This window comes from Myxocyprinus asiaticus, chromosome 23 (genome assembly GCF_019703515.2).
Source record: "Myxocyprinus asiaticus isolate MX2 ecotype Aquarium Trade chromosome 23, UBuf_Myxa_2, whole genome shotgun sequence".
NCBI lineage: Eukaryota > Metazoa > Chordata > Actinopteri > Cypriniformes > Catostomidae > Myxocyprinus > Myxocyprinus asiaticus.
The window spans coordinates 10,240,225-10,528,582 of NC_059366.1; the positions used below are offsets into that span (position 1 = coordinate 10,240,225).

Consider the following 288,358-nt stretch of genomic DNA (forward strand, 5'->3'; position numbering starts at 1 on the left):
AACAGATCTCAGACGCAAACTGGAGGTGGATTTCAGAAGTTCTCACATAATTACATAATTTCAATGCATATCTATGTTTCATAGCCATGTAATAAGTGGGATAATGTACAGTCAGCTGGTTGTTATCACAAAATAAACCCCTTCAGGCTGACACAAGACCTGTCTGGGTTTATTTTGTGATAACAACCAGCTGACTGTACATTTTCCCTTAGTTAATGCATTAGGTATCATGAACTAACAATAGACAATAACTTGTTTACAGCATTAATTCATCTTTGTTAATGTTAGTTTATAGAAATACAAATGTTCATTGTTAGTTCATAATGCGTTAAGTAATGTTAACAAATCCATTTAAAAATGTATATGTTAAAAATAACCAGGATTAATAAAAAGCCATAAAAGTATTGTTCATTGTTAGTTCATGTTAACTAATGTAGTTAACTAATGATAACCAATGGAACCTTATTGTAAAGTGTTGTATTCGTAAGCTCAGAAAACAAGCATGATCTGCTCTCATTTCAAATGAGTGAGAGCATTGAGCTGACTAGAAATCAATGAGATATGATGGGGAAGGAGACTGAAATTGGGCCACTTACCTATTGAGCCCAGAGTATTTGCCCATGTGGCACCTTGGCGGGTCACCATATTCAGGATTCTGAATTGGAAAGGATCCAGATTTAAAGATGAAAATAAAGTCACAATTGACGTAAATAACAAAGAATGACACAACTACAAAAGGTCTCGACATTTACAGAAATGAAAAAATGTTGTATGCCTAAAATGTACATTGCCATGCTCTATCAGATGAGCTACAGGAACAATATAGTGTCAAATGCAATTAAAACAGACAAGCAGGCATTGAAAAACAAGGGTGCATGGTTTCCTCAACATCATATTACACTTTTAACAAACAGGCTGTTTATACAGCTTTTCCCTGAATAATAATAATAAAAGTCATCAAAAAATGATACAGCAAAAATGGAAGTATAAGAAATATGTACTGACCAAAAAAAAAAAAAAAAAAAAGTTAAACAAATCAAAAGTATTTTTATAACACATGGATGATCACCTGTTCTTTCAAGGTTGGATAGTTTATGAACAATTTCCTTGACCTCTCACTGAATAAAACAGACATGCCACTATCTTTAAGAGAGTACATTATTACAGCAGGATCATAACAATCTTTCACCCAAATATCCTATAAATGTGCTGAGATCTGAAGTAGACCTGCACGTAAGACAGCAGTAGAGTGGCAGACTTTGGCCCACACTACACATGCAACAAGCTACAAACTTCACGTGAACACCCTCAACGCAGCCTTGACAACATCATGCTGTGGGTCACACAGGTGTGTACACAAAGATTTATTTGAGAGCAAGCCATCACACCAAATCTTTATTGACAGCCTAAAATATCTGCAAATTATATACATAACATAAGTAAAACAATATGTACAAAATAACAGAAAATGTCAATGTCTAGTCGTGCATCACTGCAAGCTTGAATTCAGTAATAAGAAAACAACATATTAATATATAGTCAATTTGAATCAATGCTGAAATTTGTTGTTCAAAGTATTATCCAGCCCTGATAACAGCTGCAAAAACACAAACATTGACAGAAGTGGAACATGCAGAGTGTTGTAAGATCAGGATCAAATTTGTGTCTCAATCTATAGTCTTGAAATCAGCTTACTGAATCAGTTTTTACTGTGCGATTTGCTTTTTAAAGCCACATGTCACATTTCAGAAGAGCTGTTTTCACAAATCAGAATTATAGAAATTTCTATAGTGAAAAATCAATTATTTTCTAGTTTTGCTGTGCTCTCAAACATTTGACTTCTGCTTTGTGAATCAATTGTTCTCTTTTGTGAGCGAGTCGGTTCTTTTCAAGGAATTGGTCAAACCGATTCACAAATCAGCCTGGAAGATTCATTAGCGATTCGGACTGAATCAAAATTAATTTAAGAAATCCTTATCCAGTAATAACCAATGACTGCAAAGGTCATAGAAAAGTCATGGAAATTCATTGGTCAAAAAGCCCACTGCAGCCTCAGTTTTCTGTTCTTGGCTAAAAGAAGTGGAAAACGACGTAGTGTTCTACTGTTGTAGCCCATTCGCCTCAAGTTCCTGACCGTATCTGCATGATTTCATGCACTGCACTGCTTCCACACGATTGACTGATCAGATAATCGCATGAATAAGTGTAGAGGTGTACCTAATAAAGTGGTCACTGAGTGTATAAAGTTTTAGTAAATAATTTCTTAATTTATATTTCCTTGTTTCTAACAGTTTCTAAATAACTAATTTACCTAAAGTGATCTTACAACAGTTTTAGGATTTATATTTTTCCACACTTATGATCAAAGATTTAATAAAAAAAAAAATGTTTTGGGGGGGGTGGGGAGGGTTTCCCCTTTTTCTTCCAATTTGGAATGCCCAATTCCCAATGTGCTTTTAAGTCCTCATGGTGGCGTAGTGATTTGCCTCAGTCTGGGTGGCGAAGGACGAATCCCAGTTGCCTCCGCATCTGAGATCGTCAACCCGTGCATCTTATCACGTGGCTTGTTGAGCGCATTTCCACGGAGACATAGCACGTGTGGAGGCTTCACGCCATCCACTGTGGTGCATGGTGAGTTGAGCATCAACCACGCACAACTCACCACGCGTCCCTCTGAGAACGAACCACATTACAGCGACCACAAAGAGGTTACCCCGGGCCAATTTGGTTGCTTAGGAGATCTGGCTGGAGTCACTCAGCACACCCTGGGATTCGAACTAGCGAACTCCAGGGGTGGTAACCAGCGTATTTTACCACTGAGCTACCCAGGCCCCAGATTGAATAATTTTTTAAGTATTTGCTATATTATACAGTTGTCCCTCATTCTATTTTTAAAGAACTTGAATTCAAAAGAAAAGTGAAAGTCACAATTGTCTGCTCAAAAATTGTCTGGTTACACTGGAAAGTGGTCTATCACCACAAATCAAAGGAAACAAGGCTCAGTATGGTTTTTCAGCGTATTCACAACAATGTGCTGTCTCTGACATCATGGAATACCTCTACTTTGAGTGACCTGACCTCATCTTTCCTAGGAAACCTACTTCTGCTGTTAAACACTATGGTGGACACTGCCCTCTGCTGGTTGATTATTTACGAAACTAGGAACTGTGATAATAGATACAAATAAAACAACAGTTAAAGTTGTGGATAACCTGTTTATCCTGTCCAGGTACATTTAATTAAAAAGATGGAACTGTTATACTGTATATTTTAAGTATATTTTTTGCCTATCTGCAAAGTCACAGTTTTGTACTTTGACAGTTTGTGATCAGAAAAGAATGCTGTTGCAGTACTCACTGTACGTTGCGAGGTTTGGACAAAGCCATGTTTCTGGTTTCAGACAAACCCATTCTAAGTCCATTCATCGCTCCAAACAGAGCACCTGTATGCCAAAATATGGATATACGTATGTATATATAAAACACAGTAAGCAATTCAGCCTACCTGTATTTACAGTGGGACCACATTGAAAATCTGGGATTTGTTTCATTTCAGGATTTCGAAAAATGTAAAACAAAGACACATTTCATATATGTAACACTGACCATGTTAACTAGACCTCCTTTTTTCCATTGAAACACAAGATACTCTCTGGAACATTCTCAAATCATGTTGGATAACATGATCATCAGGTTTTATACAAACTTGTGAAGTTCATGCCAGCTTGAGTGCATGCTCACATTAAAGCAAAAGGGGGGCATACCAATGCTAAGAAATTCTATAATTCATGTAAATCTTTCCATTACACTTTGTATAAACTGTGTATATGCCATATATATTTATATATGGAGGGGGAATTTGAAGTATAATTGATGTGATTCAGGGAAACACTTTTGTGAGGAAGAACAGGTAAGATACCTGTGATACAGCAACCACCAATAGTAAAGAAAGCCAGCTCAAAGCGTCCTCTCGTCTTATTTGCTCCAGTGGGCAAAATGAATTCATCTGTATCCTGCAAGCACATTGATAATGACAGAGAGATGAGTTCTAGTAAGGGACACTTTACAAATCTCAAATGTGAAGAATGAACAGGGGTGTAAAGTAATTGAGTACAAATACTAAAGTGTTATACTTTACTCAAGTGCAGCTTAAACTGAATATTTGTACTTTTACTTAATTACATTTCCAAAGAAAAAAAATAGTACTTTTTACTTCTTACAATTTAATTTAAAAAGTACTCACTACATTTTTGCAGATAATTTTCTTTTGTCTTACTGGACTGATGCCACCTTTATACTGCATCCGACAAACGACAGATGACAGACCAGAGGTCAGTCATTTCAAATGGAGTATCGCACGGCAGCTGTGTGGAGTTCTGACCATCTGCGGAGGTGGAATTTCGGATCTGATTAGCGCTTCGGATCCGTTGAAATATCTGCGTGACTAGACTGTATGTGACCGCCCAACTGAATGTGGTGTATTCATTCAAAACTATGAGCACAAAGTGAGAAACACTGACAGTTTTTGTCCTAAACTTTATCCTAAACGCCTCCTACTTCTACAGATTAGACAGTTATGAAGTCAAAAATGACCATTCACATTGCAAATATATATATATAGTACTGTGCAAAAGTCTTTGGCACATAAGATGTTTCACAAAAGCATTTGTCTTAAGATGGATATTTATATTTTCAGATTTAGTGTTTCAAAAGGAAATATAAATGTTAGACTCCCGAACATTAATTTTGCAAATAGAAAAGATCAGAATAGAAGAACAGGGAGCCCTGCAACAGATGTCATGGCCCCCACAAAGCCCCCCACTGAATATTGAGTCAGTCTGGGATTACAAAAAGAGACAGAAGCAATTGAGACAGCCTAAATAGATAGAAGAACTGTGGCAAATTCTCCAAGAAGCTTGAAACATCCTATCTGCCAACAACCAGGTGTACCTAGAAGAACTGGGGCTGTTTTAAAGGCAAAGGTGGTCACAGCGAATATTGATTTAGCTTTTTTTATGTTTTCTGGACTTTGTATTACATTAAGTGATAAATTACATCTTCACTATGCAACATTTTTCACAAGTGCCTAAAACTTTTGCACAGTACTGTACTAATATTATATATATATATATATATATATATATATATATATATATATATATATATACAGGTGCATCTCAATAAATTAGAATGTCGTGGAAAAGTTCATTTATTTCAGTAATTCAACTCAAATTGTGAAACTCGTGTATTAAATAAATTCAATGTACACAGACTGAAGTAGTTTAAGTCTTTGGTTCTTTTAATTGTGATGATTTTCGCTCACATTTAACAAAAACCCACCAATTCACTATCTCAAAAAATTAGAATACATCATAAGACCAATAAAAAAAACATTTTTAGTGAATTGTTGACCTTCTGGAAAGTATGTTCATTTACTGTATATGTACTCAATACTTGGTAGGGGCTCCTTTTGCTTTAATTACTGCCTCAATTCGGCGTGGCATGGAGGTGATCAGTTTGTGGCACTGCTGAGGTGGTATGGAAGCCCAGGTTTCTTTGACAGTGGCCTTCAGCTCATCTGCATTTTTTGGTCTCTTGTTTCTCATTTTCCTCTTGACAATACCCCATAGATTCTCTATGGGGTTCAGGTCTGGTGAGTTTGCTGGCCAGTCAAGCACACCAACACCATGGTCATTTAACCAACTTTTGGTGCTTTTGGCAGTGTGGGCAGGTGCCAAATCCTGCTGGAAAATGAAATCAGCATCTTTAAAAAGCTGGTCAGCAGAAGGAAGCCTGAAGTGCTCCAAAATTTCTTGGTAAACGGGTGCAGTGACTTTGGTTTTCAAAAAACACAATGGACCAACACCAGCAGATGACATTGCACCCCAAATCATCACAGACTGTGGAAACTTAACACTGGACTTCAAGCAACTTGGGCTATGAGCTTCTCCACCCTTCCTCCAGACTCTAGGACCTTGGTTTCCAAATGAAATACAAAACTTGCTCTCATCTGAAAAGAGGACTTTGGAACACTGGGCAACAGTCCAGTTCTTCTTCTCCTTAGCCCAGGTAAGATGCCTCTGACGTTGTCTGTGGTTCAGGAGTGGCTTAACAAGAGGAATACGACAACTGTAGCCAAATTTCTTGACACGTCTGTGTGTGGTGGCTCTTGATGCCTTGACCCCAGCCTCAGTCCATTCCTTGTGAAGTTCACCCAAATTCTTGAATCGATTTTGCTTGACAATCCTCATAAGGCTGCGGTTCTCTCGGTTGGTTGTGCATCTTTTTCTTCACACTTTTTCCTTCCACTCAACTTTCTGTTAACATGCTTGGATACAGCACTCTGTGAACAGCCAGCTTCTTTGGCAATGAATGTTTGTGGCTTACCCTCCTTGTGAAGGGTGTCAATGATTGTCTTCTGGACAACTGTCAGATCAGCAGTCTTCCCCATGATTGTGTAGCCTAGTGAACCAAACTGAGAGACCATTTTGAAGGCTCAGGAAACCTTTGCAGGTGTTTTGAGTTGATTAGCTGATTGGCATGTCACCATATTCTAATTTTTTGAGATAGTGAATTGGTGGGTTTTTGTTAAATGTGAGCCAAAATCATCACAATTAAAAGAACCAAAGACTTAAACTACTTCAGTCTGTGTGCATTGAATTTATTTAATACACGAGTTTCACAATTTGAGTTGAATTACTGAAATAAATGAACTTTTTCATGACATTCTAATTTATTGAGATGCACCTGTATATATATGTATATACACACTACCGGTCAAATGTTTTGAAACACTTGACTGAAATGTTTCTCATGATCTTAAAAATCTTTTGATCTGAAGGCGCATGCTTAAATGTTTGAAATTAACAATATAATTGTGCCACCATTAATTTAAAAAAAGTTTTTGAAATTGATGACTTGGACCAAATAATAAAGAAAAGCAGCCAATAAGTGCCCAACATAGATGGGAACTCCTTCAATACTGTTTAAAAAGCATCCCAGGGTGATACCTCAAGAAGTTAGTTGAGAAAATGTCAAGAGTACATTTCTGCAAATTCTAGGCAAAGGGTGACTACTTTGAAGATGCTAAAATATAACACAGTTTTGATTTATTTTGGATTTTGTTTAGTCACAACATAATTCCCATAGTTCCATTTATGTTATTCCATAGTTTTGATGACTTTACTATTATTCTAAAATATGAAAAAAATTTTTTTTATAAAGAATGAGTAAGTGTTTCAAAACTTTTGACCGGTAGTGTAGTGTATGTATATATGTATATATATATATATATATATATATATATATATATATATATATATATATATATATATACACACACACAGTATATACATGTTTTACAATATTGCCTTAGTCTTTTACTGTTACCAGATGGCCCAGACACAGAGACTAGAAGAGTGCAAATTGAATGAAATCCCTGATGCAGTTTATTGTGCTGCTCCGATCCCAATCAATAATTACCAGGAGAAAAAAAAAAAGTTGTACACAATACTGGACTTTTAATTGTAAAGAAGCCCGAAATACGCATGGGACTCTTATTTTGAAATGTCTGCACTCCCAGCTGTGAGTTCACTTACGACTGATTCGCTGAGAAAGGGAATCTGATTCAAATTGCTAACCTGAGCTCCTGAGTTCAAACCCTCACTTTTCGGATGATTCATAAAAAAAGATCCAATTCAAAAGAGTCGTTTGTTCACGACTCTCTCACGCTGGGTTTGTTGTCGCGTGCAGCGAGCTCATCAGAAACAGAACGGGTGAAAAGCGGCGCGAGACACACTGTTGCTCTATAGATGTATTCAATAACTCACAAGATGATACCACATATGAACGCACACAACCCGACTGTCGACTAGATTTTAAATTATAATCGCAATAAATTAGTCCTGATCTATGAATTTCTATTCCCTATTTGCTGAATTATTATTGTTTTTGTCGTTGCTGGGCAACTATTAATTATAATAACCATAAAACCAGCATGATAATGATGAAAATAATAATGAGAATAGAAATAATGGAATATGAGCAAATATTAATTATGAATTGTATTGAATTCATCCATCTGCTCAACAGCAAGGTTTGGCAGCAAACCTCAGAAAACAATTCACAAAACCAACAACATTACTAACTTTCTTTAAAGCTTATTTTAATTTTTTATCTTTCTCTATGTTTCAAGCAGCTGGGTGCTCTGACATCACAATTCGTGAGTGCCTTCTCCCATGCAAGGAACACTGCGTGACTGTGGGAACGTTGTAGCAAAATACAATTTTGTGGTTCATTACACATCTCCGAAGTGAAATGTCCACTGTGTGGCGCTAAAAGTGAGTGAAGTGTTTTCCCAAACAGATGAAGTTTTAAAGGTTAGTGTTCTATTGAGATTTAAATCAACAAAACTGATCTCCCTTCCCTAAACCTTAAAACAAAACCTAACTGGTAGTGTCATAAAAAGCAAATGTGACATGAAAAACACAATTTCTTAAGCAACCACGTCATTTTGTGGTGCTTCTATGACACTTTCAGCTCACGTGTCGTCTCGCGTGCTCTTCAGGACTCTTACCCCGATCCTTTGTATTGCATATGCAACACTCTATCGATTGAGCTTCCGTGCAATTTGATCACACTTAAACAAGCTTGTAAATGTAGTTGGTTATGTAAACGTTAAAATTAGTCATCCGCTACAGTAAAAGTGTTTATATGTAATAAGATAGCATTGTGTGAGTAACAGGGTAAAAAGTAAGTGTTTATGAACTGATAATCTGCAGTTTTACTCGTGATTTGAGTGAAAGGGGACAAAAGTTGTTGTTTTAGCGCCTCTAGTGTTCATTTCACCAAGAAATTATCGTGTTACGTACAACAGGCCACATAAAAATAATTTTGCAAAAACTTAGTTATTGTAACATGATTCTATGACCAGGTTGTGAATGCCACTGGGGGAGAAATACGACAGTCGACGGAGACAGTAAAAAGGTGATGTAAACCAATCGAATTTAACATCTCCTACCTTGATTTCATTCTAGCTAGGAAAAAAAGTTACTTTTTACTTTTTTAATACTCAAGTACAATTTAATGTGAATAATTTTTTTAACTTTCACTCAGTATCCATACTTTCACTTAAGTATAATTTCTGAGTACTTTTAATACTCCTGAGAATGAATAAAGACAGGAGGTACAGTTGAAGACAGAAGTTTACATACACTTAAGTTGAAGTCATTAAAACTCATTTTTTAACCACTCCACAGATTTAATACTAGCAAACTATAGATTTAGCAAGTTGTTTAGGACATCTACTTTGTGCATGACACAAGTAATTTTCCCAACAATTGTTTACACACAGATTGTTTCACTTTTAATTGAATATATCACAATTCCAGTGGGTAAGAAGTTTACATACACTAAGTTAACTGTGCCTTTAAGCAGCTTGGAAAATTCCAGAAAATGTTGTCAAGCCTTTAGACAATTAGCCAATTAGCTTCTGATAGGAGGTGTTCTGAATTGGAGGTGTACCTGTGGATGTATTTTAAGGCCTACCTTCAAACTCAGTGCCTCTTTGCTTGACATCATAGGAAAATCAAAAGAAATCAGCCAGAAACCTCAGAAAAAAATATTATGGACCTCCACAAGTCTGGTTCATCCTTGGGAGCAATTTCCAAACACCTGAAGGTACCACGTTCATCTGTACAAACAATAGTACGCAACTATAAACAACATGGGACCACGCAGCCATCACACCGCTCAGGAAGGAGATGCATTCTGTCTCCTAGAGATGAACGTAGTTTGGTGTGAAAAGTGCAAATCAATCCCAGAACAACAGCAAAGGACCTTGTGAAGATGTTGGAGGAAACATGTAGACAAGTATCTATATCCACAGTAAAACGATTCCTATATCAACATACTCTGAAAGGCTGCTCAGCCAGGAAGAAGCCATTGCTCCAAAACTGCCATAAAAAAGCCAGACTACAGTTTGCAAGTGCACATGGGGACAAAGATCTCACTTTTTGGAGAAATGTCTTCTGGTCTAATGAAACAAAAATTGAATTGTTTGGCCATAATGACCATTGATTGTTATGTTTGGAGGAAAAAGGGTGAGGCTTGCAAGCCAAAGAACACCATCCCAACCGTGAAGCATGGGGGTGGCAGCATCATGTTGTGGGGGTTCTTTGTTTCAGGAGGTACTGGTGCACCTCACAAAATAGATGGCATCATGAGGAAAATGATGTGGCTATATTGAGGCAACATCTCAAGACATCAACCAAGAAGTTAAAGTTTGGTCGCAAATGGGTCTTCCAAATGGACAGCGACCTCAAGCATTCCTCCAAAGTTGTGGCAAAATGGCTTAAAGACAACAAAGTCAAGGTATTGGAGTGGCCATCACAAAGTCCTGACCTCAATCTGATATAAAATTTGTGGGCAGAACTGAAAAAGCGTGTGCGAGCAAGGAGGCCTACAAACCTGACTCAGTTACACCAGTTCTGTCTGGAGGAATGGGCCAAAATTCCAGCAACTTATTGTGAGAAGCTTGTATGAAGTCTACCCAAAAGGTTTGACCCAAGTTAAACAATTTAAAGGCAATGCTACCAAATACTAACAAATTGTATGTAAATTTCTGACCCACTGGGAATGTGATGAAAGAAATACAATTTTGAAGAAATAAAAAGAAATAAAACTATTATTCTGACATTTCACATTCTTAAAATAGTGATCCTAACTGACCTAAGACAGGGAATGTTTTCTATGATTAAATGTCAGATTGTAAAAACCTGAGTTTAAATGTTTTTGGTTAAGATGTATGTAAACTTATGACTTTAACTGCATATCAGTATAAATCCATCTCAGATCGCACCTGTATGAGATACCTGGGGTCCACATTAAGGTATGGAGACAGACGACTCATGCCTGTCACTGTTAAGAAAAGTAAACTGTTGGTTAGATCATGCACTTTGTGCAATGAAACAAGTGGGACGTTACCACTGTAAGCAGTCAATGGAGTATGTGGAAAGACATGGAGTATGTCCATATGCCCAGACTTACATGGCACTCCAGCGAGCTCTGTCTTTGAATACTGTGGGCCAGCTGACCCAAACAGACCGAATCCTCCAGTGCTTCCTGAATCTGTACTAGATGCTCCTGATGGCTCCTTCTCCATATCAAGACTCGGGTTTATTTTATTTCTCCGCAGACCGTCTTTTGTTTGACAACTCAAAAATGTAAAGATATATAAATTACTTAACGAAAATAGCTCTAAGAGACTAGTGTTAACTAACGAACACTCATTAAATCTTTAAGTTCCGATGAGCTTCAACTTGGCAAGTAAGTAATTAGGTCAAATCAGGGTTCCTGTACTGCACTTATATTCATTACGGTTACATTGGACAATCAGTCAAAACCTTAATAACACTATTGTGTGCTTCTTCTTCGTCTCTATTAAATTAATTATTTGAATGAAGCCGTTTTTAAACGGTCTCGTGCCATTTCCACCACTGCATGCAGAATGTTTGTCGTTCCTCCTCTGTTTGCCGTAAAGTAAGCTGTATTCGGGACATTGAACTATCCGTCCAAAACATGTCTAATTCCTTTAAGCCATATTTTTATTGTCCATTTTTTGTTACGGTATATTTTAAGAATAAATAGTGTGGTTATTATGATAAACGGTTAATATTTAGTATACTTGCAAAGCTTTTTTTAAAAAACATTTACGACATATTTTGCGACAGCAAACGATTTCTGGCCAAATGTAAACGCATACGGATTGTACCAAAATACATGAGAACAGTCATCATATATATATATATATACACACACACACACACACACACACACACACACACACACACACTACAGTTTTTATTCACTTTTTAACATTGAAATGGAGATTATTATCCATTATTTTGTTTTTTTGTCCTTGTTTTTTTCTTCCTTTTGGCAAAATATTTGTTTAATTTTCATGTAAAAATAAAGGTTAACATAGTCCCCAAATCCTGTTTATTACTTAATATTTACTGAACAATTGTTCTGTTTCAAAAAAGGAATGTGTAAATTGATTTTTTTAAATTTAATTTTATGTATGTATTTTTGATATATATATATATATATATATATATATATATATATATATATATATATATATATAGGAAACATTCTATTCAACATACAATGTGGTTAATTTTATTTATTTATTTATTTATTTTTATTTATACTGTTTATTTATTGTATTTACGTGGATATGAAATGTTTGTAATGGTATGTGTTTTCAGTAAAATAAAATAAAACATTCAGTATGGAATGCGGATGTCGATCCACATGTTATACAAATTAACGATGACGCGCTAAGGCTGCAAGAAAAAAAAACCCATCGGCTATGATCTGAATTTGACAGAGGTGCGGCAGAACCCCGAAGCGATTTCCAACGATCAAGCTGCACGATATATGCTTGGTAAATACTTTTAAATGTATTTCTAACATATTTACTGCAGGTCAATATGACTGAACAACGGACGCGTTTGGTGAATCAGGAAATGAAGATGCGAGTGATAATATTACAGTGGGCGATTGACTCTCAGTTTCTGCTGTATTGTGGAATTTAAATGCATCTTAGATCATGCAGACACACCGACCATATGTCACTATCTGAGTCCTCCCTCTTGACCACATTAAGACATTTGGATCGGTAGATTATATTGAATCTGAAGTGTGTTGTATTATTATTGCTCCAATTAAAGCATCCGTTGGTTTACAATAATCGATCAAAGAAGATTTTAAATGCTGAATGGTTTCACGAATTGTCTTCCGCCATGTATACAGCGAATGGTCTATGATTATATTATATTCTTCGATAAGTGCGATTCACCATCACTTGACTTATTACAGAAAGTACAGTTTGTACACATTCTGTTCAGCTTTTGTGTGTGTGTCGTTGGGCCTCGGTTTGCGAGAGACGCTTAGATCGTCTTTCAGTCCGTGATGTTTAATATATGTACAAATGTTATGGCGGGCCGATTGAATTCATGCCATAATAATGATGAATAATATGTGTACAGTCGGTTATGGCGAATGCCTCTTCCGTGCAAGATGAGAGTGATTTACTGGAACAGTTTTGGCGTTAAACCTCTTTGCATGGCATGGATGTGAAAATATTTAGCACGAGAGGCATTAAATGCTCTTAATTTAAAGGAAAATGTCAGCCGGACACACACAGTGTCAGCCCCCCATTTAATCCCTTCCCATAATGCAACCTGTCAATGCCTCTGTACAGTTGTGTTTCCTGTTTCCTGTTGTTACGCTTTTGTTTGGTTGTTTTTCCTTAATCGTCGAGGCTTTGTGTACATTGGTTTTTTTTAACACTATTTTACAAATAAATGTGCGTAACGTCAACACGGAAAATGTGTCGAGATCGGTCGCCAGCCGTCGCAACATCCTGCCTATGAGGAAATACCCCCACACGCGTCCACTTTCAGTTTACAGTTCGACATGTAACGATTCCACTGTATTCTCAGAATGATTCTTCAGTTCTCTAAATGTAACGTCCTTTAAACTTCAGAATGATTGTCCAGAGTGTTCTTTAAATGTTAGAATGTTTTAAAGAACGTTTTTTAATTGTCAAAATTATTCTTCTGAATGTTCATTAAATGTAAGAATGATTATTCAGAATGTTCTCAACGTAAGAATGATTCTTCTGAACGTACATGAAATGTAAGAACGATTCTTCATAAGGTTCGTGTTGGAATGATTCTACAGAACATTCTCAAAATGGAAAAAATGATTCTACTGAACTTTCTTTAGCTGTCAGAATGATTCTTCAGAATGTTCTCAACATAAGAATGATTCTTCTGAACGTTCTTTAAATGTCAGAATGATTCTTCAGAATGTTCTCAATGTAAGAATGATTCTTCTGAACGTACATGAAATGTCAGAACGATTCTTCATAAGGTTCGTGTCAGAATGATTCATTAGAACGTTCTCAAAATGGGAAAATTATTCTACTAAATGTTCTTTAACTGTCAGAATGATTCAAAAGTTTGTGTCAGAATGATTCTTCAGAATGCTCTCAACGTCAGAATGATTCTTCTGATTGTTCTTTAAATGTAAGAATGATTCTTCTGAATGTACATGAAATGTCAGAATGATTCTTCATAAGGTTCATGTCGGAATGATTCTTCAGAACATTCTCAAAATGGAAAAAATGATTCTACTGAACTTTCTTTAGCTGTCAGAATGATTCTTCAGAATGTTCTCAACATAAGAATGATTCTTCTAAACGTTCTCTAAATGTAAGAATGGTTCTTCTGAACGTACATGAAATGTCAGAATGATTCTTCATAAGGTTCATGTCAGAATGATTCATTAGAACATTCTCAAAATGGAAAAATGATTCTACTGAACATTCTTTAACTGTCAGAATGATTCTAAAGGTTGTGTCAGAATGATTCTTCAGAACGTTCTCAAAATGGAAAAATTATTCTACTGAGCGGTCTTTAACTGTCAGAATGATTCTAAAGGTTGTGTCAGAATGATTCTTCAGAATGTTGTCAACATAAGAATGGTTCTTCTGAATGTACATGAAATGTCAGAACGATTCTTCATAAGGTTTGTGTCGGAATGATTCTTCAGAATGTTCTCAAAATGTAAAAATGATTCTACTGAACGTTCTTTAACAGTCAGAATGATTCTTCAGAACGTTCTCAAAATGGAAAAATGATTCTACTGAGCGTTCTTTAACTGTCAGAATGATTCTAAAGATTGTGTCAGAATGATTCTTCAGAATGTTCTCAACATAAGAATGAATCTTCTGAACGTTCTTTAAATGTAAGAATGATTCTTCTGAACGTACATGAAATGTCAGAACAATTCTTAGTAAGGTTCGTGTCAGAATGATTCATTCAGAACGTTCTCAAAATGGAAAAATGATTCTACTGAACATTCTTTAACTGTCAGAATGATTCAAAAGGTTGTGTCAGAATAATTCTTCAGAATGTTCTCAACATAAGAATGATTCTTCTGAATGTTCTCAATGTAAGAATGATTCTTCTGAACGTACATGAAATGTCAGAAGGATTCTTCATAAGGTTCGTGTCGGAATGATTCTTCGGAACATTCTCAAAATGGAAAAATGATTCTACTGAATGTTCTTTAACTGTCAGAATGATTCAAAAGGTTGTGTCAGAATAATTCTTCAGAATGTTCTCAACATAAGAATGATTCTTCTGAACGTTCTTTAAATGTCAGAATGATTCTTCAGAATGTTCTCAACATAAGAATGATTCTTCTGAATGTCCTTTAAATGTAAGAATGATTCTTCTGAACGTACATGAAATGTTAGAACGATTCTTCATAAGGTTCGTGTCAGAATGATTCATTAGAACGTTCTCAAAATGGAAAAATGATTCTACTGAACGTTCTTTAACTGTCAGAATGATTCTAAAGGTCCGTGTCAGAATGAATGATTCTTCTGAATGTTCTCAACATAAGAATGATTCTTCTGAACATTCTTTAATTGTCAGAATGATTCTTCAGAATGTTCTTTACATGTAAGGATTCTCTTTATAAGGTTTGTGTCAGAATGATTCTGAAGAATGTCTTCAAAATATAAGAATGATTCTTCTGAACCTTCTTTAATGTTAGAATGATTCTTCACAAGGTTTTGTTAGAATGATTCTTCAGAACATTCACAGTACGTATGAATGATTCTTCAGAATGTAATTTATATGTAAGAATGATTTTTTAGAATGTTTTATAAATGTAAGAACATTCTAAAGTATGTTCTTTTAATTGTCAGAGTGATTCTCTTTATAAAGTTTATGTCAGAATGATTCTTCAGAATGTTCTCAAAATGGAAAAATGATTCTACTGAACATTCTTTAAATGTTAGAATGATTTGTCAGAATGTCCTCAAAATATAAGAATGATTCTTTAGAATGTTCTTTAAATGTAAGAATGATTCTTCATTAGGTTCGTGTCAATGATTCTTCAGAATGTTCTCAAAATGTAAGAATGATTCTTCTGAATGTTTATTAAATGTCAGAATGATTCTTCAGAATGTTCTTTAAATCAAAAAATGATTCTTCTGAATGTTCTTTATATGTCAAAACATTCTAAAGAATGTTGTTTTAAATGTCACAATGAATCTTCATAATGTCTGTCAGAATTACTCTTCCTAACATTCTCAAAATATTAGAATTATTCTTAAAAACGTTCTTTAAAAAGATGCATTTGGGGTTATTTATACTGTATTCCTGAATATGGCTTAAGAAAACATAACTGCATATATTAATGTAAGAGGAAGTTAAATGTTTTGCATCGTAGTTGATATTGAGTCTTCATTTTTTTCTTCATCTATTTTTAGTGTAAAAGAGATTGATCACCACTTTTAATCAGTGGCATTAGGTCAACGCATTGTTTACCAAATTTGCACAAGGCATCAAAGTCCAATGCAAATTAATTAAATCACAATACAATAAACTTAAAGAATCACAATAGTATCATCCATAAAATATTGTATCGTTCTGTCCCTGTGATTCCCACACCTAATTAAAAACACTTATTTTACATAATATTTACTAAAAAATTCACACAACAAATATAAAAGATGAAAATGTTTATTGTCCATTGACAAGGCTATCATTTGATTCTTGAACAGACACAAGGAGGAGGTACAACACTAGTGTCAATCTGTCAATGTGCCAAGCGAAAATGGTTCCCCGATAAATAATCTCAGAATGGACAGATATTGGTCTATCACTACGTTCTGTCACTGTTACATGGAAGGAAGTTATTAGTTTTATCTCTGGAACCGTTTAATCAAACCCAGTCACTTTTGTTTGTGTTTCCTTGTAGGATTTGCTGAGGTCAAGAAATAAAGCCTGGCACTGCTCCCTTGTTCAGTAACGACAGAAGGGCCGTGAAGATCAGCCCTAATGGAAGAGATTGAGACAGAGCTGACCTACTCTGAGCAGGACGCTTTAGGGGCGGACTTCATCACAGTAGAACTTGACACCCAGCCCATCGAATATGTGGTCAAGTGGGCCGAGGTGGGTTCTAAATTCACTATATCCTGCGTGAAAAAGGATTTGGATGAAGGTGCTTGCTTCACTTCCGATCAGATGGTAAAAGTGGATCCGGATGAGACGTTCTTTGTCCCATATGAATCTGTGTTCCCAGAATGTGATGAGGCAGATCCAGATTTGATTGCTACGCATGAGGAGGAGGTGGGGAGTGAGTCAGACTTGAATGACACCACCAAGCCAGGGAGTAGCCAGCTGTGCAAAGATGTTTTTGATATTTCCTGGGATAAGGAGGTGTCTCGGTCCAGAACCTATCGCTGCCACATTTGTGGCAAGACCTACAGCCATTCCTCCAGTCTTGCCCGCCATCTGCATGTACACACAGACAGATCATCCCATTTTTCATCAAAAGAGTTCAGCAAGTTCGGCGACAACAAAAAGTCTCTCCAATGCACTCTGTGCGGAGTGAGGTGCAATGGCAAGCGGCTTTTGGCAATACACAAGAAATGCCACAAAACCAAGAGACTGCACACGTGCAACACGTGTGGCAAAACCTTCAATCACAGCTCTAGTTTGTCACGGCATAGATTGATCCATAAAAAAGGCCTGGATAAAACGGTTAGGCCATTGTACCCAGCTCCAACCCCGGCTCCCATCATGACCCAGCACAGTTTCCCATCAAAAAGAGTGACACTCTCAGGTGAGAGAGAGAAGCAGTACCAGTGCGTACAGTGCGACAGGGTCTTCGGCAACCCCACCGGCCTCTCCAAACACCAGGTGGCACACGTGCGACAGCTGCTCAACTCGTACACGCAGGGCAAAGATGTTCTTGACAAGTCTTCGGACCTAAAGATCCGCTTGAAGCTGTGCTCCCGTGACAAGCCCAACTTCTACACCCTCTGCAAGAAGAATAAGGGCAAGAAAGGGGGCAAGAAGAGGTTGTGCTTGCCCAACGAGGAGCGGCCGTACCCCTGCTGCATGTGCGAGAAGCGCTTCAGCCACACCAAGAGCCTAGCTCGGCACGAACACATGCATGCCAACGAGAAGCGCTATGCCTGCAATTTTTGCAAGAAGACCTTTATCCGGCTGTCCAACCTGAAGCAACACCAGCAAACGCATGCTTCGGGAAAACTCTACGAATGCCTTCAGTGCGGCAAAACTTTTGTTCATTCCTCCAGTTTCTCGCGCCATAAGAAGGTCCATGCTGGGGCAAAGCTGTCTCCGAAAGAGTGCGAAGAGGAACTGGTCATTGACGAGACGGCACCACTGGATTTTGAGTTTGAGTGAGAGACACCTGAGGTTCTGGATCTGTCCTGGCACAGTTGACACGGATGTTCTGGAACTGTCCAGGGCCAGCTGATGGGAAGAAATGGTTGTGTTTTTGAAGTTTTTTCTTTACCCCTTATTCTTATTTTGCTAAAGACTTTGAGTTATATATTTGGGTATGGCGTCCCTGGCTGTGTGTTCTTCAATCTAATATTCTTGGTATTGTCCCTTTTTCACTAGAGGGTGTAGTGGCAACCTTGTTAATATAAAAAAATAGGTATATTTTTGTTGTTGTTGTTGTCATTCCCTTTTGTTATGTTTTCATTCAGTTTACTGGCAGGGTAATCAAATGCCAGACAATTTGTGTTATTTATGACTCTTAACTTTTAGGTGTCCACAAGAAGCGAGAAATCAAATGCTGGTGTTATTTTTTTTATTTTATTTTTTTCATGCTTGCACAAACAAAAAATTAAGTACTTATTTGGGAGGAATAGTCAAAGACAAAGTAAGATTGAATTAGTAGGAAATCAGAGTTTTGTATGCAACCAAGGAAATGTTTTATGCAGTTTACTTGACCCATTTTCCATTAAGTGTGCAGTTTGAATCCATTATTTCCTTTGTAAAGAGAATATTTCATGACTTAATTACTTTTCTCACCTACAGTCTCTTCACACAAGAGTGGAGTTTTCTCTTTGAGTCTTAATGACATTTAAAAAAGTTTATACAGTTCAATTTCAGCTGAGTGTAAACAGAGAACCTATGCCCTGGGGTGATTCGGTTGTTCTTTGTTTGTGTCTCTGGATTTGATGGATCTTATTGTGATTCGGTTAGTTTGTGCAACACATTGTTCCTTTCCTTTGTGTGTTTTGATCTGGTTATTTGTCAAAATATGAAATCCAATGTGTCACTAGGGGTTATTTTTTAATAATAAATTTGATGCTTATTGGACATCAACATGCACAAATGCATTTAAAATGCTGTTCATATAAATTTGTGTGTGTGTGTGTGTGTTTGCACTTGATAAATATGTGGATATTCTTGCAAAATTGGGTGCTTTTTATGCTGTGTATATGTGTGAAAAAATTGCACTTGCGAAACAAAGTTCTATCTGAACTGCTTAAATGATTTATTTTTCTCATCATAAGTTATGGAATAGCCAAGGGATTTCATATTTTAACAAGCATTGCACTATTGTATTTGTTGACAAAAAAGCACTATGTTTAGGAAACTGGAACATGCTAATAGTATGATCCTCACAATTTTGAATCTCCAGGTTGAAACCTCAGATGAACGAGGCACGGAAATATCTTCCATGCATTTTTAAAAACTGATGAAGTGCCCTCAGCTACTTTACGTATGTCAGACCAAAGCTCTTCAATGCACACATGCACTACTTATTCTGCAGTTCAGTTCATCTGAAAGTGTTTAGTCAGTCTTCTGTTCAATGGTCATATACGCCGGGTTGTTTGCTTAACGCTTACTGTTTGAATTGAAATTGAATAGAAATTACTAACCTATTTATGGTGTTTGAAATATGAGGCTTTATGGAGTGTCGAGTTGCACGTAGGAAGCGCAGATTTTACTGTTATACCCAGATTGATGAAAAAAAAAGACTCACAGACTCTACATAATTTTTGAGCTGGTGGTTGTTTCCTTTTCCTTTGTTCTTGAAGTATGAAAGTAATATTCCCCAGTCGTTTGGATCTTTTATTGCCATTGTTCTCATTATCTTTCAATTCCTTTGTGTGGAAAAGTTTCATCCCCTCTCCTATCCTCACTCCTCATATTTTGATTCATATTTGTCATTTATTTTTGTTTTCAATTGCTGATGATTTTCATCTTTCAATGCAGCAGACCTACATCTTGAATCGAGATGTATGTTTTGTATTGTGTTTGCCATTAGATTAAAGTTGAAGAATTCTGTCCTGCATTTTTTTAATAAATCATTGGTTCAAGAATCATTGGTCTAGCAGCTGTTTGTGTTTGTTATCTATCTGTATGGCTGGCTTGCTGTCTGACTGTCCGTCTGGCAGGCTGGCTGGCCATCTAATTGTTTTATTGATTGGTATGGATGGTATAAACAAATAAGGCCTTTGCAGTGCCTTTTCTTTTTTCACCTGTGGTTCTACACTCAGTCAAAAGATGGCAGCACAAGTCTTTTAAATACAGTATATCTTTGACTCAGTTTGCTCTGCGCTTTGTGAAGAAGCCCTCTGAATCAAGACAGAGATCTGTGACTAATCTGATCTTGTTTCAGCTAAATGAGGTACTGTATCAGTATGAAAACCCTGCTATTCTGGGGCAGAACTGAACCAAATTCAACTCTGAATCCAGTGTACATCAAAGGATTTGAGAGCAACCTGTTCATGAAGTCTTTATTTGAAGTTCAGCTGCATAATGTTTGAACAACATCGTGATATGATTGTCAGTGTAAATTTGCTATTCTTTTTCTACACTGTATATAAAGTTATAATATACTACTGTAATGAGAAAAATAACAAAACACTAAATGAAATTTAAGGTAAATTGTTTTAATTTTTTTAAATTTTTTTTTATTTTTATTAATAAAAATCTAATAACCATTTGACAGTAATAGGAATTTGACTTTAATACTGTAATAAAACTATTAACTGCCTATAATTTTACAAATATGAATGTTCTTATATAAAAACTCTGGGCCACCATGGAATTACATCATAATTCCATTAAATATTGTAAATATTTTAAATAATTGTAAATAATTCCCAAAAAAATAAATAAAATAAATATATAAATAAAACAAATGAGAAACAAAACTATTCCTGAAAAAAAAAAAAAAGTAAAAGGTTATGTGTGAAAATAGCAAACCATTGTTTTGGACAACAAATATTGTTGTGTAAATATTGTGTACATTTCAAACATGTAGCAGTTTGCCCAAGTCTTACATTTATGTAATGATTATGATTACCTTTGCCCTGAGAACACAGTTCAAACTTTTAAATAAAGTCTTCAGTATATATGTAGATGAGGATAGAAATCACAATTTGAAACCGACATACAAGTAAGAGAAAACACACATTTGTGTAAATAGACTTTTTCCTAAAAACCTTATAATTACTGAGAAACAGCCCTTATGACAACCAGCCTGCACAGTGAAACTGGACAGAGTACGTTGACATTTATTTATAATTTTTTTTTTTTTTTTGCAAAAATTGGTATCAGTATGACTGTTGGGAAATGCTGCATATCAATGAGTTGGCATATTGTCGCTGATCCTAGGGTACTGGAACGTTTGGAAACAGCATGCTGACTTCATGTGTGATCATGTTGTGACAACTTCCCCATGTGACAAACAGTCCCGGTCTCACTTGTAATTTCAGTTAAAAATAATATCATTGTATTTCATAAGTATTGTATTTAGTACTTGTATTTAAGAAGACAGAAAGTTGTACAGATTTGGAACAACATGAGGGGGTGTAAATGATGACAGAATTTTCATTTTTGGGAGAACGATCCATTTCCGATCAGATCTTGCACTCCAAGACCTGTAGAGTGTGCTCTAACATCAGGCACAGAGCTGCTTCCCTCCTTAGAGTCTGTGCATATAAATGAGAAATATTCCTCCTTGCTTTCCCTCCATGAAATATACATAACAAACATACAGAATAGTGAAAACAAGCTCCCATTACAATTCTGCAGCTCCAGCGGGGAGTTCTTGGGCCACTGAAGTGAGGCAATGAAGTTTGCCATTGTTGCCAGCCTTGCGGGCCCAGGCTTCCTGGTAACCCTAAAGTGAATTAGTTGCAAGCCTAGAAACAGCTCCTCTGTTCCTCAACAAAAAGCCCATTGAGATGAAGGGAGCACAGGCTCTTGGAAAGCCAACCCCAGGCCGATGAATGGAAGCCCCATTAAGACACTGGCCACTGTGGGAAATGCTGGTGATGTCATTATCAATGCATCTCTTACTCTTTTTTTGCTTTTTCACAGATTCTGCCCATAGCCTCCACCGACTTTGCTAGTGTTCCCTTCCTTTTCCATTTAGACCCCCATTAGGGGATGCTTCCCCATGCAAAACACAAGAAAGGGGGCAGAAACAGAGCGAAGTTCGGTAACTATGGAGACATGGAAACAGAACAGTGAATGGGGGGCGGGGGGGTTGGTTGTCTGTGAAATCAGTAAGCAGGGGAGGGAGTGACCAGCAGGAATTATAACACCTCAAAAACAAATCTGCAATTCTTCATGGTTCACCCAGACAAATCGTCTGGACGTTCAATTGTGTTTTGTGATCGCAAAGTATCCTGTATCTCAAGAACCTCTTTGACTGAACTTTATAATGTGCTCAATTTATTAATTGAAACTTTTGTGGATCCCATTAAAAATCTGTAGGGCATTTAAATTCTCAGCACATTATCTTTAGGATTTACAACTATCTATTCAGACTAATAACAATATGGTCATTTTTATAACAATACATTCATACTTATAACTATATTTTAAAGATTTTTAACTAAATATTCAGGGTTTTAACTCTATATTCAGAATTTATAACTATATTCGGATGCAGAACTATATATTCAGACTTGTAACAATATATTCAGGGTTCATATCTATATACTGTATATTCAGATTTAAAACCATATTTTCTGATTTGCAAATATATTTTCAGATTAACAAATATATATTTAGCATTTATAACAATATATTCATATTTATAACAATATATTCAAGATATATAACTATATATATTCAGGATTTATAGCTTTTTAATATTCAGATTTACAGATACATATTATGATTAGCAAATTTATATTCAGATTTACAACTATACAGTATATTCAGACTTATAAAAATATCTGTAGTATTTATAATATTATATTTATATTTACAACTATATATTCAGTATTTTATATTGGAATTCATAACTATATATATATATATACATTTATCAATTAACATCATACAAAGTCCAGTAAACATAAAAAAGCTAAATAAATATTTGGTGTGACCACCTTTGCCTTCAAAACAGCACCAATTCTCCTAGGTACACCTGGACACAGTTTTTCTTGGTTGTTGGCAGATAGGATGTTCCAAGCTTCTTGGAGAATTTGCCACAGTTCTTCTATCTATCTTGGCTGTCTCAATTGCTTCTGTCTCTTTTTGTAATCCCAGACTGACTCGATGTTCAGTGGGGGGCTTTGTGGGGACCATACCATCTGTTGCAGGGCTCCCTGTTCTTCTATTCTATTTTATTTGCAAAAGAAATATTTGAGAGTCTAAAATGTATATTTCCTATTGACACACTAAAGCTGAAAATATAAATAACCATCTTAAGACAAATGTAAGACTTTTGCACTGTATATATTTAAGATATATATAACTATACATATTCAAGATTTATAACTATATACTCAGATATGTAATTATGTATTCAGACTTGTAACAATATTTTCAGGATTTAGAACTATACAGGATATTCAGATTTATAACTAGATTTTCATAATGTATAACTATACAGTATATTCCTATTTACGGTATAACAACAGTATATATTCAGGATTATAAGTATAAATTCAGATTAACAATTATTCAGAATTGCAAATATATATATCAAGGATTTGTCACTATATATTCAGGTTTATATATTCAGATTTGCAAATATATATTTAAAAAGTAAATATTTAGGTTTACAACTATATATTCAGACTTATAACAATAAGTTCAATATATTTATAACTATATATTCTGATGTACAATTACTGTATATTTTTGGATTTACACCTTATATATGGATACACAGTATTCAGAATTTGTTTAAATATATATTCGTAATTTACATTATTTCCTTATAAACTTCTTATGCCTTCTCTTTCTTTGGAACAAAACTTATCTCCAATGAGTGGAAACGTGCTTAAGTGTTTTAGGGGGTAAAAACAATTGTGAGCACAGAAAGTTCTCACGATGCTTTGTAAAGACTCTTTTCTTGCTTGTTTGGCTACCTGCCTGGGTCACTTCAGAAGAACTTTCCTTGTCACCATGGGTCTTTTTTGTTGAATGCTAAATGTTGGAAATAACTGTTTAGAACCCAACTGTGTTCTCACAGGCAGAATTAGCATATGAAATAAACATACTCTGACACATTCTTTCCTCTCAAGAAAGAGCAAGGGATAAATGTCTTCATTTTCAGGTCCCTGCCACAATACACCCACTGCGTGATTTACCAGTAAGGTATTTAACAATGTTTCGGTAGCCTACAGTGGAAGTGATTTGTAGTGGGATCTATTTGCATAAATCTGAACTGAATGAAGACGCATTCCGACTCGAAATTCCTTTCACACGATCCCTGATTTCATCGCAATTTACATGCGAATCAGCAAGCGTCTGTGTTATCATCTGAGAACCAAAAGAAAGTGTGACATCCACTGAAATGTCTCTCATTTTTGTCATTGACTTCAGGCAACCAGAGTATTATCACATCTAGAATGAAATATATGGTGTACCATTGAAGGCCAATATTCCATAGATTAATCTTCTCGAGGCTTTATGGAAAGCAAAAAGCTCTTTTTAAACTACGTTTGTATTCTAAAAGCAAAAAATTAAAGAAAAGTCACAACTTTCATTACATTTTTGTTCTGCACATTGAAAGTGAATGGTGACTCATGTCAGTCCCCAACATTCGGACTAACATCTCCTTCTGTGTTCCTTGGAAGAAGGTTAAAACATGAAGGTGAGTAAATGACGTTAGAATATTTATGTTTGGGTGAACTATCCCTTTATATTGGCCTATTTGTTGTTTTATTTTTATTTGATCTTTTCTTCTGTAATCCCTTCCCTTAACTTTCCCACATCACGGGGTGTTGTCGATCGGACAGGGTGCAGAAACATTACACTGATGCACATTTTAAAACTAATCAGAAATGGGCATTACACCATGTTGGCTCCAGATAAGGCTGCAGTTTAATGGGGCGAGATTCAGCTGGTGCCAAAGGGCAGAATAAGCAGATAAGCAGAAGCTAATTACTTCACTTTTACAATAGAGCTAACAGCTGTTCATTTAGTGATGTTTATAATGCAAAAACCTCGCCTCAGACCAACAAACTCTAAAGAGAAGCGCCAATGAAAACAACAGTGAATGTACAAAACTTTGCAGTATCACCAGGCTTTTTCATGATAACACAGCTCTTTACAGCTGAAAACAAAAAAATGTGGACTATTTACAAAAAAAAAAAAAAAAAAAAAAAAATCATTATGGGAACATCAGGTAAAAACAATGAGGACATTAGAAAAAAAAATAAACTGCTACTTTTCTTTTGTCAAATATAACTAGAAGTTCATGGCATACAGTGGACCTAAGTATTAAAGTAAAGTTAAAATGCCATTTCGCAACTTTTTAGTTTTACTTCCATAATATGACGTTTCCGAGTGAAACAGGATATTCAATGAGAAAAAAATTTAAGGCAGGATTTTATCCATTGGAAATTGATTGGATCACAGAAAGTGGGCATCACATACCATAATGGAGGCAGGTGGTTGGAGAGTAGGGGTAGAAAAGTAAGAAGGATTTGTGACGTCAGTTAAAATGGAGAGGCGGAGCAAGTTATTAAATATTTTCCCCAAGAAATTGGTGAAAAATGTCTGTTCCATTCTCATAATTTGTTTATTTTGTAATGTAATTTTGCATATGTAAATTGTTAATTTACCCTTTGTTTAGATGTCCATTTGTTCAATGCTGGATAATACATTTTACAGAATGTCTTCATGTCCCTTGGATATCATTTTCTCGAGGTAAATCTTCTTGAAAAAGATAACATTTTATCTTGACCCATTTACGTTAGGTTTATCACATCGCATATCGCTGTCACATTATCCAAGTTTATCGCATATCACATTTTTCCTCCAAACCATGCAGCCCTAGTGGTCAGTTTTTATTCGTTTATTCTTTAGAAAAAAAGAAAGAAAGAAAAAAAATGTTAGGCTAATATTTAGTATGTTGTGGTAGAGAAATGTGACTTGTTATATGAGGTAATAACGTTATTTTTCCTATATTACCAGACTGACTTTTATATTATCCTTTTTATATTATCCTTGCATTATGTCCCTACCAACTTTCGAACCCAACCTACGCCCTTGAGCAGAGTAACCAGGTGTAGTTCATCACATTAACTATGGACATTAGACAACCAAAAAGTATTCAAATACTTTTTGAATCAAAATACTTGTTTTAACATTTCAACTTTCAACCCTGTTTTGAGAAATGTTTTACTTGTACTTTCTAAATAAATGCCATTTGGTTTGATGTTTTAGTAACACTTAACATTAATGTTCCCATTGTTGAGGGGTTTTAAAGGGGTTAATTAATGCCTAATCAATTATATGCAGTTATAACAACATGAATAAAAAGGTGACTTTCATGCAACATTTGCCAAATAGTAAGCATTTTAACTCGCATGTTATAAATGCTTAATAAATACATTTATTCATGCTTAAATATCATGTAATAAAGCCTGATGATCATTAAACCATACTGAACTTTATGTACATAGGTTATTAATGTTGGCAACTCCTTCATAAATGTTTAATATGTGTCCACTTTATATAAAGGTACATTTTTGTAGGTTATTAATGTTTTTTATGTGTTATTAAGCATTTATAACCTGTGAGGTAAAATGGCTCATTATTTGGCAAGTATTGCATGAAAGTCATCCTTTATATGCATGATGTTATAACCGCATATGAATAATTTATAATGCATTTTTCAATAAATTCTTAGTTATTAAGGAACCCTTTTATAAACCCTCAACAAGGGGAAAATTTATGTAAAGTGTTACTGATATTTTAATATCTGATGCATGACATTCATACATTTTGAAGTGAATCTTATGTATCCAAACAATTTTTGGTGCTGTACTGCATCACAACTGCACATTTGTTACCCTTCTTGTGTGACAACTTTCAACTGACTGGAGTCAGCATCACCCGACCGCATGTCCTGTACTGCAGTGAAGCACGCTTGACGCCGCCCTGTCACCAGAAAACTGAGCCGGAACTCCCTGCTTGAACATGAAGGTCAGCAGAGCACTCTGATCCTTCTTGCCTCTGCTAAACACCCCTCAGGGCTCTTTCTCTAACCCAGACCAGCTCACCTTTCTCTCCTCTGGCCTATCATAGCACTCTTTCGGCTCTCACCAGTACAATTACCGTCTCATTACCCTCACCCCCCACCTCATCACCTTCTCCCAGGCTCATTGCATTGTATTACACTCCACATTTTGGAGGGGAGGTTTGCACGTCCTCGTTCTTAAGAGTATGAAATCAGTTTTGCCAATTCAGTATGGAATGTGATTCCACCCTCATATGCTAATGCAGTCAGCAAGGAGACTCTGTTTTTCTCAAATTTGCTTTGAACAATAATTTCGTCTGTTGTGGAGTTGACATTTTAAGCATGGGTTATAATAAAGTTGGTCCTTACATTGGAAGGATGTGCCTGAAGCTGAATACCTAATTCAGAAAGGCACAAATAGTTTTTGCTATCATAATAGAAAAATTATTCTGATGACTGTTCACAGATATTAAGTAATATTTTAAATAAAGATATAAAAAATTACATAGCAATGATGAGTCTGTAAAGCCAATATTACTACAGTGTAAACCTTATGAATGAAAATGCACATGGTGTGATTTCAAGTTCATCGGATTTCCGCAGTCTCCGTTAATTGTGCGCCTCTCAGAAATCTAATCTTGTCAAGAGTAACAATAACTAATAAACTATATCATACACATTTTCCACTTTTTAAAATGTCTGTTAACACATCAACACCAAATGTTTCACACAATTCACACGTAAGGATTAAAAAACCAACCTGAGCGTGATGTTGAATTCTTGACCAGAGAAGTGATGATTTTATAGCGGAGCACGTTTGTGCATCTCTTAAAGCTGACCACATTTATATCCATCACCAGTTAAGGTAATTGCATGGTTTAGCCTTTATTCCCAAACAGTTTAAATGCTCCATAGAGGTTTAAATACTTGTAAATCTATTCAGAATATTCCTGCACATGGAGGATTGCGGAGAAATCAAAACATGCTAATTTTTTCCGCTTTTCTCTGCTAGAAATGTATAGTGGCTCGCTCTTGTTATTTATTCCACTGCATTTCACTAATTCTGCACATGTAATTTAACTAAACAATTATGTCCTCCAAATTATATTAAAATATGTGCACACAAAATAAGATGAGTGTTGCCTTCCATAAAATATTCTGATATACATTTATGGTGTTTTCACCTGTTTGTAGGCTTAATTATTTTTTTCTCATTTCTTTTAATGTTTGCATTTGTATTTAATATTCGCTACAAAATGTGTGCTTGAAATTTCACAATTATTTCACACCTCGTGCCCTCAAAATAACATTGTTATACTTGCACACTGCACAGACATAAATGAAAATTCTGTTTCAGCAGATATTAATGTCAGAAATACCAGGAGAAACCAAAGTTAAAAACAGTTAATGTAGCCTACATATCCAGCTTCATCTGGTGAAAAAAAATAAAGGATATATCAATAATATAATTAAATAATAATAATTATAATAAGTACAATTAATATTAATAAAAATAATAATAGTAATAATAATAATAATAATAATAATAATTACCAATAACAACAACAAAATAATAATAATAATAATAATAATAATAATAATAATAATTAAATAGGCCTATCTGAGGCATATTTTATATACAGAAACTATAAATGTAAGAGAATATCATTTTAACATTTTTTAAAGTTTTGTAGTTGCTAGGAGTGATCGTAGTTTTCAAAGATGATTTTACCCTTTTTTAAACCAAAACCCGCTTTATATAAGCTAAACATTCAACAACAATTTCTTCTGAGACAGTAAATTTAAATATTTTTAACACTTTACATAAATGTTCCCTTTGCATGTAAGGGAAGTATTAATGACTAATACTTCATTTATAAATGCATTATAAATTATTGATGAGTATTTAAAGTAACAAGCATACAAAGAGTATATTTCATGCCAACCACACTTATTCAAAATTAGTAACCTATTAAAATATAATATTAATGTACAGTGAACACATTTATGAATGGACTTGCCAAAAGTAGAAACCTGTACATAAAGTTCAGTATGGTTTAATGGTAATCAGGCTTTATTATATAATATAAGCTGTGAATGAGCATGTAGACCTGAAAAGTGTTTTTGACTTTAGGGAACTAGAACTTGGTAAGTTGGGAAACCACTTGGAGTAGCACCATTCTTTTGACATCAACATGACAAGGAAAGTGACACAAGTGAATCAAGACATTATAATTGATATAAACACAAAGCAGACAGCAGTAAATGACATAATCTCTATTTTTTATCTTAATATAATAGTCTATTTTTGCTGCATTGTGATATAAATCATAAAATAGGACATATTATATTTTTGATTATTATAAGTATGAATAAGTGTATTTATTAAGCATTTATAACACGTAATATTGAATGCTTACTGTTTGGCATGTATTGCATGAAAGTCACCCTTTTTATTAATGTTGTTTTAATTGCATATTAATGATTTATAATGCATTTTAATGACTTATTTTTTTTTTTTGATGATAATGGAGAAAAATAAACAACTATCTTTTATATATATATATATATATATATATATATATATATATATATATATATATACACACATATATAACCGATCCTGCTATATACGTAATAAATAGTTAGAATTGAAACTTTGATATACCGTATATATAACCTGAAGTTAATTGCAAACAGTGGCCCCAATTATTAAAGTCAAAGTGTTACTTGCATAATGTGATATTCACTCACTGAGCAATTTATTAGAAACACTATGGTCCTAATAAAGTGCTTGACGTGGTCCTCTGCTGTTGTAACCGATCCGCTTCAAGGTTCGACATGTTGTGCATTCTGAGATGCTATTCTGCTCACTACAATTGTACAGAGGGGTTATCCGAGTTACCGTAGCCTTTCTGTCAGCTTGAACCAGTCTTTGTTTTTCGCACCATTTTCTATACACTCTAGAGACTGTTGTGCGTGAAAATCCCAGGAGATCAGCAGTTACCGAAATTCTCAAACCAGCCCGTCTGGCACCAACAATCATGCCACAGTCCAAATCACTTAGATCACATTTTTCCCGATTTGTGATGCCATTCAAAAAGGAAAATCAAACTTTCTTTTGAATGTTGAAGACCATGAATGTGCATTAATTTCTCCTTCATTTTAAATATCTAGGGCATTTTTGTCATTTTCAGTGGCTTTTCTGCCCTGATCCCTGGTTAATTTATGCCCCTGGTGGAAAGTAAATAGAGGACAAGGAATGATGGGGAGTATTGGAGAATGGGATTGGGAAATGATGTGAGCCAGATTTGAACTCACATTACCTGTATGAGCACCACAACACAATGCGTCAGAGCACATGCACTAACTTTAATGTTTCTGCAATGAAACAACATAACAGCTTGTTTTGTAAAGGAATAACGAGAGCAAACAGCACTTTAATTATGACTCGGTTGGTGTTATGTTGTACACAGCGGTGTGGCTAATAAAAGTCACGTACCCACTGCAGTTCTTAATAATTACATCCTTCGCCCCCCTCCAACCTGCTTCCGTTAATGCACCGTTGCTGTTTTAATACCAGCAGTTTCTTACTTCTCATCTTTACAACTCAGCACTGTGGGATGCAGTACCGCCTATGCCGAATATCCTCTCCTCCAACCATGGGATAATTGACTCCCCCTCTGCCCTCAAGCTGAGAGAGAGACGAGCGATGCAGCGAGTGGAGGTATGAGAGCAAAGAATTTATGGGGGAAAACTGGAGACGGGGCGAGAGCGTGTCCTGCAGCCCAATCGTGCGTTCCGGGAAGAGTCTCTTTCTCTTCCCGCACAAACAAACACTTTCATGGCTCCAAACCCAGTGGCAACTCAAGATGCGATTTCTACGACCAAACAGCCGCCGGGGCCTCCAGTGTGTCTTATCAGCTCAGAGCAGAGGGCTGTAGAGGCCTAAGCAATTTGAGCCCTGTGATAGACACAGCAATTCCACTGCACAGCCCTGGATTGGTCTGAGCAGATGAGGAAGAAGAGACAAGGGTGAAGAAAAGTTGTTTTGTTAGTGTAGGAGGTGATCTTGAATTGTTTTTGTTCTCCCTCAAACCTAGAAGTTCTTCTTAAAGGGATAGTTCACCTAAATTATTTTATTTTGTCATCATTAACTCACCTTCATTTGGTTTTAAACCTGAATGACTTCCTTTTTTCTGTGGAACACAAAAGGATATGTTAGGCAGAATGTTGGCCTACTTTCATCATTCACTTGGATTGCATCTTTTTTTCCCGTACAATAATGGTGAATGGGGAGACTAGGCTAACATTATGCCTAACATCACAGTTTGTGTACCCCTTTAAAATGACGTCTAAATATACACACTAGAGATTATAGTGATTTTATGGTTACGGGGTGTTGTAAGGCAACTGTGGTAAAATCTCTGTAATGCACATCCTCTCGTGCCTTATTACTTATAAACATTTGGGTAACACTTTACATTTAAGTTTGCCTTGTCAAGGGTTTATAAAGGGGTTCATTGGTGACTAATAATTCATGCATACATGCATTATAAATCATTGAAATGCGGTTATAGCAATATAAATAGAGAGGATGACTTTGATGCAATACTTGCCAAAAAGTGAGCCAATTTACCTTGCTTAATAACACTCACCATTAGTAACCTATGAACATGTACCTTAATGTAAAGTGAACACACATGAACTGAGTTGCGACGTCAGAAACCTATGTACATAAAGTTCAGTATGGTTTAATGGTCATCAGGCTTTATTATATGATATATGCTGTGAATGAGCATGAAGAGCTGAAAAGTGTTTTTGCAGAGGACTTTAGATAACTAGGACTAAATAAGTTGGGACAGCAGTCTATTGTTTTTATTTATTTATTTAATAGAATACTTGCAACTCAAATCAATATTTCATGCCCATTTATTTATTTATTTGCTAAGTACATTTATTTGTACTTGTAAATAAAAATTTGCTTTATTTGAATTAAAATGTGTATTATTTTTAATTTAGAATATTTTTTTTACAATATAATTATACAAATATTATAATGATAATAATTTTTGAAATGTGCATATAAATATTTATATAAAAATGTTTTAATTTTATGTAATTTATGTATGTATGTAACACATTATTTTGCCATAGTGAATGGCTTACTGTATTATTCCTCACCTTGCGGAAGGTGGTTTTAGCCTCTTAGTGCATTAATATAGAATTAGTATAGATGTGTGGTCACAAGTGTGCATTTATCAGCATTTAACAATGACTTTGAATGTGGTTCATCCAATCAGAATTTAGATTATGTGTTTTATGGTAGTTACTGAACAAGTCCATTGAATTTACTAAAAACTACTATCACGCTCCCTATAGTGTGATGTATAATATGATTATATCTTGCAGTGCCAGAGTCTATAAAATCAATGAAAGTGCTCATCTGGCAATACTGACCACTGCAAAACCCAATAATGTCGTAGTCTATTCTGTTGAGGTGGTATTGATGCTTTATTGATTTCCCTGGTCAAGGTCACAGCATGAACTATCTCTTCTTCTGAGTACACTTCATTGATTGATTGTCTATTAGGAAAAGCGTTAAATTATCCCTTGCATTAATGTAGCTTTGAGACTAAAGACATTGCCAACCTGTGCATGACTTATTAAGGCCAAGATGAAATAGAGCTCTACCAATTCTGAAAGTGCTTTCTTGACACAGATCATAGGTGATTCATAGCACCACAGTCTCGAGCCACAGAAACTCCACCAATGACCTTATTCACTCAGATCAGCAAATTATCACTAAGATAAATTGGTGTCAGATAATGATATGCAATATTACCGTTTTATGATAAAGCACAATTATTCATCTAAAATATATTAAACTGTTAGAAACAACACCTCTTTTGATATACTGAGTCAGGATACAGAGACAAGGCATTTAATGTTGTTTATTACATATAAAATAAGATAGAAAAATACATTATAAACTTGTAACAATGGCTGTTAAAACAGACATGTCTTTTCATAGGCAATACTTAGGCAGGGAACTCACGTGTTTGGGGCTGAAAGACACCATGTCTTGACACATATCCACATGTATAACAAACAACATTCACATGATCAAAATTCATTCTTAAAATTAAAGGTGAAGTGTGTCATTTTTATTCACTGAAGTTCAAATACTTTCTGCTATCCCAGTTTAATGTTTCATAAATAAGATTTTTTTTGTAGCACTCTTAAAACACGCCTCTGTTAATTTGAGCATGTCAACTTTTTGTATGTTTGTTCGACTAATGACAGATGGGGGCTCTAGGTGGATTTGTATATATAGTATATACCTTTATTCAAAAAGTTTCTTTTGGATCTATTCTCTTAATAGTCCATTTTCTGTTCTCTTAAATGCCAAAAACATTGTTTTCAATGAATAGAACGTTCTCATTTCAAAATCCAAAGGATTCAAACACTTTGAATCTTGATACTGTTATGACACTGTAGAATCATAACAGAAAAATAAGGCGGGAAATGCAAACACAACAGGTAGACATGTTCGATGAGACTCCCCTCAAGACTTCAGAGGCCATTCTGTTTCATAGTAAAGAAAGAGTTTCGAGGGACACACACATTACAATGGTATAATGCAGCCCAGCTCAGGCAGTACACACAGCTTATCCTCTGTTAATAGTGAAACTAATGTACCTGTATTACCATAGTTATGTGTTACCAAATATCCATAGTTGGAAATTTGGACAGTTCTATATTTTCTCACATCGCTATTACAATGCACTGAACTTCAACAAAGTGCAAAATTCATCGGAATATTAATTCTTCCAATACTGTGAGCAATTCTGAAGGATGAGTCAAGGTTGAAGGCAATAAATCAGCATTGACTTCCCGAGTCTGTCAATAATTGTGTGGTACAGAAGGTCGTCAATTGGATCATCATGTAAAACTGGGATGAAGCTCTGACTCCTTGCAGCCGAAACAGGAAGGATGTTACAGTATAAGATGGTGGTAGAGTTGGTTACACTACCAGTCAAACATTTGGACACATCTAATTATGCTTTACTATAAGAATAACATTAATATTTTAACTTTTAGAATAACAGTTAAGTCACCATAGCTATTGAGTAACACAAAAGTAAGTATGGGAATAAAGTAACCAAAAAGTGTTAAGTAAAACTATATTTTAGCTTCTTTAAAGCACTCTTTGTCTAGATTCCACACTCTGGCCATTCTTTCAAACAACTTCATGAGGTGCATCCTGAGAAGCTTTTTAAACAGTATTGAAGGAGCTCCCATGTATTAATCCATCCATTTCAAAAAGGTATATATGGTCGCTTATTCAACTTTGGGCAATTTTCATTTTTTATTATAAAAATAAATAAATAAATAATGGTAAAAATAATAAAGACGATCAATTACGCTACAGATTACTGTGGGCTTAAAAGTCCATTTTTAAATATTTGATCATTTTAATTTGTTGCACTAATGTCATTTCTTCATGTCCCCAGAGCTGCACGTCAAACATCTTTGACAAAACTAAGCGCCAAATCATCGGATTTCATCCAATTAAGTGGTTAGTGACATTTTGTCACTTGTGGTAAATGTGTCATTGTAACACTGAAAGCGGAGGTTTTTTGTGTGCCTCTTGATTTATTGTCCACCCTGTAATGTCATGATACTGTAACCTTTAATTGAAGATATATGTTATGAAATGACATCTCACACACACTGGAGATGACATCAGCCATTCAGCAAAATCATTTTGAGTTATTTTAAGTGTATAACTCTTTATCTTTTATTTTGTGATGTTATTCATATGTGGTCAAGCATAACATGTCCATCTCGTTATGGGAAGATATATAAAATTTCAAAATATTAATGTTTACAGAAATAAAATCATCAATAAAGTTTACATGTATGTTTGCAAGATATCATTCACAGACCATGTAGTGTCTAATTTATCCATTAAATGTCCAACCCGTTATCGTCCACCCTGTCATTTTCCACCCTGACCCTGCCCATTTAACTGGATACACATCAGAATTTTCAAAGTCATTTAGCTTGACTGGTACTGTATGTTATAAAATCTTTAACATATTTCTTTAATAATGAAACATAAAGATACTTATACAAATGTGTGTTAAATGTTTCAAAAGTTTCAAGGCAAAAATGTCACTGAACTGTAGGAATGACCCAAAGGGAAATATCAGTTGTTAGCAGAATATTTTTAATTGGGCATTATTTCCAATCATGTAATCTGTCATTTCATTCTGTAATATTGCCAAATTATCCAAAAAAGTGTGAAAATATTATTCAACTGTGTATATTTAGGATAGATCAAATGTTAGCTATGAAATTAGCCGTAGCAAGACGAAGGAGTTGGCTATTTTACAACCTAGTTTCACAGAATGAACATAACATTTTTGCAAACTGATTTTCACATTCCGCATTCTACGTTTGCTGCAGTTTCCTGGTTAAATTAAAACTATAGGAGTGACAACAACTGTGCGTTTTATTCACTTTCACACAAATCACAACTACAACAGTTAATTATGACACACTATTACTCACACACTGCTATGTTATTTTACTGAAACATTTTTACTCTAACTCATTTGAAAAATGACACATTTTAACGCTTGTATTATACACTCACCTACAATTACATACTTATTCAAACGTGATTAGCTTGCGAGGTAGCTCACCTGATAGTTGAGTGTTGTTCTTTGGACTCGGAAGACGGAAGCTGGAGCTGACGTGGTTGCTTCAGAAAATGGTTTTTCATGTCACATTTGCTTTTAGGACACTATTGGTTAGGTTAGGTTAGTTTTAGGTCAGGGAGGTAGATTTTACTCATTAAAACCTCCATCTAATTTTCACCTTAAAAACCTTGTCTGATTACGACACCATTTCATTCGCTTCTGGCGCCCCCTGCTGGACATTTCACTAGGAAACTGCAGCCAAACGTGTAACAAAGCACCTTATCTAGTTTTGCAAAAATTTTGGCACGGCCACACAATTTTCATGAGATCAGGCTGCCATTTTATATCAAAAACACCAAAAAGGTCATTTCCATTATCATCATTTCCACCACAGAATTATATTTAACTCAATGTAGAATTTGAGATGTGCTGGAATTGACACTGTGGTGGAAATGTTCATGACTTTCACAAAAAATGACAAAAATGACATAAATCTCCTGTGATGCATGTACATTGTTTGTAAACGAATAAAAAACTAGTTAGAGTGTGACATTTTTTTAACGATGTTGAATTCATGCACAGGTACAATATACAGTATATTTGTCTACAAAACCAATTTCAAGCATTTAAGTGTACGTCTTCAGTTAAGAGATCACAAGAAACAAATTCAGTCAAATGAGTCTAAAATTTAGACTGGTAGTGTTTTTCAAAGGAAAGCTGTGTGTCCTGTTCTGGTCTGCTCATTCACCAATAAAGATGACATTCAAAATAAACAGGAACCATGAGAAACCATGATAAGGCACTTTTATATTTCCCTATCAACCCCTTCCATACAACGAGAGGGATGTTTTGGTCATCCATGTCTACATCCAGTTAAAGAAAACTGGATTGTTTTCACTTCATAAAGGGATCAATATTACTTTTTTTTTGTTCACGTCACAATATTTGTCACTATAAAATCTCGAGATGTAAAAATATATGTTCTCTGGAGAATAATAAAAGTTTCTGTACATGTGTTTTCTTTTTTCCATTCTTTGAACATTTTATCTACAAATTACATACATTTGTACAGCAGATAGGCAAGCATGGCTTATACATCCTCAAAGACGCTCATTCACTAAAAAGTGTCAGATTGTTCTGGAAGGGAAATGCTTTCGTATGAATTCTGAAAATACACTTCTTCTTACACATTGGATTGAGACAGCAATGACTCATGTTGCCACACTGGAATCACTTCTATAATCGGTCAGGATATAGAACTGCAGACATATTTGCCGGTTCACAGGGTTGCCATGATGCGATACAGAGGTGCATGCACCATCCACACCATCATGCATTACATTCAGAGACAGATTCATTACCGTAACAGGAGGATCACTTCAGTGGGTTTGGAGTGCGATGGAGGGCTGTTGACGTCCGTGTTCCTCCACTTTAAGAAGGGCCTGTGTTGTCTATGATGTAGCTTTTATGCAGTGAACTAGAAGTTGTTGAAGGTCTAGCTTTGATTTCGAGGGTGCGGGGCGAATCATTATTGCTTATTGCTTAAAAAGAGTGCAGATCTACAGTGGCAGGACCGTCCGCCCCCTCTGAGAAGTTAGTGGCGGCCATCTGCCGCATGTGTCCCACACGTGAGGTTTAGGGAAGCTGTATATCCACTGCCTTTGACAAGAGAAGGCTCTGAGATACTCTTTTTTTTTCTGTCATTCATTCATGTTTAGGGCAGAGGTGTGATCTGCAGGCAGGTAATGAGCAGGGTGTCATTGGGTGAAGAGGTCAGAAGGTCAGGGGTTAGTTGCCAGTGGTGGCTGGGTGGGTTAGAGAGACAAACGAACAGAAAAGGGAAACAAGGACAGGAGGGAAACAAAAGAGGGAGGAAAGGAAAACAAGATAGAGAGGATATTAGTTTCAGCTAGAGAAAGCATGATGACAATATGACAAGTATTTATAAACTGTTCACAATTAGGCTCTAGATTCAGTCAAGTCTCCACAAGCACCCATCTCGCATAATACCGTTTCGGTGATGTTTTGCTAGACGCGAAAGTTGAAAATCGGCTGATCTTGGGAGTAAGGGCAAAATAAATTCTTTACACAAGTTAGGACAACACACTGCAAATGCGTGGTTGAGCATACTTTGGTGCGCTCTTGCGTTGCTGTGGGCGAGAGAGTTACCTTAAGATGTTTACACTACTAAATGGGATATGTTGTATTTAAGGTAGCAAGCTATAAACATATGGACTTTAAAGCTGAAGTGTATAATTTTTTTTGATGTTGAAATACACCTATTTTTTTTTTATCCCAACTTAAAATGCAGAGACAACTATAAATAAGTCATTTGTAGGTTGATTTCCCTAAAACGGGCATATACTGTGGCTCTGTGGTGCTATCAAACATTGTTCTGTTTGTATGAGTATCCCAACCAGTAAGACACGGCAACATTGGCTTATCCGATTGCATTTGGGGCAAACTATCTCTTTGTACTGCCAATGAAGTGGGGAAAACTGTTTGAAACAGGCATTATTTTTGCAGTTTCATTTAAAATTACACACTTCAGCTTTAGGTAACTTGCTCAGCAACTGCGACTAAAAACTGTTCAAGAAAAAATTTAATAAAATAATGAATGAATTTGTTTTGCAGAACATAACCAAAAACGAAAACAAATTCCATTTTATTTGTTCTGGAATGAAAACGTTATTTTCAAAAGCTAAGAAAAGCTACCATTTCTTCTTAGGATGAAGCAAAATGAAAAATATTTTGTTTTTAGTCCCTGCTCAGCAGGACTCTCTTCAAACATGTTCCACCATAACAGTAGTTCACCTGACAAAGGAAACTGGCAGTAGAAGAAAAGTTTACGCTAATGTCCACTACAGCGCCCCTTGTGGCAACGCTTTGAACGCATACTTGAATTGCATTATGAATTGCGGACTGACACATTTCGGAACGCAACAAAGTTAAGCTTGTGTTGCTAGAAGTGTTGGCGTCTGACATAGAGTATTTTCCAGGCCTAAAACTCGCTGTGGGTCGGCTGAATGCAATTCAGTAAAATCATGAGATCAAGGCATGATTTTTCACAAAGCATTAAGGAAAGCCTATCCTGACAGGTCACATGTTAAGAAGGAAGAAAGCAAAAGAGAAAACACTCTGAAAATACAAAGGAATCCAACTGTGGAAAATGTGTCCAGTGGTTAGTTGCAGCGAATGGACAGACTGAAGGTGCGGTCACACTACACTTTAAGTGTGCAATGTAACTTTTATTAACTTTAACGCCAATTAAAGTTCCAAGAGGTCCAGTCACTAAATTTTCCAAGGAAAGGTCTGAACAATCAAATGTGCCAAAATTATTTGTTTCAGGAGTCAGTATAATGTATGGCTGCGAAATAAGTAATGTGCAGTTCAGAAAATTAATTGTACATTTTCAAGTTGGCATCCATAATACTTTGTAAAGGTAAGAAATTATGAATCCTAAATAGTCTCTCCAAGACAGCTGATTTGTCCAGTACAGAATTGCAAATAATTCAATTCACTGATTTTGGGTTTAAATAAGCGAAACTGCTAATAGGTGAACTTTGCTCTATAGGGCTTAAGCTTTTAAAAAATGTTATTCTTATATTTTCACTTTAAAAAATTTCAAGTCAGAATTCATTACATTTGAACTTTGATACTTAGATAAAGATGCTTGTTCTGCCATGTATGCGTATGAATTGAAGTGAATGGAACACAAAGTGTAGCGTGACCACACCATGCTTCAAGCTGGTAGCAATGATGAAGATGGAAGATTACTGTTTTGTTAAAAATTGAGGCATTTAGTCCACATCGAGAGGTGAAATAATTTAGGGCCAAAAATACTGCTGGTCGTTTTTTAATCCGTACATTTTTTTATTGCCTTTTCAAATTCTTTTTTTCTATTTACAACAACATAAAAATCTTGGCCTTAATTATACAAAGTGACACTACAAGGTATTTTCTAGCATAGAACAGCCATAGAAATTCAAGCTGTGGGAATTGTAGCCATTGCCCTCAGCATTGCAGACTACTGACAAATAACAGGACACATAATATAAAATGCTTTGCATAAAAACATTGAAAAAGTCCTGTCATCCATATATAAAGGCCTAACATATATCCAAAAATATAGGAAATTCTCTAATGTGGTGCTATAAAGCTGCTATGATGCATATTTTTCTTTCCTACAAATAGCCCTCTAATACTATTGCTATCTCTTCCAAAATACAAGTAATATTTGACATTTCATATACATTCTTGCTTTATATATTTTTTGATATACATTTTTATATATATTTCAAAAGCCACAAGTAAATACTATTTTCTGTTCAACAACAAAATAATAAAAGAAGCTTAGAGTAAAACATAAAAATGTATCAAGTGGACTTTTTCTTAAATGCATTTATACTCAGCCACTCAGCAGTGGTGAAGCATAAGACTACAGGAACTTGATAGATTCATTCCAGTTTCATGGTCTGAGGTTTGATGGAGGTTTCACTTTTTCAACATGTCTACTCTCACGAGCAGAGCAGAGGAGATGATTTTTCTGATGGATTATTCAGTGCAAAATAAAAGACTTGTGTCACATATAATCTCTGTTTGAAATCAGGCAAATATCGACAGATGGAAATAATAATTACAATAATAATAAAATAAGTAAACAGATTAAATAAAAAAAGTGATCCATCTGGTCCAGTACAAATGCACAGATAGGAGTTCTGGAAGCTCTGTGCAAATGGATTTTCACAATTTTCTACAAAGCAGTAGTTGTATTACATAAAACATGTATATAGCACAAAAAGGATATATATATAAAAAAAAAACAAAAAAAACAACAACATTGAAAGAGGAAGCCAATAATCTAAGTATCTGATCTGCTTGATATCCGTAGTCTTTTGCCAGCTTAAGTGAACCAAATTTAAGATGGCACCAAACAGAACCCACACACACACACACACACACACACACACATATGTTGGTGCAGCTATCATAATGAGGACTCTCCATAGACATAATGCATTTTTACATTTTCAATAAATCATTGTTTAGTATTTTGAGAAATGTCCTCATACACCACATTTATAGCATAATACCCTTGTAATTACCAGTTTGTAACCTAAAAAAAAAGTCCTCGTAAACCACCCAAACCTGCCCACACACACACACACACACACACACTTACAAAACTTTAACCTGCGCCAACTGAATTTAAATGCAACTAGATGTATGTGAACAGAGAAATTTAAGTGTCTGTAAGTACTTGTTTCATAGTGATGAATATTGCAGGTTGAGTAACATGAACATTTTGTTTGTCAGATCATTACTCACACCATTATCTTACATTTACTATTTTAAACATTTATGCAAACCATGTAATCATAATGGTGTACGTTTAGTTGTTATTATGATGTAGATTTTTTATAATCTACAAATATAAAAATATTGGCATTTTCTCAACATACTTTTTTTAATTGTCAAATTTCTAACTCATTTATAAAGGTTATTGGGCAGCAAAAGAATAGTGTTTAAGACGTAAGTTAGCTTAGGTTTTAGGCTTTGATGTAAAAAACAATAATAGTAATAGAAATAAATCACAATTATGATCCATGCAAAGAGATGAATAAAAAAAGACTAAATCAGAATTAGGACTGTAAATATTACAATGACCTCATCGATGTCGGATAGATAGAATGGTGAACTTTCTATTAATTTAAGTCCAGTATAAAGTTTACAAAACCCCAAAATAGATAGCATGCCTAAAAGCTGAAATGACCTACAAATCAAACTTTTAATGGAGTCGGTATGTTAGAGGCTGGAGCTGAAATATTTGCTTTTAAGTTTAAAGGGAATATATATATATATAAAATCAATACAGTGCTGCCTTGCAAACACTAACTACAAATGGTGAGTTTTGTGAAAAGAGTATGATGGGAACTCGAATTAAGCCCATGTTTGCATAAATAGTTCCATTATTTGTCATTAACATCATGCGGAAGTCATAAAGTCATCAAAATAATGAAATGATGTCAACCAATCCACCCGCGCAGAAAAGATCATGTGTGTGTGTGTGTACGTGTGTGTGTGTGCACAGAAAACGAAGATTTTAAAATAAACACACTCTACACACCTTAAATGGCACAGAAGGCTGAGTCACATGCTCATACTGCACACATTGCACAACAGATCAGAACCAACAGTGAGTTGCTACTGGTAATGAATAGAAGCACATGGACTAAACTAACCTCTGTCTGCGGTCACTACCCTTTGGTAAGGATGGACGCGCATTTCGTGTCTTCGAACCTTAGTTGCCACTGCACCTGCTTGGATTGCAATAACATCACCAGAAAACACAGATCATCAGATCAATCAAACCTCACAGTTTCTATCAGATGAATCAGACAGGTTTCGCATAATTGATCGGTATGACCAAATATGTTTGACAAGCGCAATTCTTTCAAATTATACAAGTTAAGGCACAAATAATACTTTTTCCCCCATATGCAAATCTATCAAGTACAAAATTCACATGGTTTCATTTATCCTCAGTGGATCTGTGGGTTTTTACGTAGCTTGGATACAGTATGACATACATTAGTGATGAGCACACAGGAGTACACACCCTCACTAGGGAGCTTTACTAGTCACGTAATCTTGCTCAGGAGCGAGTGAAGAAAGTCTTTAAATATAATACTGTTAAACTCACTCTCTAAGCTTGGGCACAGAGAGGAAACATTTAGGCACATTTGCTGTAGTACTACATAAAATGGAGAATAGAAATGTACGGCATGAATTAAGTGATTAGTAAAGCAGGACAATGTTTGATTTATATTTTTCTTTCTATTCCACCCTAAAACCTAGCAGTCAGCAGCACATTCCAGGGGAAATGCATGAGTATGGTGGCATACAGTATGTATGGCATTACAAGTACAGCCTCTTTGGGCTCTGGGAATAGCCAGTGTAAACGAACAGGAGTGTGTGTGGCTGACTGCTAGGCCCAGATTCATGCTTCTCAACCAAGAATATTCTAAACCAACAAGGAAGCTGTGAAATGAAAGCTCGTGCGTGTTAACACTCAGATGGGATGAGGGGCGCAGTGAGGCTCCGCATTTAGCCTTTCGTGGGGAAAGCCACACCTAAAGGACAAAGGAAGGGAATGGGACATTAGTGCTGGGACTGGCAGTTCTCGCAGAAGCAACACATACCAAAATCAGACGTTTCGCCAAAACACGATCTAGGACAGTCCATGAGACAATATGGCACTCAAAGGGTGAATCTCACAGAAACATGTCCGGGTCATATTTTACCACAAAACTGAATGGAAAAAAAGGCAAAAATTATCGTTTTTGCAAAGAGAAAATTAAGGCTATTTTTGCAACCATTTAGATTTTTTTTTCTTATTACTGGACACTGTGAAACATGTCTACACACTAAAATTGACAACTTGCAACAAGTTTAATTGCTGCAATAAAATGTAAGTAAAATGAAAGTGGAGCCCAAGTTACAACATGCAGTGTTAAATTCATTACGCTTTTTCAACCACTTAGAATTTAATTTCTGATGATGAAAATCTATTTGAAATAGTTAAATGGAAAGGAACAAATATGTTGTTATGATTTCATTTAGTTTATTTTAAACACCATGCCAGCTTCTATGGCTATTTTCATGACAAAATCCGGTTTAAAATGTAAAGATAGGTAAAACAACTAAAACCCTATATTAGATTATAAGTTAATAATAAAAATAATTTTATTTTTTTTATTGTTTATTTTATGTATTTAATAAAGTCAGTTCGAATAAGTTTTAGAGTTTTTATTATTTTATAAAACAATACTTATTCTGGACTTACTTTGTTAAAAACAGTTTCAAGGGTGTCTGCAGAATAAAACAAATTTTGTTGTTATAATGAAAAAAAACAATTTAAACAGTGTAATGCGACCACGTTTTACTTTTGATTTTTTTCATCATTCTCAATTATGATTCTCTTAGATTCCCATTCCTGTTATGAAAAAAATAAAAAATACTGTTAAAATAAAGACATAATGTAACTTTTTTAAATTACTATTATTTAAAGATGTGTATTTAAATGATGTACATGGCAGATCAAATAATATATCACTATACTTTTTTTTAATTACAGTAAAGAGAATTTTGGGGGTAAATATGTTTATCTGTCATAAAATTATGTTACAATGCAAAAATGCAATTCATTTTATTTACCTTACAATTTTTCTTTCAATTTTGAGGGTAAAATATGAACATGATCAAAACATCTTCTTAACAGACTTTCTGAGGTTCACTCCTAAAAAGAAAGGTTTTTTTAAGCCGACAGTCTATTCACTGTGTGACTGTAAATGTGACTATATCCCTTTAGACTTTACAGCCATAATGCACCATCATGTCATTGTCCTAAAATTGCTCGGTGAAGAGCCTGGCTTTCAATATATAACCCCTTCTCCAATAGTCCCCTCTCAAAATGTAAGTAGCCACCATTTGACCCCCACTGTCCCCTCACCATCCTCATGTTGCCCCTCCTAATGCCCCTCACCCTGATGCGGCCTGCTCAGACTGAGGGATGGGGGTCATTCAGAAAGGCTTGTGCAGCAGTTTTGGGGCTCAGTGCTTTGTCTCCCTCATCAATATACACACAACAAACTAAAACAACACATTGATAAAAAACAAAAGTACAAAAACCAAAAAGGAAATAAAACATGATTTGAGGGGGGTATGGGGGGGGGGGTACAGAGTAAAAGAGGCTGGGGAGTCCAGCCAGTCCGATATGAGAGAGATGGGAACATGGGAAAGGGCGTGTCTGTGATGTGAGGGAGGGGCTTGTTGGAGGGGGTGGGGAAAGAGGAGGGGACACTTTAAAACGGAGGCCGACAGGTTGGCTCTCCACGCTGCACTGTGATGGGAATGTGACAGGTCTGAAAGCCCAGGTAGATGGGCAGCTCTTCGGCCTTTGAGGACGCTGTATAGGTCACACAAGAGAGAAGACAGGGTGAAAAACTCCCCTCAACTTTCCCATACCACAAAAAAACCCTTTCTTCTCCAATGGGGTTTTCACACGTACAGCGATTTTATCGTTGATGGATGAAGAGTGGCTGCATTGTTGGTCGTAATGGGCTTCCTACTACTGTATGTCTAAATGTTATTGGTGGGCTGCACAACCGACCATAGCTTTTGAAAAAGCAATGATTTTGTTCTAATCTGACAAGGAATCAATTTTACTGCTGACAGAAATGAACATTCTGGAGGGGAAATTGTTGGAATATCAATTTCAGCAATGCATATTGCTGCATATAATGAACGAAATGAATGATTATCAGCGCATGAATCAAACGCACTCAGAATAAGGACAACTGACCCTTCACTAAGCTCCGCCCCCCTTGGTTACCGTTACTCGCTCTGACAAGCTCCGCAGAACTCCCCATTGGAATGAATGGGAGATTGCCGTGAACAATGCGGTTTTTGGCAAAATATTCTCATAAACGAAATGGATAATATTTTTACGTGGACTGGTATAAAGAGTGACATTGTAAGGCATATTTATCTTAAGTTTTTTGTAAAAGAAATGGTTAAATTACACAGTAATTTGTTTAAAAACTGTGGCGACTGTGAATCAGAATCAAGGCAAACAATTAGTCACTTGAAAAGAGAAAAACTTCATTTAATAGCAATTACACTTCTAATAACATTAGCCGTAAGTGAACTAAGCTGTTTATAACATCTCATGACACACTCATTTTGATGCTGTGAACCGTTTATTCACTATCACTTTTATTATGCCTTAAATCAATACATGAATAAAATAACGTTCAGTTATTAATTTTAAATTACCTTAGAGCAAATGTAGGTGTCGTTGCAGATGTTATATGTTCATTTGGGAATCCATAACATGCTCTTCTTCAGATTTATTTAAAGATTATTTTAAAAAAGAAAGAAAAACACTGTGTGTATAACTCGTGTCACTATTACAAATTTCTGCGGCACTAGCAGCAAACTGCTTCCCCGAACACGCCCCCCATCTGCCATTGGTCAGTAAAAACAGATGTCTCGCCCCAAACTAATGCCATTGGTTGGCAACAACGTGTTTTAATTTTTTTTGGATTATTTTAATAAAATCGCACTTAAAAGTACTCAAACACACATTACTTCCATAGGCTCTCATTGGAAAATAGCAAACACGTGTCAGAGTAATGGCGGCAGGGCAACAGTTGCTAAGACAGGATTGGTAGGAAGCGCTTTTAAGGTGGGGCTTAGCGAATTGTGAATTCTTGACATGGTTTTCCATCCATAATTTATTTTTGTTATATCCCTATGTACAGTATGTAGACTGTCTGAGAAAATTCATATATAACAGTGAACACGCTTACACTAATTTCTGCGGCACTAGCAGCAAACTGCTTCCCCGAACACGCCCCCCATCTGCCATTGGTCAATAAAAACAGATGTCTCGCCCCAAACTAATGCCATTGGTTGAGCCAGCGGGGCTGTGTACAGCTGGCTTGGATGCTCAAACAAACAGAGCAATGATTTGATGGCGCCACAGAACCACAGTCAGTGGTTTATTAGAACTTTAAAAGTTTGATTTCAGTTGGTGTAAAACAATAATTTGTCTTTTGAAAATGTCATGTAAACACTTTAGTCTGAATGAAATCGTACCAATACGTTTTTTGCAATGTCTAAAACAGGCCGTGATAACGCGATTGTAGCTTGGTTTCGTCCGGCATGTATACACGTTAATCATCATACAGCTACCCCCGGTGTTGTGCACATGCTCTGAAAGACAGAGGTGATGCATGACAAGTATTACCTTCACTTTTTCCACTGACATCCTTCTTTCAAATATTTGATTACACATTGTGTTGTGTATCCTTGGACAGACAGATGAATACTGTAGTTCGACTATGCAAAAACCCACCATAGCTCAATTATAACTGTGCTAGTGTGTGCACTGTGTGTTTACACATTTTGGGGGAATCAACATGTGAATAGTTGTATGTGTATGTGCAAATCGCTGTATGTGTGAACGACCCTCTAGGGTGCTTCACTCCACCTCAGAAACATCCACCCACAGTAAGTGTCATGCTGATGCAGTCCTATAAGGACCCTGTTGTGAACCAGCTTGCTTGAGACTAGCTCAATGAACGTGCTTATTGGACAGCAGCTAAGCCCTTCTTTATGGGCTCTAATTGGACACGCTGCTCTTGGCATTGGGACGGCCACTCTGTCGCTGCTCAACTTAACACCGTGCCTTTGGGAGAAGCTAGTGTTAAACTGGCAGAATGCTGTTGGTAACATGATATTCATAATCGGCTTTTTCAAGTGCTTTAATGAAGCCATACAGCTTGTGTGGAGTGGAAAGGACAGGGCTTTTGAGAGAGAGAGAGAGCACTCTCATTACTCACATAAAGCCAGTAGAGCATTTAAAAGCCTTAAAATGCAAACATTTCTTAATTTTTTTGTCCCTTAATTTTATGACGCTAAATGGATTAAGTGGAAAGGGCTATTGGATTTTTATATTATTGCCTTTTATTTCCTTGTACGACAGTCAAGGCGGCTGGTGGCGGTGACCCAAACAAGGGAAAGGAGAAGCTTTCCACTGGTGTAGGAGAGAAGGATCAGGCCTGTATGTGTGGGTATAAAGGTCTATTTAAAGAAATAGTCTGATCCTAAAATGTTATGTATTTATCCTCCTGTCATTCCAAATCCATATGACCAACCTGGTCTCATAGAATCATGTTAAAATACCTACATTTTTGCAAAAAATATTTTTATGAGGCTCACTGTATGTATTATGGAAGTCTCTTGATGAAATGAACACTAAATGTGCTTAAACAGCACTTTATTCCCTTTCTCATCATACTATACATTTTAATGTTTACATTACATGACCAACTACATTTACAAGCTTGTTTTTGTGTAATCAAATTGCGCGGTAGCTCAACTTAGCGGTAGCACTTGCGATGCAAAGGTTCGGGATATGAGTCCAGATGAGCACAAGAGTCGACATGTGAGCCGAAAGTATCATAGAAGACATGGTTGCTTCAGCAATTGCATTTTTCATCTTACATTTACTTTTTATGACACTACCAGTTAGGTTTAAGCCCAAAGTTTACTTCAATTTTGATGCGAACGCTCAGTGTCTGCGTACAGTCGAACGCAAGCCTGACAAAGTATACTCAATTTGACAGTGCACACATACACAGATGGTTGCCGCATGCACGCTACGACTGCTAAGACAACAGACTTTTTCTCTTTAGGAGTTTAGACCCATAAAGATGTCTTTATATTCCTTCAGACTCGAGTTTTACAAATGCAGGTATCTCCTGACCTCCTAACACACATGCTCTTGATGTGCAAATCCACTGTTGTAGTTTTTACCTTGATCTCCTGTTGTTTAGTGGTGCTTATCTCTTTTCTAGCATTTCTTCGTGACAGCAATGGCTCAAATGTGAGTGTTGCCATCTTGTGGACCCACTAATTTGTGTAAATAATTCCAGATGCATGCGCACGCAGTTAGAAAAATCGGGCTGCGCGCGTTAAGTGCTCGAGTGCTCATGACGAGATTTGCATCACGCGTCCTGTGCGCGGACGCTCAGAATTTCAGCGGTACGTGTAAGGAGCCACATAATACAATTTCTGCAAAAATGTTGCCAAGTGATGTAATTTTTATGAGATCAGGCTGCATATGAATTTCAATCTTCTGTGGAACAAAAATGGAGAATCTTTGCAGTTTTCCATAAAATGAAAGAGCATGTGGACTGGGGCTGTGAAGATTTAAATTTTGGTTTGTTCCTCACACAAAGCTATCAAATGTCTTGAGAAGACTTGGAATATAGCGCTAATAGCACTTTTATGACACTTGGTGCACATTTTTGGAGTTTGACAGCTCCACACATTGTATGGCAAAGAGCTGCATGAACATTTGCTAAACCTCTCGTTATGTGTTTCAAGGAAGAAAGGGCTTGGAACAGCATGAGTGTGACTACATGATGACAAATTTTCATTCTGAGGTGACCTTTAAAAGGAATGGTGTAGGATCAGGGTAGGCATGGGGGTCCACTGCCCATGCTGAAGGATGTTCTGGTGGAGGTGGCGTGCTCAACCACCGAGACACTGGCAGGTGCAGCTATGCTTACCTAACACCCCGTTGGAGTCGATTGGATACTCCAGAATGGAGGTGGCAGGGGCCAGTGTGTAGGGGTACTCGTAGGGTGCCGCGTAAATCAGGCCTGACTCCGGACCAGGCGGCACCAGTGTGGCGGCTGTGGGGTGGGCCGAGCCGTTGGGCATGATGGTCTGGATCTGTCGGATGAGGGGCATGATGGTAGGCCCAGCAGGTGTGGGCGTACGCAAGGCTGTGGGCGGCAGAACGGGTGCTGGGCCAGTGAGGATCCGGGGCACCTGGGTGCTCGCTGCAAGAGAGAAGGCAAGGGCAGCTGCAGTGAGCAGAAAAATGCAAGGGTAGGGGGTGAATAAAGACAGGTGGGTCGGGACAAAATTACAAAACCGTTAGTATCATGCACAGGAATATACTGGACACAAAGCTTGTATGCGTTGCTAAAGCTGCTTAGCTATTCATTAGTAAACAAGGTGAGGCCCTGCTGAAAAGACTCAACAAATGGTGTAAGTTTGGAATGGGACTCTCTGTTTGTCCAACCAATGAAAGGGGAATTTTCTGGAATCAGTTTGAAAATAGTGATTATGTTTGCAATTACGTTTGCTGATGCTAGTGGCACAGAAATGACACACCCACCCCAACAATGTTAACTTTTACACAGTTACAAAAATCATTTTTGTCTTTTCATAAAAATGTCATTTAAATATATTCAATACTGCATCAAATTCATTAATTTAGTCCATTTTACTCTGACTAAAATAGCATATAATTTTATTTGAGGAAAGTTCAAGGAATGTTTTATATATAGACATTTAATTAACCATATATAAAACATATTAAAGATTAATCAAAATAAACAACATGTCAAAACTGGCCTGAAAAACTGAGCTTCTGAAATATAAGCATATAATAAAGCAAGCAATTGTTGTGAATTCTTCACACTAGAGGTCTGCATTCCCACAGAACTCCCACAGGACCGAGACTTGTATCTCTGCAGAACAAAAATGGGCTTTTCCCAATCAGTGGGCATTTTCAAACCACTGAGATTCTCTACTTTCATTGGTTAGTTTAGAAACGGCCATCCTAGTTTGGAAACGCCCTCTGTTTTCTACACTGAGATTCCCTATTTTCATTGGATAGTTTAGAAATGGCAATCCCGGTTTGAAAACACCCACAGATTTGAAAACACCAATTACTATTCTGCAGAGACCCGCAGGACCCAATTAGATTTCTTGGGGCTCAGGATTTAATTTCCAAATTGAAGGCGGGAGCGGGCGGTACTTCCAATGAGTTGTGTGCTGGAGCAGGTGGTCAAAGAATAACCTGAAAAATCTGATGTAGATATGTTTTTTTAATTTTATTAATTAATGAATAAAAATAAATAAATAAAAACAGCAAGTGCAAAAAATGCACACAGCAAGTGCATTCAATGATCCAATATTTAGGCCTAGAGCAGGATATGCAGGTAGTTAACGGGCTTTAGAAGAATGGTAAATTTCTACCACCCCTGGAGTTCGCTAGTTCGCTAGTTCGAATCCCAGGGCGTGCTGAGTGACTCCAGCCAGGTCTCCTGGGCAACCAGGTTGGCCCGGTTGCTGGGGAGGGTAGAGTCACATGGGGTAACCTCCTCGTGGTCACTATAATGTGGTTTGTTCTCGGTGGGGCGCATGGTGAATTGAGCGTGGTTGCCGCGGTGGATGGCGTGAAGCCTCCACACGCGCTATGTCTCCGTGGCAACGCGCTCAACAAGCCACGTGATAAGATGTGTGGGTTGACTGTCTCAGACGCGGAGGCAACTGGGATTCGTCCTCCGCCACCCGGACTGAGGCGAATCACTATGCGACCACGAGGACTTAGAGCGCATCGGGAATTGGGCATTCCAAATTGGGAGATAAAGGGGAAAAATAAAAAAAAAAAAAAAAAAAAAAAAAGAATGGTAAATTTAGTGTTAACCTTGTGTGACCCCGCGGCCTCACGCGAGGACTCGCTATTTTGGATTCGCTATATGCAACGCATAATTTAAATTCATGTAAACACATTGCATACTGTTCAAGACACTCTAAGGTGTCATTTAAGGGTTAAACTTCTGACGCACAGAGTCACGTGACCAAACGCCATGGCGTCGATTTCCACGAACTGCTGTTATGGGCGCAGCGCCAACAAAAGTGCCTCTGGTAAGAAAAGAGTTGAAAAGTTGTAAAGAGTAGTGTCTCTACTCATTTGATATGCTACTTTAAATATTTCATTCATTTTTCGCACTTTGGCGTGCTGATAAACAAGGAGTACTCGGATGAGTGCTGTGGAATGGCTTTCTGATGTTCCAAAAACATGTTTGTTATTTTGAATAGCTTTTCACAGTAACAAATCTGTGGGTCACTTCGCTTCATTTTAATATAAATTTGATTTTGTTATCACTGTTCAATACGGTTCTATTCATTAACATTAGTAAATGCATTCCTATATATACTGTGCATTTTCACATTGGGAATAAATGTATACATGCAAAAGATGAAAAATTTTGCTTTCAGAGGCTTTACATGGAGTTAGGATGAAAATAAGGAGCATTTTGAACTGTTCTGAGACCAGTGAAGACAGACAGCACACTGGAGATTAAGTCATTCACTAAATAGGGAGTAAGGGTGCATCCTTTAGATTTCCTGTAATGCCAAGTGCATTCACTCCTAAAATTTGACCAAAAGTTCAGTATCAGGCTGCAGATGATGTTTGGACCACTCAACATGTTTGGCAGACATGGGACAATGATAATCAGTACATTGATTCAGAATTTTATAATGCAAAATTTTATTTTAACATGGTTAACAGTGATTGGATGATGCTGGCCATTACTTTCATCAGGATTATTTATTCAGCTTTATAGAAAATTAGCTTTAATGTATATAACGTCTCAAAAACATGAAAAATCAACACTCCTGGACACAAAATAAACAATTTGATGAAAAAAATCTGACTTGGTATTACTTAAAATTTCACAACTTAGTCCTGCTGTCCACATATATGGACATAGATTTTTAGTAAACATATTTGCTCTAGTTTTTTTTTTCTTGCTTATTTATTAGGTGCTACTAGTTACAAATCAAAAAGGGAAATGAAAAATGCACACAGCAGTCATGCGGGGGTCTCAGGAGGTTATGAAATCAAACTAAGTCATCTAATAATAGCAACGTTTTTGTGTACACTTGTTGTCTATTTGTATGGCTTTTGCCCTATGTGGAAAACAAATGCCAAGTTGTGGGAATGGGAGCGGTCAAGAAGAAAATCACTGCGGTCAGAGAGCGGGTGAACATAGAGTAAAATTCCGCGGGAGAGTTCGGGTGCGGGATAGAAACTTGCGGGAGTGGGCAAGAGCAGGATGGAAAAACAGTTCGCGCAGACCTCTACTTTACACTATAGAGCAGGGGTACTCAACTTTGGATAGCCCAGGTGCCGCAAAGCAGGATCCCTTTAGCTTTCAGGGACACACTGTTATTTTTTATTTTTATTTAACATTTACATTTTTAAGCTTTAACAAAACTTTTAAGTTAACTTTCATAACCTTTTTCCAACATGCTATTTCAATATATTATGGAAACATAATAAGCAATAATAAAAAACATTACATACAGATAAATAACTTAATTCTCGCAAAGTTTGGTTCTTAATGATCTTCTGAATGATTTTTTTTTCCCTCAAAGTTTACAAGTAGGTTTTCAAACACTTTTACAAAAAACAATATACTAGCTCCAAAAATGCTTCAGTGAGAAATCATTCCTATCTATAAATTTCCCGTCAATGCTCTAGAAAACTGACAACTTAAAATTAATAAATGTGTTGACAAAATCACAAAGGCCACAAAAAAATGATTCACTGGCTGGATTTTGAGTACCATGGCTATTTGTAATAGAAAGTAGATATGATCTGCTGTCAGATATAATTCTGTTGTCACTGTCAACGATCATCATTAAACACTACCAGAGACACCATAAAAAAACAATATACTAGCTCAAAAATGCTTCAGTGAGAAATCATTCCTATCTATGATTACCCTCTTTTAGGGTTTTGTAGAGGTTAGTAATGCAAATCACTAATAATGAAGCATTTGGGAGAAGATGTGTCAGCTTATTTAAATTATTATTGTTCACGGCGGGCATACCTCTGTTGAGTTCTTCAAACAGCTTTGTCACCTATCACAGTTTGACTCTGGCAGTGATGAGCAGTTGTGGAAGAGAGACTCAGAGCACGCATGTTTGAGCATACACAAACTTTTTTAGTCAACGCGCACACACTCTGACGTCGCACTCATGTAACAAAGTTGCCTATAATCAGATTTATATTCGCGTCTTCTCAATACACTATATTGCCAAAAGTATTCGCTCACCCATCCAAATAATTGAATTCAGGTGTTCCAATCACTTCCATGGCCACAGGTGTATAAAATGAAGCACCTAGGCATGCAGACTGCTTCTACAAACATTTGTGAAAGAATGGGCCGCTCTCAGGAGCTCAGTGAATTCCAGCGTGGTACTGTGATAGGATGCCACCTGTGCAACAAGTCCAGTCATGAAATTTCCTCACTACTAAATATTCCACAGTCAACTGTCAGTGGTATTATAACAAAGTGGAAGCGATTGGGAATGACAGCAACTCAGCCACGAAGTGGTAGGCCACGTAAAATGACAGAGCGGGGTCAGTGGATGCTGAGGCGCATAGTGCGCAGAGGTCGCCAACTTTCTGCAGAGTCAATCGCTACAGAACTCCAAAGTTCATGTGGCCTTCAGATTAGCTCAAGAACAGTGCGTAGAGAGCTTCATGGAATGGGTTTCCATGGCCGAGCAGCTGCATCCAAGCCATACATCACCAAGTGCAATGCAAAGCGTTGGATGCAGTGGTGTAAAGCACGCCGCCACTGGACTCTAGAGCAGTGGAGACGCGTTCTCTGGAGTGATGAATCATGCTTCTCCATCTGGCAATCTGATGGACGAGTCTAGGTTTGGCGGTTGCCAGGAGAACGGTACTTGTCTGACTGCATTGTGCCAACTGTGAAGTTTGGTGGAGGGGGGATTATGGTGTGGGGTTGTTTTTCAGGAGCTGGGCTTGGCCCTTAGTTCCAGTGAAAGGAAATCTGAATGCTTCAGCATACCAAGAGATTTTGGACAATTCCATGCTCCCAACTTTGTGGGAACAGTTTGGGGATGGCCCCTTCCTGTTCCAACATGACTGCGCACCAGTGCACAAAGCAAGGTCCATAAAGACATGGATGAGCGAGTTTGGTGTGGAAGAACTTGACTGGCCTGCACAGAGTCCTGACCTCAACCCGATAGAGCACCTTTGGGATGAATTAGAGCGAAGACTGCGAGCCAGGCCTTCTCGTCCAACATCAGTGTCTGACCTCACAAATGCGCTTCTGGAAGAATGGTCAAAAATTCCCATAAACACACTCCTAAACCTTGTGGAAAGCCTTCCCAGAAGAGCTGAAGCTGTTATAGCTGCAAAGGGTGGGCCGACGTCATATTAAACCCTGTGGATTAAGAATGGGATGTCACTTAAGTTCATATGCATCTAAAGGCAGATGAGCGAATACTTTTGGCAATATAGTGTATATTAATTCTTGGCATTCGTTTGCCATTTTTTTCCCTCTATAACTTTACAACAATTCAGCGATACTGAAATTTCCCGTCAATGCTCTAGAAAACTGACAACTTAAAATTAATAAATGTGTTGACAAAATCACAAAGGCCACAAAAAAATGATTCACTGGCTGGATTTTGAGTACCATGGCTATACAGGCTATTATGTGTTTAAGTCAGTTTAGGATATTGCGTTACGTGTAGCGCGCTTTAACAGCGTATTCTCATCACAAGTTATGCATTCTGACAAATGCGTAAATTAGTTTAAGTTCACCTGTATATATATATATATATATATAGTTGAAGTCAGAAGTTTATATACACTTAGATTGAAGTCATTAAAACTTTTTTTTTTTAATATTTTATTTTCTCCCCAATTTGGAATGCCCAATTCCCAATGTGCTCTAAATCCTCGTGGTGGCGTAGTGACTCGCCTCAATCCAGGTGTCGGAGGACGAATCTCAGTTGCCTCCGCGTCTGAGACCGTCAATCCGCGCATCTTATCTTGTTGAGCGCATTACCGCGGAGACCTAGCGCGTGTGGAGGCCCACACAATTCTCTGCAGCATCCACGCACAACTCACCATGCACCCCACCGTAAGCGAGAACCACACATTTTAGTGACCACGAGGAGGTTACCCCATATGACTCTACCCTCCCTAGCAACTGGGCCAATTTTGTTGCTTAGGAGACCTTTCTGGAGTCACTCAGCACGCCCTGGATTCGAACTCACGACTCCAGTGGTGGTAGTCAGTGTCAATACTCGCTGAGCTACCCAGGCCCCCACCAAAGCAAATTTTTTAACCACTCCACAGATTTCATATTAGCAAATTATAGTTTTGGCAAGTTGTTTAGGACATCTACTTTGTGCATGACACAGGTAATTTTTCCAACAATTGTTTACAGAAAGACTGATTCACTTTTAATTGACTATATCACAATTCCAGTGGGTCAGAAGTTTACATACACTAAGTTAACTGTGCCTTTAAGCAGCTTGGAAAATTCCAGCTTCTGACAGGCTAATTTGCTAATTGGAGTTAATTGGAGGTGTACTTGTGGATGCATTTTAAGGCCTGCCTTCAAACTCAGTGCCTCTTTGCTTGACATCATGGGACAATCAAAAGAAATCAGCCAAGACCACAGAAAAAAAATTGTGGACCTCCACAAGTCCATCCCATCTCCATCCTTGGGAGCAATTTACAAATGCCTGAAGGTACCACGTTCATCTGTACAAACAATAGTACGCAAGTTTAAACACCATGAGACCACGCAGCCATCATACCACTCAGGAACAATACGCATTCTGTCTCCTAGAGATGTTTTGTGCGAAAAGTGCAAATCAATCCCAGAACAACAGCAAAGGACCTTGTGAAGATGCTGGAGGAAACAGGTAGACAAGTATCTATATCCACAGTAAAACAAGTCCTATATCAACATAACCTGAAAGGCTGCTCAGCAAGCCTCTGATCCAAAACTGCCATAAAAAAGCCAGACTACAGTTTGCAAGTGCATATGGGCACAAAGATCTCACTTTTTTGAGAAATGTCCTCTGGTCTGATGAAACAAAAATGTAACTGTTTGGCCATAATGACCATTGATTGTTATGTCTGGAGGAAAAGGGTGAGGCTTGCAAGCCAAAGCTGCAGGAGGGACTGGTGCACTTCACAAAACAGATGGCATCATGAGGAAGGAAAAATATGTGGATAATTTGAACCAACATCTCAAGACATCAGCCAGGAAGTTAAAGCTCGGTCGCAAATGGGTCTTCCAAATGGACAATGACCCCAAGCATACCTCCAAATTTGTGGCAAAATGGCTTAAGGACAACAAAGTCAAGGTACTGAAGTAGCTATCACAAAGCCCTGACCTCAATCCAATAGAACATTTGTGGGCAGAACTGAAAAAGCGTGTGCGAGCAAGGAGGCCTACAAACCTGACTCAGTTACACCAGTTCTATCTGGAGGAATGGGCCAAAATTCCAGCAACTTATTGTGAGAAGCTTGTGGAAGGTTACCCAAAACATTTGACCCAAGTTAAACAATTTAAAGGCAATGCTACCAAATACTAACTAAGTGTATGTAAACTTCTGACCCACTGGGAATGTGATGAAAGAAATAAAAGCTGAAATAAATCTCTCACTACTATTATTTTGACATTTCACATTCTTAAAATAGTGATCCTAACTGACCTAACTGATCATTTTCTATGATTAAATGTCAGGAATTGTGAAAAAATGAGTTTAAATGTATTTGGCTAAGGTGTATGTAAACTTCTGTCTTCAACTGTATATATACTGTATATTCACTGTGTTTCAGATTATTATCTATGTAGATCTATGTTGATTCCTGAAGCTCAACAGGTAGAGCATGGCAATAACAACATCAAGATCATGGGTTTGATTCCAAGGGAATGCACCAACTGTTAAAAGGCATACAGGTTTAGCACCCAATTCACTAATGATATTATTCAGATCAGGCAATGCTGCAAACACATCCACAACTGCTGCTGAACGCAATTTGTACACACAATTCTGACCTTGCTGATTCTGATATATATATATATATATATATATATATATATATATAGAGCGGAGGATGCCGCAGCACCGTATTTAGCACATCCTACCGGGACTGTACAGAAGGGATGTGATGTATCAAATTTTCATATCGCGATAACTGCTTATTTATCACAGTATACGGTATCATCACGGTATTGTATTGAATTACAAAACGGGTTGAAAGATAAATAAACTTTGTTGTTGTTCTTAATAACAAGATTTAGTTACTTGTTTTGTACTTTTTAAGTTAAACGATCACAAAGAATGTAACTCTGCAAAGATCAAACCATATAAGATTCAAAGAGACATGGTCCAATGCTTCAATTTTGCATTTATCTAATTTATTACTGTTTATTTTCACTGCAAATGAAAAAGTAACAACAATGGTTACATTTTGATGGAGAAGTTTGAAAAAGAAACATGAATTTTAGAGTTTCCTAGTAATTTGTTATGTCTTCCTATTACTGTAAGAGTTAGAGCATTAATTTATTGATGGAAATGCTAAAGTGCATTCAGAAAAATCTAAACAATTTGGTAAATAAGTTATCTAGAAATTGTTTCGGCATTATGAAGTGCTCACGATAACAATATTTTTGTGCATGTTATTATCACAGTATACCTTATTATTGAATACTGGCAAATGTCTACTGTACAGCATCACTTTGATCCAGATACCTGGATCATCTCTTAAAAAGAAAGAACATGCACTTGACGACACCGCACATCTGGATATATGCAAGTTTTTTAAAGCTCTTCTCCATCATTTGATGATTATTTGATGAATCACTGCTAATATGATAGGTTAAAAATGTTCACAAACATCTCTTTTAAATAAAATTCATTTTACCGCCTACTTTCATTTGGTGGCAATATTGCGCTTCATTCACAAAAATTGCCTGCCGCAATTTAGATCGCAATTTTTGTGAATGAATTGAAATCTACAATAAGCCTAATATACATAGAAAGGAGGCGTGTTTGCACAGAAAGGAATGACAGTGACTTCATTTAAATACTCGAGACACAGCACAATTTCAGCACTGATTGCGCCTGCTAAAATAGATTGCGGTTGGTTAGTGAATAAGATGCAGGTTATTGTGCTGAAATACCACGCACAAAAGTGGCGCAACTGCTGAGTGAATCTGCTCCTATGACTTGATTATATGAATACATTTTTTGTATACAAATTCTTTCTTTCTCTAAAAACACTTAGTGCATTGTCAATATCATGCAGTATTTCTTTTCTGCATTAAATTTCCATCAACAGTGTTTAAATTAAAATCGATTAATTATTTTCATGATGCATCTTTCATCTTGTCTTTGTTGAAAAAAAAGACCTTATTTGTCAACATTTTCACCAGCAATTTTATTGATGAATATAACACAGCGCAACATAACATATGCTGGTCTTTTCAGCAGAGAGGGAGAGGCTGATGAATTCAACCAAACTCCTTAATAACAATATCGAACACCAGCCGTTCCACAGCACTTGAACTATTTACCAAAGCAGCAAAGCAAAGAGGAGGCTGTCACAACATGCCTTAATTAAGAAAACATTGTTTTCACAGATATCAGTGCATGTTCTCAATTATTTTGGTTCATTAGCAGCTATTCAAACAAATAACTAAATGCTAAGAGGTTTCTCTTTCATAGCTCAACTGAGACTTCATGAAATTGTCAGTTAATGTATCAACTATCAACAGTCTCAGATGTTTCTCCTGAAATTCCCAAATGAGACAAGTGCTCAGTAAATTATCAGTTATAATCGAGCAACAGTGGGGTTTTGCGTTGTCCATCCAAGTGTAAATGGCACAACACGTAATCAAATATTTGAAGGAAGGGCATTAGATATGCTGGGTCAAATACACGTTGCGCGTCAATTGTGGTCTGGTTAACGTTAATAGCACGGCCCAGATAATTCGTCTTGGAAGAACATGAGGAATGTTCATATTGAAATCATTGACTTTTGATTGCAAACTTTTGTAATTTAGCAAATCTTAGCACAGTTGTTGAGATCTCTCCTGAAACTCTACTGAGGACACATGTGAGATTACTGGGGTCTTTTTCTCTGGAGGAAACTTGAGAAGCAGGAGAACTTTCTCCATTTGCTCTCCATTTAATCTCATTGCTGTCTAGGAGAAACAATTCAGATATTATAGAGATATCATTTGATCTAAGTTTTCTTCTCTACGGGTTTGACGTATGTGCTAACTCTGCATCAGATTGCTGAGACATTTGTCAGAGCACTTATCAGAGAATCAGGGTTACTTGAGAGAGCAAGGCAGAGGATTACTGAAAGCTGCGGTCACAAAGGCCTCCCACAATAATGCCTGTGTTTGTTAGAAGAGGAGGTGGCCGCTTACGTGATTTGATATTGGCGTCTCTGTAGGTGCCGTTAAGAATGGCCAGTTCCATCAGCTGCATCTTCTTCAGACTGTCCTCCCCTTCTGCCTGTCAGTGTAAACAAACATACACAAAGAAGTCAGAAATAAGGAAACACACAGACATCAGAACACAGACACACAGAAATACAAGGCATATACAGTAAACTGTGCTGTCTGCAGCTATTCACTGTAGCAATTAGCGTTAGCTCATTGTCCATTTCTCCTTCAAGCTAAAATATCTCACATGCAATCTCTCACATTATTTTTCCTCAAAGTATTGAAGTTAATTAATTTAATGATACACTAACTACATTAATCAGAAGAGTGACAATATATCAGCTGTTTTCTAAACAGTGCAGCATTTTCAGCTTCATCAAGCTATTTTTATTTTTTTCCAGCAAGCCACAATGTATTAGCACGACAAAATGCTGATTTTATGCCATATTTTACAACAATCAAACACATTCTTTTAAAATGTCTCTGTCTCAAGGGAAGTCTGATGCATTTTCATTTAAAATTCACAAATCATCACTAGGCCCAGATGGAATCTACAGACTATTTTCCCCACATTTTTGCTTTTTTTTTTTTTTTTTTGGGAGGAAATCTGTTGAATTGATTGAAATACCTTACGGAATCAAAATCAGAATTTTGTGAATTTTATTGTATATATATATATAAAATTATTGAATTAATTTAGAAACCTACATTTAGGACCATAAAGATTTTTTGCACCGTGACATTATTTTTAAGGACACTTATTTTATTTTATTTTTTTACATTTTCAGCACATTTTACCCCCAAATTCTCATTACCGCAACGCGTCTGGATGTTTTACTTTTACTAATCCCACCCCCGGTGCATATAGTGGCAGATACTATTTGCACTCTTAAATACTGCACTACCATACAGTATAGGGGCATCACTACAGCATGTTTATTGTGTTTATATAGAGTCCCACAAAAACCAACCCCTATCCCTAAACCTAACCTTAACCTTCCCTTACAAAAATTTACCATAATTTCACCATGGTATTTTGTAGTAAAATCATAGTAACCACAAAATTAAACATGGCAACTATATTAACACCATATTACTGTAGTAACACCATGGTTAATTGCATTAAAACTTTGGCTTACACCAGAAAAACATGGTTACTACAATATTACTACAGTAAAACCATGGTTAATTTTACCCGGATCAAATCTTTCTCAACTATCCAACCTTCAAAGTGACCAAATCACTGCGAGGAAATCAACCTTTATTTTCATTTTTTTTATTTTTTTTATTATTATAAGTAGTATTAGAGGAAATATTAAGAGTGGGGACAGAAAACAGGATGGGGAAAAGTGGGACAAAATGGGGAAATTGAACCCAGGTCGTCTGCATGAAAAAAAAGTACTTCTACACTGTCTTTACACACCACACCATTGAAGCAAGACTTGGGGGTGCAGTTTGTCTTCAGTTTCTGTTTCCACCAGACTATTTGAGTGCAAATCGCAGCGCTGTGTGGCAGGTGCAGTTTACACCTTGAGCACATAGTTACTTTGTTAAAATTCTTATTTGTTTCTTTTGATTTTGGAGTAAAAAATGAAATTTTCTTGACTGGTTTTGTGAGAATCACCTGTAGTGTACTCCAAAATGATCAGGTCAAAATTTACAGTCTTTCTCTTCTGGGAAAACTGACAAAAATCCAAAAGACATCATCTTGCACTCACGGCGTATCACAGTTTTTGTCTGTTTTACATCATCTTTTAGCTAACTAATCTTTCATAAGTTTCGCTTGATTGTACAGTAGTTTAACTATATCATGAATAGCTTTTAGCTTTTTAACCTATAGTTTCAAAATAGCTTCCTAAACACCGCAAATCTGCAATAAGGAACAACAACAGAAGAACTACAATGCATATTTGATGCCAGTCTTCACCGTCACAGCTATTGATAACATCCCACACATCAGCAATACCCTCAGAGAGATCAGTGCTACCAGGCCATCACTCGCTCAGCCTCTGTTTGTGCCGTGTGGAGATGAACAACATTAATAGAGATGTATTTACTGCCCCGCAGCACAGTTCTTCTAAGGGCCCCGGTCCCCTGTGCCCTCCCATCACCACTGAACCGCTGCCTGCTCCCTGTGTATCTAAATATCAATACTTTATTAAGTCAAGAGCCTGCTGATGAATAGAGCGGGACAGAGCTGTTATAAATCACTCTCTGTCTTTATTTAATCAGCCTAATCGACTCTGTCCTTGAGCGGGGGCCTCTGAGAGCGTCTGCCCCAAATGCTGCGCACTGCACATTCACTTATGAAAAAACTCTGTTTGCGATAGCTTGCATATCAAGTTTATACAGTATATGTTATTTGGTAGCACTAACAATCATCCATACAATTATCTAATCAGCCAATCGTGTGGCAGCAGTGCAGTGCATAAAGTCATGCAGATACGGGTCAGGAGCTTCAGTTAATGTTCACATCAACCATCAGAATGGGGAAAAAATGTGATCTCAGGGATTTGGACCGTGGCATGATTGTTGGTGCCAGATGGGCTGGTTTGAGTATTTCTGTAACTGCTGATCTCCTGGGATTTTCACACACAACAGTCTCTAGAATTTACTCCGAATCCTGCCAAAAACAAAAAACATCCAGTGAGTGGCAGTTCCGTGGATGGAAACACCTTGTTGATGAGACAACAGAGAATGGCCAGACTGGTTCGAACTGACAAAGTCTACGGTAACTCAGAATACCGCTCTGAAAAAATGCTATTCTGAGATGCGGGTTGGCGCTGTTTTAGCGGCTATGTAACACATAAGAGATCAAGTGAAGTAGCTTTTAGCCACTATGCCTTAAAAGATCTGGAACATTCTTCCAGTTGAAATCAGACAGGCTCCAAGCATCCACATTTTTTAGCATTTAAATAATTCTTTTTATTAGCATTTGATATGTAGGTATGCAATTATGTGAGAATGTTTACTTTTTATTTTTTATTTACTTCTGAGTAAATTAATATTTTGCTCATCATTATTATTTATTATTTAAACATTATTTTATTTATATTTTTTTATTTTAAAAAATAATACATTTTTATGCAGCTACTACCTTTCACTTTTCATTTTTTAAAGTAATTTAAGCTGCACTTGATGTATGTTGGAATGAAATCCTAGCATACTACTTACTGAATACTGTGCATTATACATTGTACAATGCTTACTATTCTTAAAAAGTACTGTAGTATGTGAAACAGTAGACATTATGTAACAGTAAACATTTCAAACAGTAGTAAACTACATTGTTGTCACAAAACCTCATTATGTTGCATGTTTATTTCAGCATGTAGTATGCATTTATAATCTTGAAAACAATAATAATTTTCATTTATTTCTTTTTTTGCATTATTAATCCAATTTTGTACAAAAAAAGGTCTCAACTCTTGTCAGTCAAATTAAATAATGGGTCAAGAAAAATATGCAAAAAATTCATGGCTAATATTTCTTCTTCTTACACTGGTCACAAAGGGATTCTGCACTATGCAAAGTGTGCTTAGATTTTACTGCACATTTTGGCAAATATAACCAGCTATCTGGATGTTGCATGCATGCTGTACAAATTTCTTACACAGCAGAAATGGTAAGAGAGGTATGGCAGTATGCTCTTTCAAACAGCTATATTTACAATCTTGCAATATTGGTTATGTGCCAGTGAGAGGTGCTGTGATGTCATCAAAGCATTTCAAATAGGTTCAGGCTGGGATTTGTTGGGATGCAAACAGTCATTTAAAAATCAGTTCATATCGTTACCCACACAGAACCCAGTTCTGTTCACCAGATTAACTACCAGAGACACAGTGAGAACAATTCTCACCCAGTGGTTAACAACTAAGGGGTCGTGACCAAAAAATGGGTCACATGTCTGTCCTAATATGGTTGAGGACAGCAAGGGAAAAAACAAAAACAAAGCTAAATGCAAACAATAAAAAGGATCTAATGTTATAAGTAGTGCACATTTAGATTAGCAAAATAAATAATTTATCAACTTTCAAAACAGAGAATCACCATAAATCAATATTTTGATATTGATGGAGTTGTCAACGAAGGCCGTGTGTCCAATCAAACTTTACTGTAATTGAGATGTCAACATGGACATGTTGCGTAACATGCACTCATCCCTCAAAACTGTGAACAAAACAATGGAAGGTAAAATAAATGATGACCCAGACTATAGAAAAATGAAGGGTTGCATGTAAATTACACTTCTGCTGTTGTGAATGCTTTTATAAAACTGTTAATTTTCCTAATCAGTCATGTCATGTTTTGTGTATTGTTGGGCCTACACAGTTCATAACCCTAACCCTAAATAACCCTAAATAACCCTAACCCTTCCCTAATGCTAACCATTTCTGCCATGCAAATGCAAACCACAGTAACTACACAAAAATGACCATTGAGTTATCGGTCCCGATATCGATTCTTAAAATCCCAAGATCGATCTTGTTCTTTTTCTTTAAAGTTTACTTCAGTTTTGGTTGCGCTGATTATGATATCTGTTAAATAAACAGCAAATGAGCTACACAGTGTGGGCCCTGTTGTTCATGTTTATAATTTTTATTTTCCTAATGTACCAAGTTAGAAAGTTCCCTATATAATATACAGAATTATCTGAAAGATAATTTCTTTCATGGACATTATAAATTAAATATACCAAAATGAATCAGAATCCAATCAATTCATATCAAAATTGGAACTGAATGGGATTGAGAGCTTGTGAATCAGAATGAAATCCAATCGGGAAATCTGTATCGATCTCCAACTGTAGTTACTGCACTTTGCCTTTGTAGGGCAGAATTGGGTCACTACTTGATGTGCAAAATAAATCTGGGCTGAGAATCACTGCTTTCTCCAGTCATCTGTTTTTACCCTACAAATCAAACAACTTTGCAAGGTTCAGTATTGATGACATCACTTCTCAATAACAAATTACAGCATATCTGATACATCTTTCTGCTCCAAGCCTCAATCATCTCTATGACATGCCACATTTTTCCTGCCCTGTTTTCTCCAGTATCATCTCTCTGCTTTCGACGCTCTCTCCTTTTAGGACAGTGTTGCCGTGGAACCTTCCTGCTCACCATGCTACTGAGCTGCACACTGACAGCACAAAGGGCCTCTCTCTGCACCAAAGCGTTCATGTACTGGTAATGTGCCAGCATACGTGCGCAGGATTGTGACGCTTGAAGTGAACAGCAATGGTCTTGATCTCAGTTTAATATAAAGAGAGGTCTTGGACAGCAAAGCTGCTAATTCAAATTCTCAATTTGGCTATTGAGTTGTGTCTGATTTAGTTGTGTCTGATTTAGAAAGCGCTACTTTGTTCAACATCTGAATACAACAAGGGGTTAGATGGGGAAAAAAGCACAACTGAAGATGTACAAAGTTTACATTCGAGTACAACAGTACCAGAATAGCTTCCAGCAACAAATACGATGTGGCCACATGCATTTCTGACTATATCCGAACGTGGTTTGAGTGAGTTGTTCACAAAACATTTTGGACTTCCTTTGTAATCAGGTCACCCAAGACAGATGTTAATATCAGGTGTGAAAGGTTCCTCAAAGCAGAAGCGATTTCATGTGATATGATATAGAGATGAAGAGAGGCCAGAGAGACTAGAGCAGCATGTGTGCTCAGGTCAGGCAGTTTAAAATGTTTATAAAGTTCGCTTGCATAAAGAGGAATCACTCTTGAGCTATTCACACTGGGATCACAATGACCTTTACAACACAATGCCTGCCAGCCTACAACTTTCCATCATGGCCCGTCAGGGCTGCCTCTCTCACTCTCTCTCTCTCTCAAGCTCTCTTTCCAAAACCTGGTGAGCTGCCTTGCTGTCTACTGTGTATAGACATAGGCAGCAGCCTTCTGAAAGTATCATAACTGTGTAATGTATCATCATGAGTGGCTGTTTTGGTACACTCTGCATAGGCCCTGTTCGAATTGACGAACTTAATGGTGGACTTGTGGTCTCGTGGCCTTAACTTGCACCTATCTGTTAAGTCCACAAGACAAATGAGTGACCCATTTGTCATTTTTTTTTTTTTTATCAAATACTGTAGATGTTCTTGAATGCCCTCTTTAAGGTTGTTATACGACCTTAATGTACCCTTCTGCCGAGCCTGCAATTGATTCCAATAGACTTTGATAATAACTAATACACAGCACACAAAAATATTGGGTAAAACAGTCATTTTTTAAATGAGATTTCCCCCTTTTTAGGGATACTTTTATGCATAAAAATATAAATATAAAAGTTATTTTTAATTATAATGATAATATATACATATATATATATATAATATTTTTTAAAAGTGATGAATAATTTCTACCTTAATTTGCAATGTAATTCTAACAAAATTTATTTAATTTATTTATTTTTTTTTTTTTTTATTATTTAGTTTAAATTTATAACTTCTTTGTGTTATATTACCCTGGCATTATTGAAAAAACACATCGTTCTCTCTTCTGACTGCCATAATTCATTGCTCTCTATCTATTGCTCTTCCTCTTTTGGAAAATCATGGAAATTAAATAGTTGATTTCTTCTTTTAATGTTGGAGCAAATGGGAACTCAAAAATAATATTTTACTGCTCTAAAAGTTTACCCCGCTAGAGTTTATCCTCCGTGTTCCAAACCCGGAAATGTGAAAAGGGTCCATATGGGATGATTTTATTCGTTTGTATACAAGAATATACGATATATAAGATTAACAATATAAACAATATATAGGAATAACAATAAAAATACATAGCACACACAAATATTGGGTAAAATAGTCTATTTTTAATTAGATTCACCTATTTGTTTTGTCAATGCTTTTATGTATTGAATTCAATTTCAGTAAATACATTTAGTTCATTTGAGTTATTTTTTAAGTTTAATTTTTTTTAAACTATAAATTTATAAACTTAAATTTACATTTATTATATTTCTTTAATTAAAAATAAGTTATACAAGTTATAATAAATTATTAAAAATTATAATACATTATTAAAAATATAAAAAATACATAAAAATAAAATAAAAAATATAAAAAGAAAAGTTTATAATAAAATGTTCTTTTCTCATCTGCCATATAGGATGATTTTATTCACTGAGCTCATCACAGTACATTCTGTGTTCCCTTCTCCATAAAAAAGAAAAGCAATGTTGTCTTAAAATTTGGCAGACATTAGGTATCTTAGAAGGCAGCATATTGTTTTGAAACAATCTTAGTCTTAAAATGTTGTCTAGCTAGGCAGCTCACAAAGTTTTGGAACAGAGCTTTTCTCTCTCCCTCTCCCTCACTTATCCTCCTCCTCTACATGCACTCTCCTCTGCAAGAGCTTTTTTTGGCTGTTCTTCTTTGTGAACTGAGATCGATGGAATTGTTATGTGCGTGGTGAGCTGAGAGACACTGAGCGCCCTTGTCTGACAGTCCTTTAGCCTGTTTCCTTCTTTTCTTTTGGACATCTTTGTTTTGTTTTTTTCTCTTCTCTTTTACCACTGTCCTCTGCGCTGTGGATGTATATGTACACCCCCCCCTTAAACCACTCAAGTAATTTATTGCTTTCTCTCTAAAACACAAAATATGATCCAATTTTATGCTTTGCTTTATTCTATGACACACTTTATCTTGTCAGTACCAATTTGTCAAGGGCAAGGACATAAGCCAAACATGTCAAACACAAAAACAAAAGCAACTCAGGTCAAACGAGAAGGCTGAAGGACAGATAGGTGCTATAATTGGCCGAATGTGGATAGGAGGACCTGGCGAGTAGAAACCGGAGGCTAGTGCTCCAAGAACGCATCCCACTCAAGGCGCACGCAGCTGCTCCCTCACAACACACAAACACGAACGCTTGGCTTCCTGCCACAGAGACAGTCCTTCCTGTCCCTCAGCGGCGCACCGGAACATGCTAGTTTATCTCACCCAACCCCTAAGCACAACATCTCCAGGATCTGTTCCTCAGAGATTCAGCGCATAAGAATCAGGGTTGATCATTCACACAGAGTTGCCCTCACTGAGTGTGTTTACAATAAAAGAATACCATGTAAAGCATTTACATGAGCTCAATTACAGAAATAATGACTAAATTTGGTCCTTTATTTATGTTTCTTGAACTGTCAACAATTAGTCAGCAAACAGATTGTCCCGCCCTAAACTCACACCATTGATTACTGTGTCAGGCTGGTCTGGATGCTCAAACAAACAAAGTGCAATGTACTGATAGAACCACAGAGTCACAGTGTTTAAAATTTTGGGGGAAGTCTACCTACGAATAGTTTACTTCTAGTTCTCTTTCCACATTTATCCACATAAAACTGTGCATTTAATAACAACCAGCATTTGGCTTGCTGTGCCGTACCACTGCCAGGCTTTCTGATGGTGAACAAAAGCTAAAAATCAGCTCTAAGGTTGGCTTTTCTGCAGCTGCAGACATAGAGCATGATGGACCATCCCCTTGGACACATTAAAACAACCAGAGAAAACATACACATTTCCTGTTTGCTTTCACACACTTTCACACATTCACACTTCTTACAATCATGGGGGAGATGACTTTTTTTGAGAGTAATTACTTCTTAATCCAATATTTAAGTTGAGCCTACTTGCTGTACCTCTTGTAACTGGTCAACTGGGTATGACAAACACTTGTTAAATGAGAACAAATATTAATTGAGAATTTTACATTCAGCCACAAACAAGTACTGTGGCGGTGTCATGGTAGTCAGATGGTAATACCATGGTACATTGACATATAACATGTTATTCAGTTAAAAACGGAACAGTATGTATGTACCATGGTATTTAATGTACATATTACTCCAGGGTACTTTACAAAATGGCATTACCATGGAATATTATGATACTACTGTAATACATGTCCAGAAAACATGGTCTTAAAATGGCATATGTCCCAAAAAGCATGGCAATACCATGGTACTTTGAAATACACCATGGTACTGAATGCATATTTATTGACTTAAATAGAAGTATTGACATGGTACTTCCAAGAATACCAGTGATTGAATTAACATGGCACATATATAGAAAATTATGATACTGCCCAAAAAAACATGTAATGATCACAGTATCACACCCAAAAATCAAGTTAATTCCATGGTCCTTTTGATAAACTTACCATGATACTGAATGATTAACATGTACCAATGATTATTCATGTACCATGGCATTCACATAGCAGAGGTAGACTGATATATTGGTTTTACCAATTAATTGTTGCCGATAGTTGATTTATGGAACTATCGGTTTTTGGCAAAAATAAGCCGATATTAATTATTATTATATATTTTTTTTTAATTCCTCCCTGTTCCTCTGTGGCTGGCACTGGATGAGTCTACAGTTAGAAAGGCTTGATTCTACAGTATAACAGCCGCCTCCAAGTGAAATAAAAACAATCGTGTGGGGATTTGCTGTATATAAATCTTTCCTCAATGACAATATTCACCCATATATTTATCCTCACTTCATTGCATATTTGGTTATTTTGATTAGATAATCAAGTGTTCTAAATTGAAGCAAGGGCATGCAAAGATAAATGTGACTTTACAGAAACATGCCCTGTCAGCATATGCATTAATGTAATTTAATGTAATTGTGTCTCCAACTTATATCTTGTGAATAATAATAAACCTTATTCCTCATTAAACTTTATCTGGTAAATTATATCCACAAAATCATTCATCTGGTGGATATATAGGCCATAAAATTCTTAATTTGGTAAATACTCAATTATAAAGCATTGTAATGGAGCCAAGTCTCTGTCATTTCAAAATAAGAGTCCCTTGTGTGTTTTGGGCTTGTTTATTATTAAACGTCCTATACTAGGGGGTCTGGGTAGCTCAGTGAGTAAAGACACTGACTACCACAACTGGAGTCATGAGTTCAAATCCAGGGCGTGCTGAGTGACTCCAGTCAGGTCTCCTAAGCAACCAAATTGGCACAGTTGCTTGGGAAGGTAGAGTCAAATGGGGTAAACTCCTAATGTGGTTCTCACTCTCAGTGGGGCATGTGGTGAGTTGTGCATGGATGCTGTGGAGAATAGCATGAAGCCTCCACACATGCTACGTCTCCGCAGTCACGCACTCAACAAGCCACGTGATAAGATGCATGCGGATTGACAGTCTCAGACATGGAGGCAACTGAGATTCGTCCTCTGCCACCTGGATTGATGCAAGTCACTATGCCACCATGAGGACTTAGAGTGCATTGGGAATTAAGCATTCCAAATTGGGGAGAAAAGGGGAGAAAAAAAAAGTCCTATACTATGCAACAAATCTTTTTTCTGGTTATTATTAGGATTTTGGTTGAACAATAAACTGCAGCTGGGATTTTATTCATTCTGGACTCTTGCTGCCTCTATGTTTGTGCCCATCAAAGTAAGGAAAGACAAAGAAAATCTTTTAAAATTCTATAAATTGATTTTAAAATCTATCAGCCCTTTAATCTGTCTTTTCCATTACTTTAGTTATCGGTTTCTGCAAAATCCACTATCAGTTGACATCTATTACATAGTACTACAAGGTATTTCAAAGAATAACACAGAATGAACATAGTATGAAAAAACATGATACTACTGTGGTATATTAACGAAGAAAAAAACATGGTATTTGATAGTGTATTCCATGGAACTGAATGTTTACCATATTTATGTACCATGGTATTTATATAATCTTATAAGGTACTTCAAGAATAAAAAGCATAGCAATACCATGGTACTTTGATATATAATATAGTACTGATTACCATATGAATTTACCATGACATATACATGGCATTCCAAGATAAGTTAATGAATATAATGAAATTACCAAAAAAGTACATCAAACTATGTTTAATTTAAAATTTATATACCATGGTATTTACATGGCACTCCATGGCATTTCAAATGATGGAAAATGCCATGGTACATATCTTAAAAATATTATTGTATAACCATTGTGCAAAAATATGATATTACCATGGTACCATATTTAAAAAAAACATTGTAATATTATGGTAACTTTTTTAACCTGTCATAACAGCCAGAACTCAAAATTGGACTGTGTGAACACATCAATTACGCTTATGAAATTATTCTTATGCAGCCTCCGCTAAAATTGCTGGGTAAATTTAGCCACGCAAATGAGCGCAAAGTGCCGGGCTCCATTCTTTGTCTAAACACTTGCAGGTTAAAATTAGACTGCAGGTTATTTCAGTAAGAGGCAGGGAAGTAGCCTTTCCTGGATGTGCGAGAAAAGACTCAGGGTCACAATGGCCCGAGAGAGAGAGCGAGATAGAGCTGTGTATGTGTGCTTGTACGTTTACATTGGAAATACAGTATGTAAACATGCATCAATTCAGCTGCAAAACTGTGGGAGCGTGCCAAGCTTACAGTGTTAGATATTTCCCCTCGCATGAGGTTTAATGTTAACTGGCTTTGAGAGAAGAAAGTAATGCAAGTGTCCCTGGTGCCAAAACTGTGCGTATGTGTGTGTCAAATGCAGACTATGTCAAATAAAATCTCATCTGTTCTGCGGCCCATAAACAACAGTAACACACAAAGCCGAAAGGATGTATTAGGAGTGTATTAGACGCCGGAGAGGAAAAAACAGACACAGCTCTCGGTTCACACACACACACACACACACACACACACACACACACACACACACACACACACACACACACACACACGCACACAGTCTGGTTCCATAGTAAATGAAGACAAACAAGTATGGAAATTCACTTTATCCTGTTTGCATGATTTGGAAGCATGTAACAGAAGTATGAAAGGAAGATATGTAACACACTCTTAAATCAAGTGTTCTAATAGCCATAACATTTGAATCTCTCATTTGTTATTTGCATTTTTAATAATGTTCTCTCACTTGTGGAAAAAAACAAAACATGAAAACAATGAATCAAGTTGAGAATTTCTGACATTTACTTGACTGTGAAGGACATTTCTTGCTCCTTTGAAAATAAATAAAAAGTGAACAACATATTTTGACATCACGATTCTATTTTTAAATAATACCGGAACAAAATTGACTTTCATAATGTTCAGTACCATTTAACAGTACTGTGAAATAATGAAAAGACAACAAATAAACAATAAAATAGCATTGTTCATAGTTGATGATTATTTAGTACTAAAAGAATAGACCAACTTTTTAATTTTTTTTACTCATTTTACATGCAAATCAATTAGCTAATCATAATAGAGGTCATGTAAATATATAAGTCTTAAAGGTACAGTAGTCTGATAAATGTTCAGCCTGTTAGTTTTAAGGGTCAGCGAGTATGCGGAAAATTGTCATACAAAACTAAATTACGACTGTTTTTGGTGTTCGAAACATTGGCTGACATTATAAGTGGGCTCCAGGGCAAGAAAATAAAATGCTATAAAAGTGAGGAATATGGCAGCTTTAAGATTTATCCGACAACTTATAAAGGGACCTAATGGCAAGCTAGATATTACCTGAGCCGTGGTGGCTGCCAGTTTAACACAGCAAGACATGGCTAGAGCAGATTATAGTGCAAGCAATGATAGGTGGCATGCACGCACACACACACACACACACACACACACACACACACACACACACAGAGCTGAAACAGACATGAAGTTTCCAGACAAGAACACAGAACTGGCGAGTAAAGCGGGCTGTGTCAGTGATGAGCTGTCAGTGCGTAGGCATCCTGCTCATTGGAATTAAAGACGTGCAATTAGGAGGAGGAGGAAGTCTCATACATCAAACTGGCTTTGAACTGAAGAGACGGCAAAGAAAGAAACAGAGAGGGAGAGAGAGAGAGAGAGAGAGAGAGAGAGAGCGAGCAAGAGAGAGAGAACTCACTAAGACCCACTTTATCATAGCGTTGGCTCCATAAAAATTTGGCTTTGGTACCATACCAGCATCTGGTACCTGATACTAAAGTCATACCTTGATACAAACAGATGGTCAGTACACTGTTGAATATGCGTGATACATTTGTAGATCATGTTATGGGAACATTTACTAAGCTGTTAACTGAAACTTACATGTAATCTGTCATGTACAGGCAGATCTTTAAATCAAGCAGGGTCACAGAATTAAAAACGAATAACTTTCTATTAATGCCGTATAAAAATTGTGAACAAATGATTATCACATGGCGTCTGTCTCTGAATAACTGCATTTCCAAAAATACTATCAAAATATTCCAGAATATAAATACTATACATCATGATTGAACAAAAAATAACAACAATTAACTTACTTTGTTCAAATAATCACAAACAATTATGAAATTTACACTGAAAGCTGAACTCGGCAGCATGAACTTTCTTAATGAAGTGCATTTTTTTTTGTTCTCAGTCTTGTATGCTCAATGTATGTTGCAAAACTGCGTACACAAACTGAGATGGCCTCTGTAACACATTGTGCATTATTAGGGATGTCCCAATACCATTTTTTTGAGAACGAGTATGAGTACCGATAGTACTCCATATCAACAGTTTATTTCAATTTTATCATCAAAATGATTTTTTTTTTTTTTTTTTTTTTTATCAAATGAAGTGCATATATACAGAACCTCACAGCACAATCCAAAATACAACATTGTCAAATAAAGTGCTGCATAACAGAGCATCACAGATGATAGATACTGCTTAAGTATAATACAATTACTACTGATTTATTATTATTATTATTATTTGTAGCCAGTCGCTACGAGACTCAAAGTGATTATTAAACCACTAAAGGCTGCTATTTAATTAAACAAGTATGTACTCTTTATGTGCGTCACGCTACAGTGTGAATTTGCACTCTGTTTACTGTCATCTGCTACAAACAGAGCGCCTGATGCTCATGATGATGTTTTCCCTGTATGAGCCTTGGAGGAGCTTTAACAGGTATGAGCAGCCCGCGTCAGCACAACACTGTCTCCACACATTCACAAGCGTTCACATTTGAATTAAATGCAAACTATATATTTATCTCATTAAATCACAGCTTTTGCAGATAAATAATCTCACTAGGACATAACGTGATTTTAATTTGTGCGCTGAATGTTTACGTAATGACATTCGTACGTCAGATGGAATCGTTTTTTAGTAACGGAGCATTTTTACGAGTTCGAGTACCAGTACATGAGAGCGTACCAGTCTTGGTTTCGGGACATCCCTAGGCATTTTTATAGTAATTATAATAGATTTTAAAATTCTGTAATTGATGCATTACATTTTCATTCTCAAATCATGCATCAATGCATTTTTACACCACTGAACTTTCATTTTGCTTTCACACTTCATGTCACATTGCCTGAACTGCAGAACTGTACAGAATCCATATTGTTGTCAGGTACCAAAATGTGCAAAATTATAGTATTGTACTGTTGTAAACTTCTGGTGCTGTGCTACAAAACCCACACACACATACTTTTCTTCTAAAAAACACACAAACAAATTCTTACACAGTAACCCTGCAACAAGCCACCTCTCAATAACAATACAGGCCTCTTATCTCTGTCCATATAAAAGGGAGCTTTGATCTCACACAATATCCAAAAAAATGAGGACTGCAACAAAAAGGCTGGTCACAAAGTCAAAAACATGACAAGGGAATTAAAAGAGAGAGAGGGAAGAGAGAGAGAGAGAGAGAGAGAGAGAGAGAGAGAGAGAGAGAGAGAGAGTGAAAGTGCTCCTGAACATCACAAAGAATTTACTCGTCCTCCAGCAGTGCGGCTCCCACAGAGTGCTCGCGTCTGTCCCAGACACTCTGAAAAACAGATTACAGTAATTTTGGCCTTTAAAAATGCATGTGTTCTTGTATTATTCATCTTCAGTCTGCAAGCAAATTGTAAACATCAGCATGAGAGGGACTATCTTCTCGCCTGAATGAAGAGTATTGTTAAGACCAATCAGAACCGCTGGCTAATGATCTGGTACACTACAAGAGTAATGAACCAACCTAAGCCGTTTGATGAGGGACAACCCTGAGGAAAGAAAAATCACAAATGAAATCTCTTTAAGATCTCATTTATTTCTCCTATACAGAAATGTGATTAAATTGAGATTTAAATCAAGATCATTTGCTTCTTTTTATCCATGACTACGCAGAGTTTTCTCATGAGAAAAACATCCCAATTTGACATGCGTCTCCTCTAGAGTTTAAAAAGACATCTCAACAATCTCTCAAACTGTGCTCACATTTGCCAAGATACTAAAGCCATCTATTTAAAAGTAAGATTTTTCACTATTAACTCTATGAAATATATATGAACATTATAAACATTTAGACCAACTAATCTGAACTATGCTATTCACATTATACTACTGTATTCCAGAGTACAGTATATAATATATACTATCTGTACTCTTGTTCTGTCAACAACTGTATGTCAACAATACTCTTTACTCCTACTGTATGAATAAGGACTTTTAGGAGAAACAGCGGAGTCAAAGCTGATACGTAAATGACTACGGTTACATGGACACCAAAAAAAAAAAAATGGCTTATTGCGAGAAAGCAGGTTATTGCAAGAAAACATCGTTCCAGTTTACATGCACTGTATAAGCGGCGTACTCTTTACTCCCATATACATGCGGCTCATTCAGTAAGCAGCTTTCTCCACAGCAACACAATTTTCCCTTGTGTGAAAAACACACATGGCATCCGAGGAAGACTGCACTATTTTACTCTCTTTTGATTTGCTTTATTTCCAGATATTTGTTGCTATGTTTGTTTCCTTAACTTACTATCACAACCTGAAGCGGAATTGCTATGCAGTATTGGGGTTTCCCTCTTACATAAAACTCTGGGATTCCCCAAAATTTCCAGTGCATATATGGGGAAGTTAGGGACAGTCGATATTTTACATTTGTGTATATAAATGGGTATAGTTTATAGTATATGCGATTTTCCCACTGTACTCCCAGAAATGTTGAATTATTTCTGCTGTGTTGACATGTTGTTGGGCTTCATCCTATGATGTTTGTTATCCCAGTCTGTTCCATGCACGCAAACTCTTCAAACACCCGTCAGAACCCAGCTTATGTGCTTACATGCGCACATTAAGCCACATTCTCCGAGAAAAACCTAGGTGTGTTAAACCGCTTTCTCTTAATCCCTAAAACGGTGTAAGGAAATCAGCATTCTTGTTTACATGACGTTTCAGAACGCCGCTTTCTGCTAAAACTCTGGAATAAACCATTTTCTTAAGTGGTTGTAAACGTGGTCAATGTAACAACTGAAAACTCTATTAAGTGGAGTTTAAACTGTTTTATATTTGTATAAAATTTTATACATTTATTTGCATATTATGCAATGTGATGTTCCAATAGTGCACCATGTCAAATGCAGTCTTCACAATTTATCTTAATTTGAATCACTTATCAGTGTGGTCTATGTTGGCATTGGCCTAAAGGAAGTCCAGAGAATCAAACCAGGGAATTATAAAGGCCATTTCTTCACATGCCCTTTTCACAATCAACAATCATATTATATCATATTCGTTCTTTACCCTCGCAGCACTGACGGGATGTCAGCCACTGAAAAGAAAACCCTCCGGAGATGCAAACACACAAGATACTTTGGCGTTTTCTCAGGAGAAAAGGCCACCCAACCTTGGCAAAGTCAAGCAGTGCGTTAAAGACTAAGTGCAGTGTTTGGAAAAGTAACGTTTGCTGACAGAAGGTACACGCTCTGAACAGGAGCCTTTATTTTGCTCGTGACATTTTGTTTCCGTGTTGCCTGGGGGAAGCAACTGTTCTACTGGAGCTGGGCAGAGCAGAGAAGCTGTATTCATTTCTGAACAGCCATGAAGTCTACATCTTTATACTATCCCTCTATTTACTGAGGGATTACTCTGTCATTCCTGGGAAAGGAGGGACAGAGGAAAAAAGAGAGGGAGCACAAACAGAGACAAAGGTGTTGAGAAAAAAAATGAACCCAAACGGAATCTGTGGCTCCAGAACAGTCTTTCGCAGGAACCAATGTCGTTTGTAAAATTTTACAAATTCCACGTCACTTGTATGTTCATTTATTACAGGTTACATGTGTAACTTTCCACACGTTAAAACATTTTCATGCCCTGAAAAGTTTCAACACTCAAGGCTCTGTAGTGTTTTCAATTCATTATTCTATATGAGCATTCCGACCAGCCTGACATGCAACAATGGCTCAACCAATGGTGTGAGTTTGGGGGCAGGACTATATGTTAGTTTGGCCAGTGGCAGATGTGGCAGATGTGTGGGAGTGTTCAGCAAATCTTTTTTTAAAACAGTCTTTATTTTTAGAATTCCATTTGGTGATGCTAGCGGCATAGAAAACACACACAATTCAATTTAAATATTTTGGCCAATTTGATAGTGCTTTGAGCTACAGTACCAATAAGAATTTAGTACTCTTAGTTCTGTTTAACAAATTTTACCATGTTTAAATCCACTCTGCAGATTTTCCCTCAAAATCAAAACAGAAAATGCAAACATTTGCAGATTAAGCCTATGAATGAGTGAGCTTATTCTTGAAAAAATAAAAAATAAATAAAAATAAAAAATGAAAATGTGAAAGTGGGACGGTGGGTTGACATTTTAAGCCCCTACATTCACATGACCCTGTACTCTCCTTTGAGGATAGGGCCTTTCAACAAGTTGCCAGGGCAATGCACTCGCTGCCTCGTGAACCCCAACTAGCCTTTATTCCCTCTCCTGCAACCAAACTGTACCAACACAAGCTCCAAAACAAAGTGTTACTCAATAACATCATGAGAGACCGAGGGAGGGACACACACTGAGATCAGAACGGAAAGAGAGAGCAAGTGAAAAGATGCTGAACTCTACCAGAGGAGTGGAAGGGGACTGAGCCCCACTGGGCGCACTATTCAGTCCTGCAGGGCCAAAGTGCCTCGCTCAGGATTTCCACACTCCAGTTGTAAACAAAGAGCCTTTTGATGCTCTCTCAGCCTCAAAGACATGGATGACTACTCAATCATGTGACCAGAAAGCAGTCTCCTAGCCACTCACACGTACACCATGGCCACACAAGGTGCTTTAACTATCGACATACACAGTCAACGCAACAGAGTCCTTTCGACAAAAGATAGTGGTGTGCACACCTACAGAACTGCACAAAGATACAGAAGAACGTGCAGCGATGTCTGGGAATCCAAATGTGCATGCATGCAAATGAGCACAACATGTCTTATTTAGAGAAAGAGAGTTCATAAACTACACACGCACACACACAAACACACACACACACACACACACACACACACACACACACACACACACACACACACACACACACACACACATTTCCGCCAAGAGAGAGTAATGGGCTCTATTCAGCCCCTCTCTCTCTCCTCTGCCTGTGCTGAGCACTCCGAGAAACAGCAAGAGGCAGAAAAACATGTCATGCAAGAGAGAGCCTATTGTGCCGTGAAGGGAACAGATGGGAACTCCCACAAACCACTGGGCTCTTCATTCTGCTGTCTTCCAAAAAAAAAAAAAAAAAAAAAAAGCACTGGCACAAACAGCAACACTGGCTCTGCTCACCCATAATGCACCTTTTACATGCACTCAGACATTCTCATAGAGGTTTTTATGGGCAATCTTGCAGGAAAGGCTCATTTACATGTGACTAACACTTGCTGAGCACATCACGGGAATCCCCAAATTGAACTTGTGCATACCCCACCCAGATTTTGCCTCTTCTCCCAGCAGTTGCTTGCAGTCTGCGGGGCTCACAATCCCGTCATGAGCGCGTGTGCCAGTGGGTGATGAAAGGAACAGGGGTTTGAGAATCTGAAAACATTGGCATGTGGATATTTGAGGAGGAGACAGAAAAGGCAATGAGTGAGATTGAACAGTTGTTCAATAATTAGATATTCTAAAGAAAATGTGAGTGGTGTTCCTGGTTGGGTGTAAGGACATTGCTAGGTGGTGGCTAGGAGGTTCTAGGGGGTTGTTTACTGGCCCAGGACAAAAGTCCACTTGAACGTTTAGTATGTTATGATTTCAAACAGCTCCTGGCCCAGATTTCACAGCATAATAAGCTAGCCATACTGAGGTCTAGGGGTGTGCAGCAAAGCCATTATCTGTATTTGTATCTGTATCTGTTCATATGACAAAATTATCTGTATCTGTCTCTGTATTCGGATAGAACCGGGTGTGAACGGGGCTTAAACCTGACATGCGTCAAAACTAAATGAAATGCCCATTTTTAAACGTTACTCTTACATTTATAGTTTTTATTAATAAAATATGCCTTGCGTATGCCTTTTCATAATAATAGACTAATAATAATAATAATTACTATTATTTAAAAAATATTATTTTATTCTTTTTTTTTCTTACCAGATGAAGCTGAATTTGTTGGCCACATTAAATGTGGAATATGTTGTTAACTTTGGTTTCTCCTTGTATTTCTGATATTAATATCTGCATGAAACAGAATCGTCATTTGTCTGTGCATGTATAACAACATTATTCTGGAGGCAGGAGGTGTCATGCAAAATGTGAAATGTCAAGCACACATTTTTCAGTGAATAATAAATACAAATTCAAACAATAAAATAAATAAAAATAAAATAAATATAGCCTACAAACAGGTGAAAGTTCCGTAATTCTATCAGAAACTTTTACGATAAGTCACCATTATTTAGTTAAATATTAATAATAATAAATAATAATTTTACATTTATATTGCGCCTTACCAGAGGTAGCACAGTTTAAAGAAGAAGAAAAAAAGACGGAGCGTGTTTCAGTTTCTTCGTTTTACATAAGGAGGAATATTCCTAATAGATGAATACTCTATTGAGCATTTAAACCTTTATGGAGCATTTTAACGTTTTTTCAGAATAAAGTCTTAACCAGATAATTTCCTTAATCGCTGATGTGGATATAAATGTGGTAAAATTTAAGAGACAGATAGATGGGCTCCGATGTGAAATCATCACTTCAGGTCAGGAATTTAACATCGCACTTAGGTTTAGGCTATAAATGAATACATGGGAATCACATGTGAATCGTGTGATACATTAACATAGACATTTCAAGAAGTGTATATGATGTCGTATCTTAATGTTACACTTGATAAGCTCCAAAAGCGGACAATTAACAGAGAGCGCAAATGGAGTCGAAATCACGATGTGCGCATTTCCATTCATAAGGTTTACACTTTAGAAATATTGGCTGCACAGATTCATAAATTCTTTGTCATTTTTTAATATATTTATTTAAAATGTCGCTTTATCCTTGTGCCTCTTGGATAATCAGTCATATTCATATTTTTTTATATTATTTTTATTCGTGCCTTTCCGAATAAGGTATTCGGAATATCCCTACTGAGGACAGAGAACAGTTTTGGTGGAATGGTTTCAGTAGTGTACTGGTACTGGCATGATTGGTTAACTTGCCCAATCAGTTCATTCTTATCCTGATATCACAGCACCCAAGTGGAGAAAAAAACGCAACAAGTGCCAAGTAGCCTCGATCTGTATGGAACGGCATGATTCCACAAAGTGTACCGTTCGTCCAGATAGTGGGAAAACACAATGATATTCCGGTCCCTAGATACAACTCAGATCCACTTTTAATGGGATTTTTTTTTGCAGGATTATCACCCACCATGTTAAAATCTTAAGTACGATTACTTAGAAGAGTAATAGAACAATAAGCTGCAGGATTTGATGTGTCATTCATGTCTGTATCACAAACAATACAGAATGAGTTACATGCTAAAGTGTAATACTTATACTGTGTCTTATCCATCTCCAGCAAGAGATGAGATTGGTTTCTATTTCTGTGGCATTGCACAGATTACTTAGGACAGGGTGTTAGGGGTTTGTTCAAATCTCTAAACCTTAGCAAGCACAACATCACACAAAAAGTACACACACATAAAACGGCAGACTCCTCAGGAGACCACAAATGCCAATGCTCAGGGATGAGAAGGAACTATCTCAAGCAGGGCGTCTTGACTGACAAGCTGCACTAATCTGAGTCGTACTGGGCGGAGGGGAGGTGGGGTCCCTGCTGGCTCTCACTGTTTACTTAACTTCCCCTCCTCTCCAACACCACTGCTGGCACAGCTGGCCAACCACATGGGGCAAAAAAGGGGAGGTGTGTGTGTGTGTTTGTGTGTGTTGTACGGTAGTGGTCCCTCCACACCCAATTTCAAATTTCACTTTATCTCAGGCCCTGACAATTAAAGCTGCCTCTATCTGTCATGGCTTCAGGCTGGGAGCCATGGCAGAGCAGCTGACAGACAGGATTTTAATTAAAGTAGTCCCTTAAGCAATGACCATTTAGGCCTAGCTACCACTAACATGGGGTGGGAAGACAGAGTGAAGACAGCAGGAGCTAACAAATAGCAGTGAAAGCTTTACCTCACCACAGGTTTTAGATGCTGCCTACCAGCTTATGTTCTAAATAAGGACTCTAAAATACTTTCTGAAATTATCTTTCTCTGGGATGTGCATGTAATTTGGTGCTGAAGTTGTGTGACTGCTCAGCTTAGTGTAGCTCAAAATACCAGAAAGAGGTGACACCTCTCTCCAAGAATATGAATCATCTGTGACATGTGGGAGGTTAAGAGCTTTCATTTGCATTGAAAAAGTTTTAAAGGAAAATGCCATTTGCATGCATTTGCATGAAAGAATGACCCCTTCTCATGCAGATACTAGGGTGTGACGAGGAGGAGGGTGGGGCCAGGCAGTGACTACGCACGCCCGGCCCCCAATCGGGTTAATCAGCCGAGGAGAGGGATAAAGACAGCCGGATGTGGCACACAGCTGCCGTGTGTGCGTTTGTGTTTTGTCTTTATCCCTCTCCTCGGCTGATTAGCCCGATTGGGCCCCGCACTACTCCTTGTCACATAGGGAATTCCTTCTTTGACCTGAAGTAACTATAACCTGACTATAACTATTACTGATGTAAAAAACAGCACCATCACTATTTGAAAAAAGTCATTTTTGATCAAATCTAGACAGGCCCCATTACCAGCAGCCATCACTCCAACACCTTATCCTTGAGTAATCATGCTAAATTACTAATTTGGTACTAGAAAATTACTTGCCATTATATCAAACACTGCTGAAACCTATTTGGTTCGTTAAATTAGGCTTAACATTGTCTTTGTGTTTGTTTTTGAGTTGCCACAGTATGTAATAGACTGGCTTGTCTTAAGGTCAATATTAGGTCAAAAATGGCAAAAAAAAAAAAAGAAACAGCTTGATCTAGAAACTCGTCAGTCAATCATTGTTTTGCGGAATGAAGGCTATACAATGCTTGAAATTGCCAAAAAAAACTGAAGATTTCATACAAAGGTATACACCACAGTCTTCAAAGACAAAGGACAACTGGCTCTAACAAGGACAGAAAGAAATGTGGAAGGCCAGATGTACAACTAAACAAGAGGATAAGTACAACAGAGTCTCTAGTTTGAAAAATAGACACCTCATATGTCCTTTGCTGACAGCTTTATTGAATTCTACCCACTCAACACAAGTTTCATGTACAACAGTAAAGAGAAGACTCAGGGGTGCAGGCCTTATGGGAAGAATTGCAAAGAAAAAGCCACTTTTGAAACAGAAAAAGAAAAGGTTAGAGTGGGCAAAGAAACACAGACATTGGACAACAGATAATTAGAAAAGAGTGTTATGGATCTTAACCCCATTGAGCTTTTGTGGGATCAGCTCGACTGTAAGGTGCGTGAGAAGTGCCCGACAAGACAGCCACATCTATGGCAAGTGCTACAGGAAGCGTGGGGTGAAATATCACCTAATTATCTGGACAAATTGACAGCTAGAATGCCAAGGATCTGCAAAGCTGTCATTGCTGCACGTGGAGCAATTTTGATGAGAACTCTTTGAAGTAGTTTAAGAAGTTCTGAACATTTCTTTTCAAATTGTAATTTTTCACATTATTAATGTCCTGACTTTACATTGTGATCAGTTGAATGCCACTTTGGTGAATAAAAATACCAATTTCTTTCCATAAGAGCAAAATCTGTACATTATTCCAAACTTTTGGCTGCCAGTGTATATAGAAATACACAATAATACAAATACAAATCTGTTATATACAGATGCAAGGGAATGTATTGCAGAAGAGGTATGGTATGCTGGATAAATATAAATAGACTAAGCTGTGTATTGCACATAATTATTACACAATGGAGCAGTTTTAACTGTTCATGAGATGGATAGCCAGAGTGAAAAAACTGTTCCTGTGCCTGACGGTTCTGGTGCTCAGTGCTCTGTAGCGCCGTCCAGAAGGCAACAGTTCAAAAAGGTAGTGAGCTGGGCGAGTGGGGTCCAGAGTAATTTTCCCAGCCTTTTTTCTTACTGGAAGTGTACAGTTCTTGAAGGGAGGGCAGGGGGCAACCAATAATTGTCTTAGCAGTCCAAACTGTCTGTTGTAGTCTTCTGATGTCTGATTTCATAGCTGCACCAAACCAGACAGTTACTGAAGAACAGAGGACAGACTCAATGACTGTCGAAGACTCAGCTGGCGAAGGAGTCAATGTGGGTCTCCCACTTTAGGTCCTGTGAGATTGTAGAGCCCAGGAACCTGAATGACACCACTTCTGCCACAGTGCTGTTTAGAGTGGAGAGCGGGGTCAGTGTTGGGGTGTTCCTCCTAAAGTCCACAATCATCCCCACTGTTTTGAGTGTGTTCAGCTCCAGGAAGTTTTGACTGCACCAGTGAGCCAGCCGTTCAAACTCCCTTCTGTATACAGACTCATCATCATCTTGGATAAGGCCGATGACAGTAGTGTCGTCTGCAAACTTCAGGAGCTTGACAGAGGGGTCCTTGGCGGTGCAGTCATTGGTACTGGGAGAAGAGTAGTGGGGAGAGCACACATCCCTGGGGGGCACCAGTGCTGATTGTACATGTGCTGGAAGTGAATTTCACCTGTCTCACTAGCTGCTGCCTGTCAATCAGAAAGCTGGTGATCCACTGACAGACAGATGTGGGAACAGAGAGTTGGTGTAATTTAGTCTGGAGAATAGCTGGGATGGTGGTGTTGAAAGCTGAACTGAAGTCCACAAAAAGGATCCTTGCATATGTCCCTGGTCTGTCCAGATATTGCAGGATATGATGCAATCTCATGTTGACTGCATCATCCACAGACCTGTTTGCTCAATAAGCAAATTGAAGGGGATCTGGAAAGGGTCCAGTGATGTCCTTCGGGTTGGTCAAGGCCAGTCTCTCAAATGATTTCATGACCACAGACATCAGAGCGACGGGTCTGTAGTCATTAAGTCCTGTGATTTTGGGTTTCTTTGGGACAGAAATGATGATGGAACGTTTGAAGCAGCATGGAACTTTACACTGCTCCAGTGATCTATTGAAGATCAGTGTGAAGATGGGGGCCAGCTGGTTAGCACAGGATTTTAGACAAGTGGATGAAACAGAGTCTGGGCCCTGTACTTTCCTTGTCTTTTGTTTCCGGAAGGCACAGCACTCCTCTTTACAGATCTTAAGTGCAGGTTGAGTAGCAGGAGGGGGGAGGAGGGGGGTTGCAGAAGGTGTTGACGTTTGTGTAAATTGAATATCAGAGCGGGTGTGGGGTGTGAGACTGGGCCTTTCAAATCTACAGTAAAGCACATTCAAGTCTTCAGCCAGTTGTTGGTTCCCTACAGTGTTGGGAGATGGTGTCTTGAAGTTAGTAAATTCATTCAGGCCACTCAACACTGATGCAGGGTTGTTAGCTGAAAACATGCTTTTCAGCTTATCAGAGTAGCTTCTTTTAGTCACTTTGATTTCCTTATTCAGTGTGTTTCTGGCCTGATTGTACAAGATTTTATCCCCACTTCTATAAGCATCCTCTTTTGCCTGACGAAGCTGCCTAAGTTTTGCTGTAAACCATGGTTTGTCATTGTTGTATGTTAAATAAGTCCTAGTTGGAATGCACATATCCTAACAGAAACTAATATATGATGACACAGTATCTGTGAGCTCATCCAGATTGGTGTATGCAGCCTCAAATACACTCCAATCAGTGCAGTCAAAGTAGGCTTGTAGTTCCAGCTCTGCTTCATTGGTCCATCTTTTGGACATTGGTTCTGCAATAACACACCGAAAACCGGATTTAAATACCTCAATGCCGACCTGCTGTTTACAAACATGACAGCGGAGCCCTTTGTCTGGGCAGCCCGGCCGCAGAAACGCAGCCGGAAAAGGGGAAGGAGAGCCGGCGTTCTCGTCAAACTAAGACGTTGCACAAATCGACCCCCACGACCCAGCATTCTACTGGCAAATTTTCAGTCTCTGGACAACAAGCTCTGCTAGCTGAGAGCGCGGATCTCTTTCCAACGAGAGACGAGGGACTGCTGCATTATCTGCCTTACAGAAACTTGGATGTCTGCAGAGATTCCAGACTCAGCCACTGAACCCGTAGGGTTCTCCGTGCACCGAGCGGACAGAGTGAAAGACCTCTCAGGTAAAAGCTGAGGTAGTGGTGTATGTTTTATGATCAACAAATCCTGGTGTGATCAGAGGAACGTACATTCTATCAAGTCTTTCTGCTCTCCTCATCTGGAATTTCTCAAGCTTCTGTGTCGACCATTCTGGCTACCAAGGGAATTCACAGCGGTCATTATCACAGCTGTGTATATCCCCCCACAAGCCACAGGCAGAAACTGCAACAGAACGATCCAGTGCTGGTCAGACCAATCAGATTTTACGCTACAAGACTGTTTTGATCACGCAGACTGGGAGATGTTCAGGTCCACCTCTGATGACGACATCGAGATCTACACTGACACCGTAACGTGTTTCATCAGGAAGTGCATAGATGATATAGTGCCGACCAAAACAATACGGATCTACCCTAACCAGAAACTGTGGATTAATAGTGATGTTTGTGTGGCACCTTAATGTGCGGACCTCCGCTTTTAATTCCGGGAACATGAAGGAGCATAAACAAGCCAGTTATACCCTCCGCAAAACTATCAGAGCAGCCAAATTCCAGTATAGGGACAAGATTGAAGCACAGTTAAACACCACTGACTCTAGAAGCATGTGGCATGGAATTCATATCATCACGGACTACAAAGGGAATAAAAACTCTGCCTCTCTCCCGGATGAGCTTAATACTTTTTATGCTCGTTTCAAGGGAAATAACACAGACCTCATGGACAGAGCTCCCACGATGTAGCAGATGTAACCCGATCCTTCCGATGGGTGAATATCTGTAAAGCCGTGGGTCCAGACGGCATTCCGGGCCGTGTCATCAGAGCGTGCATGAACCAACTGGCTGGTGTTTTTACAGACATTTTCAACCTTTCCCTCTCCTTGTCTGTGGTCCCTACATGCTTTAAAATGTCCACAATTGTGCCTGTACCAAAGTAATCCAAAATCAATTGCCTAAATGACTGGCGTCCTGTTGCTCTGACCCCCATCATCAGCAAATGCTTTGAGAGACTAATCAGAGATTACATCTGCTCTGTGCTGCCTGCCTCACTGGACTCACTGCAGTTTGCATACTGCAACAACCACTCCACTGATGATGCCATTGCATCTACACTACACACTGCTCTCTCCCACCTGGAAAAAAGGAACACATATGTGAGAATGCTGTTTGTAGATTACAGCTCAGCATTCAACACCACAGTGCCCTCCAAGCTTGATGTGAAACTCCGGGCTCTGGGCTTAAACAGCTCGCTGTGCAGCTGAAACCTGGACTTCCTGTCAAGCAGACACCAGGTGGTTAGAATGGGCAGCAACATCTCCTCATCACTGACCATCAACACTGGAGCCCCGCAGGGCTGTGTTCTCAGCCCACTCCTGTATTCCTTGTAGACACATTACTGTGTGGCAACACACAGCTCCAATGCCATCACTAAGTTTGCTGATGATACGATGGTGGTAGGTCTGATCACTGACAATGATGAAACAGCCTACAGAGAGGAGGTGCACACTCTGACATGCTGGTGTCAGGAGCACAACCTCTCCCTCAACGTCAGTAAGACCAAGGATCTTGTGGTGGACTTCAGGAGAAAAGACAGAGAACACAGCCCCATCACCATCAATGGAGCACCAGAAGAGAGAGTCAGCAGCTTCAAGTTCCTCAGTGTCCACATCAATGAGGGGCTACAGTGTATTTTTATTGTATACAGTCTTCTTATTTTGTGTATACTGTATATTGTATATAATTTTTTTGTATACAGTCTTCTTATTTTGTGTATACTGTATATTATATATTATTAGGTGTATATTGTGTTGTGTAACAAGATGTGTAAACTGTGTTATGTGTAAATCAGATGTTTATTGTAATTGTCATATTGCTTTGTTGCTTGGAACCGCACCCAAGACTTTCATCCACTGTTGCACTTGTGTATATGGTTGAGTGACAATAAAGGGATTTGATTTGATCTCTTTACAGTCTTTACTACAGGTTTAGCTGATTTTATTTTCTGCCTGTAGGTTGGAAGAAGATGAACCAGACAGTGATCAGAGAGTCCCAAAGCTGCTCTATGGATAGAGTGCATCCTTTATTGTTGTACAGCAATGATTCAGTATATTTCTGTCTCTGGTGGGGCATGTAATGTGATGTCTGTATTTTGGCAGTTCACAGGTGACGTTAGCTTTATTAAAATCTCCCAGAATAATAATAAGTGAGTCCGGGTGTTGTTGCTCTGTGTCAGTGATGTGATCATCCAGCATTTGCAGCGCTGCATTCACGCAAAGGTGTGGAGGAATATAAACACTCACCAGAATAAACGAGGGAAACTCACACGGTGAGTAAAAAGGCTTACAGTTGATAAAGAGCATTTCCAGATTTGGACAGCACATCTTCTTTAATGTTGTTACATCTGTACACCAACTTTCATTGATGTAAAAGCATGTTCCACCGCCTCTCGTTTTCCCCTTTAACTCCGCAATGCGATCCACTCTGAACAGCTGAAAGCCCGGCAGATGTAACGCACTGTCCAGAATGGTTTCACTCAGCCAGGTTTCTGTGAAGCACAAGGCAGCAGAGTTTGAAAAGTCCTTGTTTTTATGGGTGAGGAGATGTAGTTCGTCTGTTTTGTTAGGGAGAGAGCAGAGATTTGCTAGATGAATACTCGGCAGCACTGTTCGAAAGCCGTGCTGACGGAGTTTGACCAGCGTGCCGGCTCGCTTCTCTCGCTTGCGTCTCAAGGTACGCTTGAACAACACAGCTGCGCCTCTGACTAAAATGTCCAGCACAGCATCCGAATAGTCCAAAACCGGGAAAAGATTGTCTGGTATGTGCTGCCAAATGTTCAGCAGTTTGTCCCTGGTAAAACTGATTGGAAAAAAATGACTAAACACAGGACAAACAAACAAAAACAACAAAAGAACTGGAGAGTTCCACACCGAGGCTGCCATCCGTGGCACCATCTTGATATCTCACTCCGGAGTTGCTGCTGGTGATACGGAAACTCTCCTTCCTGTAAGGTGTATGTGAATCAGAGGAGATTAGGGGAGTCTGGTGAAACATCTCAGTCAGCACACTCAAATGCAATTGTGAATGCAAGGCTATTATATATTTGTCACAAAGCCTTTGATGATAATTGCTTTTGACAGCGTTAGCAGCATCCTGCTGGTCACTGGCTTCCAGTAAGCACAACACTGCTGCTGCCAGTGCTGCTGATTTTGATGATAAGAGCAACAGTTATGATGTTGATAATGATGATGATTTAAAATAGATGACTGAGGGCCATCTGAGAAGCCAAGCTGATGACTCCTAGTGTGTCAGATATAATATTCCGCAGTTGCATGCGGGAATGGCCTGTAATATTTGCTGTAAAAAAAAGAACAATTCTTCCGAGCCCCAATGGAGCACTACCTGCACTACCCACGTGTGCGTGCAGCTCAAATACCACAAGATGCAATCAATCAGTATGCAAATAATGGTAGGGATTATGGAGGTCTTTACAGGAGCCGGAGCAAAACACTAGCGGCACACACAGAGAGGGAGAAAATCCCTCCCTCCATCTATTTGACCAAGAAAGGTCCCTCTAGGTAAACACAGAGGTGTTAATGGATTTTACCTTGGGATGTGGGTAGGTACTTTTGGGCATCTTACATAGCAGCAGTGGGGCTGGGATTGATAAGGATGGGACGGCCTCTCTGAGTGCTATCTGGGGTTCGGCTGCTGGGTGAGGGAATTGGTTTTAGGTGGAGTCTCAGGTTATATGTTTCATCCATGCTGCAGCCATAGCTATGGCTTGTGTCCACTTGGAGACCCTGACTGAACGTCTGCTGATTAGAAAGGTGTGACCATTCTCATTGAGCTGATTGAAGGTGAGGCAGTTGCCATGGCAGCAAACTACAGCAATAACATATCAGCCTGATTTTGTGATGGCCAGGTTATATAATGCTCATTCTGTAACCTGACATGAAGTCTTCAAGTCACATTGAGCGGGTTTACCTTCACGATCTTACACCGATTATGACTAATAAGCTGACAATGTGTAAGGTCATAAACCGATCGGCACATGTAATGCCTGTATATGCCTTATAAGATCTGAATGTGGTTGATAAAAACTCCAATCTGGTACACCATTTTGGTCATAATGAGACCTACATTTACTTAACTATAGGCCTAGTTAGTACAGTTAGTTACAGACTCTGACCTCGGAGACCCCTCAAGGGGAAATGAGCCAGTCAAATTCTGGTTAGATTTCTGGTAAGATCTAAAGCAGACTTTGCACTGCAAAGGAAGCCACATCTGAGCAGTAAGCTACAAAAAGTGTATATATCCATGAGGCCCCATCTCATGGTTCACTTGGAGGCCCCACAGATTTGTGGTACTCCACTGTAAGCAACTGTGGTATTCTGGCAGAAACTATGGTTACATGCTCCATGCACAGAGTACACAGTGAGTGTTTGAGCATGGATTTGTGTTCTTCATTAATGCCCCATGGTTAATGAAATCAATGAGGTAGGACTCACTGGTCATGCTGTAGTTGTTAGCACACTCCCAGTCCCATGGAATGTGTCTACAACAGTTTGTATAATTCAATGACCATGACTTCGATACACTAAATTTAACACATGACATAATTTTTATGGTCACATGACCTCAAAAATAACAAAACACTAGTGTGGGAGAACACTAGAGGAATTTGGCTCTGACAGTTCAATATCTGAAACATTTTCATAAAAATAAAATCAAACAAAGGAACCTAGACTTCAACCATTTAAAGGTAGATCAATCTCCAAAGAGCAATACACATATTGTGTAATCTTTTCTTGAATACAAGCAGCTCACTAATTAAAATAATTCTTAATTCCTGACCATACAGTCTGACCTATCCCTGTTCTTCAAACTACTTCATATTAGCAGAGTTAACAATGATTTAATGGGGAAGACTTTCAATGGTTTTAGACTCTCAAATGTTACGGGTGAATGGCATCTAAAACAGACGGATTACACAACCACAGCAACCCAGCACATCACATCCTATTTTTCAGGAGAACATTAAGAGAACGTTTCACTTCCTTCTCATCAAGTAACTGAATCAACCAGCTCTTGCTTTTCAAATATGAATAATCTGAATGGAAATGGCATTATTTGCTCAGGGAAGCTATCTGGTCCATTTTTGTTTTGATATCCAGCTGTACCATTTCTGTTTTAAACCACCAAGCAAAGCAATCAGAGATAATTAGTTTTAAAGGGCAAGTGCTGGTGATTATATGATATTTGCACTTAGAGAACTAAATCTTCTAATAAGGTCTTTAAGTTATATGATACAGTGGAGAAAAATAGTAAATTATACAAGTATTTAAACAGCGCAGTGAGATACAACAGACACAAAAAGGTTGTGAACAGAACCGGTAACCTCTACCAATGTTTGCACAGGGCAAACTTATCTGCCCCAGTATAAGAATAACTAATTGTTTCACTACATAAAAATAGTATAGTGACTACAACAGCTACGCCAAAAAAACAAAAAAAAAACTAAAAGTGGTTCAAGAACCACAACAATACACTTTGCAATGTCATTTAAAAATTCTCACGTCCTTTCATTTTGACACATTTGTCATCAGAGACTGTAAATAGGTATGATGTGTGATATTCTGGTGAGTTGTACAAAACAACTTAAGTGACAGGAAATGTGTAAGCAGGACAACTGTGTAACTCACCGCAGGCACGAGTAGTTTATTAACCTCCTCCGCTGCACGCTTCAGCTTTATCTCTGCACGGTTCTGGGAATCCTCTACCGTGATGAGTACATGGAGGTCTTCATTCAGATGCTCCCAGTTGGGCTTGCCTCGATTCTGCTCCTCCTGGAGAAAGAGAGACAGAGAGGAGTTTGAAGATGTACTGACGCAGTATACAATGTTGACTTTTACAATGTATTGATACACTGTACATCATGAAAAATATGATATAGACTATATGTTTTTGGGTATATTCAGAAAAGAATACAAGTGTGCTGCTTACTGAATGCTGCACAGTATACACTGCATACACTATTTTTAGAAAAAGCAAGTGAAAAAGTGCACACATTGCAGCAATAATCATCTCAAACAGTAAACTGCAACATTCTGATGACCTCATTATGATGCATAACCTCACATGTGGGTGGTGTGCATTAACCATCTTGGAAATAAATACGTTTTATTATTTTATTTTTTAGCTTTTATTAATTAAAATTTTCTGTAAAAATGTCACAACTTTTGGCAGCAAGATAAAAAGATTGCTATGTTTGGAATAGCATACTACCATACTACTCTTGCTATTCCTTCAGTATGCATACTGTGCTTAGTACGCATGGAAAACTTGAATGTCCCACTGTGCTACATTTGCCAAAATATGCAGTTTACAGCAGAGCACAAAGCATGCAGAATGCAATGTGCTTGACTTGAAATTAACCTCAATTTCCATTTAAATTTTGATTAAAAATACAAATAACTTTCTTATTTCTAAGATGATGACTGCCACTGGCTGAAAACATGTATGTAATGAAGTCATCTGAATTATGTAATATTAAGAATGTTGACTAACACATTGTTGTTGATTTTGTTGTTGTTGCTATTGAAACACGCATGCAAATAACGTCACAAGAAAAATGGTTGATACTAGATGACGTCATTACGATGGTACATTATGAATGCAAATGCAAAAGGGGAAAAGTCTCCTCGGGTGTTCCGTTGCTCTTAAGAGTTCCATCTAGAAAATTACTAAGGGAAAAGTGCCAGGATTGTAGGTGGAAAAAGATTTTCACGCACCGTTTCTGTCAGTTATACTTGGATTTAGTCTAAGTAGCAGACATTCTAAAGAAGATCCGTGAGGTCTTGTCCATGTGAATGCGCATTAAAGCTGCAAGTAGCAAAGTTTAAAAATCTTGACAGGTAGAACTTTCAACCTAGAAGTCCTTGGTTTCACCAGACTTGTGCTTGGGGAGTTGAAAATATCAATCACATATCCACTATCATGTATATACAATTATAACAGATGCTATACCCCCCTAAATGTAGCCCTAGAACCGAAACAAATGCAAGCATGACGAATAAAATTAGACCATGACAGAAATGTTAAACCTCTGTCCGTCAGAGTGATAAAGATTGTTTTCTAGTGCAACCTCAACCTGTATGGCAAATTATTTGTTTAAAGAGCAGAGAACAGCATGGCCTTTTTGTAGAATTCTTTCCAGTGATGTGGTCTAGTGATGGGTCATTCATGAACGATTCGTTCATTTTGAACTAATCTTTTATGTGACTCAGAAGAACGAGTAGTCTCAGAGAGTGATTCGTTCATTTTGTGTTGGCTGCGCATGCGCATTGTGCAACCTCCATTCGTTTGTTACGTGAAAACCACATGCGTTGTACAGGAAACAGAAATGATTAGTTCACCTTTCAACTCTTTTGGTCCGAGTTGTTCGTTCTTTTGTCACGTGACAGCCATATACGCTATGCACACACACAGGAAACAGAAAAGATTAGTTCACCTCTTGAGTCATCTGGTCTGAGTTGTTCGTTCTTTTGTCACGTGAGTGCATAGCGTATACGGCTGTCACATGACAAAAGAATGAACGACTCGGACAAGAAGATTCCAGAGGTGAACTAATCTTTCTGTTTCTCATAATTTGTCCTTGGCTGCATTATCATTTTTTCCTTATTGGGACTATAATCAAAGTTTGCATAAGTAGACGTGTTGGGGGGGATTTGGCTATTGAAAATGTAACATTTTCATTTAATTCTGCTCAAATGAACGAAATGACTTGAATAAAGATTCGTTCATTTTGCTGAATGAGACTCAAAGATCCAAGTCAGTAAAATGATCCGATCTTCCCATCACTAATGTGGTTATGAATAATACTGGAAAAATGTGTGAGTTGTAATACCTTCTCCTGATTGGTCAACTTCAGGTAGATCGGCAAATCGGTTTGTTTAACCGCACACACCTCACAAATTCAAGCCGACAGCGGGCACATTTTTTAGACAATTAAAAAAATGATCATAAGGTCGTATGCTGCTCGTAAGCCGCTCGGCCCCACTCGCAATTTTTCTCACATGATGCGAGCCGCAATCACACACGCACAAACAATTTCCATGAAATCGGTTGGTAGCTCGCACGACAGCCGAAAATTTCACCATGTACGCCTGCCTTAGGTTGCATCACGTTATACACACAGCATTTTTAGGATGCTGTGTCATGTTAAACGTAGTTTGAAACTTAAAAAATCACATCTCAAGACCCTTGAACTCTGAGTTGCGCTCCATTCTGCTGTGTTTGAATGCAAGAATGCATCCTCATCTTGTGCTGTCTGCTGTCAGTAAGTGTGGTTTGTTCTCTATACAGCTGCATGTTGACTGTTCTGCTGGAGTTACGCTTACTGCCCCTACTGACTGAGAGTCGTAAAAACATGAAGGTGAACATTTCATTTAACGGCCTTTAGGGCATGATTGTGTTTATTTTTTTACACATAATTTTTTTATATAACTAATCACACTGACTTAACATGTTAAATCATCAGCCCTACTTAAAACTAAAAGTCTAAACTAAATTGTTTGTCACAGAACAAACGTGAACAACAAAACCATAAAAACTTTGTGATTAAACAGCTTTGATGATTGCTGAGGACAAACAGCTTAATTGATAGAAACCCAGAGCACATTAAGCTGAAGGGGTTCGTTTTGCTTTGTTTGTCTGCGTTTGGCTTGTTTTGCTGTTTTTTCTCATTTTTCTATTGGATTTCCAAATGAAAAATCAAGATCTGATTTATGCAATAATCAGATATGCAAACAGTGCTCATTTTTTTTCTCCCTGTGCTTGCAAATGGGAAATTGATGGCAATCAGCATTGCCGTCTGTGTTCTTGCGTTCTGCCTGCTGATTTTCATTAAGAATCCATTGTTGCCCCTTTTGCTGTGAAGCGAGGAAGGGAAGAAAACGGGGTTGCATTAGCGTTAACATCGGCAAACACACTCAGTATGATTTATCATTCAGGATGGAGGCGCACGGGCATTATGAGGTCACTTCCTTTTTCTCTTTGTTCACCCCTCTGGTTTTGCTTGGCTAATTTACTTGGCTTTCCTTGGTTGTGACAAGAACTAAAAATTGATCTTCTGAGGCTGATTGTCACAGCCCAGCAACCCACCCAGGGCCACATTGTCAATAACACTCAGAAACACTGTGCAGAGAATGCCAGGAGGGACTGGAGTGGAGGTTGTGTGTGGACCAGTCTGTCTGCAGGTGAGATACTGCTAATACACTTGTTTTTCCAGCAATAAAACAGGTCATCTCATATCAGGCTGCGGACGATTCCTCTCCGGCCTTGCCAGGTGGCCGGCGACAGGCTTGTGGTCAAGGAGATACTCCCTCAATGTTCGACACAGGAAATATGTCCAACTGCAGGGCCCTCCAGTATGCCTTTGTTTACACCTCTTTAAGCTGCCCATGCAGTAACTAAGCAGTAGCATATTAAATATCCATAAATCCATTGTCTTGTTCTTTTATAATCCTCGCCGAAGCAATAGTGCCGCCCTCAAGTAGCGCCGACCCCTCGGTGGAAGGCTCTGGGAACTAACATCACGGCTCGTATGGGAGAGAACAAATTGATGGAGGTACATGGAGGGAGGAATAAGAGAATGAAAGATAGTGTTGGGCAAAATCACTTTTTTCTTTTTTGATTTTATACCAAGTACTATTTTATTTTTTTTTAATCCCCTTTTCTCCCAATTTGGAATGCCCAATTCCCACTACATAGTAGGTCCTTGTGGTGGCACGGTTACTCACCTCAATCCGGGTGGCAGAGGACAAGTCTCAGTTGCCTCCACTTCTGAGACTGCCAATCCGCGCATCTTATCACGTGGCTCACTGTGCATGACACCGCGGAGACTCACAGCATGTGGAGGCTCATGCTACTCTCCTTGATCCATACACAACTTACCACGCGCCCCATTGAGAGCGAGAACCACTAATCGCAACCACGAGGAGGTTACCCCATGTGACTCTACCCTCCCAAGCAACCGGGACAATTTGGTTGCTTAGGAGACCTGGCTGGAGTCACTCAGCACACCTTGGATTCGAAATCGCAACTCCAGGGGTGGTAATCAGCATCAATACTCGCTGAGCTACCTATCAAGGCCAATATTGCTGAAATCGATATTTCTATTAAATGGATTTATTTATTTGTCAATTTCTGAGGATTTAATTAGTCATTTTAGCCATAAAATGTTCTATTTAAAAGCCATAATTATATTTATTTATATGCCTAAACTCTAAATTTTAAGAGTCCTGTTTAGCATTTATTGACATTTATAAGCATTGGTCTGCATTTCTGCATGCTAAGATCAGAGGAAGGAGAAATAGTCCTTATCCTACAAAACAACTGTATTTGCTAATTTAAAGGAATATTCCGGGTTCAGTACAAGTTAAGGTCAATCGACAGCATTTGTGGCATAGGGTTGAGCACCACAAAAAGTTATTTTGACTCATCCCTCCTTTTCTTTAAAAAAGCAAAACTCTGGGTTACAGTGAGGCACTTAAAATTAAAAACGTTAAAATACTTACTGTTTCAAATGTACAGCCACAAGACATAAAGGATATGTGTGTAAAAATGATTTTAGTGTGATAAAATCACTTACTAACCTTTTCTGTGTAAAGTTATAGCCAATTTTACAAAATTTTCTAGAATGTCTAAAACCCCAAAATGACTTTACAGCTCAAATAATACACAAGTTTTAAAAGAATAATTAATGTAGGTGCTTTTATAAAATTATAAGCTTCACATTTCTGCTTTTAAACCCTCCAAAAATCAGCCCCATTCACTTTCACTATAAGTGCCTCACTGTAACCTCGATTTCTGCTTTTTTTTTTAAAGAAAAGGATGGACGAGTCAATTAATTTTTGTGGTAATCAACATTATGCCAAAAATGCTGTCGATTGAGCTGAACTTGTATTGAACCCAGAATATTCCAATTATTTTTTAAGATGAAGAAACAAATGACTTTTCATGTTAAATAATAAAATCCAACGTGATAACATGGGAAGTCGGCATGTTGTTTCCGAGAGTTCCTGTACCCTAGGATCGGCCACATTATGCCAACTCACTGACAAGCACCATCTCCTATCAGACATTTTTGCATCGGTTCAAGCACATTTACCTCACCCTGCGTCACGACCAGAAGTGCATTGCATCAGCAATTTCCCATTTGCATGCACATCTGATTATTGCATAAATCAGATCTTGATTTTTCAATTTGAAATCCAATAGAAAAATGAGAAAAACAGCAAAACAAGCCAAACTCAGACAGACAAAAACTGGGGTGTCAGCAGAAGTCCCAGGATTGGATCCCAAATTGAAACTTGGAATTGGAAATAATTGCGTTCGCATAATCATTGACAAGCGTGATTCGGAAGTTGCATTTTCCCCACTAACATAACATTTTTACTCCACTGATGGTTAGGTTTGGGGGTTCAGTTTATAAAACATGCATTCCTTTTCACTGTATTACAGCCTCTACAACTGAAAACCACTCGCTTCACAACTCGCTTTTGGTGCCCCTCCGTGGACATTTCACCTGGAAAATGGAGATCACACGTGCTCATATGCCCAACAACACTTTCCGCATTGGCCAATGAGGGCAGCGTTTCGCATTTTTGTAAGCACAGACCCATTTTAGCTAAAGGAAACTCAACCTACTGTTTCCGATTTCACTGTGAGATCAGTCTGTAAAATTACCAGTTTGAAAAAAACTTTTGGATCAGTATCATGTAAGGATCGATCCTCTCGATACAACATTAATATTAGATTCAGAAGTATCGATATTTAGGATCAATCCACCCATTCCTAGTGAAAGAGGGAAAGTGGAGTGTGGCATGTTTTTCACCTTATGCTCCTATTATATTTTGCCACAGTGATGATAACAGGCACATTTGGCAGCTGAGAACAAGTTCTGGTGTTTTGATGATGCAATGACTAAAAAAAAAAAAAAGTCTTGTTGTTTGTTATTCCGGTTCCCACATCCTCCTTTCCTGAACTGTTGCAATCTACAATCTCTCTCTCTCTTTCTCTCTCTCTGGAGACATCTACAGGAGAATGAAAGAGGCTTTGCCCTCAAATCCAGGTGATTTGGTACTTGTGTAACAGCACAGGCACATCAGAGCTTCTTGATAGAGGATTTTAAAGAACAAAATAATAAAGGTTCACTTCCTTTGTTGTAGAGCTCTGAGCTGCAATATTGCAATGTAGGACTCTATCTGCAATTCAAGATATAGTTCACACCCCCAAAAATGAAATTTATTATTTACTTACTATCATGTTTTTCCAAACCCATATGCTTACTGATTCTGTGGAACACAAAGGAGATTTTTTTTTTTTTTTTCAGATTCACAGAGCTCTTTCCGTACAATGGCAGTTCATAATGACCATGTCTGTAAAGCTCCAAATAGGACAAAAAGCACCTTGAAACCATCATAAAAGCAGTTAATATGTCTTGTGTGCAAAAATAAATAAAAAAATAAAATAAATTAAAAACAAATCTTCTTAAGCAACACAATAGCTTTGTGTGAGGAGCAGACCAACTTTAAGTTGTTTTTCACTAATAATCTAAAAATCTCATCATATAAATCACTGGGAGGGAAAAGTCATGTAAATGTACTGTAGGTGCTCACATGCAACTGTTTTGGGCTTTCAGGGTCAAAAATCCAAGGATTTCAGAATGAAGGGTGTAATTTCTGCGCCACTAGCATCACCAAACGGAATTACTAAAATAATTGCTGCTTTTTAAACAGATTACAGAAAACATCTTCCGTCTTTTATTGATTGCAAAAACTAGTCCCGCCTCACACTATAGGTCGAGCCAATATTGCTGTGTCAGGCTGAACAGGTCAAATTTTTTGATAGTGCCACAGAGCCACAGCGTTACACTTTTAAATGACACACATCAGCTTTGATAAACAGTTTTTTTAGGGAAGCAGTTTTGAGTTCTGTAAGTTATAGTGTGTTTTCATAATACACCAAACACTTTTATCTGCGGGAAAAAAGATCAAGATACATTTCAATCCACGTGAATTGAGTAATTTGATTCCTTTGAATTAGGCATTATAAATCTACTAGTACCAAGTCAAAGCTTCGAAGATTTGTGACAATGTGTTTAAAGTACTATCATGGTGGGGCCTGGGTAGCTCAGCAAGTAAATACGCTGACTACCACTCCTGGAGTCGCAAGTTCGAATCCAGAGCGTGCTGAGTGACTCCAGTCAGGCTTCCTAAGCAACCAATTGGCCCAGTTGCTAGGGTGGGTAGAGTCACATTGGGTTAACCTCCTAGTGGTCGCTATAATGTGGTTCTCGCTCTCGGTGAGGTGCGTGGTGAGTTGTGTGTGGATGCTGCGGAGAACAGCGTGACCCTCCACATGTGCTAGGTCTCCGCGGTAACATGCTCAACTGAGATTCGTCCTCTGCCATCCGGATTGAGGCGAGTCACTATGCCACCACGAGGATCTAAAGTGCATTGGGTATTGGGCATTCCAAATTGGGGATAAAAGGGGAGAAATAGCTTACCATCATGGCTATGCTTTACATGAACAGCCACTTTAATATGCATGCAAGAAGGGGACCCAGAAATCAATTACTGTCACTTGCACATACATATATAGTTCTGTTTAGTGATGGTGAGAGTGTATGAAGCTGAAGTGACTATGACAGCACTATTAACAGTTATTGCCAGTGGGCAAACATTATAGTCTCTTTGACAGGCCCTGTTAGAACAAAGACAACGGCACCTACATCAGCAGCACAACACTCTCCACGTTCACTTTGTGCATCAGAATTAATGTCTGAAGACATGGGCAGGGCTGATCCACTTTAAATTTACTTTTAAAGGTGCACATTAAAGGGATAGTTCACCCAAAAATGAAAATTCTCACCCTCCTGGCATCCCAGATGTGTATGTCTTTCTTTCTTCTACAGAACACAAATGAAGATTTTTAAAAGAATATCTCAGCTCTTTTGGTCCATCTCAGCTCCAAAATCCACATAAAGGCATCATAAAAGTAATCTATATGACTCCAGGGGTTAAATTCATGTGTTCAGACATGATATGATCGGTGTGGGTGAGGAAGAGATCAATATTTAAGTCATTTTTCATCATAAATTGTCTTCCCTGCCCAGTATGAGGCGATATGCATGAAGAATGTGAATCACCAAAAAGAGAAGAAGGAGAATGTGAAAGTTAAAGTAAAAAAATGGAGATTGACTGAGCAGGGAGGAGAATTTATAGTAAAAAAGGACTTAAACATTGATCTGTTTCTCACCCATACCTATCATATCACTTCTGAAGACATGGATTTCACCACCAGAGTCATCTGGAGTGCTTTTCTATTGCCCTTGTGGATTTTGGAGCTTCAAAATTTTGGCACCCATTCCCTTGCATTGTGAGGACCAAAAGAGCTGAGATATTCTTCTAAAAACCTTTACTTGTGTTCAGCTGATGAAAGAAAGTCATACACATCTGGGATGGCATGAGGGTGAGTAAATGATGAGAGAAGTTTCATTTTTTGGTGAAATATCCCTTTAAGAATTTTTTTTTTCCTCATAAAAAAAAGTTTTATATTCAAAGAAATGAATAAGAATTGAATATGTTTAAAATCACATACTTTCAAATGAGATGAGACTTACTGGAGAATTACTTGTTTAATCACATTTTACAGTGGTTGTGACAGTAAGCTGAAGGTGAGACCTGGATGTATGATGTGGAGACAGAAGTAAATTAGTGCTGGATAGATGCTTTCACAGCGGTGAAACACTTGCCCTGAGTGGTAGTAGAAATTTCAGCACTCCTGTTGCCACTTGTCTCTTGCCTTTATATCAAAGCTGCGCTTAAGGCGAAGGTGAGACACAGAAAGACTAACTAAATTCCCCATAAAAGCCATCCGCAATCTGACATTGTGTCATAGCAGCTAAAACGCTTGTGGTATCTCATGAGATTAAGCCGTTGAAAGCTGCTGTAGCAACAGTGAGTGTGAGACAATGAACTCAAGTTGTAGGAGTGTCAGAGAGAACTTCACGTCCTCTTCAAACATAGTAAAGATAATAAACAACCTACTCTGCACTACAAAGGCAAAATGCAGGAACTACGCCAACACTTTGAAAAACAGAAAAAAATAGCTTTAAAGTTGTTTATAATTTAGTGTGGATTTTGCAGTTACTTCACTTTTCACACTCTATTTTCTCTGTATCTGAGTAAAGTTGAACCAAACCCATCTGCCATATTCCTCAATAAAAGTTGACAAAAAGTGTAGTTACTGCAATTTGCCATGGCAGGGAAGAATAGACCAGATACTTTCATTTTTATATGTTAAAAAGATGGAAAGTAGAGGAAACAAAAAAGCAGCAACAACTTTAGTGACATTTAGGGACGTCCTCACTCAAAAAAAAAATAATATATATATATATATATATATATATATATATATATATATATATATATATTATTATTATTATTATAAAAATACACTTTACAATACGGTTCTATTCCTTAAAATTACTTATTGCATTAGGTACTTTGAAATAATAATGAACAATTATTTTTTACAGCATGTGTTAATCTTGGTTAAAAGCATAGTTCACCTAAAAATGTAAATTCTCTCATCATTTATGCCATTCCAGATGTGTATCACTTTCTTTCTTCTCTAGAACACAAAGAAGATTTTTTAGAGGAATATATCAGCTCTGTAGGTCCATACAATGTAAGTGAATGGTGTCCATAAATTTGAAGCTTCAAAAATCACATAAAGGCAGCAAAAACATCATTATATGGTTTTAATCCATGTCGTCAGAAGCGATCCAAGCGGTTTTGTGTTAGAACAGACAATTACAGTTTTTTTTAAAAATATGAACAATCATGATTTCAAGCTCGATTAAACTTCCTAGCGCCATCTAGCGCTCTGCATATGCATCAAGCACTAGGAAGTGTAATCGAGCTTGAAATCATGATCGCAAAGGAGATTGTCATACATATCTGGGATAACATTAGGGACAGTAAATGATGAGAGAATTTTCCGTTTTGGGTGAAATATCCCTTTTAATGTTAATTTATTAAAATGGTATTATTTGTATATTCATATTAATTCATAATGCATTTACTAATGTTAATGTATACAACTTTTAATGTAGTAAAATATGTATTAGTATATGTAGAAAATTAACATTAACCAAGATTAATATGTGCTGTAAAATAAATGTTCATAACTAGTTCATGTTAACTACTGAGTTAAATAATGTTAAAGGAATATTCCAGGTTCAATACAAGTTCAGCTCAATAGACAGCATTTGTGGCATAATGTTGATTACCACAAAAATTTATTTTGACTCGTCCCTCCTTTTCAAAAAAAAAAAAAAAAAAAAAAAAAGGCAAAAATCGAGATTAAAGAGAGGCACTCACAATGGAAGTGAATGGGGCACATTTTTGGAGGGTTTAAAGGCAGAAATGTGAAACTTATAATTTTATAAGAACACACATTAATTCTTCTGTTAAAATGTGTATTATTTGAGCTGTAAAGTTGTTTAAATTGTAATTTTTACAGTCATTTTAAGGTTTTAGGATTTGTTCACATTACATCGTCATGGCAACGAAGTTGTAAAATTGGCTATAACTTTACACAGAAAAGGTTAGTAAGTGATTATATCACAATAAAATCATGTTAACACAGATACTGTTTACGTCTTGTGGCTATACTTTTGAAACAGTGAGTATTTAGCAGTGACTGAACACGATGTAGGAGGTAAAGAGAGCATGAGAAAGAAAACTCAGGCAGACAATGAGATTTTCCACTATCTACCAAAGTAACATGAGACTCAAAGAGCAAAGGCCGTCAGAACCTTTAAACACACATGAATGTTTGCACAGCAGCTCCAATTGACACCGTCAATGTCGGATGGGCCGTACTGTCAGAAAGGGGCCATTGGCAGCTCACTCATGCACGCAAACAAAGCTGAGATCCGATACACGGACGACCAGCTGTGCTCCGATAGGATGCAGAGCCGATCCAGATGTGCATGAAGCATTGGAGATGACAACAGTGCTCTTCACAGAGCACTTGTTTAGTTTTCCTCCAGATCCTCCTCACGATTGCATGGGATGGGCTCAGATAACTTTTCGATTGTCTAAGCACTTGTTCAGTACAGGTCCTGCCCACCTAATGGAAAGACAAATGCGCTTCCAGATCAGATACATATGTGTGCATCAGCGTGTGTTAAAGGAATCTTCAGGGTTTAATACAAGTTAGGCTCTATTGACAGCATTTGTGGCATTATATCATTGCAACAGAAAGTAATTTTTACCATTATAATGGGGGCGGGGGGGAGGGGACGTGTCATCGAAGTGAATACATGATAGATATTTATCCTATATTGTTGTTTTTTTTTTAAAAGGGAGAAAAAATTGTGGTTACTGTAAGCACTGACAATGGGAGTAAATGGACCACCATAAACATTCAAATCCACACTGTTTATAGCCAGTATATATAGTAAGTACAGTTTAGCCACAAGACTTCATAGTTCATCATAGTCATACTTCGTGTTAACATGAGAATAGTGTGACCTTGTCAAGGTAAATTTATGTCCAATCTTTGGACTTCGATGTCTTGATGATGTAACATTAGTAAAGCCTGTGACCCTGTAAAATGCACTTTAGCACAATGTCCGATGATGAAAATCAGCCAGAAACAGTCTAAAAAAGCTATCTGCTATGTCTTTACCTGAAACCAGGTGCGTGATGACTGCACAAGTTCATGATGCATAAGATCATAATGCATTAGTTCATCCACCTAAAGCACTAGTCCCACTTCAAAAAATCTTAATTTAGAAAACTTTACAACTTTAATGTCTCAACCATCCAGTCTGCACTGTGTCCTTATTGAATTCAACTCACTCTCCCTCTACTTTCTATCTATCCAGTTTCCTGTCCAATAAAAGCAAAAACCCTGCAAAAAATATTAACAAGAAAAAAAATAAAAAATAAAACATTAAAAAAGCTACAAAATACTATGTTTTTGATGGAATAATATTGCATTGCTAAAAATATGAGCAAAAATATTTCGGCCTTTAAATCCGCTGGCACTGTTTACTTCCATTATAAGTGCTTCAGGCCACGACCACACTAATAACCAAAAACAGAGACTTTAAAAAACACTCCTTAGTACTGCATAGACCAAAAACAGACTTTATGCAAGTTCGCGTAAGCAGATCCAAATGCTTGGCCAGCTCATTGCGAACAAGCTCTCTGGTTCAACATGCTTAACAAGCTTAACGTTACTGTGGGAGAAGGGTCTATCTGCATCCTGCAAGACTATTACAAGATACGCCCACTACAAGTTCCCTCAAGCCTCCCTTCAAATAACCAGCAAAGTGCTTAAGACTTGCAACATTCATACATTCACATTCATACACTGTTTGTTGTTTATTTTGAGTCCCACAGCATCCCTACACCTATCCCTACTTCTAACCCTAACCGCAAAGATGAAAAAATTAAAAGTTCGTCAAATTATTAACTTGAAAGTTTTATTCAATGCAATCATACCGCCGTATCACTAGGTGGTGACAGTTAGGAGAAATGTGATGAAAATGAAGAGGAGAAGAAGTTAGCAGTGTGCTAAGCTAAAAGGCTAACCGATTAGCTTGTGAGCTAACTGGAGGAAACAGAACACATAAATGTTTAATTTCACCATTTATATCTTTGGCTTAATGTTATGATATGTCACATATAATTTAAAGTAATTCTTTGTTATATTTATACAGTTAAAACAACATGAATCATACAGTGATTGCACAGGATTTTAATAGTTTGTTTAGCCAATAGACTCGCTTTATGTTCAAAGTGGGGGGCATTACATGGAGTGGGTGTGTAATGTAGTGGGTGTTCCTTGTTGTATTGTGGCAGATAGAAACCTTTGTGCTGTGATGGTAATGAGTACTGTACCAAACTTCAGTACTCAAGGGAACGATAGATTTCCCTTGAAATGTTGTGCCATTAAACTGGATGTGTTATTATTCAGATAAGTTGCAGTAAATAAATTGACTTCAACTCTTAAAACTATTGCTCCGCCATGACAGTAGATGGTGAAAGAAAAAACTCACAATTCAAGCAGGTCACTCTAATGACCCTTGCGACAACGTTGAGAACATAATGCGTAATTGTGTTGTGTTATCAATTGCAGTCTGACACATTTTGTAATGCAACACTGCACGAAATCGAGAAACTCTAGAAAACGATGTTGTTAAGAAACAAAAAAAAATATTTTTCTGAGTTTTCAAATAAAGAGGGGTTAGTGTGGATGTGGCCTTACTCTTTAGGAGTAAAAACAAAAAACCAAAAAAGGATGAGTAGAAATAATTTTTTGCTGGAAAAGGCATTGTGCAACAAATACTGTCGACTGAACTTAAAGGGATAGTTCACCCAAAAATGAAAATTCTCTCATCATTTACTCACCCTCATGCAATCCCAGATGTGTATGACTTCCTTTCTTCTGCAGAAAACAAACAAAGACTTTTAGAAAAATATCTCAGTTCTGTAGGTATATTTATTGAAAGTGAATGGTGAACAGAATTTTGAAGATTCAAAAAGCACATAAAGGCAGCATAAAAGTAATCCATAAGACTCCAGTGGTTTAATCCATGTCTTCAGAAGCGATATGACAGGTGTGGGTGAGAAACAGATCAATGTTTAAGTCCTTTTTTTACTGTAAATCTCCACTTTCACATTCTTCTTTTGTTTTTGACAATTTGCATTCTTCGTGCATATCACCACCTACTGGGCAGGGAAGAGAATTTATGGCAAAAAAGGACTTAAATATTGATCTGTTTCTCACCCACACCTATCATATTTCTTCTGAAGACATGGATTTAACCACTGAAGTTGTTTGGATTACTTTTATGCTGCTCGTTTGTGCTTTTTTGGAGCTTCAAAGTTCTGGTCACCATTCACTTGCATTGAATGTAACTACAGAGCTGAGATATTCTTCAAAAAATCTTAATTTGTGTTCAGCAGAAGAAAGAAAGTCATACACATCTGGGAAGGCAGGATGGGTGAGTAAATGATAAGATATTTTTCATTTTTGGGTGAACTATCCCTTTAACTTGTATTGAACCCAGAGCATTCCTTTAAGATGGACAAGTGTACACGTGTGATTGTGCACATCTGTGTAACAGTGCAATCATACTGCGATTTGGTGTCCAAAAATGCCAATAATTCCCTCTGCTCTCTAATCTCAATGATAATAAACTTTGTGTTTGTGTTCACATGAACATTTGTGTTTACTCAAGTGTTAATGATGGACAGTGAATGTGACCCTGTGCTTCCAGACCCTCCCTTGACCCCTACCGCTCCGGCGTCATTGGCCCAGCATGGAGTACCATGACTGTGGTTTGGCTGGGAGAGGAGCCCTGGCAGGGCCACAGGATCCATCCCCCACTCATCTGAGGCCAAGGACAATGTTTGAACACCTGCCCACAGCTCTCAGAAGCGAACCACAGCGAGGGGAGGGCTTGTTGTTCCTTGCAAAGTATCTCAGTCTGTGGGCAGTGCAGACTGGACCGGGCTAGTTTACACCCGCACAAACCACATGCATGTAAACTCATCCAGTCGCAAGCCTCGTCACGGTCTATCATCTGGACAGATGTTAAACCGTCCATGCCACATGCCTCGAACATTGGCTGACTGAGTATATACTAAGTGCATGTTAAAGAAATAGCAATATGTTGAAGCATATGGATGTTTTAAGAATGTGCATGAAATCAGACACTCAGCTTCCTCCATCTGTGTGCAATGGTGTTTAAAACATAAATGTGAGTTTACCATCCCTGATTGTTCATGTATCTTTGAAAAGAACCAAGTTATATGGACAACACTTGACAAACAGTAAGGCAGACCTAAGGACTTTAAATACATAAATGGCTAACGGGGTAACAAAACACAGGTGAGCACAAACCAGAAATAAAGGGCAGGGACCAGAAACAACAATGACCAGGAAGCAAGAAGTGAACACACATTACAAAACTTTAGAATAAAAGTGTGATAATTGAACTGAAAATACAAAAATGACACTTACCTTCTTCTTGTCCCTCATGGAGCCTTTTCCTCTCACCATGATCTTACATCCTGTCTCTGCCTCCAGCTGTTTGGCTGTGAGCCCCCGCGGGCCCAAGATCCGGCCCACAAAATTAAACTGCAACACACATAGCACTCAGTAAACATCTCAATCACTGCATCTGTGTCTGGACGGAGTGAGTAAAGACAGCTATACACTTTAATGTGCGTTTAATTTCATGTAACTTTTGAAAAACATACTGTACATTTTCCCCTATATTGTAGATCATTATGAAGCATTACGGAATGAGGTATAGTTATGGCAATGCTCAAAACTTCGATTAATACAGCATTACAGCAATGATAAAAACCACTAACGCCTTTTTCGAGCAGTTATTAACTGGGAAAGAAAGGAATAGCTCACCCAAAAAAATGTAATACTCTCTTCTGTGTTCATGTGAGATATTTAACGCTGCAGCAAAAACAACATAAGTTCGTGAATGAGCCCTTTATAAACATTCAACAGATGTCAAGATTTTCATAGAAAAATTATTTACATTTAGGGTCGTTTCTCACTAAAAACTTTTATTTGCCTTCAGAAGACTTGCAATTTGATGCACGAGTCGCATGAATTTGATGAGTTTTGCATCCTTTTTGAAGCTTGAAAGCAAAATCACTATCCACTGCCACTGTTTTGAAAAGGGGGATCGTGTTCTTTAAATTTTTTAGTTCCCTATCTGTCACTCACTCGACGTTGTGTCGATGTAGTGACACTAGGGGTCACTCTTGGGAGCCCCAAACACCTCTGCTTTTTGAAAAAAAAAGCCAATGGGAATTGGGGAGTGGAATTTGCATGCCACTCCCCCGGACATACGGGTATAAAAGGAGCTGGTATGCAACCACTCATTCTGATTTTCTCTTCAGAGCCGATCGGTTCTATTCAGTGAGCTGAATTCATCCGCTGAGTTCATTCACCTCATCTGCTGGATTTATGGCGCATTTCAACAGCTTCTCCCCCTCTGCACCTGTGAAGTGCAGAGAACGCCCCTGGGTGCTTCGGCAGAACAACAAAAAAAGAGTATATTCTATAAAAGTGTATATTTTCACTTCTAAAAAAGCAGCATACACGGAACATCTTTTTAAAGATGCCTTTCCGCTTGTGTGTTATTTCTGGTTGCAGTCGTCATCTCTCCACTTATGACGGCCACGATCGCTGTCTTATGTGTCTGGGTGCTGCCCACGCGGAGCAGCGGAGCAGTGTTCTCATTGCGAGAACATGACCATGGCAAAGTTGCGGTCGCGGCTTGCCTTCGTAAGAAAGCCTCGCCTCGGTCCTTCTACCTACGGGTATGAGGCCGCGTCGGTTAGCACTGGGGGCGATCTGGGGACTCCAATGGGACCATCTCCGCCGGGTAACCCCCACAGACCTCCCATTCCTCAGCACGCTCATTTGCCCCTGTCGGGCTCTCGGATGAGACCGCCGGCTCGTCTCAGCTATCAAGCGCAGCATCGGAGAGCGGGCTTGTCCACTCTGACGCTGAGGTTTCGGCTGGGCTTCCGCCTTCGGGTGTGGTCGCCCAGTCTCAGGCTGACACGGAGATGACGGACATGCTTTCCCGGGCAGCTGCGAGTGTCAGGCTAGAGTGGAACCCTCCACTCTCCCCTGAACCCTCGCGGCTTGATGATTGGTTCCTGGGCCCAGAGCGCCGCTCACGGCTGCGCCCCACCCGGGTTCCTTTCTTCCCAGAAGTGCATGAGGAGCTGACAAGATCGTGGGGGGCACCTTTTACTACCCGGTCCCGATCTTTCAGCTCCCCCGCTCTTACTACCCTCGATGGTGGGGCGGCCAAGGGGTATTCGGTGATCCCCCAAGTGGATATGGTGCACGCGGTGCACTTGTGCCCACAGAGCGCCACCACCTGGCACAGGCGCCTGAAGCTCCCATCCAGGGCCTGTAGGTTTACATCGTCTCTGATGGCTAGGGCCTATGGTGCCGCTGGACAAGCCGCCTCGGCCCTGCACGCCATGGCTCTCCTGCAGGTACACCAAGCCAAGACGCTAAAAGAGCTGCACGAGGGTAGTTCTGACCCAGGATTGATGCAGGAACTGCGCTCGGCGACTGACCTCACTCTCCGGGTGACGAAGGTCACGGCGCGGTCTCTCGGGCAGGCGATATCTACCCTGGTGATCCAGGAACGCCACCTTTGGCTCAACCTGGTCAACATGAGAGAGGCTGACAAGGCACGGTTCCTTGATGCCCCCATCTCCCAGGTTGGCCTGTTCGGCAACACCGTCGAGGACTTTGCCCAGCAGTTCTCGGCGGTGAAGCAGCTGACAGAGGCCATTCAACACATCCTGCCCCAGTGCGGATCAAGACCCCGCACCCTGTCTGCTTGTCGCCAAGGGTGTCCTGCTGCAGCAACAGCACCGGCTCCGCTGCAGCCCACCCCCGCGGCCCGGCCCCGGCATGAAGCCCACCACAGGAAGCAGATGCCAATCGTCTCACGGCCACCAAGAAACCTAGGAAGACTTCGAAGCGCCCCTGAGACGGGCGACCCAGGGACGAGGAGACCCGCTTCTACAGTGCAAACAGACCACTCCTTCCCCTGGTGGAGGGCCGGGAGGAGAATCTTTTGTTTCATCTTTTGCTGCATGCCCAAGAGGCTTCGGTACCCAAAACTTCAACAAAAGAGTGGTTTCCTTGTTCTCTGGGTCACATGTCAGGTGCGCACGGCCGTCGTCACGACCACCGTCCACCGTCCCATTTTGGCAGGTTTGGCACTCCAGCGGCGGACCCCCTGCCCCTGCGTGCCCACACCGTGTTGGTTCCGATGGACTGTGGGGACGATGTTCCTCCTCCCCCCTCCTCGACCAATCTTATGGTGGGCGTCAGGAGCCAGGTAAGTGCTTCGATGTCTCTGGACTCAACATGGCCACGGGGTTCGAGCCCCCTCGACGTGGCACCTCAGGCACCGCCCCGCCGCGAGGCCCCACCCACTGGTACGTCCAACTTGATTATCCCCTCGGTCCCCCTTGCCCGGAGTTTGGACGCGTGGCTTGCGCTTTCCAACCCGTCGCGATGGCTGACCCGGACCGTCCGACTCGGCTATGCGATTCAGTTCACCAGGCCCCTGCCCAGGTTCAGCGGCATCCGCTTCACCTCGGTGAAGGGCGAGAACGCCGCTACCTTGCGTGCGGAGATTGCTACCCTTCTACGGAAGGGTGCGATAGAGCCTGTCCCTCCAGCCGAGATGAAGAAAGGGTTTTACAGCCCCTACTTCATCGTACTGAAGAAAGGCGGTGGGTTGCGGCCAATCTTGGACCTGCGAGTACTGAACAGGGCCTTGCACAGACTCCCGTTCAAGATGCTGACGCAAAAACACATTTTTGCGAGGGTCCAGCATCAAAATTGGTTCACGGCGGTAGACCTGAAGGACGTGTACATCCACGTTCGGTCTTACCACGACACAGACCCTTCCTGCAGTTTGCTTTCGAGGGCCGGGTGTACCAGTACAAGGTCCTCCCCTTTGGCCTGTCCTTGTCCCCTCGTGTCTTCAGGAAGGTCGCAGAGGCAGCCCTTGCCCCGCTAAGGGAAGTGGGCATCCGCATACTCAATTATCTCGATGACTGGCTAATCCTAGCTCACTCTCAGGATATGTTGTGTGTGCACAGGGACCTGGTGCTCACGCACCTCAGCCGACTGGGGCTTCGGGTCAACTGGGAAAAGAGCAAGCTCTCCCCAGTTCAGAGCATCTCTTTTCTCGGCTTGGAGTTGGACTCGGTCTCGATGACGGCACACCTCATGAACGAGCATGCACAGTTGGTGCTGAACTGTCTGAAGGCGTTCAGACAGAAGACAGTGGTTCCACTGAAACTCCTGGGGCACATGGCATCCTCAGCGGTTGCCACACCGCTCGGGTTGATATATATGAGACACTTCAGCATGGCTTCAGACTCGTGTCCCAAGATGGGCATGGTGCCACGGGACACATCGCGTGGTCATCACGCCGATCTGTCACCGCCTCTTCAGCCCTTGGACCGACCTTGCATTTCTACGGGCAGGGGTTCCCCTAGAGCAGGTCTCCAGGCACGTCGTGGTTATGACAGACACCTCCAAGACGGGCTGGGGTGCCGTATGCAACGGGCACACAGCCGCCGGCTCCTGGACTGGCCCGCGGCTGCATTGGCACATCAACTGCCTCGAGTTGTTGGCAGTAATGCTCGCCCTGCGGAGGTTCCGGCCGTTGATCCAGGGCAAGCACGAAGTCAGCACCGCAGCGGACGTGCTGTCATGACTGGTTATGCTCAGGGTTGAGTGGAGACCCCACCCCCAGGTGGTCCAGCTGATTTGGAGCCGATTTGGTCGAGCACAGGTAGACCTGTTTGCTTCCCGGTAATCCTCCCACTGCCTGCTTTGGTACGCCCTGACCGAGGCACCCCTCAGTATAGACGCACTGGCACACAGCTGGTCCCCTGGACTACACAAATACCCCTTTCCCCCAGTGAGACTACTTGCACAGATCCTGTGCAAGGTCAGGGAGGACAAGGAGCAGATCGTCCTAGTAGCACCCTACTGGCCCACCCAGACATGGTTCTCGGACCTCACACTCCTCGCGACAGCCCCCACCAGCGAATTCCCCTGAGGAAGGACCTTCTTTCTCAGGGACGAGGCACCATCTGGCACCCACGACCAGACCTCTGGAATCTCCACGTCTGGCCCTTGGACGGGATGTGGAAGACCTAAGAGGCCTACCACCCGCGGTGGTAGACACGATCACTCAGGCTAGGGCTCCCTCTACGAGGCGCCTGTATGCCTTGAAGTGGAGTCTGTTCACTAAGTGGTGTTCTTCCCGATGCGAAGAACCCCAGAGATGCGCAGTCAGATCAGTGCTTTCCTTCCTGCAGGAGAGGCTGGAGGGGCGGCTGTCACCCTCCACCTTGAAGGTGTATGTAGCCGCCATTTCAGCACATCACGAGGCAGTGGACGGTAAGTATTTGGGGAAGCACGACTTGATCATCAGGTTCCTGAGAGGCTCTAGGAGGTTGAATCCCTCCAGACTGCGCCTCATGCCCTCGTTGGACCTTTCTGTAGTCCTTCGGGGTCTACGGGGTGCTCCCTTTGAGCCTCTGGAGTCAGTTGAGCTTAAGGCACTCTCATTGAAGACTGCCCTCCTGACTGCGCTCACTTCCATCAAGAGGGTAGGAGACCTGCAAGTGTTCTTTGTCAGCGAATCGTGCCTGTAGTTCGTTACTCTCACATGATCCTGAGACCCCGACCGGGCTATGTGCCCGAGGTTCCCACAACCCCATTTAGGGATCAGGTGGTGAACCTGCAAGCGCTGCCCCAGGAAGAGGCAGACCCAGCCTTGGCATTGCTGTGTCCAGTGCGTGCTTTACACATCTATTTGGATCGCATGCAGAGCTTTAGAAGCTCTGAGCAGCTCTTTGTCTGTTTTGGTGGACAGCGGAAAGGAAGCGCTGTATCCAAACAGAGGATCGCCCACTGGTTCATTGACGTCATCGTGATGACATATCATGCCCAGGACGTGCCGCCCCTGTGGGGCTACAAGCCCACTCTACTAGGAGTGTAGCGGCCTCCTGGGCCCTGACCAGTGGCGCCTCTTTGACAGACATCTGCAGAGCAGCGGGCTGGGCAACACCCAACACCTTTGCGAGGTTCTATAATCTCCGCGTTGAGCCGGTTTCGTCCCGTGTGTTGTCAGGTCTGAACAGGTAAGTTCCAGGACAGCTGGCCAGGTGTACCGCTTGCACATAGCGCCTTTCCCCTCCCATGAGGTGAAGACGTGCGCTTTTGACTCCCAGTTGTGTTCACAAGTTGTGATCCCTGGATGACTTTCCTCCTTAGCCCTGTGGGCTAACTCGCTGCCGGCCCAGTACGTGTGCTAATTAAGCCCTGTACTGAGGTAGGTGCTCCTCATGTGGTGGTTCCCCGTAGGTGACCCCATGTGATATCTTCCGCTAAATAGTTTCCCTGTCGGTAAACTGCATCTTCTTTGGGCAAGAGGCCCCTCTGCCCCCGGTCACCATGTTTGTAGAAACTCCTCCCCCCTCGAGTAGGACCTACCATGGGACTTCTCCACATGACATACTTCCGACAAGACTCGGTAAGACCATGTGACATATTTCCACTGAAAATACAAATGCAAATTCCACTCGCCAATTTCCATTGGCCTTTTTTCAAAAAGCAGAGGTGTTTGGGGCTCCCAAGAGTGACCCCTAGTGTCACTACATTGACAAAACGTCTCGTTCCCTCCATCAGGGAACGGAGGTTACGAAAGTAACCAGGACGTTTTGTGTTCAGCAGAAGAATGAAAGTCCTATGGGTTTGGAACAACATGAGGGTGAGTAAATGATGACATATTTTTTCATCCTGAACAGCTCCGAGTACAATCTCTAAGTTGCCATCTCGTAATTACAATAATTCTGGCATGGTGTGAATGCAGCATAAGCTTGTTGTAAGGATCACACCACATTCTCTTGTAAGAATGATCAAATTCATATCATCTTTTGATACTAAAAACACAAATCAGTTTAACTGTGTTGGCCATTGGCACACAGAGGGATAATCATTAGTACACAATAAGAGGAATAAGAGCAAGAGATACATATAATATATGTATACATTTTTGCATTTTATTTGAGAAAGTCCCTCAAATCTGCATGTCAATTACCTTTACAATAATACTTCTTCATCACAGCTTTGCGTCTCACAGACACTCTAAAACAGTGATGAAACTCAACTTAATCGCACAGCACTTACAAATAATTTGAATAATATTTTGAATAAATGAGATCTTACCATGAGCAATCAATGTTTTAAAGTGAAAGTCTCTGCAGAATCAGAAGTTGACATCTTGCAACATGCATATAATAGTGAATCAAAACATTCAACCAAGCACACATGATGCTTAACATTCCACACACAAAACACAATGGCAGTGACACTCAAAATCAAATTTTTAAGGGACAAGGATGAGATGCACTCTAAGCTATAACCACTTGACACATAACTCAAAGAGAAAAACAAACGTTGATTGGTGGTTGGTGATTGCAAAGCAAGACTACAGCTGCCATATTTAGTGTTAAAGTGAACTGTCCATTCACCCAAAAATTATCTCATTATTTACTCAACCTCATGCCATCCCAGAAGTGTGACTTTCTTCTGCAGAACACAAATGAAGATTTTTAGAAGAATATTTCAGCTCTGTAGGTCCATACAATGCAAGTGAATGGTGATCAGACCTTTGTAGCTCCAAAAATCACATAAAGGAAACATAAAAGTAATCCATAAGACTCCAGTGTTTAAATTCATATCTTCAGAAGCGATATGATCGGTGTGGGTGAGAAACAGAAAAATATTTCAAAGTCAGAACAAAGTGATTTTTTTACTCAAAATCTCCACTTTCACTTTTAGATGTGAAACTGAAACTAAACAGGTGACCACATGTGACTTTCAGATTTAAAGTGAAAGTGAAAGTGGAGATTTAGAGTAAAAAAAGTACTTCAATTTCCATAAAATTTCTGATCTCTTTTCTCTGAATATATGGATTTAACCACTAGAGTCATATGGAGTACTTTTATGTTTCCTATATGTGATTTTTGGAGCTACAAAGGTCTGGTCACCATTCACTTGCACTGTGAGGACCTACAGAGCTGAAATATTCTTCTAAAAATCTTTGTTTGTGTTCAGCAGAAGACAGAAAGTCATACACATCTGGAATGACATGAGGGTGAGTAAATGATGAGAGAATTTTCAGTTTTGGATGATCTATCCCTTTAAGATTTTGCCCATTCATATGTATTAAAGTGGCCCGTCTCATCCTTATAAGATCTCTGAATGTAATTCAGCACAATTGTTAGAATGAGATTTCCTAGGCGGCACTTTGTTGGAGCGAGCTGCTTAAGTGTTATCATGAAGCTCATCTGCCGGGGCTCTGACAATGTGAAAAGACCAGCAGTCGATACTCCAGTCTCCTCTGGGCCTTCACTGACAAGATAACACAATCGATCAGGTATCAGCATCGGCCTGAAGGCTGTCAGTCAAAGGCTCTGTCCGGGGCCGTGCCGTATCATACTGGAGAACTGACAGGCAAATGTGTGTGTTTGAGTTACTTTCTCAGACAATATCAGACCGACTCTGAGGACGTGGGGGTCAAAGTTTATTATAACCATATGCAGCGCTTTCTTTTCTTCTGGGGAACTCTATTCTAATACAGTGGGTATGACTTGTGCAAGGGGTTTGTTTTGGATCTGAACTCAATGCATGCAGCACTGCGTTCTGTAAAATCCGTTTTACAACGTAGACTACACAGCTCTAATCAATAAGCCTCCAGGGTCTGCTTTATCAATGTGTTTGGTATTCTGAAGCCACGCTCTTTTCACATGACTGACTCTGTGCATAATCGACTACTGGTACAGTCACTGAGTGTGTTTGTGCATTTTTAATTTTTTTTTTTTTTTTTTTTGTGTGCCACTCTTCATCCCTGTCCAAGAGCTCTTGTGGGTATGAATGAAAAGAGGCAATTAAATTTCACTTGGAGGCACAAAGCATCAGGTCGTGCATTACATTTGTATGTGTGTGTGATCGTCCTTACAATACAAGTATAGTTGCGTGTGTGTGTTTATGTCTGGGTGTACATGCATATGTGTAAATCTACCAAGGTTATTATCGTTAACAAAAAACTACTTTGAAGATTATATCTAGCAGTCAAATATATTCTTGTTAAATCAAATTTTAAAAAAAAGCTTTTGTTAAAACTGCCACCAGTGTTGGGTAAATTACTCAAGATTAGTAATCCACTACAAATGACCAATTACTTCTCTTACATTTTAATCAGATGTCATTACTGATTACTTCATGGAAAAGTAATCCAATTTTTAATTACTTTACTTTTAAGTTCCTTTCTAAAACAATTGTCAAAGAAAAGTTTCTGCTCAACAAATTTAAAATAATGTCTATTTTTCTTCATTCATTGTCGTTGTCCTTTCAGCTGTCACAGAAACACAAACAGACGTAAACCTAAATATAATTAATGATTTACATGTATTCTACGTAAATAATATTATTTTAGAAATATGTGTACCCCAAGTAATCTACCAGTACTTAAAAGTAACTAACTTTATTGAAAGTCAGTATCTGTGATCTGATTAGAAGAATTTAAATTGTAATGTTATACTTCTTTTATGACTAAAATGCAATTATATTACAGTAACTAATTACTTTGTAATGAGATTACAACAAATACTGCTAAAATATGAACAAAATTTAAATTTACAGAGTAAATGACTTTCAGATTTTCAATCAATGTCTGATGGTCTGATTGAATTAATTTGCCAAGACTATTATAACAATTATCAGTACATTGACAAAACAAACAAGCAAACAAACAAACAAACAAACAAAATCTCAGTTTGTATTTTCTGATAAATTGTTGTGTGTTGACAATTTTTAGAGCTGTAAAGGATGAAAACTAAAACTGATATTGAAATGAAATAAAAACTAAACTAAAACTAAGCATTTTCCAAACATAAAAACTAAGAACTATTTACAAAAATTTTAACTAACTAAATCTTAGCTGAAATTGACTGATAAACACAAAACAAAATAAAAAATACTTGTGAATATCAATAAAAATTCAAACTACATGGGAATCAGGTAACTGGCTAATAAGGGATGACTGCCGCTCCATGATTCTGTAATTAATAAACTTATTATGATGAACATATGGCACCATTTACATGGCAATTATTCATATTTAAATGACCCCTGAAAAGAGCATGTCTAAATCTGACTTTATTTTTGTGATCATGGCTAAGATCCTTTAATGCTTATCAATTGTTGCATCACCTGCAAAGCTGTCATTTCCACCACATGACAAGCATACAAATGTAAATGACATATGTAAATAGCACAGTGTGTGCTGAATGAAAGGCTGTTCTTGCACTTTGTCAGTTGTCACATTATGAAGTCGCCACCTAGCAAAGGGCGTCTTCTCTTCCATGCAACACACATGAGGGAACAAATGTCATGATGATGCCACACTTATTAAAAATGTGACCTCCTTATCAGCCTTTGACTTTGATTGCATGATCACCACATTTCTATTTTGGTTTAAGATCCGAAGGAACAATAGTCCATTAGAGGAGGTAAGGGAGGTGAAATTCCTAAAACAAATTATTGAAAATAATTCTAACAACTAAAATGATAAAACTGACAATATGGCTGTTTGGATGAAGAATCACAAAACAAGTGAACGACTGTTACTGTGAGGCACAATGTTAGCCTCAGTTGCCATTCACTTACACCGTAAAAAAAAAATAAAATAAAATAAATAAAATTCCAATGAAAGTGAATGGTGACTGAGACTAACCTTCTGCCAAACATCTCCTTTTGTGTTCCAAAGAAGAATGAAAAGCATATGGGTTTGAAACAACATGAGGGTGAGTAAACGATGACAGAATTTTCATTTTTGGGTGAACTCAGCCTTTAATTATTGAGGCTTTTTTATGTATCTGCCAGAGATCACCTGTATCTTGAAGCATAATATTTAGCAAAAATAGATATGCTAAGAAAACCTGCTGCAATCATTATTGGTTTGATCAATACTGATTAATCAGCATCTCTTGATAATTCCCTCACTGATCCCCAGTGGAAATTACAAGCCCTTTCAGATGCAGAGTCTCAGGAAACGTTGTGAAGGTTCAGAGCTGCTGTTGCAAGGTGATGAGAAAGTGCTGGGTGTATCAAATCAAAGGCTTTTCATTGGGCTTGCACAGACGAATTTCCAAGGTGCCCTTGGAGATTGAGTAATCAGCGCGAGAGGCTCCAGAAGGAACGACTTCACTCTGACACCGGCATGCACAAATAACACATCAGCGGGGTCCCTGCTGTATTCACACATCTGTCGGTATTACACACATAGCTTTCCGTAGCGTATCACAGACGGCCGGGCGACCTCTGCTCTCCGTCTGGATTATGTGACGCTCGGCCTGGTGAGAGCACTTGAACACACATACGGACGGAGCGGAAAAAAATCAACTTTATTCAGCTGTTGGGTTTCTGTGATGTTTACAACAATCCCCTGATGGGAAAGATCTGTTTCAATGTCCTTCACGTATTGTGATTTGAGCTTGTAGCTTATGTGAAACAGAAAATGTCAAGTTTTAAACATGTCTCATGTCCCTCTATTCCATTACATAAAACACATTTAACATGTATTACAGAATTATTGTTATTATTATTATTATTAATGGAAATTCTGTCATCATTCACCATCATGCTGTTCCAAACTCATACGACTTTCTTTCTTCCATGCAACACAATAAGGAGATGTCAGACAGAATGTTTACCTGAGTCAGGGAATGTGTTTACTTTCAGTGAATGTGTGTTTAAAAATAATAAAAAATAAAAATAAATAAATAAAATAAATAAATATATATATATATATATATATATATATATATATATATATATATATATATATATATATATAAAGTGAATGGTGACCAAGACTGTCAGTCTAACATTCTGTCTAACATATTTTGTGTTCCACAGAATATAGAAGGTCATACGGTTTGGAACAACATGAGGGTAGGAAAATTATGACAGAATATTAAATTATGGCTGAGCTATCACTTTAAAGGGTTAGTTCACCCAAAAATGAAAATTCTCTATCATTTACTCACCCTCATGCCATCCCAGATGTGTATGACTTTCTTTCTTCAGCAGAACACAAATGAAGATTTTTAGAAGAATATTTCAGCTCTGTAGGTCAGTACAATGCAAGTGAATGGGGTACCAACATTTTGATGCTCCAAAAAGAACATAAAGTTATCATAAAAGTAATCCATAAGACTCCAGTAGTTAAATCCATATCTTCAGAAGTGATATGATAGATGTGTTCTAAGGACAAAGGTATTTTTTTCACATGTTGTCACATTTTTATTGGGGCAGGTTGTCTCATGTGTTTTTTTTTGTCATAAATAAAAATAAAACAAATAATTAAATTAATATATATTTTGGCCGATTTAAAAAAAAAAAATGTTTTATTGTTTTATTTAATTTTTGTTCAGTTTTGCTGAAAAACCTTCAATAGTCTGTTTAATGCAGGTGTAGATTTAAAGAGAGGTGTAGATTTGGTTTTGTTGGTTGTTATGTCACTCCCCAATGTTCACATGCAACCTATGCCACTGGTTTAATAGCAAGTTCCATTGTGACAAATTTCCCCATAGAGTGTGACAATATGCCCCACAACTGGGGAATGTTGTCACAAAAGGTCAACGTGAGTTTAATGAACTGTATCTTTTTCCTGGACAAGAGCAGTGAAAATGTTCAATAGCTTTTTTTGTAGCCAAGAATTCAAGGTATGTGGCATCATTTACGGCTGGGACGGGTGGGACTTGTCCCTCCCACTTTTTGCCTTTGCCAATATTGTCCCTAATTTTCATGTCTAATGTTGAGTGACAGCGGGTGGCAATGTTCTCTTGAGCAACCAGGCACCCTCGCTCCACTTTTGTGCAGCTCGTGCTCCTTTCCAGTTAAATAGCAAAGCACAATGCAAACAGATGTTTCACCGCTCATGATATACATCCACTAATATTTATTAAAATAAAAAGTTATATTAGGGCGGATTACAACCCTGACCTTCTGGAACTAAAGCAGAAAACTTTACCATGAGACCAAACACTCATTCAGGTGCATTCCTGGCCAACAAAATCTCAGTACAGACAGTGTTACATGTATGGATCAAGTTATCAAATTAATAATGTGAAATATTTATTAGAGCACTTGATTTGGTCATTAAGAATGACTATTTATCAAGTAAAGGATTTTTGATACTATTTGCACATATCCTAACCTCATTACTATTTATGAGTTTCACCACATTGTGACATCACAAACTGTCCCCACCACTTTTTAAAACAAAGTGACGCTCTTGTTTGTGTCTATGCAGAAATCCACTTTCAAAAATAAAGCTACCCTGAAAAACATTCACTGGAGTGTAAAGTGTGACTATAACTAGCCCTGGTCTCCCCTATTCTATATAGACCAGGGACATTTATTAAGAAAATTAATCAGGTCAATTTTGATTTCATGTTGACTAAAACCTGTTATGTTAACCTAGTGAAAATACTCAGCTTTTTTGGTGAGCCAGTTTAAACACTCTCTTTTGCAAACCCCTTAGTCTGTCAACAAAAAAAAAAAAAAAAAAGACAGAAAAGAAGTGAAGAGGCAGCAGTTGACTGAGCGTAGCTGTGGATGCAAACACCTTCCTACACACAGAGACTCCTCCACCTGAATGCTTTTGCTTCCCCACCTCTCAACTCACCACCTGTCACCCATATTTTGAAGCCTGCCTATCAAACGCACACAACCTCGCTATCTCGTACCTGTGCCTTTTGTGTGGGCATGCTCTCGCTGTGTATCTTACAAAGTTGCTTTGATGAATGTCTGCGTGCAAGTGTGTGAAGAGGGTGAGTGTGTTCATGTAGAAAGTGAAGAGTAGAAAGGTTAAATTACATTTTTGTCTTTCCCCCTGTCAGATGATGTCAGAGCAATGGATGGAGGCCGATGCACAGAAACATACAGTATTTGCTTGTGTGAATAGGTTAGTGTAAGATATTTATGTGGGAGACGCTTCTCAGATCAAGTGAGTGCACACACTCTAGTATGTGTGCTTGCTCATGTGTATCAGCGTGTGTGTTGGCGTTTAACCTTTTCTGTTGGCCTGTTGAGTGATCAGGGTGACAGCTGTGCTCTCCTTTGGGTTATGATCAACATTCTCTACTTTTTAAACCCCACACTGCCTTTCTCTGCACATGCCGCTGTGGCCAGTGACACAGGGCCTAAGTCAGTCCACTTGGTGGCCATCTTGGTATTCTATGTAGTTCTATGTAGGTTATAGTCAAGCAAGTACACAGGGTTGGGAGGGTTACTTTTGAATTGAATTCCACTACAGATTACAGAATACATGCTGTAAAATGTAATTTGTAACGTATTCCATTAGATTACTCAAGGTCAGTAATGTATTCTAAATACTTTGGATTACTTCTTCAGCACTGGTAGATTTTTTAACTTGTTTTGACTATAAAAACTCTGCCAGTACAGTAAGACAAAATACACATGTTAAAAATACATTCTCTGAAAAACCTAAATATCTTATGCAGTGTTGTTTCTAAAACAAGATCAATCAAACTGATCTTGTTTTAAGGATTTTTAGATATTTTTACAGGAAAACAATACAAAAATTATTATCAAGAATACGATTTTTGCCCTAATATCAAAGGTCTTACTAGAAAAAAAGAAATTATGATCCAACGTGAATTTTCTTGATATGATTTCTAAATATGATCGTGCCTGGTAACGTGCATGTAAAATGGCTAGAAATAGCATTTTATCTTAGCGTAAAGCTGACAATTTACACAAGGTTTATTTCTATTTCTTCTGCCCCAAACTTACTTCAAACTTACTTCTCTGTCTGCTCGTAGGAATGTAACACATTATAAGAAAGTGTTTCACCACTGTTCAAATGCACTTTGGATCACATCATTTATATGTTTAAATAAATATATATTATATTAAATTATTAAGTTGAAATAACGTAGACTGATGACTTCAACAGAAGCATACACCATAGATTAAAAATGTTGGAGCTTGCGGTAGGTCTGTCTTCAAAGGTTTATATTATATCTATAAAAAACAAACCCCTATGGAAAATAAATGGAATTTTTACTTTACACGTATTCAAACATGATGCTTCAATACGTGTTGCATGAAATTTGACAATGAAAGCAAGAACTATTAGTCCTTGAATTGTGACCGTTAGCGTTGCGCCTTGTTGGAATGTGCACAAGCGTGAATGAGATTTAAGCATATCTCATACGGCATATGGGGAAGATTTTTATTGAATAATGACTCAAATTTTGGTCTGTATCAGTCACACAAAGATACTGTATGGTTTCAGAGGACTTTTATGGCACAACTTTTATGGCACTTTTTAGGTGCTTTGAGGTTTTTGGAGCTTTATGGCCCCTATCACTGTATGCTTTTGTTGTATAGAAGGAGCTTGTAGCAGGTGTCTCACAAATAATCCATTGTTTAAGTAATTTGGATGCAGCTTCACTAGTGGACACAAACATGCTCACACATCCACTAACAGAGTGAAATTAGACAACCGCAAGGGAATCAGTCAATCAATAGCACTCACAGATCATCAGCACAGGAAGCATTGATAAAACGTTTGAGATCAAGTGTTATAGATATGGAGGCATACACGTGGTTAGACCTCTCCGAATGGATCCTGAGTCCCTCTCCCACCCCTCCCCTTGTCCTGCACAATAATGAAAACAAAAGATATCCTGCAGCAGGGAATCAGAGCGCAGTGCTATTAGAAGCCGCATGATAATTAATTTGCCTATTACCAGAGCCGACTCGTTTATCTTCATAAGTTAATACCATCACGTGCAGTCTCTGGCAGACTCGCATGCGCACCACCTTAAACGGCCATAATTACGTCCCCGTTGCCTATTTTATTGTAGTTGATGGAAAACACATTTAATCTCCACTGTGCAAATTGAGTAAATAGGCTCCAGCCTTGAACAGCAGATATTAGAGATTCCATTAAAGCCCAATGCTTTTTTATGTGGCTTGTGTTTCTGGAGCGCTAAAGAGCTGAGTAAGCTGTACGCCGATGAAGCCGATGAGTCAAGCTGTCTTTATCCACTGCCTTTTCACACATATCCAGAAAGAGGGGAAGTTTGGAATGGCAAAGGCCCACTGATATGATTACGGGTGCCGAGTCATCTTTAGATTTATGAATGAAACAGACCAGGGCTTTTTACACAGCATCAGACCAAAATCAGGCTATAATGTTTAACCTTTAGATGGATGGTCTGGTGGTTAAAGATCTAGGCTGCTAACTGAACACAGAGGAAAATGTGTTGCTTAGAGGTTGCTCTTTAATATCTCAGAATAAGTATCAACTTAGAAAAATAGACATACAGTATATAGACTGTTGAGGTATGGTAAGTGTATTTACATATTAAAAGAATTATAAATATTAAAGTCAGCATGAAATAATATTCGCAAACCATTTGACTTACTTTACATAACATAGGGTGGGAATTGACTGTATTGTGAAAAGTGGGCTTTACATACCAGAATGCAGCAATGTGGTTGCAGGGGTTGAAAATGTAAGCGGGATTCGTGTTGTTAGCCGAAACATTTTTCGAGTCAGAGCACATTATTTATTTATTTATTTATTTTATTTAAAGGTTAAAAAGATGAACAATTCCTCTTTAATTTGGAATAATGTGCACCGATGAATCATGCACTACAAAAGAAAAATGGGTACATTTTATTGACTTTAATGTGGATGGCATAAATAATTTGGTCTTGAATGAATTTGGTATTTTGGCAAATCTGAGAACAGTTTGAGACATTGTTGAGATCTCTTCTAAAACTCAATAGGATGCAGATGTGAGATTACAGTGGCTTTGTTCTCATAAGAAAAATCTGAGAAGAGACATAAATCTTCTTTTGTTCTCCATTTACCTTACAGCTCTTGGTAAACAAGCAAACATAGTGAAACCACAATAAAGCAAGAGAAAAAATACAGATATATAAGAGATCTATTTTGTGATTTACTGATTATGAAATTGGCTTTATAAAAAGCATTATGATATATAGGGGAGACCAGGGTAGTTGTTACACTTTTTACTCCAGTGAATATTTCTCAGGGTGGGTTTATTTGTGAAAATAAATTTTTGCATAGCCACATACCTTGAAGTCTTGTCTACAAAAAAGCTATTGAACATGTCCAGGAAAATTAGATACAGTTCATTGTACAGACGTTGACCTTTTGTAACAACATGCCCCAATAGCAGGGTATGCTGTCAAATGGGGTAAGTTGTCACAATGGAACTTGCCATTAACCTCCTGAGACCCCTGCGTGACTGCTGTGTGCATTTTTCATTTCCCTTTTTGATTTGTAACTAGTAGCACCTAATAAACAAGCAAATAAAAAATAAATAGTTTTCCTAAAAATGTATGTCCACATATGTGGACAGCGGGACTAAGTTGTGAAATTTTAAGTCATTCCAAGATAAAGAAAGTCAGATTTTTTTCATCAAATTGTTTATTTTGTGTCCAGGAGTGTTGGTTATTCATGTTTTTGAGATGTTAGAGACATTACAGCTGATTTTCTATAAAGCTGAATTAATAATTTTGATTCAGATTAATGGCCAGCATCATCAAATTACTGCCAACCATATTAAAATAACATTTTGTATTGTACAATTCTGAATCTATGTACTGATTATCATTGTCCCATGTCTACCAAACATGTTGAGTGGGCCAAACATCATCTGCAGCCTGAAACTGAACTTTTGACCAGATGTTAATGCACTAGTGAATGCACTTGGCTGCATAGGAAAGCTAAAGGATGCTCCCTTGCTTCCAAATTATTGAATGACTTAACCTCCAGTGTGCTGTCTGTCTGCACTGAACTCAGAACAGTTCGAAATGCACCTTTATTTCATCCTAACTCTGTATACAGCCTCTGAAAGCAACATTTTCCAGCTTTTGGACACATCCATTGATTCTCAATGTGATAATACACTGTGAATGTACTGTAAGATTTTTATGGAAAGTTAGTCCTATAGTCTGTGAAAAACTGTGACTTTGGAGCAAAAAATTCACAAAAGTTTTGAACAAGGTGTTTGAAACCAACATAAAAAAACCACAAATTTCCACAATAGGACTTTGGAATCCAAATCTAAGCGCTGCTGATATAAAGCCCTTGTGACAACTTCCCTGTGTGACAACTAGCCCCGGTCTCCCCTATTTAGTATATCTAATATATTGATGACATATTGTAACTACAATGGTGTAGGTCTGAACTCTCATTGATCCAGACTGATGTTCAAGTGTCCACGTGGACATGCAGCCATCAGGAGTGACAGCCGGAGAGGGAGGAACGAGGTGCCCGACGGCCGTAAAGCTCAGGGCTGTGGAGGTGTTGCGAGCGCTCATCATGTCCTAATGAACCCTAATTAACCTTCATTAGCCATGAGGTGATCCGGAACGCCACTACACTTCTCCCCTGTGTGTGTGTTAATGTTTATTATCATCAGAGTAATGAGAAGACTCACGTATCAACCGCCGTGCCTCACCTCGCCGTGGTTGGAGCCTAACGCATGTGTGTGGGAGTGTTTTAGGTGGGAGATAGCAGAAAAGATTTTCACATGTTGAGGTTACGTAGGTGCTGAAGTCCATAACCATAGTCCAGTAAATGAAGCCATCTTTTCATATCAGAACGTCATCATCCACTTATTACATAACATATTCATGCATCAGGAATCACCCACTGACCGCATTGCCATCGATATTTAACGGAAAATCTTTAGTCAGCTCGACATTATCACAAAATAAAACCCAACAGGGCGGTCGGGACACTGTGAAGCTGCTTATTACATGGCTGCGTACCAAGTAAATAATTAAATGGACATGAAATATTGATTTGAGTTGAAATTATTGTATTAGCTGTACAGATCGTAGAGTGATAAGATGAGTAAGAAAGATGACTCGCAATAACCAGATGACCGATGAAATATGACTTTATCCCCAGATGTGCGCCATTATTCAGAGATATCAGACAGCTGGATGGTGCAATTGTCCTATCAGAATCGAGTATGCCAGAGATCCGTGTAATAAGAAACAAAAACACACTAGGGGTGAAAATATTTCATAAAGATTCATTCTGATTCTTTTCTAAATTATGTATCATATCAAGAAATCTGACATTGGTCAATTTGGTTGATTTAGTTTGATTATTTTGGTATTATTCATAATTACTTTAAAAAAGATATTAAAGTCACTTGAAAATAGCTCAACAATTGTATTTACAGTTAGAAATGAATGCATACATTGGGTATTATTATACAGTTATTATCAGAGTTCATATTTCTGACTTATTTCTGATCCAGTGATTACTGGATTGCTTCCAAGTCATTTGTGATTACTGGATTAGAGTTTTTAAAAACAATTTTGATTCATAAAGATTTGCTAAAGGATCATTCAGAGCAGTTTGACTAATTCTTTCAAGTGAACAATTTGCTCACAAATCGGCCATCACTATGGTTTGCAAGTTTTACTCTACACAAGCTCTCACAACGAGCAACTTCTACCAATTTAGCCAATGCTTTTATCCAAAACAACTTAAAATACATTCAAGCTTTACATTTACACACCTGGGAATCGAACCCATGACCCTTGCTGTTGCTAGCACCATGCACAACCAGCAGAGCTTCAGGAATTTGTAGCCAGAATATCTAGCCAATGAAAATATATTCAATATAGAAATTTCCATGATTTGTAAGATGTTATTGTCCCTCCTTTTATGAATTTTAAAATTCCCTGATTTTCCAGGTTTTCCATGACTGTAAAAACCCTACATTAAATTCATGAATTAATGGATTCGATTTTCATAGATGCATTTTTACACCCTTAATTCATACAGCTACAATACTGCAAGATAGGGTAAAACATACACACTCTCTTCCACACACATATGTGCCTAAAAGACTTATTAATCAACACCAGCTGCTGTGGTACGACTGCCAATAGATAACGTCCAGTAGTTTTGATTTATTTCATTACACCCCAATTTAGTTCTGTGTTATGTGTCCATTCCATCAGACCTATTTCATTAAACAATGACACCTGGAAAGTGGAAGGGCCATCGGCCAGATCTGCTATTGACAGAACTCACAAACACACACACACATCTCAACACACTGCCCTTTAGATCCATATATACACATGCAGCCACAAGGACAAGCTCATTAAAAAAAAAAAAAACCCACATACACACACACACACTCTTGCTGTCTGAATGCAACAGTCTTCCCGAAATAGCAGTGTCTCGGAGTGGCACAGTGCTGGTTGGGTAAGGTGAATCTATAATGTTTTGTTAAACACCTGGAGAATAGACTTCAATGTATGAGGGGAAAACCAGCAAAAACTGTCATGAATGGAAATTCACAGACAATTTCAAGGGTACTTCCCCTACTATAAAAAAATAAATAACTGTATATATAATATTAAAAAAAATTATCCAAGACAGGATAGACCGTTCAGAATACAGAAAAAAAAAAAACAAAGTTTCAGACACTTTCTGGTTTTGAAATGTTAGTGGAACAGGTTCATAGTTAATGTGATGAACTACCCTTGTGGTTGCATTGCTAGGACACCTTTGAACTTGAGGGGAACTGACTTCATACATCTACTAAAAATGGGACCAATTGGTTAAAAGTATTTGCAAAAATGGCTCATAAAAGTGAAGTTAGTTCTGAGAAAATATTTTTTAATCTAATGCAATTAAGTTACATTTTTAATTAATTGTAGCTTAATATACTTTTGGGGCAGCTGAACGCACTAGCTCAAGGATGCTTGCTTGAAGTATGACTTAAGCCAAGTGAGACGAGTGGAACGGAAATCAATCTTGCAGCTCATGTTTATAATGATTAATAATCAGTGATGCTCATCCTGACTGTGGATATATATGACCCAGGAAAGCACAACCTGGGAGAAATGATAAATGACAACAGTCTTTCACTCACTCGTTCAATCACTCCACGCTAGCTCTACTCAACAATCAACAATTAAAAGCTTTGCCCCCACCAAGACCCTAAGCAAATAGCACTCTTCCTCCATGAGTGTTCTCTCTTATTGCCCATTATCTCCCTCACACATTAACTATAGATTGTACCTTTGACTGAAAAGCTACAATCATGTTTGCATGCACGATCTCACATCAATTATACTTAATAAGCAAAAACCGATGGGCACACATTAATTTTTGCCCACTACCCCGATTTCACACTGCATGTAAAAACATCTTTACGGGCATTGCAAAAGTGTTGTGCTCATGCCTGTTTACGTTCTGACATCAAAAGCAGAGAATAACATAATAACTGATATTTTCAAGTCTCATGTAAGTGCAGTTTTCTTGCATTGATTGATTATTATAATTTTTTTAATAAGCTGATTTTTGGTATTTATTATTTATTGGTGTGCATGTAAACGCACTCATTGTGAGTGACTACTTTCCAGTCTTTTGTGATTACTGGATAAGGATTTTTAAAAACCCCTTTGAATCAGATCGATTTGTGAATGAATCATTCAGGCAACCAGTTTGACTATGAGAATAACTGACTCAAGAGAATGATTCACCCACAATTCGGACATTGTTATGGTTTGTGAGCAAGTTTTACTCTATGGGAGCTGTCATAAAGAGCAGTTTTTATTTACATTTACACACTTAGCAGACACTTTAATCCAAAGCGATTTACAGTGCAATGAGATTTTATGATATCAATGTAGTTGTTTTTGGACTTTATTAATTATTTGATTTGATAGTAAATATCGACTTAACAGTTTGTTCGTCATACAAAGTGAACGTATATGATGCACAAATCACATGCACTACTTTTATGACACCTTTGTGCTTTATACCAACCTCATCTGTGTAAAGTTCTATCCAATATTATAACATTACAATTTATGTCATGACAACGAAACCCTGTAATCCCGGTGTAGGATTTAACTTTTTAAATGTATATATATATATATATATATATATATATATATATATATATATATATATATTATCACACTAAAATCATGTTAACATGTATAATGTTATCTTGTAGCTAAACTTGAAACAGTGTTATTCATTTAACGTTTATGGACCTGCCCCATTTACTTCCATTGTAAGTGCCTTAGTGTGTGAGTTAAAATAATTAAAAAATAAATAAATAAAAAAATATATACAGTATATATATATATATATATATATATATATATATATATATATATATATATAGTTAAAATGATTTACTATTTGCTGTCATTGTATTTAATTCAGCCAACAGGACATTCATTCCTTCCATTGTAAAAACCTAACTCTAACCTTGGGACAAGCAGGGACAAGTCGAAATAATTTTTTGGTCGTAATCAACATTATGCCACAAATTCTGTTGACAGAGCTTAACTTGTATTGAACCCTGAATATTCCTTTAAATTATTTAACTTTTTTGTTTATCAAAATTAAGTCTTTTGGAAAGTCATATGACTTTGGGAGGAGTGTGAGAATATAATGACATAATTTTCATGTTTTGGTGAACTGTTCCTTTAAGGATCTTACTTCTACCAGATCTAACCCTTAAAATTGGTTTTGCTGGTGTTAGCAAATATATTCAGGTTGATTTAATGAGTTAAATAATATTTTTGATTTGAATAAAACTAGTTCATTTAGATGTTACCAAATTAAGCACATTTTTGAGATTTCATTTTTTTTTCAGTGTGGAATTCAAACCCAAGTCCTTGCCATTATTAGAGCCATGCTCTACCAATTGTGCAACAATTAAATGTTTTTTCCCACCAAGACCCCGAGCAGAGTATTTATAGTGCTGTTCCTCCACAGCCCAGCATCTTCTCTCTAACATTATCTCCCACACACAACACACACACACACACACAACAGTAACTGTATATTTGTACCTCTGAATGAAAGTCAACAATCGTCGTGAGCGGCCCTGCTCTTCTAGGATGGCTGTCTTTCCCAGCCTAATAACACTGTTCAGCAAATCGGAACGGGTGTGTGCTGCCGGGAGAGAGGCGACGCAGCACGAGTTTGAAGGAGCAAATTAATTTCTGTACCGCTGCATGCCTGTCTGTGAGACAAGTGTGTTGGGGGAGCTCAGGGTGCGTGTGAGGCTGCTCTCTCTCTTTTATCAGGCACGGCAGGCCGCTGTTCCTCTGCCCCGATTCCTTGACCTCATCATTCCCTCACATTCATCACCACTGCACGTCCCAGGCTGTTCATCTTCCTCACTCTTTCTTTCACAGTTATCCCTTCATCCTTTACCTCATCTATAAATCTATCATGTCATCCTGCCCCTGACCTGGAAATATCAATTCATTCTTATGTAAATTGTCACTAGGGCTGGGTGATATACAGTAGCTAAAAAGATAATGTGTTTTTTTTTTTTTTCCAAGTCAATTCAAATTTATTTGTACAGCGCTTTTCACACCAGGCATTGTTTCAAAGCAGCTGCACATGAAATTATGCTATAAAAGAAAATTAATGAATATAATGTCATTATTAGTTATTTATATTTAGAACTATTAGTGGTTACAATTAGTAAACTAAGTAAGTGTTGTGGGTTAATGATTAAAAAAATGATTTTGTATGAACAATAACTTTTAGTGTTAAAGTCCTTGAAGTCATCCCGAATTAACTGAGGAAATACACGTAGATGCACTGTCCTTTGATTTTGGCCGATGAAGGCTTTTGTTAGTGGTTACTTCATTTTCTTCATGTAGTTTAAGAGAGTGTTGTCCCTCCTTTGACCAAGTTGATATAGGTATAATTCAGTGAGGAGCATTGCAGTCTGGCTGGAAGCTTATGGCAGGTAATTTTGGTGAACTCCATCCTGAGCCCATGCTTTAGTCACTTAAGTACTTTGGAGCTAGACCATTCAAAGCTTTGTAAGTAATTAACAGAATTTTAAAATTAATATGAAACTTAACAGGTAGCCAATGCAACGGCGATAAAATGGGGCTGATTTGATCATATTTCTTGGTTCTAGTTAGCACTCTAGCTGCTGCATTTTGAACCAACTGAAGTTTATTTATTAAACCTGCAGGACATCCACCAAGTAATTCAGTACAATAATCTAGTCTTGAGGTCATGAATACATTAATTAGTTTTTCGGCATCAGAATCAGAGAGCATGTGTCGTAACTTGGCAATATTTCTGAGGTGGAAGAATGCAGTTCTACAAATATAGGAAATTTGTTTTTCAAAGGTTAGATTGCTATCAAATACAACACCTACATTTGTTCTGTAGAAGTTACAGTATATCCATCAAGAGCCAGATCATATTTTAGCATCTTGTTTTTTGAGGATTTTGTTCCAATAATTAGTACTTCTGTTTTATCGGAATTGAGTAGAGGGAAATGTCTAGCCTTCCACACTTTGATATCATTTATACACTATTAATTTGGAAAATTGTGAAATTTCATCAGGTTTTTAAGAAATGTAAAGTTGTGTTTCATCGGCATAACAGTGAAAACTAATTCCATGGTTCCTGAAAATGTCTCACAGGAGGAGCATATAGAGGGAGAAAAGCAGAGGCCCTAAAACTGATCCCTGTGGCACTCCATACTTTAATTTGATCTGACAGTTCCTCATTTACACAGATAATGTGGTAGCGGTCAGAGAGACAGGACCTAAACCAAGCTAAAGCCTGTCCACAAATGCCAACATAATTCTCAAGCCTATCCAAGAGACTGACATGATCTATGGTGTCGAAGACAGCACTAAGATCTACAGTAAAAAAGAAATGCAGCCGCGATCAGATGATAAGAGCAAGTAATTTGTAACTCTGATAAATGCAGTCTCTGTAATGTGATGGGGCCTAAACTACCTTTTCTAGTATTTTGACATAAATGGGAGATTTGAAATTGGTCTAGAATTAACCAGTTCTCCTGGATCAAGGTGTTGTTTTTTGACAAGTGGTTTGATAACTGCCAGTTTAAAGTTTCTTGGGACATGCCCTAAGGATAATGAGGTGATGATAATATTAAGAAGAGGTTCTGAGATTACAGGAAACACCTCTTTTAGGTGTATAGTCGGTATTGGATCTATCATACATGTTGTTGATTTTGATGTTTTGATCATTTTTGTTAGCTCTTCCTGACATATAACAGTGAAGAATTTAAGTTGCTCACAGGGAATAATTTTAGTCTTCTGTGGTGCTGTGGCAGATGGATGCGTAATTCCAGTTTTGTTTCTGATGATTTCAATTTTATTAGTAAAGAAATTCATAAAGTCATTACTACTATGCTGTGATGGAATATCTGGATCAATAGAAGTTTTATTCCTAACCAATTTAGCCACAGTACTGAATAAACACCTATGATTGTTGTGGCTATTTTCTATGAGTTTGCTCAGATACGTGTATGCAGACCTGGCAGTTTTTAGAGCCTGTCTGTAGTTAGAGACACTATCCTTCCATGCACCGCAAAATACCTCTAATTTTGTATTCTTCCACTTATGCTTCATTTTCCGAGCTGCTCTCTTGAGAGCGTGAGTGTGAACATTGTACCATGATGTGGGATTTTTCTCTTTTACTTTCTTTAATCGAAGGGGGCGACACTATCTAAAGTGCTAGAGAAGACCGTATCCATATTTTCTGTGACAACATTAAGTTCTTATGAACTTTTTGGCATATTGAGTATTTGAGACAAGTTTGGAAGATTATTACTGAAGCTATCTTTAGTAGTTGAAAGAATAGTTCTACCTGAACGATAACATTGTGTAGACTGAGTTACCTTTGCTAAGCGCAGCATACAAGAGATGAGGTAATAATTAGAAATATCATCGCTCTGCAGCAGAATTTCTATATTATCAACGTCAATTCCATATGACAAAATTAGATCTAGCGTATGATTTTGGCAATGGGTTGGCCTGTCACATTTTGTCTAACAGAGTTGAGAATATCGATAAATGCTATTCCCAGTGTATAATTTTTGTTAACTATGTGGATGTTGAAGTCACTGACGATTAAAGCTCTACACACAGCAACCATTAGATCTGACAGAAAATCAGCAAATTCTAGAAGGAATTCAGAACATGGTCTATATACTTTTGCAAGAACATTGATTTATTATTTATATCTGACAATGTCACATGAAGCATTATCAGTTCAAATGAATTAAACTTATATCCAGACCTTTGAGTAACACTGAAAATATCACTGTAAATTGTAGCAACACCTCCTCCTCGACCTTTCAGATGAGGCTCAAGTTTATAACAATAACCTGAGGGAGTAGACTCATTTCTAACTAATATATTCATCTGTTTTAATCTAGGTTTCAATCAAACAGAGTGAATCTAAACTATGATCTCTAATCGTTTAATTTACAATTAGTGATTTGGATGAAAGCGATCTAATGTTTAGTAGCCCTACCTTTATATGATGTTTATATTCAGTTTTTTTTTTCCAAGTTTGACATCAATCAATTTTTTTCTAAACGACTTAATGAGGGTTTTGTGTTTGGTAGTTCAGGGAACAGACACAGTCTCTATATTATACTCTATGTGTTGTAGTTTATGTGATCTGTGTGATGTCTCAAGGCAGCTAGCAGACATTTGGATTAGCCAGTTTGTCTGCTTCCTGACCTGGGCCCCAGTTAGTCAAATACTATCACTATTAAGACTATAAGCCATATTACAAGAGGGGAGAGCATCATCTTCCCTGGAGGGATGGAGTCTGTCTCTCTTTAGCAGGTCAGGTCTTCCCCAAAAATAAAAATAGACATGATCACTCAGGCTAGGGCCCACTCTACGAGGCGCCTGTATGCCTTTAAGTGGTGTCTGTTCGCTAAGTGGTGTTCTTCCCATCGGGAATGTGTCAACCTGGTGTGCTGGCTATGAGGCACACAGTAGTCTGCCCACCACACACCGCCAGTTCACGTAACACAGTTCAGCCAATTGTGGCGTTTCGTATAGGGACCCCTAGTGTCACTACATTGACACAACGTCGAGTGAGTGACAGATAGGGAATGTCATGGTTACTTGTGTAACCTCCGTTCCCTGATGGAGGGAACGAGACATTGTATCCCTCCTGCCACAAAGCTGAACTACCCGCTGAAATGGCCGGACCTTATATCAGCTCCTCAGCATAAAACCTGAATGAGTGGTTGCATACCAGCTCCTTTCATACCCGTATGTCCGGGGGAGTGGCATGCAAATACCACTCGCCAATTTTCATTTGCCTTTTATCAAAGACCGGAGGTGTCTCGGGCTCCCGAGAGTGACACCTAGTGTCACTACATCAATACAACGTCGAGTGAGTGACAGATAGGGAATGATAATTCTCACATCACGTGTTCACCCAAATGCCATCTCAAACATTACTCACCCCCCCCCCCCCCGCGGAACACAAACAAAGATATGTTGATGGGGATATGATGCAACTCAATGGGGTCCAGTACCGCATAAAGGTAATTTATACCCAGATTTATGACAAGAAATTGTAATTCTCTCATCATTTACTCACCTTTATGTTGCCTTTATGTCATTTGTAGAGCTTGGAGAGGTGGGACCCCATTGACTTAAATTGGATGGATATAATTCACATCATATCACCATCAAAATATCTTTGTTTGTGTTCCACAGAAAAAAATAAAGATTCGGCATAATGGTGATTGAATTGAGAGAATCATAATTTTTGCTTGAACTATTCTTTTAAAAGGGTGTTAGAATAGGACACAATCTAGTTGTTTCACTAAATGAACACAATGTAGAATTTATTAATTAATAAATTAATTAAACTAGCAGAACATGGACCTAGCTACACTAGGTTACAAGTTTATTCCCAGGAAATGCACATATTGATCAAACGTATAGCTTGATAAACTAAAATTATCAAAACATGAACAACAAGTCATTTATATCCACCAATAATACAAAGTAATAAAAAGCAGTATTTACCAACATATATTTTATTTAAGGTGATTCATTGAATCAGAGTTTTGAATTAATTTACGAATATGAATGAATCTTCGCAACTCTAATGACATTTTATACAAAGTTTAAATCAAAGACACAAAAAATCTCTTCCTTTTGAGTCAAGGAAGAATTGTCAAACTAGTCTAATGGCATGGTCTTTAGGTAAACTGAATGGCGAAATAAAAAGTGCTTTACAATCACTGCAATATTGAAAATCATTGTGAATATGTTGTAAATATTAGATATATCGGCCAGTTCTAAATGTTGCATGAATGTGTCCAATTTATATAAGAATGGTTTAGCCCTGCTCGCAAAGGTCTACCTATTTGCTCAACCACACACATTCAGGCACAAATAAAAATATAGCTGCAAGCAGCAATCATCGGAGTCCAAGCACGTCTGGCCAGAACATGACCAAATGATTTGGGGCCACTGATGGATTCAGAAGAAACTGAATTTTTTATTGTAGCCCTTGCTGTTCGGAAGTTATTACCAAAAATGTAAATTAGCGCTGCCTTGTGGCCAATTCTCACCAAAATTGGTATACAGCCTTATTTTGGCAACCTGTAAGTGCACCATAAATTTCAAAACGATTCACAACGCAAGATACTAGCTGCTGAATTTTGATTGGCTACTGGCTGACATTTTTGTTGATTTGTCGAATCGTTTTTAAAAGTATATGTTAGCACATGACCCAAAGATGGCGCAAAGATGAAACTTTGGACACATCCTCAAAATCTTTTGTTATGAAAGTATACCAAGTATCGTAAAGTTTGGACTTTGCATTCAGAAAATATAGGCCATTGAGTAAATTAGCTTATATCTTCTAAACGATTTGACATATCAAAAATACGAAAACATTTTTGTTAGGATGGTCCCTAGATGATACATGCAAAATCTCAAGCAAATCGGACAAACAGCCTAGGAGGAGTTGGGAAAAGTAGGTTTTTCCAAAAAAAAATAATTATAATTTGCGGAAATTTTTTTCTGGACGGAAATAAAATCTAAGAAATATGTCTTGTTCGTCATGGAATAGGTGGAAATAGGAGGAAAAAGAATTTTGATTTGTCGGATGGGGGTGTGTGTATGTGCCCGGGGGTTGGGGGGGTATTTGGGACTACCCTGCCAAGTTTGGTGTCTCTAGAACTTACAGTTTTTTGCATACGCTTTTAGGGCAGAAAAAGAATAATAATAAGAAGCAAATCAGTACGGATACAATAGGGTTTCCAGAACCTTTGGTGCTTGGACCACTAAATATATACAAACATGTACAGACACACAGAGACACAGCGACCCTCTATCCGTCTTTTGAAGGTGATAATTGGTATCTCTAAGTAGTTGTCTTTTGAAGAGAAGCTGTGATGTTTAATGATTAATGGTTTAAAGTTAATGATTGTCCAGAGGGGGTCTCGTGCAATTATCATGATTCCCCCCTCTATCAGATGTCTGGGAAAGACTGAGGCAGTTTTGACCTCAATACAGGAAATAGAGGGATTACAGGCTCACCAGGGATACTCTAACGGCATGTATTTTTTACGCCACTAGCATCACCAAACAGAACTGCAAAAATAATGACTGCTTTCATATTAGATGCCTGAACACTCTCGCTCCGTATTTATTTACGTACATATTAAAATAATTTAAATAAATGATGACTAACCAATTTCTTGCAAGTTTTTGGAGACAAAGTATAAAGTAAATATATTTATGATTTTTTAATGTTTGTTGTAATGTATCATGTACCATAAGCTAATCACGATTAACTGTGATTAATCACAGAAAACTGTGATTAATTAGTTAAAAATCGATTCACAGCCCTAAAATAAATAAATAAATAAATAAAAACCCCTGACATATCAGCTTTAACCTAACAAGATCACTGAATGTAAAACTTAAATTTAAATGTGTGTGCATACATCCTCTCTCACACACAGACAAACACACACACTCTCTCTGTGGATCTGGAGGACTCCATTGACACTGAGAGCTATTTGAGGATTTCTCATTTTATCGCTCATCCTCTCCACCTCCTAATGAACCCAAACTCACTAATAATGATCCTGGGTGTCCTTCAGAGCAGCAAGGGCAGCCAGAACACACACACACATACACACACATGCACACACTTAATGACTTACTCACCGATGGCCTTTACTGCAGTGTTGGCCAACTCTCAAAGCTCTCAGACTTTTTAGAGTAGCAGCTAAATTACCTACAATGCTCCAACGTCTGCAGACAGGAAGCAGTAAACCCTTGCAAAGTGCAGTAATAATTGAATATGAAGTGAAATTATTTTTATATAAGATAATACTATTATTAAGAATAGCACAAAAAACAATACAATATAAATTGCATTGTGTTTCTCTGAAACATTTTTTTTTTCCAATAGAGAATGCAAACATTTCATTTGAACAATGTTGACTTTTAGAGTCTGTTCACACAGGACATATTCTTGTGTTCAAAGTTTAAGACTTTGTATCAAATTAAAAGAAGTTAAACTTTTGTGCTGCACCTTTGAACGCGAGAACATGTCCTGCGTGAACAGCTGCTTAAAGGGATAGTTCACCCAAAAATGATTTGTTGGCATTGTTTTAAACCTGTATGGCTTTCGTTCTTTTAGGCAGAATGTTAGCCTCTTTCATTGCTTCTTCTTGAAAGTGAATGGTGACTGAAGAATGTCAGTCCCTGACATTGTTCCTGAAATCTCCTTTTGTGTTCCACGAAGAAAGAAAGTCATACAGGTTTGAGACAACATGAGGGTGAGTAAATGATGAAAGAATGAAAGAATTTTCATTTTTGGGTGAACTTTCCCTTTAAGTATCCATTTATCTACACTCAATCAAGGTATTTTATACATCAAACAGGTATGTCTGGCCATGCTAACAATACAATTTCTGTTGTTGTTCTGAAAGACATGCAGCACAACTGTGGCTCAACTGGTAGAGCATGGCGCCAGCAACGCCAAGATCATGGGTTCGATTTCCAGGGAACACACAAACTGATAAAAAGTATACCTTGAATGCACTGTAAGTTGCTTTGGATAAAAGTGTCTGATAAATGAATAAATGTAAATGTAAACTGCTTTAGTGGCTACGTTGTGTTAAATACCACAGATCTCTCCTATGGGAACCAGGAAACAACCAAGAAACTTCAGCAAAATTGAGGGCCCTAATCCCAAACTGACTCAATTAGTGCTGCCCCTGCAGGGATGGAATAAGTTAATTGGGATCAATCAGCTTGGAACTGGACTGGTTCCCCAGGCAGCCTTAGGAAAGCAAGATCTGACAGTGATTGCTCAAAAGATTTGTTAACCACAGACTGGGTTGTTGGTGATGTGGTTGAGCGGGTCTGACTTGACACATGGACAGAGAAACGGAGTTTGTGACAGTCGACCGCAAACCATCAGCTTAATAACACAATAAATTAAATGGGCTTATAAAATAGGCTCAAACACTTTGTGCAACCATTTCTTCAGTATGTCTTAATGAAATCAATATACTGGATGTGGGCCTATGTCCTAATGCAGGGAAAACTAGATTACATTGACTTGTATGACTCTGTAATTAAATAAGAGCCATTCTGGGCAGCTGCACAGTTATTTACTATTCCATTTACTCATTTAGAATCAGAAAAGAGCTTGTGTGTGTGTGTGTGTGTGCATGCGTAGATTTATTTGTAAATTATTTTTAACTGACCTTCAAGTCTTTTCTAGTCTAATGTATGTGACGGAAAGGTTCTCAATACATATATAAAAATAAAAAAAATAGAATTTTAGAAAAATTCTAAACTAATTATACAAACAAACTGATACAGTATAAAGGAAGCTCACATTCTCTCGTAAAAATGTAATCAATTATTTAAAACAGTGAAGTGGAAATATAGGACGTTCTCTGCTGTGTAAATGATCTTTAGATGCTTTAAATACTCACATCAGGATATTCTTTAACAGGCACATAAAGTTTCTCTTGGAGTTGAACGATTGGTCCGATGGCGTCCGGGAGCTCTGAGCTTCTCTTCTCCGTGCTGCCATTTAACGTGTCATTGTACATGTCCTTTCGTACCCTGCTGATTTCTGAAACAAAGAGGAAATATAAACTTTGAGTTACCTATTTCATTCAGGATGCACAGTGAATGAACACTGGATGCACACTTGATGTTTATCATACAGTTCACTAGTTCGCCCGCCCGTCCAGCCCTTGGCTTTTAATGTAAACTAATTTGGCTTGCTGTCTCGGATGGAGGGGCTTGAGTTTGTGACTCGAATTGAGCTCTGGAAACCCCCACCACTACAGAATGGAGTAAGGAAGGTTAGGATATTGGAGAATAAGGTGGAGTTGGGGAGGAGGCGGGATGCCGGAAGAATTGTCCCATGACTACGGTAAGAGGCTGCTTATCTTTGCTAGTGGTGTGATTGACAGGTCTGAATGATCGGGTTCCTCCCGAACTTTCGTTTAGAACTTAATTTATGTAGTAGGGCTTGCGACTATTCAGTTAGTAGATTAATCATCTAAAGTAGTTAACTAGTTGGTGAGTCAAGGTCTACATTTAGTAAATAACACATTTTCTTGGGCACAGACATTTTTTCTCCTGTTGTCACCATATAGAACAAGTGCTATTGAAGCAGACTGATCACATTGTTAATTCAGCGACAGGAGGTTGAAAGCTCTGCAGCTCAAATCGCACCACTTCCAGTGGCTGAAGCTGAAAGTGTTGTTGAGGTGAAATGTCCAAAGGGTGGCCCCAAAAGTGATTTGTATTTTTAGTTGTAAATGACGGAATACAATCAACAGAAATGCATATTTTGTTAACCCTACTCCCTAAACCCAAGCGCCAACCCTAAACCTAACCGCCAGTAAGGTAAAAACGTAATTTTAGAATAGTTCTCGCCATTGTTTGAAGGAATAGTTCACCCAAAAATGAAAATTCTCTCATCATTTATTCACCCTCATGCCATCCCAGATGTGTATGACTTTTTTCTTCAGCAGAACACAAATGAAGATTTTTAGAAGAATATCTCAGCTCTGTAGGTCCATACAATGCAAGTGAATGGTGATCAGACCTTTGTAGCTCCAAAAATCACATAAAGAAAACATAGAAGTAATCCATTAGACTCCAGTGGTTAAATCCATGTCTGCAGTAGCGATATGATAGGTGTGGGTGAGAAACAGATAAAAATTGAAGTACTTTTTTTACTCTAAATCTCCACTTTCACTTTAACGTCTGAAAGTCACATGTGGTGCCTGTTTAGTTTCACTTTCACATCTGAAAGTGAAAGTTAAAGTGGAGATTTAGAGTAAAAATGACTTAAATATTGTTCTGTTTCTCACCCACACCTATTATATCACTTCTGAATATATGGATTTAACCACTGGAGTCTTATGGATTATTTCTATGTTTTCTTTATGTGATGTTTGCAGCTACAAATGTCAGCATTCACTTGCATTATATGGACCTACAGAGCTGAGATATTCTTCTAAAAATCTTTATTAGTACTCTGCAGAAGAAAGAAATTCATTTGCATCTGCAATGTCATGAGGGTGAGCAAATAATGAGAGAATTTAAATTTTTGGGTGAACTATCCCTTTAAGTGAACATGATTACTTCCTGGAACCCATATCGCGGATGCTGTGCTTGCAATGCACAGTAGCGCCACAGGGTAAGGTAAACATGTTTGAATTGATACGAAAATGTCTGATAGGGGATGGCACTTGTCAGTAATTCAACAGTATGCGGTCAATTTCAGGGTACATGCACATTCGGAAGCAGCATGTCGTTTAGATCATGTTGACTGAAGTCATGTGATTCTCTAATGTGAATTGGAATTTTGGAGCAATGCAATGCAGAAATAGAAAGCAATTGAATGACAAAATGTTATTTCGCTCATCGCAGCTGGTTAGGGCAAAAACTCCAGATTTACATGGAAAATATCATTCAGCGCTTGTACTTTATCACATTGTGCCTGGTTAAGATCCTAAAGATTCAAAAATACAATCTGGTATCAGTTTGACCACAATTCGTCTCTTCTCAGGATCGACTGTTAGTACATCTGCAAAGACAAGCAAAGCCCACCTTTGACAAAGACAAAGAAAATGGCAAGATGTGATGGGCTAAGAGAGTTTCCCTGTCTTTAAACAGCTGTAGTTTAGTTTCTAAGTTAGTAGAACCACAAGAGCCCTTTCAAGAGGATAGGAGTACCTTCTCAAGAGACATATCTATCTATTTTGTCTGGAGGCCCCGGTGAGAGCTGTCTCTCAACAATATCGCAGCCTTGCTCTTCTTTCAATGCCACATACAACAGCTCTGGGCCACTGCAGGCCTGTGAGTTTCCTCTGTTTTAAACTCCATTCTGACTGGTTCTTGCCTGTGCAAAAAGTCACCACCATGATGGGTGTTGTAGTTTGTTTACTGGATTTTGCTATGTGGTTGCTCATGTGTTTTTAGTAGTTTATAGCTCATAGTTATGTTTTTCTATTGTATTCTGGGTGGTTGTTAGGTCATTGCTTACTGGCCAAAATCAAAACAGCCCAAACCCGAGCCCAGCCTCTATTGTATGATTTTCTGGTCCCTAGATATGGCTTGCATCCCTCCTTCAATGTAAGTCTATAGGATATTTTGGCACATTTTATTGTCCGCAAGCTAAAAATTGTAAGTCAAATCGGTGAAAAAGTATTAGCACACCTCTCAATAAACCACATGATTCAAGGTATCATTCATCCCCATTATATAATCATGTGAGACGAGTTCCACATCAAAGTTTAAAACTTAGAAATAGGGGTTTGTTCAAATCCTCAACCCTAAGTATAAGCAATAGCAGGGTGTTCTATCAACTTTGGATACTTTTAGCACTGTGAATTCTAGAGAGTAAGGTCACATTAAAAAGTTTTCACACTATGACTAGTTTATTTAAAGGCATAGTTCACCCAAAAATGAACATTTTCTCATCATTTACACACCCTCATGCCATCCCAGATGTGTCTGACTTTCTTCTGCTGAACACAAAGATTTTTAGAATTAAGAAATAAGAATTAATGGTTATTTGTTTTATTTGTGTACTATTATGTGCTTCTCTGTGTATAGTGATATTGTTTTCCTACTTAGAAATATACATTGAAATGATTTGATATCACAGGAGAAAGGCACTACCGACTGGTGGATCAGCTTAGTCAGACTGTCTGTCTTACCCGTGCCATCAGTTGTGCTTCCACCTCCCGCAGCTCTGTGCACGTTTAGAGAGAATCTCTGTACACTTAAAAAAAATCACGCTAGTAGATTAAAAAAGTTCTGGGTCAAAAGCCTACTCGTTGTACTGGTGGCCATATGTATAATCACTTATTTTAGGTGGGCATACGCAAAATCCTAAGAAAGATAGGTGGGCATACTGTTAACAAGTACACTAACTTTTAAAAACGTATTTACTGGCAAAATTGTTTGATGTGGTGTAAATGATGTCACAACTGTGGGACAGTCATAATTTAATTTTTTTTTTTTTTAATGTAACACTATAAATATAGGTTTTGCACACTTGCATGGTAGCAAAACAAACACACACTTATGACAAGAAAGACACACAGATCTATCTATCTATCTATCTATCTTGATGCAGAAATTACACACTTGAGCTTTAAAAGAACTACAAAATATTCAAGCAGCTTCCCACACCAAAGCCTGTGAACCGAGGATGCCTTGGACAGACACTTCAAAATGTCTGTTTAATGGTTGTCCACGCTCATCTCAATAAATCACAGCTTAAAAGAGCCCTGTTGATGGCCATCAGTGAAGTGCAGACTTTATGGCAATGTTGTTATCAAAAGTGATTTAAGCTTTTCACGCTGACATCAAAGGCCACTGCCAAGAAAGACAGTAGCATTAAGAGAGAACTTCCTCCGAGGTTGGATAGACAAGAATGATGGCTACAACAGTACCTGCAAGTGAGAGTGAGTGTGGGAGCGTGTTTTCCACATACCCAACTGTGCAGCAAGAGCCCATAGATCCATGAAAAAGGATGTAATTAATGGAGAATGAGAGCTGCATCTAGACTCGTTTCTTTCCATTAACTTTAGAGGGAAAGTAATTATATGAATGGAACCCGTGTCCATAAAACAGGGTAAGAAAAAGTAAGAGGTTGTATCTGAGCAAACGGACTGCTGACATACGCTGTTGCAGGTGATGAGATGAATACATTTACATTTATTCATTTAGCAGAAGCTTTTATCCAAAGTGAATTGCAGAATCAATTAATCCAATGGATAAAGCAATAAAATTTTACCAGATCAAAGTTATAGTGCAATAAGAAACGAGAGAACCAGATGGAGAACAACAACCATTTTAAGTCTAAGTTGGAGTAAAAATATATGTTTAGGCTCAAATTTAAGTGCAGATGCTGGCTGTCATGACACCTCAAAGTAGTTTCTGATATCAACATAACTTACCTGGGGCCATTGTTTCAAGTCGTCTACCCACTCCAGTGGGGCACTGTCAAAAGTTCATGCATTTTTTTTTTACAGTTCTTGCAAATTTTGTCAGTGCCCCACTGGAGTGGGTAGACGACTTGAAACGATGGCCCCAGGTAAGTTATGTTGATGTCAGAAACTACTTTGAGTAGTTGGGACTCTGTATCAGTAACAGCACTATGGAGCCACATGTTTGTTTTTTGTTTTTTGGAAATTTTTACAAATTAATAAGCTAAACATTACATTATCCACTAAATACATACGCCAATGCAAGTGAAAACATTTGAGGCTGGAAAACGAAAAACAAACCATTATGAATTGTGGAACACTTCTGCATTCAGGCAAAAGCTGGATACAGTCCAACAGCACTGGGATGATTACATTTTTGTATAACTCTGCTTCTCCTTGTTCATGGCTTTACAAATAGAGTTGACATTTTGATTGATCAATCATTTTGATTTGACCCACTGATTCGTTCAATTACCATTTCTGGTGATTGCAAATGTTCACCAGTAGGTGGCGACAAATGAGTCTTTTTATGTGTCAATCATTCTGCCTCGCTGTCTCCTGCATACACAGGCAGCTGTCTTCTATGGCAGTATCTTTACTGAATTTATGCCTCATTAGAGAGCGATTTGGAGCGCTGTACATTGGTGGCAGCTCTGCGCATTAGTCAAATAGCACTCCTCATGTGCAGCACACGAGACTCGACTCGCAACTGATTTCAATACAGGTGACCAGAGAGAAACTATGTGATCCTCTAATGAGCATAAATACGCGCACACACATTTTGGGTAAAACAGTAAGTTTTGTATCATGTTAAACTGTTATTTATTGATACTTTTTACTTCCGCCTGAGCTCACCACGGTACTTTCTGGGAACACCTACTAGGGGAAGGATAATGTGAAGGATAATCTATACTACCTTAGAATTTGGCCAAAACGAGATATCTTAGGAGGCAGCATAATTAAGATACCAACCTTTTGGAACAGCCTTCGGGACAGGAGCACGCCTATGATGTCTTAAAGAGCACCTATTATGGTTTCTCAAATATTACCTTTCATGTAGTGTGTTATATAGCTGTTTGTGAATGTAAAAAAGTTTGCAAAGTTTCAAAAATCAAAGTGCACAACAAATGGAGTTATTGACTCCCAAAAGAAAGAACCGATTCTGAACACCTGAAATGAGTCGTTAGTAATTCCAGACTTACTTCCTGTACTAACCTACGTAATTTGGTAACAAAAAACCCGCCTCTGGTCTTCATTGGCTGCTCGCGAACAGCTTTGACCCACCCTCAAACACTACACTAAGTGGTAGACCAATCACAACAGACTGGGACATCTGACCAATCAGAGCAGAGTAGGCTCTCTGAAAGGAGGAGTTTAGAATGAATCCTTTAGAACGGATCATTGAACGAGTCGTTTTTGACACTGGGAAAAAAAGGTAATGCTGCAATTAAAATTATGAGCAAATTAAAGTGTTTTTTGACCTTGGATGCATGTAAATCTATTGTATGAGATCTTTAAAACAAAATTAGGCACATTTAAAAAACATAATAGGTGCTCTTTAAAATGCTGCCTCCGGAGGATGCTCACTAGGTTTTGATACAGACCCGTTGACTTAACTGATTTCTTAAAAACACAGAGTCGTTCTCTACCGCAACAATAAAAGTTAAAGAGAACAATTTGTTCACTTAAAATATTTGTTCAAAAACATTTGTTTACAGGGGCCCTCAGTAGCTCAGTGGTAAAGACACTGACTACCAACCCTGGAGTTTGTGAGTTTGAATCCCAGGGTGTGCTGAGTGACTCCAGCCAGGTCTCCTAACCCAGTTGCTAGGGAGGGTAGAGTCACATGGGGTAACCTCCTCGTGGTCGCTATAATGTGGTTCACTCTCGGTAGGGTGCGTGGTGAGTTGTGCATGGATGCTGCGGAGAATAGCATGAAGCCTCCACACACACTATGTCTCTGCGTTAACACGCTCAACAAGCCACATGATAAGATGCACGAATTGACAGTCTCAGACATGGAGGCAACTGAGATTCATCCTCCACCACCTGGATTGAGGTGAGTCACTACGCCACCACGAGGACTTAGAGTGCATAGGGAATTGGGCATTCCAAATTGGGGAGAAAAAAACATTTGTTTACAAATGAAACACCACTAGTTAAAAATCAGAGAATGAGTGCAGTGAGTTGTTTAGCTTCTTTTGGAGCTATTTTCGCTGATGAAGAAAAAATGCATGAACTAACTTGCAATTAATCAATAAATTAATGTTCCATATATCATTTAGCCTGTGGCCGAATCGCAGCCATGCTGATGTACGGAACAACAGCACTCTTGCTCGTATGATATTGCTTAATTGTGTTAAAGCTGAAGCACGTAACTTTTTCTGTGTTAAACACTTTCTCTTATCCAACCTTAACCTTGGAAAACTTTAAGTAAGCCATTCATAGGTTAATTTTCTCGAAAACTGCAAGAACTTTGATTCTATGGAGCAATGAAAATCCTGTTTGTTTTGAGCGACCCGCCAATACAAACACAATGACATTGACTCGACCAGTGGCGCGAGTTGGGGGCGGGACTATCTCTTTGTTTAACAAATAGCAGATGGCGAGGAGTATTTGGAAAGCTGTTCTGAAAACAATGTTTATTTTTGCAATTACATTTGGTGGCACTAGTGCCGCAGAAGTAACATACTTCCCACAGTCTGTTGTTTAAGATTTTTTTCTGTTCCAGGATGGTAGTGCTATTCTTGGTTTGCAGGTGTTTTTTTCTATTGGTGTTTTTCTTAAAGGGGTACATAATTGCATGCAACTACTAGACAATGTGCAACTTGCAGTGTAGACAGCTTCATTGATTATACTGTAATAAGACCAATCTATTGCAGTTGCATTGTCGCATCACTCGCTTGCAGTGTAGACACTATGCTGCGCACTGCGTATACCTATGTGACTTCATTATAGGGAGGGGAGAGTTTTTCCAATTGCATTTGTCAGTAAATCACTTAGAAAATTTGAAAAGTAATGCATGTTACTTATTTGAAAAAGTCATTCAGGTACTGTATTTATATTGTACATTTAAAGAGTAATGTCTTACTTTACTCGTTTCTGTCAAATGTAAAACATTATACCCAACAGTGGAAACGAAAAAGCACTAAAGAGTCTCACAAATAAAATAAAATAAACGTACACTACAGTGAAGACGAGGCTCTGATTGTGATTTCAATGGTAAATTGCCCTTGGCTCCAAATCCTGTTATCATAATCAAAAACACCAGTTAGTCCATCCAGATCCCCATATTAGCATCACAAATATACCCCATGTTTCTACATCCCTGCCACTCAGTCTGTATATCACAGCAGAAATGCTGAGGATTAGCCTTTTCCGCTCTGGAGCAGAAGACGCCCATCTTTCACTGGCTCTATCAACAGTGAATTAAACTTAAACTACATTCTCGTCCAGCTTTTAAAGAGTTACTCCAAGCCGTCAGTTGTCATATCGCTAACAACTGTAAAAACCCTTGAAATACACATAGGAAAAACATATTGCTACCGAACAGTCAAAATCTTTTGCCAAACAAGCTCAAAAGCCCAGGCGATGCCTCTGAATGCAAGCCGAGTTGTTAAATTATACTGTAAGGTTATGTTGAACAATGAGATGTTTATAGATGGTCACATCCAAATGCAGAATGTTTGAAGGCATATGCCGAGAACAATGCATCAGGGATGGGTCACGATGGTTGACATGCATAGAAAAAAAGAATGCAATGAAAGTGAAAGGTGACTGGTACTATCATTCTGCCTAACATTTCCTTTTGCATTCTATGGAAGAAGAAAAAGTAATGGAGGTGTAACGAGGTAAAAGGGAAAGGAGGAGGTGAGAACCGGCTTAACAACATAAATAATCATTTAATGATAAACTTAAACAAAAAGACAAACACAAACACATGCCGGGAAGCTGCTGTAACTCTCTCTCTGTCGAACTGCCGTCTCTAGTCATCTTTATCCCTCTCAGGCTTGATCAGCCTGATTAGGGGCCGGGTGTGCAGAATCATGGCCCGGCCCCGCCCTCCGCCCTGCCACAGGAGGTTACGAATAGCATGAGTTGTGAGTAAAGGATGACAGTACTTTCATTTTAGACAAACTATCCTTTTAAGACCCACCAACTAGTCAATTATGAAAATATGTAATTTAGTACATCTTTAGAATGCATGATGTGCTCAGAGTTGTTTTCTTCAATGGTTGATCAGGGAGGACAGTCCAATGGTCAGATCAGGCCCCAGACACGAGGATGATTAAACTGTCAGTGGTGATTTATGGACAGTGTTATTACAGTGTTTTAAAAGCATATTTAGTGATTTGTCAGCTTTCTTGCCCTCAGAATTCAATCATTTTCCAGTGCTGGCCTCCAGGGCTGGACTTACCGCACTACTGAGCACGCAACAGCCACCTGCGCACATACTGATGCTCATTCTGGCACACATTACGTGCGCAGACACACAAAGAGCCCATGGTGTGATAGATTCATTCAGGCTTCCTCCAACACAGATGTGCAAGTATTCCCATAACTTAATTACAGAAAACATCCAACATATCAACATTTGGTGCTGAAACAATCAGCTCAGACAGGGCATGGATTTACAAGCTGCTTTAGGACAGTTCATATTGGTTAGTGCAGGGTTGATGCTAGGGATGCACCGATCCGATACCTGGATCAGTATCGGCTCTGATACTGAAGCTTTTAGATGGATGGGGTATTAGTCCGACGAGCCCGATCCAAATCCGATACTGTGAGTTAGTCATATTCATACTGTCAAGTTAAAAAAATTACATAATAGAACCATAAAAACACCATTAAAGCAGTTCATATGACTCAAGCACTTTATTCAAAGCCACCTGAAGACATGTGATAGCTCTGTGAATCACAAAAGGCTGTGTTTAATAAGTAAATATGTAACATGTGCAGCGCCAGCGTGTTAGTGAATGGTGCTGCTCTGTTGTCAAACTCACGCACAGGCTGGAGATTCACTCTCGGCTATTTTTAGCCTTCACAGCGTTGTGCAATATTTGAGCGCTACTCAAGAACAGCATCTCAGTCCATACAATAATGTAAAGATATTCTAAACTGATTATGCAAAAAAACAACAATGGTATCGGCTTGGGATCGGTATCGGCCGATACTGAGATTTCCGATATCGGAATCGGATCGGAAGAGAAAAAGTGGTATCGGTGCATCCCTAGTTGATGATGCAGCAAAACTTCAGTTTTGTCTGTTTTGTGAAGCTGCTCAACCAACGTTGTCTTGCTTGATAAGCTAGTTAAAACAATATGAAAATTCTGTTTTTATTTCACTACACGGCAGGTTTGTCAATGATATCAAACATCATTAGGTTTGACATTGGTCACGGAAATGACACGACCATATTTGATTGTAAACTGAAAAAAAAGTTTTTTGCTTCACGTGGTAACATCTAAAGTAACCAGCTTTATTCAATTAAAAAATAGTATTTAACATCACTGAATCAACCTGAATACATAGGTTACACCAATAAAACTAATTTTAAGGGTTAGATCAGGTAGAAATAACTCCTTAGGGTAACAACAGGTTACCAATTGTGAATGAGATTTAAAGGGATAGTTCACCCAAAAATGAAAATTCTTTCATCATTTACTCACCCCTATGACATCCCAGGTGTGTATGACTTTATTTCATCTAATTAACTCAAATTAGGATTTTTAGAAGAATTTCTCAGCTCTTTTGGTCCATACAATGCAAGTGAATGGGTGCCAACATTTTGAAGCTCAAAAATGCACAAACACAGCATAAAAGTAATCCGCAAGACTCCAGTGGTTAAATCCATGTGTTCAGACATGATATACTGTAGGTGTGGGTGAGAAACAGATCATTATACAAGTCCTTTTTTGTTCTGTATCTTATTGCTTCTGAAAATATGGATTAAAACACTGAAGTCATATGGATTATATGTATAATGTCTTGTATAATGTCTTTATGTACTTTTTGGAGCATCAAAATCTCAATTCACTTGGATTGAATGGACCAATAGAGCTGAGAAATTCTTCTAAAAATCTTCATTTGTGTTTTGCAGATGAAAGAAAGTCATACACATCTCGGATGGCATGAGGGTGAATAAATGATGAGAGAATTTTCATTTATGGGTGAACAATCCCTTTAAGAGCTATGGCCGGATGTTCCTCACACAAAGCTATCATATGGTTTATGAAGACTGTTATACAGTACACTGGTTCAATGGACTACTTTTAAGATCCTTTTATGTTGCTTTTTTGTCCGTTTTGGAGCTCAACACCCCTGTCCTCATTCAGTTTCATTGTCTGGAAATGTGCAGCTCGGACATTCTGCAAAAAATAAAAAAATAAAAAAAGCTAATTTTGTGTTCCACAGATTAAAGAAAGTCAAATGAGTTGGAAACAACATGTGAGAAAATAATAAAAAAGTTTTAGTTTTAGGTGAATTATTCCTTTAAGTGACCTTTTGGGATTACATCAGCACACCAGTATCCTATGGTGGGCACCTGCATTCAAAGCAAATGGTGACCAGCCATCTTTTCAAAATGGCTTTAGAAAGGAAATGACACTCATCTGCATCCCTGAGATGCCTTGTCAACACACTCTGATCCATCCTCACTGTCACTACAACACAATCAGCCTTCCACATCTCCTGCAATCAGACTTGCCTTTCACCGGCATTACAGACTATTAGCCCAGCCCGAGAGCGAATAACCCTCAACAACCGTGCAACTCTATCTTGGCAGCCATCTCCAATCGTAATCATGGCTCCGCTCAATCAGAGAATTTCATACTGAAAACACAGCAGCTGTAGCCGCCACGCCTGCCCTGACCTTGTCGACATTACCTGTGACAGACTGTTGACACCTCGGTTTTCTTAATATTAATCAAACAGCTGCTAAATTACAGGTCCTCCAACCAGATGACAGCTTCAGCTCAAATGATAGCCGCACGCAGACGTGGCGATCATCTGAACAGATGGATACTGTACGACAACATGGACGTGGAGAGATGCATGCATGGAAAGAGAGGAACAGAAAGGCATGGAGAGACTGCTAGAGGTAGAGAATAAGAAAAAGAACAAGGAAGAATAAAATAGAAAAAGAAAAAAATAGAAGAGGCACAGACACACATTAACACCCAGACATGCCGATGGGAATGAAAAATCCCAAATGAGATTTCCTTTATATTTTAATTATTTTTCCTACACAGTAATGAAATTAAGTGGAATAATGGAGAGTTTTGTCTCCAGATTCCAGTGTAATTCTTTACACCGTTTTTGTCAACAGTTTCAGTTTTAGTCTTAGTTTTAGTCTTTTGATGAAAATATCCTTTAAATTTAGTTAATAATTTGTCATGCCATATTATTTCATTTTAGTCAGTTTTACTCTGACTAAAATGGTATATAAATGTATTCAACGAAAATGTTTTACTATTATAGTTGATGTTAAAATACAAAATGATACAAAAGTGTGTCAGTCTGTAACAGATCAAAAACCTGTTTGAAAACAGTGCTTCACCTTCACATGTTGCTTAAAGATCAAAGTACACTTCGGTTTTGACGAGAACATTTAGCGTCTGCGTACAAACGACTGCTCAGCATTTCAAAGTTTAATTTACTGTGTGCACATACAGAGGTAATTGCTGCATGCACGCCAAGACAGCTATGAGATACCAGACTATTTCTCTTCAGGAGTTTAGACCCATAAGATCTTTAAAGTTCTTCAGACTTGAATTTTCAATTGCAGGTATCTCCTGACCTCCGCACACACGCGTTCTTGACGTGCAAATCCACTGTTGTTGTTTCTACCTTCATCTCGTGTTGTTTAGGGGCAATTACATCTTCTTCTAGCGCTTCTTCGTGACAGCTATTGCTCAAATGTGAGTATTTCCACCTTGTGGATCCACTAATTAGTGCAAACAATTCCACACATATGCACATTCTTGGGTTCAGAGTACGCGCGGATAGAAAAATCGGGCTGCACGCATTCAGTGCTCGAGCACTCTGGGAGCACAACTAAGAGATGAGGTAAAAAGAAATAAAATTAGGGATGGGTGGAAGTATCAATAATTCATATATTGGTGTATTAAGAGGCCCGATACTCATAAATATATATATATATATATATATATATATATATATATATATATATATATATATATATATATATATTTTTTTTTTTTTTTTAAATATCGATGGTTATAAACGTCAATATAAGGTTTTAACTTAACTGGGGATTTTATTATTTAATTACCATGATAGCTTCATAAGATTAAAAGTTACAAAAAAACTAACTACATAAGCAAATAGTTACATTTGATTTAATCCATTTCTCCTTCCTCTCATCTTAACGTGCAGAAATGCTGAACGAAGCAACCAGTTGCAGATAGCGCTCGTTTGTTATAAATGTATCATTTAAATTATGTTAAACTATTTAATAATGTTCTGTTGTTGTTAAAAACATTAACATAATTAATTAGATGTGATAATTTGCAGTTTAGATCTATTAATAAAAATGATAAATAGCTAAATATAATGTTAAATGGATAAAATGATACTTTTTCAGAAATCACAACAAGAAAAAGTATCTGTATTGGTATTGGTAATACTGGCCTTGATAGTACTTTATATCATATCAAAAAGAAAATAAGTGGTATAGCCCATCCCTAAATAAAATAGTGATAGATAAAAATAGTTGATAAATAGGAAGAGAAAAGAAATCATTAAAAAAGTGTGAAATAGTGATAGAACCTTCATTGTGGCAAAGACACGCACTCGGCTGTATGAGAAATTGCCTATTCTTCAAGGTGCTCTTAAAGGTAGCTCTAGGTATCATGTAACACCAAGGAAAAAGAGAGAGAGGATGAGTAGGATGTGAGCACAGAGCGATAGTGATATTACATCGTGGACACTGAGAATGAAAAACTACACCTGATCCTGCCACAGACACAAGTAAAAAAGCAGACATTTACTGACACACATTCCAAAGAGTAAAGAAATGTATGAAAAAACAGAGGGATGGAAACATCGTGAAAGATAGAGATGACATCCTTCTGTGTTTGTAATTACGCCACTCAGTCAGAGGTGACTGCATCACGAGCGAAGGAGGGGGAGAGAGGGCGCACTCTCAAACAGAGATGCCATCTGGGCCTGCACTCTCCTCAGAATGATAATACTGCCCGGCCCTCCAAAAAACCTGCTGCTTTCACACTCACACACAAACATACACACGCCAGTGCTCGGATGAAAAGAGAACACATGCCCGCTGGTGTGGATGAGACACAAACAGAAAGACAAGTCAAGCAGAATCTTCCAGATTCATCCAGAGGAAGATAACGGTTGAGCTGGATGACTAAGATAAGACATGAGAGACATGTTAGCAACTGAAGGCCGACAAATGCAACAAACGCGGAAGCTGGTTTCTTAGTGTTTGAAACCCATTTTTCTTGCCTAATGTTTAATTTTTTCCAAGTGAAACAAGCTATTAAATGTGGAACAAATGTAGGGTGGGACTTGATTTTATCCTTTGGTAATTGATAGGATCAAGAAAAGTGGTCTAAATATGACAGGTGATTGATGAGGAAGAGTAGGGAGAACCGGGACTTTCACGGTGGGCCGCCGCGTTATGCCAAACGGGCCGCGACTGGCTAGAGGGCCGCAAAAATGCGCCGCGATATGCTGAAGGGGGCTGCAATATGCAGAAAAGGACAGCGATAACCTTGAAATGTGTAAATATTACAATATTTTCTTTTAGTGTGTATTTTGATGAAAGTTTGAAAATGTGGGTAAATTTTGATGTGTTTCAATAAATGAGCACATTCCAATACACTGATACCTACCAAAAATCTGCTTTTTATAAAAAATTCAGAAAATGCAAGAAACCGCATTTACATGAGATTTAAAGGTACACTCAGTAGTTTCTTTCCCCCATAAAAAAAGGTTGACGCCTAAAGAAATGAATTTTAATTTTGAAAGACAGTATGTATAAAATCATTACCACTCACATGAGTTGAAGACTTTAGTCATATCTGTAACCTTATAAAAGCTCTTTTATTTTACATGGGGCAGAGATGCCCTCATGGGGGCTGCCATTTTGGAATCACATGACCAGCTGAATACTACTCGCTTAATCTCAACAACCATCTTGTTATTGGACACTTGCACTGTTGGATTAAATTAATCATGGCTGATTGTGAATAGTGAATTTCTATGATGGCATCTGTAACTGAAAACTATTGATTTTAAATGATGCTGCATCCACACCAGTAGGTGTCACTGTAAGTCCAAGATGACACCAACAGAAAGTTACTGAGTGCACCTTTAAAAACATCAGATTATTCTCTGCTTCTGACATGTGCACTACACCGGTGAAGGTGTTTACATGCAATGTAAAATCAAAGAAATGGGCAAAAATCTACTTGTGCCGATCGGTTTATAGGAAAATAGTTTAAGGCATTTACATGACCTTTCACATTGTAGGCTTATTAAAGGGATAGTTCACCCAAAAATAAAAATTCTCTCATCGTTTACTTACCCTCTTGCCATCCCAGATGTGTATGACTTTCTTTCTTCAGCAGAACACATTTGAAGAAAAACAGAAAAATATCTCAGCTCAGTAGGTCCTTAAAATGCAAATGTTTGCTAATTTTATAGCTCTATACTCTGTATGTCAACAATTGTCTCATTTGTGTCTATATTTATTTCTCCTAAGGAATTTTAGAAGAAACACTTGAGATAAAGTTGCATAATTCATCTGCGTAATATTTTCAGTAAATCAGTAAATAAATTAAATGAACTGGTAATTAAAGTGTACATGATATCATTGACATCTGATTTAGCAATCCGAAATAACTTCCGAGAGTCTTTCGAAGAAACTTGTCACGGTGCTGTGAATAAACAGTGAGTCACCAAGATACCGCTTGCTAACTCAGTCCCACTCAAGAACACAACACAGATTGTAGCTAATCAAGGTTAATCAAAAGCTGTATGTCAGTAGGGAGATCATGGGCTTCTTTGTCATAACCTCCCTATTGTAATGAAGAACAACATTCACACTCCATTTATTGCCTTCGGAAATGCACTGACTGCATTGATGCAACACTTTGTGTCCTCCTCCACGGTCACATCAATACATTGGACAAACGCCACCTGTGCCTTGAGGGAACAGATTCAGCAGAATGCACAGGTACAAGCATGGGATGTTTCAGTGGCACAAGCCCCACCATGGAAATGAGTGAGGGAAGAAAAAAGAGAAGAGGAAGGTGGGGGATACACTGCCTGCATCACCGACTCTGGCACAGACCCACTTCAATTAGCTCAGTGTGCTGTAGAAGAGAGCAGACACCAATGCATCAGTGCGTTTGAAAAAAACACACCGTCTCTCCTGTAACAGCAAGTGAGGGAACATGTTTCACACTGCTCATACTTTACAACGGGTTAATAATTCCTCCTGGCAATTCAGGTTTTGAGTTTTCACACTGTATGTCTGTAAATTCTGGGTTAAGGTTCTTTTGCATATTGCTGTTCTGTTACTGATTGGCTGTCTGTTGATTAGGAATTGGCCATTACGTTCACTTCATTCATTTGGCGGATACTTTTATCCAAGGTATACAACAGGGCTAAAGGCACACCCTAAGGAAAATGTGCTTTTTTTCTGGTCACAAAGTGTATCAAGATTCAAGAAATTAAATTATTTTCATTGAATATTGATGGAGCAACATAATTTGTGAGAAAATAAATTACAACAGAAGGTTGTTTAAAAAAAAAAAAAAAAAAAGGTGGCAAGGGGGCGCTTTACCCCACACCTGGGGTAAAAGGCCCCCAAGGGGTTTATAGCGATATGGTGTAGACATAGGGGCAATAGTTATAGGGCACAATTTGTCAACGTATGCAAATACTTGAGACAGCAAGATGCTTTTTTGAGTAACAAATTTAAATAATGCTTATTAAAATAACCACTTCAATCCCATTTGACATTTCATAACATCTCAAGTATTCTATAAACCAATTAATCTCCATTGTGATTGGACCAGTCAATTTGAGTCCACTTTTGAACACATTTCATAACAAATCTTTTCTTAAAAAAACAATGTGTTTTATAGGGGCCTTAAGCCCCTGCAACAGGAGGGCTTTTTACCCCAAATACTATCCTTTCACTTATTGGACAGTTATTAAAAAAAAAAAAAAAAAAAAAAAATGTATATCACATTGAACAAATAAATAAGAAATAACAAATAAGTATTTTGTCTCAAAATAAATGTGTTAATTTCAGGGATTTCCATTAGCTACATAAATTTGCAACATTTGAAAAATTATCCAGTATTATATCAAATTGCCTCAAAATCAAACTTTAGACATTACATACAATTATCTAAATAGAGCATAGTGACAAACAGGTGTTTAGGAAAGTCCTCTGGTAGTTTTTGATACTATTAAGTGTTTTGGGAGAAAATCAAATCAAAGGAGCCTTTTACCCCAGGGGGCCTTTAGCCCCGTTGTACCCTTCATGTCTACATTTTAACAGTCAATGTATTCGAACCCATGACCTTTGTTTGAGCTACAGAAATATGTTACATTCTAACACTGCAATATTTCACACTGTATTTGTAGTAAAGACATCTCCGCTTAAATCTCTGCACTCTTAAAGGCACCTCCGAATAAAGGGGCACATTTACATTTGTGAAGGGCACCTTTAGATTAGCTTGTGCCCCTGTAGCCCCCATTCTATGTTTTTAGCTCTCAGAACAGCGCTCAATATGAGCATTCCACACGAACATCTCAGATGTAGATGCTCAATAGCTATAGATGCTTTAGTAATTAAAGGTGCACTCAGTAACTTTTTGTTGGTGTCATTTTAGACTTACAATGACACCTATTGGTGTGGATGCAGCATCATTTAAAATCAATAGTTTTCAGTTACAGATGCCATTGTAGAAATTCACTATTCACAATCTGCCATGATTAATTTAATCCAACAGTGCAAGTGTCCAATAACAAGATGGTTACTGAGATTAAGCGAGTAGTATTCAACTGGTCATGTGATTCCAAAATGGCAGTCCTCATGAGGGTGCCCCTGCCTCATGTAGAATGAAAGAGCTTTTATAAGGTTACTGATATGACTAGAGTCCTCAACTCATGTGAGCGGTCATGATTTTATACATATGTTTCAAATCAATGTAATTATTAAGCTACTTATTAACCCCACACCTACACTTTAAATAAAACCTCTAGGGTTTTAAAGATAAGAAATTATGATGCAACTACATTATCATTGTATGATAAAATTCTAGTCTTTATTTGCATTATTGTTTTTATTGTTATTCTTTTTAATAATAATAAAAGCAACATTAACCATTATTATAATATATAATATTATAATTACAATAATTATTATTAAATTACAATAATATTTCAGTTAACTGGGTTCCAAAAAAAATAAAAAAATAAAAAAATAACTGTAATTGAAAAGTGGACTGATATCCTATTACAACTAAAGTGAACAAAAAAAGATGACATCAAAAGATGATCCATTTAAGTCCAGATACAAGTTGAAAAAATGTGTAAAGAGAACTGGCTTCTTTTCTACTGAAGAACTTAAATGGAACTACTGCTAATTTTGCTGCTGCATTGTCTAGCAGACTATTTAAAAAATAATGTTTTATGTTTTTTTTTTTTTTCTTAATAGGCTACACATTTTGCTAGGGAATAGGTTTTTTTTTTTTCCTTTCTATTTTCTAATGAAATAAGTTAGATGTTTTTGTTTCTTTACACATAAAAGATAACCCCAGATCAGTTCCACACAGTGAGTGAGGTATAGATAAACTGATTAAGAAAATAACACTGGTATCGGATTGGGATCTGTACCTGCCAATATGACAGTACAGGTATTGGAATCGGATTGGGAGAGAAAAAATGGTATCGGTGCATCCCTAGTTAAAGGTGGCCTTAACATGGGTTTAAAAATGGCATGAACCCAGGGCTAAACATTGCCCTAACATGGGGTTCAAAATTACATTAACTTAGGGTTAAAAGTGGCCACAACATGGTGAGAAAAATTACGTTAACCTAGGATTTAGGGTGGTGTGAAAAGCCCCATTCAATGCAAAACTGGAGTCCAAGAAGCAGCATCTCTCTAGGCTTACAGACTAGTGACTTTTACATAATAAATCAGCATGTTCATATATTTCTGTGCTCTTGTTCCCTTGTGTTAATGCCCTTGTGTGTTAAAAAGCCTAGATCTGTCTACTTGCTCTGTTGTAGTAATGATTTCTGCCCTATATAAAAGTGCAAGGTAACACCTTCCTTTTCAGAGTGGTACCAGTGCCATTTAAATAAACGTAGGGTGGGTTTATCCCATCAGCCAGAAAAAGGCAGCCCAATGCCTCGGGACAACTCCGGTGTGTGTGTGTGTGTGTGTGTGTGTGTGTAGGTGTGTGTGCTGTTTAGGCACAGTTATAAAAGCAAGTGTGTTTGTGTGTGTGTGTGCTGCCTCAGGAGGTGCTGACACAGAGGAAATTATGGTTCTTAGCGGTGAGTGCTAATATGCAGCAGGAGCGAGGTTCTGCTGGGCTCCACATGGAGGCCTGCATATGGGCTACAGTCTGTCACAGAAACATACATGCCACATGCCTCCAAGCACTTCCTAAGAACTACCCAAATCCTAAGTACTCACAGAAAAATCCCTGCTACATGGTTAACAAAGACCTTCAATTATCCCTCAAAATGCAACAAAAAACTCCTCAACAACACTGCAAAACTCTGATAAATAAGAAATTCAGCCTTTCAACAACTCCTAAAAACTCTACTACACAACTAATCAAGCCCTTCGGTAATGCTGCAAAACTCTGCTGAGCAACTTATTCAGTCCTTTAATGTCTCAAATTCGACGACAACTAACTATGCCCTTCAACAATGCTTAAACCTCTGTGCGACTAACTGAGAAATTCAATTATGCATTAAAATGCTGGTGCACAACTAACTCAGTCGTTCGATAATGCCTCAAATTTAACTATTGTATACAACTAAGTGAACCCTTCAGCAATACCTGAAAATTGAATCCACAACTAACTCAGCCCTTCAAAAGCATCTCAAAACTCGAGTAAAACTTACTCAGCTCTTTAAAGGAATAGTTCACCCAAAAATGAAAACGTGCATAGGAGGGCTGTTTAAAAGTGGAGACTTAAATGTTGATCTGTTTCTCACCCACACCTATCATATTATTTTCTTTCTTCTACAGAACACAAATTAAGATTTTTAGAAGAATATTTCAGCTCTGTAGGTCCATACAAGTGCAATGGTGACCAGTGATTTGAAGCTTCAAAAGCACATAAAGGCAGCATAACAGTAATCCATAAGGTGTCTTCAGAAGCGATATGATAGGTGCGAGTGAGAAACAGATAAATATTTAAGTCCTTTTTACTTTCAATCTCCACTTTCACTTTGACATTCTTCTCCTTTTGTTTTTTTTTGGCGATTCACATTCTTTGTGCGTATTGCCACCTACTGGGCAGGGAGGAGAATTTATAGTAAAAAAGGACTCAAATATTGATCTGTTTCTCAGCCACACCTATCATATCACTTCTGAAGATATGGATTTAACCACTGGATTCATATGGATTGCTTTTATGCTGCCTTTATGTGCTTTTTGGAGCTTCAAAATTTTGGTCACAATTCACTTGCATTGAATGGACGAAGAGAGCTGAGATATTCTTCTAAAAATCTTTGTGAGTAAATGATGAGAGAATTTCAATTTTTGGGTGAACTATTCCTTTAACAATGCCCCTCTCCAACAACATATCTATCCAAGCCTTCAATTATGCCTCAAAATCCTGCTGCACAACTAACTCAGTCCTTCAACAAATCCTAAAAGATATAGTCTTAATAATTCCGTCCTATAACCATGCCTAAAACTATGCAATTACCTTCTAATTTAATTTAACCCTCAAAACGCTGCTGTACAACCAACTCAACAAACTCATAACACCCTTCAACTGTCTCGAAACGTAACTACTGTACACAACTCAATGAACCCTTCAACAACTAATTCAACCCTTCAATAACCCATGAAAACTCTAATACACAACCAACTCAGCCCGTAACAACACCTAAAAAAAATCCCAATTAACCAAATAACAATTAACCTAAAAAAAATTGTTCAGATAAAAACTGGTAAATTCTTAAAGACATAAATAAGATGTATTGAACAGATAAGACATGTAAAGGCACTGTAAAAAACTGTGAGTCTATTTCTCCAAAATCATTCTGAACCATTCTGTGCAATTGAGACTTTCGATCTGTGTGTATTCAAAGTACCCAGGCACTGAAATTAAGCTAAAGAAGGCAAGTGACTGCAGCTGTCCTTTCAGAGACGGACAAGGTACTTCATATAGCACTAGGGCATCAGCTGACATAGTCTCAACGTTGTTTATACATCAGTTAGCAAATGAAGTAAAACATTGAACCATGCAAATCCCCAGCCCCCCTCTAATCGGCTGTCGCCTAATTGTGATGCATTGTCACGGGACGGTAAGGAGTTAATAGGTTAATTTAAGAGAATGAATGGCAACATGCAAGGAATTCTCTCTGGACAGAAGGTCACATTTATGCTCAAAACATGACTTTTTTACAAACCACTTACAAAAAGTCAAATCCGTACTGAGTTTTTCATGTGAAACATAATTACAGTCCTTGAAAAGCTAGAACACTAATGACATATGCATTGCAATGTGAGACCTTAAATTTACAGTATCCTTGAGCAAACCCAGATCTAACAAATCACGGGGCAGTTATGGCTTTAATCTGATGGAGCCATTAACAGGGACATTTTGGCTGCGTACTGACAATATATAAAAACCTGTGAGAGCCATTAGCCTTTAACAAAGGATTAAAATGCACATTTAGTGTTTAAAGGGTATGAGATAAATCACACTAAGTAGGTAAGGAAATTGATCATTTCTCAGATGGCTGGGATTGCTCTTTATCTATATTAAGCAGAAGAGTCTAATCGATGGCACATTAGATGGTCCCTCCATGTCCTTTAACAAGCATCTGCTTGGGCTCCATCCCAGAACATTTGAAAATCATTCAGAAGAGGATAGAATCAATTAAATGTCTCTCCCTCACCTTGAACCTTGTGCTGCTGATGAAAAGGTAAACACATCAATCTCCTTTTACTACCCAAGAAGCAACAATCCTCAAATCTGACCAAGCATTACCTTTAAATCTGGAGCAGACTGAAAAAAACAGCCCAAAATCAAAGAACAGCTCTGAGCAACATGCTGCTCTAAGCGAAAAAAGAGATCAACTGGATTCTCTTACCAGATAAGCTTAAGTTCTGCTCAGTTATTTTGGACAATATTAACAACTGATTTACCAATATGGATTTTTTAATAGCCAATGGCAATTCTGAATTACAGCAGGCTGGTCAATGGCTGATATAAATCTATTTGTACAATGTATGCTTGTACCTGCATATGATGTAATTAGGGCTGTCGATTTAACACATTCATTTAGTGTAATTATTTATACAAAATAAAAATAAATTAAGGCAATTAATCATGCTCCGTGACCTCTATGTAAATTCTGTAATAAAATTATGTACTGTATTTTCGTACCATCTCAGCAATTCAAGCCTGAAGTACATGTGTTTTTAGGAGCCGCATCCACAGGGGGCAGTCAGCGTTCCTCATCAAACCTCACAAGCAGCGCAGTCACATAAAGAAAGCCCATCACACTGGACGGGTCTTGAAAGCTGGTAGAAGAACAACAGAATGCAGGGATCTCAAGACGTGATTTACAAAGTTTCGACTAATTTTAACTTGACACAGCCTCTTAAAGACGAAGCATTTGCGATGCTAAAAACCAGTGAGATGCTCCAAAAGCATCTGTCTGATGCATATGAACATAGACCAAACAATGAAAAATTGCACAGATGGAACGTAAGGACGTGTCCTGTGAGAACAGGGCAGTTGAGCCCATTTACATGCACACCGAAAAATGATTACTCCCAAAATCATCTTATTTAAAAAACCCAAGAAACCTTGTTTACATGAGATTTAAAAAATAAACGTGTTATTCTCTGCTTTTGACGTCAAAATGAAGAGGCACACAGCACATGCACACACTGGATAAGCTGGTAAGAATGCCAAGAATGTTGGTAAGAATGCCATGTTAAGGTGTGCAAAATCTGTGTAATGGGCAAAAATAAACCCATGTCGATCTGTTTATTCTAATGGTTAATGCGTTTACGTGACCACACACATCTTAAGCACAATCGGTGTAAGAAAGTGCACTCAGTGATGAATGAACAATATACTGTATTGATTTCTAAAGCTACTTTTTGTATTGATAAATCAGTGCTTTACTCGTCTTCAAAAAATAATGCAATATATTTCAATCTGAATTATATATGTTGTATTATATGTATAATTATTTGAATTATTATGCATTTTCTTATATTGAATTGTCTTTAAGGAATTTTTCAGCAAATATTGAATAATGTATATGCGATCAATTGTGAATAATTGGACTAATTAATTGGCATGTCATGTTATTATTATTTTTATTTTTTTATTTTAATCAATTGACAGCCCAAGATATCATTTGATTTATGTTAACAAATGATACGTACACTATTTTTCACAAATCCACTCCATTAATATTTAAAAGCTGAAAATCAGATCTCAAATATCATTTATGCTTGTGATTAGTTTAAAAATTTACCCTTCGGACACAATGTGTCAGGTTTAACATTACTGATGGACAAATGGCATTATTTTTCAAATGTCACAAAACCAATCACGTTTAAAAAGGCAATCACCAATGATATTTAAGAGCTTTGGTGAAGAAGATTTTCAGTGAATAACAACTTAATTGTCGGTCTGTTCCTTGCACAATGCTATGAAATAGCTTTAGAATTTTTGGAAAACATTGCACGAGTCATAAGGGCTACTTTTATGATACATATTATTATTTATAATTTATATGTTTTGATAGTTAACAGTTAAATAAACAAAAATAAATGGCTTTTTAATTAACATGTTAGATCTCATGCACGATCACTGGATAGCTCACTGGAATATGGAACGACAGGAGACCAAAACCTATTGGCATATACAAGCTCAGATGTTGCCTGTTCACTCGCCCTTTTACTTTGAAATCAATATGACTCTGTCCATATAGGTGGATTCTATTTACATTCTGCTCTCACCCACTCTCCTGGCGAGCCCATGGCGGCCTGGACGACTTAGTCAGCAGTCTGTGAGAAACAGTTTCAATTACACAGAGTGCTTTTAAAATGAGGGATGTGAATGCATTATAAAGCTGAGTACTGATAATTCTAATAATGACGGCGTCACAGGAAGCCATAATAATCCCCAATGATATATAGAGTAACTGACCGAAGGGAAAACGGAAGGAGAAATGTCATGTGATTGATTTCTCCATCAAAAGAACTCGCTGATCTTGAGAGAGGAGAACTAGGGCACATGACCTTGTGACACAATGACCTCATGACCTATGTGCTCAGATACAATCAGATGACCGTGTGTGTGTGTGTTCTTCACCTCTGCTCTAATGATTTCTCTGGTTATCTCGTGACGGGGAGATATAAGAAGGGTCTGCCAATTTGAAATAGCTTGACCTATGCTCTGATGCTTTTACTAAGATAACCTCATAAATCATTTGCACACAGTTTGCTTCACAGATTGCACAATTGCTTCTGTTCACAAAGAAAGTACTTTCCTGCTTTCAGATCTCAAAATATCATGGTATACTTGAAGACATAGAGCCGCAATATGACTAAACCTAGCATTGTATCATGTTGGCACACAATGGGTTTTAGAATGTACATGTAAGAAGTGAAACTCGCCCGGCTGCAACCGGCTGCAAACTCACAACCTGAAGACAACGTAACCCAAAAGTAAACAGAGTGAACACTATATAAATACCTTTAAACCCACCCATTGTAAAACTAAGTGGCAACTGAAGTGAAGTTGATAGGATTGAAATGACAACTGCCTGCATTGACAGCATCCTAACTGAAAAGGAACGTCATAAAGTGACAGGACTGAAACACTTTCCCTAGGCATAATTAAATGAAAAAAATTATGACCAAACGAAAAAAATGATATTTTTAGACCTATATATGCCTTTTCTTTACACATACTTAAATTAGCCTTACCCTGTTCTGTAGGTGAAAAAAATCGGCTGAATGACATTCTCAGAATGTTCTAGACTATAAACTATCAGAACTATTTGTCCAATGAGTTCACTTTCAGAAAACCAGCTTTTGAACATTTTAAAACGTTTAAATATTTTAAATCTTACCCTCTTTACCTCAGATCGCATTTGCTGAGCTTCTTCAGAAAATGTAAATTGCATTATGATTAAATTAATTTTAGATGACAATCAAGTTCAGTGGTCGTTAAAAGTTGCTGGACAAATATGCGGGTCATAATGCAGTTGTGATGGCAATGCTTTAGATGATTGTTCAAAACAGCCTATTGAATATTAGGAATGTATCATATTTAAACCCTGATATTACACCGCACTAATTTTTCTTTAACAGCTGTGCACACAGCATATACACATTGATGGATGGTCCTTATACTAAGACCAAACGTTTCTCCCATTACTTGGTGCAGGTTGCCTGCTTTAACAGGGCCATGATGATTTGCTTTCGGGTCAGAACTGGTGGCAACCTGTGATAGGCGCAACATCAGGACCAATATTACAGTCCTATCAGAAGGGCAACTGCTCCATTTTGATTGCAATTCCATCTTCTGATTGCATTTATTTGTGAAATTAAAATTACAGTAAGCTGGTTAATTTCAATGAATTGTCTCAATACTCTCCCCATTTTACCAAAACTTCGGAGGAAAAAAAATTAGGGACATCTGGGAGGCGAATTAGCGATAAACACACATTTGTGTATGGAAACGGCTTCAGGGCAGATTTATTTTGTGCTAAACCAAAACTTATGTGACAAAGTATTTTTTTAAGCATGACGTCATCATGCACACCATTTTTATCGATAAAAGGCCATTTGAATGGAAACAGGCAGAAGACGGCAAATTTCGCAAACATTTTTTTACGCATTTTCACTTTGTCGATAACAAAATAGTGCGAAAAGTGGATGGAAACTAGGCTACAGATGATAGATACTGCTTAAGTATAATACAATTACTACTGATTTATTATTATTATTAGTTACAGTGAATATTACATAATGTTACAGTAGTGATATATTTCAGTCATACTTTTTCCCTATAATTTTGATGGAGCTTTTATTTTGAAGTGTTTCTGTGTTGTTTTGAAGGAGCTCTGACGTGATGACGGCAGACTCCCACTCTGGAAAATCCAGTCACTCAAAGTGATTATTAAACCACTAAAGGCTGCTATTTAATTAAACAAGTATGTACTCTTTATGTGCCTCATGCTACAATGTGAATTTGCACTCTGTTTACTGTCATCTGCTACAAACAGAGCGCCTGATGCTCATGACGGTGTTTTCCCTGTATGAGCCTTGGAGGAGCTTTAACAGGTATGAGCAGCCGGCGTCAGCACAAACTGTCTCCACACATTCACAAGCGTTCACATTTGAATTAAATGCAAACTATATATTTATCTCATTAAATCACAGCTTTTGCGGATAAATAATCTCACTAGGACATAACGTGATTTTAATTTGAGTGCTGAATGTTTATGTAATGACATTCGTACGTCAGATGGAATCGGATTCTGGTATCAGAGCATTTTTACGAGTACAAGTACCAGTACATGAGTGCGGTATCGGGACATCCCTAGACTGAACTATTGTTTATTGATATATTTCAATAATGGATGAAATAGAAGTATATTTATAATCAACATTTCTCTGGATTTCATCTTGGATTTCAGCACAGTGTATTCTGGGCCATCACCTCTGTGAGAATGTATGCAATGCTGCCTTAAGATTTGGCCAAAATAAGGTATCTAACCTCACCAAGAACTGTCTTTGCACCAGCCGAGAGAGCACCTACGATGCCTTAGAATGCTTCCTTAAAATGCTGCCTATGTAGGCAACTAAAAAGGTTTCAGGTCTCTCCTGTGTAGCCATGGTGCTAATGGCATTGCACCCCCGACAAAGGTAACAAAAGAATGTATATATTAAATGTTGTCACACTTTATACTGTATTACAGTGTACCTGTCACAACATATTTACATAAGCATGTTATTACTATGCAATTATTAAGTAATTACATTAAGAAGTTACATGTACATGAAATACAGATTGTTATTACTACAGAAATTATAGTTAAATGAAGTAAACATGACTAATAAGTTTAAGCAATACCTTTAAAGAGTGAATCATGCAGCTGTGTTTTTTTTATTATTATTATTTTATGTCAGAAACCTCTGTGCAAGGTTTTTGAAATGAATAAACAATATAAATAGGGCTTAGGTCATTTGGTCATTAGGAATCAGATTTTCTTAGTCGATTTGATTCCCATTCACAAGCTCTTGATCTGATTCATTTTTTTCGATTTCAGTTACTGAAGCTTTAGCTTATATATTTAACCATATTTCAATTATAATGTCCATTTTGTTTAAATATGAAAGAAATAGGGCACCTTCTAACTTGAAACATTAATATAATATTGATTTTACTAATTTTATTTTATCATTAGTTTTTCACATTTTGGTCAAATTTTAGCTTTTAAAACATATACAAATTCCATGTATTACATCAATAAATATAAAGTCTTGAAATTGCATATATTATATTCCCAATGTATATACTGTACCGTATACTGATACATGTATATATATATATATATATATATATATATATATATATATATATATATATATATATATATATACACTGATACATGTTTATTGTTTATATACATAATTTGATCTATTTACAAGTATTTCCTTATATGTAGAACAAGTTCTAAAATGGTACTGTGTCTTTAAAAATAGCAGCAGTTAGGCGAGCATCTCACAAAAGTCTTTTGGTTAAGTGAGTGGTTTTGCATAACTTCTTTACCGCATTTGTGATATGTGTGATTAGAATTAAATGTTTCTTTTTTTAATTATTATTAACAACTGACTGTAAAGAATAGAAAGCACATAAAGAAAATGATCGATCTTGGGGATTTAAAAACTGATATCTGGATCGTTCAAATGAAGATTGTGATTCATTGGAAAATTTATAATATAAACAGAATCAATCAATCACTCAAATATCTGCACTGTATCATATCACATAAATAGGCCTAAACATTGTACTGAATATTAGCCATCCTCTTTATATATTAACAAACACTTTGTATATCACAACATGCTGATATTACAAGCACATATCATGTTTTAAGCTAAAATGTTCAAGCAATAGTTCAATACTGTTGATGAGTAATATTCAAATGAAACCGACACCCTGCATTTAAGAACAAACGAAATACACTGTACTCAGTATTATGGTAATACTGTGTCTCTTTCGCTGCTTTGAGATGCTTCTGCAGTTGTAAGTCACCTGTGTCTCTCTCGTTCTCTAGCTCTTAATGAGTACACAGCTCATTTCTTCTTCTTTTAATGCCACAAAGTGAGAGGAATTGTACAGCATCCCAGAAAGGACAACTCTAGAACTAAAGACAGAGTCCTAAACAAGTTAATTCTGGATAAATTGACTTTGACCCCACTAAAACTCCTCAGGATTAATTAATTGCTCCAATTAGGTGATGAAAGCAGCCACTTAGACTAATTGTCAGTGGAGCATGGGGCTCTTCAGTCCTCATGGGAACTTTAAGGAGCTTTTGAGCAATAGCTCTTCTTGAAAGTAAAGTAAACTAGACTTTTTGAGTTTTAGAAGGTGATAAATTATTATTATTTTTTTTCAGTTGTGAATCTGTGAGTGTGATTAATGACTGCTGTTAGAGTGCTTGTCCTGTCTGGGTAGTGATAAACCAGCAGTTATGTAAGAGCCCTGTTTCCCTGGTTAACTATAACTGATAGTACTGTTGTGTCAATGTGGCATCGACTATTTAACCAACTAAAAATGCTTTTCTGGAGTGGGGAGATTAAAACCATCTTCTTATCTTATTGGCGACCAGGTAAGAATTTTTACAGTTAACACATATCAATCTGAGGCTTGTCTGATAGTTCAACCTTGTCTCATAGAATGAACGTTGCTCTATATAAATTTTTGCACACTGACTTTTATGTGCCACTTTCTACATTTCGCTGCAGTTTAGGATAAAGTTTTAGGTTAGGGAGATATGTTTTACTCATTAAAACCATCTAAAATTCACCTTAAAAACCTTGAATGATTACAACCTAATTTTGCTCACTTTTGCCGCCCCCCACTGGATATTTCACTTGAAAACTGCAGCCAAACGTGTAATGAAGCACATAATTACAGTTTTGCAAAAACGCAGCAATACTCACATAAATTTCATGAGAACAGGCTGGATAGTTAGACATCCTCTAGTCTACTTTTGACTATCAGTGTAAAGTCTGGTCCAGTTTAAAAGACATTCTGTCCAAAGAATCTCCCACTTAGACAGGAAAGATTGGTCTGATTGATATGAAAAGTGGTCAATCACAGTTTGTTCTGTTGTATCATGCCACTTAAAGGAAGGGTCAATCTGAAATAGCTTATATCACAGTAAATACACAAGAAAAAAAAAGAAAAAAAAATGCTCAGCAGTTCTTTTCCATGCCTGGCTGCAGAAAATACTCAAGAAATTAGCAAAAATGTGTAAAGACTTTGAAATCAGAATTTTTGTCAGTCGAAAAGCAATAATAACACATCATTTCACAGACAGAAAACAACCTACAAAATTCAGAAAACAAACTATATACAATTTTGCATGTGGATATGTTGGTTATTTGCTACTAAGTGCCTAAAATCATTTTGATGCTGCTAACGTGGCAAACTTCAACAAATCCAGTGATTAGTTCACCATCAAATGCCCTTATTGTATCAACCTGGTACCTTGTAAACACTTCCTTGTTTACAGGTGAACAGGTACAGTGTGGCAGCAGCCAATCAGATGGAAACTGCCGATTTCAGCCAGCACTTGTCATTCTTTTGTGCAATATGTATCCGTCTATCATAAAACGGACTGTGGGTTGTCCAGGGCTGACACAATATAATGAATTCAATTGTAACATTGGATTGAAATGCTTAGGAATCTAATGCTTAGAAATCTAAATGTTATGTTTTTCTAGATCCTAACTTGCTAACTTGGTCAGTTATTTAGAAACCTTTTAGGACATAAGAGAACAATTTGGTGTCCAAACCGTGAATGACCACTGAGTAATACGGTGCCTTACAGGCCCACATACATCTCTGCTTCTATTAGCATCTCTATTCAAACCATAACTGATTCTAGCCTCTATGGATGTCGGCTGCACAACTGTGCCTTGTGGGCCTTGTACTGGTGGTGGCAGCTGCTCCCATGATTAAATTCATCACCTTTATTACAGAGCGAAGTGCATGGCCTAGCATGGCTGACTGCTCCTGTTGCCCATTGAGAGCATTCATCTGCACTAACGGGGGCAGGGGTTTACGCTTGGTGTGTGCATCAGCCTGTGAGCATCGCGTCTGCTTCACGCAAATGCATCGCTCACAGGTGACATGCCAGGGCCGGTTGCTCGACTCATATCTAAAGGCCACACTACCCTTCAGAGCGGGGAGAAATTTCGCTCTGCAACTCTGACTCTGACAAGTGGCTTAAAATAATGTGTATCAAAAACAAACTTAGACAATTGCTTGTGGTATTTTAAATGTATGGCCACTTGCAAATGTCATATAATTTTAGCTTCCCAATTATAAAATTTTTTAAGAAAATTACTGGAAAAATGATTCTGAACATGATTAAATTCAACCTGGTCTCATAGATTTACATTACTGTACCAACACTTTGGGAAAATGATTTTTACATGGTTTGTATCGTGGCAGTTTCCTGGTGAAAAAACCACTAGAGGCACTACCACAACAGCTACTTTTGTTTCCATTCATGCATATCACCAGTAAAACGGAAGATTTCTAAAAAACAAATTCACTCTGTTGCTTACACAGTGCTATCTCATGACATCTAAACAGAATTACTATAGTTTATGAATTAGGTAATATATTTTAAAGTCTGCATTACATAACTAACTGCATTGAAAAGTTTGTTTGAGTATAATCAAATTGTGCGGTAGCTCAACTGAAAGAGCGCTGCACTTGCTCATGAGCCGAAAGTGACATAGAAGCACCGCAAAATGACATGGTTTGCTTTTCATTTGCTTTTTATGATACTATCGGTTAGGTTTACATTTAAGGTTTAGGGAAGGGAGCAATGTTCCCTCTAAACTGTGCACAGATGGAAAAAACATCCGTACAGGGACATCCCAAGTTTGTGAAAAACCTATTTTTATTTTTCCAAATCAGAGCTAAATGTACGCTCAGTGTTTCAACTGAGCCATATTAATGTTCTTTTTTTTTTTTTTCCAGTATGGAGCTGAAGCTTTGAGTTAAATCTTGTGTGTTAACAAGGTGGAAATACACATTATTGAGTCATGAAACAACACATCCACATATCGCATTTACCGTAAGGCGTGAGCACTTTTGGTGAATGCAGAAATGGGGCTACGCGTCCGAACGTTTAAATGTGCTTCATGGTCAATGCCTGTGCCGCAAGTGATTAATATAAGTCGCTTATGCATTACATGAATGCAAACAGGTTAAAAAAATCAGGTATGTGTCAAAATATCAGATCTGTGTATAAGATTTTGCAGTGTAAATGCACTAATGCCATTTGCCGCAGTCTATTATGTTGTTTATATTAATCAAAAAACAATTTTGAAAATAATGCCACTCACTGCTCTTTATTTCTTTGTTAGCCTACTATGTTATTAGTTTACTTAGGCTACATCTTTATTATTATGACTATTTACCTGAATAAAAAAATATTTAAAAAAACATGAAGTGTTTACTTAATTGAGAAATACGAAGGCAACATGCCATTGTTTTTATTTATTTTTATATGTAACTTTTTAGATAAAGGAGTGTGTACAATAGCATAATAGCATATTATCCATTTTTAGTGTGGTATTGAATTTCAAATATCAAGAATTGTGAAGTTTCACTGGTATTTGTACCAACTAAAAATTGGGAATTTAGATATAGCTGTGCCATATTTGTGACCATCAGCAGGAGGAAACAATGGCGGTGAATGGAAAAAACACCTGAAAAACGATATCAAGAAAAACATCAAAAATTGCTTTTGATCCATGCCAAGTCCAAGGAAAAGTTCATACAGGCCTGAAGATAGCACAAATATTGGCAAATAGGGCTGGGACGATTCATCGATGTAATTGATGTCATTGATTACAGAAATACGTTGATTTGCATAACATGCGTCAGTGCGTCGCAATGGAGTAATTAAAATGGCAGCGCCCGGTTTAAGTATGGATTGCCCCGAAGAACAAGCTGTAGCTAAAAAAAACGTGCCTACGGTCATCTAAAGTGTGGGAGTATTTTAGCCAGAGACCCAACAATGTGGTGCTGTGTAAGCTATACAAATTGGAAATGGCTTATCACAGCAGTACAACCACCATGAATGAATACTTGAAGCAAAAGCATCCCAGAGCGCTTTGTCAAGACAGCAGCAAGGCAGCACCGTAAGTCCTGTTTACTTTTTGTCCCCACCCAAGCATGACATATTAGTATTACAACACATGTTTCTGTTAGTGATAGTCACTTTAAATTGATTTTCTAAATGTTTCCTCATCGCCCCCATGTGAAAAGTAATTTCTGCACCGCTGCTAACATAGGGTGACCATACGTCCTCTTTTTACAGGACATGTCCTCTTTTTCGGACCTTAAAAAAGCGTCCGGCCGGGATTTCTAAATTTGCGAAAATGTCTGGGATTCGGCTTTAGTTGCATTATGATGTGCATCTGGTCTAATACTTAACTGTGTGCGCGCGCATATTTGCATTTCTTTAAACTGTCTTGGTAAGTCCCGCCTTCTCGCACACCAATTGGTCAATTATAAGATGCTTGCAGCAACTATTGGCCAAATTCCTGCCTGTCAATCTTTCCGCGAACGCGCAAAGCGCTGTTGTGTTCGGCATCGAACAGTTGCTTGACAGTAACAGCAAATGACAGCTGTTACAATGAAAGTGCAAATTTACAGAAGATTTGCACAGAAAATTCCCATGCTTTCGTCCAGGTCGAGATCCATGGGAAGCAGAATTTATGACATGTAAAGCTGGCACTTATGTGTCAGTTGCTAATAAAGGTGCAAGTGATTTAGAAGCACACATTAGCTCTGCGAAGCATAAAGGGTCAGCAAAAGGTGAAAGTTCATCAGGTAAATTAACGGACTACTTTTTGCAACCAGGTAAAATTGTTATCACATTGCTTCATTTTCCATGGCCATTCAAAATAATAGTAATAGTAAATGAAGGTACACTCATGGCTTCAAATATTTTATTTTAGTACATGGACATTCAAAAGAATGTTGGAAATTTTTATTTATTTATATATATTTATGTTATGCTAATAGTGTCTTTTTCACTGTATTAAAGTTTGCATTCATAGTGACACTGTTTTTTGTTGCAGAATAATGCCCTGCAGCGCACACTTTGTTTCTTGTACATTTGTTTGTGTTTAAGAGAAGATGATTTAATAAAATATTGAAATATTAATGAGACAAGTTTTTTTATATTTATTTTGGGTTAATTAATTGTTATATTAATCAAGTAATAATTATAAAAAATCTTTAGAATAATCAGCAAATTAGTCATTAGATTAATCGACTAATCGGAAAAAGAATCATTAGATTAATCGATAAAAAAATAATCGTTAGGTGCAGCCCTATTGGCAAATGTAACTTTCACGGACATTTAAAGATATTTTATCCACAATTCATCTCCATATGCCGGCGAGTCTTATGTGTGACTGGTGAGTACACATGCACACTGGCTCATCACCATAAATATCTCTCATTCAGAAGTTTCAAATGTTTTTGTGTTATTTTCTGGTCTGATTTAGTAAAAAACGTTTGTGATGATCCTGTCTGTATGAATGTAGGAGCTTCTTTTAACTCCCGAAGAAGGTTATGTCACATTTCACAGTGCAGCCCAATGATGGTATATGGAATATTGGTCACAAACATGGCGGCACAGTCATACAGTGACGTCACATGAAACTGGTCTATATATATATATATATATATATATATATATATATATATATATATATATATATATATACACACACAACAGGTCCTCGAATCTGATTGGACGAGAGACGTTCTATGAGTACTGATGGTCTCACACCATCATCACTCGGACGCTTCACTGTGTGTATCACTCTGCTTGTGTTCATGCCGTTCTGAACTTAAGTATAAGAGCAGTGCAGATGTGTTAAGAGCTATCTGACTCTTTACATTTAATATTGTGACATTACATATTTTAACCAACAGGTGGAGGCAAAATACAATTTTTGTGGGTAATATGAGCCAGTTGGTGATGTGAAGTGAGTCAGCATCAGTCAGTGTTTACATTCAACAGCACTCCGTGATTGCTCATATTACTACTACACTACTAAATCTAGGAAATACCGTAGCTTTAAACGGCTTTAAACTAACAAATTCAGCATTAAGGCTCATCACAGCTGATGACACAACAGACTGATTAATTACACAAACTCAAGGCGCTTACCTCTTACTGGAGTTTCCACATTGGAGAGGATGTACAGTTCAAAATGGCGGAGGAGATTGCGGTTTCTATAGTGAAAGACTTTTGCGCACCGGCTACCGCGAAATAGGGAGGAATTCCCCCGCTTGAACAGCTATTTTTCCACTGAGAAAATAGGATGCATTTCGCCAAAATGACATTACCTTCAGAAAGCTGACTAACAGACTACAGCATCATCAACAGGTGATCGCACATGCTCCATATCTCTCTCTCTCTCTCACACACACATACACACACATCCTTGTTTCTCCAATAACATGTTAGAAACAGCCCAAGGCATGATACTAGTAGTTCTGAAGTGATGTTTTTTAGGCTTGGACGCATCATTTGGTTTGAACCATCAATGGCAGATTCTGATCCGTAGCGTAAGAAAGTTCCATGCACAAATGCGTTTTTATGACCGTACTCAGTTTTTCCTAATTTTTGTACATTTACTTCTTCATTGAACTATTGTATACATGCAATATCACACTCGCAATTGTGCTATATGGCCCTAAATCAGCACTGCTATGACTGCCTACGGCACTCGGTCTGTGGCCGAATCTGATGTAGGGCCATATCGCACTCTTGCTCATGTGATATTGCTTAAATATATGTATGTATACTGTATACTGTAATATTCTGCTCAGGTGGCTGAAGGTTCTGCCCAGTAGAAATAGGATTTGCTAGGCAAGAACAAAAGTTACAGGGAACATTGTTAGGTAGGTAAATTTTGTTGACATAACAAAGCATTAACCTTAAAAACATCATCTCTTTGGGAGAAAGTCTAACTCACTTTTAATGCCTCACAATGTACATTTCACCTCAGAACTGCCGTGAAACGTGTAAGGAACCACATTATAACATTTTGCAAAAATGTTGCCACAGTCCCATAATTTTCATGAAATGATCAAGCTGATTAAAGGAATGTTCCCAGTTCAATTAAAGTTAAAGGTTTAGTTCACCCAAAAGTGAAAGTAAAAAGTACTTCAATATTTATATTTTCTCGCACCAAAAGCGATCGTATTGCTTTAGAAGACATTCATTCAACCGCTTGAGTTATGCTGACTGTCTGTGATTTCTGGAGCTTCAAAAGTCGGATCACCATCCACTTGCATTCTAAGGACCTACTGAGCCAGGATATTTTTTTTATTTTTTTTTCAAATGTGTTCTGGTGAAGAAAGAAAGTCATACACACCTGGGAAATCATGAGGGTGAGTAAATGATTAGAGAATTTTCATTTTTGGGTGAACTATCTCTTTAAGCTCAATCGACATGATTTGTGGCGAAGTGAATGGGGCAAATTTCTGAACGTTAAAATACTCACTGTTTCAAAAGTACAGTCACAAGACATAAACAGTATGTGTGTAACCATGATTTTAGTGTGATAAAATCACTTACTAACCTTTTCTGTGTAAGTTATAGCCAGTTTTACAGCTTCATTGCCATGATAATGTAATGTCAACAAACCCTAAAATGACAATTTAAACAATTTTATAGCTCAAATAATACACAAGTTTTAACAAAATAATTAATGTAAGTGCATTTATAAAATTATAAGCTTCATATTTCTGACTTTAAACCCTCCAAAAATGTGCCCCATTTACTTCTATTGTAAGTGTCTCTGTAACCTTGATTTTTCCTTTTTTTAAAGAAAAGGAGGGACAAGTCAAAATAAATTTTTGTTGTAATCAACATTATGCCACAAATGCTATATTGAATGTTGTATTGAACCCGGAATATTCCTTAAAATTGAATAATATTACCAATCATAAAACTATTGAAAAATAGGTGAAAAAGTAATAATAAGACACTTGCCATCTACTCTCTTGCACTAGTTTAATGTTACTTGCCATTCTAACAAATGCTTTCTCATCCAAAGTGTCTTAAAGTACACTTAATACACAGACAGTTACTTTGGTTTAATGCTCTGCTTGAGGGCACAATAATGGTTTAAAACTGACACAATAATGATAAAGAGCATCCCAGGCAGTCTTCAGTTTATGGTGCCCTTGTAAAGAGCGGACCTATGACTTTTGGAAGCCTTTTCTCTTACCAACCCAGATCTGTAACTACTAAGCTACCACCACCCTTCAGAAGTTAAGAGAATTTAAAAAAAAAATAATAAAGATCTATTAGTGATAGAGAAAATCATCTTAGGAGAAATAGCTCCTCTGGATTAATTCACAATGGAGGCCTAATATACAAAGCAGTGGTAAATTCAAAGAACCAAAAATGACACATTACAGTACAACTACAATGATCTCAGAGTCATAATGACAGCAATAGCCTACATTTTGTAGTGTTCCCATGCTACTGCTTGTATCCGATTATGTGATTTTACAAACAAGACTGCAAAATGAATGCACATTATGAGATGGATGCAAGCCGACATGAGCACACACATTCACACACTCTCATCCAAACTGAGCCAGATTTGTTGGATATTACAACACCCCATGGGAAATATCACACATGCGATCTCACACTACTGAACACTTCTGAGATATCACTTGCCTCTATTATCGATGATGCCACAGATTTTCAACACTTTCAATTAATTTCTCTGTATTCATTCCTACAGAGCCATGCAGAAAAGATCCAAGTTTCATGTATGATCAATGTTGTGGTCCACAACGAGTTGCAGACCACAATTTATGCTCTCCTCATTGTACCAGGACAGGATAGTGCTGAGCTCGGCAAAAAGCCAGTGATTTAGCATTTCTTTGGTGATGGTTCAACTATAGTGGCACAGCCTCATAGATTAAGAGAGAATATATATTGAACTGCCACAGCCTCTTAAACCGGTGTTGAAGCGCTGTAGCAGAATGGAGGAGTTCTCTGTATTTTACTGCATTTCTCAAAGGACAGTCCACAACACAACAAGATGTGAGAGCACTTCTATTTTTCCATTGATTCACAGAAGAGCCCTGGTAAATTAGCAGAATTCTAAACCTCAAAATTTGAGTTTTGTGGCTTCTAGGCCATGTATGTAAGATTTGAGGTCATCTATCTGCTAGTGTACTCCTAATCATTGACAAAATTACCTTTTAGCAGATATACACATTTAAGATTTTGAAATCTTAAATGTGAGCTTTTGAAAATTATGTTAATGTCACAACACTTTTGCAAATTGCATTACACACACCATGCAGTTCCGAGGTAAGATGTCTGTTGTGTTCCACCAAAAGCCAGTTAAATGTTCCCATAAACAGATGAGGTTAGGGTTAATGTTCTGCTTAGTTTTAAATCAACAAAACCTACCTCCCAACCCTAAATCTCAAACCTAAATAATAGTATCATAAAAGGCAAATATGAGATGAAAAACTACTGGAATTGCTGAGGCAACCATGTCATTTTATGGTGCTTCTATGACACTTTAGACTCACATGATCTTCTGGATTCGTACCCCAGTCTTCCATGTTGCAGCTGCAATGCTATTAGTTAAGGTATAATAACTGAATTCTATGAGACCAGGTTGTAAAATGTACACAGAACAAAACAGAGCAAAAATACTGATAACACATCTTTACAATCAAATGGTCTCTAGAATGAGAATGTCCCTCTCCCTAATACCACCTGCAACCGACTATCAGCTAGCCAATCATTATTCACATATGTGAATTAACTAAAGCCTATAGGCTATTAACAATGAACGGGACTACTTTTTGATATGCCACCTCCCCACTCCCTGCTGCAAACTTCCTGTTTCAATAGGAAATATGTTAACACATCAGAAAAAAAAAAAAAACTGCACGTCAATCTATTTCATGGGGTTTTTAAACATGGTAAAATGTGTTAAATAAAGCTAAGCGTACAAAACTATTATTGATAGCTAAAAGCACTTTCAAATGGCCCAAAGCATTTAAGAAACAAACAAAGGGAAAAGAGATGTGTGGAACTTTGTGAATGTCAAGTATTCCAATTCTGCAGAAATCTGCGGAGCTTTCTGCAGAGTACAGATTCAGTATTGCATTCCCTTGAGCAATTGCAATTAATTTTTTAAGAAGCAAATGATAAGAGGCATGCATTTGCACACCCACTCCTAATACGCTGATCTGAGCAGTGTGTTTGTGTACTGGAGGTCAGGGCTCAGTTCTGCAATGGCCCAATAGTGGAAGTGAAACTGATGGCTCAGTTCACTAACTTTACTTCCACGAACACAAGACCAACTTGCTGCTACCTCTGCAGTCAGACAGACAGTATTTGCATGTGTGCCCCCTTAAAAGGGTTAACAATTCAAATATCCATGCACTTACACAACCTAGACTGTGACAAACGGTGACAAACCAAAAATCTGTTGTGGGAGGAAATGCATCTAACTGGTTTATTACCCAAATTGATTGCATTAAACTTCATGAGGCGTCTCTACGCCAGATTCTCACCAAGGATCTCCATAAAAAAAGTCGTGAAAAAGAATATGTGAGTCATAAACACATTTTGCAAGCCAAATGCAGAATGTCCTTAATGTTAGCAGGTAAAATCCACAAGATACTCCTGATTACATGGCTATTGTTGCAGATGAACCTGATAAGCGAGCATAACAGTCCATAAAAAAAGACACTTTTTAGAGTATTTAAAATGGTGTCTAAATTAACAAATGATTAGAGTGAATTTAACTAGGAAAATAAATAATACAAGCCATCCTTCACCATCACAGAGTAGCTATTAGGCTTACATCATTCCACTATGATTTGCAGATGAATAGGATCTTCTGGTATTTAACTGAGGGTGCCAAGGGACCACATTCACACTGCAACAAGGCGTGTTGGGCAAAAATGATTCACCAGGGAAAAACAGTTACTTGTGACTGTGTGTCAGCAATTAGAAACCTACCAACCTACCTACCTTGCTCAAGGGAGGGTGGTAGCACTTATGGATATGTCAGAAATATCACCGGGCTCTCCCTAACACTGTAATGAGTAAGTAATGATGACTAATGAGCCAGTAATGTAGAGTTATTTGAGTAATGATGAAGTTTTAGAAAACGTAATTTAAAGTGGTATACTCAGGAGGTTCTAAATTATTTCTAGTGCACCATGATCTGAAACTACATTTGCTTCATTTGACGATCTGCTTTGATTTTTGACAGATTTTGTATTGGCAGTGGCATTTTCTTTTCTTTCTTTTTTTTTATCCCCTTTTCTCCCCAGTTTGGAATGCCCAATTCCCACTACTTAGTAGGTCCTCGTGGTGGCACGGTTACTCACCTCAATCGGGTGGCGGAGGACAAATCTCAGTTGCCTCCGCTTCTGAGACCATCAATCCGCGCAACTTATCACGTGGCACGTTGTGCATGACACCGCGGAGACTCCCAGAATGTGGAGGCTCATGCTACCCTCCGCGATCCACGCACAACTTACCGCACGCCCCATTGAGAGCGAGAACCACTAATCACGACCATGAGGAGGTTACCCCATGTGACTCTACACTCCCTAGCAACCGGAACAATTTGGTTGCTTAGGAAACCTGGCTGGAGTCACTCAGCACACCCTGGATTCGAACTCGTGACTCCAGGGGTGGTAGTCAGCATCAATACTCGCTGAACTACCCACGCAATGTCACAATTACCGTAATTACGAGTTGGCAACTCGGAAATTCTATTCGGAGCTGTTCACGCCCTGGGAACTCGGAATTATGTCTTTCTATGGCATACAAGTAACAGTCGTTATGCAAATGCCTTATTAATAAACGTATAGTTTATTTAGCGGGACATTTGACATTAGATGGTTACCCAACTGTGTGCTAGCTACATTAAACTGTATTGTATATATTTTGTTTATTTTCAGATTAATCTTGCATTGTTAAAACATTAATAATAGCCACCGCCATTTTGAGTGTTTCTGCATGACGTTGCAGTGGTCAGGTGGTTCAAGTCGGCACTCTCATTAATGTCAGAGTTTACAAGTTGTAATTACGAGTTCTATGAGGACGTGAACGTTTTTTACAAGTCGAAATCTCGTAATAGACCTTTTTTTACAGACTGTGTTGATGCGTTTCCACCTTATTTAGCAGCGTAAATCTCGCAAACGTTTTCATATTATACATTTTTTAAATATTGAGTGTAAATTTATAACATTATGGTTTGTGTTATATTACCCTGGAGTTAGTTTTAAAAAATGAATTACCACAGCTATGAGGGGGTTTCTTATACAGCTGCTGAGAGAGTGACAGTAAATTTGGCGTCTTAATCCACCACTCTCTATTTTTCCCTCTTCTGGAAACTCATTCGTAGGAGTGAATTGGTCTTGGAGCAAATGGATAAGTCAAAATAATATTTGCTGTGGTCTCCCATTCACCGCTGTCGAAGTTTACCCTGCAAGTGTTTACTTCCGCTTTCCAAAACCCGGAGTGTGAAAAAGGTCTATTATGGTAATGACGTGAATGACGTCTTGCTTGTGTTAGTTTAGTTATTACGTTTTAGTGAAAAGTTTATTATCAAATCGTTATTTGCCCTCAACTACAAATAGCACGACTGATATTCATGTGTGATGGCCAACTTTTACTTTGAGGCCAGCTGAACCTAATCAATTCAACAGTTTCAATATAACTGTCTTTTAATGTAAATCTCTGAACAAAGAGTTAAATAATACGATTAATTTTGTTTTTATTATTTTACCTCAGAGAAATTATCCCAAACAACTTTTGTCAAGTAACGTCAAGTTGACGTTATGGCCTTATGCTCATAAACGAAGCATATTTTGTTTTATTATTATTATTATTATTATTATTATTATTATTATTAAAATATATATTTGTAACACACCAAACAGAAGCAGTGTAAAATCGTTTCTCAAGCCACAGGTAGCCCTGTCGGTTACTTGCAACGGAGAGACTACAGAATCCGAAGGTAAACTTAAGTACTGCCGATTAAAGCGCTCTGTATCATTTGATTGGCCTCTAGGTGACCAAAAATAAGGATGACAGTCTGAACCAAAAAAATAAATAAAAATAAAAATAAAAATAAATAAATAAATAAATAAATAAACAACTGATGCCATAAACTAACGGTATTTACGGCGTTTAGTCTGATTCATGGAGACCTAGCACGCGAACGATCCGCGCGCCGTTCCCCAGACAGTGTCATTCCGTGGGATTTGACGGACACATTTCAATCCATCGGCTTTACCTTCATCGAGAAGCCGTTCAAGGTGGTTGAAGATCCCGCAGAAGTTGGGCAGGCTGCTCATTAGTTTCTTATCGTTCATGAGCTGCATCAGATAGTCTGGGGTCGGCTTCGGCTTCTCTTTCGTTTCCATTTCCCCCACCATATTCCACAGAAATCACCACCGACGCCCCAAAGTAGCCGGAAAAAGTCCCAAATAAATAGGCTGAAATATAAATAATAATGATAGTATAAAACCGCAAGTGAAAGTGTCTGTTGCTCGTCCGCGGCTGGTGTCTCCTCGGTCTTTACGCACCGTCCGCTGCTGCAACACCCGCACTTCTCAGGATGACAGCTGTTTTAGGGCAGCTGACGAAATTAAATTAAATGAGTAGAAATTAAATATAAACGGGTTGAGAGGGAAGCCAGGTCTCTTTTCAGGAAAATGTGCCCGATAAATTCCACAAGTTGCTCGTAACCAAAAATGCGACTCCTGCGTACCCAGTGCCCCTCTTAAGATTTATTTGAGCGAGAGATTTGTCCTTAACTTCCTTTTGAGGTGGTTAAATGTCCCTTTTCCCAAGAGCTTCCTGTGTCTTGTCTGTGTGCAGCACTAGAAACGTCTGTCCCTCCCGTCTTTCTCAATGAGATTGGCATTAGGTCCTCCGTTACCGACAAGCTCTGCCTGCGCTCGCGAGCACGTCACATGGTCACACTGAGTCCTAGCAACCCAAAATCAGACTGTGGGAGGAGAGAGAGAGAGAGACAGAGAGAGAGAGAGAGAGAGAGAGAGAGAGAGAGAGAGAGAGAGAGAGAGAGAGAGAGCACATACATTTGACTTCCTTCAAAGGAACTATTCTATAAGAATTTCTATTTTATTTTACTTTTATCCTATTTTATTTGCTTTCTTCTGTAAAAATGCAACATGAACTAATAGTATAAAGCACAATATAGAACGAAATACTCTGGAAAAAAAAAATTCTTTCTCTGAGTAGTTTTGTCTAAAATTTCCAGTAAAAATATCTAGACATCCTTAAAACAAAAAATAATTATTTTAAAAGCAGAATGTGGATGGTGATGTATATTGTCTTGGGAATGCGACTGCTAAAGAGATTTCAGAGCTGCACCGGGGGAAGATTATCAGTGAATAACGGTTGAAATTTCAGGCTGTTCCTCACACAAAGCTATCTTATGGCTTTAGAAGACTTGGAACATAGCACACAAATCATAGACCCCATTTACACCTGGTATTAAGAAAAATGGTCAGCATTAGATGCAGGTGTATGCGAGGTGCAAAATATTTTGTGATCAGATCACAAAAACCTAATACGGAGGTAGTCAAAAACGCATGTGACCACATTGCATTTGAGGTGTCAACACTTATCCATCCTGAATGTGTCCCGGACAGCAGTGAAGGACCTCACATTTCAATCAAACACTGCACTAAAACACAGCGGCAGGCCGTGTATTTAAAGTCTACGCCTTCAGTGTGATTCATGCCATTAAGAAAACACAGTTTCACATTGAATAAGATACAGTGCCGATTTCTCAGGGCCAGCAAAGCCTTCTCTGCTGGCCTAACATGCCAAATAAATATTTTTCATCCTTTCATTCTCAATCACCTTTTTGCCTATGAATTTTTAATCGCTTTCCACTCTTAATTAATCTACAAACAAATAGAGAAAAACAAAAAGTTTATCCAGTCAGAATTTATTCCTTGATGCTTACAAGCAAAGTGTGACAACTGTTTCACAAATCGCATGCCCAAAGCCGAGCTCGATATCCGAAGCAGTGCGTGAGTCTGAGCTCCACCCCCTCAGGCCTTCAGAATTTCTGCAGAATCCCTCAACGGTGCAAATCAACGAGCAACTAAAGTCAGATTGTCAGATTCATCAGCCAATCAGATTGATTTATTTGTTCTTGGTGGGTGTGATCTTTAGGATATGTCCCGGTCGAGGCCTTCTAGCTGGCCTTGAGTGATGCAATCACGTTTTAAGTGATATACGTAATTCAAGAGCGAAAAGCATAAGATCAAGCTGTCTGACAAATTGGCTGTCATTACTGCCACTCTACTGAGAAAGAGATCTTTATGGATTTAAAAACACGAGATGTTCTACATGACCGTGTGATTGCTTAATTTATTAAACAGGAAAGGAGGACTGATTTTCACTTCATGCAAATTGGTAAGTGCTTTTTGCATTGTTATAGCCAGTGGCGAAGCTAGGGGCCACCATGGACCGAAGCCTGGCTACCTCATTGGCCACCCCGCTCGCAACTGCTGCTTTGGTCATTTTTTGTCTTGGGCACAATTTAGTTTTTAGAGGTGGAACTGTCTCTGTACAACCGCAACACACAGGAGTCTTAATATGTGCGCACACCAAGGTCGCCGCACCTCTCTGTCCCAGGTGTCACTATATTCCGACGATACGGAAATACTGCCTGAAACTTTCTGTGCCACTACAGACTGATCGCTGGCCCCTGCCAGGCCATCCCTGTGAAAAACACCTGGCTCCGCCCCTGGTTATAGCAACATCAGGAGTTTTCTAAGTGTAAATTATGCTGCTTGAGCATTCAGTGTCAGTTTTGAAAAGTAGTGCTGCGTTCCATTCAATTTGGAAAGTCGGATTTTACAGCTTCCTACTAGGAAAAGTGCAATGGAATGCATCTTGAAGTCAGAATTACAACTTGTAGGCTCATGCAGAAATTCCGATTTTGCCGGTAATCATACACCTGAAGCACAAATGCTAGCGCTGCAGCATTGTTTATCAGTTGGGTTGCTAGGAGACATCTCTAATGAGAGTCAAACCCCTGCTAAGCTAACGGGAGCATTGCAGTTTAGTTTCCTGAATGGAGTGCATTTATGGTCGGAGATATCAAGTAGGAATATCCCACATCCAACTTGAATGGAACGCAGCATAACCGTGTACCCTGAGGAAACGAAATTTATTGCAAGCAACATTTAAATCGTAAATATTATTAGATACATTTTTCCTGGTATTATAGACCTCCTTGGTAGATTCATATGAAAAAATATGATTTTTGAATGTCTGTTTGGGAGACGTTCATTTCACAAAACAGTCATGCTGCAGATAAAATTAGGCTTGCTTGAGCATTAAGTGTCGTTTCAAGTTCTGGCTTTCGTGCGTGGATGTTCTTAAAATGTCAAATGGTATTATTAGTTAGCTTCGACATAATGAATGATGTCCAAAGACATAGGGTGACTAATTCATTGTGAAACTGTGTTTTCTTAATGGCATGAATCACACTGAAGGCATAGATTTTAAATGCACGGCCCGCCACTAATAAGACATCCTATGTCTTTGGACATCATACATTGTGTCGCAGCTAACTAATAATACCAATTGACATTTTAAAAACACATACACGCACGAAAGCCAGAACTTGAAATGACACTTAATGCTCAAGCAAGCCTAATTTTAACTGCAGCATGACCGTTTTGTGAAATGAACGTCTCCCAAACAGATATTAAAAAACCATATTTTTTCAGGTCTATAATACCTGCAGAATATCTTCTTTAACATTGTAACATTTGTACACCAACTTTCTTTGATGTAAAAGCCTGTTCCACCGCCTCTCGTTTTACCCGTTAAATCTGCGATGCGATCCGCTCTGAACAGCTGAAAGCCCAGCAGATATAATGTGCTGTCCAGAATGGCTTCACTCAGCCAGGTTTCTGTGAAGCACAAGGCAGCAGAGGTTGAAAAGTCTTTGTTTGTACAGGTGAGGAGATGTAGTTCGTCCGTTTTGTTAGGGAGAGAGCGGAGATTTGCTAGATGAATGCTCGGCAGCGCTGTTCGAAAGCCGCACCGACGGAGCTTGACCAGCGCGCCTGCTCGTCTCCCTCGCCTGCATCTTTTGAACAGCAAAGCTGCGCCTCCACCTGCTCTGAGCAGCATCAAACAGTCTGTGTAAATGCATCTAAATGCCAGTTTAAATGCAGCTTCTGTGCCACTTTGGCAGTGTAAATATGACTTTAGTGTAATTCACCATCCACATTTGTTGTATGGAAAAGCAGCTTGAAAAGAACCTTCAGGCCATCAAACCTCCTCCCGATCTAATTTTCCCCAATCTCAACTGTTTTGCTGATCAATCAAATGAAAAAGGAAAATCCAACGGCAAGGTACCAAGCAAGACCAGGAAGCGAGGTAAGCAGGGTGAAGTATGCCAAAGACTGAGAAAACAATCTCTCTCCGTATTCCCCTGCCTTCTATCATTCTATCAAACGCACAGTCTTTCCATAACAAAACTGATGAGTTGCAAGCCCATGTACGATTTCAGCATGAATTCAAAAAATTTGTGTTTATTGGCGATTACAGAGACATGACTTTTGGACAGAGATTTGTACACTGAAGTGGCCATTGATGGGTTTGGTGCACCTGTGCGCCTTGACAGAGATGGCGGTGTGACTGGTATGTCACAAGGTGGAGGGGTTTGCTTATACATGAATCAAAAATATTGCAAAAATGTTCTTGTTAGAGAAAGACTGTGCACTAAAGATGTTGAACTGTTGTCCATGTCTCTGCATCCCCCATATTTACCCTGCAAGTTTCCCCAAATATTTGTCACAGTCATATATATTCACCCAAGAGCAAATGAGGATAAAGCCTCGGAGTCTATTCTGCAAGTAACCCAAAGACTGCAATCTATATCTCCCGATGCTCCAATTTTAGTCCTTGGCAATTTTAATAACTGTTCTCTGGAAAAGACTTTGAGAGACTTTCATCAATATGTCACATGCCCGACCAGACACAACAAGATGCTGGACCTGTGTTACGGTTCTGTTAAAGGAGCGTACAAAGCTCTCCCCCTTCCCCTGCTGTGTGGGGCTGACCACAACTATGTCTAGCTCATCCCGTCGTATCGCACTGCCCTGAGGAGGGGGAAACCCTCATCAAACGGATTAAGGACTTGACTGAATATTCCATCCTGAGCCTACAGTGCTGTTATGACTGCACAGACTAGGGAATGTTTAAGGAGTCCTGTACTGACATTGATGATCTTACTGACATTGTCAGCAGTTACGTTTCCTACTGTGTAGACAGTGTAATCCCTGATAAGTTTGTGAAGGTGTACTCAAATAGTAAACCATGGATGACTAAATCACTTAAGGTGTTGTTAAATAGAAGAGGCATGCAATTCGGGAGGGCAACCCCAGAATTGAACAGGTTGAAAAAGGAAGTGAAAATTGAAATAATGAAAGCAAAGCATAGATACAAAGGAAAGATTGAGAGGGAGCTTTGGAACAGCAATCTGGGTTCTTCCTGGGACGGTATGAAAACTGTTGTTGGCATAAGGAGCAAAAGGATCTCTATGGTGGCACTGGAAGGTTACAGATGTGACAAACAGCTTGCATAAGAGTTTAATAAGTTTTACCTGAGATTTGACACCCACAATTTCAGGAATGACATTTTAGAGCAGAAAACCATTCTATCAGACAGTGGTCTAATCCCTTTTGATGAATATGATGTGGTCAATATGTTTAAACACTCTAGAGCAAGGAAAAATCCTGGGCCTGACAATATAGGCAGCCGCCTGCTCATCTTCTGTGCAGAGTAATTAGGTCCTATATTTAATGACATTTTCCAGCAGTCCCTCTATCAACAGAGAGTGCCGAAAATTTGGAAACGGTCTACAGTTATCCCAGTGGCTAAACACAACCACCACCAAGCACTAAATTACTTCAGGCCAGCAGCCCTGACCTCCTTAGTCATGAAGTGTTTTGAAAGACTGCTGGAAAAAGAGCTCCTTACAAAAACAGAAAATCTTCTTGACCCACTACAGTTTGCTTACAGGGTTAAGTGTGGGGTAGAAGATGCTACTGCCACTCTGCTGAACCTGTTATTCAAACACCTTGAAGGTAGTAAAACACTTGCCAGGATTTTATTTGTTGATTTTCCATCTGCTTTTAAAACAATTCAACCCCACATGTTGGTAGACAAGCTCTTAAACTTTGGTCTTGATTTTAACATAGTGGGCTGGATTCTTGATTTCTTAACTGACAGAACTCAGAGAGTAAGGGTGAATGGATGATTGTCTGAAGAGATGTCATCATCCATAGGGTCTCCTCAGGGGTGTGTCCTCTCACCACTCCTCTACATTCTTTACAATGATGATTGCCGTAGCTGGCACAAAAACAGACACATTTTAAAATTTGCAGATGACTCTGCTATTGTCAGTCTCCTCCTCGCCGATGAAAATGATCATGGTCCTGTTGTAGATGACTGTGGTAGTGGGGGCGTGGTTGAGCGCCAGCTTGTGAATGGAGAGCGAGATCAGGAGATGAGAATGGTAAGGATCATCACCTAGCAATGATTGTCTCTAACAGCTGTTTGTCATTGCAGTGAGAGTGGAGACGGGTTTTAAGAGTGAGTTGGATGCCAGTGAGGAGAGAAGGAGAAAGAACGCCGCCATGGAGGCCTCATCTCTAGAGGAAATGTTCAAGACCCTTGCCAGTATCCACCAGTCGCAGCATCAAGCCCTCCTTGAGCTGCACATGGAGGAGGAGCAGCGATTAATCATGCTCTTCCAGGTCCAGGTGGAGGATCGGCAGGTGCTCCGGAGTTTGCTACCCCAGGAGGTGGCTGCCACTGCGACCCTGCGACCGATCTGCCCCATGTTCCCCTGGTCAAGATGGGGCCCCAGGATGATCCCAAAGCTTTCTTGGAGTTTTTGAGGGGACAGCGGGGGCATGCAGTTGGCCAAGCAGCCAGTGGGTGGTCTGCTTGTTACTGATGTTGTCCAGGGAGGCTCAACTCGCAGCGCAGAAGTTGCCAGTCTGTATGCCGATCAGAAGAAAGTCATTCTGCAACATGTTGGCCAGACACCAGAACAACAGTACCAACCTTTCCGTTCATTGACCCTGGGCAAGCATGGCTGGCCATTCACCTTTGCCCAATAGCTCCAGGACGCCTGCCAGCGGTGGTTAATGACTGAGCAACGCGACATCGGGCTGTGATTGACCTGGTGGTACTGGAGCAATTTTTTGCTTGGCTTCTGAGAGGGATGGCAGAGTGGGTCCAGTGCCACTGCCCGGCGTCGCTCCAAATGGCCATCCAGCTGGCAGAGGACCATATGGCGACGTATTCAGGAGATGGTGAGCCCCAAGATCTTTTTTTCCTGCTCCTTCTCCTGTCTCCCCTCACTCTCTCTCCCTCACTTCCTCTCGTCCTATTTCTCCTCCCTGGAAATGGGGAGTAACCCCTCCCAAACTGGCTCCCTGGCTCCAGGAACTGTACTAACTGGCGGTTTCCGGTGAAGGTAGTGAAGGTAAAGTGTGTGCATGGGGATATCCACAATTATCCTGTAATGACTGTGACAATTCAATTCCGGGGACAAAAGCATAGTGTCAAGGCAGCGGTGAGTTCCCGCCTCACCCATCCGCTAATCTTAGGCATGAATTGGACAGCGTTTTCCACTTTATTAAGGGAAATTTGTGCAGATGGGTCCTGTAACAGAACGTCTTGGTGTGGGATTTGTGATGCTCTGGCTGGAGAGGTGGAACCAGGGCCATCTACATCAGCTCTGCATCAGGATGATGTAAGGGAGGGTGAAGTCTTAGAGGATTCCCCACCCAGGATTTCCCTCTGGAGCAGACGTGAGATGAGACTCTTAGGCACGCCTTCGACCAAGTGAGAGTGATTGATGGTCAGTGTCTTTAGCCAGACATTGCACTTGCATATTCATACTTTTCTATTATAAATGACCGGTTGTATCGGATGATACAGAATGCTCAGAAAACAGCCTTCTCTACACCGTTTTGCATATACCAATTCGTGACCCAATCCATGTATCATTCGTTCATTAATATTCAATTAGGAATTCAAAATCAGAAAAACAAAGAACGACTTATTTCATTATTCCTTTACAAAACCAATATTAAAAAACAACTAATGACTTGTTTTTCGTAATCTCGATTTAATGCTCAAGTTAAAAATAGGATATTGGAAAAATAGCCACGGGACACTGTACATTTTGATTATTTGATTTCACTAGTATATGGCTTGAATATTTGATTTGCACATATGGGTGGGCCTGAAATGCCCCTTTCTTCTGATTGGTCTACCTGCACCATCATCTTTCTCAATGCTGTGAGACAGAATAAAGGTTCTCTGCTGTTTAATTGTTCAGATTAATTTGTCTCAATTAATATTAAATTCTTTACCATTTATTCACCCAAACTCGCCACTTTCATTGCAGCTGAGCTATCTCTCTCATCATGTAGTCAGACACAGTGCCTACACACAACCGTAAAATGTTCACTGAATGCAGACGCATTGTAGTAAATTCAATGCACACAGACTGAAGTAGTTTAAGTCTTTGGTTCTTTTAATTGTGATGATTTTGGCTCACATTTAACAAAAACCCACCAATTCACTATCTCAAAAAATTAGAATACATCATAAGACCAATAAAAAAAACATTTTTAGTGAATTGTTGACCTTCTGGAAAGTATGTTCATTTACTGTATATGTACTCAATACTTGGTAGGGGCTCCTTTTGCTTTAATTACTGCCTCAATTCGGCGTGGCATGGAGGTGATCAGTTTGTGGCACTGCTGAGGTGGTATGGAAGCCCAGGTTTCTTTGACAGTGGCCTTCAGCTCATCTGCATTTTTTGGTCTCGTTTCTCATTTTCCTCTTGACAATACCCCATAGGTTCTCTATGGGGTTCAGGTCTGGTGAGTTTGCTGGCCAGTCAAGCACACCAACACCATGGTCATTTAACCAACTTTTGGTGCTTTTGGCAGTGTGGGCAGGTGCCAAATCCTGCTGGAAAATGAAATCAGCATCTTTAAAAAGCTGGTCAGCAGAAGGAAGCATGAAGTGCTCCAAAGTTTCTTGGTAAACGGGTGCAGTGACATTGGTTTTCAAAAAACACAATGGACCAACACCAGCAGATGACATTGCACCCCAAATCATCACAGACTGTGGAAACTTAACACTGGACTTCAAGCAACTTGGGCTATGAGCTTCTCCACCCTTCCTCCAGACTCTAGGACCTTGGTTTCCAAATGAAATACAAAACTTGTTCTCATCTGAAAAGAGGACTTTGGAACACTGGGCAACAGTCCAGTTCTTCTTCTCCTTAGCCCAGGTAACACGCCTCTGACGTTGTCTGTGGTTCAGGAGTGGCTTAACAAGAGGAATACGACAACTGTAGCCAAATTCCTTGACATGTCTGTGTGTGGTGGCTCTTGATGCCTTGACCCCAGCCTCTGTCCATTCCTTGTGAAGTTCACCCAAATTCTTGAATCGATTTTGCTTGACAATCATAAGGCTGCGGTTCTCTTGGTTGGTTGTGCATCTTTTTCCTCCACACTTTTTCCTTCCACTCAACTTTCTGTTAAAATGCTTGGATACAGCACTCTGTGAACAGCCAGCTTCTTTGGCAACGAATGTTTGTGGCTTACCCTCCTTGTGAAGGGTGTCAATGATTGTCTTTTGGACAACTGTCAGATCAGCAGTCTTCCCCATGATTGTGTAGCCTAGTTAACCAAACTGAGAGACCATTTTGAAGGCTCAGGAAACCTTTGCAGGTGTTTTGAGTTGATTAGCTGATTGGCATGTCACCATATTCAAATTTTTTGAGATAGTGAATTGGTGGGTTTTTGTTAAATGCGAGCCAAAATCATCACAATTAAAAGAACCAAAGACTTAAACTACTTCAGTCTGTGTGCACTGAATTTATTTAATACACGAGTTTCACAATTTGAGTTGAATTACTGAAATAAATGAACTTTTCCACGACATTCTAATTTATTGAGATGCACCTGTAGTTTGATTGCTTTAAATAAGCGTTTTAAATTCAAATAAATATTCCATGCATTTTTTAAATGAGAAATCATCAAAGAGTATTGAAAGAATTGGTTTATTTTAATTTGTACATATTGCAGTGCAATGAACAAAGCAAGATGTGGTTCAGGGAATATACAGACTTAACACAGGTTGCATCCAAGACAGACGAGCATTCATGCCAGTGAATTATAACAGCTACAACATTAAATAACAAATGATAAATAATAATAACAAATAAATTGGAAGATATTGTTACAATTAATATTTAATATAAGACAATTAGTATTTGCATGGAAGCGAAGAGTACTAATTTCAAGCTCAGATCATTCCGACATCCATGTTTTTGAATTGGAATATGGGTGGCCTTTACCTAGTGGGTCGTATACGTGGCAGGTTTGTGTACCTTTTATTATCGGACAAATGTGAAGGCTATGTGTAAATGCTGATTTTAAATTCACTGGTTGAGCTTTTAAAAGACGAGCATTCATGAAATTTCTTTAGCATAATTTCCATGATGAGCAAGTCCCTCACACCTAAGGTCCCAGAGCGGGGTAAAGTTAGTTTTAGGTTCGATATTTTTTTATATTCGGTTTCTCGTACCTGCGCTCTCTGCCAGAGGCAAGTTTGCAAAGATTGCGCTCACACTGTTATGGTATATAAATATAAATGGTATATAACTATAATATACAGACATAAAACACTGCACTCAGAACTGTCAGTTGGTGTGGCGGCTGCAGAATTAGGACTGAAAATGCTCCGATGTGCTTTCATTGCTTAGCGTACTTAAGGGACCATCTGAAAATTCCACTCACTATTAAACATAGGTGATGTCAAATCACTCATTCAGTTAACGTGCAAGTAAAACATAGAATATTAAAAGTACACTTTTACATTCCATATGTTGTAGTAGTTAATAGACTGAGCTACTACAAGTGAGATTTTTACAGTAAGTCCAATAATATGAATACAGTATTAGATTATTTAAAATAAATAAATAATAATTCACCAAAATGTTATTTCACATTCCAAAGGTTGTAAGTTCCAAGTAGATAGACTGATTTACGACAGGTGAGATTATTACAGTAAATCCAATAATATGAGTACAGTATTAGGTTAGTTTAGGATAAACATCATAAAAATTCCTGAAAATGTTATTTTCACATTCCAAAGGTTATAGAAACTTCCCAGTGGATAGACTGACTAACTGTAAAAATCTCACCTGTAGTAAGTCTATCCACTTGGAACTAACTACAACCTTTGGAATGTGAAAATAACATTTTACTGAATTTTAATTAATTACTTTTTTAAATAATCTAATACTACTCATATTATTGGACGTACTGTAAAAATCTCACATGTAGTAAGTCAGTCTGCCCACTGAGAACTTACTACAACCTTTGGAATGTGAAAATAATGTTTTCGTTAATTTCAGTGATTTGTTTTTTCTCCCATAATATAAGTGAATACTGTACATTCATATGCACAGCCATCACTCCGGCGATCTACTAAAACCTGTGAAATTTATTGCGAATATCGAACCTAAATCTAACTTTATGCCGCTAGTAAACGTATGCCTATGTCTTTACAATGTAGGCATATGCTTCAGTAGTCTTATGAATGTATGGTTATTTTCGTCATCTCATTTAAACCCATGCCTTTTCAAACCGGAGCAATGTGTTTGGTTTATGTGTAGGTTTATGTGTAGGGCTGTCTGATAAATCTGGCTACTTGATGAGAGAGATAGTTCGGCTGCAATAAACATGGTGAGTTTTGGAGAATAAATGGTAAAGAATTTAATATTAACTGAGACTAATTTATCTGAACAATTAAACAGCAGAGAACCTTTATTCTGTCTCACAGCATTGAGAAAGATGACGGTGCAGGTTGACCAATCAGAAGAAAGGGTGATTCAGGCCCACCCATATGTGCAAATCAAATATTCAAGCCATATATTAGTGAAATCAAATAATCAAAACGCACACTGTCCCATGGCTATTTTTCCAATTTCCTATTTTTAACTTGAGCATTAAATCGAAATTACGAAAAACAAGTCATTATTTGTTTTTTAATATTTGTTTTGTAAACGAATAATGAAATAAGTCGTTTTTTGTTTTTCTGATTTTGAATTCCTAATTGAATATGAAATGAACGAATGATACATGGATTGTGACCCTTCTGTTCGGTTTGTTTGGGGCCCTAGCTATGTTTCAGCGCCTTATGGACAGAGTCGTCAGACCGCACTCTGCATACGCTGCTGCCTGGATGACATAAATATTTACAGTAATGATTGGCAGCAGCATATGCAGCATCTGGGGGCGGTTCTGAGGTCACTGCAAGGGGTGGGACTCACGGCAAACCCCAAGAAGTGCACAATTGGATGGGTGGAGGTATGGTTTCTGGGGTTCCACTTGGGTCACGGGCAGGTGCGCCCCCAAATTGATAAGACCCCAGCAGTTGCGGCCTGCCCGAGACCCAAGACCAAAAAGGAGGTGAGACAGTTCCTTGGGCTGGCTGGCTATTATAGGAGGTTTATACCTAATTATTCAGACGTCACCAGCCCACTGATCGAACTCACTAAAAAGGGAGCCACAGACCCGGTCCAGTGGTCAAGTGGTCAGAGCCGTGCCAGCAGGCATTTATGCAGGTGAAAGCTGCGATTTGTAGTGGGTCGTTTTTACATGCTCCTGATATTTCTCTCCTGGTTTAGCTGAATTCTAATGTTCATTCACCTCTGCTGGATCTGACGGCGGATTTCAGCGGCTTCTCCCTCCTCTGCACTGGTGCACTGCAGAAAACGCCCCTGGGCGCTTCGGCAGAAAACAAAGAGAGTATATTTTCTGAAAGAGCTTTTTCCTCTAAAAGAGTATATTTCTCTAAAAGAGCGGCACACACGGAACGTCTTTTTAAAGACGCGTCTTTTTAAAGATGCCTTTCCAATTGTGTGTTATTCCTGGCTGTGGTCATTATCTCTTAACTTCAGATGGTCATGATCGCTGTCTTTCGTGTTTGGGCGCGACCCACATGGAGACAGCGTTTGTGGATGGTTCGTGTTCTTATTGCGAGTACATGACCATGGCAACGTTGTGGTCGTGGCTTGCTTCCGTAAGAAAGCAAGCCACCCCAGTGGCTCCCCGCCTCGGTCCTTATACCTACGGGTATGAGGCCAGCGCGGCTAGCACTGGGGGCGATTTGGGGACCCCAATGGGATCGCCTCTGCTGAGTATCCCCCCGCGGACCTACCATTCCCCAGCACGCTCGTCTGCCCCAGTCGGGCTTCCGGATGAGTTCGCCGGCTCGTCTCACAGCGAGTCTGGCTTCTTGTTCGGAGCCCGCGAAGATGATGAGCTCTCGAGCACAGCATCAGAGAGCGGGCTTGTCCAGTCGGATGCAGAAGCCTCAGCTGGGCTCCCCCCTTCAGGGACAATTGCCCAGTTACAGGCTGATGCCGAAATGACGGACATGCTTTCCCGGGCGGCCGTGAGCGTCAGGTTAGAGTGGAAACCTCCGCTCTCCCCTGGACCATTTGCAGTCAGCCGAGCTTAAGGCACTCTCCTTGAAGACTGCCCTCCTGACTGCGCTCACTTCCATCAAGAGGGTAGGAGACCTGCAAGCGTTCTCTGTCAGCGAAACATGCCTGGAGTTTGGTCCGGGTTACTCTCAAGTGATCCTGAGACCCCGACCGGGCTATGTGCCCTACCCCTTTTAGGGACCAGGTGGTGAAACTGCAAGCACTGCCCCAGGAGGAGGCAGACCCAGCCCTGTCGTTGCTGTGTCCAGTGCGCACTTTACGCATCTATTTGGATCGCATGCAGAGCTTTAGGATCTCTGAGCAGCTCTTTGTCTGCTTTGGTGCACAGCGGAAAGGAAGCGCTGTCTCCAAGCAGAGGATCGCCCACTGGCTCATTGACACCATAACTATGGCATATCACGCCCAGGACATGCCGCCCCCAGTAGGGCTACAAGCCCATTCTACCAGGGGTGTAGCGGCATCTTGGGCCCTGGCCAGGGGTGCCTCGCTAACAGACATTTGCTGAGCAGCAGGCTCGGCAACACCCAACACCTTTGCGAGGTTCGACAACCTCCGGGTGGAACCGGTTTTGTCCCAGGTAGTGGCACGCAATACAAGTGGATAAGCCCGGGATAGCCAGCCAGGTGTATCGCTTGCACATAGCGCCTTCCACCTCCTTTTGAGCTGAAGACATGCGCCATTAATTCCCTGTAGTGTTCACAAACTATGTTCCCTGGTTGACTTCCTCCGAGCCCTGTGGCAGTCGAGTTTTCGGAGAGACTCGCTGCCAGCCCAGTACACGTGCTAACTAAGAGTCCTGTTCTGGGGTAGGTGCTCCGCATGTGGGGGTTCCCTGTAAGGCTAACCCCATGCGATATATATCTTCTGCTAATTCGTTTCCCTGTTGACAAACTGCGTCTTCCTTGGGCAGAGCCCCTCTGCCCCAGTCTCCATGTTTGTAGTAACTCCTCCCCCATTGGGTAGGATCTACCTTGAAGACACTCCACATGGTTGGAAAGACCATGTGACGTATTTTCCCACATAAATATAATGTTGTGGCTGATCAGTGCACACTCAACCAAAACACTTGTGTGAGATGCTTGTTAAACTGACACTGAAGAGATTGTTTTAGCACTTATTCTTCATATCAATGCAGAGTAAATATTGTAAATAGTGCAAATTTTGCATGTAAACAATTTGTACCAAAATATATGCAATATAATATATGCATTTTCAAGACATCATATTTATTGATGAAATACATGGAATTTGTAAATGTTTTAAAAAGCGAAAAAGTGACCAAATGAAAAACTAATGATAATATAAAATGTAAAATATATAAACGATTTGATAATAATACATAAAATATAAAAATATATATAATTTGTCAAATTAATAGTTTCTTAGTACCAGTGTTCCCTACTGTATATAATTAGCATTAGAATTTTATACATAAGCAAGCAAAATGGACATTATTGTCACGAATAGTTGCTGAGATGAGATGGGAGATGTAGGATCTATTTGCAGGCTTTTAATAAAAAATGACAGTGAAACAAACAAACAGGAACTCAAAACAACAACAAATGAGAACAGACAAAGGAAAGTAAAACCAAGGAGGTATATATATATATATATATATATATATATATACACACACACACAAACAAGAGCTAAGGAAGGAATGGAAAATAGGTGAGAACAATGGGGAACAGCTGGCAGTGATGAGGGCAGTGCATACTGGGTAACATAGTTCAAAGTAAACTGATGACAGAAGACAAAAACTATATCAAAATAAGAGTCCTTCGAAAACACGAATAAGACAGACTGTGAAAATTATAACTGAAATATACCAAAATAGATTGGAATCGAATCGGAATCAAATTGAATCAAGAGCTTGTGAATTGAAATAGATTAAAACTCTACCCACAAAGCTAAATTTGTTTAGAATTTTTACCTCTTAACCTCTAAATTAAATTGGAAGGATAATTTAATAAGGGTGATTTTATTTTGAACTTATGGATCACTGTCTTCAAGTGTCTGTGTGCCTGAGTGTGCATTGCTCACATGGATAAAAGACTAATTTGTACTTTTTCCTCTTTTGGCAAGCTGGATGGGAATGGTAGTGACTGTAAAGGAAAAGTGCGACTGACTAAATGCCGGACATCAGAATGAACCACAATGGTAAGAAAATAAGACATTTATCTCAATAGAAGGACTTCCTCTAGAAAAAAATCAGTTGTTTCACAATGCAGATGGAGGCTAATGCTTTGTCAATATGTGCCAATACTCAGCTGAACTAATGCTATGGAAACAGCTCCTCCCTCTGGATTAGACTGCTTTTTAATTTACATAATTGAGATTCTTTTTGTTGTTTTTTTGCAGCAACATAAGAACTGCATAAGCAGAAAGATAATATAGAGATTTGGTGAACAGTAGGAAAATTTGATTTGCTACATGTTAAATTTGCATTAATTCTTTAGCTCTAATGCAATGCATTAGGATTTGAAAATAAAGGCATTTATTGTCACACTAGCATATAAATAGTAAAATGGAAATTTCAGAGAACACTTCAGTTATTTTCCCCACAAAGCGAGCATAATTTATGGCTGCTTAAATCCCTTCATTAAAATGTTTATATAAATACTATAATTGGCTTAATGGTTTTGTCACTTCTTTTGTTACATAAAATGGTTTGCATGCCTGGTGCTGTTTGGCTTTAAGATACAGCCATGAAAGCAATTGTTCCAGTCACTGTTTGACGTTACATTGGTCCAACACTACTGTTCACGTGAATGAAAAAAAAGGGGCCATGTATAAGAAATAGCCGGAAACAAAATGAGGGAAAATGCAGAAAGCCGCTTCAGAGGGCTGAGGAGATGAGGCTAGAGAAGGCTGGCGGCCCAGTATCTGACAGCATGGAAACAAACGACCCACCAGAACAGGAAGGGATTGTCCAGGTCCTGTCCAGCACCTTTTCATCCTTTTGTAAGGCCCGGGCTTTCACATGCAGATCGCCTTGGATGCAGAGGTGTATTTACCCCTCACCCCTTCTTCAGCGAGAATTGCCCCTCCTTCCCATGTTCACCCCACAGCTCGTTCACTCTCCAAACGATGAAAGCCTTGTTTGAGTGTGGAGGAATTACATTAATGAATGCATTCCTTCACACATACACCCTGAAACCGGGCGAGAAGAGCAAGCTTGTCTCTGTCTGGTTGAACAAGGGAACAAGTGCACTGTCGCTTTCAAACACTCGCCTTTCATCTCGCTCCATCTCCCTTTTTTCTGGCTCCATCATTTTGACACTTGTTAGCTCTCTTTTAGATATCCCAGAACACTTCATAAACAGAGTCTTTAAGGAGTAGTTGCAACATGAGGTATGAGGTTGCAACATGATGTCATGACGTTTTATCATGAGATGCTACAGTATGGGACTGTGTCTGAGTACATTCTTAACAGAGTATGTTTTTAGATGATGCCAATACACTGGTATTATATATTACAGTGTCTATCCAAACATACACTAATGTATGTGTACATTTTATGTACAAATACTTACGAACACAAATTCAAACATCCTGAATAAGTAACAATCCACGAGAGCTGAACATTTTTCCTGTATTATAAGAAGTTATCGAAGCAGTAGCATCAGCATCAGTATATAATATTGCTTGGTTTAATTTAATGACTAACATTTTAAAGAAAAGATTTAGGAAATCAATGTGCTGATGTGTCTTCTATAAACATGAGGAATCTGTGCAATCACAGTTGTTTTGTGAAGCCAGAGTGCATAAAATTTAATTTAGCTATGAGTGATTGAATGCATTACAGAAAACAACCATAAAATATCAATAATAATTTCCATAACTGTGCTCCAAGGCTCATTTCCAGTGCAAAATGTCTTATCAAACACATTACTAAATTTGATAATGTTTCACAAAAATAAATCGGCTATTAGTTCCAATGGAAGCCCTGTGGCTTCCATATACATCAACAAATATTGTTTGCACCCAGCAGTGAGACTGAACAACCTATCACAGCCACAAAAAGCCCACAAAAAAACCTGATCAGGTTGTCTCCAAGTTCCTTGGGTGTGTAATATGAATCCGCTGTGTGCGGGGGGGGGGGGGGGTAATTTTAGTTTCAGCATCAGAGGATTGGAATGTGGGCCATTTAATGCAGGAGTCAGACAATTCCTCTCGGACAGCCTTTTCTTCTGGCCCACATGGTTAAATGAAAAGAGAAGTAATTAACAGAAAGCCTTCACTCATTGGATAATATGATATTCAAATCAGAGACAGAAAAAATTATAAAAAGGGGCCTATGAATTTTAAAAGTGGAATCGAATTTTAATGTTATGAATTTGGAAACTGAGGAGGTGAGGATAAACCAATAAACAACTACTGTACAAGAGCACAGTACATTTATCTTTTTGGCTTTCATATCACAAATCATGGTAATGGAAATTCCCAGGACAGCTAGTGGAGAATTCATAATGCTTGCATTGTTATACACTGAACTTCTTATCAGGTTCCTTCAGTGGATGAAAATGCTGTTCTAGCGTCAATGAAAGGTGTAAACATATTAAAATTCTCTAACTTTTCAAAAATGTTTAACTGAAAATGGATTAGTGTTGACATGGCCTAGTTAAAGAAATATATAAAGCTCAATTGATAGCATTTGTGGCAAAATGTTGATTACCACAAAAAGTTTATTTAAGCTAAAGCTAATAAGAACAGTTATCTCTTTTCTGTCGATATTGTTGCTTGATTCTCTACTACGATTTTATGTAACCTCTGGTTAATGTAATGAATAAATTCCATGTTCTCCATTTTTTTCATTACCCCAATAGTAATTAAAGCAGCAAAGAGTTTTTTATGGACTTACAGAGTTTCTTGCTCTGCTGATCCGCTTTGCTCCAATGCTGAATCTCCAGCATCACAACTAAAGAAATTATATTTTTCCCAAGTTTTGATCTGGTAGTCTGAATTGATTGAGGGCGTGAAATAACGGCAAAACAGCACACCTTTCTGTGACTGGTGTAGCTTGATTCTTGAACAAATTACTCTTGAGTTGGTACTTTCAATTAATTTCTCCAAATGACTCACCAATTCACGAGTTACTGGTTTAAGTCAGCCTGACGAATCCTTCACTGAATGAACTCACTGAAACACAGAAGCTGACTTATGTCTGATTCACTAACAAAACTGCAGTATATATATATATATATATATATATATATATATATATATATATATATATATATACACCGATCAGCCACAACATTAAAACCACCTGCCTAATATTGTGTAGGTCCCCCTCGTGTCACCAAAACAGCACCAACCCGCATTCTGAGATGATATTCTTCTCACCACAATTGTACAGAGCGGTTATCTGAGTTACCGTAGACTTTGTCAGTTCAAACCTGTCTGGCCATTCTCTGTTGACCTCTCTCTCTCTATATATATATTTTGTTGAAGTCAGAAGTTTACATACACCTTAGGCAAATACATTTAAACTCAGTTTTTCACAATTCTTGCCTGTCTTAGGTCAGTTAGGATCACTACTTTATTTTAAGAATGTGAAATATCAGAATAATAGTAGAGAGAATAATTTATTTCAGATTTTATTTCAGATTTTATTTCTTTCATCACATTCAGAGTGGGTCAGAAGTTTACATACAAATTGTTAGTATTTGGTAGCATTGCCTTTAAATTGTTTAACTTGGGTCAAACATTTTGGGTAGCCTTCCACAAGATTCTCACAATAAGTTACTGGAATTTTGGCCCATTCCTCCAGACAGAACTGGTGTAACTGAGTCAGGTTTGTGGGCCTCCTTGCTCACACACGCCTTTTCAGTTCTGCCCACAAATTTTCTATCGGACTGAGGTTAGGGCTTTGTGATGGCCACTCCAATACCTTGACTTTGTTGACCTTAAGCCATTTTGCCACAGTTTTGGAGGTATGGTAGGGGTCATTGTCCATTTGGAAGACTCATTTGCGACCAAGCTTTAACTTCCTGGTTGATGTCTTGAGATGTTGCCTCAATATATCCACATAATTTTCCTTCCTCATGATGCCATCTATTTTGTGAAGTGCACCAGTCCCTCCTGCAGCAAATGCTGCCACCACCATGCTTCATGGTTGGGATGTGTTCTTCGGCTTGCAAGTCTCACCCTTTTTCCTCCAAACATAACGATGGTCATTATGGCCAAAAAGTTACATTTTTGTTTCATCAGACCTGAGGAAATTTCTCCAAAAAGTAAGATCTTTGTCCCCATGTGCACTTGCAAACTGTAGTCTTGCTTTTTTAGGCCAGTTTTGGAGCAGTGGCTTGTTCCATGCTGAGCAGCCTTTCAGGTTATGTTGATATAGGACTCGTTTTAATGTGGATATAGATACTTGTCTACCTGTTTCCTCCAGCTTCTTCACATGGTCCTTTGCTGTTCTGGGAATGATTTGCACTTTTCAAACCAAACTACGTACATCTCTAGGAGACAGAATGTGTCTCCTTTCTGAGCGGTATGATGGCTGCATGGTCCCATGGTGTTTATACTTGCGTACTATTGTTTGTACAGATGAACGTGGTACCTTCAGGCATTTGGAAATTGCTCCCAAGGATGAACCAGACTTGTCGAGGTCCACAATTTTTTTTCTGAGGTCTTGGCTGATTTATTTTTTCCAATGATTTCAAGCAAAGAGGCACTGAGTTTGAAGGTAGGCCTTAAAATACATGTACAGGTACACCTCCAATTCAGTACACCTCCTATCAGAAGCTAACTGGCTAATTGTCTAAAGGCTTGACATAATTTTCTGGAATTTTCCAAGCTGCTTAAAGGCACAGTTAACTTAGTGTATGTAAACTTCTGACCCACTGGATTTATGAGATTAAAAGTGAAACAATCTGTCTGTAAACAATTGTTGGAAAAATTACTCATGTCATGCACAAAGTAGATGTCCTAAACGACTTGCCAAAACTATAGTTTTCTAATATTAAATCTGTGGAGTGGTGTTTTAATGACTTCAACTATATATTAGCACTGCAGTGGTACATAAAATTCACAGTTCGGTACGTACCTCGGCTTTGGGGTCATGGTTCGGTACAGTTTTCAGCACAGCAAGGAAAACAAAGAATCTTTCTTTAAATTGTTTATTTTGAAAACACAGTGACTGATGGGCAACAATTCTTATTGTGAAGGCTCATTTATACATGACTGCACTATTTCTTCAACGAAATTACAATACAAAACTTAACAGCCTCTTATATGCACATTGTATAAAAACATAAATAACAATAAAAAAAAAGTTTAAAAAAGTGCAATTATAATAAATGTAACAAAATTAAGACATTAACAGTTGCCTTTCAGCTCACCACTTGTTCTTATCACTCAATTTTCCCCCAGAAAAATCTGAATATCCACATTATCAGAAGAGAGGGCAGATCTGTTAGCATTGGCAATGTCCCCTGCTGGACAGTTACAGTGTGTACTTGTTTATATAGAGCGGGCACTACAGAGTTGCTGAAATGCGTTCTTGTAGGAACTATAAGATAAATACTCCTATGGTGTTCATTATCGCTTTAACCCTCTCTGAGCTTGCATCGAAAGGCTGATTGAACACAGTGGCGAGACTAACTTGCACAGGCTGTTTATGCTTTGCTCCCGTAAACTCAAGAGACACATGTGGATGATGTCGCCACAAATGAGTCATCATGTTAGATGTGCTTCCTGAGACATACCCGACTTTGTTGAAACAGAGCCGACACACAGCCTTTGTCCTGTTCACTACGCATTGCCCAGTATTCATGTAGTTTACTGTGAAACCATAATGCTCCTAAACAACATATTTTAGAGACAGCGGTGGGTCTTCAATCTCTGGCTTATTTAAGTCTGACATATTTATATTTTGTTTAGTTCCATCACAGTTGGGAAAAATAGAGAGCTAGCTAGTATAAACTTCACATGCATTTATCTAATCCGCAGATTCTAGTGTAACGTGTGGTGCTCTCTTTTTTTTTTTTTTTTTTTTTTTTGGTTCCATGCAGTCCCGTGCTGCACTGCAAACTTTTTTCATTTTAGTTCTGCGCAGTTTTTGTTTGAATATTAGTTTCATGCATGCTAAGATATGTAATCATTCGTGTGACTGCGTGTACCGTACCGAAGGCCCTGTATCTGTTCGGTTCGGCGCGGATACATGTACCGCTTCAGCCCCAATATATATATATATTTATGTACAAATATACAGTGACTAAATAGCGCATTTCACGAAACTAAAACTATTGTTATGCCACTAATGCAATTGAATTATATTGTGAATATGAAATGACATGTATTTGAGCATTTTGATGTGTTTGATGGATAAAACCCTTCCAAAAACATAGTGACACATGGTTAAATTACAAACAGAGTGATAATTCAAATAATACTTAAAATGTGGTCGTCAGGAGTTAAGAAGAAAGTTAAAACATGCAAACATATCTTCAAATGCTTCTTTAAATTTGACGTTGAATCCTTTGCAATTGACTGGATATTAACCTTTGCAAGGCAGAGTTTACATCGCACAGTGATGTTTTTTCCTGTGTCATCTTAAAAGTGAAATTAGCTCTGTACATCCAGTGGTTGAACGCTTATTTAGACCACTCCATCATCACCTGGCTAATGACGATTATCAGGTCTGTGTGCAATTTGACAACCCTCCCCTATATTAGTGAGGCTGAGTGAAACATTTTAAAGATTTAAAAAAGAGAAAAAATTCCATGTAATAAACAGTTTATTGTCTAATTAACATGTAATCATGTAATCCAAAAGAAAGTAACTGTAGTGCGATTGAGTATTTTAAAATGTAGTTTAATCAAATTACAAGTACTTGATTTTCATTATCTGATATGTAATCCAGATTACATGTAATCCATTACTACCCATCACTGTATGTACAGTGTATGTCTATATATATATATATATATATATATATATATATATATATATATATATATATATATAAAATGAGTTTGACATCCCTGGTTTAAAGGCAGAAATGGGAAGCTTAAGCGATTATATTAATTTTTCTTATTTAAAAGTGTGTATTATTTGACCTGTAAAGTTGGTTAAATCATTTTATGCATTTACAGCATAAAATCAAAAACTATTAAAAAAAACTACAATTTCTATAATTCCCTATAATAGCCCTTTCCACTTTTAATGCTAAACAAAATGTGCTTTCAATTTAATATTGGGCTCATCAGTTTATAAACAGTATATGACTAATATGCTAAAGATATTCAGTATATCTCAAAACAATTTATTTGCCCTTTCATGGCCACTCTCTTAGTACAAGTCTTACTAATGGCTTAAGCAACCATGTATTATAATGGGTTTTTATGGTAGAGAAAACACATAACATGAAATAGTGTAGGCTATTTCTCCTTAGATCACAGTGTCGTAGTTTTGGCAGTATAGTGTTTATCATTAGGGAAATGTAAGAAAATGAGACTGTCCTCGCTGCGGACTGTAGCACGATGATGTAATGGATTTAATCCACTGCATAGCCGATTTCCGTGATGTGCTGGATTTTTTTTAACGTGCAAACGCAAAGTTGTATATTATAGTAGATTATATTATTTAGTGTTACCAGTATGGCATATAGCTTATTCACAACTTTGTTTGACAGGCTATATTAGTTGCTAATTAATAGTTAGTACTGCCATTAGATATCTGTGTCTGTAAGCTTTAATGTTTAAATTCAACCATATAACAAATGTTATTTTCCTTCTGATAGCTTCAACGTTCGTTGCTTATTTGAAATGATGGATATATGCATTGTTTTGTATTTGATCTCCATGAGACTGCTCATAGTACTTATTGCCTTATTTTAATCGATCATTGCAGGATATATAAAGGTAAACATTTTATTCTTTTTATTCTTGTCATCTCAAATGTCATAAGAGTGTTGTCCATAATCCACATATTTTAGTATAACATGCCTCATACATGTATTGGTCTATCACCGAGATATAGAGAAATATATAGTCTATATGTGATTTATACATGAATTATTATTACACTCCTATGACCAGTTTTGGGTAATGTTACTTTTAAAAGCAACTCGTTAGAATATTGCGTTACTCCTTAAAGTAACTTAATTAAAAAGTTGAGTTTTATGGAAAGTGTTACGTTACTTTTGCGTTATTTTTGCATTACTTTTTTCTCTTTTCTGCTATGCTGTGCATTCAATACAAATAAGCCATGCAGGGGGCCTGGGGAGCTCAGTGGTAAAAGATGCTGCCTACCACCCCTGGAGTTTGCTAGTTCACTAGTACGAATCCCAGGGCATGCTGAGTGACTCCAGCCAGGTCTCCTAAGCAACCAAATTGGCCCAGTTGCTAGGGAGGGTAGAGTCACATGGGGTAAACTCCTCGTGGTCGCTATAATGTGGTCCGTTCTCGGTGGGGCGCTTGGTGAGTTGAGCACGGATGGCGCGGTGGATGGCGTGAAGCCTCCACACGTGCTATGGCAACGCGCTCAACAAGCCACGTGATAAGATGAGTGGGTTGATGGTCTCAGACGCGGAGGCAACTGGGAGTCATCCTCCGCCACCCGGATTGAGGCGAATCACTACGCGACCACGAGGACTTAAAAGCGCACTGGGAATTGGGCATTCCAAATTGGGTGATAAAGGAAAAAAACAAAAAAATTAATAAATAAAATAAGCCATGCATTGCATACAAGAGACATTACAGGTCATGCTAGCTACTGTACAACACTCATGTCAAAACAATATAGTAAACAAACAGATATTTAGAAAGTAGGTCTGTAACAGGTAAGGATGGGCAAGGAGGAGGCGGGATCCGGCAGAACAGTCAACATAACTTTAATGGCATGAAAGAACTGAACATAATATAAAACACATAGATGCACACAGACAGTGGCCACGTGTCTATCTCTCTCTCTTTAACTGGTGCCACCAGCTTGTCTTTTTCTCCTCCTGGCTGATTAGAACAATTCAGGGCCGGGCGTGCATCCTCACAGCCCGGCCACGCCCTCCTCCTCGTCACACTCCTCCACCACCCGACTCAGGCCAGGGAAACTTCTGGCATGATGTACTCCCCTCCCTTCTTGGAGGGGAGGTGTTGCCCTTCTGGCCATCCTTCTGCCAGCATCTCTGGAGCCCTGGGAAAGACGAGGGGAGGGAGAGGGGTGATGGAAAGAGAGAGAGGGAGACACACAGAGAGAGAAATACTCACACGCCGGTCCCCGGATACGCCATCGCCTGGTCCTCAGCCAATTCTCCGCTGTTTAACGGATGACAGCCGCTCCTCCCCTGGCGGAAGGCAGCGAGTCCTCCGACCCCTGGTGGATGGTCATGGCTCCTCTGCTTCCTGGCGGACGGCAGCGGTTCCTCCGACTTTCGGCGGCCGGCAGCGACTCCTCCGTCAAATGGCGGACGGCCGTGGCTCCTCCGCTGCCTGTGGTTGGCAGCGGCGAGGACTCCACAACAGCGCATCCCTCCCCCTTCCCTGGTTTGGCAGCAGTGTAACAGGGTTCTTAAGATGGGCAAGGAGGAGGCAGAAACCGGCAGAACAGTCAGCATAACTGTAATGACATAAAAGAACTGAACATAACATAAAACACATAGATGCACACACACAACGGTCACGCTGATTAGAACAATTCAGGGCTGGGCGTGTGTCCTCACGGCCCAGCCATGCCATCCTTCTCGTCACAAGGTTTTCACTTCATATTTATAATAAAGAATCAGTAATATGAATACGCATGATTTGTTTTTCCATCAACATGGCAGCCAATATGAATAATGAAGAATAACCACTGTCTTGCCTAAAGCAGCAAAGTCCAACACTTGAATCTGCATCATATATGTCATCATGTTCTGTGCCCATCGACAATGTCAGAGTCAACATAAGATGTTTTTCAAAAGTCAGGATAAAATTTAGTGGGAAATGCCAGCCTTACATTTTCAAAGAATGTCTGATAATAAAAGAATATTTTTCACTTAAATCATCTCAGTGCATGCTTGTTTTGATTTGATCCATGGTGCGTACAGATGCCACTGGTTGATTGCATACAACTTCAAAAGGCGCATGCTGATACAACTTGAATGGAATAATGCTACCAAAATGCCATTAAAACTGTTTGTTTCATGAATCAAACTACTTGTTTATTATAAAACAAAAATTTAGAATCTTTTTAGAAACTAAGACATTTTCTCTGCATACACAATCGATGCAGAACTTTGCTTGGAGCCACTGATCCAGAGTCAGCTTTCCTCATCCCATTCTCCCAGTTACGGGGAGCTGTAACACGGAGCAGTTTGACTACATAAATCAATGAATTGAATGTGTATTTCACCCTGTGTATCTTGGAATACTAGTCTTATAAGGACTCCTACCCCCAACCCTGTAGGGAACCAACAACTGGCTGACGACCTGAATGTGTTCTACTGCAGATTTGAAAGGCCCAATCTCACACCCCACACCCACTCTGACCTTCACTTCACACAAACACCAACACCTCCTGCAACCCCCCTCCTCCCCCCTCCTGCTACTCAACCTGCACTTAAGATCTGTGAAGATGATGTGAGCTGCGTCTTTCGGAAACAAAAGATGAGGAAGGCTTCAGGCCCAGATGTGTCTTCGATTCTGTGCTAACCTGCTGGCCCCCATCTTCTCACTGATCTTCAATAGAAGATGGAGCAGTGTTAAGTCCCATGCTGCTTCAAACACTCAGTCATCATTCCTGTCCCAAAGAAACCCAAAATCACAGGACTTAATGACTACAGACCTGTCGCTCTGACGTCTGTGGTCATGAAATCATTTGAGAAACTGGTGTTGGCCCACCTGAAGGACATCACTAGACCCTTTCTAGATCCCCTTCAATTTGCTTATCGAGCAAACAGGTCTGTGGATGATGCAGTCAACATGGGATTGCATCATATCTTGCAACATCTGGACAGACCAGGGACATATGCAAGGATCCTTTTTGTGGACTTCAGCTCAGCTTTCAACACCATCATTCCAGCTATTCACCAGACTAAATTACACCAACTCTGTGTTTCCACGTCTATATGTCAGTGGATCATCAGCTTTCTGATTGACAGGCAGCAGCTAGTGAGACAGGGGATATTCACTTCCAGCACATGTACAATCAGCACTGGTGCCTCCAGGGATGTGTGCTCTTCCTACTACTCTTCTCCCTGTATACAAATAACTGCACCATCAAGGACCCCTCTGTCAAACTCTTGAAGTATGCAGAGACACTACTGTCATTGGCCTCATCCAAGATGACGATGAGTCTGTATACAGAAGGGAGGTTGAACGGCTGACTCACTGGTGTAGTCAAAACAACCTGGAGCTGAACATGCTCAAAACGGTGGAGATGATTGTGGACTTTAGGAGGAACATCCCAACATTGAACCCCTCACCATTCTAAACAGCACTGTGGCAGAAGTGGAGTCATTCAGGTTCCTGGGCACTGCCATCTCACAGGACCTGTAGTGGGAGACCCACAATGACTCCATTGTGAAAAAGGCCCAGCAGAAGTTGTACTTCCTTCGCCAGTTGAGGAAGTTCAACCTGCCACTGTTCTGTTCAGCAGTCATTGAGTCTGTCCTCTGCACTTCAGTAACTGTCTGGTTTGGTGCAGCTATGAAATTGGATATCAGAAGATTACAAAGGACAGTTCGGACTGTTGAGAGGATTATTGGTTGCCCCCTGCCCTCCCTTCAAGAACTGTACACTTCCAGAGCGAGGAAAAAAGCTGGAAAAATCACTCCGGACCCCACTAACCCTGCCCACTACCTTTTTGAACTGTTGCCTTCTGGCAGGCCCCACTGAGCACTGAGCACCAGAACCGTCAGGCACAGGAACAGTTTTTTCACTCAGGCTATCCATCTCATGAACAGTTAAAACTACCCCACTGAGCAATAATTAATGTGCAATACACAGCTTAGTCTATTTATATTTATCCAAAATACCATACCTCTTCTGCATTACATTCCCTTGCTTCTGTATATAACAGATTTGTATTTGTATATTGTACATACATACATACATACATATATATATATATATATATATATATATATATATATATATATATATATATATATATATATATATATTGTTCTATTGTGTATTTCTGTATAAACTTTATTTTCTATTCACTTTTTATTTTCATTATATATTTTTTATTATTATCTCTGTCTTGTTGCTGTATTGTTTGAGCACTGGAAGCTTCTGTCACCAAGACAAATTCCTTGTATGTGTAAGCATACTTGGCATAATTGTAACCCCAATTCCCAAAAAGTTGGGACAGTATGAAAAATGCTAATTAAAACAAAAAGAAGTGACTTGTAAATCATATTCACGCTTTGCTAAATTGAAAACACTACAACTACACATATGATATTTCACCCAGTGAATTTCTTTGTTTTTTTATGTACAGTAATTTCAAATCAGATGATAGCAATATGCTCCAAAAAAGTTGAGACAGGGGCAATTTAAGACTAATAACAATTTGACGAGCTAAAATAACATGGCAATGTGAAACAGGAGATGTTAAACAGGTGAGGCAATCATGCCATAGTATATAAGGAGCCTCCAAAAACAGCCTAGTCCTTCAAGAGCAAGAATCATTCGAGACTTGTCAATTTGCCAACAGATGCTTCAGCAAATAATCCAGCACTTTGAGAGCAATGTTCCCCAAAAACAAATTGGAAGGATTTTGGGCATTTCACCCTCTACAGTACACAATATAGTTAAAAGATTCAAGGAATATGGTCAAATCTCGGTGCGTAAAGGGCAAGACGACAACCACTTCTGAATGCACATGATCTCTGATCCCTCAGACATCATTGTCTTAAAAAACATCATTCATCTGTAATGGATATCATGAACATGGGCTTGGAATTACTTAAGTAAACCTTTGTTAGTCAACACCATTTGCCACTACATCCACAGATGCAAGTTAAGACTTTACTATGCAAAGCAGAATTCCTACATCAACACTGTCCAGAAGCGCTGCTGACTTCTCTGGGCTCATTCTCATCTTAGATGGAAAGTACAACAGTGGAACCGTGTTTTTTGGTCCGATGAGTCCACATTTTGTATAGTTTCTGAAAAACACAGCCATCGTGTTCTTCAGGTCAAAGAGGAAAAGGACCATCCAAGCTGTTATTAGCATCAGGTCCAAAAGCCACTGTCTTTATGGGCCAGGGGTATGTCAGTGCCCATGGCATGGTTAACTCGCACATCTGTGAGGGCACCATTAATACAGACAGATATGTAAAAATTATGGAGTAGCATACACTGCCATCTAGCACTGTATTTTCCAGGGACATCACAGAATTTTCAGCAGGACAACTTCAAATCATATATTGGCTGAATAAGCAGAGTGTGGGTGCTAGATTGGCCTGCCTGCAGTCCTGACCATCTCCAATTGAGAATGTGTGGTGCATTATGAAGCACACAATACAGCAACAAAGAACCTGTACAATTATGCAGCTGAAAACCTGCATAATGGATGAATGGGGTAAAATTCCACTCTTTAAATGTAACAAACTTGTGTCTTATATATATATATAAATGAAATTCACAAGGTAAAACATCGTATAATGATTAGTTGTAGTGCTTTCAATATAACAAAGAAAAATTATAACATAAAATATAATTTACAAATCACTCCTTTTTGTTTTTATTAGCATTTTTCATACTGTCCCAACATTTTCGGAATCAGGGTTGTATACAGATAGATAGATATTTACAGATGGGTATTTTAAGTAACTAAACCTCAAATTTTGGACAGCACATTATAAAGGACAAATAAAAATGTGTGTAGTAGATTTTTATTTCCAAAACGAAGTTATGATTTTAACCCTAAATCAAATTAAATAAGAAATTGGGCTGTATATGTTCTTTAAACAGAATCAAACAAATAATAAATAACAGTACTTTACATACATATAATAGTCATCATCCATAGCAACACAGTAATACCTCTCTCATATTCTTTACAAGACTAAAATCCCAGATGCTCAAAAGTTGTTCTTATGCTACATAATTGTGACGAGGAGGAGGGGGGGGCTGGGCCGTGATTACGCATGCCCGGCCCCCAATTTATGTTTGTGTCTTTTTGATGAAATTAAATATTATTTTGACTGTTCAGCCGGTTCCCTCCTCCTCCTTTCCCATCCTTAACATTTGTTACAATACTGTACATATACTGTATGTATATATATATAACTCAGCAAAAAGAAACTAGATAATTTTGTAAAAATGTAAATATCTTGACAAATCTTTATTGTAAATGGTTTAAACAATGTTTTCCATGCTTGTTCAATGAACCATAAACAATTAATGAACATGCACTTGTGGAACGGTCGTTGAGACACTAACAGCTTACAGAAGGTAGGCAATTATGGTCAAAGTTATAAAAACTTATGACACTAAAGAGACTTTTCTATTGACTCTGAAAAACATAAAACATACATCCGAATATCACACCTGTGGGACAGGTACAGGATGGCAACAGCAATTGCCCGAGTTACACCAGGAACGCACAATCCCTCCATAAGTTTTCAGACTGTCCGCAATAGGCTGAGAGAGGCTGGATTGAGGGCTTGTAGGCCTGTTCTAAGGCAGGTCCTTACCAGACATCACCAGCAACAGCGTCGCCTATGGGCACAAACCCACCTTCGCTGGACCAGACAGGACTGGCAAAAAGTGCTCTTCACTGATGAGTCGCGGTTTTGTCTCACCAGGGGTGATGGTCGGACTCGCATTTATCGTCGAAGGAATGAGCGTTACACTAAGGCCTGTACTCTGGAGCGGGATTGATTTGGAGGTGGAGGGTCTGTTATGATCTGGGGCGGTGTGTCACAGCATCATCGGACTGAGCTTGTTGTCATTGCAGGCAATCTCAACGCTGTGCTTTACAGGGAAGACATCCTCCTCCCTCATGTGGTACCCTTCCTGCAGGCTCATCCTGACATGACCCTCCAGCATGACAATACCACCAGCCATACTGATTGTTCTGTGCGTGATTTCCTGCAAGACAGGAATGTCAGTGTTCTGCCATGGCCAGCGAAGAGCCTGGATCTCAATCCCATTGAGCACGTCTGGGACCTGTTGGATCGGAGGGTGAGGGCTAGGGCCATTCCCCCCAGAAATGTCCGGGAACTTGCAAGTGCCTTGGTGGAAGAGTGGGGTAACATCTCATAGCAAGAACTGGCAAATCTGGTGCAGTCAATGAGGAGGAGATGCACTGCAGTACTTATTGCAGCTGGTGGCCACACCAGATACTGACTGTTACTTTTTGACACCCCCCCCCTTTGTTCAGACACACATTATTCCATTTCTGTTAGTCACATGTCTCTGAAACTTGTTCAGTTTATGTCTTAGTTGTTGAATCTTTTTATGTTCATACAAATATTTACACATTGCTGAAAATAAAAGCAGTTGAAAGTGAGAGGACGTTTCTTTTTTTGCTGAGTTTATATATATATATATATATATATATATATATATATATATATATATATATATGATATATATATGTATGTACATACACTACCAGTCAACATTTTTGAAACACACCCATTCTTTATTATAATTTTGTTTTTTGTTTTTTTTTCACATTTTAGAATAATAGTGAAGTCATCAAAACTATGGAATAACATAAATGGAACTATGGGAATTATGTTGTGACTCAAATCCAAAAATAAATCAAAACTATGTTATATTTCAAAGCAGTCACCCTTTGCCTAGAATTTGCAGACATGTACTCTTGACATTTTCTCAACTAACTTCTTGAGGTATCATCCTGGGATACTTTTTAAACAGTATTGAAGGAGTTCCCATCTATGTTGGGCACTTTTTGACTGCTTTTCTTTATTATTTGGTCCAAGTCATCAATTTCAAAAATATATATATGTATATTTTTTTTAAGTGTTTCACCGCTATTCAAATGCACTTTGGATCACATCATTTATATGTTTAAATGTTTTCCATCTGAAAGGACTAAATATTAAATGAAACAAATGACAATAAAATGCAAAGTAATCTCTTCAGTAATCAAAATACTTTTTGAATGTAACTGTATTCTAATTACCAATGATTTAAATTGTAACTGTAGTGGAATACAGTTACTTATATTTTGTATTTTAAATACAGAATCCCATTACATTTATTCCATTACTCCCCAACCCTATTTATAGGTTATCCTTATTTAAAATTGAAATCAGAGTGATATCTAGAGTAACAGAATTTTGAAGACATTTGTTTCAAGGCTTCAAGAGAATTTAGCTGGAGAGGTCTGACAGTTATTTGGATTTTGCAGCAGGGATGGAGAACAATATGAGACAGAGAGAGAAAGTGGCAGAAAACTAGACACTAGGGAGGTCTAAATGAAGGCTTTGTCAGGTATCCAAAAGTTAATTTGAGTGCTCCTATGTGTCAGATCAGATCATGAGATTACAAACCCATGTCTGAGCGTACAACATAATCATTACTCTTACATTATTGTGTACACCATGCATGATTTATTAACTCAACAGGGGATCTCTGGGAGATAGTACCCTCCTATAAAATGAGTTATCTGGCATATCTCTTATTCTTCATGAGCTTGTTCCTCCTTGATATGATACTGGGTCATCTGTGGCTCTGTGCCATTTTGTTTGTTTAATACAAACCGTTCCAAGCATGAACCCAGTTTTTAGACTGGAATAATCACATTTGTTAAAATTCAACAATAATCAAGCCTTAGCTGGCATCTTTAGTAATCCTTATTTCGAGACAAATATGCCTGCATATTCTGGTATATGATTAAATGCAGGCTGATTGAATTCTACAATCAACCTGTATCATATGAATAGGTATAATAATTGAGCAAGAATTATTCAGTATACTTAAATGTATCAGTGATATCAGATTTGGTTTCTATGATTATAAGTAATGTCTCACACATGCAAATACACAGCTGTGATGAGGAGGAGGGTGTGGCTGGACCGTGAGGATGCACGCTGGCACTGATTTGCCTAATCAGCGAGAGAGGGATAAAGGAAGAGCCGGGAACGCCAGGGAGAGGGAGAGAGAGACACGCGGACACTCTGTGTGTCTTTTTCATGTTGCTGTGTTTTCAGTTTGATGTGGTGTTCTAATTAAAGTCTTGTTGAATGTGGATTCGGTTCCCGCATCCTCCTTTCCCAAACTGTTACACTGGTCCCGAAACCCAGGAGAACTCGCTGCTGCCATCCACCAGGAGAAGGAGGAGCCATTGCCGTCCACCAGAGGATGGAGGAGTTGCTGCTGTCCGCCAGGAAGTGGAGGAACAGTTGCCATCCACCAGGAAGTGGAGGAACCGTTGCCGTCCGCCAGGGGATGGAGGAACCGCTGCCATCTGTCAGGGGATGGAGTAGCGGCTGTCATCCACCAGGGGGCAGAGGAGTGGCTGAGGACCGGGTGGGCACTGTGCCCACGGGAGCCGAAGAAGAGCATTTTCTCCTCTCTCTGTCTCTCCCGCTCACTCTTTCTCTCTCCCTCTCCCTCCCCTTGTCTCTCTCAGATTCTCAGGAGGTGGGGAGGATGTGAGTAAGTCCGGATGGCTCCCCGGTCTGAATCAGGCGGTGCAGGAGTGTGACAAGGAGGAGGGCGAGGCCATGAGGATGCACGCCCGGCGCTGAGTTGCCTAATCAGCAGGAGAGGAATAAAGGAATAGTCGGGGACGCCAGGGAGAGGGAGAGAGAGACACACACAGCCGCTCTGTGTGTGTGTGTGTGTGTGTGTGTGTGTGTGTGTTTTATGCTGCTGTGTTTTCAGTTTAATGTTGTGTTCTAATTAAAATCTCGTTGAATGTGGATTCGGCTCCTGCATCCTCCTTTCACAATCTGTTACAACAGTCTTTTAACACAAAGAGCTAAACTGTTTTCCCCCACTAATAGAAGACTTGCCCAGGCTCTTCCCAAGACAGAAAATGAATGATGAGATAATCTACTGGCGTCAATATGATGCTATTATAGGCTTCCAGTAACCCAGTCTGAATGCGATTTACATTACAATAACACTCTCTTCTTCCAAGACCTTATCACCCACAAACCAATTTCTCCTGCCCTAATATATTCATGTTTATTGATGTCTATAGTTATTGGTTTATTTTTCATCACTCATAATCAAATGCACCAAAATATTTGCCATGTGCTCTTGTAAATTTTATGTGTTGTTTGTTTTGTTTGTGTACATTTTGGTGTTTTGTGGGTAATAAAAAAAAATCCAGTAGTGACATAAGAAAAGTCTTAAAAGAGTGGAGGACACATTAAAGTGAAACTGCAATTTTCAACGATAATACTTTCGTAATTTTAATGTCAGATTCATCAGCCAATCAGATTGATTTATTTGTTCTTGGTGGGTGTGATCTTTAGGCTATGTCCCGGTCGAGGCCTTCTAGCTGGCCTTGAGTGATGCAATCATGCTTTAAGTGATGTACGTAATTTGAAAGCGAAGAACGCGAGATCATCACTGCTGGTATTGCCGTTGAGAAAGAGATCCTTATGGATTTAAAAACACAAGATGTTCTGCATGATCGTGCGATTGATTAATTAAACAGGAAAGGAGGACTGATTTTCACTTCAAGCAAATTGGTAAGTGCTTTTTGCATTGTTATAGCAACATCAGTTTTCTAAGTGTAAATTGGGCTGCTTGAGCATTCAGTGTCAGATCATGTTTTGAAAAGTAGTGCTGCTTTCCATTCAACACGGAAAGTCAGATTTTACAACATCCTACTAGGAAAAGTGCAATGGAATGCATCTTGAAGTCAGAATTACAACTTGTAGGCTCCTGCAGAAATTCTCAACTCCTATTTCGCTGAGATGCAGGGGCATGATGTCACACAAACATGTCCACACTCAGGGAGATATACAAAGTAGAGGCGTGCAAGATGGCGACCGGTGAGGAGGTTGTTTTGAGAAGCTGAGGATAAAAGTTTGTTCCTTCACCTTAAATCATTCTTTTTGTTTAAATTGGCCAATCACGACATCTAGATGTAAGGTATTATAACTGATCATCAAGTTAATCAGGTGTTGTAACTTTTTCTTCAACTTTGCAACTCACCGATGTGTAACCCAGTAAGCTTCCATGGTGGAAAAACAGAAAGAGAGGGAAAGTAAAGCCAAAGAAAAAAGCCTAACAAAGTCGCTAACAAAGATGAAAAGCAAAGATGATGAAGTACACATTTGCGGCACTGACATTAAAGCATTGCACTCATATTCGGTGCATAACATTACACTTTCTCCATTACCGGATTCGACCCCCAGCACTCCTGATCTGAAGAAAGGTAAACATGAACCTTCCTTGTCTGAAATTCAAGAAAACATCGTACGATGCATAAATGAGAGTGTCAACGGATTAGAGGAACTCTTAAGGGCAAATACGGTGAGCATTGAAGCTCTGAAGAAAACGACAGAATTCCTCTTCAGTGAAGTAAAAGATGTCAAAGAAGACGTGAAAAATGTAAAGAAGGAGATGAAGATAAGTCATGAGGTCAGCGGGGCACATGGTAAGAAAATGTCAGAGATTGAAGCCAGGCTCCATGAGGTAGAACGTTACAAAAGAAGATGGATTCTGAGAATGTATGGACTGATGGAACAGGCAGGTGAAGACATAAAGGCATGAGTGGTGGATATTTGTTGTGCAGTTCTTCCAGAACTTACCAGCAAACTTCAACAAGATGTAGATATCGTACACCAGCTTGGAAGAAAACTTGAATGAAATGCCATGAAAGCGAGAACCGTCATCATCCAGCTTGTGTCCAGATACTCACGTGATATGCTTTGGAAAGCTGCGAAAACGAGTACCTATCTGAAGACAAAGTACGTACGATTTGGAGAGGATTTAACAACTATGGACAAAGCCATACGTAAACAACTGTGGCCAAAAGTGGAGGCTGCTCGGCAGGTTGGAAAAAAGGCTTACTTCGTCGGTGTACGAGCCTTCGTTGATGGAAAAGAGATATATGCCTAACGACTGAATACGATTGTGTGCATATACAGTATCTTGAATAAAAAATGCATGTGGTCACAACTTTAGTGGACTATGTGTCTTTAACAAGTACAGTCATTACTTGGAATGGACTACGGTTGAGGACAGAAATGCTCTATTTATATATTATTGAAATATATCCAAAATGTTCATATGTTGTACATCAGAGTTCTTAAAGATCTTAAGTTAAATATTATTAAGGTCAATCTGGGTTGTAGTTACATTATTGAGGTGATGGGAACATGTTTTGTTTAACTTTTGATAAGGTATTGTTAATACAGCACATTGGTATCTTTGTCAGTTTGTTCTCTAAATGTCAGGGGAATCCGTGATTTGCTGAAAAGCAAAGCAGTATTTTTTTTTATTTTGCAAGAAATTTAAATGTGACTTTTATTATATTCAAGAAACACATGCTTCTTTTGTCAGATTATAATTTTTGGAAGAGTCAATGGGGGGATGATTTATGGATGTCATATGGGAATAATCGGTCAGCCGGTGTTGCAGTTTTAAAAGGTACATTTAAGGGGAAAATAATTCAAACTAAATTGCATGACTCAGGTCGATGGGTGATATTGGTAATAGAAAAGAATGCTGAAATGTTTTTTTGGGAAATGTCTATGCAACAAACTTTACCACGCAAAATATAGCTTTATTTTTACATTTCGAAGATCAGATTAAAAAAATAATAGAAAAGTTTAGCAATGCAAAATTAGTAATTGGAGGAGATTTTAATACAATATGGGATTCTGAAAATCTCCTCGTCCAAATGTCAGGTCTGTTCTTCCAGAATTGAATAATATATGTTCTACTTTTGACTTAATTGATATATGGAGACATAAGTATCCAGATAAAATTCAATTTACATGGTGTAAAAGGAACGTTACTCAACAGTCACGTGTAGATTATTGGTTAATTTCAAGGTATTTAGTGAATTATGTTAAAGAGGTCTCTATAGAGCCTTCTGTTCTTACAGATCACAAAGGCATTTTTCTTTCACTAGATACAACAAAATCCAATGATGTAAAAACAATTACGTATTGGAAAATGAACCAGAACATACTGAAAGATGAGCAGTTCAGAGATGATGTTAAAAATATTATTATAGATTGTTGGAATGAGGCAAATTCAACAAATATTTTCGGTTTAAATTGAGAATGAATGAAATATAAAATAAGAGCTTTAGCCATAAGGAGAGGAAAAGAAATAGCAAAACATAGAAAAAAAAAATGAAGAAAAAATTATATGTGAAATTATAAATCTCCCTGGAAATTGCAATTTTGATCAAGAAGGGAAAAATAAATTATTACAATTACAATTAGATTTAGATAAAATATATGAATATAAAGCAAAGGGTGCCTTTATTAGATCAAGGAAGAAATGGTTAGAGGAAGGAGAAAAAAGTACAAAATATTTTTTTAACATGGAAAAAAGAAATGTAGAACTCACATCTATGGTCAAACTGAGTATTAATGGACAGTTAACAGAAAATATTATGGAAATATCAAGATATGTGGCAAAATTTTATGAGAAATTGTATTATTATGACGACAAATTGAGTAATGCACAGTCATTCTTAGATTCTATTAAAGAGGATGCTAAAAAGATAAGTGAGTCTTCTATGAAAATGTGTGACCAAGAGATATCTCTAAATAAAGTACTTCATTGTATTAACAAACTTAAAGACAATAAGTCACCCGGGAATTTTAATTAGTGAATTTTATAAATATTTCCAAAACAAGTTTTTTGTTAGCTGAATTTAGAGAGGCTATACAATATGGTTATTTACCAAGTTCACTGAGACAAGGTTTAATAACTTTATTACCAAAGCCCAATAAAAATGTATTACTTTTAGAGAATTGGTGTCCGATTACATTGATTAATAATGATGGAAAAATTTTCGCAAGTATATTTGCTGAAAAACTAAAGGATTGTATTGATCCCATTATTGATGAATGTCAGGCGGGATTTATGAAAGGTCGACACATTTGTAATAATATAAGGCTCATTTTGGATTTAATTGATTACAACAATTTTATTACAGATAATAGTTTTATTTTGTTTGTTGATTTTTTTAAAGCATTTGATACTATTGGTCATAATTTCATGTTGGAGACCTTACATTTTTTTGGTTTTGGAGAATTCTTTATACGAGCTATTCGAACATTATATAATGACTGTAACAGTTCAATTAAGTTGCCATATGGAAAAACATCAAGGTTTAAAATCAGTAGAGGCATACGACAGGGCTGCCCAATCTCACCCTTTCTTTTTTTACTTGTAACACAAACTATGGCCATACATATTAAAAGAGATACATTTTGCGGTATTAAACTTTTGAAGAAAGAAATAAAATGCTCCCAATTAGCAGACGATACTACCCTTTTTTTGCGAAATGAAATTGAAATAAAAAAAGCTATTGTTTGTCTTCATACTTTCTCATCTGTATCTGGTTTATTTTTAAACATCATAAAATGTGTTTTGTTCCTTTGAGAACTTGTACCCTTAATAACATACATGGTACACCAGTGAAGGAGGTGGTAGATTATTTAGGTATCAAGATCTGTAAAGATCAAAAGGAGAGAAATAATTTGAATTTTACACCAATTATTAGGAACATTAAACAAAAATTTAATTCATGGTTAATGAGAGATCTATCATTGAAAGGTAGAATATTATTATCTAAAACTGAATGCAATTAGTTTATTCAGCTCTTGCATTAGACGTTCCACAATCAGTCATAAAAGAAGTAGATACTATTTTGTTTGATTTCATCTGGAAGAACAGACCGCACTATTTAAAAAAGATGATTCTATGCAATTCGTTTGAAGAAGGTCGTCTGAATGTACTTGATTTTAATACTGCTAATTGCATATTTAAGAATAAATGAATAAAGAATTATTTGTGCTTTAAAGACAAAATATGGAACATCATCCCTGACCTGATTTTTGGAAAGCTGGGTGGTTTGGAATGTTTTTTGAGATGCAATTTTAATGTAAACAAGGTTCCGATAAAGCTATCTTGTTTTCATAGACAGGATTGTTTGTTATGGATGCTCATTTATAAACATAACTTCTCTCCACACAAATCTGTAATATGGAATAACAAGAATATTGTGTTTAAAAACAAATCTTTATTTTTTAGAAACTGGTACGATAACGGTATTGTACTGGTGAGACAATTATTTAAGAGTAATGGACAAATTTTTCATTACTGTGAATTTCTCAATTACTATAAGATTCCGGTGACTGCTAAAGAGTTTGCAATAGTTTTTGATGCCATTCCTGGTGGCCTTATTCAACTCTTATCAGGTGATATATCCTCTGAGTGTATCTCTGTATATAATACTCAGGTAAGTATTAGTGGTGTGGAGATTTTAGATAAAAAATGTAACAACTTCTTTATAAAAACAATATGCAGAAATACATCATTACCTAAATGCAAACCATATTGGAATTCATTGTATAATCAGATGGAATGGAAAAAGGTCTGGAAGTTACCTAGTAAATACTGTCTCACCAATAAAGTTAAATAAGTCACATATAAAGTTATTCATTTAATTTACCCTGTGAGACAAGTAGTCTCAAGATTTTTTAGAGACATGGAGACTACATGTGTCTTTTGTAACTTAGAGGAAGAATCCATAAAACACTTATTCTCTGAATGTGTGTTTACCCAAATTTTTTGGATTGATATTGAATATTTAAAACTTAAACACACAAAATTAAAGATTCGGCTAACTGGTAAAGATATATTTGTATTATTTAAGAATAAGAGTTTGGAACAAAATTTGGTGACAAATCTGTTAATTATATATGGAAAATACAATATACACAAACAAAAATGGGTAAACAATAAACCTAACATCATACCATTTAAAACAGAACTGATGCATTATATTGAGACTCTAAAAGATACAAGAAATAAAAAGGCAAAACGAATGTATAGAATACTTGAAACCTTTTCTCTTGTTAATTCATTTTAAGTTATCCCCTGGTTTTATTTGGTTAATTATTATTATTTGTTATTGTTTTTTCTTTCTTTCTGCTTTTACTCTTTGCTGCTACTATGATTGTATCAGTGAGTTCATTGTGATACTTTGTATGTATATTTTGTTGTAAGTGTTCTTGTTCTGTAATAAAAAAATAAAATAAAAAAAAAGATATACAAAGTGATAAACATTCACTTTATTAAGTAATATCGATAAATGAGTTTGTTTCCACATTACATGATATTAAAGTTTGTTTAACAAACGTCTGCAGAAACAGGTGTATAGTAATTTATAATCGCTTTTGATAATCATACACCTGAAACACAAATGCTAGCGCTGCAGCATTGTTTATCAGTTGGGTTGCTAGGAGACATCTCTAATGAGAGTCAGACCCCTGCTAAGCTAACGGGAGTGTTGCAGTTGTTTCCTTAAATGTCATCTTCCGAATATCGGGGAATGGAATTCATTTATGGTCGGAGATATCAAGTAGGAATATCCCACATCCAACTTGAATGTAACGCAGCATAACCGTGTACCCTGACGAAACAAAATTTATTGCAAGCAACGTTTAAATCGCAAATATTATTAGATAGATTTTCCAAATATTATAGACTTCCTTGGTAGAATCATATGAAAAATCATGACTTTTGAATGTCTGTTCGAGAGACGTTCATTTCACAAAACAGTCATGCTGCAGTTAAAATTAGGCTTGAGCATTAAGTGTCATTACAATTTCTGGCTTTCGTGCGTGGGCGTGTTTTTAAAATGTTAATTGGTATTATTAGTTAGCTGTGACATAATGTGTGATGCCCAAAGGCATAGGGTGTCTTATTCATTGTGAAACTGTGTTTCCCTATCTGTCACTCACTCGATGTTGTGTTGATGTAGTGACACTAGGGGGTCACTCTTGGGAGCCCGAGACACCTCTGGTCTTTGATAAAAGGCCAATGAAAATTGGCGAGTGGTATTTGCATGCCACTCCCCCGGACATACGGGTATAAAAGGAGCTGGTATGCAACCACTCATTCAGATTTTCTCTTCGGAGCCGAACGGTCATGCTCACTGAGTTGAATTCTCACGACTGTTCATTCACATCTGCTGGATCTGACGGCGCATTTCAGTGGCTTCTCCCTCCTCTGCACTGGTGCACTGCAGAGAACGCCCCTGGGCGCTTTGGCAGAAAAAAGAGAGTATATTTTCCTGAAAGAGTATATTTCTCTAAAAGAGCGGCACACACAGAACGTCTTTTTAAAGATGCGTCTTTTTAAAGATGCCTTTCCGATTGTGTGTTATTCCTGGTTGCGGTCGTTACCTCTCAACTTCAGACGGTCATGAACGCTGTCTTTAATGTCTGGGCACGACCCACATGGAGGCAGCATTCGTGGATGGTTCATGTTCTCACTGCGAGAACATGACCATGGCAACGTTGCGGTCGCAGCTTGCTTTCGTAAGAAATCGGGCTTCCGGATGAGTCTGTCGGCTCGTCTCAAGGCGAGTTTGACCTCTTGTTCGGAGCCCGCGAAGCTGATGAGCTCTCGAGCGCAGCATCAGAGAGCAGGCTTGTCCAGTCGGACGCAGAAGCCTCAGCTGGGCTCCCCCCTTCGGGAACAATTGCCCAGTCACAGGCTAATGCAGAGATGACAGACATGCTTTCCCGGGTGGCCGCGAGTGTCGGGCTAGAGTGGAACCCTCCACTCTCCCCTGAACCCTTGCAGCTCGATGATTGGTTCCTGGGCCCGTGGCGCCACTCAAAGCAGCCGTGCCCCGCTCCAGTGCCTTTCTTCCCGGAAGTGCACGAGGAGCTGACAAAATCGTGGGAGGCACCTTTTACTGCCCGGTCCCGATTTCTCAGTTCCCCCGCCCTCACTACCCTCGATGGCGGGGCGGCCAGGGGCTATACGGCGGTTCCCCAGTGGATAAGGCGCTCGCGGTGCACCTATGCCCGCAGAGCCCCGCCACCTGGAGCGGACGCCCAAAGCTCCCGTCCAAGCCCTGTAGGTTCACGTTGTCCCTGACGGCCAAAGCCTACAGCGCTGCTGGACAAGCCACCTCTGCCCTGCACACCATGGCTCTCCTGCAGGTCCACCAAGCCAAAGCGCTAAAAGAACTGCACGAGAGTAGTTCCGTCCCAGATCTAATGCAGGAACTGCGCTCAGCGAGCGATGAAGATCATGGCGCGGTCTCTTGGGCGGACGATGTACACATTAGTGGTCCAGGAGCGCCACCTTTGGCTCAACCTGGTCGAGATGGGTGAGGCCGACAAGACACAGTTCCTTGCTGCCCCCATCTCCCAGGCTGGCCTATTCGGCGACACCGTCGAGGACTTTGCCCAGCAGTTCTCAATGGTGAAGCAGCAGATGGAGACTTTTTGGCATATCCTGCCCCGGCATGGCTCAAGATCCCGCACCCCGTCTGCTCATCGCCAAGGGCGTCCCCCTGCGGTGACTGCACCGGCTCCGCCGCAGCCCGCCCCTTCGGCCCGGCCCCGGCGTGGAGCCCACTGCAGGAAGCAGACACCACCCGTCTCACAGCCGGCTGCCAAGAACCCATGAAGGTCGTCAAAGCGCCCCTGAGACCCACTGCATTGGAGCTGGTAGTAAGACCACTCCATCCCCCGGTGGAGGGCTGGGTGGAGAATCTTTTGTTGCCTTTTCATTTGATTTCGCCGCATGCCCAAGTGGCTGCGGTACCCAACAGTTCAGCAAAAGAGCAGTTTCCTCCTTCCCTGGGTCACATACCAGTGTGCACGGTTGTCATCACGACCACCGTCCACCTTTTTTCCCTTGCAGGATTGGCACTCCAGCGGCGGTCTCCCCGCACCTGTGCGCCCAGCTGTGGCACAGTGGAAAATAAGAAGGGGAAAAGAGGCCACGGCTGGGTTAGCCTGTCTCTATCTTTTGGGTAGTCGACTAGTCCCCAAAGGGCTGTTTGACACTCATAACTATGTTGGGGGAGGTTTCGTGTCGGCCTGGTGCGCTGGCTACGAGGCACACAGTTGTCTGCCCATCACACACCGCCAGTTCACGTAACACAGTTCAGCCAGTTGCGGCGTTTTGTATAGGGACCCCTAGTGTCACTACATCGACACAACGTCGAGTGAGTGACAGATAGGGAACGTCCTGGTTACTTGTGTAACCTCCGTTCCCTGATGGAGGGAACGAGATATTGTGTCCCTCCTGCCACAATGCTGAACTAGCCGCTGAAATGGCCGGACCTTGTCTCGGCTCCTCAGCATAAAACCTGAATGAGTGGTTGTATACCAGCTCCTTTTATACCCGTATGTCCGGGGGAGTGGCATGCAAATACCACTCGCTAATTTTCACTGGCCTTTTATCAAAGACCAGAGGTGTCTCGGGCTCCCAAGAGTGACCCCTAGTGTCACTACATCGACACAACGTCTCGTTCCCTCCATCAGGGAATGGAGGTTACGCAAGTAACCAGGACATTTCTTAATGGGATGAATCACACTGAAGGCCTAGACTAAAATGCACGACCCGCCACTGAACCTTGGGATATATATCCCGAGGTTGAGACAGGCAAACAAATAGAATAATATTAGCATTGATGCCATTCACTTTAACGCTGATTTATAGAATATGAGAAGTGTTTCCAGTCCAGCAGACCTGACTAATGCAGCATAACGATGAGTTGAGGCATATATTAGGTGTATGCCTGGCTGAAGAGATGAGTCTTTAGTCTAGACTTAAACTGAGAGAGTGTGTCTGAGTCCCAAACAGTGTTAGGAGACTATTCCATTGTTTAGGAAACAAATGGGAAAAGGTGGAAGAATGCTGTTCTACAAACATTGGTAATGTGATTTTCAAAGGACAGATTGGTATCAAATATAACACCTATAACTTATAACATATAACACAAGTTCTTCGCTGTAGAAGACGATATGACAGTACATCCATTGAGAGTCAAATTATGTCTTAGCATCTTATTTGTAGAGGTTTTGTCCAATGATTAGTACCTTTGTTTTGCTGGCATTGAGTAGAAGGAAATTTCTAGCCATCCAATCTTTGATATCATTGATATACTCTGCTAACTTGGAGAATTGTGCAGTTTCGTCCGGTTTTGAAGAAATATAAAGTTGGGTACCATCGGCATGAAAGTGAATCTGAGCGCTGAACCATAGGACAGGGATTATGCCAGTGGAAACTATTCTTTCCCTATTTCCATGGTTAATTCTCATTTATTCTGAGTCTTTCTTGTAGAAATATATCACTACTGTATAGTAATATTCAGAGAGATAGATCAGCACGATCTGGCACACGATAAAACGAGTGAAAAATTCCTTGGACTTACATTAAAGGAGGGACTTAAGTCATATCTAGTGACCAGCATATCATAGAGGGGACGGGTTCTTTTGGCTTGATTTTCTTGTACGACTAACGGTGAGTCCAGCGCAGACAGACAGTGAACACAGTTGGGAACCCAGTGCACTATTGTAACCTGCATGGAGTAGAGCAGAGAACCAGGTTCTCAGAGCAGAGAACCAGGACACAAAGCCAATTAATGTACTTCCAACTCTGAGACATTACCACAGTGACTCTCTCTCCCAAACAGCCATACACAGATAATAAGGGCTCCTCCCCTATATTACAACAGAGAGAAATATGAACAGTGCCATGTCATTGATGATCCCGGAGTCATTCAACCATAGGCATGGTGCCGTGTCATTACTTTGTGTTAGATTGGGGAGAGGCAAGAAATCTAGGAATGAGGTTCACTTGAAGAGTCTCACATTCGGTTTTGTGTTCAAGACCTTGTGAAATTAGAAGTTTTGTGGCCTTTTTATTCCATGTCTGTTAGTTTTGAGGCCATCTATAGGCTACTTAGATTGACAAAATTCACCTTTAAGCATTTAAAATTTACGATACCTTAAACTGTGGGGAAAAAGCTCTTTTGACTGCCGTTTCAGATGTGAACAAAGTAAAAAATACAAAATATATTTTTGGTTTTTTATTAATAAAAAGTAGGCCTTATTTTATGAAAAACCGTGAAATTAGATATTAGAAAAGTAAAAAGGGTCCTTTTCTAATTTTGGTTACTCATGAAGCACTAGAGAGGATGTAAAAACCAACTGAAAAACTAGTTCCTCCTGTGATTATAGTTAAATCATTATCGGTCTTCTCAACCTGAGAATCTTTTGGGGTATCTTAGAAAATGTCAGGTAGTGCTTTTGCTATCCTTAGAGCTGCCTAACTGATCCCTGACCTGCTCCTCCTGTACGCACACAAAGCAGGGCCAGTTTTGAAAATGGCGAGATGAAGCAGATTTTTTGTGCTCTTTTGTGTACTCTGCAGCAGTCTCTCTATTCATGTCTTTCAGAGTGATCATCTGCTGTTAGTAAAGCAGACAAAACCGTGTTTCTGCAGAATGCCCTGGCTGTCTGAAAGATGACTAGAGCTACTACTGGACTAACTGAAAGCATTTATGAAATAATGTACAAATACTGCCTCAGGGTTTATGTGGAAACAAGCAAACAACCTAAATTATTCTTGATCATTGACAATTATGCCATAAGGTGTTAAAGGCTAAATGCAGGATGTTGCTGCACACTGAAGTGACTTGGAAGGAAAGGAACAGATACTAAATTATTAAATCACAAGTCCCATCATTTTCATTGTGTGTATTGTGTGTTTTGCATTTAAAATGTTCTAAAGCTCCTCAGAGAAGGAATTTTATTGCTCAGTGGTTACTCTATCATAGTTTAAGAGACTTATTGTTCTCAGTTATGTATTATTTAAGTATCAACTTTGTCTAATCTTCCTTGGGAGAAATAAAAATACACAGATGATACAATTTTTGACACACAGTAAGAGTAAAGAGCTATAAAATTTATGTGGATAGAATAGAACAGATTATTCAGTTTATGATGCGTTTTTGTCCTAATCAACTGCGACAGGACATATTATTGATTGCTTGGTTTCTGTGGTGTTCCATGGATAGCCCCGTCCACTGTGAAATCTCATTGGTCCAACATTGTGCTACACATAACAGAACATGAATAGTTCACTCAATAATGAAAATTCTGTACTCATGTATTTAACCTCATCACATTCCAAATCTATATGATTTTTTATTTTTTATTTATTTATTTATTTTTTTGCATATTATAAAAGGAGATATTAGGAAGAATGTCGCCATTGCTAATTTTCATACAAAACTGTAGTAGTTGAAAGCCCTGAAAAGTGTCATAAAAGTAGTCCTTTTCACTCCTGCCTCATTTAAAGTCTTTTGAAGGCATACAATCATTTTGTATGATGAACTTTGTATGAATGGTTCTTGTGTCATGACGTAATGATGTTTGGTCATGAAATGCGCAAGGATAAAAAATGTTAGTTGCTGATGTTTCGGCATAGATAATTTGATTAATTAAAATGATTAGTTTGTAATCATTGGTTTGATTTTAGAGTAAATAATGATTTAAGTGTTGGTCTGTTCGTTATACAAAGTGATCATATCATAAATCTCGTTTGTGATTTTTCTTTCCCAATTGGTTATGCTTTTGGGTTAAAATATTTTTTGCAATTATTCCCTTTGAAAAGCTTCCCAGGGATGTATTTTTATATATGCAAAGGTTCATTATCTTTCATCCTCCTTCTGTCCTATTGCTGGACTTCCAAGCTCAAGAGTTGGAACAACCGCACAGGTGCAGTGGAGCAGAGAGAATGTGCTCTTTTCTGCTCTCCTCGCATTCCCGGCCTAATCCTGACTATAAGGTATTCCCCCTAACACACTCACATCCCATCCTGGGAGATGCAGTTAGTCAGAAAGACCACAAGGAATGGAAAAGGCTCAGGCTCAACTTGCTGTTAGCAGCTTTAAAGGGATAATTCACCCAAACTGTATATAATGGTAACAGTATATTTTTAAATGTGTTTTTCTTTATAATGGAAATTCTACAAAACATGGTTTATATTTACATAACCATGTGGTAAGGCCTATTTTTAATAATCCAGTGAATAAAAGGAAAAGTAACCCCAAAAATGAAGAAAGAAAAAAAAAATACAATGAAAATGAAATGCGACAGATGCTACCATTCTGCCTAATGTCTCCTTTTGTGTTCCACTGAAAACAGAAAGCTTTGGAACAAGGTTTGGGTCATATACGGGTTTGGAGCATTATCAAGGAGAGCAAATGATGACAGGATTTTCATTTTTCAGGTGAACTTTTCCTTTGATAATAAGTTCTTCCTCGTCTTTACTTGTTTTGGACAGGTCCCGCTCTGTATTTTTGTATTTTTCCATGTTTCTTCAGTATGAATGGATTATCAAACTATCTACTGGATCTGTAGCAGTAGGCTGAGGTGTTGTAACTGTAACTGTTGAACTCACACCAAAACACCATGTGAAGAGTTGCTTGATAGAGCTTGTGTGTTGTTGTATCTTCATCCCACACCAACGTCTGCACAGAATGTTCCGGCTAAAGGGGGGTGGAAGACACTGGTTGGGTGGGACAGCACAGCTGCTCAAGAGCTCTGCCAAGGACTGTTACTGCCTATGGAGCCCAAAGGATTGAGCAGAATGCTGGGGCGTGGGCTTTAGGCAAAAGCTCTGCTCAGTGTAATTGGTCTGGGTGTGATTACGTAGCTGTCAGGGTGCCGAGTGGGCTGTGGTCTGGGCCTGGATTTTAAAGGGAGTATGGGTCAGCTCTTCAGATATGCAGCATTGGGAGCTTGAGACTGACTGGAATGCACATCTTGAGTCACAATTGGAAATTTGGACTATGCAGTGCTAATCCTAAAATCCCAAGCAGGGTTTCACTAAAAAAAAAAAAAAAAAAAAATAATTACTTAATAAATAAGTAATTTTCTATTTGAAAATATACGCCAAATTTATTTATTGTTGTTCTTTTGCATCAGGCACACATATAAAGGACAGTATTGTTACTGCAAGATACAGTCTATTGCAGTTAAAAAGACAGTTCACCCAAAATGAACGCTGTTCCAAACATGTATGACTTTTTTTCTTCTGTGGAACACAAAATAAGATTTTTTTTTTCAGAATGTCGAAGTTGCTTTTTCCATACAGTGAAAGAATTTAGTGACCAGAGGATGTCAAGCTCTAAAATGGACAAAAATATCCATTCAATTAGTCCATACAACTCATGCTCTTTAAAGTCTTCTGAAGTCATACAATAGCTTGTGTGAGGAACAGACCAAAATTTACATTATTATTCCCTCCGCCGTAGGCCTCAACTCTCATTCACGCTTACACATTCAAACTTATCACAACATTGTTACAAAACAAACAAAAATCATTACCATAAGGTTCCACTGAGTTGCAAGTGCCAACTTTGAAAATGAGCTCTGACAATTTTGGCCGAAGAGAGATTTTCAGTGTATAAAAAGTTATATCAACTACATTTATTGACAGCCACTGGTCACTGTTCGCTTTCATTTTATAGAACAGAGCAGCACATTCTCCAAAATGTTTCCTTTTAGGTTTAGAATGACATGAGGGTGAGTAAATTATGATCATTTTAACTTTATTTTATAACTTTATAGCATTCTCTTTAGTACTGCTGTTTCTGTTGATTTACACGTTAGCAGGGTCTGTGATAAAAGGACACCAGACTAAGACAGAATGATCAGATTTTTCACTTTCAAGGCCAAGGTGTTTTTGCTTACTTTCAAATTGTTCTTTTCATCAAGTAATTTTTTCAAAAGACATTTTCTTGCTATGTAATTCACAACATCTCAAACAGAGTGTAAAGGACCTCCACACAGGACAGTCAATGTATAATGCGACTAATCTGATTAGCCATTGTTCCCCAAGGTTGAGACATTGTTAGGCTGATATTGACAATGACCTTACTTGGTTCATGAATCCATGGGTAGGCGAAATAATGGGAGTGAGTGGCTTATTTGTGGCCTGCTGTCCATAGTTGCATGCTGTCAATGTGGAGTTGGAGCAGGTGCGCCCTTGTCAAGGCGAGACAGGTGTGAATAGCCTATGCAAACTGATGACCCTATTGGGGACATTCTAACCCCAATGCCTAGCATATCCTTCATGATGGGATCTCTCACAGTGCAGTCCATGTGCTGATAAAAATGAAAATGTCATGGAAAGATGTAACTGTCCAACAAAGATGATCAACTAGTGGAACACAATCCAAAAATTGGTCACAGTCTGCTTCAATAGGGTTGCTGGTAGCAATTGCAAATGTAACCAATAACCATCATGCATAGCATAGCATAATAAATAGGCTTATCAATGTCTAAATGGGAGGCAAAACACTTCCGTATCTTTTGTTGTTGACATCAAAAATTGTGTGTCTACACAGTATTTTGATACAAATTCATCTGTCACTTGGTAGAAGCTAGTCAACTTTATCATTTGAAATAATGATAAACATGGTTTGTGCTGACCACAGTGTATTTTATGCAGCGAATTATTGACTGCAGAAAGCATGAAACAAATATTGAACAACATCAAATATAGTTCATTGTCATGTTAATACATTTCACTGTTTGGTTTTAAGGGTTTTTATTTACTTTTGTACGATGAACAATTTTGGTACCGTGTTGGATCGCCACTTGATATCCAGAGTGAAGTCTGGACCCTGAAGCCAAACCAGTTGAGAACCAATGATCTCACACAACCACTGTATTAACAGACTTTAAACCTGAAAGTGAATGTCATGTGTAGTTTAGATATTGCAAAACATGTCATAGCAAAATTTCTAATGAACAAATAAGTACATTTCAGTTGGTGCCGAGTTCTATCTTAGGTCATGTAAAAATGTTGATTACACAATGAAAACTATGATTCATTAAGGCTTAGATAATGTTGCTCTTTTATAAGAACAAAGCACTCAAAAACCATTTCAAAAAGTGTTGCTATGAGTCAAATCTGTATTCATGTGTTTTGAATCACTGTAGGAATTATACAGTCATAACCCAGCATGCTTTTATGATGCAGATGCAAACCAACTTTGAGGAATGGCTTGCAATTACTGTGCATTGTTTGGCTCTGAAAAAAAATACCAGCACTGGCCATCATATTTAATTAGCATTAAATAGTTCTACATGCTAGCCAAGCAGCGAGCTATCGAGACAATATTTAAATACCTGGAGGAGAGTGTATAAATGTTCATTTACAGAGGGGTGATAAAATCGTGACCCACGGATGAATCAGAATCAGCACTGATGTTTTCCATTCGTTGTGGGAATGGAGTGCACCAATTTGCAATGTTGACAGCAGTCAGGCTGCACTTAATGGCTAATGGAGGTTCCTGATAGGCACTTAGCCAACAGCAGCTTTGCGTATGGATTATAGTTTGGAGACACGTTTGCCAGTAGCCCTAAATTCCTAATATTTGTGGTTTATATGTATTGCTTGCAATAATTTTTCACCACTGTACACGGTTGCTTTTAGCCATCAATGGAGAAGGATGCTTTTTGCCCCCAGAATGGTGCAGTTATGGCATCTAGCAGCAGTGGTGCACTGGCCCATGCAAAAATCCCTTTCAAGGCAAGTCAGTCCACTCTGCAGTCATCTTGAGAACACTCCCGTGAAGCTATTTTGTATGAATACAAGAGGTATACCGTAAAAGTACAGCTCTTATATACTTGAATAGGGAAAGACTGAAATCTCCAAAACGGTTTGTCAGATTACGATCAAATAACATATTTCAAATCAGCAGTAAAAATCAGCTCTGTTCAAGCTAAAATACACTATTTTTCAGGCTGGTCCAGCTAATGTGCATACACATTACATAATTAACTAACAGGCAATGTCTGTATCTAAAAGGTGATTGCCTTATTCCTTTTAGGCGTGACCTCCTTTTCTACACTCGGCATATTGGGTGTTCCAAATTCTCCCATTCATTTTAATTCAAGTTATCTGTCTCGGGCTAAACAGTCTCTGCCCCTGCTAACCAGCCAACTCCTGACCCATTGGCTCAAATACAGAGCAATATTTTGAGAGCTCTACAGAGCCACAGTGTTTACACTTTACAAAGTTAATCAACCTGTAAATATGCTTACTTATCAGACTAGACCACACTTCAAAATAGGCAACAGCAAGTTGTGTGTTTTATGTGCTAAAATCAGTTTATGCTATCTGATTTTCCGAACTGTAGTAATAATTCTAGTAATAAATACAGTGAAATTCTTTTCTTTTTTTTTTTCACATATCCCAGCTAAGCTGGGGTCAGAGTGCAAGGTCAGCCATGATACAGCACCCCTGGAGCAGACAGGGTCAAGGGCCTTGCTCAAGGGCCCAACAGTGGCATCTTGGTAGTACTGGGGCTTGAACCCCCAACCTTTTGATCAGTAACCCAGAGCCTTAACTGCTGAGCCACCACTGTCCCCTGCTGAGCCACCACTGTCCCACAGCATGGGCAATTTTCTGAGCATGAACATTTGCCACATGGTGGCGCTTGTCCTGACTATGGCACATTTGGGCCTGAATTTGGTTGGGGGGAAAAAACGAAACTAACATGCTGATTTCCTCAATCGTGTTGTACTTATAATTGTCTCTGCTCACTGAACTAGGAGAAAAATATTTTAAACAAAAAAACTGCACAACTAATCTTTAGCTATCTTAACCAGAAGGACTTCCATAGTCAACCAGCCTCACCAGACATTTTGTTAATGCTATGCTGGTCCACCAGCTAGACTGGCAGCAAACCAACACAAACCCACCATAAACCAACCATGACCAACACTGAAATTCAGGCTTGTATAAGCTGTTCTTTTCTGTAAGGTTTTAGAAGGATCATGTTTGGAATACTCATTTCAGACAAATTTCAGATGGCATCAAAGACTATGTATTGTTGACAGAATCATTGCTTGAAACCTCCTTTTGAAAAAGCTTCATGATACAGAGTAATCGGCTCCTAAACTAGTACACCTCAGAGGTTTGCAAAATCATAAGAAATGTTAAGATGTTAAAAAAGAAAACCTCCAGTTGTAGCACACTCCTGGGAAAACCCTGACTGTGCTAGACAATACTGATCATAGAGTTCAATCAGCTTTTCTTTCAAATTTGACTTCAAACAGGTGGCTGCTCCCAAATCACTATCTATTTATGAAAGCTCATTATCGACACTTTCATATACACAAGTGTGCACACACAAACAAATATTCAGAAGTACAAATCAGAAGGACAGCAGGTAACAAATCAGACATCAGTCTCTCTGAAAGAAGTGACACAATAATGTAGTCAATATCACTTGTGAATAGCACCTGTCATTTACTGTCACCCTAGTATGGCTTGTTTCGTCACCTGTCATCATCGCCCTTGAGTACCATCACCCAGGACCAAGAGCATGTCTGATCTTCATGAGATCACATTTTCACGTAAACTGTCTTTGAGCAAACTCCTAAAAAGGGATTACGATCAAAGAACATATTTCAAATCAGCAATAAAATCTGACAACATCTGAATCATAAATTGATTCTTTACCTCGTAATTCACCAAAAAACACAACTTTCCTGGCTTGTCTAGCTAATGCAGATGCGCGTTCTCGAGTTGATTGACAGGTGATGTCTGTATCTTAAAGGTGATTGGCTCTTTTACCTGTAAGGTGGGACTTCCTTTCTGCATCCATTGACCGCTGGGCGCTCAGAGCTCCTTTGTTGGGCTTTCCAATTTCTCCCATTCATTTTAATAGAAGAAATAGTTTGGTGTTAGCATGTTGCTAAGCTAATGATGAGATACTCTAATAAGCAAAAAAAAAAAAAAAAACACCACATACACAAATATTGGGTGGAATGTTTTTGCAGACACTAGTTTCATATTGTGTTACTTTTGGGGACACTGTACTTTAAGCCTGGTGCACATAGTTTTTTTTCTATCCTTCACGACTGTTTCTTGTTAGATGGTCCATTAAGATCCCAGTTAGATTTTTTGGTAAAGGGCAAGGCAGACTGTGCAACATTGACTGTAACTTATGTTAAACTGTACAAAATACATCTTAGCTAAGACTTGGACATGACTAACAGCATTGACTGGACATTTTAAGTCATTTTGAGGCATTTTAAGTGAGAGTGGACTGACTGAGCAAGTGAACAATCATGAGTAACCATGTCACTAAAGCCGTTCCATCAGCGTGGTTCTATGTCCGGAGTAAAGTTGGCTAACCATGCAGAGACATCCAGTCGAGGAGCGTTTTGTAATTGTATCATACCAAACCATGTTCAAGTGGAAATGCTACTGGAACCGTTTCTCACCGTGCTCAGAATTGCTCGGCCTGATGGTGGAAAAGTGCTTAATATGCCTATATAACAAATGGGAAAATTGACTGTAATGACTAATATAATATTGTTTAGCAGTACTACGATTTAAAATCTCTGTCTCTTTCTCTGTCTCTCGTCCAGTCTATCATATTCAATGTTTTGCTATGTAGTTTTACTAATGAGGACCGTGCAGGCTCTAGGGACAGACACACAAAGCTAAATATATAACTCACTGAGACAGATTTATCATAGAGCCGTTTGGTCCTATGAATACTGAACATCATTTACTCTTTAAGCTCTCACAGTACAGCAACATCACTCACAGAATGCAGAAAAACACATGAAAGATTAAAAGAAATATCAAATTTTGTTTGACAGAAACAAAAGACATGAAAGATTGCCCATTATTGTAATTAGTCAAATATTAAGGAAGAATAATGATGGTTTTATCTAGAGGGGGGAAAAAATATGCAAGAGAAAATAAATGGTTCACCTCAAAATGCTAATTCTGTCTTTATTTACTCACTCCCATGTCGTTCCAAACCCACATGCTGTTATTATTATTATTATTATTATTATTATTATTATTATTATTTATTTATTTATTTATTTATTTATTGTGAAACAAAAGAAGAATTGAATTTTTCAACAAGGCTGTCACGCTACATGAAATATTAATTTATAAAAAATATATATAATTAAATTGATTTGTGCGCCGTATTCCAAGTCTTCTGAAGCAATGCAATAGAGTGCAACAGTCTGGTAAAAAAGTAAAAATCCCATTCATTTATCCCACAGACGAATTGATTTTCAAAGACAACTTATAAACATTTAGACACAGACCTGCCGTGGTCTATGAGGTTGTTAATCGATGGTATATGCTTCCGTTGAAGCCATTGTGTTTGAGAGTGAAATTCATGGTAAACAACTACATTACCCATGGTCCAGCAGAGAAAGCTTTACCAATCAAAGAATCGTGGCCAACGAAGCCCGCGATACGTGCCTCGGAGCGATTACCCACTCTCATAACACACTGTGAATGATGTTATCTAGTCGGTCTCTTCTTACCCTTAAACTACTTGTCTGTTTGTACATATTGGACTATTTTGATAAAATAGATTGTTTCTATACTTATGTAGCCGGTGGTTGTAAAGAAACAACACAGGATACAAAAATTTATTTGGGGTTTTATTCAGACATCTGTTTATAAAAAGAAAAAAGAACAGAAAAAATGGAAATGAAATACACAAATGAAATATAATTCAGTGTGTGCACAAATGTGGTCAAACTCCACACATGCAATCCATATACATCCTTGAAAGAAATCCATAACAAACACTCAGTTTTACTATATGGCTCATCTGAACATGTATTTAATGCAATTTATGGGCATTTTGTGTAAAATTTTATATTTACCCAAATAATTCTCAACCAATAAACAAAACTGGGAGCTCTCTTGCGCAATGCAAGTTCTCATGTTTCTAACACGAGAGAGTGCCAGAAAGCAAGTGTCGCAAATCTCCGGTGTCGCAAAACTCCGAAAAAAACCAATTCATGCTAAGAGATACATTTCATGAAATTTCTCCACTTGGCTACACTTATAATTAACAGCCTAAAATCAATAGTTTTATGTATTCCCATCATTTTTATTCAATTACTTAATTCGCAATGCTTCATGGGATTGTCGTCCTTGCCCTCGTGAAAGACATTAAGTACGGAGCTATGAACCTATGTCTTTTTGTCCGATTTTCTAATACTTTTTGCTTAAAAAAGTTTGTGAAGTTGTGATTTACCTCGGAGCGGCCACTGTTGCATTCTATGGCTTTGTGTGAAGAGCACACAAACTTTAAAGGAATATTTCAGATTCAATACGTGTTAATCTCAATTGACAGCATTTGTGGCATATTGTTGATGACCACAAAACATAATTTTGACTCGTCCCTTGTTAATTAAAATACAAATTTAATAAAAATAAATAAAACATTTGTGGTTTCAGTAAAACTCATACAATTGAATTGTATTGGGCCAGTCCATATACATTTCAATAGTATGGACACAAATTGCAAATATAAGACATGTTAACATCGCTTACTAATAAGTTATATTCAATATTACAACCTTGTTGTCATGACGACCAGGCTTGTGGAGTAACTGAATACTTGAAACAGCATTACGTAATCAGGATGCAACATTTTTTTTTAACTGTAATCTGTTACAGTTACATAAAATCCTAAAGTAATTAGATAACAGTTACATTCAGAAAATAATGGGATTCCTAGCAGGATTACAGTTTTTAATTTATGACAAAAGAAACAAAAGATCCTCCTGATATAAAATGATATGGACCGCTGCTTGCTTATAGAGTGGTAAAGATGCTCAGATGCGCGAGTCTGAAGCACCACTTATTTTCTGTTACAGCATAATTTTCTGTAAAGCTGCTTTAAAATGATGTGTGTTGTGAAGAGCACTATACAAACATACAACAATGACTTGACTTGACACTTACTGTTGCATGCACAAATAACACCTGTCTCACATCACCAATGTGCTTTCGAGGCAACCGCGTTCAAACCATTAAAAGGGCTGTTTCATCGCGATGGCCACTGGAGAAAATGTATCATTTTTGTGGAAATTTTTACATTCTTGTGTCTTCATTGGAGAAAAGGTAATACATTACAGTTCAGAGCAATTTATGCCTTCCAGCTGTGAAGATCCTGTCATTTTCCAAGGTGTCCCTGTTTTTCATGTTTTTTTTTCCAAATATATATACAGTATATATATAATAGCTATCACTCATAACATTATTTATACACTGTTTGTTTGCATCCAGAAAGCATAATTAAAAACCTTTGAGATCATCATGCTTTTCTCTTGACTTAATTTACATACAGTATGTGACCTTGAGGTAATCAAAAAGTAATAAATGTAATCTGATTACATCACTTTCTTATTGTGGCAATTGGATTAAGTTATTGCTTAAATGTTTTTACCAAGTAATCATTATTTTTAACAGAATACATTTTAAATGTAACTCTCTCAACCCTGATGACAACTTAACAGTGGTAAACCCTGTAATCTGGTGAATGCCATAACGGTGGGTAGTCCCAGAATTTATCACAATAAAATCATGTTAACAAGCATAATATTCACATTTTGGGGCGATACTTTTGAAACAGTGTTTATAGACTGGCCCCATTCACTTCCATTGTACAGTAAATGACTTCTCATAACCATGATGTTTGCATTTTCTTTTAAATAAAGAGGGACAAGTCGAAATTATTTGTCGAATGACACTAATGTGCCAGGCTAGATGCTAATTTTGAAGTGAAGATTATCAGTAAACAACAACTTACATTTTGGTCTATACCTCATACAAATCATATGGCTTCAGAAGACTTAAAATACTCAAATCAACTTTATTTATAAAGCATATTCAAAACCACAAAAGTAGACCAAAGAGCTGTACAGAGATAAAAATGTACAACATTACAAAGAAAAAAGACACAGTAGATTGAAACAAATACCACAATAATTACCATTAGCAATATTAAAATACTTCAAATACTTATTCAAAAGCCAATGTGAATTCAGTGTGAATAAATAAGTCTTAAGGCTGCTTTTAAAAGCATCAGTGCAGGTAGTGGATTTAATAGACAGAGGCAAATCATTCCACAGTCTAGGGGCTACAACAGAAAAAGTGTGGTCACCCTTGTACTTCAGGCGAGACAGAGGGACATGCCGCACGAGGCATATTAACTACTTTTAGGATACTTTTATAGTGCCTTTTTGATGTTTTTGTCTTTTTGGAGCTTGATTTCCGCTATGAATTGCCATTAGATGTCAAGAACTGCGAAAACATTCTTAACATTTTTTTATTTTTCTATTTTATGAGGGCAGAGGTGTATAGTAATGATGTACACATTCTTCGGTACTCTACTTACTGTAAGTAAAGTTTTTAAATAATTGTACCTTTTTTTATATTTAACACAGCTGTACGTGTATATTGCATGTGGATCAGCGAATGTGATGTCTAAGTGAGTCGAATCTTAAAAATTTGATTCCTTGGAATAGGTAAAAAAATTCAAACATTTGTCTGAATGATTCTTTTTGTGAATCATGAATCGGAATCAAAATCGGAAGGAAGTTTGAGTCGATCAATGCGTGTTGCGTCATCTCCACTGGGGAAGAGAAGGAACGCTCATGTAAATTTTAATCTGTGGTTTCACTTTGAATTATTTGATACATTTTGGACAGGAGACCTGTTCATATACATTTTCAATTCAATCAATGCAGTTACCTTTTACATTTAACCAAGGTACGATGTGTATACTATATAATGACCATATGTGCTCATGTCTGACAAACATCTTACAACAACATTTGCAAAACGAATTTAATCTGAAACAGATAGTAACAGGAGAAAATTTATTTTTACATTTTCTTTAGAAGTGAATGTTACTTGTCTAAGCAAAACTAGGGTGTTCTGGGTGGTTGCTGGGGCAAGCTATGCAGTTGCCAAGGTGCTCTGTTCTGTGTTTTAGTGCATTGCTACCGTATGTGATTGCTAGTGTTTTTGGGGTGGTTGCCAGGTTGTTGCTATGCTGTTGCTTTGTTGTTCTCTATGTTTGTAGCACTTTGCTATGCAGTTGCTGGGCTTTTCATGGTGGTTGCCAGGTTGTTTCTTTACTGTTGCTTAGTTGTTCTCTGCCGTTTTAAAACATTGCTCTGCAGTTGCTAGGGTGGGTGGTTGCCGGGTGGTTGCTTATTGACCCAAATGAAAAGAGCCCACCCACAATTCTCCATTCTGGTCACTAAATGTGTCTCAGATCCCTCCTTCAATTTTCTATTTTTTTCTCTCTCTCTTTCTCTCTTTTCTTTTTCATTTTTTCAGCACCATTGCATCAACATTCATGTAGTTTAATGCTTTTAATTTATGCTTCATCTATCTTATTTGAGCATTCTTGTGTGGCCACATACATACTACTGATGGTAAATGTTTTGTTACACAAGCCTGTCACCTCATAAACCAGCTAAATGAGTCTTATTTTCTGGCAAGCATTATTCTTCATCAATGGTACAAAAATGCATACAATCTAAAGGTACTGTCAAAATTAACAAGTAAAAAAATAATTATGTCCAATACCAATTTGCTTGATTCTTGCCATGAATCTTTAATTGATACGCCCCCAACTCGGAAAACTGGGGCTCCAAGAAAATCCCACTGGTGATTACGACTTTATGGTGGCTTTCATTTGTGCTCATTTGTAAATACGATCATTCCAAAATGACATGAACGCACCGTTAATTCTTATTGTTTGCTATTTTGCACCAGATGAGTAGTACATTTACTTGCTGACTGAATTGTTCAGAGCAGTCCTTGAGTTCACTTCTCCTAATATAGACTTCAGCAAGGCACCGCCACTCAACTAAGTTGCCATGGGTTTAATTAGCTGTGCTGTAATTGATGCAATTTACATGTACTTTTGATACTTAAGTGAAATTAACATCAGTTACTTTATTACTTTTACATAAGTACTTTTCTCATGAGCTACTTTAACTTCTACTAGAGTTAATCTCCATGAAGCTATCTTTACTTTTACTTAAGTATGACAAATTGATACTTTATACAACACTATATGAGGGTGAGTAAATAACAACGGAATTTATATATCAGGTGAAATATTCCTTTCAGGAGAAAGTAGAAAAAGATGTAAAAAAAAAAGTAATCACACACAGATCTTCATAAGCACATGTTTTATTTATGGCTAAACACCATCCGCCAACTATTATTTTCAGATCACAACCCCTTTTCCCCACACATCTGTCAAGTGGAAGATTCTAGGTATTCAGCTGTGGACCAATGTCATGCTGGAACCTGGCAACATCTGGTGTACATCTTCATCCCTACATATGTTTTGGTGTGCTGCTGGCAGTTTGGAGGAAGGCACAATAAATATCTTCAAAAATATGCCAATAATATGTACATACAGTATGTGTGCGAACACTCTTTTATTTACAGGTGTGTGGTCGTATGTGTGTGTGTGTGTGTGGTCTATATTTACCAGCTGTGAATATCACACCTCATCTTCAACGCTGGCTTTACACATGAATTTCAGTGGTGACTCTCACAAGGTCCCAATGCCCTTGTCACAAACTGTAATGGGAAACAGATGGCTGTTAATCTAAAGGGGTGAAAGCATGAGAGGCGCCTCTATGAACGCTCCTCAGCAAGAAATGTACTTCTTAATTATGCTGGCAAAATAATTTTTCTATTTTATATCAAACTGGAGACATTTAAAATTGGTCAAAACTTTACAAAGGGTGTTTCCTGTCTTAGGTCCCAGTTCATGATCTTTGAAATACTTGATTCTGATTGGTCAATTACTGCATTCTGCGGTCAGTATAATAACTGCTAACTGCTAACTGCTAAATGGTAATTGAACATTGTGCCAGGCAACCTATTATATATATATAATTCTGCTAATTGTGTTTAATGTCTCCTGTATGACACAGAGGTCTCCTTTTTCTCACACAATAAAATAATTTACACTCAAGTCAACATTTCGTGTTCATTTATTTATTTATTAAATCAATAAATTATGCAAGGCAGTGCATTACAGGGATATTACAATGTGTCAGGGGTGTTCACTTTGATGAAATGTCACTAATGTTCAATAAAAAGTAACATCTATTATTGATAATAATCTGAATAAACAACTATCAATAATGTACTGTCAGCCAGCCATTATCACAAAATAAACCTCTGGGTAATATACAAAACCCCTCTGCTTCTTGTATAGGTCTTGATACCCCTGTCAGTGTTTATTTTGACTGTACATTATCCCTTAAATACATTCACTATTTTAAGAGTTACATTTCTGCTACACAAGAAGCTATGACTGATGCTCACCTATATATTTGACTTGACCATTGTCAAGGGAAGCTACAGAATAATCCTGATACTGTACACATGCTGCACCATCATTAGCTGTGGCCCCAAAATACCAGTAGAAACTGGCTCATAAAAATATATCATCACAATTTAAAGCCCTTCTCAAATTAGCAGTTTGGCTCTAAATTAACCAAACTAACTCATCTAATTTTTATTACTGAGAGATGATTAGAAATCTGCAGCTAATGTCATTAATCTGATTATATGTTCTTTTTCACACTTCAAAATTACTTGAGGATACAAAATAGACAGAATTAAAGGAATGTGTTGGGGCCAAAACAAGTTAAGATCTATCCACAGACACTGTGGAATGAAGTCAGTTATCAAAGAAAATCATTTTATCTCATCTCTCAGTTTGTAAAAAACATTCAATTGTCTCTATAGTTATGTACTTACATTGGAAGTCTATGGGTCTAACATTCTGGAGGGTTATAAGCAGAAATGTGAAACTTGTATTTTTGTGAAAGTCCTTTTATTAATTGTTCTGAACAAAAACATGTGTTATGTGAGCTGTAAAATTGTCTAAATCTTCCTTTTGGTGGAACAGTCTTTCAAGGTGGATGAACTTCTAGCTACGTAATTGTTTTTAGTTCAGTCATGACAGCTCTGAATAAATTTAAGGTGTTAAAATGGATATGACAGGTTGGTAGGTTTTGGTCTTGGCAGAGTAGATCTGCTTAAGCTGCTGCTGCTGCTGCTGTTACAGAGCAAGTACAAAGAGTTGCTACTGCTTGAATAAACACTGATGCTGTGTTGAGCATGTAATGCATGTTGCTGCTGCATAATTAAACACACATAATCCCTTTGAAAAAGATTTAGATATTCTAGTATTCTTGTGCATACCAAGCTACTAGGTTTACCAGAGTTTTTTGTTTCTAAACATTTATTCTTTTTCAGCAAAAGAGAATACCCACAGGAGAGAAAAATCACAAATGAGATTGATTGTTTCTCCTAGACAGAAATGAGGTTTTCATGGAAATCAAAGCAAGACTTTTGCCAAAGTCTATTGCTTCTCTATTTTATTTTTTTTCTCCTGAGAAAAAGACCATAGTAATCTCACATCTCTAGATTTCAGAAGAGATATCAGCAAGTATCAAACTGTTTTCAGATTAAGTTACTAAAGTCTGAAGAGATTTCAACATGAACTCAATGCTTTGCTATGCTGTTCCAATTAAAGGTGCTGCAAGTGATTTTTTCATGGAAAAGTATGCAAAAAATGTTCCTACTCCCTTAAAGATATTAATGAAATAAGTGTCCTGAGATATCTCACCAGTCTTTGTGACAGCTGTAGACTTTGTAAACAGCAAACAAAAATGTGTCCATGAACCGCGAACATTGACGGTTTTTACCTGTCTATCATTTTGCTCGTTCTCATAGTGTTGTATTTGAAGCGGATCATTGAGGCCATGATTCATAATGTTTGTCAGTTGAAGGCGCTATTGTGCCACTGTTGAATTTGACAGCCAAAGGAACAAACAGTGCTGCTCTTTTGCTCGGTTTTGGTCTCAAAATTAGCTTTGGAGGGTGGGGTTTTTGGAATGAGTGGTGTGGCTAATTCAACGGCTCAGTCACGTGAAAGCTTCAGAATGCTAAAATCACTTACAGCACCTTTAATTGAATAATTCTATACTCTTAATAAATGCCAAAAAGTGTCTCATTTGTCTATTTTAAGAAACTTTAGGAGAAAGATTGGACACAAAGTTGATACAAATGAACTGAGAACTATGTCAAGTCTCAGTTGTGCTATGAAGAAGCAACCTCTTAGCAATAAAAATGTTCTCTGGCTTGTCAACAATTTACTGTATAGATGTCTTTGTGTTCCTTTGTTTTTCTATGTTTTGATGGTTCTATTACTACAACACACTGAGATTTTTGATGAATGTTAGACTAGGTCATGAGTTGCTAGCTATAACAATTTTTATCTGACAGCTGTAGAAAAATACAGAGCTTTTCTGTAGTTTGAGTTCAGGGTTAAAGTGCGGATGAAGGCCGTGCCCTTTAACAGAGGGTCACTAACTGTGATATATCTCTATCTTTAAGTTGATGAGCCCATCCAACCTCCTCTCTGATCGTTAGCTGCTAGTGCTGTTAATGAAGGGCCTCTTTAGCCCTGTGAGGCTTTAATGAGGGCCTTCCTTTCATTGCCTCTTCCAGTGAATAACTGTATCATGATGCCACTTTTCCAAGCAGAGGCTTACCAGAGCTAAAGTTGAAACACTCAAGTAGAATTGGCTCAGTTTCAAAAGAGTGACTTTCCCTCTTTGTTAATTGGAAAGTGTAGAGCCTTACTTTTGAATGGTTTTAATTAGCACTAATGACTTTGTTTTGTTGGATCATATTGGAGATTGGTTTGAATAACTGTTGCAGAAGACCTGTCGGCATTATTCTGTACTTGTGGAGCTTGTGGGTGTTTTGATTAAAGCACTCGTTAACATTTTTTATTAAAAAAAAATTTGATACTGTCGCATAAAAAGGTTTTTAAATTTGTAAAAAAAAAAAAATTGGTTTAAATTAATTTGTGTCTGCATACTGCTGTCAATGGAAATTGTTGCTTTTAGCAGTGGTGCCTGTAGCTGTATGGCCGTACGCACTGTGCATACCATGAGCGCTCTGACTGACATGAGAAACATTTACTCAGAATATTTCACTAATCATGAAATGTGTCCCGTATTTCTGTTGGCTGTTTAAAAGAACTAACAATGCCCAACTGGGGGCCTGGGTACCTCAGCAAGTAAAGACACTGACTACCACACCTGGAGTCACAAGTCCATATCCAGGGCGTACTGAGTGACTTCCTAAGCAACCAGTTGGCCTGGTTGCTAGGGTAGGTAGAGTCATGTTGGGTTAACCTCTGCGTGATCACAATAATGTGGTTCTCACTCTCGGTGGGGCATGTGGTGGGTGCCGCGGAGAATAGCGTGAAGCCTCCACACGCGATAGGTCTCAACAAGCCATGTGATAAGATGCATGGATTGACTGTCTCAGACACAGAGGTAACTGAGATTCGTCCTCCACCACCCGGATTGAGGTGACTCACTAAGCCACCGAGGACCTAGAGCGTATTGGGAATTGGGCATGCCAAATTGGGGAGAAAAGGGGAGAAACCCTAAAATAATATAAAAATAAAAAAACAATGCTTTTTGTTCTTTTCAGTGAATTGGCCAAACGGGCTTGCAAAATGGTCTGAATCAATTCGCGATTCAGTACAATTCATTCGGAGCACTCTCTCACTGAATCATTTGGAGCTGTTTCTCACACAGTAAAACAGTATCGGGATATTTACGAATACAGCGCTGGATACAGTGTAAATTTACCTACAGTCAATTGAAACAAAAGGCTGTCTTTTTGAGAGGTAACTTTGAGAAACTTCAGCTAGTGCTGTGTCATGTGAACAAGGGGCTGTTCAAACGTAAGTAGTAAGTGGCGTAAACGTAAAAAGTAAGTGGCGTGCCCTTTTGGACTAAACATTACCTAATGCGGGCTGAATAATTTATCTGAAACCGAGCTTTATCACAAAGTAAAGCCTGTATAGTTTAAGAAAAACTGTATGGATAATTTTAATAACTGGTCTGTGTCTCAAACTCCAGGAGCATCAAATATGTATTAATGCATCATATCTAATCATAATTTGAAAAATGAACTGGGTTGCCCTGTGACAATGTCACTAACAGATCCATTTTTTGATGAAAAGCTTGAAATTGCATGAATGCGCGAGATTGAAGGTTTCCAAATGCCACGGCATGCGGTTGGAGATCTGGCTATGTGTTTGATGCCACTGATGTAGAGCGTGGCTTGAACACTAGTGGATATATTTGTCCATTGCGATTAGTAGTTTGTCACACTGCAGTATATTGTGCTCTGGGAGATATACGTAAGCCGCAAAACACAACTATATTCTGGAAGTAAAGCCACAAACTGCAATTGCTCATAATTATTATTAGCATATTTATGAAAAAAAAGAAAAAAAAAGCCCAATGTCGCTTATAATTAGCAGACTCCGCATTAGGCGCAAGACAGGCCAGGCCACCAGATATTCTCACAGTGCTCCCGATGGCCAGTCTGGGTCTGCTTACCAGTATAAATCACCGTACACTTTCATTGTAAGGAAAAGAGCAGCTCGGACATTCTGCCTAATCTTTTGGGTGAAGTGAAAATGGATTACTCTGTCTCGCATACATATTATAGATATATGTCTCACATGACCTAGAAATGCTCCAGAAGTGGGTTATTCACAGTTATTGGGTCAGCTATGTGGTACTGGTTCAAATGATCTTTCATCATAAAGGGCTCTTTCAAGGGAAGTATTCCTTCTCTGAGTCATGATTTACATCAGGTTTTTTTTTTTTTTTTTTTTTTTTTTGTAAGTAGATTCCTTTAAGCGGTTGGATGAAGGTGACAGCTCAAGAGACATACAGTTGAGTTGGAAAGGGAGAACATGTTACTAACAGCACACAATCCCTGGTGTGAGGGTGAGATACAATAGATCATAAAGGTCTCCCAGTCCTCAAACCTCAACAATGAAAATATCTTGGTTACTTTCGTAACCTCCGTTCCCTGATGGAGGGAACAAGACATTGTGTCGATGTAGTAACACTAAGGGTCACTCTTGGGAGCCCCAAACACCTCTAATCTTTGAGAAAAGGCCAATGGGAATTGGCGAGTGGAATTTGCATGCCACTCCCCCAGACATACGGGTATAAAAGGAGTTGGCTCGCAACCACTCATTCAGGTTTTGTGCTGAGGAGCCGAGACAAGGTCCCGGCCATTTCAGCGGGTAGTTCAGTGTTGTGGCAGGAGGGACACAATGTCTTGTTCCCTCCATCAGGAAACAGAGGTTACGAAAGTAACCAAGACATTCCCTATCTGTCACTCACTTGACGTTGTGTCGATGTAGTGACAGTAGGGGTCCCTATACGAAACGCCATGGTTACTTGTGTAACCTCCGTTCCCTGATGGAGGGAACGAGACGTTGTGTTGATATAGTGACACTAGGGGTCACTCTTGGGAGCCCGAGACACCTCTGGTCTTTGATAAAAGGCCAATGAATATTGGCAAGTGTTATTTGCATGCTACTCCCCCAGACATACGGGTATAAAAGGAGCTTGTATGCAACCACTCATTCAGGTTTTATGCTGAGAAGCCGATATAAGGTCCGGACATTTCAGTGGGTAGTTCAGTGTTGTGGCAGGAGGGACACAACGTCTCGTTCCTTCCATCAGGGAACAGAGGTTATACAAGTAACCATGACGTTCCCTATCTGTCACTCACTCGACGTTGTGTCAATGTAGTAACACTAGGGGTCCCTATACGAAACGCCACAATTGGCTGAACTGTGTTACGTGAACTGGCGGTGTGTGGTGGGCAGACTACTGTGTGCCTCATAGCCAGCACACCAGGTCGACACGTAACCTCCCCCAACATAGTTATGAGTGTCAAACGGCACTTTGGGGACAAGTCGACTACCCAAGAGATAGAGACAGGTTTAACACAGTTGTGGCCTCTATTCCCCTTCTCTTTTTTCCACTCCCTAAAAAAGAAGGGGGATTATCTGGCTGGGCCGCCAGGTCTAGTCGGGGGGTGTCCCTCCCAAGGGGAAGACACCGCGGAGACCACACCTTGCCCAAAGAGAGGGGGGGATATTTAAGTGGAAGAATACGTCACATGGTCTTTCCAACCATGTGGAGTGTCTTCAAGGTAGATCCTACCCAATGGGGGAGGAGTTACTACAAACATGGAGACTGGGGCAGAGGGTATCTGCCCAAGGAAGACACAGTTTGGCAACAGGGAAACGAATTAGCAGAAGATATATATCGCATGGGGTTAGCCTTACAGGGAACCGCCACATGCGGAGCACCTACCCCAGAACAGGACTCTTAGTTAGCACGTGTACTGGGCCAGCAGCGAGTCTCTCCAAACACTCGACTGCCACAGGGCTCAGAGGAAGTCTACCAGGGAACAAAACTTGTGAACACTACTGGGAATTAATGGCGCACATCTTCAGCTCAAAAGGAAGTGGAAGGCGCTATGTGCAAGTGATACACGTGGCCGGCTATCCCGGGCTTATCTGCTTGTATTGCGTGCCACTACCTAGGATGAAACCGGTTCCACCTGGAGGTTGTAGAACCTTACAAAGGTGTTGGGTGTTGCCCAGCCCGCTGCTCTGCAAATGTCTGTTAGCGAGGCACCCCTGGCCAGGGCCCAGGAAGCCGCTACACCCCTGGTAGAATGGGCTCATAGCCCTACCGGGGGCAGCATGTCCTGGGCGTGATTATGCCATAGTTATGGCGTCAATGAGCCAGTGGGCGATCCTCTGCTTGGAGACAGCGCTTCCTTCCACTGTGCACCAAAGCAGACAAAGAGCTGCTCAGAGATTCTAAAGCTCTACGTGCGATCCAAATAGATGCGTAAAGCGTGCACCGGAAACATCAATGACAGGGCTGGGTCTGCCTCCTCCTGGGGCAGCGCTTGCAGGTTCACCACCTGGTCCCTAAAAGGGGTCGTGGGAACCTTGGGCACATAGCTCCGTCGGGGTCTCAGGATCATGTGAGAGTAACCTGGACCGAACTCCAGGCATGTTTTGCTGACAGAAAATGCTTGCAGGTCTCCTACCCTCTTGATGGAAGTGAGTGCAGTCAGGAGGGCAGTGTTCAAGGAGAGTGCCTTAAGCTTGGCTGATTGCAAAGGCTCAAAGGGGGCTCTCTGTAGAACCCGAAGAACTACAGAGAGGTCCCATAAGGGAACAAGGTGCGGTCTGGAGGGATTCAGCCTCCTGGTGCCTCTTAGGAACCTGATGATCAGGTCGTGCTTCCCTAAGGACTTACCGTCGACTGCGTCGTGGTGTGCTGCTATGGCGGCAACGTACACCTTCAAAGTGGAAGGGGACAGCCTCCCTTCCAACCTCTCCTGCAGGAAGGAAAGCACTGATCCAACTGCGCATCTCTGGGGGACTTCCCGTCGGGAAGAACACAACTTAGCTAACAGATACCACTTAAAGGCATACAGACGCCTCGTAGAGGGGGCCCTAGCTTGAGTGATCGTGTCTACCACCACAGTTTAGGTCTTCCGCGTCCCGTCCAGGGGCCAGACATGGAGATTCCAGAGGTCTGGTCGCGGGTGCCAGAGGGTGCCCCGTCCCTGAGAAAGAAGGTCTTTCCTCAGGGGAATTCACCAGGGGGGGCTGTTGCGAGGAGCGTGAGGTCTGAGAACCATGTCTGGGTGGGCCAGTAAGGTGCTACCAGGACGACCTGCTCCTCATCCTCCCTGACCTTGCACAGGGTCTGTGCAAGTAGGCTCACTGGGGGCTTATTTGCGTAGGCCAGGGGGCCAGCTGTGTGCCAGCGTGTCTATGCCGAAGGGAGCCTCGGTGAGGGCATACCAGAGCATGCAGTGAGAGGATTCTTGGGAGGCGAACAGGTCCACCTGTGCCTGTCTGAATCGACTCCAAATCAGCTGGACCACCTGAGGGTGGAGTCTCCACTCTCCCCTGAGGGTAACCTGCCATGACAGCGCGTCCGCTGTAGTGTTGAGGTTGCCCTGGATGTGAGTGGCTCGCAACGACTTGAAGTGCTGCTGACTCCAGAGGAGGAGTCTGAGGGCGAGTTGTGACATACAGTGAGAGCGCAGACCGCCTTGCTGGTTGACATATGCTACCATTGCCATGTTGTCTGTCCGAAATAACACGTGCTTGCCCTGGATCAACGGCCGAAACCTCCGCAGGGCGAGCAGAATTGCCAACAACTTGAGGTAGTTGATGTGCCAATGCAGTCGCGGACCCGTGCAGAGGCTGGCGGCTGTGTGCCCATTGCAGACAGCGCCCCAGCCCATTTTGGAGGCATCTGTCATGACCACGACGCGCCTGGAGACCAGTTCTAGAGGAACACCTGCCCGTAGAAATGAGAGGTTTGTCCAAGGGCTGAAAAGACGGTGACAGACCAGCGTGATGTCCACGCAATGTGTCCCGTGGCGCCATGCCCATCTCGGGACTCGAGTCTGGAGCCAGTGCTGAAGCGGCCTCATATGCATCAACCCGAGCGGGGTGGCCACTGCCGAGGATGCCATATACCCCAGGAGCCTCTGAAAAGGTTTCAGTGGAACCGCTGTTTTCTGTTTGAATGCCTTCAAACAGGCCAGCACCGACTGGGCGCACTCGTTCGTAAGGCGCGCCATCAAGAAGACTGAGTCCAACTCCAAACCAAGAAAAGAGATGCTCTGAACTGGGAGGAGCTTGCTCTTTTCCCAGTTGACCCGAAGCCCTAGTTGGCTGAGGTGTGAGAGCACCAGGTCCCTGTGTGCGCACAACATGTCTCGAGAGTGAGCTAGGATTAGCCAGTCGTCAAGATAGTTGAAAATGCGAATGCCCACCTCCCTTAACGGGGCAAGGGCAGCCTCTGTGACCTTCTTGAAGATGCGAGGAGACAGGGACAGGCCGAAAGGGAGGACTTTGTACTGATACGCCTGACCCTCGAAAGCAAACCGCAGGAAGGGTCTGTGTCGAGGAAGGATCCAGACGTGGAAGTACGCATCCTTCAGGTCTACCGCCGCGAATCAATCTTGACGCCGGACGCTCGCCAGAATGCGTTTTTGCGTCAGCATCTTGAACGGGAGTCTGTGTAAGGCCCGGTTCAGTACTCGCAGGTCCAAGATTGGCCGCAACCCACCGCCTTTTTTCGGTACGATGAAGTAGGGGCTGTAAAACCCCTTCTTCATCTCGGCTGGAGGGACAGGTTCTATCGCGCCCTTCCGTAGAAGGGTAGCGATCTCCGCGTGCAAGGTAGCAGTGTTTTCGCTCTTGACCAAGGTGAAGTGAATACTGCTGAACCTGGGCAGGCGTCTGGCAAACTGAATCGCGTAGCCGAGTTGGACGGTCCGGATCAGCCATCGCGACAGATTGGAAAGTGCAAGCCATGCGTCCAAGTTCCGCGCAAGGGTGACCAAGGGGACAACGTCTTTGGCCGTACTGGCAGGTGGGGCATCGCGGTGGGTGCCACACCATGTCATGGCCGTGCTGAGTCTAGGGACATCGAAGCACTTACCTGGCTCCTTGTGACCACCCCCGGAACAGCCTGGGATGGGGAGGAAGAGGCCTGTCCTCGTAACCCGTGGAGACTGCCACATCAGGGGCAGCTGTGTGCCACAGCTGGGCGCTCAGGGGTGGAAAGACCACAGCTGGAGCGCCAATCCTGCAAGAAAAAACCCGTGGACGGTAGTCGTGATGACGACCGTGCACACCAGGTATGTGACCCAGGGAGGAAGGAAGCCACTCTTTTGCTGAACTGTTGGGTACCACAGCCACTTGGGCATGCGGCAAAATCAAACAAAAAGGCAACAAAAGATTTTCCGCCCGGCCCTCCACCGGGGGATGGAGTGGTCTTCTTACCAGCTCCAGGTGAGTGAGTTCCTTCTTCCCTGGGTCGCCTGTCTCAGGGGCACTTTGACAACCTCCGTGAGTTCTTAGGCGCCGACTGTGAGATGGGTGGCATCTGCTTCCTGTGGTGGGCTCCACGCCAGGGCCGGGCCGAAGGGGCGGGCTGTGGCGGAGCCGGTGCAGTCACCGCAGGGGGACGCCCTTGGCAACGAACAGATGGGGTGCGGGATCTTGAGCCATGAGGAGGAAATAGTGTGGAAATACGTCACATGGTCTTACCGAGTCTTGTTGGCAGTGTCTCATGTGGAGAAGTCCCCGTGGTAGGTCCTACACGGGGGGGAGGAGCTCTACAAACACGGCAACCGGGGGCAGAGGGGCCTCTGCCCAAGGAAGACGCGGGTTCACCAACGGGGGAAGATACATCACACAGGGTTACATATGGGTAACCAGTGCATGTGGAGCACCTACCCCAGTACAGGGCCAAGTTAGCACACGTACTGAGCTGGCAATGAGTTTCTCCGCAAACTCGCCTGCCACAGGGCTAAGGAGGAAGGACATCCAGGGTCCATGACTTTGTGAACACGACTGGGGGTGAAAAGCTCATGTCTTCACCTCCAGGAGGGGAAAGACGCTATATGCAAGTGGTACACCCGGCCAGTTGTCCCGCCAACTTACCTGTTTGTACCTGACAACACACGGGACGAACCAGCTCAACCTGGAGATTGAGGAACCTCATGAAGGTATTGGGTGTTGCCCAGCCCGCTGCTCTACCAATGTCTGCCAAAGAGGTGCCATTGGTTGGGGCCCAGGAGGCCGCCACACTCCTGGTGTAGTGTGCCCGAAGCCCCAAGGGGGGCGGCACGTCCTGGGCTTGGTATGCCAAAGTGATGGTGTCAGCGACCCAGTTGATGATCCTCTGTTTGGAGACAGCGTTCCCATTCTGCTGTCCTCCGAAGCAGACAAAGAGCTGCTCAGAGACTCTACACCTCTGCGTGCGATAAGTAGATGCGCAAAGCACACACTGGACATAGCAACGAAAAGGCTGGGTCTGCCCCCTCCTGGGGCAGCTTCGCTTGCAGTTTCACCACCTGATCCCTAAATGTGGTCATGGGAACGTTGGGCATATAGCTCGGTCGGGGCCTCAGGACCACGTGAGAGTATTCTGGACCGAACTCCAGGCACGTGTCGCTGACAGAGAACGCCTGCAGGTCCCCTACCCTCTTGATGGAAGTGAGCGCAGTCAGGAGGGCAGTCTTTAAGGAGAGTGCCTTTAGCTCAACTGACTCCAGGGGCTCAAATGGAGCTCCCCGTAGGCCTCAAAGGACCACGGAGAGGACCCACGAAGGGACGTGATGCGGTCTGGGAAGATGCAGCCTCCTTGCGCCTCTAAGGAACCTGATGACAAGATCGTGCTTCCCTAAATACTTACCATCAACTGCATCGTAGTGCGCCGCTATAGCGGCCATGTACACCTTCAAGGTGGAGGGGGACAGCTGCCCCTCCAGCCTCTCCTGCTGGAAGGAAAGCACTGACCCGACTGCACATCTCTAAGGGTCTTTGTGTTTAGTGAGTCTAACTTCCGCTACAATTTAGCGGAAATGACGAACTAGTTGTCGTTGTTCCCATGGACTGCCAAAGAGCAGATGTTGGCTCTGCTATATTTCATTCAAGGTTATAATTATTGATGTCTGAAGTCAAACAGACAGTTAAAGGGACTTTCGGAAGACTCATAAAGACTCAAGAACCTCTTTTCATACTAGCGTTATGCACTATTTTGTTTTGTTTTTTAAAGCTATGTACTGTATAATTTGCTGATGTGTTTTGTATTATGTTAATTTACAAATATAGTTCTCATGGCGTGAACAAGGCGTCTAAGGTGTGACTAAGGAGTGACTAATGCGTGGATACATCAGAGAGATAAACGCCCGTTTCAAAGAACAGACCTGTGTCTGTGTTGTTGTGAAGAGAGCTTTTTATCTAATTTTTAATATTACAGTATACTATATACATTCTGCCATATATATATAGGAAATGTAATTCCAAGAGACTGAAATGAAAAAGATTTTCATTGTTGGAGTTTAAGGACTGGTAGTCCTTGATGATCTATCTCACCCTCATGCTTTGGCAGGGATTGTGTGCTGTTAGTAACATGTTATCCTGTCTCTAAAAGGTTCTGCCTTTTCAACTTTTCAACTTGTCACATTCATCCAACCCCTTAGAATTCTAGGAAGGGATCTACTTGCAAAAAATCTGCTGTAAATCATGACTCAGAGAAGGAATAATTGCCTTGAACGAGCCCTTTATGATGAAAGATCATTTGAACCAGTACCACAGAGCTGACCCAATAACTGTGTATAACCCAATTCTGGAGCATGTCTAGACATATGTCTAGAATATGTATGTGAGACAGAGCTGAGTAATCAATTTTCACCTCACCCAAAAGATTAGGCGGAATGTCCGAGCTGCTCTTTTCCATACAATGAAAGTGAACGGTGATTTACAGTATACTGGCAAGCAGACCCAGGCTGGCCTTCGGAAGCACTGTGAGAATATCTGGTGGCCTGGCCTGTCGTGCACCTGATTTGACCCACTGTTTTAATTTTAAGTTTATTATTATAGGAATTTATTGCATGCCATAATTGCATGTCATACACCATACTTTTATTAAATAATATACTGTATATCTATTTCCGTGGCTTGTTAGATGCAAACTGTATCGCATTGGCTTTTTACTTGTACTCTTCACAGAGACAATAAAGTTGATTTAATTTAATCAAATCAAATCAGAAATGAAGTCTTGAGAGAGTGAAGTTGTGATGCTGCTCAGCAGTGAGAGTGATCTCTGACCTTTTAATCAACACTTTAGTCGATCTGCTTGACTCATGACTGCACATGAATGCCGTGATCTGCTGGAATCAATGAGTGACATTGTCATGCAGAGCAATCCCACTCCGTCCTCCTTCTGAGATTCCTTCAAAAGATAAACAAAATTCTGGAGGAAAATAAAGGAGGCTTTATAATTTCAGGCTGGGTGGATATTGAGATCTCTCTATCTATAAGGGACTGTCAAGTAAGATTAGGATTTTTTTATTGTTTTTTTCTGGACACTGCTGGTATCTTTGATATGGGTCAAGAAAAATCCAGCATTTATTTTCTTTGGAGATTCATTTGAACAAAAATAGATTTCTTGAGTAGAAACCAATTCTAATTGAAAACCTTCCTTTAAATACCCAACATATTATGGTATCGTCTCTCTGTCAGTCTGGGTTTTGGTCTGACGGGGCTGTGGCATTATCCGCCCATGTCTGTCTCTGTGTGAGCGTGCAGCTTCTGTTATATTCCCTGCCGCGTGCTCTTCTGTCTGTTATTGACGTGGGTGCATCGCGCTTGTGTCATCTTGGCTGCATGCACTCGCGTCAATATTCCTTGTCAGTTTTCATGTCTGTCTCGCGCGCCTGGGTCGCGAGCTGTCTTCAGGTTTGTGCTGAGGTTCGGTCTTTCCGGTAAGGTGTCGGGTGTGTGTGTGGCTGACCTCTCACACTCATCTTGTTTGTCGATTGGCATGAGTGTATATCTCCTCATTATCTTGGCGATGTGCGCTCATGCCAATCGGATGTTTTGCCTGCTTGTGAGAGCATGCGGCTTTGTTATTGTTTCTGTAGCGCCACTTGCTTCTCGGTCTGACGTCACACCCTGCTTCCTTGTTTGCTCATTATTAGTTTATTAGTCACACCTGCCCTGTCTAACCTGTTGATTTCTCTCCCTATTTTAGTCCTCTTGTGTGTGCTGTCGAATGCCAATTCGTCTTGTTATCCTGTTGACCTTGTACCTTGTTCTAGTCAGTCCTGTCTGTTCCCTCTCATGTTCCTGTTATTCCTGATCCCCTACCTGGTTCCTGGTCCAGTCAGTCCTGTTTCCCTCTGCCTCAGTTTGGATTCCTGTTTTTCTCCTACAGGGTAGTTTTATTTGATTGTTTTCCCCCTCGTGGGATTTTGTGTTTATTATTTAATAAAGTATTTTTGGTTTCTTTACTCTGCATTTTGGTCTTACCTCTCTGCAACAAACCATAACACAACAAACAAATACATACATACATTCATCGCTTTATTTATACCCTAAACCAAAACATACTGAAGCTAATGATTTCAGAGCTTTGTTGCAATGATGTCATTTATTTATTTGTATTATTATTAGTAGTAGTAGTAGTAGTAGTAGTACTACAGTGATTGTTGCTAAAGAGATGTCTGGAACATTGAAATGCTCTAGACTAATATCACACTACCTCCTGAGATTGTCCTGAGCTCAGAAGCTTTGCAATTCTCAGCAAAACTATTCTCAGACCCCTGAAACAAACCAAATATGAAATCATCAAGTCTGATATAAGAAAAGACTACAGTTTGTTTTTGTAGCAATCTGAGTTTGAGATGTAGAGATCATATTACTGATGAGACCCCATTAACCTCCCTCACCCTCTTCATTTGACTTGGCTGAAGTGTTGAGTAATTATAATTTGAAGAGCACACTAAGAGGCTCTTACAATTACAGACACTGAAAAGGTTTCAGTCAAGACTATAAGGCCAGGAGAGAGAGACAGAATTTTTGTACATCCTGATTAAAACTTTGCCAAGTACCGCTGTGAGGTTTTGGTGAAAGATATTCTAAGATCTACATCTATGGCTCTCTAATTTGAAAGGGGGTCAGCAGGCATTTAAACCAAGGTGAGAGATTTTCACAGGCATAACAGTTTTCCATGCACTGAGAATATTACATTGAGATGGATTGTTGTTGTCCCTTGTTGTGTAGCAGATCATCTCAGATTATAGACTGCATGCCCAATTATTATACGAGTATTCTGATCTTATCATTATTTCATGCACATTTTCCAACTCCAAACCATATAAACTTGAATGCTTATTGGATTCAATCATTTTCAGGTGGAATGTATTTGTGTAATGAGGAAGGGTGTGGCGAAAGTGACTAACACATTATATCAAGGTTTGCATAATTATTAGGCAGCTTCATTGCCAAAAAAGAGATTTAACTGACACTGAAAAGTCAAATATTGTAAAATGCCATTCAGACGGATGCAACACTCTTGAAATAGCTAAACTATTGAGGCGTGTTGACCGGACAATCAAACGTTTTGTTGCGAATAGTCAACTGGGGTGCAGAAAACACATGGAGAAGAAAAGGCGCAAATTAACTGCAAAAGACTTGAGAAGAATTAAATGTGAAGCTACCAGGAACCCATTATCCTCCAATGCTACCATATTCCAGAACTGCAACCTACCTGGAGTGTCCAGAAGTAAAAGGTGCCTAGTGCTCAGAGACATGGCCAAGGTAAAGAAGGCTGAAACACGACCACCACTGAATATATTCACAAGTTGAAGCATCAAGATTGGGCAATGAAATACATGAGGACAGATTTTTCAAAGGTTTTATGGACAGATGAAATGAGAGTGACTCTTGATGGACCAGATGGATGGGCCCGTGGCTGGATCACTAATGGACACAGGGCACCACTTCGAGTCAGGTGCCAGCAAAGTGGAGGGGGGGGTACTGGTATGGGCTGCTATCATTAAGGATGAGGTAGTTGGACCTTTTCGAGTTGAAGATGGACTGAAACTCAACTCTCAAACCTACTGACAGTTTCTGGAAAGTACTTTCTTCAAGCAGTGGTACAGGAAGAAGTCCTCAGCATTCAAGAAGGTCATGATCTTTATGCAGGACAATGCTCCATCACATGCATCCAAGTACTCCACTACTTGGCTAGCCAGCAAGGGCCTCAAAGATGCCCAAATAATGACTTGGCCCCCTTCCTCACCTGATTAATTCCTACTGAGAACTTGTGGGCCCTTCTCAAATGTGAGATTTACAGTGAGGGAAGACAATACACCTCTTTTGAACAGCATTTGGGAGGCTGTGGTTGCTGCTTCAGCTAAAGTTGATTGTGAACAAATGAAGAAACTGACAGACTCCATGGATGGAAGGCTAATGGCAGTTATTGAAAAGAAGGGTGGCTATATTGGTCACTGAATATTTTTGAAAGGCCAAAAATGTTATTTAATTGTCATTTTGTGTTGCTTATTTGTTGCACCTACTCTAAAAATTGAGAATAAACAACTGAGTTGGGAGAAATTATTTTTGTAATTTATTTGCCTAATAATTGTGCACATTAATAGTTGCCTAATAATTGTGCACACTTATATATTCCCCTGAGAAAGACAAAACTTTGTTAAAAATTCAGGTTTGAGGTTCAATAACATTTTGGATTGACTGAGAGCATTGTGTTTGTTCAACAATAAAATTAATCCTGAGGAATACAATTTGCCTAATAATTGGGCACGCAGTGTATCTACAATGCTGACATCACAGATATTAAACAAAGACACCAATTGGGAATGGTGGCCATTATGATAGGATGATAGGTCCCAGTGACATTGTGTCCAGCAGAGTTTCCCAACTACTACCACTAGTGTGCTGTGAAAGTTTGTTAAGTGTGCCATTGAAAATGATCACATTTCACAAAATAAATAAATACAGTTGTTTTCCAGAATGTAAGTCGCAGATTTTTTTCATCATCTGAAAGGTCCTGCAAGAATTCAGAATATTTTGCCTTTACAAAGTAATTGATGCAACCAGTTTAAATATTTTGCCCATCATAACATTGTTGTTCTAACAAACTCAAGACAGCACTGTCAAACGCAATTCCTCAAAATGATGCTTGATCAAAAAACATTCAGTCAGTGAACTGAATAATTAATACATTGCAAAGAGGATTGTAAATATCAGAAATACCACACATCAGTCACTAACAGTCGCTAACGTTAATGAATGAATAGAATAGAACAAATGTATTCGTTTCTCTCAACAACGCTATTTTGACCCAGTGCGACTTGTAGTCAGGTGCGTCTTTATTTCTGTAAAATACAGTAAATAAATACATAAATAAAAAATAAAAAAATATATTTGCTGTGGCATTGCAAGAATTAATTTGCAAGAACAAATCTACAAAATTGGAAAATATGCAAATTTGTTGGTTTTTCATTACCCAATTAGCATTCTTGTCACCTGTGACCTCATTATACAGCATACCTATGTTACTTGCATTTTTTGCATAGGCGAATTTCAAACATTACGATTAAACATGCTACTAAGACAGACAGTAAACATGGACAAGTTCTTGAAAAGGAAAACTATTGACGATGATTATGTGGGATAGTGGGATTGTGGTGTGCCGTAGGATTTTTTTAATCGTAAAAAGTGTGCCGTGGCAGAAAAATAGGTTGGGAAAAACTGTCGTACAGTAGGTCGAGAAGTGGAGAGGGCCAAGCACCGAATACTGAGGTACCCCGTGGATAGTTTGTGTGACTTAGAACAATGCTTCCCTCCAAGATATCCTGAAAGATCTACCTGTTAGGTTAGTCTGTAACAAGCAGTGTGCAGTTCCTGTGATGCCCAGTGTTGGCCACAGTGTATATAACAGTGTAGAGCCGAGGAGGGCGGGGCCGGGCTGGAATGAGACACACCCAGTCCCCAATTAGCCTGATGGGGCGCGCGAGGGTTAAAGGCGGCCGGGGACGACAGTTCAAGAGAGAGAGAATTACAGACAGCTGTACTGTGTGTTTTTGGTTGTGTGTTTGTTTAAGTTGTTTATTAAATTATTATTTAAGTTGTCAAGCCGGTTCTCGCCTCCTCCTTTCCACTGAACCCCCTTTACAAACAGTGATCAAGAAATATCTGTGCAATTCCTCTGTGAATCAACAGTATCTTTCAATAATTCTATAACGGATTGGACTCAAGATGGCGCCGAGTATGGCTGCTGCGTTGCGAGCTCCGACACAACTTAGCAATGGTTTGTTTGTTTTGTTTACAATTCTTATGTTTCTTGTCTTGGATGTTGCCTGCCTTATTGTCTACGACAGACAAACACTTTTGGACATTGGCTCAGCGATCTCACACCGTAAACCGGACTTCACATTCCTCAATGCCGACCCGCTGTTTACAAACACGCAAGCGGAGCCCTTTGTCTGGGCAGCACGGCCGCGGAAACGCAGGAGGAAAAGGGGAAACAGAGCCGGCGTTCTCATCAGAGTAAGACGCCGCGCAAATCGACCCCCGCTACCCACTATTCTACTGGCAAATGTTCAGTCTCTGGATAACAAGCTCTGCGAGCTGAAAGCGCGGATCTCTTTCCAACGAGAGACGAGGGACTGCTGCGTTATCTGCCTTACGGAAACTTGGATGTCTGCGGAGATTCCAGACTCAGCCATTGAACCCGCGGGGTTCTCCATGCTCCGAGCGGACAGAGCGAAAGACCTCTCAGGTAAAACTAGAGGAGGTGGTGTATGTTTTATGATCAACAAATCCTGGTGTGATCAGAGGAACATACATTCTATCAAGTCTTTCTGTTCTCCTGATCTGGAATTTCTTATGCTTCTGTGTCGACCATTCTGGCTACCGAGGGAATTCACAGCGGTCATTATCACTGCTGTGTACATCCCCCCACAAGCCGACACAGACCGGGCACTCAAGGAACTGTATGGGAGTATAAGTGAGCAGGAAACCGCGCACCCTGAGGCCGCGTTCATTGTGACCGGGGACTTTAATAAAGCCAGTTTAAAATCAGTCGCACCAAAATATCACCAGCACATTAGTTTCAACACACGAGGGGACCGGGTTTTGGACCATTGCTACTCTCCGTTCCGGGATGGCTACAAATCCCTCCCCCGCCCACCATTTGGAAAATCGGACCACTCTTCCATTCTGCTTCTGCCCGCTTACAGGCAGAAACTGAAACAGGAAGCACCCACCCTCAGAACGATCCAGTGCTGGTCGGACCAATCAGACTCTACGCTACAAGACTGTTTTGATCGCACGGACTGGGAGATGTTCCGGTCCGCCTCTGATGACGACATCGAGCTTTACGCTGATAGCGTAATGTGCTTCATCAGAACGTGTGTAGAGGAAGTGATTCCGACCAGAACTGTGCGAATCTATCCGAATCAGAAGCCGTGGATCAACAGCGATGTTCGCGCAGCACTTAATGTGCGGACCTCCGCTTTTAATTCCGGGAACGTGGAGGAGCATAAACAAGCCAGTTATGCCCTCCGAAAAACTATCAAAACAGCAAAACGCCAGTACAGGAGTAAGATTGAAGGACAGTTTAACACCACCAACTCTAGAAGCATGTGGCAGGGAATTAACATCATCACGGACTTTAAAGGGAATAAAAACTCCGCCATGAACACCGCTGCCTCTCTACCGGATGAGCTAAATACTTTTTATGCTCGTTTCGAGGGAAATAACACCGCCCTCGCGGAGAGAGCTCTCACGGCCGAAGCTACAGAGGTTAGTTCACTCTCCGTCTCTGTAGCGGATGTAACCCGATCATTCCGACGGGTGAATATCCGCAAAGCCGCGGGTCCAGACGGCATTCCGGGCCGCGTCATCAGAGCGTGCGCGAACCAGCTGGCTGGTGTTTTTACGGACATTTTCAACCTTTCCCTCTCTTTGTCTGTAGTCCCCACATGCTTTAAAACATCCACCATTGTGCCTGTTCCAAAACAATCGAAAATAACTTGTTTAAATGACTGGCGTCCTGTTGCTCTGACCCCCATCATCAGCAAATGTTTTGAGAGACTAATCAGAGATTACATCTGCTCTGTATTACCACTCAATCTTGACCCGCTGCAGTTTGCTTACCGTAACAACCGCTCCACTGATGATGCCATTGCATCTACAATACACACTGCTCTCTCCCACCTGGAAAAAAAGAACACTTATGTGAGAATGCTGTTTGTAGACTACAGCTCAGCATTCAACACCATAGTGCCCTCCAAGCTAGATGAGAAACTCCGGGCTCTGGGCTTAAACAGCTCGCTGTGCAGCTGGATCCTGGACTTCCTGTCAAGCAGACGCCAGGTGGTTAGAATAGGCAGCAACATCTCCTCATCACTGACCCTCAACACTGGAGCCCCGCAGGGCTGTGTTCTCAGCCCACTACTGTATTCCCTGTACACACATGACTGTGTGGCAACACATAACTCCAATGCCATCATTAAGTTTGCTGATGACACGACGGTGGTAGGTCTGATCACTGACAATGATGAAACAGCCTACAGAGAGGAGGTGCACACTCTGACACACTGGTGTCAGGAGCACAACCTCTCCCTCAACGTCAGTAAGACAAAGGAGCTTGTGGTGGACTTCAGGAGAAAAGACAGAGAACACAGTCCAATCACCATCAATGGAGCACCAGTGGAGAGAGTCAGCAGCTTCAAGTTCCTGGGTGTCCACATCACTGAGGAACTCACATGGTCCGTCCACACTGAAGTCGTTGTGAAGAAGGCTCATCAGCGCCTTTTCTTCCTGAGACGGCTGAGGAAGTTTGGAATGAACCGCCACATCCTCACACGGTTCTACAACTGCACTGTGGAGAGCATCCTGACTGGCTGCATCTCCGCCTGGTACGGCAATAGCACTGCCCACAACCGCAAAGCACTGCAAAGGGTGGTGCGAACTGCCAAACACATCATCGGAGGTGAGCTTCCCTCCCTCCAGGAAATATATACAAGGCGGTGTGTGAAAAAAGCTCGGAGGATCATCAGAGACTCCAGCCACCCGAGCCATGGGCTGTTCTCACTGCTACCATCAGGTAGGCGGTATCGCAGCATCAGGACACGCACCAGCCGACTCCATGATAGCTTCTTCCCCCAAGCAATCAGACTTCTGAACTCTTGATCTCCCACGATCAAAATACATCATCCCTGCACTTTATTACTCTTTTATCTCACACCGGACTGTCATAAATTATATTACTGTCATTATATTATGTCTCTCTTAACAACTGACTATCAACCGACAGCCTGAATGTCAATACAGTACAATACTGTACATTCTATATATATACTTTTTTTCATATATATTTTAATTTTTATTGAATAATGTGTATCTATATAGTATCTATATAGTAAAAAACAAAAAAAAACAAAAAAACAAAAACAGCATATTGTATACTGTGCAATGTATGTTATTATTGTATATTGTTGAGTGTAATTGTGTATAACAGATGTTTAAATTGTGTTGTGTTAATTTGATGTTTTAAGTTGTGTAATTATGTATAACAGATGTTTAAATTGTGCTGTGTTAATTTGATGTTTTAAGTCGAGTTTAATTATGTATAACAGATGTTTAAATTGTGTTGTGTTAATTTGATGTTTATTGTAGATTGGCGTATGTCTCATCACTGTCACGACTGCTATGTTGATCGGAACTGCACCCAAGAATTTCACACACCATTGCACTTGTGTATATGGCTGTGTGACAATAAAGTGATTTGATTTGATTTTTGATTTGAACATTCCCAGAAGCTCTTGCAGTTCCAAGGTGAATAAAGCACTTGTCACCCTGCCAGTGCCAAGTGTGTGCTGCACCTAACAAATATAACAGTTCAGCTCCAACTCAATTAAGCCTGGGCCATAGAATGTCACACAGTGCTGACCCACTGTACTAAACACACACAGAAAGCAATGCCCGCATGAGAGGGGTTGGGAAAGCATGCCGACAGGGGGTGTTGGTTTTCAAATGGGTCACATATGTTTTTTTTTTATTTATGTTTTTTAGATCTTTGTGCAGTTGGTGGACTCCTTCCCTGTTAGTAGCATCTTTGTTTTCAGATATTACATCATATTCTAAGGACCAAATGTAAGACAAGAATTATTTTGCTTAAAATGTTAAATGACCAAAGTTCAGCCATGAAACTCAATGTGGCGCAAGCTGATTTGGCTAACAGGGCCAGGCACACATAGAAATGTATTTAATAAACGTTATGCAATTTGGTCAGTGACCCAGTCACACCTACCTAGCATACACTCGGTGTACATGGCTCTTTGGAGCAGCAGCAGTACTCAAGTCATGGTGATAGATCTGCTTGTTTGGGGGTTGAGTTTTGTGTTTGTGTTATGAGTTTTGTGCAGCTTTCCTGCATTGTTGGGGGATTGTTTGTACAGTATTTCTATTTGTACAACTACATGTCATAAATGTTTGATGCAGCATGTCTTGCCTCTTGTGCAGCAGCATGTCAGTGTGGTTAACTCAGTATGACTGTGTATTTTCTAACAGTAGCAAGTCTCCGTACTTGCTCTGCAGCAGCAGTGTAGCAGATTTAGTCCGCCAAGACCAATATCCTATCAATATTTCATACCCACATTAACATGCTAAACTTTTCAGAGAGTTGTCATGACTGAAATGGGGTTACTTTGGGTTCAGTACAAGTTAAACTCTACTGACAGCCTCTGTTGCTGTTGTTTGCTATCAATTACCACAAAAAATTGATTTTGTCCCTCAGTTTGTAAAATCTTGAGATCCATCAATTTATCAACCATCAATATCTTGGCAACCAGACATAGGCATGAAAAGGCTGATATTGAAAACAAATGGTTTATTAATTATTAAATATATTCATTGTATGGGGCCTTTTTTGCAGTAAGATAATAAATATCAACCTAAATAAATGAAATCTAGAAAATATAAAGCATATTTGATGCTTCTTGTACATGTCTGTTTACATATGTGCTAAGATGAATGTCGTAAGCCATTTCTCATTGTTTTCTAAGTGTTTCAAGCCATGAGATTAGTGTTTTTATAATGCTGTGTCAAGTAAGTTTAACTTTCAAAAAAACGCATCTTGAGTTCCCTACAGTATGGTCCATTTCGTGTTACTCTGCAATCGTTGCATGTGCTGTAACAAGACTTTATCTTGGCTCAGCCTCACAAAATGTATTATTGGTGTAAATTTTCCTTCTATACACATTGGTGGTTCATATCACTTGCTCAAGACACTTTCATTGTAACATTGTATCTCATATAATACTTTTTGTTTTCCTTTATGACATGATTTTACAGCTGACTGAAAAAGTCAATACACTCTCACATTCAAAGGTAAAGAATTGTAGATAACCAGCAAAGAAAGATAAAGACTCAGATACCAGCGTCCCTTTTCCTGCTTCTGTCAGTGGCTATTTATAGGGGTGAAATTCTGATCTTGGTGCAAGTGGCTGTCATAGTGAGTTGCTCGTGCCTGTTTAAGGGCTCAGCGATCGATCAACACCAATCTGTGAGGAATTTGAGCACAGGGAAACATGCATAAACTCTTCCTCTTAGGCCGCCGTGTGGATGTGAAAGAGAAAATGAGAAGAAACGGACAGACAGGGCAAGCAGGGATGAATGGATGGTGTGTGTCTGCTGTGGGCCTCTGCAGACATTACAGTTACAGCATGTCATCTGCTGACAGTGTCTCAGAGATAGAATGAGATGAGGAAAAAAGTTCCCTCATTCAGGACAGTCATTAAGCGCTGTCATTGAGATATATGAGGTACTGTAGGTGGAGAGTGGGAATGGAAAGAGGGAATGAAGAATGGAGGAGACGGGCGGAGGGGTGCTTGAGGTTTGGGGGATGTTGACTGGGATACTGCAAGCAACTCGATAAGCATTCCATAATTCAGGCAAAATTTGGGGTGCAAAATAGAGAAATTAGGCACACGAGACCATGGTTTAGGCATTTTAGGCTCTTTGTGGCTAACACCTCCCCTTAAAGCTGATTTGTATAATGTTTAAATACTGATTATTTGTTTTGTTTTTTTAATTACGGAACCAGGTGGTTGCGCTTTATAACAAAATGAAAGACACCAATGTTCAGAATGTGATTAGCCAGTGTTGGGTAACGTTACTTGTAAAAGTAACTTGTTAGAATATTGCATTACTCCTTAAAAAAGTAACTTAATTAAAAAGTTAATTTTTATGGAAAGTAAAGCGTTCCATTACTTTTGTGTTATTTTTACGTTACTTTTTTCTCACAGCCACTTTCTCTTCTGCTATGCTATGCATTCAACACAAATAAGCCATGCACTGCATACAAGAGACATTACAGGTCATGCTAGCTACTGTACAACACTCATGTCAAAAAAACATAGTAAACAAACAGATATTTAGAAAGAAGTTCTTCAAATCATATTTATAATAAAGAATCAATAACATGAATATGCATGATTTGTTTTTCCATCAACATGGTAGCCAATATGAATACTGAAGAATAACGTGCTGTGCCCATCGACAATGTCAAAGTCAACTTAAGATGTTTTTCAAAAGTCAGGATAAAATTCAGTGGGGAATGCCAGCCATACATGTTCAAGGAATGTGTCTGATAATAAAATAATATTTTTTTCACTTAAATCATGTGCACGCTTGTTTTGAGTTTACCCACGGTGCGTACAGACACCACTGGTTGATCGCATACAACTTCAAAGGTGCATGTTGATACAACTTGAATGGAATCATTTTTAATGCTACCAAAATGTCATCAAAATGGTTTGTTTCATGAATCAAACTACTTGTTTATTATAAAACAAAAATGTAGAATCTTTTTAGAAACTAAGACATTTTCTCTGCATACACAATCAATGTAGAACATTGCTCAGAGCCACTGATCCAAAGTCAGCTTTTCTCATTCTATTCTCCCAGTTACGGGGAGCTGTAACACAGAGAATTTCGGCTGCATAAGTCAGTGAATTGAGCGAGTATTTCACCCTGTGTATCATGGAATACTAGTCTTATAATCCCTCTGCCTAAACGTGTTTACTGATTTTTTAAAGCAGTGTGTATTAACACATGAATCAATCGTGTTTCACTCAACCGAATGTTGACCTCATATTACACTAAAGCACGCAATTTCCCCCGCTTGTATAGCTAATGCGCATGCACGTTAGCGAGTTGATTGACAGGCGATGTCTGTGTCTAAAAGGTGATTGGCACTTTTAACTGCAAGACAGGACTTTCTTTCTACATCCATTGACTGTTGGGTGCAAGATTTTCTTGGTTGGGCGTTCCAATTTCTCACATTCATTTAAATAGAAGTGACTCATCTCTGCTAATTAGTCTCTAGCCTCACACTCTATAGAACTACAATGCCCATCATGCACTACGTCCCCTCCCCAAAGTTTGCACACTTTTACTCCTGATTTCTCACTATACAGGGAAAGTAGAGGTGTACAAAAGCAACACTTTATTTAAAAAATAACTCCGATATTATGGTCTAAAACAAAACAAAATTGTGTTACTTTACCTGTTACTCGAAAAAAGTAATCTGATAACGTAACGTGTGTTACTTGTAACACGTTACCCCTAACACTGGTGATTACATTATAGTTTATTCATGCTAGCGCCATCTTTGATTTTTAATAGGAATGACAACGAGGCTGTGAGGGATAGACGTACAGACTCTTCAATGGGCTGTACTGCAGTTTAAAGTGTTTTTGGATTCTTCCGCAGACAAAACATTGAAAAATATATTTTTAAGGACATTCAGTATACAAAGAACTCCAGACAACATTAATGGAAAATCAGATGTGATCTTGGAGCTTTTTGCTGATTTATACCATGCATGCCATTGAAGAGATGGTAAGTCTATTCCTCACAGCCTCATTGCTATATCCATTAAAAATCAAAGATGGCGCTAGTGTGAATAAGGTCTATAAACAATTATTTTGTCAATGAATACAGCTTATTTGTAGATGATATTGTATTGTAGTCAAAAAGGTGCTTCCACTTGCTCTATTTAATTTGATGTATGGCTGTAAAAGACCTCTGTTCAGTCAGGGAAGGAGGAAGCTGGGAGCCGGCTGAGCAGTCAACATAAAGTTTTAATGATACAAATTAACTTCAACATAACATAAAAGACACACACAAACATAACTCAGTGTGTCTCTCTCTCTCTCACTGGCCTCTCTGGCTCCCCTTTATCTCTCTCTCCTGCTGATTAGGTGACTCAATGCCGGCCGTGCACCCTCACGGCCCGGCCATGCCCTCCTCCTCGTCACACTCCTCCACCGCCCGATTCAGGCCGGGGTGCCATCTAGACGGGCTTACTCCCCCCCATCTCTGGAGGGGAGACACTGCCCTTTCGGCCATTCCTCCACCCGATGGTCCTCCCTGCCTCCTGGGAACCTGGAGAGAGATGAGGGGAGGGAGAGGGGAGAGAGAAAGAGCGAGCAGGAGAGACAGAAAGAGTGAGGAGAGAGAGAGAGAAAAACTGGCTCGCCAGTCCCGAACACGCAGTCCACTGGTCCTCAACTGCTCTGCCCCCTGGCAGAAGGCAGTGGCTCCTCAGCCCCCTGGGGAATGGCAACGGTTCCTCCGCGACCCAGTAGATGGCAGCGGGTCCTCCATCCCCTGGCGGCCGACAATGGCTCCTCCGCTTGCTGGCGGACGGCAGCTGTTCCTCCGCTTTCTGGCAGATGGCAGCGACCCCTCCTTCCCCTGGTGGATGGCAGCGGCACCTCTGACTCCTGGTGGATGGCAGCGGTGAGTTCTCCCAGGCAGCATGCTCTTCCTTCTTCCCGGGTGTCGGCACCACTGTAAAAGACTTCTGTTCGGTAGGGACCCGGAAGATGGAATCCGGCTGAGCAGTCAACATAAAGTTTAAGTATATAAATGAACTTCAACATAACATAAAAGATACACACAAACATAACTCCATGTCTCTCTCTCTCTCTCTCTCTCTCTCTCTCTTTCTCACTGGTATCTCCAGCACCCCTTTATCTCTCTCTCCCGCTGATTATGTGACTCAGCGCCGGCCGTGCACCCTGGCCACACCCTCCTCCTAATCACAATGGCCTTTAATTATGTAAAATCCGCACTTTCAGTCCATTGGCTGGTGCCATGTAGCGAACTGGTTCATGTTGGGTCATTAAAGGAATTTCTGGGTTCAACACAAGTTAGGCTCAGTCAACAGCATTTGTGGCATAATGTTGATTACCACCAAAAATTTTTTTTTTTACTCAGCCCTCCTTTTCTTTAAAAAAAGCAAAAAACTAGGTTACAGTGAGGCACTTACAATGAAAGTGAATAGGGCCAATTTCTGAATGTTAAAATCCTCACTTTATCAAAAGTATAGCCACAAGACAAAATAAATAAGCATCTAAACATGAGTTTTAGTGTTATAAAATCACTTACAAATCTTTTCTGTGTAAAGTTCTAGCCAATTTTACAACTTCGTTGCCATGACGGTGTAATGTCAACAAACCATAAAACCCTAAAATGACTGTAAAAATTACAATTTAAACAACTTCACGGCTCAAATAACACGAGTTTTAACAGACGAATTCATGTAAGTGTTTTTATAAAAGTATGATCTTCAAATTTCTGCCTTTAAACCATCAAAAAAAAAAAAAAGTGTCTCACTGTAACCTCTATTTCTGCTTTGTTTAATAAAAAAAAAAGAAAAGGAGGGATGAGTCGAAATTTATTTTTGTGGTATTATTAACATTATGCCACAAATGCTGTTGGTCGAGCTTAACTTGTATTGAACCCGGAATATCCTTTAAGATTCGTGCCAGCCAAGGGAGTGGTTGTGGTGGGTGAGTGCTCTCTGGAAAAATTATTTTAATTAATTTATATCTTATTTTTTGGGTAAATATCGACATGTATTGGTGTTTTGTCATGTAAAAAAGTGCATTGTATGTTCCCTTCTCATTAGAGAACATGTGTGAGCTTGCTGGATGGGACTGACCACCGCATTTAAATGTATTTCTACAGAATAAAATCCACCAAAGGCATGAGATGGTGTCCATCGAGTCCTTTATTAAACACAATGCAGAGAAAACCCTGTTACATAAGCACATTAATATAGAATTGAAATTATGTCTAGTCACAGGAGTGTGTGTACAGTATATTAAAGTGAAAGTGAATAAAACTTACCTTAATCATGTTAAAATCACTGTAATACACTGCCTTGAGTGACTTATTGTGACAGCCTCTTGTGGCCCATTGCTTAATTTTACTACAGCCCTGTGATAATGTGGCTTATCCAATTAGATTTTAGAGTCAGTTTCATAAGAACTGATATGTGAAAGTTGAGAAAACGCTTCCATAGTTTGCGTTTCTGAGCTCTTAATTAATTAAAATAAGTGCCACAAAGAGAATGAATGCAAATGAGACTGTTCAAAGAATGGCCTTTTCAGGATTAATCATAATACATATTTATAAAGCTTACGCCTAAATACCTGCAACAATGTACAGAAACAGTCAACTTAAACAGTAGAAAAGTTACAGGTCATTAGCAAGGCTTCAAATTAATGATGAGTAATCGCTCTTGTCCTAATCAGAGTGTCTGCCATGGGAACATTCTAGCCACATGCTCCACGTCAACCTCTGAGGCCATTACCATTACCCTCCACCAATACTTCTCTCTCATTCTTTCTCAATCTTTAGATTTGCACTCATCTTCTTTCCTCTTGCCTTTCATCTCCCTTGTTCCACCACAGTTCCCAAGTTCTAATTGAAGTAGTTAATCAACTGAAAAAACACATTAACACCTTTCCAGGCCATTAGGAGATGTGAAAGAGGGTGTGTGAGAGAGCGTGCAGAACCCCCCCACCCCCTCCCATCTCCCTCCCTCTCCCTCCCTCTCCCTCATAGTCTCTCTCTTGCTCTGTCACCATGGAGACCATTGAAGGGATGGGGGGTGGCCACAGGTGTGCAGGTGTGAAGCTGAACTCAGCCACTCAGACGCTGTTAATTTGTTTTTGTCTCATCAAAGTTGCTTTGAGTCGAGGGAGGACAGAGAAAATACTTATTGTCCAAAATAAAGAAGATGCATAATTGGAAAAAAATGTATGTGGTATTTTATGACAGTTGCCGCAAAAAAGAAAAATCCAGCCATGTAGTGTTAAATCTAGCTCATTGAATGATGGTATTAATACTTCTGTGAGAGGATGAAAGTGCAGATGAAGACAGCAATTGAATGAAAAACATCTGATTATGAACTTATTCAGTCACAGCACTGCTGATCTCAAAAGCAGACACTAGCCCTGATACTACCAATTACTACAAAGATAGTGGAATATCCATTAGGAAAGAATCACTTTAATATTTCAATGGTCTCTTCTAGCAACGGGATTACAATGTGATCTCAAGAGTATTCATATGTATTCCTATGCAAAATGTGGTTCCAGCACCTAGACATTTGCTTACGCTTACATAGACTCTTAAACATGCAATATTAATGTACTGACAGTATCTAAAGCATAATCATTTTAAGTATAAACAACTTTAGAGATGTACAGGTTTTCCATCAGTGATGTCAAATGCTCATTGGCTGTTGCTTGTCTCGTGACCGATTGCAACTTGCCATATTCCGTTAAGTATTCGTTTGAATGAGAAGTGACAGCGTCTTCACAGAGTGAATCAGGAGAAGATTTTAAGCAATTAAAAGGTTAGATTCTCTCATTATTTACTCACCCTCATATATCCCAGGTGTTTATTACTTTCTTTCTTCACCAGAACATATTTGAAGAAAAAATTTAAAAATATCTTAGCTCAGTAGGTCCTTAAAATGCAAGTGAATTGTGATTTCTCTTTTGAAGCTCCAAAAATCACAGACAGTCAGCATAAATGTCATCCATACAACTCCAGCTGTTAAATTAATGTCTTCTAAAGTGACACGATCACTTTTCATGCGAAAAAGGTAAATATTTAAGTACTTTTTTAAAACTCTAAATCATGCTTCCGGTCAGGAGCTGTACGCACAAAATTACATTGGCATTTGAAACTCACGAGAACTGACACATGTGCGTCACAGCCAGAAGAGCAGCACTGTTTACAAGTGAGAAGGAGGAACACTGTACAGTAGCTTGGTTGGTTTTGTTTTAGATCTGTATTTATCTGTTTCTTTACTCACAATGGTAAAGAATGGTGCGTTTGTGTGCTCATCCTGGATGTCTCAACTGAGTGGAGAACGTGAGATTACCTCTGTACCATGACATTGGACTCCACCCTCTCGTGAAGCTTTCGATTATAGTTAAATGTACTTAAATATTGATCTTTTTTTGCACCAAAAGTGATTGTATCACTTTAGAAGACATTAATTTAACCGCTGGAGTCATATCATATCGATGACATTTATGCTGACTGTTTGTGTTTTCAAAAGATAAATCTCCATTCATTTGCATGTACTGCTTTTGTACTATACTGTTTTGTACTAATTTTTTAATTTATTTTTTACAAAATTTATCTTGATTACATTTATCTGCCTTGTATGTTTTTTATACTGATGAGAAGTAAATAGGTGTAGGAGCCAGGGTGGGGTTAGGGGATCAAAAATATCTATAAAATAGTAAAAATGTAACAACAAATATGTAATAAATAAATATTATTTCAAAATAATGTTTATTTATAAATGCTCTTTATAAATTATTTATCAATCTTATTTATTATAACTAAATATTATTTGAAAATTATTTATTTTAAATATTACTTATAAATTACTTAGTTTCTAAAGCTGCAGTTATACGTGCAATTTAGGGCCATTAATAGATTAAAATTTTTAATTGAATTAATCGTATATTTAAATATTTGCTGAGAACCCCCCCCCCCCCCCAAATAACAATAATTCAATATATAATCATTAAATATTCATACATATTTATACTGAAATAATTATACATTTTAAATATATTCAGATAATTAAAATGCATTACATTAATGCATTAATTTACATTACTGTGGCAAACGAGTAAAGCATTGATAAGACAAAACAATAGTGGCTTTAGAAGGCAATTTATAGTTTATTTCCATATTATTTAACATAATTTGCCTGCAGTTCACAGTAATCCTTTTTGCAACTGAATTTGTCAATCTGTCCAAGATTTATTATAAGGGCTTTTCTAAGGACAAGTCAATGTACAAATGAGTCAAACAGACACTTTTAAAGTGTCTCATTTTGGTTGCGTTGCAACATAAACATACCATTTTTAGGTTGCTGTGTCAAGTTAAGTTTGAAACTTTGAAAAACAGAGATCCCTGCATTCGGAACTGTGCTCCATCCAGCTGTTTGAACGCAAGGTTAGAGAGTTCATTATTACAAGTGTGAAAGCTTCGGCAAGGAAACTGGATAAACCCTATAGCCTGTGTTGAAAAATGGCCCACAATTTTTCATGACATTTATAAATCAGAATCAGAATCAGAATGAGCTTTATTGCCAAGTATGTTTACACATACAAGGATTTTTTTCTTGGTGACAGAAGCTTCCAGTGCACAAGCAATACATCAACAGGACAGAGATAATAATAATTAAAAAAAAAGCCAATAGAAAATATAAGTATATATAGAAATACACAATAAGACAAAAAATATATACATATGTACAAATAAAAATATGTTATATACAGTGCAAGGGAATGTAATGCAGAAGAGGTTGCATATGTTAAATAAATATAATTGGCTGTGCATTGCATGTAATTATTGCACAATGGGTCAGTTTTAACTGTTCATGAGATGGATAGCCTGAGGGAAAAAAACTGTAGCTGGGTTAATTTATTCCATAGGAGAGCTGGGATGATGGTGTTGAAAGCCGAATTCCACAAAAAGGATCCTTGCATACAGTTGAAGACAGAAGTTTACATACACAATTTTCTACCACTCCGCAGATTTAATATTAGCAAACTATCATTTTGGCAAGTAATTTATGACATCTACTTTGTGCATGACACAAGTAATTTTTCCAACAATTGTTTACAGACAGACTGTTTCACTTTTAATTAACTATATCACAATTCCAGTGGATCAGAAGTTTACATACACTAACTTAACTGTACCTTTAAGCAGCTTGGAAAATTCCAGAAAATGATGTCAAGCCTTTAGGCAATTAGCAAATTAGCTTCTGATAGGAGGTGTACTGAATTGGAGGTGTACCTTCAAACTCAGTGCCTCTTTGCTTGACATCATGGGAAATAAAAAGAACTCAGCCAAGACCTCAGAAAAATAATTGTGGACCTCCACAAGTCTGTTTCATCCTTGGGAGCAATTTACAAATGCCTGAAGATACCACGCTCATCTGTAAAAACAATAGTATGCAAGTGTAAACACCATGGGACCATGCAGCCATCATACCACTAAGGAAGGAGATGCATTCTGTCTCCTAAAGATGAATGAAGTTTGGTGTGAAAAGTGAAAATCAATCCCAGAACAACAGCAAAGGACCTTGTGGAGATGCTGGAGGAAACAGGTAGACAAGTATCTATAAATATCTTACTTTTTGGAGAAATGTCCTCTGGTCTAATGAAACTAAAATTGAACTGTTTGGCCATAATGACCATTGTTATGTTTGGAGGAAAAAGGGTGAGGCTTGCAAGCTGAAGAATACCATCCCAACCATGAAGCATGGGGGTGGCAGCATCATGTTGTGGGGGTGCTTTGCTGCAGGAGGGACTGGTCCACTTCACAAAATAGATGGCATCATGAGGAAGGAAAATTATATGGGCATGTTGAACCAATATCTCAAAACGTCAGCCAGGAAGTTAAAACTCATCGCAAATGGGTCTTCCAAATGGACTGTGACCCCAAGCATACCTCCAAAGTTGATGCAAAATGGCTTAAGAACAACAATGTCAAGGTATTGGAGTGGCCATCACAAAGACTTCAGTCCAATAGAAAAATTGTTGGCAGAACTGAAAAAGAGTGTGTGAGCAAGGAGGATGTGGCATGGGGGGGTGTGGTCATGTGTCTGCCTGCAGGAGAGGGAAAGCGGTAAGGCTCGTCACCTGGGCTGTAATTACTCTAACACCTGTCTCTCATTATTGTGATGGCGGAGGGAAACCTGATAAGGCTCGCCAGAGCGGCAGAGGGGAGAGAGAGTGGCCCAGAGCAGTGGCGGAGCAAAGACCCGCAACAGAGACTGTATTATAGAGAGAGCTATTTTGAGTTGGCCACTAGAGCCGTTTTTGCTTTGTGTATGTGTTTGCTAAAGTGTGTGAGAATAAACACTCAGCTGTTCGCTGTCTCCTGACTCCTCCATTGCCCATGAACCTGCCATTATCACAGTGGTGCCGAAAACCCAGCATTGGAGGAGAATGCTGTTATGGAGTCACCACCACTTGGTGAAGTCTTCAAGACCCTCACCAGCATCCAGCAGAACTAGCATCAAGCCCTCACGGAGGTATGCCTGGAGCAGGAACAGCGCTTCCAAGTCCTGCTCCAGGTCCAAGTGGAGGACCTGCAGGTGCTCCAGAGCCTGATCACCAGAGAGGGGGCTGGTGCTGCGACCTCCCCGGAGCCTACCCCATCTATGGCCCTGATGAAGATGGAGCCAATGATGATCTAGAGGCCTTCCTCGACCTGTCCGAGAGGACAGCCGAGGTATGGAGGTGGCCTCCGGATCAGTGGACAGCCCGCCTGTTACCCTTACTCTCCGGGGTGGCGCAGCTAGCAGCAATGCAACTTTCCGCCACCAGCCTCCTTAATTACAGCCACCTGAAAAAGGCCATCCAGCAATGAGTCGGTAGGACCCCAGAGCAAAGCCGGCAGCTATTCAGGTCCCTGAGCTTTGGGAAGCACGGCCGCCCGTTCACTTTTGTGCAGCAGCTCCGTGATGCCTGCCAGAAATGGTTGCTGGCGGGGGGAACCCACGGTGCCGTGGAAGTTGTCAGTCTGGTGGTACTGGAGCAGTTCATCTCCCAACTTCCTCGAGGCATTTCTGAGTGGGTCCAGTGCCACAACCTGGCGTCACTGGAGGAGGCCGTCCAGATTGTAGAGGACTACATGGCGCCATTTCCAGGAGGCAGCGAAGCAGTGTTTTCTTCTCTTTCTCCTCTCTCTCAACCCCCTGTGTCTCATGTTTCCCCCCTCTCCCATCCCCCTCAGTCCCACCCAGTTCCAGCTCCTTTGAAGTGGGGAGGAGCCCCGCCCAAACCACACCCCCGGTTCAGAGGACCCTTCCCCTTGTCTGTCCCTCTGTGGTCAAGCGTTCGTCTGGAGAGAGAGAAAGCGGTAAGGGCACTTGCATCTGAGCTAGATTATGTGTAAAACCTGTCTCTAATTTCAGTGAGCATGGGGAGAGCGGCATATAAGCAGCCATGCCACCAGCAGAGAAGAGAGAGAGTCTGGCACAAGGAAGGCCACGGTGCTCCTGAAGCTGTTGCATTCATTCTGTTGTATTTGTGAAGCTGATGTGTTTAAGTAACTACATGCCTATAAAAGCTAATGTGTTTAAGTGACTACGTGCCTGTGAAGCTGATGAGTTTGTGAAGTTGTAAAGCAATGAAATGGCTGACAAAAAGTATTACCTGAGCCTGGAAAAGCGTGTCCTCCTTCCCTTCTGCTGTGAAGTTTGTTACACCCTCCTACTCCCCCTGTCTCCCTCCGCTATCACCCCCAGGTTGGCGAGACCACCCCCACGAGTGCGGAAGGAAGACCTGGGCTGGTCTGCTGGAGCTGTGGGGAAGCCGGACACAGTCAGGATCGGTGTCCGGTGATGGAGGTGGGGACACCGGTCCGGATCCCTGATGCTCCACAGGCTGCCCTCAGTCGGGCAGGGGAGTATCGGATACCGGTAAGAGTAAAAGGGGATACATATCAAGTTTTGGTGGATACAGGTTGTTCTCAAAACTCGATCCACCAACACTTGGTGCAAGGTGGGGCATTGGATAAGAATAAATGGGTGAGGGTGAGGTGTGTGCATGGTGACATTCACAAGTATCCAGTGGTTACCACTGAGATACGTTTCAGGGGAAAAATGCATAGAGTCGAGGTTGCGGTTAATTCCCACCTCAACCATCCACTAATTCTGGGAACCAATTGGCCTGGCTTAAAAAATTTATTGAGGGTAATGTGTGTGGATTGGTCCTGCAAAGTAGTGTGTCACATGTGATGCTATGGCTGGAGAGGCGGTGCCAAGGCCATCAATGTCTACTCCACATCATGATGACGCAGATGAGGGAATTCCTATACTCAGGGGCTTCCCTGAGGGGGATTTCTCTCTGGAGCAGTCACGTGACGAGTCCCTCAAGCACGCCTTTGAAAAAGTGGAAGTAATTGATGGTCAACAGCTCCAGCATAATGTTGTGCTCACATACCCATACTTTTCTATTTTCAAAGAGCGGTTGTATCGAGTGACGCAGGACACTCAGACCAAAGAGAATACAACTCAGCTGTTAGTACCAAAGAGCCATCAGGAAATACTCTTCCAGGCGGCTCACTATAAACCAATGGCTGGTCACTTAGGTCACGAAATGACTTTGAACCTTATAATGGCCCGTTTCTTTTGGCCGGGCATTCATGGCGACATACACAAATGGTGTGCGGCGTGCCGTGAATGTCAGTTGGTGAATCCACTGGCCACCCAAAAGCGCCTTTGCGCCCTCTGCCATTGATCGAGGTCCCCTTCGAGAGAATTGGCATGGACCTCGTCAGGCCATTAGAGCAGACTGCATGTGGCCATCACTTTGTATTAGTTCTGGTGGACTATGCAATGTGATATCCGGAAGCAGTGCCCACAAAATCTCAGCATGTAGTGTTGCAGAGGCACTCTTCAGAATTATCTCCTGAGTGGGGATTCCAAAGGAAATCCTCACTGATCAAGGCACAACATTCATGTCACGTACACTACGCGTACTGTACAAATTATTAGGCATTAAATCGATTCATGCTATTTATTAGTCACAAGCTCTCCTTCAGGGAGACAAAATATAGTACCATCGAGGAGGAGTGTCTTGCGATTAAGTGGGCTGTTCTTACCCTCTGCTACCACCTGCTGGGGTGGGCCTTCACCCTCTGTTCTGATCACGCTCCTCTGCAGTGGCTCCACCACATGAAGGATACTAACGCGCAGATCACCCGTTGGTATCTGGCTCTTCAGCCCTTTAAGTTCAAGACCTGGGGTGCAGATGGTTGTGGCTGACTTTCTCTCCAGAAGTGTAGGGGGTAGTAGGCAGGCCAGATGTTGCCCTGGCTTGAGTCGGCGGTGGGGTGTGGTCATGTGTCTGTCTGCGGGAGAAGGAATGAGGTAAGGCTCATCACCTGGGCTGTAATTACTCTAATACCTATCTGTGTGTGTGTTTGCTAAAGTGTGTGTGATAAACACTCAACTGTTCGCTGTCTCCTGACTCCTCCATTGCCCACAAACCTGTCATTATCACAGAGGCCTACAAACCTGACTCACCAATTCTGTCTGGAGGAATAGGCCAAAATTCCAGCAACTTATTGTGAGAAGCTTGTGGAAGGCTACCCAAAACGTTTGACACAAGTTAAATAATTTAAAGGCAATGTTACCGAATACTAACAAAGTATGTGTAAACTTCTGACCCACTGGGAATATGATGAAAGAAATAAAAGCTGAAATAAATCATTCTCTCTACTATTATTCTGACATTTCACATTCTTAAAATAAAGTAGCGAGCCTAACTGACCTAAGACAGGGAGTGTTTTCTACGATTAAATGTCAGTAATTGTGAAAACTGATTTTAAATGTATTTGGCTAAGGTGTATGTAAACTTCTGACTTCAACTGTATGTCCCTGGTCTGTCCAGATGTCGCAGGATATGATGCAATCCCATGTTGACTTCTTCATCCACAGATCTGTTTGCTCTATAAGCAAATTGAAGGGGATCCAGAAAGGGTCCAGTGATGTCCTTCAGGTGGGCCAACACCAGTCTCTCAAATGACTTCATTACCACAGATGTCAGAGTGACAGGTACGTAGTCATTAAGTCCTTTGATCTTGGGTTTCTTTGGTACAAGGATGATACTGGAGCATTTGAAGCAGCAGGACATCACACTGCTCCAATGATCAGTTGAAGATCTATGTGAAGATGAGGGCCAGCTGGTCAGCACAGGATTTTAGACAAGTGGGTGAAACACCAACTGGGCCCTGTGCTTTCCTTGTCTTTGTTTCCGGAAGACCCGGCACACATCCTCTTCACAGATTTTAAGGGCAGGTTGAGGAGCAGGCGGGGGAGGAGGGTGGTTGCTGGAGGTGTTGGTGTTTGTGTGAAGTGAAGGTCAGAGCGGGTGTGGGATGTGAGACTGGGCTTTTCAAATCTACATTATCAGGTCGTCAGCCAGCTATTGATTCCCTACAGTGTTGGGGGATGATATCTTGAAATTAGTAATGTCTTTCAGGCCTCTCCACACTGATGCAAGGTTGTTAGATGAAAACTTTTTAGCTTCTCAGAGTAGCTTCTTTTAGCCACTTTAATTTCCTTAGTCAGTGTGTTTTTGGCCTGATTAAACAAGATTTTATCCCTGCTTCTGTAAGTATCCTCTTTGGCATCACAATGCTGTCTGAGTTTTGCTGTAAACCATGGTTTGTCATTGTTGCATGTTAAATAAGTCCTAGTATGGATGCACATATCTTAAAATATACTAAACTAAAGCAATATTTCCCCCTAAAAATATCACTATATTTTCTAAAACCTTGTCAGCTTAGCTGGCTATTGCTAGCTTTGGCTATGAAGCCGAACTACTGAACAATAAATTCTTCCTCTGGGCAGACTGGTGAGCCCTGCAGCTGAATGAAAGGAGGTACGATCTCGACAGTGATAGAGACACAGTTGCTGCTTCTCAGAAAAGATCGAGGAAGCACACACACATTCACACCACGAACTGTCGGCTACTGTTAACGGCAGAGATAAAGCAACAGATTCTCATCAGTCAGACCTCCATAAAGGCTCTGTTGGACTGGGGGAGAGAGCACGACAGCATTAGAATGCACTGCTTGTTTGGTGTGTGCAGTCCTGTACCAACTCGCCAGTGGAACCGATGGGCAGTGACATCCTCACATCCACACAGTCATTCACTTATCAACCCCCTCCTCATCCTCCCCTCTGCTTCGGCTTAAACAGACCAGCCTTTCTCATAACCTTCACACAATGGCCTGAGTGTACCAAACCCAGTGGAGAGATAGAGATGCCAAGCAGAAAGGACATAAATGCAGGGCGTGCTTCTTGCAAACAAAACAAAGAAAGCCCCTTTCACTTTTTCCTGGCCTCTTTAAAAAATCTCAAAGGATTGGGACTACAAACATGAAGCTTTCTCTTATATTTTAAACTATGGCTGCATCTCGTTTTGAAGACTGTGTCCTCCAGAGGACGCATTTGTCGGCCGCATACGTCATCAAGGCTGTCTCGTTTCAGAAAAGTGAGTAGGACATTCCAAATGCAGCCTTCGAATGCGACCTTCTTTCACAGGAATTTGGAGGATGCATGAGGTGTATCCTTCATGGGCACTCACAACCCACAATTCTTTGCTTCAACGGAAATGAACATCATTTGTCTAAATAAAATGACACCAATTTGCTCAAAATATGATGTTCGAATGCAAGTAATGTTAATTCCCAAGTTGAAGTACCTCAGTAGATGGGTACAGAGTATATAATATGTATAATTATAGTAATATATGATTAAAATAAAGTATTATAGACTAAAAGTACACCTGTTAAATCTATTTTCTTTTCTGTCTACCCTTTTCACTCATAGCGCTCGCACTTGTTAAAGAGTGGCATGCTGTCATAGTAACCACGTTACGTTCTGTTTCCGTTTGTCCTACGAAGGCCATATCATTTAAACGAGACTTGTTTAAAGGAGGACGCTTGATATACTGCAGCCTTCAAAGGACGCGTCCTACCTGTGTGCAGCCTTCGAAACAAGACACAGCTTATGATTTTTTCAGCTTTTCGGTTCTTTCGGATGGTTCATGTAAATGAACTATTTCACGAAATTTTTTTCTTCTTTTTTTTAAGCAAAATATTTAGTTAATTGGTGTTCATCACTATATTTCCATTCAGTTATATAAAATAAAGGGTTAAAAGTTTTTCAATTTAATATTGTCACCCTATTTGTTTAACCCTTACAATAAAATGAACCATAGTTTTACTATAGTAATATCGTAGCAACCATGACTGTAGTAACTATGGTTACTTTTGTGAGAGGATGTCAGGGGATGTATTTAAATAGAACTATCAGCTGATATTATTGAATTCTGCAATCAGAACTTCTGATCGCAAAATTTAGTAAAATCCTCAGATTGTTCTAGATCTAAAAAGTAATTAAATAGCCTAAGTGTAATAAATAATTTTTTGTTAGTTGCTTGTAGAGTAGAAAACTATTTTCTTAAAAGAGTAGCTTGACTGTAGTCTAACTACTTTATGTTAGGAGTAGCTTGTAGCTTCGGAAGCTACAGTTTCAGAGTAGTTTCCCCAACATTAAATCTCACATGTATATCCTCTATAGTTTCAGAAGAGATCTTAACAAAGTCTCAAACTGGGCTCAGATTTACCAAGATAGCCAAGTCTGAGATTTCAAACTAAAATATTTCTGAAGACTAAACAATATGAGCTACGCAAACCACACAACTCTATACTCTCATACTGATCGCACAGTGAATTCGGCGACAGGAGGTCGAAGTTCTTCCGCTGAAATCGGTCTGTGCTCACTGAAATTCAAATCACAGTCCCCAGTGACCAAAGCTTGAAGTGCTGTTGAACGTCTGGGCACTTGTAAGTTTCCAGTTGAAATGTCCACAGAGTGGCGCCAAAAGCACGCGCGTGCACACACACACACACACACACACACACACACACACACACACACACACACACACACACACACACACAAAACGGGGCTACTATATTGATTGCTCATATCTTAAAAATGCACAAAGCAGTTTGCATGATTTTTGGCACACTTCTACAACTTTTTGTAAACAGCAGAATTATGTCACTGTGATGTCATTGTGAGCAACAACTTGCTACAAATAAATAAATATGTAAGTCATTTAGCTAATTTTTCAAAGGCAGCAAACTTAGGTGCTTCTTTTTTTATTTTATTTTTTGCCAAAAATGTACTTATTTATATATTTTAGCAAGTTGTTGCTCACGGTGATGTCACAGTGATGTAACTGTGCTGTTTACAAAAATTCGTAGAGGTACTCCAACACCTTTGTGCATTTTATGATATGAGTAATGAAACAATGTGGCCCTGTTTTTTTTTTTTTTTTTTTTTTTTTTTTGGGGCCACCCTGTAATTTTAGAGTGAAAATGCAACATCAGAATTACACTCATCATTGTTTATGTTGCTTGTGCAATGCGCTAATTAGCACCAGAGGAAATGTGATCACATTTGAACTGATGCTAAATTGTCTGATGGGAGATAGTGCTTGTGAGTAACTCATTTTCAGAGTACATGAAATTTTGCCGAGCTTAATCAGTACTTGTAACTTTTGGACGGACAGAAATTGTGACCAACAAATTCTACCCACTTTTCCGCTAATTTGTTTTGTGTTGTCAGTCGTTCCCATACCAACACTGCTGTGTAGTTTTTTGAATAAGTGTCTCCCAACGCCACTTAAAAACAAAATGAACTGTTACTGGTTGCTCAGTCTAAGTGGGCTGTTCTTGCTTAAAATAAGCTGCAATCAGACTTTATGTCGATAGTCAAAAGTTTGGCTATGCGAGGCTATTTAGCAACACATTCCTACCGCATTCTTTTGGATGGGGAACAATTTGAGCAAGTGTCTGCTGACCAGGCACTTTGAGGGTCAACATAGTCTTATCTATCTGAGGAGGTACAGTGGTCACAATGCAATGGGATCACCCACTGCTGCGAGTGTGTGACTTTCATGTTGTGGGTATCAGTGGGTGGGTAGACATTGTTCCCTCATTCCTCGAACAATAGCGAATTTTCAGATGCTACAATCCCAAAGGAACAGAACTGAACAGAGCTTGGACTGTGTTGATGAATAGCTGAGCAAGGTCATGAGAATAAACAATGTTTTCACATGTTGTAACAGAGAGCAGGGTGCATCCTCATTTTCCTCTTTTGTCTCTCTGGGGGGAGTTCACTAAGTATGAACTGCACCTGCTGATAGCGTTGTTTATATACACGCACGGTCTGTGTTGATTTAGAGCCTGATTAAAAATAGTATGCAAATCAGTTAATGCTGCAAATATAGTTCACATTTCACTTTAGACTTTCTGGATGTTATGCAGCTTTAAACCTAAAAATATTTCACATTTTCTCAAATTTACCCCCTTACCCCTTGCTGTTCTCTAGCTTCCCACCTGTTTCATTGGGTACTGCATCTTTCCCACAAATTGCATTCTTTTCTCCAAAAACACCCACACACACAGAGGGAGTATTTTTAACAGTTTTGAACAGACAATATGTAATAAATACGGGACAACAACAAAACAGATTTTCATTAAGAGGGGTCTTAAGTGGTGTACAGTAATCAAGAATTAAATGCATTTTGAATGGTTTTCAAAAATGGCCCGAATTACAAAAGTAGGGAGCAGTTTCTTAATAAAATAGCAGGGTTAAATATAGTGCAGTGCTTTAACTGCACATATAACAGCTGTTTAAACTGTATTGTGGGTATTACATTAATAAGACTTGTGCAAAAATACCATACACTAAAGTGCTACACATAGGCGGAGAGTGAATGAACAGCAGGGTACTGCTATATAAAACAAAACAAAATAAAAACATTTAAAATATATTTAGATATTTTTTCCCCATTTGGAGCCATACATTCAATACAAGATTTTTCAAATTGCAGGTACTACCTACTGTACAAAGTTCACATTTCAAACAAAACACACCAAATGAATAAATTGTTTGTTGTTACTTGCACAGCACCAGTACTCAAGTTATTTTAGCGACTTAAGACTGGAGCAATATATATGTAATTTGCTTTGTTTTAACTGCATTACAGCAAACTTAAATAATAAGTAAGTTACTTTGGAAGTTGAGATCAAGTGCCGTGGAGAGGGTCTTCTTCACAGGTTCAAAAAATGTGTCTGAAGAATTTGTTTTTACAAAAGTCATGTCAGTTCTGACTCGTTTCGAGTTTGATTTGAGATGCTCATTGACTTGAATTTGAATGGATGCAAATAAAATAATAAAATGTTGCAAACTTGGACAAAGCAACAATAATCTTGTAAATATATAACAGATATGGCTAAGCATTCCCCATCCTTATACATGCTTCACCTATGGTGCCATAACAGTTTAGTTAATTCACCCCTGTGTCTTCTGCTTTGTATTCCTCCCTTCCACCTCGGCATTCCGTAATCCGGCTCAAAATGTGGCTTTCCACAAGACAATGGCATCCCTTAATGAGAATGTTCTGTTTAATTTAGAATCATCCTATTGCTTTTCCACTTTCTCTCTCTCTCTCTCTCTCTCTCTCTCTCTCTCTCTCTCTCTCACTCACTCACTCACTCACTCACTCACTCACTCACTCTCTCTCTCTCTCTCTCTCTCTCTCACACACTCACTCTCACACTCACTCACTCACTCTCTCTCTCTCTCTCTCTCTCTCTCTCTCTCATGATAGAAATTCCCCTCCTCAATTTCCCACTTTTAGGAGCCTAAACCCTCAGACACACAGCATGTGTAGCATCTCGATCGTTACACAAACCTTTAAAGCGGTTACTCTGTGTTTTGCACAGTCGGGGCTTCAGGCTCATTTAAAGAAAACAAGGAAATCAATATTTCTTATTAGGAATCCCTGCTGATGTGCCTCAGGCATTTTTTGTCTTTTTACTTTTGTTTTACATTCATTCTCTCTCTCATTGTCTCCCCAAATATTGACATGAAACTGTTTCTTCATGGACTATAGTGTTTTACTTTAGGAAGAACTGAGCAAGGATATAATGCTGTCAAGCTATATTGCAAAGCAATGTAGTGTGGCTGAATACAAATCCAATTGGTTTCAGGATTCAGGTTTCCTTCCTCATTCTGATTTCCATCATGTTAGTCATGCATAATTAAGTCCTGAAAGCCCAAAGTAGGCTCAGATGGAATTTGAAGACTTTTTTCACATTTTCTGTGCTAATGTTGAAGGAAAATCTGTAGAATCCATGGAAATATTCGATGTTGAAGAAAATAAATTTAAAAAAGACCTAAGCAGGTTTGCTGCTTTAGCTGGTCCAAGCCTGGCCTAGCTGTTATTCAACTCTCATATGACAAGTAAATATGCTCTAAAACCAGCAAAAAAGACAAAGATGTAAGGGGTCTAAGATTTAATTTGAAAAGCTTCCCAAAATTTTTGACCAAGTCCATGACATTTAAATGGCTTATCATTTGATTATCATTTGTGATTACTGGATGCAGATTTTAAAAATTTAAAGAGATTTCACTCACAAAGAGCAATGTTCAACCCATGAAAAATTGAGCTGAGCATAATTAGAATATATATATATATATATATATATATATATATATATATATATATATATATATATATATATATATATATATATATATATATATTGAAAGAAGATGGGCACCATTTAATTTAATTAATGAAATAATATAGTAAGTAGGAAGATAGGAAAGTCAACATATACATGTACAGTATGTGTGTGTGTGTATATATATATATATATATATATATATATATATATATATATATATATATATATTACTTGTGATGATGTTTATATAGGTATATTAATTTTGCCATCAACTTTTGATTACTTATACAGTATGTATAAAGTGTATTTATTTAAATCAATGTATTTATTGATCTATTTTTATTTATTTTTCATTTTTATTTATTTATCTTGTATTCATTTTAAATACTGTTAATTTATTACAGTATAACTATCATTAAATGTATGAGTGGTGGGAGAAACATAACACAAAAAAGTGAAAAACAAGCAATAAATTGTGTATATGGAAAGAAATGGAATGCAAATAGAATTTAAAGATCAATTATTAAAAGATCAATTATTTGAATGAATAAATTACTGTAATTATTGAGTATTGAATTGAAAGGACACAATAAAGTATATATACAGGTGCATCTCAATAAATTAGAATGTCGTGGAAAAGTTCATTTATTTCAGTAATTCAACTCAAATTGTGAAACTCGTGTATTAAATAAATTCAATGCACACAGACTGAAGTAGTTTAAGTCTTTGGTTCTTTTAATTGTGATGATTTTGGCTCACATTTAACAAAAACCCACCAATTCACTATCTCAAAAAATTAGAATACATCATAAGACCAATAAAAAAAAAACATTTTTAGTGAATTGTTGGCCTTCTGGAAAGTATGTTTATTTACTGTATATGTACTCAATACTTGGTAGGGGCTCCTTTTGCTTTAATTACTGCCTCAATTCGGCGTGGCATGGAGGTGATCAGTTTGTGGCACTGCTGAGGTGGTATGGAAGCCCAGGTTTCTTTGACAGTGGCTTTCAGCTCATCTGCATTTTTTGGTCTCTTGTTTCTCATTTTCCTCTTGACAATACCCCATAGATTCTCTATGGGGTTCAGGTCTGGTGAGTTTGCTGGCCAGTCAAGCACACCAACACCATGGTCATTTAACCAACTTTTGGTGCTTTTGGCAGTGTGGGCAAGTGCCAAATCCTGCTGGAAAATGAAATCAGCATCTTTAAAAAGCTGGTCAGCAGAAGGAAGCATGAAGTGCTACAAAATTTCTTGGTAAACGGGTGCAGTGACTTTGGTTTTCAAAAAACACAATGGACCAACACCAGCAGATGACATTGCACCCCAAATCATCACAGACTGTGGAAACTTAACACTGGACTTCAAGCAACTTGGGCTATGAGCTTCTCCACCCTTTTTCCAGACTCTAGGACCTTGGTTTCCAAATGAAATACGAAACTTGCTCTCATCTGAAAAGAGGACTTTGGAACACTGGGCAACAGTCCAGTTCTTCTCCTTCTTAGCCCAGGTAAGACGCCTCTGACGTTGTCTGTGGTTCAGGAGTGGCTGTTGTGCATCTTTTTCTTCCACACTTTTTCCTTCCACTCAACTTTCTGTTAACATGCTTGGATACAGCACTCTGTGAACAGCCAGCTTCTTTGGCAATGAATGTTTGTGGCTTACCCTCCTTGTGAAGGGTGTCAATGATTGTCTTCTGGACAACTGTCAGATCAACAGTCTTCCCCATGATTGTGTAGCCTAGTGAACCAAACTGAGAGACCATTTTGAAGGCTCAGGAAACATTTGCAGGTGTTTTGAGTTGATTAGCTGATTGGCATGTCACCATATTCTAATTTTTTGAGATAGTGAATTGGTGGGTTTTTGTTAAATGTGAGCCAAAATCATCACAATTAAAAGAACAAAAGACTTAAACTACTTCAGTCTGTGTGCATTGAATTTATTTAATACACGAGTTTCACAATTTGAGTTGAATTACAGAAATAAATGAACTTTTCCATGACATTCTAATTTATTGAGATGCACCTGTATATATATATATATATATATATATATATATATAAAGAGAATTTGACATGTTTTGTTCCTGATATCCATCAGTATTCCCTGATATTTCCTAGGGAACACTGATTTTATGAATAACAGGCGTTCCGATTCTTTGGAAACCTAGAGCATATTCAATAAGTCTTGATTTGTTACAGACAAGTTTGCCATGTGAGTACAGCAAGTTCCCAAAAGTCCTGAAGTGTCTGTTTCATAATTGCATCTACGTAATGCAACAGTTGCATTTGTTCTCCCAAACTATGTGTGTATGACTCTGCACTAGTTCACAATCAGAAGCAAAGTGGACGATAACTCAAGGCATACTATGAGACTTCGTAATGGGAAATCAAAGCCACAGCCACTCCAGGAGGAAGAACAAATATTCACACTAAGTACCTTCATAAGGAAAGCAGTGGTGATAGAGGTACTGTCCATGCCAGCGATAATTGGGCTTGAATTCTTTTGTGAACCCACAGGTCTCTCTCCATTTCTCTCTCTCTCTCTCTCTCTCTCTCTCTCTCTCTCTATTTACTTAGAAAAAGAAACCTGTTTACTGGGGCCAATGCATGAGGATTGGGGGTTTTGGGGGGCAGCTTTTCATTGTCATAGATTGAGAGGGCTATGGGAAAGGGCCATTGGGATAATATGCAAGTTTCACAGCCGTCCATTCCAGTGCTTGTTTTTAAGGCTGTGCAGGTTTTTTTTTTAAGGCTAATAGCATAAAGGCCAGCCAGGAGAAGCCAGGCAATCACATAAAGTGACATAAATTGCACATTGATTCAATAAAACATATCTCTGTTAATGCATTTAAAAGCTTTATTGGATTACTTCCTCATTCTGATTCACATCATGTTAGGCGTGCATTATTAATTCCTGAAAGCCTTGAGCAGGTCCAGATGGAATCTGGAATTTTTGCATTTTCTGTGCTAATGCTGAAGGAAAATCTGTGGAATTCTACGGATGGAAAAGAAAAGGAAAAAAAACAAACTGCTAAGCTGGTTTGCTTGTCTAAGCTAGTTTAAGCTGGTTTAGCCAGTTTCAGCCATCTGGTCTCTCAACCATCTCAGAGAGTACAGATGAAGCAGTCACATTTGGTGACATGACCTCAACCTTGTTTCAATAAAACACATCGTTGTTATGCGTTTAATAGTTTTATTTCTATAGTGTAATACAATCACAATGTTACAGTAAAAAAATTGTAAAAAAATAGCAAATTTCTTCCCTGAAATAACAAAGGAGATCTTTGGCAGAGTTTCCAAAAAAGTGGATGGTAATATACAGGTGCATCTCAATAAATTAGAATGTTGTGGAAAAGTTCATTTATTTCAGTAATTCAACTCAAATTGTGAAACTCGTGTATTAAATAAATTCAGTGCACACAGACTGAAGTAGTTTAAGTCTTTGGTTCTTTTAATTGTGATGATTTTGGCTCACATTTAACAAAAACCCACCAATTCACTCTCTCAAAAAATTAGAATACATCATAAGACCAATAAAAACATGTTTAGTGAATTGTTGGCCTTCTGGAAAGTATGTTCATTTACTGTATATGTACTCAATACTTGGTAGGGGCTCCTTTTGCTTTAATTACTGCCTCAATTCGGCATGGCATGGAGGTGATCAGTTTGTGGCACTGCTGAGGTGGTATGGAAGCCCAGGTTTCTTTGACAGTGGCCTTCAGCTCATCTGCATTTTTTGGTCTCTTGTTTCTCATTTTCCTCTTGACAATACCCCATAGATTCTCTATGGGGTTCAGGTCTGGTGAGTTTGCTGGCCAGTCAAGCACACCAACACCATGGTCATTTAACCAACTTTTGGTGCTTTTGGCAGTGTGGGCAAGTGCCAAATCCTGCTGGAAAATGAAATCAGCATCTTTAAAAAGCTGGTCAGCAGAAGGAAGCATGAAGTGCTCCAAAATTTCTTGGTAAACAGGTGCAGTGACTTTGGTTTTCAAAAAACACAATGGACCAACACCAGCAGATGACATTGCACCCCAAATCATCACAGACTGTGGAAACTTAACACTGGACTTCAAGCAACTTGGGCTATGAGCTTCTCCACCCTTCCTCCAGACTCTAGGACCTTGGTTTCCAAATGAAATACAAAACTTGCTCTCATCTGAAAAGAGGACTTTGGACCACTGGGCAACAGTCCAGTTCTTCTTCTCCTTAGCCCAGGTAAGACGCCTCTGACGTTGTCTGTGGTTCAGGAGTGGCTTAACAAGAGGAATACAACAACTGTAGCCGAATTCCTTGACACGTCTGTGTGTGGTGGCTCTTGATGCCTTGACCCCAGCCTCAGTCCATTCCTTGTGAAGTTCACCCAAATTCTTGAATCGATTTTGCTTGACAATTCTCATAAGGCTGTGGTTCTCTAGTTTGGTTGTGCATCTTTTTCTTCCACACTTTTTCCTTCCACTCAACTTTCTGTTAACATGCTTGAATACAGCACTCTGTGAACAGCCAGCTTTTTTGGCAATGAATGTTTGTGGCTTACCCTCCTTGTGAAGGGTGTCAATGATTGCCGTCTGGACAACTGTCAGATCAGCAGTCTTCCCCATGATTGTGTAGCCTAGTGAACCAAACTGAGAGACCATTTTGAAGGCTCAGGAAACCTTTGCAGGTGTTTTGAGTTGATTAGCTGATTGGCATGTCACCATATTCTAATTTTTTGAGAGAGTGAATTGGTGGGTTTTTGTTAAATGTGAGCCAAAATCATCACAATTAAAAGAACCAAAGACTTAAACTACTTCAGTCTGTGTGCACTGAATTTATTTAATAAACGAGTTTCACAATTTGAGTTGAATTACTGAAATAAATGATCTTTTCCACGACATTCTAATTTATTGAGATGCACCTGTATATTGTTTTTAGGTGATTTATACTATATTAAGCAACAGCTGCCAACAGGACGGCTACGGCGTTCTATGTTCTTTGCGCATGCGCAACTTGGAACTGTCACGAACTGCCTCATGTTTTTCCCCCTCACCTTCAGTTCACTTCATTGTCTGTTTAGTTTTCCCCTGTGCTCACGGACTACACTTCCCAGCATGCACATGTTGATGATTCTCACCTGCCCTCTATCTTCCTCAGCTGTTCCCTGTTCCCACATCAGTCATCTGTTTGTATATATACATCTAGTTTCAGTCACTTATTGTCAGTTCTTATGTCCAGTGATCGTTGTTTCCTTATGTATTACCATTTAGTTCTCTGTATTACTCCATGTAGTTTGTATAACCTTATTCATCATCTCCAATAAAAAAAGCCTGCGTTTAGATCCATTGTCTCTCATCTCATCTCTGCTTGTCGTTACAGAAGAACTGACCTCACAAATGGATCTAGTGGCTGTACGAATAATCCTCCTCACGTAAGGGGACCGTCTATTTGAAGATCATGTCCATGAGTTCCTGGAGCTGGCAAATGTGGTACATTATGATGACTGCGCTCTGATATCCTTCTTCAGAGCCGGTTTAAATAGAGCATTGAAGGCACAGCTACCTCTGGCGAACCCTCACTGGACATTATGTGAGTACGTGGAATTGGCTCTTAATCTATGTGGCTCACCTTTTACTGTAGGGAAAGAGGAAGAGGACTGTGGAAGGCAGGGCCGGGCCATGATACTGCACACCCGGCCCCTAAAGACATTAATTCACCCCCCACAGAAAATACTCCCTGGCCTCCCACGGCTCCTTGCTCCAGGCCTCCCACGGCTCCTTGCTCCAGGCCTCCCTCGGCTCCGCCATCACCCCCAGAAACTCCACCTCCAGCGGTTCAGTCCACTTCGCCTCCAGAGACTCCATACTCTCCTGAAACTCCACTTCCTACGGCTCAGCCCACTCCACCACTGTCTCCACCTCCTAAGTCTCAAATCCCTGAACCTCCTGTGGCTCTGCCTGACCCCATTCCGGTTCGTCCTCCTGGAAATCCAGTCCCTGCCCCAAGGCCGCCTCCCAGGCCTCCTGACCCAGTCCCTGCCCCGAGGCTGCCTCCCAGGCCTCTTGATCGTCCGCTAACTTCCCCTTGGCACCTTGAGCATTCTCTGGATCCTTCCTCATTAGTATGTCCCTATCTGCCTTTCCATCCATCTTTGGGCACCAGGAGTTGCCCCTTTGGGGGGGGTTCTGTCACGAACTGCCTCATGTTTTCCCCCCTACCTTCAGTTCACTTCAGTGTCTGTTTTCCCCTGTGCTCACAGACTACACTTCCCAGCATGCACCTGTTGATGATTCTCACCTGCCCTCCATCTTCCTCAGCTGTTCCCTGTTCTCTCATCAGTCGTGTGTTAGTTTCAGTCACTTATTGTCAGTTCTTATGTCCTATGATCATTGTTTGCTTATGTATTACCATTTAGTTCTTTGTATTACTCCATGTAGTTTGTATCACCTTCATCATCTCCATTAAAAAAAGCCTACGTTTAGATCCATTGTCTCTCCTCATCTCTGCTTATCTTTACAGGAACTTGCTTCTTCCTGACGTTGTACTATAACTGTCTACTACATGAGAATCGCTACTTTGCCATAGTCGATAGTGCGTGACAGATTATATAGGAAAATGTTATGTTTTACAAGATGATGTGAAGTCAGCACAGTAAGTAACATACATTCTCCTCAAATATATGTTAAATGTACTACCTATGTTTGTTTAGAATAGACTTTGAATAAAAAAATCTATAATATTAATATACAGGTTTTAGATTTGACAAAATAAAAACTATTCTTCTGACAGTATGTTATGTTACACTAAAAGCAACCATTAATACGCTGTTATCAATTACATTTTTGTACTTGAATGATTGAACGCTCCATTCCACCATCCTGTAGGATAGTGTCACTTAATGATTTTTGCTACGACGTTTGATCAGTTTGCTTATGGTTGCCGTAGCCATCCCATCTGCAGCTGTTGCTTTAAGTCCCTACTATGAATACACTGTTTATATGCTATATTCCATGTCTTCTGAAAACTTATGTTAGTTTTGCATGAAGAAAAGACCAATTTTAAAGTCAATGTTCACTGATAATATTTCTCTGCTCTCAAATCTCAAGTAACATTTCCCCAGCTTTATCAATAATACAAACACTTAAAAATATGGATGTAATATTTGATTTAGCGATCATAACATATAACTGTTAATAGTTTGGAAAAAAAATGTATAACACTTTATTTTAATGTTCTTTCTACTTTACAAAGTGTTCATTGATGACTAAAGTAATTTACAAATCTATTATAAAGCACTGAC

The 288,358-nt window shown here is 39.0% G+C and overlaps 3 protein-coding genes across 11 annotated transcripts in view; 1 reads left to right on the forward strand and 2 right to left on the reverse strand.

Annotated features, from left to right (window-relative positions):
• Positions 1-11,673, reverse strand: part of LOC127413713 (mitochondrial import inner membrane translocase subunit Tim23-like) — a 37,025-nt gene extending 25,352 nt beyond the window's left edge. For 2 of the 3 annotated variants that reach the window (XR_007892682.1, XM_051651075.1), the window contains exons 1-6: positions 11,484-11,667; positions 11,046-11,212; positions 10,858-10,916; positions 3,919-4,012; positions 3,358-3,442; positions 597-655 (exon numbers count right to left, since the gene is read on the reverse strand). Coding sequence is in view for 2 of the 3 variants with exons in the window: in XM_051651075.1 (XP_051507035.1) it covers positions 597-655; positions 3,358-3,442; positions 3,919-4,012; positions 10,858-10,916; positions 11,046-11,212; positions 11,484-11,578 (559 nt within the window). In the remaining variant the exon portion in view is untranslated. Of the gene's footprint in view, positions 1-596; positions 656-3,357; positions 3,443-3,918; positions 4,013-10,857; positions 10,917-11,045; positions 11,213-11,483 lie in introns of all 3 variants that reach the window. The other variant, XM_051651076.1, reaches the window with a different exon arrangement.
• A 690-nt stretch (positions 11,674-12,363) lies between these two features.
• On the forward strand, positions 12,364-20,589 carry LOC127413706 (zinc finger protein 501-like). 3 transcript variants are annotated; one of them, XM_051651060.1, is made up of 2 exons: positions 12,364-12,447; positions 16,845-20,588. In XM_051651060.1, exon 2 carries the CDS (start codon positions 16,925-16,927, stop codon positions 18,296-18,298), a length of 1,374 nt encoding a protein of 457 aa, XP_051507020.1. In that variant the 5' UTR covers positions 12,364-12,447; positions 16,845-16,924; the 3' UTR covers positions 18,299-20,588. The 3 variants fall into 3 exon arrangements, with proteins under 3 accessions (XP_051507020.1, XP_051507022.1, XP_051507021.1); XM_051651062.1 differs by lacking the exon at positions 12,364-12,447 and adding an exon at positions 13,105-13,887 and having other exon boundaries at positions 16,845-20,589; XM_051651061.1 differs by lacking the exon at positions 12,364-12,447 and adding an exon at positions 13,105-13,530.
• Positions 20,590-33,289: 12,700 nt separating this feature from the next.
• LOC127413709 (protein quaking-like) lies at positions 33,290-179,895 on the reverse strand. 5 transcript variants are annotated; one of them, XR_007892681.1, is made up of 8 exons: positions 179,225-179,895; positions 137,809-137,951; positions 106,301-106,417; positions 90,889-91,032; positions 59,728-59,815; positions 49,207-49,506; positions 42,307-43,197; positions 33,290-37,869 (listed from the first exon to the last, which is right to left on the reverse strand). XR_007892681.1 is itself a non-coding variant. In XM_051651068.1 (7 exons), exons 1-7 carry the CDS (start codon positions 179,364-179,366, stop codon positions 42,302-42,304), a joined length of 990 nt encoding a protein of 329 aa, XP_051507028.1. In that variant the 5' UTR covers positions 179,367-179,895; the 3' UTR covers positions 39,914-42,301. The 5 variants fall into 5 exon arrangements, 3 of the variants coding, with proteins under 3 accessions (XP_051507028.1, XP_051507027.1, XP_051507026.1); XR_007892680.1 differs by lacking the exon at positions 33,290-37,869 and adding an exon at positions 43,911-45,032 and having other exon boundaries at positions 43,177-43,197; XM_051651068.1 differs by lacking the exon at positions 33,290-37,869 and having other exon boundaries at positions 39,914-42,381; positions 49,207-49,482.
• Between the last annotated feature and the right edge of the window lie 108,463 nt (positions 179,896-288,358).

Coding starts and splice junctions, on each gene's coding strand:
- LOC127413706 (XM_051651060.1), top strand. CDS start 16,925: ATGGAAGAGATTGAGACAGAGCTGACCTACTCTGAGCAGGACGCTTTA.
- LOC127413709 (XM_051651066.1), bottom strand. CDS start 179,366: ATGGTGGGGGAAATGGAAACGAAAGAGAAGCCGAAGCCGACCCCAGAC. Junction 91,033..106,300: donor CCATGAGGGACAAGAAGAAG/GTAAGTGTCATT, acceptor CTCTTTCTCCAG/GAGGAGCAGAATCGAGGCAA. Junction 59,816..90,888: donor ATAAACTACTCGTGCCTGCG/GTGAGTTACACA, acceptor TTACACTGACAG/GCAGAAGGGGAGGACAGTCT.